Consider the following 226,736-nt stretch of genomic DNA (forward strand, 5'->3'; position numbering starts at 1 on the left):
ACCATGCTGGGAAACCAAAGGACCACAAAGAACAGTAATTTTTATCTAACCACAGAAATTTATGTGGCCTAATGAGCCTTGTTTCAAAAAACCGAAACAAATCAACAGACACAACAACTGTGAGAATTAACTTTTATGTGAAGTTAGAGAGGGACTTTCTGCACACTCCACAATATTTTTAATTAGTTTTTGTTTTTCTTCTGCTACATAAACTGGCTTCATCATCCTGATGTTACCATTTAAATTGCATTTCTTACTCATTTAAAGAACTTTCAGTGCTACAGTTGTCAGTAGTTAGTGTTACCTACCAGACTTCTGTGTCCAACATAATTAGATGCTGTTGTCCTACAAATTATTTCTAGATATGATCCGAGTGCTCCAATTATGCTCAGTGCACTGCATTACAAGGAAAACCATTGTCACTTTAATGTCTGGGGTACTGTCCATGGATAAAATCACCTACACTAAGGGTGTTTAACTGCAGATTCAAGAAAGTGCCTGTACAATAAACTCTTCTAAGCTGAAACAGAGAAAATGATATTTTTTTTTTTAATGTGCTATTACTGTTTTGCAAGATGAAGAATTAAAACAAATATGTGGTAACTATTTGGCTGGCTAAATGACTCTGGCCATTTTATTATATGTGTCTTGTTCCAGATATTTTCAAGAGAAGTGCCAACTTAGACCACTGCTCCATAAAAGTTTGTAAAGGGGTTGTCTCATCTCTGCCTCTCCTCTATTTGCACTAGAAAGGAGAAATATCATTTTAATATCAAACTGCTGAAAAACTGGATGTGCATTTCCCATCATTGGAAGTGTTCAAGGTCGGGTTGTGCAGACATTTGGGTAACCTGTTCTAGTTGAAAATGCCCCTGCCCATGGCAGGGGGATGAACTAGATTATAATAGAATTGCAGAGTGGCTTGGGCTGGAAGGGGCCTTGGAGATCATCTTGTTCCAGTCAACCTGCCATGAGCAGGGACATCTTCCACTAGAACAGGTTGCTCAGAGCTTCATCCGACCTGGCCTTGAACACTCTAGAGATGGAACAACCATAGCTTCTCTGGGCAATCTGTGTCAGTGCCTCACTGCCATCACAGTAAAGAATTTCTTCCTAATATTTAATCTAAACCTGCATTCTCTCAGTTTGAAGCCATTCCCCTTTGCTCTGTCACTGCACGCTCTTTCTGTAAATCGTCTCACTTCAACTTTCTTGTGGGCTCCCTCCAGGTACCAGAAGGTACCAACTCCTAATCCATTCTGTGTATCAAATTCAAGGCTCACAATTTTTTCTCCATTTATTAAAATGTTGCCCATCAGTCAGTCAGTATCACTGGCCCCATGTCCCCGTGTACCTCCCAAACTTCTCTAACTATACTGCTAGTGAGCAGTTGCATTTTTATCCCATCTCTCATGCTGGTTGTCATGAATGGACAATAACAAAATTTCAGATACTTCAGATGTCCTCATATAGTGAATGACAAAGTAGTTGATACCAGCTATTTTAATTCTTTCTATTCTCTCTGGGTGGGATTCTCATTTCTGTGTCCAAAGAGTAGCTGTCTGGATTCAAAATAATCATCCTTTTCATAGCCAGCCAAAAGAAAGAGGTACTTTCAGGGTAGCCTTTATCTTCTGCATCTGATCAAGTTCTTACTGCCCCAGTGACCTTGTTTTTCTAATGCTTCTAACATTTATCTCTAAAGTAACAAGACTAGAAGTCCTAGAACAGATTGTTCAAATCTGGTCAAAGTAAATCTATGCAAAAGATCTTCAAAACTAGACCTGGGTCTATCAGGTTGAGCTTTCAATCCTGTGAGGTTTTGAAAATTTTATCTCTAACGAAATAGAACAAAAAGTTGAAATGTTGACATTTTACCTGACTCTACTATATTAAAAGAACAGTGAAACTCAGCTATAAAAAGTCAGTCTTAATATACCCGAAAAATTCTTTCTTGCTTTCCCTCTACTTAAAAAAATCCCTTCAAATCTTCAGGAAAGAATTGTATAAAATTTGGAAATGTATTGAAATTTTTATTTTAAAAGCTGAAAGGGCTTTCAACCATGTCAGTGTGACATCAGAAGGCTTCAAAGCCCATTCCACTCTCCTACTGAGTTTTGCTTTTGACAGATAATTTTCTGACCTCAGAGTCTTACCTGAAATTTCCTGATAGATTGCAGGTTAAAAAATATGTAAATTTTAAAAAAAGTCTTAACATAGATCAAGGTAGTTAAGGCCCACATTTCATATTAGTCCTAGCATGTCTGTATTTATTTCATACTCATTTTCACTTACTGTGGTGAAACTGAGCAACCCAACTTGGTTAGCGGTTATCACAGATGTTTCCAGATTGAGGTGTTATGAGCTTGGTTCAAAGCCAAAACTCACATCAAAGGCATACTGGAGTAAATCCATCTGTCTTTCTAAGGCCAGCACCTGTTCCAGGTAGCTTTCTAAACTTCACAAGATTGCCAAAATAAATGTGCCCCTCAGAGGCCCCTAATGGCACAGGAACACTGTGCAGGACAAACTCTGCCTTTGTGGTCTCCTGGTGGCTGGGCATACACAGACATCCCATGTCTTGGAAGTGCCATGGTGTCTCGAGGAAAAACCTACCCAGTAGATAACATGATCTTGTGGCTACAGTATTCAGCTGTGTTGGGACCTAATCTGATTTTATTCTGCACTGTCTAAAATGAGTTTAGAAATATAAGATTATTTACTTCTCATTTCAGTTTGGCAAGAGTTAAGATTTTATTAAGTTCGACGGGACTCACCTGGTCATCTGTATCTTCCTCAGCTTTCATTTTGGAGAAATGGCTGGCCCTGAGCACAGACCCTGCTAAATCTAATTCCTTCAAAGGATTGAACTAAGGGACTAGTAGTCCAATCTCTTCTGTTATTCTAGAAATTACAGCTCTTAAACCACTATGGAAAGCCTTCCCTACCAGAAAATTAGGTCATCTGCTTCCAACCATACCAGTGTTTTCTTCACTGCTTTTAAACACGGGAGTATAACTTTAGTGGTTCAAAAAAACCCCATGTGACCAATTTGGGTAAATGCCTTTATTCAGTCTGTGCTATAACTTTTCATTGTTGAATTAATTTCCTGATCCCATCAACTACAGGGAGGCCGTGAGCTTCTGGAAATGTCTTTCTTGCAGTGCCACTATTTCAAACTGAAAATTCCTTCCTGAATCCAAGTGTCTTTATGCTGAAGTTTCTCATGCTTTTACTTGGCTCAAATAGTTTCCAAATTGACTAGTTTGAAAATACTAGTGAATTCCATTTGACTGCTTGAGATAGAGAAATAAAAAAACAAATCTCATGTTTTCAGAACTTTCACATGCTATACCTATATATGAGTACTTGCAAGGTAGCATCTGTACAAGCACATATGCAGTTCTCTTTAGCTGTGAACTTAATCTTGTTACATTTTATTACAGGTTTGTTTTGTTTTTAAATGAAGAACAAAAGTAGAAGTGCCAAAATTCCATAAGATTGGTGTACATATGCAACTAGAGTCTGAAAAATAATATTTGTTAATTGGATCCAGGTGTTCTCTGTTCCGTATGCTGCAGCAGAAGCAGTCATTGCCTTCTTGTATGGATATTGTCATTAAGAGTAAAACCTCTATCATTTCCAGAGTCAGACAATGTTCACCTGAGAACTCCTTGCTGACATTTAGATCAAGGCAAAGCCACAACTGCTGGTAAAAGCTGGGAGCTGTCTGCAGGATGCTCTGCCACGATAAACTGGAGGAGTTCCTCTCCAGCACAGGGCTGAAAGCTGTGGGTGTGCTCAGGGTAACTGCTTTGTGCACCTCAAACTGCGGCATGTGTGACTGTCTTCTGGTCAGGGTCACTGCAGCGAGGCAGGACAAAGCCTTGTTTTGTCCCTTACCTGCAGTTTCCACAGATATTTCTGTGTTTCAAAGGGCAGAGAAATGGCAGAAGAAATTCACAGTCTTTTAAGATAATACGTAATACAGTTGGGATGAATCGCACTAAGGAGATATCTCCTGCAAACAGGACTGAGACAACCAGATTGTATTAAACATCCCGTGTCTAGACAGAGATAGGCATGATAAATGTCATGTCACGTGTCGAACTCTTGAACCAGAATTAGATAAAGCTGTGAAGAAACCTGTAGAAGTTTTGATTTAATGATGGCATGCCAGTGCTGCAATAATGGTGTCTGCTCTTCCCAAAACCTTACAGGTTTTGAGTGACTGTCAAACACTACCAATTGTATACTAACTGTGACTTCATACGTCCTTACAGTAATTTAAACAGGCTGCAGAATAGGCAGGGATTGGAACAAAGTGAGAAATTAGCATTCTAGTGTTACAGTCCAGCCATATTCATGCATACTCCATATGTAGGTACACACAAAAATCCCCAAACCCTTTGCCAGTAAAGGCTAATCATGTTAAACATCTAAAGGTTTTCCAGGCTTTTTGATATACTGAATGTAAGTATCTCCTTCTTTTAAAGGAATGGCTTCCAATTAGCAATATTAAAGGAAAGAAAACACTGGAAACACTAAAATATCCTTACTTAAATTATTCACCATTTTTCAACGGATATGGAAGAGACTTTTTAGTGGACATTTATTGCTTTAGACAAAAAAAAAATAAACACTTGTCAAATGTGTATTTTTAAGAAGAATATGTTTAAGATATAATTGTTGTTATTAATAGGGATGTTTGTAAGTTATTAGCAACAATAAAGTACACTCCAAATTAGACAGAAAGTCTTATATTAGGTGTTTTTTTTAATTACTGCAATACCCTGGAAAAATCATGTCTACAGAAAGACTTCAGTTGGGAATAATTTTTTTACAAAAAGACAGGTAATGAAAATATATAATTAGTGAAGCATTTAATATTTTTATTTTCATAGTTGGATCAATTGTTCCTACTAGAAGAATAAGAATGCTTTATTTATTCATGTTGTACATTTATTCCATAGTAACTTCTAAAATTGTTAATGAAGGGGTAAAGAGCCCGCTATTTTTGTGCTTGGATCACATTGCAGTGGAAGTGATATCACGTGTTTAAGAAGCTCAAATCTTCTCCAGGATTGAGATTCACTTGCAAAAAACTAGAGGACATTGCTTTCAATATAAATCATAAGGAGAAGAAAAAGAAGAGAAAGAAAAGATCTTCTAAAAGATGTCATAAAACAGGTTTTGACAGTCAGCTGATAAAGAGAGCTGAAGAAAAGTGAAAACTAGGACAAAAGATAAAATGTGTAAGGGGTTCACAGGAATACTGATGCAAAACAGTGTATTGAGAAGCCACTAATACTGGAAGGAAAGAGCATATGATGACAGAAACCATTAGAAAACCCCTTAGGCATACAAAACATTTTCTGAAAAAGGAAATTAAATTTTCAAGTTATTGATGTTAAAGCCTAAAACAACTCAGCAGCTGTCTCTGATTTTATACACAAAACCAACTGCTAAGGGTTATTTACCATCTCTGATAGAGTATATTCAACTTTTGTAACTTTTTATGAAGAAAATTCTATATATCTTTCCTCTAAGAAATGACAAGAAAATTCTAGAAATAGCAAACTTACTAAAGCAATGTGAAACTTGGAAAGGACTAACACAAAAGAAGCTCTCCTGAGTCAGACTAAATATTCCTCTAGCCCAGTTTCTCATCCCTGGCAATGACTAATGGTGAATTCCTAGGAAAGAGCAAAAAAGAGGACAAGCAAATAGCGATACCTCCTGTATATATTCTTCTCACATCCAAAAATAATGGATTAGAGGTTTCTTGAGCCAAAGGTTTGACGTATTTTATTGCTGTTTTTATTTAATAGTCCTGTGTAACTTTTTCTTCTGTTCATTTGTTCCACTCCTTCTTGCACCAGAGGAGTTTTACAGCTTGACCACTGCTGTGTGAACAAGCACTTCTCTCTTGCAATAATGACCTCCTGATTTCACCTCCATTTTCTTTAAAAATGCAGCATAATTTTTTTCTGTTTTTCTCATCTTTACCACTCATGATTTGGAAGAACGTAATTGTATTTTAACTTGGCCAAACTTTTTCCAATGGTTAGAGTTTTGTCAGTGTTGTTCCCTCTGTAAAGCTTCTCTATAGCTTTGATCATTCTTGTTTCCTCCTCTGTGCTTTCACTAACAGTAATTATTAACTTGAATCAAAGATGTCTTCACTGTTGCTGAGCAATGGGCTAACCAAGGAAACCTCAAGGGAGGATTTCATACAAAGCCTGGCACAACTCCAGAAATCTCTTTGTTTCCCAAGTACATTTTAAGATATTCTAAATAAAACTTAGTCCCTAAATGGGTTTAAGGGTATAATACTAGGGAAAAACAATTATTATGAGAACCTACAGTTTTGGAACCCTCAAGGTACTGGGAAAAGCCTGAGACATTACTTGAAAAGGTCCTTTAATTAATCTCTCTGTTCAAAGACAAGGTGACATAATTTGGGATAGGAGATCTTAATGTGATCAATCACACCAAGTATACCAAGCCATGTCATCTTGTCCTACTGTTGTTTGATTGCAAAAGGTTCATGTAAACCAATTGGTTAGTCTGGAATTTCTCTAACCTGATTTAAATCATGTTCTCAGAGTGCAGAAACCATGACTGATCAAAATCCCGAGGACCAGAAAAGGCGAGATCACATTGAATGATTATTAGAAACTTGCAGAATGACAGACCAAACAGAAATAATATTTTGTTTAATAACTGCAGAACCAATTTTTTTAAAAGAGGGTTTTGTCAAGGACACTTTTTGCATTTACAGTCTCTTCACAATTATTCCAGATAAGGCAAAGGATGCCATTGGGCTGCTGAAAGGAGGACTGAAACTGAGTAAATAGAGAAGAGGATTTAAATACTATCTGACATTATCAAATCAACAACTTTAAAGCAGTAGTGAATTGAAAGCACTTTAATCCATCTCTTAAATTTAGACGACAAGAAATATTATATAAAACTTGTAATACAAATTTTGTTTTTAAAAAATGTATTCTTCGAATGTGTCAACACATTAATAGACAAAAGTTATCTTCTCAATGTCAGCAAGAAATAGAAAGAAGTGGTATTATGCCAAGTGGTTAAGCTATAATCCCAGTATTTAAAAATGAGAGCAGGCCTTTCAATAGCATAAGTTTCTGAGCAGTGCCAGGAGGAATACTGGGAGCAAAACAATTAATTCTCCTGTGGTAGAGAGGAGTCTTTTTGCTATTGTTATACATTTTTTGCTATTCTCTGTCCTTGTCTGAGTTTCTGAGGTCTGTCTCAGTTGTCAAACTTCTCTTGGCATGGCCAAAATAAGGAAAAGAGAACCATTTCCTTGTCCTTGACTGATGCAGGACGCCCAGGCATTCCCCTTCAGTCTCACCCTGTATGAACCGGCAATTTTGCAATTAATGTACCTGGTAGAACTGAGTCTGTGCCTGGCCACAACACACTCTCCTGCAGTGACAGAGGCCCAATAGTGTTTCCAGGGCCATGGGGAAACTCTGGCATTTCAGTTTACATCTGCTTCTTTTCAGTGTGTCACTGTCACCCAGCTTGTGACTGCGCCAAGTGTGTACCTGGCTGCTCCTGGTGGCCTGCCCCACACCAAGGGCACCATTTCACCCTGCCTACTTGGACCTTTAGAAGCCTCTTTCAGATACTTTGCAGGAAGAGAAACAAGTCACAGAAATAATGCAGATGCTTCTCAGTTCACTATTTGCCTGTTATGGGGCAAAATAATACAGCCTATTCATGTAATTGAATCACTGCTGTTTTTGAGGTCGTGGTCAATAATTTGCTGGGGCCGATAAGCACAACATCAATGAGAGGAGATGTACCCATCTGTGTCAGCAACAAATTTTGCTCACAATCTAGGGAGACAAAAAAGGACCCAGTAAATAAATGTTAAGAAATGAAGAGAAAAGCCTATCTATTACCAGAACAACCAAGAAATTAGTATAGAGGAGTTCCATTACACTGCACCCTCTATTCAGCCTGATCCTTTATTATGCTGAGGTTCTCAATTATTATTCATTTCAATAAGAATGTTGTAGCACATTGATAGCTCACAAAATCAGGACTGTGGCACTGTGACTGGTATGCAAATCAGTAATATGTGAGTATATTAAATACAAATTTAACTGTAAGGGGTTTGATCTTTGATTTGGAAGTGCAATGAGTAGGAGAACTTATTAATAGAGGTATAATTCTTATCAGATATGTACATGTATGCAAATACCTTTTTTTTTCCTTGCCTTGAGCCAATACAAGATTAAAATACTCTATTAATCATTCCATTTTGCCAGAAGAGAGCTGGAGGAACACATCCAAAACACAATTTTCCCATCATCAAGTTCCCAGGGTGTTTCAGTAGGATTACATGCAGGACAATGGGTAATGCTTGTCTCGTAAGAGTGGTGCTGCTATTCCCCACATGCACCATGAGGCTGTAATGCCCAGCCTTTTCAGTCAGTTATTGCAACATTTCCAGACAAGAAGAAAACATATGAATAATACTTTGGAAGTAACATAGATTTCTGAAAGATTTTTTTTATGGTTCATGTGATTCAGAACATGAAGTGGTGACAAGATTAAAGTCTATTGCTCTTGTGAACTTCAGTGGACCTGTTATTTCAAGCTCTGAGATGAAGAACTTCCTTGCTAGTTTTCAGTTTATTGAGCATAATATGCTTTATTCCCTGGTATAGTTATGTTGGTAGACACCCAAGTGGGCTTGTTAGAACAAATTCTGATGAGATGGAGATAACATTTATTCAGATTCCAGTGAGATCACACTGAGAATGTTACAGGTAATTCAGTCATGATCCAGCTGAACATGTAAGAGTGTTCTTGTCCTTAAGGCTTAGGAGCATGGACATAGGCAAATTTTCTAGTCATGTGTGTGCTCTGGATATGGAAGTCTGCAAGAAAATCCTGGAGAAGGACTTGTCTCAAGGCCAGACCATCTTTCTATTCTTTCTTAGCCACCTGATGGCACTTACTTACTTACATACTACATAAGTACATACATTCTGATGCAAGTATCAGTACTGTACCACATCATTTACAGTGGTCTCTATATTTAACTGCAGTCACCCTCAGATTTACATCTTTCTGCTGCACAAAAACTGACAACTTTGGCTGTTCATTTATCTCGATATAAATGTGAACTTTATAGTATTAAAGCTGTGAATATGGAAATAAATACACACATCACCCAGAGCCTTAAATTTTCTAGACCTTCAGCTATCAGCCAGCAAGGCTGTTGCTTAGGTTTTGAAATTATAGAGCAATAGCAGCCCAATCTACTGACAAAGGGAAATACTGGAACAGCCATTTCTTTGAGTAGTCTTAGCTGTGCTACTGGTTTGCCATAAATATATTCAGTATTTAATTTCTACTATATATTGCATCAGTGTTTATACTATAAAGCAAATCTTTGAGGAATGGTGTTTATATTACCTCTGTATCCATATGCAAAAGAAGAATAATCTCGACTTAAAGTTCCTCCAGAATTCTGACAGGCAAAAAGCAGAGTTACAAGCACTACAAGATTATTTAAAAGGTAATATTTTTTTCTGTTGCCTTTTGAAAGTCACTAGCGACCAAATACCCTCATTTAGAGAAAAATAGCAAGGCCTTAGATGAAGGAAGTAGCAGCAGTAGCAGGTGTGCTTCTGTCTCTCCTTACTCCCTGTCCTATGGTTTTTATAGCCACAGTAGCCACAGTGGCTGAATTCCCTCCACTGCCTTTCCAGAACTGTGGAGATAACTTCAAGCCAGGTCAGCCTACAGCCCCTGGCATCAGAGCCCAGGGTGGTGTCTGGCCTAGCTTTGCGCTGAAGCCACTACACTGGGCACTCACAGACTTCCACAGCACCTCCCGTCACTGAACACACACAGCTGCACAGAAAGGTGGCACAGATGTGGCACTAGGAAAAAATTCACCAAACCACTCTTCCTATAAAGAAAAATCCTATACCTACAGTCCTGGTAATATGACTGCTGAGATAAGCGATAAAAGGCAAATGCAAGACAAAACCAGTTTAATATGATACCCCAAAAATAACACCTGTGTCCTCTGAAGTGGCACAAAAAAACCCAGAGATGTTCACAGAGGAACCTGTTTCACCCACTTAGGAATGATTTTTTTTATATTAAGAAGAGATAGAGACATAGAAATCAAGAGGGAAAATATAGAAATATGCAGGAGGACTTTACTGTAAAACATTTTAAAGGAAAGAAAAAGCTTTAGGAATTGGCTTAGCTTTATCTCAAGGAAATGTGGAGGCTGTAAATACGTTGACTGGAAAAATACCCTGAATACATCTCTTTATCCTGCTATTCTGGCTTGCTGAGAGTGACAAATTGCTTGATATAACCTTTATTCAATTTCATGCACCTTGAAGAACCTAATAAAGTCCTTTAAACAGAGGAGATGCTTTGAAACCTTTTCTGCAATTATAGGGGAGGATGCCCCTATTATGCTAAGAGATGAGTTGAACAAGTTTAATTTCCGTTTATAATCAGACGAATACGGGGATATGTTGCTGCATTGAGAGACTTAAAGTCTACTGTATATCACAATGGCATATTTATGAGCAACACAATTTGATGCTCTCATTCTCACAAAGAGAATGACATACACAAGCCAACAGCAATCCCAAACCTCAGAGGAATCACTTGATACTTCAGCTTCCGGTTTAGTGAAAATAAATTATTTTAATCGGTAACAAGTGCTGCAAAAATTCAAATAAGTGAACAATAAATACATAATAATAGGACTAACTCTTCTTTTTCTCTGCCAATATTCTCAGTTATGATAGAATTTAATGAGGTTTTTAACATAAAACTATACTAAATACTTACTACCATAAATTTCCTTGAAAAAACTAAAAAATAAAGAGGAATAAAGTCTGTAGTGAAAATAAATGGGCCAGATATTATCTTCTATTCCAGCCCTTTATACAATCTTGTCAGTGTATAATGTTTGCCACCTGTGGAGGTAGGAGTCCTTGTACCCACATGAATCCCTTAATCTGCTCTAGAAGATTTCCTCAAACACCCCTTTCCTTAAACACCTCCACCCCCCATGCTGTCATTCTCATGAGAAGCAGCAGAGAATGTAATTCAATGTTTCTTTGCTCCCTAAGTCCTGATGAGAACAGGATTGATGACCCAATCAGGATTTTCCCCGCTTTCCCCCTACTATCAACAATTCCATAAGTTACCCTCTGAACGAAGGTCGGAATTGGCAAAGTTCCCATCCTACAGCTCAGCCCAGCCAGGACTTGATTGTCTGGCCTGGTGGTGCTTGCTGATGTGCAGCTCTTTAGGGCTCTGTCATTGCTGTGTTCCTGTCCTCAGACAAGTACAGTCCATATGTTGGGTAGTTTTATTGTGGTTTCAGCTCACACACCACAATTTAAATTCCCTTATATAACATACATCCTCAAAGTTACAGACTTTACAATGGAAATGGCACTTGTAGACATCCTAACAGAATGTTCTATTTTTACTGTGATTGCTTTGTAATACACCGTTGGATATGGGAAGTAGAATGAAATACAGCTCTCCAAATAGCAGTGAATTTCTGAAATCTTTTACGTTCTCTTTGGAAATAAATTTCTTTGGAAAACTTGTCAAGGCCACTGCTTTTTACAACTAATTTTCCACTTCTGTATCCTTGAAACACTTTAAAAATGTTTACTTGATTAAAAACTGACCACTCAACCTTGTCAAATACTTTTCCTGCATGTAAAGACAAAGGAATGAATTGAGCTAGTAAATTATAATAATCCCATAATCCTAAGAGCATGTTTACAGAGTTTTCATATTGCTAATTGCCAAGGGAGTTGGCATTTAATTACTTTCTACAATCTTCACACAATATTTCTCTTTTGTCCTAGTATTTTAGAATATGCAGTTACTTCTTTTCTCAAATTACCTGAAAGACCTTAAATAACAAAATAATTTTGTTTGTCCAGTGTAATGAAAGACTTTATTTATCTGTCATATCTGAAATTTAAATAGTTTTAATTTATTTTCCATGTTAAGATTTTATGAGTTCGCTTTTCGACAATCTTGTTATTTATTTTGTATTTATTTTGTTTTCTTTCAAATTTATGCAAGATTAATAAATATATCTCCCACAGTATTGGCAGCTTTCCAGATAATTTTATTAATTTCATTCTTACACTCCATTTTAGCAGAAAGCTCACCTTTTTTTTTCCTCCTCCTTGGACCCTTGCCCAAATTCATATTCAAACCAAACACACGTTACAGCTAAGAAAGAATTGCTGGAATAAGATTTTAAAGATTAGGTCAAAACTCTTCAAGGTGTAAATAAGCTGCCTGCACCAATATTGCTTCTCTGTTTACATATTTATTTCAAAATTAATGGTATGAAATATCTTTTCACATAAAATATAAGAAATATGGGAAACTTTAAATGACTGAAAGGGGAAATGAAGCCACAATGCTGTATGAAAAGGTGTTCCCTGCACCCTTTTGGAACATTTTATTCTGAGAAACTGGAATTTAAAAATAAGCAAAGTAACTTTGGTGATGAAAAAGGATAGAATTATATTTTTCAAATCAATGTTTGTGACATTTAATTAAATCCCCCCAAAAAAACCCACCAAAACAAACAAATAAAAAACCACAAAAAACCACCAAACCACCTTTCAGTGCAGGGTCATACCAAGGAAACAAATCTGGTTTGGAACTAATTCCTTAGAATCCTGTGGTCTGTGTAAAGATTTTATGATTTTACAAAGTACTCAACAGATCTCAGCAAAACATTTGTTTGAAGTACACAACTAACAATTGTGTACAGTTACACAAAGAGTAATCAAAATTGCTCATGTTGCAAACAGTATTTTTTTAGTATTTTCAGATTAAAAAAAAGAAAAAAATTCAGATTAAAAGAAAAAGAAACATAGGTACTTTTAAAATCTTAGCTATGTTGTTTTGTATAATGTTTCTAGTTTTGAAATCAACCTAAGAAATTATTTAAATCAAGAATTTCAGTATTTTACTCCAATTCATAACACAAAATATTTTGTTGTTGTTGTTGTTGTTGTTCTTGTCTGTGTTCATTTGTTTGTTTCCTTTTGTTGCTTTTTGTTGTTTTGTTTGGTCATGGAACTGCAAATTCTGTTGTCTTCACAGCTAAACTGGCCACATGTTGCCTAAAGCAGTAGGGAAACTTCAAGGAAAGCCAGTAGTGTCTCCAATTCAGAATACTTTTGGTTTGATCTCTAATGGATATGGTACATTCTTGATTAAAAACCTGCATGGCAGAAGGTTTTGGAGTTTTTGACTCTTCAGAGAGTCTTCAAAAACTGTAGAAGTTAAATTAAATTTTAAATATTAAATTATTATTCCATAACTTAATCCTCAATTAATTTCAATAAACCTTAATGCATTCATGGTTTGGGGGTGAATGTTAACAGTTAGTTATTAATCTCATTGTGAGGTTTACATTTATAAACAGTTAACCTAAAATTTTAAATAGATCTTTTTTAAAGTGTTTTTTTCCAAACAACTCTGGACAAAATTGGTAATCAAAATAGCATCCCTTCTTCCTATGATTTCATTTGGAAAAACAAACATTAATGCAACTGCCTCATCGCTGAATGCTGACCACTGCAATGAACAATTCTCAGACAAATTTGAATTAAAATTCCTTTTAAACTTTTCTCCCTTTCTTTAGTTAGAGCCTTCTCAGCACACTGAGCTCCAGCTGGCCAGCTCCTCACCCCCGTGCAGTTCCATCATCTTTACATTGGAGCAAAGCAGTCATCGTGGGTGATGGCAGCACCTGTGGCACTGAGGTGACTCTTTTCTCCAGACACAAGGGATGAGGGCCACCTTTACGAGCTAATAATTTTTGAGTGAGACATACTATTTTCATCAAGAGGAGATGAGGGCTTGAGAGCTTCTTCTCTTGTGCATTTCTGCAGGGATGAGATGCAACTGGGGCAGTCCCTGTGTTCACTGCATCTCTCTTCACTGCAAGGATGGAGGAGAGATGAAGCCATCATCTTCCAATATTTCCTTAGAAGTCTGATTTATTGATCTGTGATGATTTTCTGCTGCTCAGGAACACAGAGCTGACAGCAATAGCAGCTGTTGTAGCTGATCACCAGAGATTTAGAGAGTTCCTTGTTTCCAAGGAGTATTGCTGCAGTGTGGAGGTCACTGTCCTGACAGAGTACTGGTGCACAATGTTATACGACTTTCATTGCTGTAAAACTTCGAATCTAAACAAATAAATGTGTCCAATGCAATATAGCTCTCTTTTATGTCCTAGGCAAGTCTGCAGTTTCCATGGTTACCAAGGAGCAGCCTAGTAGAGAAACAATCCACATTTTCTTTCAACAGCTTTTTTGGGGACTATACTTTTGAAAAGTTGTACAGAATAAATCAGTTGTAATTGGTTGACATATCCACATCTCTCAAATTTCCTGCTAATTTAGAAATTCATGCAAAAATAAATTGTACAATTTAAAACATATTAGACAGGGCAACTTTGAATATTCCTCATTCAAAACATGAATGTCTTATAATGTGCATGGTCTTTATTTACATGGTTTACTGTGTCGTTCCTTCTAGAACTTAAAAAAAATTACTGTTAGTTATTTCATATAATTTTTAAATTATTTCAATAAATCAAAACTATACTTTTAGGAATATTTTTGTCCACCAGGATCTATCTTTCTCTGGAAGACAAACGCAGTTACAAGTGCTCCCCACTCCTTTTTTTCTTAGCTTTTATTGCTGGGCAAATGCCGTATGCTGTGCGACATACCTAAGTACTATGAATCCTAACATTGGACTTTGGACTCACTATCCCATGTCTGTTTTACAATCATGTTGAATCAGAATCTTACTATACCAATACCAACAATAATGGTAATACTGATGATGCAGGATGATCCTTTTACAAACACCAGGTACTGACATTAAATGTTGGCATCAAAGATTATCAACAGCATTCAAAAATATAATTTCAAAATGGTAACACTTTCACTGTTGCATCTGATCTCTTCAGATTGTTTGGAAGTCTCAGACTAGGTTTTAGTCACATGTAGGTCCCAGTTTTGACTTCCCAACTGCATTGGCCAGGAAACCTCAATTGGCGAATCAAAACCACTACACTAACATATATTTTCCTTTCCATATTTATTACTTTTCTTTTTTTCTCAGATGCCCATTCAAAAAAACCTTATCCTTTCTTAGAGAGTGCTTCTCAGTGCTCAGAGGGTTGTTGAGGGGTTACCAGGACAGAAAACCTCAGATTTTACCTCAACCCATCCTAGTTCTTGCGAATCAAAGCAGGAGTAGTGCCCTCCATCAGATGAGAGCTGGTCTCTCTAGGTTAAGTAGTTTGCAGCAAGGCATCCCAGACCTCTGGGCCAACCAGTTAAACCTCACACAGTCTTTGATGCCTTCCTTAATTCTCCCTAGTAGGAGACATTCTGGGCCATCTGCAACGCCATGTGCTACATTCAGCTGTCCAGCCTAAGTAAACTACCAGCTGTGTCAGGTGCATGGAACTGGAAAAGTTCCATTAATTCCAAAGGCATTAATACTGTGCAAGAACCTAAAGGTGTATTTTCCATATGCAGCTGTCTGCAGCCCTTAAAAAGCCACATGCACAGATTCACATGTCTTACAGTGACCACGTGTGGCTTTACTGTGCTGAGCCATGACCTGACACAGCACTGCAGACCCTGCCTCAGTAACCACCTGGCCACAAAGAGCATAGAGAAATCTTTCAGCAGCTCCTGTTGTTAAGTCTTTCCTCACAGCTGTTTCTGAATTAATTTTAAAGTTTTTTTACTTTATTCATTTAAATAAAGGTAGAACTTCAGGAACTGCTCTGACAGAGCTGTGTAGCATGAGATCATCAACAGCTTACTGCAGGCTCAATGCAGCTGCAGTCTTCATCTATTTCCTTGCTGTATCATGTTACCAATTAACATGTCATTTGATGCCCTCTATTTCCTCTGCTTTTCTTGTTTCTCTCATACTGAGTATCACAGACAATTTTCAAGCAGATCTATTAGCTTGCTTTTCTCTAGTAAGAATTCTAAATTTTCATTTACTGAATATATTAATACTTCTGTATTCTCATGTCATTTTTGCTTTCTTCTCTAAAAGTAAGAAAAGCTGTGAGATTGGTATCATCTTCACATTTAATTAATGAGATTTCTATTTCCTCAATAAGCTTCCCTGGCATATCTGCAATTGATGTTAACTATATTCACATTGAGTAGACATTTTCATTAATATACTAAGTGACCATACACTATTTTAATAATAGTACTAATTATTACACTGTTTGTTGCCTACACAAATATGGGTACACAGAAGAATGTATCCTTTAATACTACCCAAAATATATCTTCTTCTTTGCTTCTGAGAATTATTAGCTTTGGCTGTTTTACCTTCATTATAGTTGTCACTTTTAGGTCAACCAAGAACACCTATACTCAAATGCCCTGATAGCTGCTTTTGAAATGTGAATCCAATTAGGTGGCGAATATGAAGTTTGAATTTAAAGAACTCAAACTGCTATTAAGTATTTAGTTGGAAGGACCTTATTGCCACTGCTCACTTCATGGAAGTAAAACATTGATTTTAAAATTATAATGAACTCCTAATAATGCAGTAAAAAATAAAACCAACCAATATGCTCACAAATTTAAATGCCAAAATTTCTATCATCTCATTCTGAGCATTCAGGTATATGAAACTGCTCTGAATCTTTTTCATCCACACTGAAATATCACCTTTCCCTTCTTCCTGCCAGGAAAGCAGCTGAATAAACTGCCAGGTAAACTCTCCAACCAAAGGATATTTCCAGCGTGCCTGGCAGCATAACACATACTGCTTCATATTTTCTTCAGAATGTTCACTTCTTTTCCTTTTTTGTGAAAACACAGGATGTATACAGCACTGAGATCTACAGAATACCAGTTGCTTTCTGATCACTGAAGAAGGCCACTGTACTTCCTTTTTGTCCTGGAGTTTGTAGATTTTCAAATCAAGACTAATTTCAAGAGATAATGAACTACTACTTATTAAAAGGGCCCCAAAAGGGTGTCTTCTCTTGGTGTCCAAGGCACCTCCAAGATTATATAAGGGTCCAGGGGTTTTGTGTCACCTTTTTGGACATGATCCCCACACTACAGTTTGAAGTACAGGATACTTGACTGCACTTTGTCTTTGAGTCAGGTGCTAGGGGAATCCTAGGGATACAGGACCCCCTGGAGAGTGGCTGTGTGCCTGGGGACAGCCTCACCTCCTCCAGTTCTCCTGTGAACTGGGAGCTGGCTCAGCTCAGGGCTCCACTGAGGAAATGGCCCCAGGGATCCAAGACATCTGCAAGGTTTGAAATGACTTGCGCGTGTCACTTCCCAAGCAGTGATTTCAGGACATAAATGTTAGATCCTAGTCTGTGATCCACAGAACAAACACAGATCAATTGCACCTTTGGATTATAAGGGACAGCATCTATTTTCTCCTTCTAACAATTAATATTTAATATTATTGGTGGGAATATAATTAAAACCAAGCTATGGTCCCTCTGGTTTATTAGCTTTTAAGTTCATTTATGTATAACCTTATATATTTAGATCTGTGTAAGGATTTCAAGGTAAAATGTTTCTCTGGTGACAGACACAGCACCAAAAAGAGACACTGTTTGGGATCCACCCTTCAGCAAATGAAACCAACCCTTTTGACATTAACTATGCTCACAGCTTTTCATTAGCAGTTTACTACAATTAAACAGCCAAGAGCAGAGAGCTTCTCAAAGATTTCTCAAAATGCACTGAAAAATCTCAGATGGAAGAAGCTCGGGCAATTCCAATTGTAGTAAATATCTAGAGTAGTGAGAGCACAATTTCCAAGTATTTTAACTCTGGAAATTTTTATGAAATTTACCCAATATCCTCCTGAATTAAAAATAATATTTTATTCTGCTGAATTTAAGAGGAAACCTGGAGAAAAGAAGCCTAGGGGTGATCTCATCAATGTGTACTGATACCTGTTGGGAGGGAATTAAGACAAGGGAGCTGGAATCTGCTCAGTAGTGCCCAGTGCCATCTCCCTCTGCAGAGATATTCAAAACAAAATGAGGCACAGTCCTGGGCTACCTAATTTAGCTGACTCTGCTCGAGTAGGTGGGGAAGGACTAGGCAATCTCAGGAGGTCCCTTCCAACCTCTACTACTTTGAGATTTTTTGAAACCAATCTTTGGAATAAGCATCTTCTCCTAAGTGACTTCTCCTTATTCTGTTCTAAACACTGTGCGGGTTTTGCAATAAACCCTAAAACCATAAAAGAAAAATGTGGGAGATTTAAGCAATTTAGGGAATTTCTTTATCAGTTTTTTTAAAACTTCAGTTTTGGCAGCCTATGATAACATCTTTATATCTAAAATATTCTGTATTAGACAAAACTTTATTAGCCCAATACCAATTTCAATATCTGTATTCGATTATCAAATATATCTTTGCTTTAATGCTTCTTTGATTCATGTCTTTTAATGCCGAGTTTGTTTGATCTCCAATCTCACATTTCATTAGACATATAATGAAACTGTGAATTATAATTTTTTTAAGATGATTCCACTGTTTTACAGGAAGATGAATTCCACAACTCTTTCTCGTTTTATGACTAAGAGCTATTTATTCAACAAGAATTTTTTTTGTAGCTCCTAGTCATTAACATACAATGTATTTACCTTTCCTTTAAACTAAGGAGGTTTCATTTTTAAACCTTAAATTCTATAAAGGAGAAAATTTCTTTAATCTTAAGCCTTAAAAGGTTTGTATAACTGTCCGTTTCCCAGTTGTCTTATTTATTTGTCCAGCTGATGCTGATGGTTGTGCTGTCCTGGGTCAGGCTGTTGTTTCTGCTGCAATGATCTCTCTCTGTCTTTTCTACTGGTAGTTGTAAAGTACTTCCAAATTATAACTTACTGTACTGCTAACACAATTACTAATGTAACTTTAATGTTCCAAGATTTTGACTTATGACTCCACATCACACAATCCTTGCTTCTCCTCATGACTGATATTTTTTGATCCTAAGGTAACAGGTGTTCATAGAGAAATGTATTTCTTTATTTGATTGCTTTAGTAAGCATCATTTTTGCCAGCATTTTGGATGGTAATAGGATAAGCATGTACCAGAACCGGCCTTAGCCTGGCTGAACTGTTATTAATCAGGTTCACATAAAATAACTGTTTTTAAAGACCAGTGATCTGAAGCTACTTATAGCCTTGAATCAGTCCCTCAAGGATAAGTTCTTGAATTGTTGCTCCTTGGGGGTCATATATTTGTGATGCTGATTTGATCTTTTTTAACTCAGGTCCCAAGTGTCATCTATCTGTACGAGAAACTGTTATTTGTGGGTTCATGAATACCTTTAAATGACTTTGATCTTTTCCTCTTGGTATTTCAGAACTTTCGAGATTAGCTTAAAATTAATCTGGTAGCTATAATGTCACAAAAATGCAAAGACTCAGTTTATCTCTGAAGAGCAATGTTTGGGTGCAGCAGCAGATAGCACTTGTTTTGAAGGGCCTTACCCTGAGGCTGCTCTGTATTCTGAGTGCTAAGAGGATGTGTCTAAATGAAATCAATCTTTGACACTTGAACTTAGGTCTGGTGCTCAGTTATAGCAGAAGTGCTCTGCAGCGCTCACGTCTCCTGTTTCTCTCTCACTCTGTAGTACATTGCTCATTGCACAGCCCTGCAACCCAGTGGGAGAATTTTATTTATCCACAGGAGGAGCCTGGGCAGCACGTCCCCCCGTGGAGCAGACAGGAGGCTGAGTACCCTAGCAGTGATCACATTTTGCCTGCAAAGAGCACTCTGTCCTCATTAGAACAAAAGCTTTCAAGTGTTTCCAAATGCTTCTGTGATTTAGGATAGAGATATCCTGACACTTGATGATATTTTCCAGATTTGAATGCTACTTGCTGATGGCACATAAGAAAAAAATTGGTCAGTGCTTCTTTTAATAAATCAGGTAGATCAAATTCTCAATGTACTCATCTAATGGGAGAAGTCCAGAGTTTGTTTAAAGCTGGTTACTGCACTGGATAAAAATAAACATAGAAAGAAACCTTGCTGGTAAACTTGATACAATTTGCATTAAGTTTTGATTTAATTATTTTCCAGGAATGCCTACAAGCATGCTGGCAGTTTGTCTGTAGTTGATTCATTGATAGATTATTTGATAACAATAGCATGAATGCTAATAGTCCAATGGCAGTTGCAGATTGTATGTTTTTATTATTTAGAAACATTTTGTACATATTCACATTTCATAGTTTTAAGAGGAGAAGGTGTAGCAGAAATTAATTGTGGTAGTGGAAAGAGGAGTTAAACTGTTAACGCTGGGAGTTTCCAAAGCACACAAAACCACACACCCTCCCCCTTCATATAGGTTTTGGCTGTGATTAGAAGTAAAGTTTAGGTGCAGTTCTGTGATACTTGCTCCATGCACACACAGCGCTTGAAATAACCACCTAGAGAAATGTCCAGTTGGGCAGAGACCAAAACTTCAGCTGAACTCAACTCAAATTTCAAGGCAGTGTGAACACTTGGACATAAATGAGTTGTGTTGCCTTCAATGCACAGGCACACAGCTAAAGCACCGTGCCATACTTTGTAACCATGAAGTTTCAAATTGCTTTATCTCTCACTGCACAATCGTATCATTTTTCATTATGTTTCTGAGCATTCCTTTCATGAGAATTATTACATTATCAAGCAGAGCAGAAAAATGAGACATAGGAGTTACAGTTTCCTGCAAAAGAAGTGCCAGATATAATAGTTTTCTCTTTATCACATTCCCTTTCTCAGGCAGGCTGCCAGCTATTGTCTTTGAACGAACAAAGCTCTAGAAAGATTTCAGAACCTGAATGCATCTTTTCCAAGCAACTTTGTTCACTTAAACACTTTCTGAACATTATCTATTACATTAACAATAATGCACTTTCAGATCTTCTGAGCATCCCATTAGGCTGTACCTAATAACTAGGTGCTTGGTAAATGATCTAATTTTTTCCATATTCATAAGGCTACTAGTCCTCTAAGCATGGCACAAGACCTATATCACAGCTCCCCAGTGAAAAAAGTAACTTAAAACAGACCTCCTCTTCTTCTCATTGGCTGTTTTTATCTGCTTGGTTGGGGGTAATTATTGCAGCCACACACAACAGGCTACTTTGGCTCCACTAAAATATTTTTAGGAGGTGAGGTTCTCATTGTTAGCTCTCTTCATGGACCTTTTTTATTTATTAGATGTAGTAATGAATAAATTCTCTGTACTTCCTTAAATAGGATCCATTTTTCATTTATCTATTTAATGGGAGGAACAAAGCTGTAATAACACAGTAAAGCATCCTGTTAGAGATCTGGATATCTGGTTGCAGCAAAGCCCACAGTGCACTAGGTAGGATATTTTTTTTTGGGTTAGTCAAGCTGCAGATGACTAGCAAAATATTCCCAAACAGCATCTAAAATCCTTGGCCTCCCGACTTTTTGCTTTTCTCTGAGACATCTGATTCTGTTCTTTGTCCACACACAGCAGTTCTGAATACAGGAATGCATTTGCTGTGAGTTGAAAACAGCCCAGCCTTCAGCAGCTGAAGCACTGATGTGAATGACAAGGGGAATGCATGGCTCTTCACACCAGGTGCAAAGATTTCCTGGTAAAGCAGCTGTATCGATCCTTCCCTTGATTGTGGAGCTAGAGAGATCTCTGCAGTTCTTGTGCTGATAGGCAGCCCAAGAGGGAGAGGATTGTGAAGGAATAAAGGTCTCTACTATATTTCCAGATGATTCATTAGCTTTAGCTGAATCCCGTAAGGTTGCATACATTCATTGCTGTTTAGGAGCACTTTACTGTGGAGTCTGAAAGACCCCTTAGATAAGGCTGGTCTGAAACTCACACAGGTTTTCCAGCCTGCATTATTAGATTATTCTAAATTTTGGTTGGTCTATTGAGGACAATGTCACTTCCAAAGTGTGTCATGAATTGTGAAAATTTTCCTATGCAGAAGAATTCTCCCTTAGAATGTGTAAAGCAAAATTCAGCAATGATTGAAAAGAAGTCTTTACATAACAGCTTGCATGGAATCATCTATTTCAAAGATGTGGATTATTTAGAGTAACAAGAAAATACTTAGTTCTTGTTTTGGAACATGAGAGATGTTATTTAAAATGCTTCTTGGTGAGTTGGATTTAAAACACGAACACTGAGAAAAGAGATGCTCAGTATTAGTAAGGAATTACTTATCAGGCAGACGTTCAGAACCAGTCAGGCACAATCTATCCTTTATGTGCCTACTGGGTTTGCATGGTGAGGTTTTGGTTGTGGGTGGTTACAGGGGGGGCTTCTGTGAGAAGCTGCCAGAAGCTTCTCCCATGTCCTGCAGAGACAATGCCAACTGGCTCTGAGACAGAACCGTCACAGACCAAAAAAGCCACCAGTGATAGTGGCAGCACCTCTGGGATAGCAGACTTGAGGAACAGGGGAGAAATAGCAGCAGAAGTTGGAGAAGGGAGTGAGAATATGTGAGACAAACAGCCCTGCTGATCATGAATAAAGAGGAGCAGGAGGTGCTCCAGGCACCAGAGCTGAGATTCCCCGGCAGCCCCTGGTGCAGACCATGCTGAGGCAGCTGTGCCTCTGCAGCCCATGGAGGATCCTGATGGAGCAGAGATTCTCCTGGAGCCCATGGAGGAGCCCATGCTGGAGCAAGTGGATGTCTGAAGGAAGCTGTGTCCCCATGGAAAGCCCACTGTGGAGCAGACTCTGGCAGGACTTGTTAGCCTGTGGAAGAACCCACACTGGAGCAACCAGTTCCTGGAGAATCCACACTGGAGCAGTTAGTGAAGATCTGCAGCCTATGGGAAGGACTCAAGTGGGAGAAGTTTGTAGAGTTTGGAGTCTCTTATGGGAGGGACCCCAGGCTGGAGCAGAGGAGGAGTGTGAGGAGCTCTTTTCTGAGGAGGAAGGAGCAGCAGAGACAACACGTGATGAACTGACAGCAGCCAATTCCCTGCACCCCCATTCCCCCTGCACCACTGCTGGGAGGAGGTGGAGAAGAAAAGAGTGAAGTCTGAATAAGGAAGGGGTGATGGAAAGATAGTGTAAGGTTGAGTTTTATTTCTCATTATCCTACTCTGACTTGATTGCCAATAAATCAAATTAATTTTTCCCCAGTTCTGTGCATTGTGGTCATTGGTGAGTGATCTCTTCCTGCCCTTCTCTCAACCCATGAGATTTTTTTTTTATATTCTCCCTCCTGTCCATCTGTAGAGGGCAGTGACAGAGTGGCTTTGGTCAGCACCAGGCATCCAGTCAGGGTGAATCCACCAGAGTGTGACTTCACAGTACAGTCATTTCAATATCAGACAAATGGATGTTTTATAGCCAGCATTGTGAAAGATCTTTAACTGAATTTGGGGCACTAACACCGTATTTTAGAAATTTCAGAGATATATTGGCTACTTGCATAATTGAATTTGTTCTTAATTAGTCAGGGAAATAAAAATTAGATCATGTAGGTAAAAGTAATATTAATATTTAAACCCTTAAATGGACATTTTATCCTATACTTGAACCAAGTTTTTTTAATAAATAGAAAGCTTTTTCTGCCAACATTTATTTTAATCTAAGTTATTTAATTATTATAAATCATTTTATGTTCTTTTTATTTTCATGTTGTTTTTCCACTTTTGAGAGGTAATTTTATTTTCTTTTTATCACCCCTGATTTTGGAACCTTAGGTTCAAAAATTTTCAAAGTATGCTTATGCTGCCACTGAATGACATATCAAGCATTTCATAATTATTTTCTCTTAACATGTTTACATGCTTCACTACCCCGTTTTTTAATCCTCTCAGTTGATGATTCTTAGCACAAAGAAGACTGAAGTGGCATGAATTTCCAGAAATTAAGGCTAAAAAGAAAAACACTTCAGTTATTCTGGTCTGAATAGCAAAAAGTGCAATTTTCTTCACATATTGACTTCATATGGAGCAAAACAACATACCTGGGCTGCAGGAGATGAGGCATCCTTGGGAAAAAATTTCACAACAAGAAGCAGAAATAAAAGACAATTGCTCTTCAAAACATTTTAATGTACACAGGGCAACTTTAACATTTATCTTGACCAAGGTAGGTCAGGACTAAGAAGAGCACAGGACTATGTTTTTAATCCTTAATATTTATTAGTATTTTTAAATAGTATTTTAGAATGCATCCTGAAAGTGCATTGCATGTTCAATTGGCCAGCAGAATAAAGTGCCTGTGATCACCACAGAAGAAAACACTATCCAGTAATCTACCTGAAAGAATTGTTTCTGCCTTTGTGTAGTATTCACCTGAAAACGAGATCCATTCATCTGGAGGTTATTCAATGTGGTTACATTTTTCCTCAGTGGTTGGTAGTTACACGGCCATTTCTAGTAATTTCTAACAGGTAGAGGCTGCCTCTATTCAGCAGGACTGCCAGTCAGCAAGATGCTGGGCTGCAGTCTCAGGAAAAGCAATGTCTCAATGTCTGACCTTGGCAGGTTACTCAATTGCCACCCACTCAGCATCAATCAGTCCCCCCGGAAAATTGATTGAATAACAGTGTCATGGAAAATCACATTGCGTGAGCACTGAATTTTCATGGATAAAATTACAGTGTTTTTAGGAAGTAGAAAAAGACTTCATTTCAATTTTGCTGATAGTCCCTGTTCTTACAATCGGTATTTTATTTTTGTATATATATAAATATATATATGTGATGACTCCTCTAGGAAGAGAAGAATTTAGCTCTAAGACCCAGGATATATCTATGCAAGTACCTAATTTTGCACTAAAGGAGTGGATTAGTAGACCAAAAGAGGTAGTGCTGAGCCCCCTAATCCCACACAACCCGTGGCTCATGGATATTATCTGGTTAGATATAGTCTGGTCTCCTGGATTGAACATGGTTATGAAACATGCAGCTTGAAGCTGTTTGAAGAGCTGTTGAAGAGTTTGAAACTTCTTGGTTTCAAATGCCTGTGTGCATTTTTGATTGCATCCTGGAAGGGAGATTCCCATTGAGTTTCCACCAAAAGACATCCAGTTCCCACCCCCACAACTGCTTTGTAAATTCTGGAATGTGTGAAATTATGATATTCAGGACTTTCCTACAAGCTCACACTGTTGTTCCAACCTGAAGCCCTAATGGAGATGAAGCCACATCATCTGAGTGGGAAGAAGGCCACTGGAATCATCTGCCTTATGTTTGAAAATAACAGAGAGACACTTTATTGGGTTATTACTCAGTGTGCCAATCCCATGTTTTGCATAACTGTAAATCCTGAAAGTGTGAAAGATGCTGTAGACAAGAAATATGGTAGCACTACCAGCGAGTCAAAGGTGAGAGGGAAAAATTAATCTGACCACTGAGAAATATTTCACAGACTGCAATATTTTTGTTGAAGTATTTTCCAATTTCTTGCATACAGACAGCTGCAGAGGAATATTGGGCTTCATGGGCAGGGAAAGGAGTTTGGTAAGAAAACATTTCACAATTAACTCCTACAGCCGTGTTTCTTTCTTGTGGTAGCAGACAAGCACATGCATGGACCCTACCACCCCTCCTTTGCTCCTCCATCCTTCTTTCTACTATTCTCAGCAAACACATGAAGGAGCCTAAGGCTGACTTTCTGCTGGGACAGATATTGAGACCTTCAGTTATCAACATAGCCAAATAGCTATTCCTCACCCATGGCTTAAAACATGAGATACAATATATGACTGTTCCTCTTGAACTGAGACTGAAAAGTTTGTTAAAAGGAATCAATTATTTTCTGCTTTTTAAGATCAATTTTAAGAGTTATATTAATGTTTACCACTGTTACAGTTCACACATAAGACTGCCAGGACAGTCATTATTACAAACAATATGATATAATCTTAATGAAAATGGAGTTGTCAAAGGAAAAGGAGATTGGAGTTGAAGATTCAGGGGCAGTTTTCTTTATGTCTTTACAGAGCAGGATTGACTGCATACCTTATTCCCCCACCCCCTAAGTCTACTATGTTTAAGGAAAATTATGTATATTTGCATTGCAAATTACTATTCAGTGAAGCGAGACACTATAGCATTTTCCAGTGCTTCGTATTAGTTTTCAGAGCAAAATACCAGAAGGAATGAAACACTTATTCCATTGCTGGTTTTCTTTCTTTTCATGGTTATTTCATTAAAAAAAACGAAGTGACAGCCATATTCTTAAAGAGTAAAAAATTAGTAGGAAGGGGATTTTATCCTTAAATTTAATTTACAGTAAATTCATGAATACAAGCCACACTGAGTATAAGCCGCATCTCTGGGTGTTGGCAAACATTTCGGTTTTTGTCCATAAATAAGCCGCACCCGAGTATAAGCCACTCTGTCGTTCGCAGCAAGGACCCGTGTGCAACAAAGTTGCCAATTAGTAACAGAACTGCGGGAGGGCGGGGTTTACTGGCTCGGCTTGGGCTGTGCAGGCTTGGCCCGCTCGGGGCTGCCGACTGGGCCAGGTGGCCAAGCCCGGCGCTGCCGCTTGGCGTGACTGCTCAGCGCGATCGCTCGACGGGGCTGCTCGTCAGGGCCGCTCGGTGCGATCGCTCGGCGCAATCGCTCGGCGGGGTCGCTGAGCGCCACCGCTCGGGGCCGGCCGTCGCTGCCACTGGGCTCGGTCACCCCGGCCCGGCGCTGCCCCGCGGTGGCAGGCAGGGACGGAGCTTCCCCCACTCCTACAGCAGCGGCGGCGGGCGGGGACGGAGTTTCCCTGCTCCTGCCGAGGCGGTGGCGGGCCAGGATGGAGCCTGCCTGCTCCTGCCGCAGCGGGCGGGGACAGAGCACCCCACCTCCTCCCCGAGCCGCGGCAAAGGCGGCACGGGGCCCCCGCCGGCTCCCCGAGACGCGGCAATGGCGGCACGGGGCCCCCCTGTCTCTCCCCAGGCTGCGGCAGAGGAGGGAAGGAGAGAGCTCTCCCGCCTCTCTCCCTACCCCCAGTGCTACCTGCAGGGATCCAGGCTCCACCCGCAGCGCAACAGAGTAGCAATTTGTAACAATCACAAAATGCTGGCTTTGCAACTGCTCGGCTCGGCACTCTGCCTGGCACTTCTGAGGTTGTAAATGTCAGAAAATTTTTCACATATTAGCCGCTCCTGAATATTAGCCGCATTTCCAGTTTGGGAGCCAAATCTTAGTCAAAATGGTGAGGCTTGTATTCGTGAAATTACTGTAATTAATTTGAATTAATAACAAAATAACATGAGAATATTGGAGGATACTTCCGTGGTGCTGGACAACCAAGACAATGACATTTATTTCAGTTGTGTGTGTCTAGAATTTTAGATCAAAAAATAAAGAATAAGATTAAGTTATACTGGTACCAAACTTCTTGTTCCTCTGCAGACACAGGAAAGAGAGAGACACTACTTGAATTTAATGGTGTTCATGAGGCTACTTGTAGGTATCAGAATATAAATTTTCAAACAGGAAAAATCATCAGATTTTACTCATTTCACAGGCATTAGAGATAATCTCAAATTTGTCACTCTGAGTGTTTGGGTATCACATTCTTTGCAGAGCTTTATTTTCCTCTTATAAATAGAGGTTTTCATTACCACTAAGTACTGATAATTTTGCCATTTCTTGGCAAAAGAAGATCAGTTACCTCTGAGGAGATTTTGTCTTTGATCCTGAAGTTCCCCACTGCACTTGGACCATCTTTCTGTGCTCTCAGTAGCCAAATGTTATCCAGTGACTGGCTAGTAATACTCACTCAGGTTTGTTGAGCATCCCAGCTACAAAGCCACTGAAATACAATATATCACACCCTATGTGCCTAAGGCAAAGGATCAGGCCACCAGAAATAACTTCCATTTCAAGCTGCTTTGCCATCAGGTTTCCCTGTCAGGATATGTTGTGTCATTTGGAACTGCTGAGTCAAGAATTGTTCTTATTTGTGCAGATGACAAGTTACCAAACTTACCTTGTCTGTCAGCTATTGGTGGCTTGGCATATCTGGGCATTTGAAGGTCAGATGAGCCACTCAGAACTGACCTCTCTAATACTGGAGATACATGGGTCAGTGCTGTATTTTTCTTGCCATCCCTGCTTCCCTGTAACAGTTGCTACAGTCTACTTTACTCAGCATAACACTACAACTAGTTTTAAGTGGGAGTTTTGAGTTTGTACTTTGGTTATATTCAAGTCAATGAGAGTTTTCCTCATCTTAATCTGAGTAAGTGCATCAATGAGAGTCGCTGTGCAGTGCAGGACCATAGTGACCTTCTTGGCAAAAGAAGTGGGACCTCAGAAGTTGTTCTGGTGCTGCTGGGAAATTGCTGAATATGGGAATGTGGCCTCCTTACAGTGAAGAGGGTAGGTTTTAATAGAAGGATCTGTCCTGTTGCCCTATACCTAGGGAACAGTCCCTTGCAGCCGTCTGCCAAAGCTTCATCTGTGTGTGGGTAAAATGGAGTAGGAGCACAGCCATGGCCTTGACTGACATTGGGAATTTGGAGAGAGTGACGAGGAGCACACAGATGGGACCCTCACTTCTGAGAGCAGGATGAGATCCCTGACTCCAGGCTTGGGGCAGAAGCACAGTGCCTACCTTCTCACTTGCTATGAGATGCAAAAGCTCCTAACAAGCCTGGTCCAAGAAAAGCCAGGCCCCTGGTGCAGCGGAACATCAGTGAACATCAGCTGGACATCAGTGAGGGATGAGGGACTGGTTGTGTCAGGCTCACTCAGCCATGCATGGAGCATACCAGTGCCACTACAGTGTGACACAGACCTCTCAGGGACTGTTAAGAGCAATCAGAGTTGTCATGGCACAAGCACTACAGGACAGACAAAGCAGAGACACTTACTGCTGTCGCATGTCACACAAGCAGGCTGTGCCTTCACCAGGCAGACTGAGGGTGTCACGAGTGTAGACACAAAGAGAACACATCCAATGGCCTGTGAATGATGGGACATCCTAAAGGCAGCACAGGGCGTTTTACCCATATGTCATATTCACATCATACCAAACAAAAAAAACAGAACTGCATATGAAACTTATATCTCTGCTTGTGCATAAATTATTCGTTTTAAATAAAATTTCAGTCCCGAGTTGGAGTCCCAGACAAGATGGAAGTTGGAAGTTGTTGAACTGATGTTTTCTCTTCTGTGTCACTCTTATTCCATGCCAGTGGATGGAGAATCAGTAACCCAAACTGCAGAGGTTTCTTCCTGCCTTACTTTAGCACCCCCTACATGTGTCTTGGTACTGGCAGAACAGTCAGCTGTGCTCTTCATCCCAATGTATGCAGAGACAGTAAGTCTTCCCTTTATGTATACAGTCTTGGTAGTTAATCACTTTGTCTTTATGTAACCTTGAGCATTTGTCAGATTCTCGCTTTCTAATTTCTATACAGTTATTGCATTTCAGCAAAAGTCTATTTAGTGCTTATCCAGCTGTCAGAACCATCAAGGTATATATGCTCTATGAGAAATACCAAGAAACTTAATCTTAAAAAGCATTTTAAATATTCAGTGTTTATATACGAAACAGGAGTAAAAAATATTGCCAATATTAAAAGAGACAAGACATTTGCAGCTGGTTCCCCAGGAATAATCCAGAATGTAGAATCACGAAGCAGTATCTCATTTTACAAGATGCCTCAAACTAGGTTGACGGAATAATGTTATAATTTTTAGTGCAACCCCCCAACAATTTAGTAGACAGCTTTGATATTTTCATTTCTTGATCCAAAAAACCGATAATTTTTACTAATTTGTAGTTTTAAAAATTAACTAATTTTGCATAAACCTGCAAGTGAAAAGCTCACAAGATGATACATTGTAATTGTTGTATTAAGACAAAACAAAAGTGTAAAATGATAAATAAGGAATGTGCAGTGAACTTATACTGATCATAAGTACATATGGAAAGCTGCTTCTGAAAAAAAATTGACTTTTGTACTCTTGAAAATGCAGAAGGTATAAATTAGTAGTTCTTCATTGTATACAAAATGAGCCAACTACAAAAGATTTGTGTTATGTGACTGACACTTTTTATACCCTTGAATAGAATTTCAAAAATATCTAAATGACTTACATGAAGTCACTGGTAATTAACCTTCATCATTTCTTACATGCTTTTGAAAATACTTAGGGATTCAGGCTAGAATTTTTATGAGCTTAGAACTCATTCCTGGAGCTAGATTTTCTGAAGAGGTTAACATTCAACTCCCACTGAAACGCTGGAATAAACAACCATATATCAAGAGTTCAAGAGGACAGCAAGTCAAGCTCTGCTAGAGCTTTCAAAGGTTATTTGAAACAGTGGCAAATATTTCTCAAACCTTTTAATTAAAACCAAGCAAGGAAAAAGAAATATGTTGGGAAGGTCAAGATTAAAGATAGTCTTGAAAGGTCCTCAAAACTAAATGAACACTTGCTTCATTTGTCGATACAATTAATGATGTTGAATTTGGAGGCAAAGCAGGACCATAATGGGAATGGAAATAAGTGGAAACAAAGTCTAAGATACTAGTGAATTTTAACCAAAGCTCTGTTAGAGCTGCCATATCAGCATGCAGATTCTGCAGTCAGGTTTTTCTTACATTGCGTTGCTCAGCTTGTTTAACAAATGTTTACTATGTTTTAAAAAAGGAAAACCCAGAATACTGATAGTTTCCTCTGATTTGTTTTGTTGCACTCGAAAAACACAAACCTTTTGCCTTTACTGGAGATCTTAACAGTGTTATGCAGAATCATTCTGAGGAAGGGTGGTACAGATGGCATGGTCACATGTGGAGCAACTGTTCTTCATGTCCTTCTGAAATAAATATCTCCCATGCTGCTAACCAAAATTAGAAGTACTGATAGTGTTAACCATGTAGCGCAGTGTTTCATATCCATTGTCTGGAGAATGATGTCCCAGATGTCTGGAGGATAGTAAAGGTATGATCCATACTTAAGAAGACAGACATATGTGGCCTGGGTCACTGCAGGATACGCAGGTGAAGGATATTAAGGGAACAGGTTAAGAAGTAGCAGTAGGCAGCTGTTGAAAGCATACAAACAGAATGCAGACATTGATATGGATTTGATCTCAGCCTTATCATATTTGTTTCTATGAATCAAACTGAGTTCAAGAAGACCAAGTACTCGGTCCTACACTTTGGCCACAACAACCCCATGTAGCACCATTGATGGAGGGCAGCAGTGGCTGGAAAGGGACCCAGCAGAAAAGGACCTGGGGTTGCAACTGCAGCTGAACATGACCCAGAGTGTGCCCAGGTGACCAAGAAGGCCAATGGCATCCTGGCCTGGATCAGCAGTGGTGTGGCCAGCAGCACTACAGAAGTGATTCTTCCCTTGTACTCAGCACTGCTGAGGCCACACCTCAAGCACCTTGTTCAGTTCTGTGAAGGACATTGAGGGGCTGGAGCAGATCCAGAGAAGAGAAATGAAGTCTGGAGCACAAGCCTGATGAGTGGATGAGAGAGCTTCTCCAGACTGTTTATCCTGGAGAAAAGGAGGCTCAGAGGGGACCTCACTGCTCTCTACAACTGCCTGAAATGAGGGGGTAGCCAGGTGGGGTCAGCCTCTTCTCCCAGGTAACAAGTGACACGATGAGAGGACATAGCCTTGAACTTCATCAGGGCAAGTTTATGTTGGACATCAGGAAGAATTTCTTCACAGAAAGGGTTATTAAACATTGGAATGGATTGCCCAGGGAGGTGATGGAGTCACCATCCCTGGAGGTGTATAAGGAAAGACTGGATGTGGCACTCAGTGCCATGGGCTGGTTGACATGGACCTGTTGATCCACAGGGTGGACTCTATGATCTCAGAGATCTATTTGAACCTGATTGATTCTGTGATACTGTGATAAGGATCACATGGAATGAACCAAGTGCCGTGTACACAGATCTGTATTTATCACACTTAGCTCAGGCAGCTCACTTCAGTTAATTAGGAAATCTGTTGACAGAAGCCTATAAAAGGTGACAGAAAGAGGCATGTTTAGAGAACAATTCTGTTCTGAACCTTTGCTGGAACCACTTAATCTGTTGAGGGACTACACAAGGAGTACACTGCCCTAAGAAAACTCTTTGAAAAGAGGTAAGAGGAACTTATACTATGATTTAGAAGGTAATGAATGAAAATTATCATGAGGGGAGGTAACAATAGTTCTATTTTATTTGTGAAACAACAAAATACAACACTAGGAATCATTAGCTGTACAGGTTGTGAAGCATCATTCTGCCTGTAGAAAGTGCTCGTGACACTTCATCTTTAATACAGCACAAAACTTGTCACCAATGCTCAAGAGTGACTTTGACTTGAAAAAGGTAAAGAATAGCATCATCCAGAGCATGAAAGGCTTTGCTTGCTTGGTTTGACAAAGTACAGGCTAATAAAATATATGGCTGCTAATAAATACATGTTGGGTTAAACACTAAGAGGAAATAAAACTGTATATGCTAAAGAATAACACTTGGACAAGAACAACTGGGGGTCATAAACTGAACACAAGTATCTTTTAACTCTGACCCTACTCAAATAAACCTACCCACTGATCGATCTGGAACAGCTTTCCAGAAAGGATAACATGAACAAAATTTTTTTTCATGTTTAGAATTGAATTAAAGAACTTCATGAAGGGAATTTGTGTATCTTGTTTGCCTGCAAGGGCAGAGTACAGACTACAATGACTAAGAAGATCATTCCTTCGGTGTTAAGCTCTTCTGAATGTCAGTGACCATGGAAATGAGGGTTTCTGGTTGCTGAAATATCTTGAAAATCTATTCCAGCTGAGTTGCTGAGCTGATTTTAAAAAGCAGCCTGTAATTTAAAAATGAAAGCCTGTACATACTTTGATGCTGAAATAAGATCAGACAAAGATGACAGTAAAAAATCATAAAACCTCCTGTGTATGAAGCTCAGGATTTCTGTTTGGATTTGCCATTCTAAGGACTGCCTCTCATTCAAACTTGGGAACAGAAGCAGTTTGTCATGCCATTTCTGTAGTGTCACTATCAGATGGCTAGGCTGTGATCTGCTCATGCAGAAGTGCATATCAGGAGAAAACTTCAGATTCTTAGGTCTCTGGGAAATGAATCATATAATCTAGAGAAAACCAAAAAAAACATCATTATGGGCAGCCCCTCTCTGCTTCCCATACCTATTGCCCCCCAAAAAATCCATGTGTCCTTCATGGAATATGGCTACCATGTGAAAGAATGAGATTAATTTGAATTATTAGATAATAAGGTATTTTCCATGTTCAGGATCACAATTCATGTTGAGGTCTCTCCCTGGTGGCATTTTTTGTTTTTTCTTTTTTTATTCCAAAGCCAGGGCAATGTAAGGAAGATGGGATTTAAGAGAGTTGGAAAGCTGGGGACACATCTTGGAGAATAAGTCTGCTAGAAGTAGATGAGAGGTGCAGTCAAAATATTTAGGATACATAGAAACCCGGGTAAAACTGGGAATCTACAGAAGACACCATCATTAAAGACATGAATCATGATGTTAATCACACAGAAACCTGTGTGCTTTAATCCTCTTTGTAATGTTCTGCCTTTCCAACTATAAACTCTTCAGGGCAAGGCTTTGTCTTTCTAGTGCTGCAGTCAGATTTCTTCAATCAGAGTAATTGAATGTATGCCAAATGGAGGAAAATAGCAGGAAACCTCTCATTCTTGCCAAATAAATAGCACAGACAACAGTTTTTTTATTATGGCTTTATTATGTATGAGATCTCTCAATACTACTAAGGGATATACACTAGTAACATGTTTCTTCTAATATAATACTGAGTTCAACAACACATTTTATTCCATCATTGATTTCATCTAGTAACCAGATAGCATAACACAATGGAGAGACTGTTGCATGAGTGAACAATTTAAAAAGACTAAACAAAATATTCTCCTGAGGTTTATTTGAAATAAAAGTATATAAATATCTGTAATTTATAAATTTGATTAATTTTTAGCTAAACTTTTGGCATTGAAGACTTTGGATCTATATTATGTTCCTATTTCATATTAACAATCAAAACAAAAGCTTCTGTACTTATCTGGCCTTATGAGAAAACTTTGTGCTCTGTATGTTGATGTTTTTTTCTGTATGAAATTCTGCCTAGGTCTGGCAGCTGAAGTGCTAAGCTAATCTCCCCTTTTCTGCAGAGATAATAACACACTAATAGAAACTCCTGACAAGTGACTTGTATTATTTAGCAATTAGCAACTGCCACTGTAATAGAATTGAAACATCAGCAAGGACAAAATGTGAAAAACGGTACTTTTTTTCTCCCTGGGACCATTGTTCTGTTGGAGTGTTGTGCTCCTGTGAAGCAAAACCTTTGCAGGGTTGATTTAATGAAGACATTTTGAATAATACAAATGCATTAATTTTATTCATTTTTTAATGTATTTCCTTATCAGTAGCTTCAGATCATCCACGAACATGGCTGAATTTCTCCAAATTCTGTGTTATTTAAGAAATATAATAAATACCATAAATATAACTTTGTGGTATAGAAAGCACTATTTAGTTGCAAACAGTCTTTGTTTTGCTCAACATGGAAATTCAACAGCTTTCTCCCTTTTGAAGGTATGTTATTTTAAATTAGCAGTCCAAATGAAAGGCTGCATGAGCACAGCACAAGAACACAATTTAAATAATGCACTTCCCTCACAAGTTCATCTCATTTCCCAGAGCATTTTGTTTGTGCTGAAGGAAACATGACACACAGCAGGGACTTGACAAGAAGAACCGGTGCATCATGGAGAAAACTTCTAGTTCAGCCAGTCACCCAGAGAGGAGAAGCTGCTGCCTCCCATCAGCTGTGTGCTGCTTTGGGACTGGGGTGAAGCACCAGATGCAAATGGCACACAGCAGTACCACTGCACCAGAGTGCACCAAGCCCAGCAGCAACACCAGGTCAGCTCAACATAATGTGATAAAAGCCTTCAGTCTCTTCTTTCTAAATTCTCCGGTTACATCCAGATGCCTTTTCTCAAATAACAATGCAGAATTTGGTCTCTATTGCTCATGTCAGAAGACAGATCAGAACAAATGGGATCTTTCTCCCTAAGACTGCTTAACAACAGGTCAGTTCAACACCTCCCTTTGAAAAGATTTAGCCTTCTAGTCAAGAAAATTAAAAAATCCTATTACAATTTCAAAGTGCTTTTATCCTGACCCACGTGATTTACACGTTTTTGCAAACTCTGCCACTATTTATGTATCTTAGACCTTACTTCAAATATTTCATAGTACAGGCAGATCAGTCTTTTGCTGATCAATGTTTTTAAACCAGCTGCTGACTTTTGCAAGTCAAACAACATCTTGCTTTCTCCTACTTGGAAGGAGCTCCATGTAAAAAGCCACAAAATCAACTCTTTGTTCTCCAGCAAATCCTCCCTTTAGTGCAATGTTTACACATTGGAAATGCCAGACACAAGTTAGACTGCACTTAGAGCCCTGCTAAGGTCTATGATGAAGCAAGAGAGCCTCAATACTTCTGCATTTTGTGCGCAATCCTTTTGATTGCACTCATCTGCTACCTTTCCTTCTATTCTCATAGAAATATGGGAGTGGAGAGGAGTTGGTTTTTTTAAATCTGCTTTTGTAGAGGGCTTAAAATATGCAAGTGTCTGCTTATGGATACAGATACTAAGTGCTATAGAAAGAAAAGTAATATACGGGATTAAAAAACAGTACTTGCTATGAAACCATTCTTTTATCATTAATGGACAATTTCTATCCTGAATTGCCAGTTTCACAAGCCAAAAAAGGATCTGTGCTGTGAGGAAAGTTGATCCTCTGTTCTCTCAATACATAACCTAAAAGTATTATCTTCAGGGGCACAGGTTTTCTGATGCTTTCTGCACTGCCCTGGATGGGAGAAAACACAGAGATAATTGCTAAAATGAAGCAGGGCTTGAATCACAGTCTCCAGAAGGATAGGTTTTATATATATATATATATATAACCCAAATAAGAGGCATTTTATCACGTTTCACTAACCTCAGTTGGAACAAGCCTCTCCAGAAAAGCTTGTAAAAAGAAAAGAGGGTGGCAAGACCTATGTGCACTGAGACATCTCTGCTGCTTATGGGAGGACTTACAAAGAAAACTTCCAAACAAATGGACACCATGGAAAACAAAGACTCTTCTCCTTTTCTTGTCCAAGCAGAGACACTTAAAAGGGAATCCCTATGTTCTAATTTATGAGAAAGATTCTCCAATAATTGCCAGATTAAGGGAGAAAAATGACGCTGTATAAACTGACATGGTATTAAAAACAGTGGATTACAAGTAGGCCAAAAAAATAGCACTAAAGAGATCTTAAAACAATTGGCTGTAATAGTTTGCAAACAGATATAAAGTAGAAACAAATTTAACAGGTTTATTATGTTGGCTCTTTTATTTTAGAAACAGTAAAACTGTTGCAATATTTATAACACATTTTGCTGTCACTCCCTAACAATTTTAATATTAGTAATTGCTCCCAGTAGTTGAAATTGTATGATGGTAGGGACACTAAAAATTTTCTTTACTAATAAGATACAAAAAGATAATTGGAAAGGCAACAGGAAAGGAAAATATGTTATGTACAATGCTATATTTGAAATTTAAATTGCTCAGAATTAACTATGCCATAGACTACTCACTCATAAACAGAAAATAAATTTGCTGAGAAGTATGAAACTTCTGACTTGTGGATAACCAAGGGGGAAATCTCAACATTTTCTTGAAATATTAAATATCTACATGATTTTTATATTTAGAAAACTATCAAATTTACAATGGAGCTGCATCTAGAGGATTTTTAGAAGTGACCAAGAAAGAGAAAAAAACTGTATTGCATATAGAAGTTCTTGGAGAAAAAAATGGAGAATCTGTTAATTATAAAATGCCTCATATATCCCAATGAACATAGATTGTTCTGCTGACTAAGTTGTTTCAAAGGAGAAGGCTGTTAATTCCCATATGACAACTATACAAATTGAAGGATTTTGAGGGACTGCGCTGTCACAGCAATAGCCATCAGCTCAGAAAGTCTCAGATGCCCAGGTTTGTGGTGAGCAGACTGGAATTAAATGTAGGTGGGACAGAATGAATGACATTCACATTGCCCAACTTTAAATTGCTAAGGCATACACACTTACTTCTGAACTACTTGCTTTCAGATCATTTAAAGTCATGAGGAAGAACTAAGGGCATTTAAATCTCCCCAGATCAACCAGGTCCATGTTTCTTCTTTGACAGTGAAGAAGGACCTCTGTGGCCAGCTCAGCTAGAGCCATCTGCATTTTATCTCAGGAATCTGTCCTGCTCTGTGCCACTTTTACTTTGTTTTAAATCCATTTAAAACTCTGAGACACATCTAAAAGTTCAAGTCATATCCTTTGGCAGGTAAACTTTTTTCGGTTTTGAGAATTCAGTGTAGTGTCCCATAGTTCCTGGTAGGAAGTCTATGCAGATGCTGATGTTAAAGACTTTTAGGTCTACAATCAAAGTTCTTTGTCTGGTCAGATGGTTTTCTCGATTTCTGTATCAACTGAAAGGAGTACGCCCAAGAGCTAGAAAAGCTCTGGAGAAGGCAAGTTCTTGTTAGGAGAAAAGCTCTGTTCACCTATGGAGCAGGAAAAGATGGCACAGATATCTCCTGGTGTACAAGTTTCCTTACTAACAAAATTTCTGCCTGCCTCCTAGATCCCCAGGGAGTGAGCAGAGCCACTGGGATCTGTACAGCTCAGCTGCTGGTACAGGCAGCAACTGCATAACTTTCAAGCAGAGAAATGAAAACAAGCACCAAACATGAAGTCAGAATTCCTTATTTAGGTCTCAGCCTCAGCCCTCCATGCAGTAAGGTTAAAAACAGCCATTTGTCTCTATATCCCATTTCAATATTTCATTATAGTATTTGTATTTGCTTTTTTATTGTGTACATTAGAGTCTTGTAAGTAGCATGATGCATCATTATGTGAAAAGTTGTTTATTAGATTTCAGTTGGGAGTTTTTGGGGGTGTTTTTTGGACAGAAATACTGAAGCAGCACAAAACACTTAACAGTCCTGAGAAATAAAGGAGTTGATTTGTCACTGATCCAATTTCCAGGAGCAGGCAGCAGCCTGCTCATAGCTCTTGGGCAACCAGACTAATCATCAAAGCAAATGAATGCAGAGATAACACCACAGACCATTTCCTCACCTTATACTGTCCACGAAAAACATAGTATCAGTGGAAAAAACCCACAAAGAAGCATCCTTTAGAAGAAGCATCTTGTTTAGCAAATAGATCACAATGCGTAAAACTATCCTCTGCCACAGAGGAAACAGCAAGCCCAGCAGAATTTCTCTGCTCCTGACTGTGATGTAACCAGTGTTCACAGCTGCAGAGGCATTTTCACAGAATAGATGGGGGAATTAACATATTGCCTAAGGCTACTCATGTTTAACACTTCACTGTCTTATTTCTCTACTATAAATAAAGGATGGCAAACACACACTGCAGCAGGTTATCAGGTGAACACACTCTAATATTTTTATAAAGTTTTTAACTGTAGAAAGATCCTAATTATCTGTTTCAAATTCCAGTCAGTGTCACAGAAAGAGCACCAAGTCACAGTGCAGAGGACTCAGGTCGCTTTCCTCCACTCAAGAAAATTTATACTGGCACAGGTTCTTCATCTCAGTAAGCCCAGAAAGAAGCCAAGCAATATAAGAGCAGCAGGGAAAAATCTCCCCTTGTAGAGGTAGAAATAATGCTGTGTTTGCTCGATAATTTTTTAAAATATTTTTCGCATCAGTGTGATAATATTATTTAGCAGAGATGAGCAATCCATGTTGAATATAATCAGTCCAACTCTCCCAAGTGGTCCTTCTCTTTTGGTCAAGTTCTCTGATTCATCTTAGCCCCTCTTTACTTATGTTTGACAATTGCGTTGATACTTTCTCCTTTCATTTTCCGTTAAGAAAAAAGAAATCTGCTTCCCTTTAGGATATCATTGTGAGAATACAGATGTGAGACCCTTTGTGTCTATAGTAATAAAATAAGATGTTGTTCATTCACTTCAACATCAGAGTCTCTGAAAATAGCAATGATATCAAAGCAGCATAGTGTGGAATTATCATTGGGACCATTGATGACAATTCCAAGCCTTCTTTTCTCTTTCTAAAGGAAGGATATTTTTATAGAGGCATTGATATCTTGAAGTAGTTCATTATAAGAAATTTCATTCATAGAAGAATGATTGTGACAATAAGATAGACAAGGTATCTATTTTTTGCCATTAAAACCTCTATCCAGTTTTTAATTTTATTTCCAATACGTGTAAATTTTACTTTACTTGCCAATTTGTCTATTTGTAATGCAAAATAATTTTCAGGCCTTCAGCTTTTCTTAATTTCTACATGAAAGAAGGAGTTTTATGATTGAGGTTTTGTGGTGGTTGCTGTTGCCAGTTAAACTGTCTGATAAACTAAATCAGAGACCCATGCTGCAATTAATAATGTGTGAACAGACTGGTGCATCCTTACAGAGCTCCACAGATGTCTGCAGGACTTCTTGATGCTTTATCATTCTACAGCATGCTGTTAGATCAAGACCTTGAAAGGTTAAACTGGAGCCCAACCCACATTACTTTGATAATGTGGACTTTTTAAAAACTGTGTTGAAAACCTGAAAAATGCTGAGTTTGGGTCGGTTGCTGTATTTAAATATCATTTGGAAGGGATGGCATATCTGTTTTGATTTCTTGGGGTTTTGGTTGGGTTTGGTTTGGTTTGGGGGGGGTTGTTCTTGTTGTTTTTGTTTTTTACTTTAAACATCAGAACTAAAAAAAAACATAGTGTGAACAATACTCTGAATATGAAAAAGACTAAACTAGGAGTACAGAACGCTAAATGTTTATATATTCACAAAATTCTTCCAAAAATGGAAAATCTGTCACGAGGGCATTACAGTATTGCAAGAAGTAAAAATAACAGATCCTTGAAGGTTACCAAGACTCCCTGGGTTTTGAAGTGCTGGGAAAATCTACAGTGTATGAAAAAAGCAACAGATTTTATTGTTTCACTGAAATTATTAGTCATTACTGCATTTCAAATCAGCAGTAAACTATCTTTTTGCTAGCAAAATTTACATATCCTTGATTTGTGTCTATACTAGAGATCTGGAAACTTTCTTGATTCTTGTAAAGAACTGTTAAAACTTTCAGCTTTCATCTGTTTAATTAAGGCAGCAAGTTTGGACTCATTGCAAAAGTTGGAACAGAAGATGACAGATTTTCTTTAGCAAAGGAAGTAAAATGTATGATTAAAGAAATGTGAAGAAAAGGAAGATTAAGCTAGCACTTTATATATCTTTTATAATTAATTAGTCCTAATTTGTTTAAAAATATGGGTATTTCTGGCAGTGTTTTCCTTGTCCAACTGGCATTCTTTTCTTCATTACTGAGCAACCCACCAGCTCTTTAAAAAAAAACACTTTCTCTCTTCATGAAACCATCATCTGCTAACTGTAAATATAAATTCACATTATATGTAGCTGTGTTATTATGAGCTGGCAACATTCTCTGAAGACCATTTTCCCATATCTTGAACTTTAGAACACATTTCCAGTATCTCTAATCCTACAGAAAGTAGAAATTACCTGAAGTGTAGAAAAAGTATAATTTTGACTAGTTTTGGATTTTGTTCATCACACATGACCAAAGCCTCAAATAGTGACTGCAGACTTGGTTCCTGTGTTATCAAACCTGAAGATAATTAACAAGTCTGAAAAGGTCTTTTCAGGGGTGGTTGTCTGTTACTTGAATTTTGGGGATTGAGGCTGGTGATCTCTCTGGAAGGGACCTGTTTCCAATGAGAAGTTATCAGTTTGAAGCAGAACTTGAGGCACAGCTTCAGAACTGCATGATGTGGATTGGGCAGTCAGATCAGTGGAAAACGTTGTCTCATTTGCCATTGGAATCTGTGGGCAAAACCCCAAACTTTATTTTAAAAAATTCAGAGTTGTATACTATCTGCTTAGCTTACTAAATCAGACAATTTAAAATATTTGAAAATTATCTATAAAAGTTTTTTTTTTTTTTTTTAACTATTTATACATCTCTTAATAATATATAAGTTGCTCTGCTTTCAGTATATGGTATTACCAATATCAGAATATTTCATCTGAATGACAAGCGTAGCCACAAACTGCTTTATTTTGCAATGGTACTGAATTAGCATTATTTTCACTACCAGCTCTATGGAAGTCAGTTCTGACTCCGGTTATTTCATATGATATCAAGAAATTTAAGTCACAACTTCCTGCAAAAAGAATTACGACTTTCTCCTTGAAAACAAGGGCATGCAGTGTTTGATTTCTCCTGTCTATATTCACACTCTATTTCTTAATAAGTAGCAAAAGCTGTTTATTTTTCTAGCTCCTATGCAAGCAGCATGATGACTCAAGTGTGGCTTCAACTCAAGAAAACCAGGGAGAAAGAGGGGTGACAGGCCAGGTTCAGGGAAATATGCTCTTCTCTTGTATTTGTATCCTACTGATCCATCAGCAGACAGCAATACCACATCTTGTGTGGGCTTGAGACAGGACAGCTGGCACCAACAAATGCTGTACTTCTAGCAGCAAACAGTGGGAGATAAATATAGGTGAGAAAATATGTTTCATCTGCAGAAGCAGAGCCAGAGACCCTTGGGAGATGCTAGGCATAACACTATTTAAATTGTGAGGGATTCAAATAACTGCATGCAACTTTCTCATGCTAAACCTGCAGTTTCTGTTCTTTTTTATTCTGAGCAAGATTCCTGGGTTTGCTCTTGGTCAGTAGGAAGATACAGGCAGTACAAGAACCAATCCTTATATTATAGTAATGACTGCTGCCAAAAATATGTAGAAGGGATCCCAGCAGCCTTTCTACTCTAATGAAAGAGGCAGGACAACTATTTTAGGGCAGAATTGCAGGGTTAAAGAACTGGTCTCAGAACTCCCTGCTCCTAAGCATAGCTACATCTCAGAATGTTACTCCCTAGCTATGATTAATATAAACCTCACAGATGAAATGATAAAGAATGAGTAAAAACTGCAGTGAGTATAATTAAGCTATTTGAAAGCTCTGAAACAGTTTCACTTCACCTTTGAAGTCTAAGGAAGCACAACTGTGTGAAGTCCTGCTTTTTAATTTAATTTCCTTTTGTTCAATGAGTCATATTTTCTTAAGCCTTTACCATCATTGTGTGGCAAAAATAATGTATCAGACATCAACGTATGAGGTCAAAGATGAGCATTGGTGACATTTGAAATTTGAAAGCAGTCTTTAGTAATTACAGTTTCCATTTGGATTAGCAGTTTATTATATAATACTTCATATTTCAGAAAAAAATGCACTTGATAATTATTTAATTCATTATATTTAGTGACAGCATATTTCAGAGAACATGTAGCAAATTTTCGAGCACATTTATAACTTTCAAGTTTAAATCCCACGGAACAATAATAGCTCTTATGTACTAAGTTAGACATACATAGTTGGAATTCCTCATGCTTATTCCAATTGAAATTGAAAAACCCAACTGGTTTTAGGTGACCACAGATTCATTCATGTATAGGGCATTTTGGTAATTTATGGTTGTATAAGACACCCTTTCTATGTTGAAGTCCTGTGCACCATGTTGAAAAACTCCAATTAGGATTGATTTGGTAAAAGTATGACTTTCACCGAGAGATATTTTAAGATTTATTAGTTAGAATTCAGAATTAATGCAAGCAGTGTACAGAAATGCAGTAGGTCTAATCACAAAAGAAAAAAAAATCCCAATTATAATCTATTATTTCTCTATAGTCATGTACATTAGGCAACCTACAGACGTACAGCATGAAAGCAAAAGGCCAGGTCTGTCAGAAATGTGTTGGTAATTTGATAAATCAGACTACAAACGGGAGTAAAAGCAACTTCCCTGGAAGTATAATAGAGGTAGCTTTGGTGGGGGGTGAACCTCTCATTAGCTAAAACAAAAATCAACACTTCAGTTTCTAAATAGAAAGAAATTTTCTAAGTAGACCTTACAAGGATGAGTGTCTGGAATAAGAGTGGACTGGGCTCAACTCAATGGGTCTCTTCCACCTCCTAAATCAGCAATGCACTAACAATGACTCTTTCAGTTTTTTCAGTCAGGTCCTCAGAGTATCCCTACCGGCAGCACAGTCTCCCACTGTAGTTTATGACGATGATATTGTGAAATACTACTCCTCTGCTGCTTGAGACTACAGCTCATGAACTTAAAACACATGTTTTTTTACATGCTCAGAGAAAAAAACCGACTATTTTTTACAACTCTTTAGTTACACAATAATATCACAATTACCTTTTCTCCATTTTTAGTCCCCTAGACCATTGTATCTAAAACCTCCAAGCAAACAGACCTACTGATTCAAAATGGAACCAAAGCTCCATAATTAAGTTAGTTTTCCCTTCAAAGAGTATTTTCAGACAAAGATCTTTTTTTTCATTTTAAATTATACAGACTTCACTGAAGTCATTATGTACAATTTCAATACATTGACTAAGAAAAACAATCGTTTTCAGGAGAAAAGCCACGACATTGTTCTGATGATTTTGAATACTTCAGACAAAGCCTTTGTATAAATCTACAGTCAGGTAGTCAGAAAAATTATTGAATAAAATATTAATAAAACACAAAAACTAACTGGAGTATTTTAGAAAAATTACTGAGTAACAGGTTTACAGGATTATCTTGTTATCTGGAAATATTTGGGGCCTGAAGAACCTGACCAGCACAGGTAGACAAGGTCAACAAGAAAGAAGCAATATTTTTTCTCATTCAATTATTTGTACAGACTTGGGAACTGTTCCACTGAGGCTGAAGAGATCTGGATGATCACCCTATCTGACCTCCTGGCAGTAGAACCATGACTCTGGTAGGTATCATCAACAAAGTCAGAAATCTTCCCCTGATTTCCCATCACACCTCTGCTCCCATGACACTCAGAAACTACAACAGCCTCTATTTCTATGTGTTTCTTTTCCGTTGCCAAATAAGCACTCCGTACTCAAATATTTACACAATATTAAGAATACACAGAATCATTTCTGAAGTAAAAAAACATTTATTTTTGGTTGCCAACTTTTATATTTTGGACTCTATCCATATAAAATCTCATTATAAACAAAAAAGCTGGGGCTGCTTTCCTTGTGGAATGTTGGCCATTTAATGGCAGTGAAACAATTTTTAAAGTTCTATCTTACCCTTTTTATCTGTTAGATAGGAGCATCATATTTAAAGTCAGAGAGTCAGATTCAATACTTCCTTACAACTGATGATAAACTAGGTAGCTGTATTGGGTTTGCATGGTCAAGCTTTAATAATGGGGGTGGGCTACAGGAGTGGCTTCTGTGAGAAGTTGCCAGAAGCTTCCCTCATGTCCAGTGGAGCCAATGCCAGGCAGCTCCAAGTGCTGCTGATTAAGGCTGGACCAATTAGAAATGGTGGTAATGACTCTGAGATAACATATTTAAGAACAATTTTTTAAAAGTCACTGCACAGATCTAATTGTGGCACAGAAGGGCAGGGTGAGAACACATGAGAAGGACAGCCCTGCAGATCCCAGGGTCAGTGCAGAGGAGGGGCAGGAGGTGCTCCAGGCATTCGAGCTGAGATTCCCCTGCAGCCCCTGGTGCAGATTGGTGAAAGAGCTGAGCCCCTGCAGCCCATGGAGATCTGCACGTGTGCAGAAATCCACCTGGAGCCCATGGAGATCTGCACGTGTGCAGAAATCCACCTGGAGCCCATGGAGGAGCCCAGGCTGGAACAAGTGGATGTCTGAGAGGTGGCTGTGACCCTGGGAGAGGAGCCCATGCTGGAGCAGCCTGTCCTTGAGGGACTGCACCCCATGGAAGGGTGACCCATGACACAGCAGTTCGAGGGAGACTGTTGCTCATGAGATGGACTCACACTGGAGAAGTTCATGGAGAACTGTCTGCCATGGGAAGGACCCATGGTACAGCAGGGGAACATGTTCCCATGGGGAACAACTCCTCTCCCTGAGCAGTGGCACAAACCACAGGTGATGAACTGACAAGAACCTCACTCACTGAGACATTGGGGAGGTAGAGCTCAGGAAGGAGGGAGCAGTGGGGGAAGATGTTTTGAAGGTACATCTCATTATACTGCCCTGATTTTGTTAGCAATAATTTAAATTACAGTAATTTCACGATTACAAGCTGCACCATTTTGACTGCAGTTTTGGTCTGTGCCCGGAAGTGCGACCTGTAGTCCGGAGTGGCTAATATATGAACAAGATTCTAAAAGCTGCCAACACGGAAGTGAGAGCCCGCGGCAGCCCCAAGCCAAGCTGGAGCCCGGCCGGCCCCAGCAGAGGTGGGAAAGCCTGGCAGAGGCGGGGTCAGCAGCGCGGGGGGCGGGAGGCAGAGCCCGAGCCAGCAGCGCAGGAGAGCCCGGCGGCGCGGGGAAGCCCAGCAGAACCGGGGCTAGCAGCGTGGGGAAGCCCAGCAGAACCGGGGCTAGCAGCGTGGGGAAGCCCAGCAGAACCGGGGCTAGCAGCGTGGGGAAGCCCAGCAGAACCGGGGCTAGCAGCGTGGGGAATCCCGGCGGCGGGGGGGCCTGCAATGCCGACCAGGGCAAGCAAACGCGGCGGCAGCGGTGCAGGTGGCAGCGGGGGGGCGAGCGAGCCTGGCGGCGGCAGCGGCAGCAGCAGCATTGCCCAGCCGGCCCCGAGCGGCCCCGCCGAGCCGCAGCGCTGAGCTAGGCCACCCGGCCCCATCGGCAACCATGAGCGGACCAAGCCTGCCTGGCCCTGCCCCGAGCCAGTAAACCCCGCTATGCCGCGATTCTGTTACTAATTGGCAAATTTGTGAAAGTTGCACACGGATCCTCGCTACGAACGAAAGTGCGACTAATAATCCGTTGCAGCTTATGTATGGATGAGGACCTAAACGTTGCTGACACCCCGGAAATGCAGCTTATAATCCGTGAGGCTTGTAATCGTGAAATTACTGTAATATCTCTAATTCAAGCTTGTTTTGCCCATGACAGGATTTGATGAGTGATCCCTCCTGATCCTTAATTAATGAACCCTTTGTTATATTTTCTCCACCCTGTCCAGCTGTGGACAGAAGAGTTAGAAAGCTTTGGGGGGTGCTTGGCATCCAGCCAAGATCAAGCCACCACAGCATTTTATAATTTCCTGTTACATGTCCCTAGGACACTCATTAAATTGCTTGTGTTTGGACTTCTTCCAAAGTTCAGAAATCTCTCCCTCCAAAATGGACATTCTAGATGTCATTTAACTTTTCACTCTGTTTGACTCTTACCATAACCACATCATTTGTTCCCTTTCAAAATCAAGGTGAAGTAACCTAGATTACATACAAAATTTTGCAAGTTTTCCAAGGATACCCAAAACAGAATTCTTCTGTATTACAATAATTAAATAGCCTATTTAATCTTACTTATATGCACATTAATAAAATAAAAACTTATTTGCAAATAGTTTGCCTGAAAAAATATAAAGTATTTTTTATATATGCCTATATACATATATATACTACCTAAAAAGCCATGAAGTTTTGAAAAGTTTTTTTCTGCACTCTCTGAGTTTTAAATGGAAAACTGTACACTCTGTGAGCATGTATTTTGAAGCATGAGGCACTTTCTTCACTTCCTGCTAAAAAACATCAAATTTGAAGCATTGGTTAAAAAAACCCAAAAGAACAATATTTTAAATAGTCAATGTATGAATGCAAAGTTTAGGAAGATATTATAAGCTAATTATTATTTTTCTATTCTGTTTTGATCTGAACTCTTGCAAGAATAATATGAAACTTCATTTTTCACCCAAGCATGGTCTTCCATGTTAGAGCTAATCAGAAGGTTGAAAACTTGGTCATAACACTGATTTCTAATGCTTTGATTTCAGACAAAAGAGCACTGTCTACTGGGCCTTTAATATCAGCCCACTTGGAAACAGTTTTCCATGTCAGATACATAAATTCCTAGGCCATGTACCAATCAGGTGTGAGTCCACCTGTCAAAATCATATGCCAGGGCCAAACAGTCACAGGTAGCTCAGAAAGTACATGGAAAACATCATCATAATAATAAAAAAAGTGTTTGCCAAGTTCATACATTCTTACTGGTGATTGACTTTAACTGCTTTTCTCCTGCAACTAGATAAAAACTAATGAAGGAAAAAAGTATTTCTTTGGTTGGAGACTAAACAAAATTAATCAGAGACCTTTTTTCTGAATTTCAGATTTGAACAAATTATCTTTCACCTTCTCTTATACTAAAACAAGAGATTATTATAATTTATAGCTAAAGAAAAAAAAAGAAAAAAATGAAAATAATTTGTGTTCTCTTCCTTAGACTGCACCATTGATCTCACCCAGAATTGTTTCTTAGCCCTCCTGTGAGGTACCTGCAGAATGGATGGGAGGAAAATTGGAGAATGCACTCCAGCTCCGGTGTGAGCAAAACTGACCATGTAGGCAGGCAAGGAGTATTATATGTTTAGAAAACTGCTGCTTTTTGTATTTGCCTTGTACTTAGGACTCTTCAGCAGTAGTCAAACTCCATCACCAGGTTGTAAATTACTTCATTAAAATATTAACAAAGGCACTAGCATGTGGCAAATCCAGGGGTTTGTTTTCATTGTATGCTGTAAGCAAATGAGAACTTTGAACAAAGCAGACAAGAAAATTCTGAGACCTTGAACAACTATGTTAGGTGAGTTTTATAATGCATGTAGCCAACAATTTAAAACTCTTTGACTACAGTAAGGATTTAGGGATAGTTATTATTTCATTGTCTCAAATTGTAAAGATTTAACATCTTATTCTACAGCAAGATAATGGGAGTGAAAACACTGAAAGACAAAAAGCTATTTTTATCAATTACTTCTTCTCCTCTGAGTATGTAATCCTCATTTGAAAGAAACTCATAAGTGGAAAATAAATCCTTCAAAACAATTTTCATAGCTACTCTCACTAGAATAATTTAGACTAAATACCTCATTATATTAATGCAAATTAGTTTTTATTATACAATGGATACCTTTAAATAAATCCTTGTCATTTAAATAAATTCAGGAACTATCAGAACACTTCAGGAATGTTTGAGTACTCTACATACAGGAAAGGAAAAATGAGCTTCATAAATTTTTGGAACTGAGTGAAAATGCATACATAAGTGTAGTCTTCATTTTGAACATAGGTTGTGTGTAAGTATCAATACAGATCACAGGGAAATGGCTATGGAGCTTCCGAGATTTTCCTCAGCTCATTCTTCAACGTGGATGTGTAATATTAATTGCCAGTATAAGCTGAAGTTTTTATTTGATTATTAAAATATTCAAGGTCTGGTGTTAGCTTAAATATATGTACAGTCCTGTTCTGAAGAGCTTATTACAGAAGAGGTCTTGTCTGTTGCACATGCATTTTACCCCTAAATGAAATGCATTTGAAATGTTGATTTTTGTTCCAAGGGATTCTCATTTGTCTTCTATAAAGGACTGATATCTGTAAGAAACAAAATAACCTTCTATGCCTTCCTTGAACTCCTCAGGAATTTTCTTGTATTGCACATGGGGATAACATGAATAGCTTAAAGCCATTGCAATTATAATGTTTAATTCCAACACCATATCTATTTCCCTAGTTTATTTTTTTCAGTATTCCTGCTGTATGATTTAATCTCAAGTCTTTCATTAATTAGCCAAACTACAATATAAGTACTAAGTATACTGTATTTTCTGTCTTCAAGAATAAACATCTTCTAATACAGTTAGCATTCTTCCCATACTTTACAAATAATTACAAGCATAATTGAACTTGAGGAGCCATATAATACAGTTCTTTAATTACATACAAACAGGCACAGGATTTTTTTTTATTATTGCTTTAAGAGAGAGGATTCCTTCTGGAAAGAGGAAAATACACAACTAAAGGGACCACAATCCTGGACTTCAGAAGAGCAGATTTTGATCTGTTAAGGGATTTTCTTGGAAGGATCCCATGTGAAGCCATCCTGGAGAGATGAGGGATCCTGAAGAGCTAATTGAGTTTCGAGGATCACCCCTTCCATGCTCAGGCATGGTCCATCCATGCACAAAAACTCACGCAACTGTGGCAGGAGCAACCTGATTTCTTTGAAGATGTCCCTGCGCACAGAAGGGACATTGGGCTAAATGACCTTGAAAGGTTCCTTACAACCTTGGTTGGTTCTATGATTCTGTGATTCTGAGGTTCCATGGTTCTGTGCAAAGCCATTTGTGATCTTTGAATGGTGCTTAGAGGAGGCTCATGAGGTCTGTAAGAAAGGAAAAGTCATCCCTGCCTTTGAGAAAGGCCTCAAATCTCTAGAAAAGTGATAGAATCAAATTCTTCTGGAAACCAGTTCCTGACATGTCAAAGGCAAGATCATGACTAGGAGTAGTCAGCATGAATTTATGAAGGAGAAACCTGGCTAACCAATGTGAGAGCATTCTATCATAAAACATATTGTATGTTTTTTACCTTGGCTTTAGCAAGCATTTTGTTGCTGAATCCTACAACATCCTCATGGATAATGGTACAGGATAGGTAAGTAGACAATGAGGTGGACTGAAAACTGGCTCAACTACTGCTCTAAAAGCCTTTTGATCAGTAACAGAAAATCCATCTGGATGCCAGCCACTCACAGAGTAGCCCAGCAGTCAGTGCTGAGCTAATGTTGTTTAACAATTTCATTAATGAGATGGACAACAGGACAGAGCGCACTCTCAGGTGTAAAACTGGGAGAAAATGTCAATACATCAGATGGTTGTGCTGCTATTGGGAAGGACCTCAACATGCAGGAAAATTGGGCCATTGATGATTCCTTTCATCAAAGAAGATGAGAATCATCCTGGCTGCCATTAAGGAGAATGCTGCCAGCAAGCTGACCACTGGTGAGGCCACCTCTGGAGTGCTGCATTCACCTCTGGGATCTCTACTACAAGGAAGACATGGCCATGCTGGAGTGAGTCCATTGATTGACCAGGAAGACAGTTAAAGGGATTTTTAGAGATTGAGACATCTAGCATACAAGTGACTGGGAAAGGATGCTTAGCTTCTGGGGGACGGTGTTTCGTTGACAATCTTATCCACATTTATAAGGACTTGATGGAGAGTAGCAAAAAAGGCAAAGCCAGATTCTACGCAGTGACAAGACAAGAAGCAATGGGCATAAGTTAAATTAAACAAAGTCACTTGCACTTATGAAGAAGCTTTTTAATTGTGAAAGTGGTCGAGTACTGGCACAGGTTATCCGGAAAGATTTTGGAGTTTACATCCTTGGAGATACTAAAAACCTGACTGGAGATGGCCCTGCTCTTGCTGATCCCTGTTGGACTAGATGTTCTCCAGAGGTCCCTTGCAACCTCAGCTGTTCTGTGACTCAGTAACATTTACAAACACTGAGCCTCCTTTCAAAAGCAATCACAAGTGTGAAAGAAAGCCAAACTATATGGTCTCTCTTAATATTTCAGGGACTAAAACAATGAGGTGTGAGTATTCTCCTTTGTGAAAAGGAATGAAGTTCATCTGAAGTAAACTTGAAGACAAAAGTCCACAGAGACAATTCATTCTATTCTTCTCAGTTTTGTTCTACCATTAAAAGGCAACAAAGCTGACTGCCCAGATTTCAAATGTGATGTTCCTTTTGAAGGCTATTCAAGAGTGACAGCTAGCAAAGACAGTTAAGGGCTCAGTGAGCATCAGGCAATATATATCACATCTGTGAACCCTGGAAGACTATTGATCCAGTAGCCTCTTCCAATTGTTAGTGGAGGTACAGATATCCTAACTGGCATGGCACTAAAACTAATGGCTCCAGGCACCTGTAGAAACCTCACAGATTTCCACTTTAACTGTAGACTCAAAAAATTTATCACAAGCATGGGAGAAAATCAAATCTGTCATAAAAGTACTTAAAAACAGAAAGTGGCACTTGATTAACATACATATTATTATTTGTGGGACTTGCAGGTGCCTTTGAGAGCCTAGAGAGTGCTCTTCTTCAATAACACTTTACATTTTTCCATAATACTTTACAATCATAGACAATGGGGATATTTATGGATTAAAGAAAAATCAATTAGAAACTCAGTCCTTGGTTCTCCAGATTTTCCCCCAAGGTCTTCATGCTATGATGGTTACTATGAGGATTAAAGATCAAGATTTCAAACTAATTTGGTTTGGGGTTTTTTTGATGGATGATTGATGAAAAACACTAAAATCTGGAGAGTTAATATATTGAGTCAACATTGCAAAGTACCTAAGTTAATTGGAATACTAAGCCATGATTTTCTCAACAGCAATTTAAGGTCACATTTGCGAAGACATTTAGATAAAGAGAGAGGAAGCCATAAGTGATTCAAATACAAATACATCAAATAATACAAATAGTATTAAATCCCCATTTATCACCCATAAATGTTTCGGGTAATTATACAACTACTAAAATACGCTCTTCAGACGTTTTGAAACAGAGATTTGGATATGATATCCAGTCACATGCAAGGGATTCAAGAGCCTTAACTCCAACCGCAGTCTCCAGGACTAAGATTTTAAATCACTAAGTCACGTTGTAAAAATAGGACAGGCTTCAAAGTTACTTACATGCTTTTGAAAAGGCCACCCTTTTAGAAAATGAGTTAACATTTACCCAGCCTGGTCACAGTAGCCTGAAGAACATTCGATTTCAGTACCACAAAGATAGTAGGATCTTATCTTAAAAATCTATTTAGATATAAAAATTAATTATTATATATAGGGCTCAATCCGAACTCAATTATACAATTTAAAAGCAATGCTAAAAAAATTAAAACATCAAGTCTGCAAAATTAACTATGCAGAGATTAGAAAATGTTAGATTTAAGATTTTCCTGTGTAACTTCACATTTGTCTTCAGGTGCTTGGGTGCCTTATTTACCTGTATGGTCATAAAATACTTTTCTCTGAGGATCTACTTCATTGAGGTAATGACAGTGTCCACAAAACTAATCAAACTTTTGTATTTAATGAGCCTATAGCATGATTGCATGCAAATTTATATGCAAATGGCCAGTTGTGCCTCTAAGTGGCTACTTGTATATGTCATTATCTCATTTGCATGCATAATCACTGTAATTAGACACAGATTTAAAATGTGAGACCGTAGTGTTTGCTGCTGAAAAATATGACTTAATTCATGTATTAGTCATGCCTATTAATCAATCATTTCATTACAATATGTTTACATTAATCAGCGGCTCTTTGCATTACTTACACTGCCTCCTTTCCTACAGGATTTATCCTGTTCCTTTCACCTAATCACCGTGTCTGTCATTCAGGAGGCAGACACTATAGGCACCTCTGCCAAATAGCAACCTGCCCCTCTTACAGCTGCAATCTGGGATCTACAGACTCTGTACTCAGTTACCCCATATAAACTGAGAACAATCTTAAACTAGGACAGGTCTATGCATCAGAATTAGGTAATATCCCGTTTCCAACTAGTATGAGATTCTATTCCTCCCGCTGACATTTAAGGAAATTTTAAAAAACTCTGTATCAGTTTTGAATTTGTACTCCTAATTGGCCCTTCACCAGTGCAATCCAAGATTGAAACCATAAATTCTATAGGCCAGAGGCAGAAGAGTGCAAGGAAAGCATGAAGACATGCTACCCTTTATCAAGCAAACACATTGCATTCAATTTGGATGACCCCCTAACCTCATCTTATATTTTCCTTTCCCTACATTCTAAATTCCCAATATAGGCTGATCTATCTTCACTTTTACATGAAGTATTAATGGGAGGACCAGATGACCTCTATATTCTGCAGGGAACAGGCCACTACTCTTTTGTGATCCATAGGGCAGCCTGTTCTGCTATATTCTGCACCATTATCTATATAAACACCCACAGATGAAGGAGAAGATATCAGCAAAACATATCATGCACATGATGTTCCTTAAGTCTAGGGAAGCAGATAAAGTCTGTTACATGGAGATCTTCACCATAAGATAATTATTACACATGCATTAATCAGAGAAAACCTGAAATGGAATAAAGTTGTCAGCAGCAGTTGGCAGTATTTCAAGATCTCTGAAGGCACTGTGAAGCAGAAGAGTGTTCAGTGTTCCATTAGGAGTCTTACAAAAGAAGACCTGTGCATTAAAAGGGTTCCCTGAGGCCATGAAGCTCAGTAATCAGCCAGGTACTAGTTTTCATAATAAATTAAAATTAATTTTAAGATTAATCTAGTCTCATATCAACAGCCAGGTGGCATCATGCTTCTTTGATGACCTGTGGTGAGACACATCAGTGATAGCACCAGACTGAATCTAACACTGAGAGAAAGATAAAGTGATTGGGGAAACAGGACACAACTGCACCAGGCACCACTGCTCCACAGTTCCTATAACTAAACTAGGCCAACTCCAAAAAGAGACTGTAGAGATGAGAAAGTTGCTATGTGACCATTTGACTGTGACTATGCTTTCAGTGCATGTATTTAATTAGATTGCTACAATTAATGGCATGCAGCATCTGTCAGCATAATCCTCATGATAAACCCTCTTCAGGATAACTGTATGAAGCTGAAACAGAGTACTCTCCCTGTTCTTTTCAACCATTACTCAGAATGCCAAAATTACCTGACAATGCATATGTGGAAAAAATTCATCTGATTGAGAGCTTTCCTGTTCAATCGTGGGAAAATAAAACTAGAGGGGTTGCAACATCCCTGTTGCAATGTGTCCCTTGAGCTAATACTGTTAGTACCACTAATGTGATAATGTTAGCAGTCCTAATCCCCACAGACTTTGTCTTGATGGGAATGGGCATGACAGAACAGCACAAAATACTGTAATTTGGTTTGCATTTCTATGAAATCTATGTAGGCCTTATAACATCAGTGACTCTCTGGCAGCAGCTCTGCAAGTGACCATGTTGAGGATATGTCATGGATGTGTTGCGGAGCCATATGATAACATACATGCAAACTTCATCCAGCATAAAAAGGTCTTGCTTTTTCAAATATTAGCAGGATAAATATTTTCTAAAAAATACTTGACATATTGCTTAGAATTCACATTTCTTTGTTTTATGACCATTTATTAATCTATCCTTATTAAAGACCTTCATATAATCCAGGCCCTCTCTCTAATCAATGGATGGAGATGTTAATTTACAAAGCAGCAACTAATTCTGCCAATGTAAGAAAAATGAATTGTTGTGTATAATTCCACTTGTACTAACTCATAGCAAACCACAGTAAAAACCTATTATTTCTGAATGATGACTGTTTTCTTCTCACCCTGAGATGACTGACTACATTACATACGTCTACAAATTCTCCTGTATGCTGCTTTCACCCCGTTTATTGTTATTTCCTTTCATCTGAGTCATAAAGGAAATACAAACATTATTTTTCTTCTTCACTCAAATTAATTTCCATTCCCATTATTCTATCAGAAACCTGACAAAAACACTCCTTTAACTTGTGAAAAGATCTATATAAAGCAGGAAGAAATAATAAATCTATTTGAAATTTAAAAATAAACTGAAATATGCACATGGAAACTTCCAGGATTGATTCATAAGGAAATGATGGAGGGAATGCCTATCTCTTAACATCTATTACGTGAAACTAATTTTTTTTTTCATTCTTTACAAAGATATTCATTCTCTGTAATGCAGAGGAAAGTCATAAACATACAGGTGAGCTGGGAGGCAGATAGATCAAGAATAGCTCTGCGTGTGTGTGATACAAGGGTGGCTGCAAGCACTGAAAGGAGATGGAAAACAAGGTGCAAGCATTGAAAGCAAGGTGTCTTTGCTTATCTCAACACTAAGAAGTGTGTTCCTCTAACCACTTGTTCTGTAGTCAGCTATACTTGGGTAAAGGCTTTTAAAAATGTTTGTTGAAAGTTTCTTGAAAACAAGCAATTCTTTCCTCTCCCAAAGATTAGAAATTTCCCAAGAAATTTTGAAAACAAAATTCTAAAATACTACTGAATCTTGTTAACAAGTTGTTTACTATATCTTGCAAACACAGCCTCCCCTAAAAAATATTAATAAATGTATCAATTTTATTTTGAATATATGTTTTATTAAGTTTATTATGTTTTCTATAGATGTTTTTTATGTGAAAATCTTGAGGTACCACTTGTATGTTTTACGTCTCCACTAAACCAGGCATTCTGGACAAACCCTTCTTACAAGAAAGCTTGCATCTTCTATTTGATTATCCTCCTAAAATATTGATCATAAAGCAAAATTAAAGGACCTTTTAGAACAAGTATGGCTTGATTTGTGAATACCCTAGTGTTGGTGAAGACATCACCAGCTGAATGCTTTGCATTGAATGTTTTATAATTGTATGAATGTTTCCTCATGACAGTAAGAACTGTATTCGTAATTAGGCAGACTGAGGTATGGCAGATTCCATTCCTTGCTGAAATGAAGAAACAAACCTGCGAATGCTATCCACAGGCAATCAAGTTACAGTCAATCAACTAATGAACAGTTTTCCTGTGAGCCTATTAAGTGCATCCCTGCATGAATGAGTATGAATAATGTCACTTACTGTATCTGAAGCAAATGACAGTTGAAGTAAGGGGAAAAAGTGAAGGCAATTTCCCAAAAAAAGTACTTTCAGCTTCACAGTGTGTGCTTTTAAAATAAACCAAGTGTGGTAGACAAACCTTGGCAATTTAAAACACAAGGTTCTCTACTGTTCCACAAATCATGCAACAATGATAAGAATTTTACTTGGAGACCTTAAGGTGTGTTATGTAGCTGAAGGTTTTTTATTTTAAGTGAAGTATATCTGAAGAGTTTGATGGCCATACTTGAAGGTTTTCCTTCCTGATTTAAGTTCTACGTATAAAGTCTATGGCTCACATTCTGAGCAGCATCACCTTCAATAAGAGGAAAAGATCCATGCCAGTTTACACCATATGATGATCTACTTCCTCCTCCCAAAATGGTATTGGGTACATAATATTTAGAAACATTCACTCCGTTTGCTTCTCCAAATAAGTGTATTGCACATTTCTATGCAATTGTAATGGTTTTAAATATCTCAATGTACATATATAAAAGAAATTGCTGGAAGTCACACAAGGAATGTATTAGACTGCATCCCTTTACCTCATTGAAATACTATAGACATATCTATCACTGTAGTGTCTAAAGATTCAGCTCACCTTCCTTTAAGAGTTAATATAAGTAACTATATTCTAGAACTCTATGTTCAGTTTGCTAAAATTAATTCATTCTGTCACCAGGCTTCGGGACTGTCAGAAGGTAATTTTTTACTTGCAGTGGTTCACATCACTCTTGGAGGTTTGCACTCTCATCTCACATTCAGACCCCGATGAGAGGTGCATAAAACCTTAATGCTCAATTAATAAGTTGTTGCTAGTTGTAAACCACAATCTCAGGGAAGGGTAAAGAAGAGAGGCTTGCTTGCAGGACAAGCAAGAGACAAACTAAGTTAGGCAGCACAAGCTACAAGTATGTAAGAGAATCCAAGTTCAACCTTTCAGAAAGAATTAGGTGCCTCTAATTTGGCTGAAGGAAACTGGATGGAGGATCAGATCAGCTTCAGATCAGCTCCTCTCTGATTTAAGTCACATATTTTATCCTCATTCTACCACTAAAGAAAACACTTTATCCATACTTAAAGTACAGGTTAGGATTAAGAGCCATCTGTTCATTGACTAAAAATGTCCGAATTTTTATGCTCTCCTGACATATGAGATACAGAACTTTTCAATAACACCATGTTGATTACAACCACAGAAACTACAAAAATTTTAGCTAACCTTGGGAAATGGAAAACAGGAAGGCTCAATCAAAAATCCCAATAATGAGCTTAATACAAGATCCCAATCTAGGGAGTGATCCCCATGCAGACAGTAGTTGTTTTACTTGTATTCCTATTCTGCAATTATTCCCTTGCAAATTATTACATTTTGCATGAAACCTTTCATGTTCATTAGTGCAGAAGTTGATAGAGAATACTGCCAAACTGCAGGCAGTTGTGTGCATGCTGGAAGCACACTGCGTACAGATTTCAGCTGGAGCTTTCTCTGCAAACTCAGACAGTGGTAAAGGAAAAGGATTTGGCTGACACCAGTTTTCCCTATGTGTTTAAAGATAGCACTAAGGGCCTTCCTATAGCTTGCTTTTGTGGTTTTCAAAGTGGAAAGGCAGATTCAGTAATGGCTGCATTCTCTGCTCACCATAGTTGCTGTTTTTATCACGTCATTGAAGGTTGGGTGTGGAGCACTTGAAGTGAGCAAGCTTAATGTGCTTTCTGCCAACATTTTTTTAAAATCCTCTATATCGTGGTTATTATACATTAAATGCAAGTATGCATTGCTGCAAGCAAGTGGTTAGTTTTCATTGTCTGTTACTATGTTTTTATTGTTCATAATTGTCTTGCTAATTCATGATGCTGTCTAATTGTTATTGTATAACTGGAATGATAATGTAAAATGTTCCAACATGCAAGAAATTTCAATGTCATAAAAATCTCACATAAAAAAGCAAAACCCAGATGTTCATTCAAAATTGAATGTAGATTTCAGATATTTGGCATCTACATTGTTTTTACTTCCTGAGCATATGGCTGAAACTTATTTTAATATACTCTGTTTCCCATACAAATTTTAGAAACTGAAAAGCAGCTATGATTAATAAAAACAATTTTGAGTGAAATTACGATGCCTGCTGAATGTCTTCTTGGGCATGTAGGCAATGACAAATCAATTTCTAGTATGCTTTGTGACAGCTGAAAGTAGCTGTGCAACCCTTAAGCTGAAGCAGTTTAATTAAACCTTGGCATTTTAACAGAATAAAAGAAAATTAACTAACCTATTTCATTTCCCTATAGTGTAAACAGAGTGTATGACAGGCATCTGTGTGATATATAATTAATCCCATCAGTCAAAAAATTCTTTCAAGGATTGTTATGAAGACACCAGCTCATGTAGACAGTAAAGTTTATATCCCAAAGTTGCTCATTATGTATTCCTCAAATTACTTAATGATATGATTTATTGTTGTACACACTGTGAAAGAGAGAATATGGTTATATACAAAAGTAGATGCATTATACATTCATATTTGTAACTTTCAAGAAAGATAACTAGAAGAAACTGCACCTAACAGAGCTAGAGAAAAAGGTCTGCAAAGTACATTTCATGTCCTAAAAAAACAGTATGTAAGGAAATACTCACTACATTTTAATAAAATATTTAATAAAATATTTAATAAAATATTTATTCATTGGTTTGAAATAAGCATCAATGAAAAAAGCATAGCATATTTACTAATAACATTGAATGACATCAAAGTAGATTATTGAACAGCAATTTATGTTTGAATTGATTTTAATAAGCATGCAATTCATAATCAAGCCAATTTTCAATTAAGTGATAATTGAACAGTGACAGCAGGGTGACATACTGCTGCACAGTGGAGCAGAAGCAGCAGAAAGGGTAAAAAAGTTTCCACATGTATCCTGAAGGGAAGAAAAAAATAAGCACATAACAAGTTCTCAGCTAGCAGGAAAGGTTTACTGCAATTTCAGGTTCTGTAATGTGTTGTAAGTGGCTTCCAGCTGGTGCCCCCCAAGGACAGTTGTCTCCCACAAATCCCACCTCACACTATTTTGATGCCATGCCTGCTTGGATATGCTAGAGCACAGCATGGCCACCTGGTTGTGTAAGCAGGTCAGTCAGGCCTCTGATGATGATAATGACAATAACTAAACCCTTAGTTTACAGTTAGATATAGATGGGCAGTTGCATGAAGGTTTCTAAATCTTGAACTGAATCCTATTCTTAGAGCACGAGCAAAAAAGCACACAATGGGAATAAGCATATATCCACATACAAGTGTCTAATGCCATTTAATTGTCTTACCTTGTCCAAGAAACCCTTATGGGACAAAGGACGAGGGTGCACACTGCAGGGTGCCAGATAGGATACCCCTAGGGCATACCAAAGAGCACTAGACCCTACAAATGGCCAATTGACATGAGTTTTATAACATTTACATGGCTGTAAGACAAAACTCTGGCTTAGTGGTGCATCTAATTTGCAGGGTTCCTGATGTGATGTAAAGCCCTCTATTCACAAGCAATCTTGAACCTACACAGACTGAGAACAACTTGGCTTCCACAGCTCAGTGCCATGGTCCCACCTGACCTGAAGTGAGACAGATCAAACAGCCAAAAGGACCCAACACACAAGCTCTGCACAGAGAACTACAAATGCTTCTATTAGAGACACACAGCAAAAGTGGTGGCTGTCCTTCTCCCAGTAGCCTGTAGAAATAAATGAACTTCTTGTCTCCCTCATCACTTAGGAATTTATCCAGTAACGTGTTTATGCAAGTCAAGTCGCATTGACCAGTAGGTACTGTAAAGAGGGAGACTCTTCTCTCTCCCCCTCATGCTCTTCTTGGAGGTGAACTAGGGTGGGAGGAGAGGAAACAGACACATATTAGATCATAGAAAAGTATGAGCAGATATTAAGGGGATAAAATTACCATGACGGTTATCCAAATTTTGAACAGTCTACAGACTCCAAAACGTTCAAGGCTCAGCTTGACACGGCCCAGAGCAACCTGACCTAATTAGACATGCTTTGAGCAAAGAATGAATGAAGATGACCTCCAGTGCTCCTGTTAGAACAGAACTACTCTATGAAGTAATAATTAATTAATTTCATTACTTCATTAAAAAATCATGAATGAAGTAATTACTCTGTGAAGGTAATTTTAAGCATACGGCTTCAGATATACACATACTTCATTGACACTAGAATGCATCAGATTTCTGTTAATTGACATAGCTAATGGAGACTCTACTTCTTGGTCTGAAATACAGGAACTTACTTTAGGTTCCATAAGGCACACACAATATGCGATCAAAGATAGGATTCTCATAATGAAAACCAAAATAACACAGAGGTTAAGCAGAGAGCTAAGAAACACTGCCCACAGAAGGATATCTAGCCTTTCATTCTTACACTCTTCAGAACTTCTAAAGAATTAAACCAATGTGCTCACAAACTCAGCAGTGGAAATACTGATCCTAGAAATAACAAGTTATTCAGGAATTATATTTATGCCTGTAATAACACTGAGGGTTGAAAAGTTGAACCAGAATTGGGAGTAGTGGGAGTATATAGAAGATTTTAAAACACTTTTCCTAGATTATGTCTGTATAAGCAACTTTCATCTCTATTACATTTATCCTAAATGAATTTACATTTTGCAAAGAAAATTTGTATCCTGCACTAGTTACACAGAAGCAGGATCTGTTTGGTCACCCTTTTCAAAGCCATAACTGTATCTTGTTTAAGAAAAAATATATGTCTATATAAAATAAAGCCTGAAATACTTTTTCTTTTCTTTTCTTTTCTTTTCTTTTCTTTTCTTTTCTTTTCTTTTCTTTTCTTTTCTTTTCTTTTCTTTTCTTTTCTTTTCTTTTCTTTTCTTTTCTTTTCTTTTTTTTTTTTTTTTAACTGAAAAAATAAGCTAAAGAACTCTACGATTTAATAGTGCCTTTCTTCACGGCTATTTCATCTCAATTACTGCTGAAAATTCTTGTATTTTCATGGAACTGGGTTTCAATTTTGCAAAGGTATCCCCAACTCTGAGGTAGCTATTTTATTCTGGCTACCATTTGCTATAAATCCCTTCTTTTCAGTGGGAATTTATGTGTGTCTTCGTCATGTTTCAGAATGGCAGAAACACAGGACTGAGGGCTCTCAGAAGATCCTGTATTCCTTTAGAAGTCTTAAGTGATTTTCCACATGGAATCTAACTTCAGAATCTCTCAGAACTTCTGTGAGAACATAGAGTAGAAATTCTTCTAAAAGCAGAGAGGGGACAATTTGGGGCACTCTGTCACTAACCTCTCATAGAGGAATAGAGCTTCAAATATCGTTGTAGCCTCAAGACTGAAGGGTGAAAGTTACTTTAATTGGGAACAAGCAATTCTGAAAGACTCTAAATTGTTTGGGGATTTCATAACAGTCCACATTTTTCTTTTTTGAGTTGGGACAGAAGCAATGGCACAGCAAACAGGGCACATGATTATTCCACGTGTGAGACTCTGGGATAAGACCTGAGCACTGATTCTTATGGATAATTCTAAATGGTTTTATTTATAGGCACTATTAAAGGACTTCTCTATGCATTACTGTACTGTGGCTGCCAGGGCTTGGTTCTGCCCCGGACTGCCACAACAAGCCCGGATAAAATGCTCCATATGGAACAGCTTCTCCTGGCTGCTTCAGGCAGATTTCAGCCCCAAGGTCCTTGGATGCGAGCAATGCCTAAGGCCTAGGCTTACCAGCTCTTTTGTGATTTTCATCTTTGCTTGCAGCACCTCTTAGCCAGCAAAGAAGAGACCAAGAATGCTGCACAGATGTTCCACAGACTTTATTCCATCTGCAAAGGGGGGGTCCAAGCAGCAGATAGTACCCCAATATAATACATGGGGTACTAAAGGGGCTATTACAGGGTTAGGTTGCCTTAGAAAATAAACCAATGATATTAAGGATTGAAAACTATCCAACTACTTAAAGGTTTTAGGTGAAAAGTGACCAATCACTCAAAGGATCAGAAGAGGACCAATTAAAACATGAAGAGATAAGCAGGAGTCTAACATATTTCTAGCATTAGTCATTCTAAGTAAGCAATTTCTTATCTAAGGGAGGCCCTGTTAAGGTGTCTGCTTTTTCCACACTTTACATAAAGTAATGGCCCACGTTGTAAATATTTAGCCACATATATGACTGAATATACCCAGTACAACAGCTGAAGTGAGTAGTATACATTCTTAACAGCCTACAAATAGGATAGAATTCCTGGCCTGTTCATGATAGTACTACTATGTATTAATTTGTCTCTATATGGATGGTTGCAATCCGCAATATTTTATTTCTTTGTTGTTACTTACTTTCCTTGTGCTCCTTATTGGGACATATGTTATCCATATTCTTAAAAGGAAAAAGTGAATCAAAGATATACATACTAATATAAACTAAACTTAAAATTTTAGGACAGATGTAAGATTCAATGGCTGAGGTAATTCCAGCACAACTACTGCACAGTAAAAGAATGATGTAAAATAACATTTCAGTGTAGTAACATAGCCAAAGCACTAGATTTATTATCACCATTACTTGGTACATTTAAAGATGTACAGTGAGCATGAACTCATCTAGCTGACACAAGAAGTAGCGGCTCAACAAAATGATTCCTCTTCAGGGCTGTATGACATCCTTGCTAAAGTCTGAAAAACAGCACAAAAGAAATTTTAAAAGTACTGATTACTATTACAAAGCCTCCAAGGAATTCACATTTCCATAGATAGTGTCATGAAAGGACATTATACAGCTGACAGTAAAGATTTGAAAATAAAATTGCTATGCCGCATGCATGTTGATAGCAATTTGGCAAGAGATACAGTATAATTTAGATAGAAGAAGTAAAACCAGAACCAAAGCAAAGCAGAAAACCCCGGTTAACAATATTCTAAACCCTTTTTTCAGAAGATATTAAAGGGCTTGTTTATAACCACTGCTAGAATACCTACAACAGAGATCCATCTTCTTTGTATGACTTCAGAAAGAGATCCTAATGAGTTTAGGAAATAATCCCATTTAAAAAAAAAAAAAAAAAAAAAAAAAAAGACGATTCTCAGTTGCCATATTTGACCAGTTTAAACAGAATACACTATTTTACCATACATCATTGTGAGACAATTACTTTTCAAGCAATTACCTCCCTTCTACAAATGCTTTACAATAAGTTTCATGCTTATGAACCACATTTACCAAGACACTACCAAAACACTTATCCAACTACATTGTATCACTGACTGATTTGGTTTAAGCAGGTAGAACTAAAAAATAAATTTAAAAAATATTGTTAACAATTTTACGTAGGGGTAGCACATGACCTACAAGACATTTTGTGACAAAATAGGTCATAATAAAAGGTTATATTTAATGAGTAGTAACTTATTTAGAACTGCAATATGGCATTTAAAATCTAATTAGTTTATCCCTTTCTCCACAGACAGAGCGGAAAAAAGAGGTAAACTAGCAAATGAGAAGAAAAATAATACAATATAAATTGGTACAGAACTGGTAGAAATGAGAACTATGTTCATTCTGCTAACAGTGCATTGAAATCGGTCAAATCTAAAGGGCACAAAAGACAAGCAAAATGTGTAGTCTGAATTAATTACAGTAAAATTGCATTGCAGCAAGAAATTTTTGAAAGTGTACATTCAAATATAAGAGGAAAAAATCTTAAGAGGGGTGAAGGAAAAAAAAGGAGGCAAGAAAGGTATGCAAAAAGCTGCCTCCTAGGAAACACCAAGGAAACTATCCTGTCTGTGTTTCCTCTTGGTTGGATGTAGCAGGATTGCATTGAAAGGAACCTTGGACTGAACCAATACTTACACTCTGGGGTCCCTCAATGGAGAAGGTGCCAGAAAAGGCTGCAGACCCCAGTTTACAAATGAATCCTGGTATTATTGCCTAAGTGGCTGTAGAGTTAATAGGAGTAACCAGAAATCTTCAAAACCAGTCTCCAGAATGCTCAGGATGAGCTTAGCTTTTTTTTGGCTATATAAAGAGCATAATAATTTTGAGGCACAATCATGGATTCCAGACGCAGTATGAGGAATAAAACGGGCAACAGAAAAGCTGAAGAGAAACATGTATGAATTTCTCAGGAGCTCAGGGTTATAAGAAGCACAGTGTACTTCCCAACAGAAGGTTGCCCATAGGCTCCAGTCCTCAGGACCTTATACCTAGTCTGGGGTCTTTTCATGGACACTGAGTCTGGCTGTGAAGAAACAGCTTGTCATTCTATCCTTGGATTTCAAGAGGGAAGCTATTACTGGTACCTGACCACAGAACTTAGATGAAGCCTTATCTTCCTTGAGGGGGCTAATATGCTGTCAAGGGCTTGCTTTATCTTCTGTATAGGTGCTCACAGAAAAAGCAGCTCATATGACACATAGCCACAGAAAAGGTTTTGCATTCTTTAGCCCTGAGAGACCACCTTGCATTTTTCCAGGGAGATGGCCTCATAAAACAACCTAAGATTTTTTTCCTCAGAAGGAAATTGATCACTCAGGCATAATACCTGAAAATATTACGAACTCGAAGGATTTAAGGATTTTTTTGTTTTGTTATTAGGTTGTTTTTTGGGGTTTTTTGGGGTTTTGTTTGTTTGATTGTTTGTTTGTTTGTTTTTTGTGGGGAGCGGTGTCATTGCTCTTTTTTTAAGGTACTCAAACAACAGTATCAGATCTGTAGCATGAGCCACAGAGATTTCCCAGAGACAACTTGGGAAACAACTATTTCACAGTCCAGTACACAATTTTTAAAGGGTAGGGATAGGCTGGCAGATTAACATTTACATGGCACATGACAGCACCGTGAGAAGCCATAGCGTAACCCAACGGCTGCGTCTTTGGAGAGCCGTGACTAAGCTGCTCTGAGCCAGCTGAGTGCAGATGGATCCATGCCGTCAGTATGAGCTATTCCCAACTCTAACCTTGAGTTTCTTCATCGGGAAAGCTATTTAGCTTCTGTCACAGCTGAGTAGGAATCCAAAAAAAAGATGTAAGCAACATGGCCAGTGAGGAGTAGATGGGCAGTGGAGACAGGTGAGGCAGGAGAAGGTGAACTCAACTGTTGACATGATGGTATGGATGCCACAAACCTGAACTGATAAACATGTTAGCCAGTTCATTACAAATCCACATATCTTTACATTTATATCTCACTCACTGTTTTTTCCACTTTACAAGCAATCTGTCTTCAAAAAGGAAATAGAGAGTCAGTCAAAATACATCTGTTTTCTTCAGGGACTTTATAGTTGGTATCCATAATACAATATTTCATTTTCTATGGAACAGATTCTTATGCACAAGTTATTAATACTATTGAATCTAGGTGATCAATATATCAAGTTCTAATGCTGTCCCAGTGATTAAAGCATACTATTAGAACTTTACCCATACCAATAATTTTTAAATTCTACTTTGAATTTACAAATCCATGTACATTATGGATTATGTTAACAAGTATAGGATTTGCTAACAAATACATACTTTTAAGAAAATGACTGAAATTTCCACTGATTTTGATTAAACTTGGTAGTGTATCCAGGACTACCTGTAATTTGCAGTACATTATCTCAGAATCAGACACATAGCAGTTCAAGGAACTAGAAGAGCTTCATTACACACAATACAAACTGGTAGCAAACAGCATCTCTGAGGGCGGCCTTCCACAAAAGATTTCCTGATTAGCTACAGATCCTCATAATGATCACCAAAGAAAAACTGGGCATGACAAAGCTCAGAAAATGCTGATCTCACCTTGTTTCATACATACAAGATTTTCACGAGTCCTGAGCAGCAGCTCCACAGGTAACTGCCAGAGAACTTTCAATGCCTACGAACTACCAGTTAAACATTTATTTCTAAACATCATTATTTTCTCCAATACTACACCTGCACCTGGAAGTCCAGACTGACACACCATTTTTATGCAAGAGATGGCTACTGAAGTATCATTAACTAGATGTCTGGTAACAGGTCTCATAAAAATTTCTATATACATAAAATATGTAAAATTAGTTTTAGACATTAGTACAGTGGTAGGATTGATGAGCCACAAGAAGGAAGTTTCTGCACAGTCAAGGGCAGGAAGAAAAATGAAGAGAGAAAACCAAAGGGAAAGATATATAGTCCTACCTCACAGCAAGCTAGGATAGCTCTTTTTTTTGTTGTTGGGTTTTTATTTTGTCTGGTTTTTTGTGTTTGGTTTTTTTTTGGCGGGGGAGGGGAGGGTTGTTTTTTTGTTTTGTTTTGTTTTAATCCAATCTATACCCTGGCCAGCCTGTGGCTACAATATTCTGCTTATTGTAAATCACTCATACAACATAAGCCTTGTGCAGGACACAAATAAATTTACTGAAGTTCACTACAGTTGTCTCACAATAGCTGAGATTCGGGATGTTAGAATAGACTAGAATAAAACTCTGATTTTAAAAAATACCCAAAAAACACTTCAGAGTGTTGTAAGTCAAAAAGTTGCAGGAGGTCAATAGAGGAAGGAGTTATTCCAATAATAAATTATCCTCTGGATGAAGAGATTGATTTGATGTTCGTTTTTTCCTCTCATTTCTGCAGTAAATACTTCAATGACACAATTCAGAGTACACACTGTAATTTCTACTCCAGTTTCACGTATCCCAGTTTGTATCCCATCATATGTCAAGTTATTTTCCGCAAGGGACAGTAGACATTCCTGAGTAGTGTAGTTCAGCAGCAGGATGAACTTCCAATCAGTAAACAGTAAAAGCAATGAATCTGCATGCCCATACATTCTTCAAACTGGGTTGGCTAAAAACTAAAGCTCAATTTGGTTCTCCAAGGACTAGGATGATATTAAGTCTGTAGGGAATAGTGCTTTTACTGCGAGTTCTGGCTGGTCAGGGTCCACTTTGCTACACTGGTTGTAAAGGTGAGTTTAGTTTGGAGGGCTTGAATCCAACTCTCCACTACCCACGTGGGATGGTACGATTTGCCAGAAAATGGTAAGATATACTGCACAATTCTTACAGAAGAAGTTTCTGGACAGGGTGATTTCTATCCCATATAGAAGTAACACTCCTACTCCTTTCAACCAAGAAGTTGGTGTGTTCTGCTCAGATGCACTAGCTCCTTCAAGCTGGGAATTGTTCTTTTGATGTCAGAGCTCCTTCTTGCCCAGCAATTCCTGCAGTGCTTATTTCCTTCTTTTCCAATACTTCTATTTGGACATATTTCCTCATATTAAAATCCCTTCGAAGTTAAAATCACTTCCTCGTTTTTCTAACCTCCAGGATAATGTCGCTAAACTTCTTCTCCGTACTCATCATCTAAGTTTCACATGTATTTCCTGTTAAGCCCAGTAAAATTTTGGCTTCCTCAGAATCCTTATCTTCTTAGTCTCTCTCTTCACCTTTCCAAAACCTGCCTTTGCCGACTGACAGGATGCGTTTTCCCCTTTGTTGCCCGACAATCCTTTTCTACTCCTTTCTCCTCTTCAGTTACCCCATTGGTATTCGCTTCCCTTTGCCTTTCTGAACACCCTTCCTGCAAAATTAACAGGAAAAAATGTATTTATCATTCCTCTTCCCAATCCGGACATCACTCTCTCTGTCTCGGTCAATTTCCCTCTTTTCCTCCCCGATTCCTTTTTCTTCTCCTGAACCGTGCAAACCTTCTCACAATCTCCTCCGGCATCTGCCCCCCAGCTCCTTTGGAGCTCTCCACCACATCTGTCCTTAACTGGCTCCTACCACACATCCCAAAGCCTCCCTGCCCGTCCGTCCCACCCAGAGGTCGATCCCAAACTCCATCCCCGGCAGCGGGCGAGGCGCGGCGGAGCCAGCCCAGCCCAGCCCAGCCCTGCCCTGTCCAGCCTTGCCCTGCCCAGCCCAGCACTGTCGCTCCGATAAAGCGCAGAGCTTTGGGATCGGGGCGCCCTCCAGAGGCACCGCCGAGCCCTGCCGTGCCCTGCCCTGCCGTGCCAGCCGGAGCCGGGGACCCCCGGCAGGGACGCGGCGCAGCGCAGGCCGGGGCAGCCCTGGCGCTTCCCACGCCCGGGGAGCGCGGTCCGCCCGCGGCCCTTCCATGTCCGCTCAGCGGCTGGAGCGGAGAGAGGCAGGGCACAGCTCGTCTCCCGCCCCCTGCTCGCCTTCTCCTTCTCCTCCTCCTTCTCCTTCTGGCGCCCGCCCTCTGTTCCTCCTTCCCTCCCTGCCGCGCCGGCGAGACCGCGAGAGCGGCGCCCGCCCCGGCAGGGCGAGGGAAGGCGGCGCAGCCCGCGGGCAGGAATCTGGATGAGGACGTGTGTGCGGGCGAGGCAGCCCCTCGGGCATGAAGGGGACCGCGGGAACGCTGTCCTGCCCTGCAGCCGAGCGGGGACATCAGGTAAGCGCCCCGCACGCCTGCCCGGCCCCAGCCGAGCCCACACGCTTCCAGTGCTGGAGAGGGCAGGCGTGCCCTGGAAAGTTGTCCTGCCGCCGCCGGCCGAGGGGCGAAGGCAGGGGAGGCGGGCGGGGGGCTGCCCGCGGTGCGGGGCGGCACATCGGTGTGTCGGCAGGAGTCGCTTGGCGCTCCGGTGCCCCAGAGCGGTGCCCCGGGCTGTGCCTCCCCGGCGGGAGCGCTGGGAGCGCGGCCCCGGCATCCCGCGGCCCCCGCGGCTCGGCTCCGCTGTCAGCGGAAAGTTTCCAGCAGCGTGAGGGGCGCAGGGAAGCGGGAGGGGATCGCCGCGGGACGGGAGCGCGGCCGGGGAGAAGCAGCCTGTCTGTGTTGTAGTGGGTGCCGCAGCTTCCCCCCCGGCTGGGAAGCTCCCCCCAGCAGTTCGCTCAACTTGTTTCGTTGTGGTCACTCTGGTTTGTTGGCGGAGGAGTAGGATCGAGTATCTCTGCAAGTGTCATGTCGGCATCTTTAATGGCTACATCCTACTCTTCTGTGAGATTGACCTACCTGCTTGTGTCACTTTAGGTATGTTTAGGAAAAACAAACTGCGGAGTCTTAGCAGAAAGAGACGCGCAGCAGTGCGCTTGAGACTTCGGTGTGTTTGTTGTGTTGTATGACGTAACAGAGAATGCGACTGCTGCTCTTTTTGATTCGCATTTCGTTGGGGCTTTTTAACTGAACGTTTGTGGATTAAGCAGAAACTTTCAGTAAAATGTGTGAATCATCATAACGCTGTTGGAGATCAAATCCCAGTTTAAATGTTTTGCGATTATTTTCTTCCCCCTTTGCTCATAATTTATATAAAGGACTCAAGTAGTTTGCTTAGTTCTTCTGAAGTAACTTAAGGCATCAAAAGTGAGCAGAGTTCCACACAGAGGTTCTCGGCACCTTTGCTACAAAGCAAAAAAACAACATTGAGCAACTTTAAAGAAAAGTAACTAATCAGTCTGTACCTTGGGAAGCCTCGTTCTCTCCCAGCCTGAACAAAGATGTGAACATTGCAAATTGCACTGAGAGTGGAAAGATTCAAGCCATTTCAAATGAGGTAGTTTCACCCTACAGAGAATGCTCTGTGCTAGCTCACTTGGTTTATCGGTGATAGTCTGCCTTAACTATCAGCTACAGTTCTGTTTTACTTACAAATTTTCGAACACCGAGGTAATTCCACAATATTTGTTGCAAAATCTGAAGGAAAAACTGAAGTGCAACCAACCTAATTTCAGTAGATCAAAGAAGTATGAGTAGCTTTTTGGTTTGGGGGTTTATTTGCTAGGTTTTTAATAAGAACAAATTTGAGACCAGATTTAGGGGAGCATTCAAAAGCAGACTAGATTTCACAACGTATATCTGTTGCTGCAGGTAATGCCTGATTGTTGAATATTGATAAGGCACCATACTTAAGGTGATTTTGAGGTTGGGACTTTCCATAATAGGCACATGGATAGATCCCTTAAGAAGGTCTGTCACAGTTAATGACCCTATGCAGCTCTAAGACTTCTTTACATGTGCTCAGGCTTTTATTAATGGACTTTTATATTACATTAAGCTGAGAGAGGGCTGAGGAAATAGAAGAATAGACACGTGTAAAACTTGAAATGCTTCCCATTTTTCTGCATTTTGTTCATTGGTTGGGTTTTTTTATTTTTTCTTTTTCATTGTCAGCTTCAAATACAACGTCTCTCTAGGCTTTCATGCAAGCGGCAGGTTTTATTAAACATATGATACAATTTTCTATTGTAAAATGTTCTGTAGTTCTTACTTCCTTGAAAAGATAAGATATGACTAGGGAATTATCATTTTTCTTGACAGTGTGACAGTTAAAACTTGGTTCACATAGGAGTGAGCATGTGTAGTGTAATAAAAGGAGATGTCATTCTGAACTGTCTGACAAACTTTTCAATGTGTATTTTTTCTATGGAGGTGAATATATTGCTTGAATATATCACTTCTAGGATGCAACTAGGATGTAAGTATGAATTGATGTAGTGATGTTGGGTCTAATTTAGGATTTTTAGTATAATTTTAATATTTAGAAGCCTATGGATTTAGTGCTCAGTTCTATAACCAGGTATTTGAATTAATTTTAGTGATATCAACATCGTAGTTGAATTCACAGAAATACTGGTACTTAAGCTATGCAGAGGTAGAATATGGATAGAATATACTGAAGCAAAATGCTTTGTTTGCTAATAAGATATCTATTCTGATAACATATCCAAATGGAGTATGGGAATTGCTGTCAAAAGTTGAGCTCATGTTAGAAGTCAGAACCTTAAATGTAGCCAGGTGTCCAACAAATGTTCTTTTACAGTGTGTGAAACCTTAAACAATGAAAATGGCCAGGTGAAGCAAGGGGATCATATAAAATGCCATTAAGGTATGGAAGTGTGGGAAGTTAGGTAAAGGGGGAAAAAAGGAGGAGGAATATTAAGAACTGAGGGTTTGGGGTTTTATTTGCTATGATGTTTTTTTGTTTATTTGTGGGGGAGCTATGATGTTTTTTTGTTTGTTTGTGGGGGAGCTTGTTTGGTTTTTTAACATGAACATTTGCTCTGAAAACAAAGTTATCACTTTTGAAGGTAGTGCGCACCTTGAGGATTTCGGGTAAAGTTGTATGTGAAGAAACAGGTGAGGTATTTGCTTTTACCTGAAAGCTGTGGTTGCATATAAGGCTTTTTTTTCTTATGGTTCTGTTTGCAGACCTTGTACTGCTACATTTAACTACATCTCTTGAACCATGATAGAAAACTTTTTACTTCCTTGTTAAAACCATCTGGTGTGGTTAGAGTAGATAAAATGATTGTGAAACTAGTTCACTGTTTAGTGGTTTTACAGATGCCAGAAACTGATAAAAAGTAGAATATACTGGCTAAATAAAATTGTGTCTTAGTTACAAGTTCAGTTCCCGGGCACTGAGAAGCACATATGATAAATCTGTAAAAAGACAGGGCTAGATTCAGGGGAAGGGTTCCTTCTGGTCACCACACACAAGTAATATTCCTGCAGAATGAGCTTTTACTTTGCATGCACATTCTGGGTGTTGGTTTCCTCTCAACTGAAAGACTTCTGATTATTTAATTTTTGCTTTCTTTGTCACCTTTTTTAGACCTTTGGTAGCTAATATTTTCTGCTGAATTCCTCTAATTTCTCCCTTTATTCCGTAGGTAGAGAATGTTCTGTAAGGAAATTACAACTGTAACCTTACCAACAAGTAAACTGTAAAGATTAGTTTCAGTTCAAGGTAGTGTGTTGTCTTTTATGCAAGAATATAGTATTGCTGATCATTTTTACTCATGGTAACTCTAATCACCAAAATACCAGAGTAGCTACACGCTGTGTGTCTTCATCCAGTATTTTCTCAGTTAATTATTTTTAGTTAAACTATTTACATTCTTTAATCGCATCTTAATTTTCTCCTAGATCATGTTTTCAGTTTGACATCATTATTCTGAGTTTTAGTTCTGTATACCAAGATTTCTAGTCCTGGCTTCTAGATCTCCTTGGCTTAATGTCGTGCTTAGTTGTAAAAACTATATTTTTGTCACTTCTGTCACTTCTCTTATTAATAAGTGATTAATATCTATGAAGGACTAGGGAAGTCTTCTCTTAATATGGTAATGTAGCCTGTTTTCTTAATTAACTACTCTAATGGGTTTCAGTCCATAGGTATTATAAGAGTGTATAAATATGGGTAGAATCATCTTTTAGAATTATTATTATGAGGTCCAAAGCAGGCATAGTATATATATGTTTAGGAAAGGTTTTGTTGCAAAACATCATAGCTTTAAAGGAAAGAAACTGCTTTTAAATTTAGGAATTCTTTTTAATACAATAGTTTTACTGAGCAACCAAACACCTTTTCCTGAATGTCAGGTCAAAATACTCCTGGGCAGTGTCCCTTGCAATTGTATCCTGTATACTATTTGTAATTAAAATGCTGTACGCAAACCTCATGAAAATTAACAAGGTAATAGAAGTGCTAGTTTTACTTTTTCTTTCTGATAATTATTTGTAGTAAGTAAAGGGGTGTATGGCACTGAAAACTTTAACAGACTTTTATGATAGTATGAAATTTGATGCTATATTTACCTGCTTTCTACAAATATGTAGGGTCTTAGGTTTAAAAGAGTGATTCTGAACATCTAATTATTTTTTTTTCCACTTCACTGAATCGACTCACTGTGATGTTCCAAATTAATATATTTGTCAATATTGTTGTCAAGTCACATTACGTGTATCAGCCTCTGAAATTGAATAATTACTTTTGGAAACTTGGATATATGTGAGTCGTACAAAACTACCTAAATAAATTCCATACTTGTGATTGTGTTAAGCATTCCATACTTCTGAGGATGTATTTATTATAAATAATTCTGAAAACTTCATCATATCATGCCTGTATAAAACCGAAGAGATATCTTATTTGTTTTCTAAGAATTGCACTGTAGAATTTGAATTTTGTATATTGAACACCCCTGCTATTATCAAAGGTACTGTAAAAACATGGTTTTCTATGATGAAGAAAAGTAGATCGAATAGGAGCTTCGAGGAAAAAGTTCCAAGATTCAAGAAATTGCTCAGTTCATTAATCTAAAAATGACATATTAACCTATATAAGTTGTTTCTAAATCAGCATTTTATTTGATTTCAGAAACAAGGAATTTTTGTCTGTTACTGTCAGTTTTCCCAAATTATTTATTTGCTAATTAGGAATTGTAAACTAATATGTAAACTAATATGTAAACTCATACTATTTGCATAAAACGTTGTATGTGAAAAATCATAGTGTGATACTTGTTCCCTGACTTGATTTTTTTGGACACAACACTTTCTCAGGCTGTGAAGACTTTTGCTCAGAGATTTGAAGACAGCAATATTTTTACAGAGGTACATATGCACATAAATAAAAAAGACTCAGTCTTTTCCTGCTACTGACTTCAAAACTTGGAAGTACTTAAACAACCAAGGAAAGAGAAACAAAATGGAAAGATCTGGCTGATTAAATAAATTTCACTGGAATCTCTCAATCCATTCTCAAAACCAAACTTCCCCAGATAACTTGAGAAGAAAAATCTGTAACCAGTCCTAAAAAGACTGCAATAACAGCCATTGAGGAAGTCCAGAGACATCCTACCTCCTCCTTCTAATTGAACCAACACTGGATTCTGAAGCCTTCTATTCTTTAGAAAGAAGGTTCAGTTTTTAGTAAATCATTTAATGTTTTCTGGCAATGGTCAGAGTTGCTTTTTCATCTGAAGTGCAAGGTCATATTGCTTCTCTCAGGACGTTTCATTGTTGGATGAGCTGTGTTCTTCATGGATGTAAAAGGAAGTCAAGAGGTCTTCTCAGGATCTTTTAAGGAATGTCATGAGCTTACCAAGCTTTTAGGCAATGACATCTTCTTCTTGGGATGGGATGTGAAGGTGATCTGGCTCCAACATCGGTCACCCCATTGATCACCAGGGTTGATTTTAAATTTTTTTTTCTTTTTTTGTGGTGCTTGGTGCCATGGTCTAGTTGAGGTGTTAGGACATGAGTTGGACTTGATCTTGGAGGTCTCTTCCAACCTAGTTATTTTGTGATTCTGTGATTCTTCCCTTAGTTCACTGGCTGGCTAATGCAAGATTCTCCCAGAAGACAAAGAATTCTAGAATGGCTTGAATTGGAGGGACCTTCAAGATCGTCCAGTTCCAAACCCCCTGCCATGGGCTGGGACACCTCTTACTGCACCAGGCTGTACAAAGCCCCACCCAAGTGGGCACTAGAATGTCCCAAAAGAGTTAGGGATTATACAGAAGTCTCTATATTATTGGAGGTAATCATACTCATAGTTAGGGATTACAGTCTGTGTAGAGAAATGCACACGAATATACGCAGGAATCCGAGTTCCAGCAACTGATGTGGAAATGACCATGACTGTGCTGCCAATATAATTGTTATGTGCAGCAAGCACAGTGCTATGGGAAGATGTGTGCACTGTCTTTATTTTTACTTACATACTTTTAGTGAGTGACACCAGGACAGGTAGCCTTCAGAGACCCTTCTACTGTAGTCTAATTAAATGATCTTGTCAGTTATGGTGTTTTAATTCCAGAACATTTAATGCTTTCTTCTTGTTCAGTCTGTGTAGAGAAAGTTACCATATTAAATTTAGATGGCCTGAATCACTTATTACACCCTTAAACTTAATAGTCACGTTAAGTTGTCATACTACGTGGTTTAAATACTACTTTAAAAGGAAAAAAGAGGTTGTGCTTTGGGTGATAATTACACTTGTTCATCATAGCTTTTTCTGGGGTGGAATTACCATGAAATTTCAGTGAAGTTTCCCAACAATTTACCCAAGGTATTACTAAGGACTTTCTCTGTTCCAAAAAATTATTTCAGGTTAAGCATTGCATGAGTGCTACAGTTCTTGATGCAACTGAACATAACTTTGAAAGCTACAGCAATATTAGTGTTGCACAGGTCTTTATTGATTCTCTTGAAAGGGAATACATTAAGAAATTGAAAATGCAACTAAAAACATTTAAAGAAGTACAGTTGGTTTCATGTTATATTTGAGCATTGCATGTTTAGGATACACTAGACTTGAGGCAACTGAAATTTTGAATTCTAACTTCTCAATAGAAAAGCATTTGTGCCTGTCCTCCAACCAAATTAACAGAGCTTCAAGAAAACCATATGTATTTATAGGAAAAGGTGTTTTTTATCTTCTTTAATAATACCCTTTTGTTAGCATATGCTGTCTTCTTAGCAGCACATTTTGCTGATGGCTTGGAGCAATATAGCAGTCTCATCAGGCCTGCCTTTTTAGGGGAAGTCATTACGCTACTTCTGAAATGTCTGCAGTAGCCCATCAACATGGGTTATTGGGTTCTTAATACTGTATAATTAGGATATATGTATGATTCTGCTCTTTGTCCAGCTTGTATCTTCCCTTCCTAATCCCTGTTTACACATTTTCCAAGAATAGCTATTGTTTATATATTTTTAAACACTAGCATTTGAGCAATAAAGGCAGTAAGGAAGATTGTAAGGAAATTTTCACTGTTACTTTCTTATTCCTATAAGTGAAGGTCAGTCTTAAATCTGAGACAAATATCTGTGCTAAAAGGAGACATCCCTCCCTCTTAAGTATGGTGCCATATATCTCTTTTATCTACTGGTTAAACCCTAATGATTGCCAAACTGTTCTCAGTTTTGGGAGTGTTTTGTGGTAATCTCTCTAAGACATGTCTTAATATTTTTCTTGGGATTTTTACTGTCATATAATGTCTCATACACTACACATACTGAATTCCTCAGAATATTTTGAAATTGTGTGTTAATTATGGCATTTTTTTTCAGGAACTGTATTCAGATATTTTTGGGTTGTTTTTTTTTGTTTGGTGTTTAAATGGTTGGCTAACTTGCAACCAGTTGAATCAGTAACCCAAACTAAGCATCCATTGTTATTATTTGCTCAGCTGAGTCCAGAAACATGCTAATAACAAATCCATTCGGTCCTCCATTCCAACAAAAAATGCAAGTGTGCCTAATCATGCCAGTGAATTCTTGTCTCAGGTTGCTTGTATAGTTGGCACCTATGTCTGCACATATGTCTTTGAGCATGCCAGGCCTTTATCTGTGATGAATGCAACACTGATTGAAGACATTACACTGGCAGATAATAATTTTGGACATGCATGCTGATTTACATATTTTCTTTAGTCCCATCATCAGCTGGTGAGTAAGTACAGAAAATTTTGCCATTTTTCCAGCCCACATTTCCAGCAGATACTTGCTGCATCCACTCTTGGCTGACAGGCTTACTTCAAGGTCCGTGCCTATCCAGAAAGCAGCACCTCATGCAAATATCCAAGAGTTGAGGCCATCTGTGGAATCTGCTTCTCATCTATCTGTCATTAGGGTTTATTGATTGTACTGTCATTTTCAGGTATAATCTCTGATCAGGGTCAGTCTCTCTCCCATGTGTACTGCAGCTTTCTGCACTGTGTAAATGATGAGCATGGGCTCAAGGAGTCTTTTTGCAGAGTGTGCAGAAAATCATAATTGACAGCAGAAGTGACTAGGCTAAAATAATTTTTATGGCCGCATGTGAAATCCTGTTTTTATTTTAATTGAAGCTCCGTGAGGTTTTGGAAGATTTAGTTGAGCTATGGGAATACACTTTTGGTTGAGTTCACTACACGCTTATCTTACAGCTATGTTACAATGTACTTATTTTTTCAGGCAGTTTTTCTTTCTAAAAAAGTTAATACAGGTTTATTAGTTAGCACAGGATTGCTTCTTGGTGCTTAAATTTGTTTCGGCAGGTTGAACTGCTATGTGCTTTTTCCATCTCTTACTAATGAGTTGTGGCAGAATTCTGCAAATACAATGCCTTCATGAATGTAGTAAGTTAACTAAAATCATCAGCAATCATACTTTTTTTACTTTATTGGCAATTGGGAAAAAATAAAAAAATTCGTGCCTGACAATAAATAGCTTGGCTGTAGTAACAAGCTGTCTCTGCAATCATCTGCAACAGAGATCACCTAGAAGTAGCCCAATGCTGATACAAATCTCCTGATAGTTGACTTTTCTAAAGTCTGGAAAATGAATTCATCCTTTCTGTTCATTCTTTTGAATAGCTTATTATTGCAGACATTATTCTAAAGGAGATACTGGCATGTCTTTTCTTCCTGTTAGTTTTAGATGTAAACTCGGTATTAAGTACATTAATTATGCTTTTTCACCATCTAGGTCTTTGATGGGAAAAAAATTATGACATAAAATTAACATGCTCCAGGCCTTTGTCACAAAAAACCAATTGGTACTGCATGAGGAACTGGAACGACTGGTGAGGTCTTCAATAGTCACAATAGAAAAAACCTTACACTAGATCATTATTCTTTAGATTCAGTTCACAGGAACACATGAGAATCTTTAACTGAAACGATATGTCAATGATAGCATGAAAGCAAATGTAAAGATATCTGAAAGGTACTCAATACAGTTTCATTTGTCTACTTATAGTGGGTATTAAAATCGTAATAATCTTCTGGTAACAGTTCCAGGAAATGGTGTACTTTTACAGTATGTGAACTAAGTCTCCTGCAGCAAGGGAGGAGGTGCTTATATCGTAGAAGAGAATCCTGAAATTGTTGGTGTTGGAAGGGATCATAAAGAGCATCCAGTTCCAACCCCTGCCACAGGCAGGGACACCAGCCACTACATGATGTTTCTCAAAGCCCTGTTCAGCCTGGCTTTGGGTACCAGTAATCCCAAAAGAGTTAGGTCATACAGTAGCCCAATGGAGATAATCATATTGGTAGTTAGGGATTGCTGTCTGCATAGGGGAATTTGCAGATATATTCAGGAATCTGAGTTTCAGCAAGTAATGTGGAAATGGCTGTGACTATGCAGCCAATGTAATTGTTAGATGCAGCAAGCACGGTGCTGTGGGAAGATATGTGTAAGATTGTTACTTACATAGTTTTACCAGTGACACCAGTAATGCACATTACTTTATTTGAAGAGAAATCTTCAAAGAGTTTATGGAATCACAAGAACTAATTAGACAACTGATACAAAATTCTCTATTTCTGAGCATATGTATTTTCCAATATACTTTAAAATTTCATCTGGTATGTTCTTTATTCTGATATTTTATATTCAAGAATTTCCTTGGGCTGCAAAATGCTTGCATTATTGTGAAAAGTTTAATGAGAGTTTCTAAAACTGGATTTTGAGTTGTTAGTAGAGCAGCTAAAAATGGAAAATTTAACTTTCTTTTTCTTGCATTGCTTAGTATTTCATTATAAGTAATGTTTAAAATAATCTTTGAGGATCAAATGTTTAATTGAGTTATGATTCTGTATGAAAATTACATTTATGATACTTACGAACATTAAAAAGTTCTGAGATGCTAATCCAACAGAAAATATTAAAGTAGAAGTCATTGAAATGCTCTTTTCTCCAGGGAATAGCAGAATTCCATTTCCTGTAGGTAGATATAAGTGAGTTTACTGCTACAAACTTAGCAAAATATTAACTTTTGTTTCACAGTATTTGAGTCTCACAATATACACTATTCACTTGAGAAATAAAATAATTTTGGTTATACTTCAGGTTAATACTAAGTGCTAACTGACTTGTTACAAGCAAGACAATTTTCATTACTTTCATTGCATTCATTTTCAAGTAGCACTACTGAATTTTGCTAAGCAGTGTTGAAATTTCAGCAGTTGTGTCTACTCATTGTAAAATCATGCAAATAAACTAGCTTCTGTTCCAAACCCCTTCAGTTCTTAAGGAAAATGGAAACTTCTCTAAGCTTACAAAAATTGGTAGTAAGTAATTTCCATCTATCCTATAAAATACTGGACATCAGGCTATTTTTTGATGAGACATTGCTGTTGCTCTCTGTTCTGTGGTTCTGCTGCGGATTGTTTTTGTTGTCTCCACCCTTTCTCAGTCCCTTTTATTTTGTTTGCTTCTCTCATTGTATTTCTTGGTTTGTTTTGGTTTTTTTGCATGTCATTCCTATGTCATCAAGTCTCTTACCTCCTATAAAGCACTCTTATCACTTCTCTTTAGTATAGATGACTCTTCCTTTCTTCCTGAGCATAAGCCAGCTGAATTTTCCAAGTCCAGTGAAAAGCTGTCTGGCCTCACTGCATAGCAAGATTCCATAGTGAGCTCTGGGAACTGGAAGGAAAGAAAAAAAAAGAGGAAGTTTTGATTAACCTAGTGAAAGATTTGTCTATAAACAGTTCCAGAAGATCATGACAGATTAGTTCTAAGTAAAGTACAGGGGAAACATTATTGGTATGAGTTTTCTTGAGCTTCAGCTTTCTGAGGACTCATTAGTGTTGTTAGTGTACATTGTCTTTCTCATCACAATTGTCACAAGAAACCATGAGGTTTGTTCTAATGAGTTTGATAGTTCTAATTTTTATGTGAGTTTTCTCGATCATAGTGATTGATTGATTGTCTGTCCCATTAAGAGATCTTTGGACTTTCACCATTACAGAAGTGTCTGAACAAAGAGAACATTTTATTCACTTGTGCTTCTTTGCAGAATTAAACAAATATAATTAAAACTGTGGTGCTGGTGACTTACTGTTCTTGAAGAGATCACTTTTGTCTCTGGAAGTAACAACATGGTTCTGTGCCATTAGGAGTGCCTCAGGATATTTGCCTTACATTTTAATAGCAAATTTAATACATATTTTATGTAACTAGAGTAATATGTTAGTGACAAGTGATACTCTTCTTATTTGTCTAACTTTATAATAAAATATAACTTTTAAAAATTATAAACTATAACTTTATAATAAAATGTTCTAACTTCTGTAAATAACAGACTGAATAGGGCCCAATTTTCCAAATGAATAAATCTCATAGCTTGTTTAGTGGCAGATGACACAGCCCATGCCAGTAACCTTTTGTTCAGTGGCAGAAGGTATAGCCTTTCTTAGAGGTATCAGACTATACTGCAGTCAAGTAAGAATCCAATTATCTTCTTTTAACTGTTCCTAATTTTTTTTTTTTAATGACCAGCCATGCTGAAATTTTAATGAGAATTCTCTGGCTTACCTCAGCAGATAGATGGCAGAATGAACATTTTTATAACTGGAATAAAAGCTGTTATGTTTTACCACCATGCCTTCCTATTGTCTTGTTTGACTTTTTTAAGATAAGTTTCTTCTGAGGTAATGTTTATTTCAAGGAACACCCTAATTTTGTTATGTGTATACATAAAACCCCATACATGTAACTTTTTTTGTGTTACATCTGCATATTTACTTCTCAGCTAGACTTGCTGATACATTCTGATTATGTAATATTTCCTGGCTACCAAATCACTTTTTCACATTTTCATTAAGCCTGAGTTCATAGTAACATTGAGGTCATCATGTTTTTGTAACACAACCATGGGAGCACCTTATCAAAACTCCTTGTTGCTAAAGCAGCTTGACCTTGCATTTAATTTACTAATCAAAAGCAATTCTAGCAGGCAGTTCAAACAAAAATACCATATCTTTGTTGTCCTTTGTAAGTAATAAACAAGGTCACAGAAAGTGGACAAGGGGAGAGCATTTACCAAACTGCTTAGGCCTAAGTTTCCTCCTTTTATTGCTGAAAATAAAATCTTAAAAGTAATTTTTAAAAACACTTTTCCCCCAAGCTAGGAATATTAGGCTTACTCTGTATTCACTGAAGACTTGGTGTGCTACTCCAAGAAGTTTGGAGTGAGCTGTGCTCTCATAAACAAGTGATTAGTCCTATTCCTGAACTCTTCTATAGGGGCCCTATTGTGGGCCAGTAGGGAAAGGCTGTGGATCATTCTGTTATGGGTGTCCAGTGCCAGTCACTGCTTTTTTCTGAAGATTTATGGATTCTGCTTTGGCATGAGATTGCATTTGCCACTGATTTCTTTGGAAATCAGCTCACTGGAAATGGGCCACCATCAGAAAGGCTTCTCCAGTATAGCCCTTGCTCCTTGGTTTTTGTCCCAAGGATCCTGAAAAATAAAGTACCAGAAGTAGACTGGCCTGCTATTGCTGTTAATTAATTCAATAGCCTGGCACTGGAAATCCTCTGTAAAAGGGGGTAGCCGAGAGAAGGCTAAGTCTGAAGTGAATTGTTGTCGTGTGCTGCCAATGCACTCTGCAAGAAATTGTAAAAGCAGATATGTAACACGTTGCATAGGCAGAAAGACAAATTCTATTTTGGAGTTCATTGAAAGTCAATCTTATTACAAATCCTATGGATTTGTAGGTATTGGATGTTTGGGATGTTGCTATTCTTAAAATGTATCCCACCTGTTTAAAGTGCTGTGAGTACAGGCTGCATACATAGATAATAATGGAGATCATAAATATTAGCAGATGTCAAGGACAGGTTAAATGCTAAATCCTAAGAGGAATTTGTGATCTTTGAAAATACCTCACATGCCCAAGCTGTCATCCTGAAAAATTATAGGTCACAACCAAATGAATGTAAGTTTCTTCATACTGATGTGTTTTGACAGATTGTGTTCAGGATTTTATGTTAAGAATTTACATTGTATATATGGACTGTGTTTCTTAAAGTTCTTGAAAGATTTAAAAAGAATTGCAATTTACCTGCTGCATGCTGAGTAAAAACAAGCTAAGTATAATCTAATTGTTCTTAGATGATAAAAAGGAAATACTGTTTGTGACAATGACCTTTTTGTATACAAACTTATAAAATGCATAAGACCAAATACATTCTCGTATAGAGGGCTTACCTTTTCACAACAGCTGGCAAGGTATTCCTTTTCTGAAGGGTAGTACTTCTTATTGAGAATATTTTGTGAGGCATTTACCTGCACTGAATATGGCTTACTATGCAATAGTCTTTAAAATAATTTATGACTTGGTGTATAGTGCACATACAGTTAGTGTAAAATAGTGCAGAGGCTATAAATTTTACAAGTCCAAAATTCTGTCTCCAGAGCAGAAACAAAGGAGTTGTTTTACACAGGAGAGTCCTGAATTTAATTTAATGTAACTTGGAAAAAGCTACAGATGACCTAACCACATCTTTGATTATAGACTAAAAAAGGGACAAGGAAGTAGGAAACCAAATTCAGAAAGTTACTAACTGTGTAAGCATACTACTTCACCTTACAAGAGAATGCCTTAATAGCCAGACTGTAGATTAATATTAGATAGATTCAGTCCCAAGCCAGTCTGTTTCATGTAGGATCATTGTGCAGCAATAATAACAGGATATTGTAGTATAATCAGAAAAAGACTTCAGAGGGAAATGTGTCCACTGCCTACATCTGTTCCTTGAGATGATTCATGGGTACTGGCTCATGTCTGTTCTTCCTAAGCCTGAGACTCTTCAGAAAGATGAGTAGCATCCCTGCTTCATGTAAGCAGGAGTGTAGATGGTGTAAGCAGCTGCTTCACAAGACTTGGGATTTTCACAGCGTTGGCTTCCTTGTTCTTGAGCTGCTTTAGCTGTAGAATGTGTTCTGCTATTTCTATGAGCCATTGGTTTGTGGTATTTGCCGGGATGCAATGTTGCTGTAATTTCACCAATGGTGAAACTGTGATCCCAGAATGCTTATATAGGGCTGTCCTGGTTTATGGAACACAACTTCATGAGGTAACATGAAATGTAACTTGGCATCTGTGATCCTGCTATACAATAAGTTTGAAAGAAACTGCTGCCTTGTGAAGGATGATTCTTTGTGTGTTTGCTTTCATCAGCTGTTAGTCCTCACTACACAGAATGTTGGTTGAGAAAATTGAGCTGAGTTGTCCTATTGAACTGAGATCAGGATTGGGTCTTGAATTTTTCTGTCTAGAGCCTGGGATATCTGACACCTGCTTTTCTGTTTTCTGGGTACTGCCCTTATTGAGTAGGAGAATGATACTTTTCTTTAAAATGTGCCAATCCCCAGTTCATACCTGAGGAATGACTTCAGCCTAAGTGAGTAAAATCTGAGTCTTTTCATGGTCAGTTGTAGAAAATATAACTGCAAATCATCCATATTGAGAACAACTGGGTTTATAGGGGGATATGTACAAGGGGAGTTCCCATTTGTGTTGGGGTAGTAGATGGGATCTGTTTATAATGTTTATAACTGGCAATTCAGCACATCGATGAGTACAAAGTTTTGTGGACAACCAGGGAAGATTTGTGGATTCCTTGACTGGCTTTGACAGCTAAATGTGCATTGTGTAGGTCAGACTTTTTCTAATGATATGTATAGCATTCTTAACCTCTGCTGAGATGCCATCAGTGTCAATCTCAGAGTATTAATCCACATTGTAATGGTACCACTGAAACCCTGCTCCTCACTTGCAAATATTCTTTAATAACAGAAACCAGTACAGGGACAACAGCTCAACCTTGAACTCTTGCAGATAGAAATGAATTACATAAAAAAGACTTAAGAGCTGTTTGAGGTGCTTGTATCCCCAATGCTGTATTTATGATAAATTTTAGAAGTACCTCAGTTCCATCTTGCCCAGAAGTCTGTCTTTGACAGTAGCTCACAACAAATGCTAAGGAAAGAATATAAGGACAGGAAACATCATCTTTTAGTGATATTTCCTGAAATATTCTCCTACTCTCTTTGAGCATTTTAAGACTTAGTAGAACCTGTTGTCATGCCTTCATATATGAGTTTTAGACAGATTTGCAGGAATGTGTCTACCTTACCTTTTCAATCTGGCTAAATTCTTAGCATGTGGGCTGTCTAGAGGCATGATTGCATTTGATCTGTTTACTCTTTGCCCTGAAATAATTCCATACTGTGACATATTTTCAGCAGTTTCATATTCTAGGAAGTCCCTGTGAAAACAGGGAAGGAAGTCAGGCCCAGTCCTTTTCTTCCTCTTTGCTCTGGACCTGGAGTTTAGTCAAAGAATCCTTCTTAGGCTTGGTACGTTTCCTACTATCCCCTGGAAGTCAAACTGTAATTCAGTCTGAATCATTGACCAAGTATCTTCCCATTAGATGGACTAGCATATGGGCAGCCATGGTCTGAAATGTGATCAGAGTCGGTGAAGGCAATAATATCAAACACTTTGGTAACTGGACTCTGTTTCCCAGGCTTGACGTCTTGAAGCACACATAGTGAAAGAAAAATGCTGCAGTTTTATGTGTGGATTTTTATGCTGGAGTCATTCCATCTCAGACCACATATATAAAGAAGATAACCTGTATACCAGCAGGTGGCAAATGACAGTCTGTATTCCTGACAGTGATGGCAGGAGCCATATTTTGGTAGTTAGAAGGAGGGGGTTTGGGATTGGGTTTTTATTTTCATTAGGGTTTTTTGTTAGTTTTTTTTCTGAAAATCTGTATGTGAAGGAGGAAAAGACAAGGAAATAACTGGTTTCTGTTTTCTTTCTAAGAGGTACTGGTCTAGCAGCTGTCTGTGTTTTTTTTACCTTAAGTAAATCAAAAAGTTGTGTTGCTGTAGATGGTGGATCTAGAAGGTACCCAAAAAAGGAAGAAATTGAGAGAACTCCTCTATATGCATGTATTCCCTAGTCTTGTCTTTACATCTCCTAAAGAATTTCTTCTTATAAAAATGTGGATTTAGAAGGGATTGAGAGTACCATGAAAATCACTGCCCCTTTTTTTGTTGTGCTTTGATCACCATGCATAGGTTGCCAAAACAGATTTCAGAATTCTTTGCACTGGTTCATTAAATAGGCAAATTAACCTTATCTGATTTAAGTAGCATGTTCCTTTACATTAATAATTCTAATTACATGGTTTTTCAATCCTATGGAATTTTGTTTGGTGTGACAGCCTCTTCTGCCTTTCTATAAGCTGAAAGCTGCTTTTTCTTTAAAACTTTTCTCTTTTGTATTCTAGTGTGCATCTATCCCATATAAACCTGAACATTTAAGCTGTTAGTGTGCTCTTATTTGACTTAGAAACATCTGACTAGTTTCTAACACTTTAAAAGTAATCTTTCTATCAAAAGCTGACAGTTTTCAACCATCACTTTAATACTGCTACCCCTTTGGTAGTTGTACTTTAATTTTCAGAAAATTGTATCCTAACTAAAAGCTTCTTTGCATTCTGTCAGTCTTTAGCATTGTCGCTTGTAATTTTGGTTCCTTGATGCATCTGAAAGTTTTAGATGCAGCTTTTTGACATTGATTTTGTTGTTCTTGTATCCTGAAAAGTTAAAAAAAATTAGATTAATTTTTAAGCTTCTGAGATTTGTATCATGAAGGCAAAGCAGCTATGAAAAGAATTAGGTAAAGCAAATTATTTTGACTTGGGATGGGGCTAGATATTTTTGCTTTAAAATTTTAGACCAGCCTTTTAAGCAATTCCAGTTTTAAATTTCATTCTAGATGTATGACATCATGTGTCCCTGCATATGGAGAATAACATCAGTAAAAATTCTCTTGTTGTTTCCTCAGATTTCCTCAGGAAGCTTTCAAGATATTCCCTAACCAGAAATTTAAGAAGCTAAGCAGCTGTGGCACAAGTAGTAGGGTTATGAAAGGATAAACAGATGGCTAAAAGTTGGAAAACAGAGACTAAAAATACATGCTAAATTTTTGCAGCTGAGAAACATTGTCTTTGTAGATATGCAACAGTTTGTGCTGAGACCTGTCTACATAGCACAGATCTTGCACAATGCACATCACATGTCTTTTCTGTGATCGCATGTATCAAAAGGGCTGTGTTGGGGTTTGGAGCTCTGATGTTTAAAAAGAAGTTAGAAATCTGATCAATTGAAAAGCTTCAGAAGGGCCTTTTGGTTTGGGGTGCTGAGACAGTAGAATGGCAAATCCAGGTGATGGAAATGTAAGGTATCCTAGAATTGACTAGAGCAGGATACTTCAGTCAGAAGGGACCTTTCATCAGTCATGTAGTCCAGCTGCCGCTTTTGAAACATGGAAAATCTCTCAGTATGTTTCCTTGATGCTTTCCTTACTGCATCAAAATACCGTTAAAGTTAATCTAGGGAGAGTCACCCCTTGGTGTTCTTTGTTTGCCTTAAGCTTCTGAAGCTAGCTCTATATTGTTACGTGCTCAACATAAAATAAGGGTATTGTTTTAGTTTTGAATGTGTACAAAAAAGTTTAGTTTGCATGTTTACAGAAAGCGTCCCAAACTCTTCACTCTGCAGGGGGAAGTGGGTTCTGTTGATTCAGCATAGCAATTTGTCCTCACATGTGTATGTGGTGGTTGTGTTTGGAACCACTTCTGATACCAGCATATAGTACCAGCCCATGGTGGAATCTAGATGTTCTTTAAGGTCCTTTCCAACCCAAACCAAGCCATTGTAGGATTTTATTGGTACTTGGTGACCTCAGTACCTGTGTTCTTTAGCATCTCACTTCGGACATCTTGCTGCAAAGCCACTTATCAAGCACAGCACCATTTTCAAAATCTACAGTTGTGTTTTCAATTCACTGCTGTTTAATTGGTGGTTGGGTAGTGCCATGCCATCAGCTGTTAGAATACTTATGTGAGCCTATCAAAGAAAGTGGGGTAGAAAAGACAGGTTTTTCTGTGTGTTCTCTGCATTTAAGGAACTGATCAAAAGTATCAGTGGTACAAAAATGGCAGTGGGTATGTCTTGTGCAGTGTTAGTGGGACAGGTATTAGAGAATTCCTGCCATGGACACTGCAAGGGAAAACTTAAGTCTTGTGTGATTAGGATAAATTTGCCCTTTGTTAAAATGCACTTGGGAATTATCCAAGGAAGGAACACCATTACTGATCAGGATAATTTCCTCCCTTGGTTTTGAAAGCTGCATTCATGAGAAGGGGCTTCAAAAATGCAGCTAAGCAAGAATATCAGGATAAAAGGGGGATTGGAGATATAACAGCCCTTTCACTTGAGAAGCTGTGGAAGATGTTGGATGGCGTTGACAAAACCATCAGAGATAAGCTTTGTTTCTCTTCTTAGCTACAAGTGTGTTGTTTATGAATGCTGATAGGAGAATTCCCATATGTAATGCTGAATTAGAGTTTCACAGACAGGAGCTTGATGAAAAGAGAGTTTATTTTTGTGGTTTGAATTAAGTCCTGTGGTAAAAAGCTCACAGTCATCCACTTTAGTGACAGGTGCGGGGTAGATAGTGAGTATGCTACACTTTTTCCATTTTTTTGTAAATTAGTTGAAGCAGCTGGAAAGTAGATATGATATGAGAAAATCTTATCTCAAATGGAGTTCAATAGCTACACATCAAATCAAACTCTAACATGGAAAGTAAAATATTTATAGACAGTGGAAGACAATTTCTTATTTACAATTTTGGAAATTTTAATGAACTCACTTTTTAAGGACAGCTTTTCTCGGTAGTTAAATATCTTTCCAAAGGGACTGTTTTTTTTCTGGTTATTAAAAAAACCCCAAACAAATGATGTCACATTGTAACTATGTTGGGCCTGCTGTTTCTTAAGTTGTTCTTATATTGGGACTAAATTCTAACCCCATGCTGAGTGACTACTAAGACAGTAAGAGAACTCTGACAGAGGAGTTGATGTGGTACACCAGGATGTCATTTTTTTCCCCCTGAACTTTTCTGGAACTTCTTCACTTTATAGGCTGAATTTATAGGTTTTCTTTGTCCAGGCACATTCACTGTTTTCTCTGTTTGGGCCCTCTTTAAGTCTGTTGTGATATTCTATGATTGCCTCACACCCATAAAATCCTTTTCTGCTTTCACATTGGTTTTGTATTGCTGTAAAGAAAATGGGACGTGCAGCAAATATTCCATAGCTGCAGAATTCCCTGCATTCCTATAGTTTGAGTCATTCAGGAAAAGTTTTAGTTTCTGAAAACATTTCAAAGCATCTAATTTGTAAAACTTTCTTTGGAGATTATTTTAGTGAAAATTTTCAGTGGCTCCATAAATGTCCCTCTTTAAAAAGTCAATATCCTCCTTTTAAATATTATGTAGTTTACTGAGTACGACAAAGAGATTTTCTTTTAGTTTATTCTAAAAAGGCCAGACCTTTGTTAACTTCACTCTCAAAATTATACTTTACGTTTTCATTATTAGAGTTGTTCTTAATAAGAATAATCTCAACAGTTCTGTAGAAGTCAGGATTTTCTAATGACTACACGCATTGTCATCGTCTTAAGACTGAATCTTTGTTTCACAGCGCCTAAAAAGAAGCAAGATGACAAAAGCGTCCATCTTTAAGAAAAGTTACAGGTATCTCCAAAGGCACATCACTGGGTCTAGCTGAACTGGACTCAAGTCACCAAAAAAGTTAGACTATTTATACTCAGAAAAGCATTAATTTGTGGAATTGTATGTTGTCTCACACAGATGCTATTTATGGATCCTTCCTAAAGCAGGTGAAACCAAGAACTGTAATGAATTGCATGGGATTGGCTTTGGAACGAGGAGTGACAATTGTTAGTACTTGACGTTGCTACAGATGCTGCATTGCAATCTACAGAAAACTGGGAAGCATCCTTCAGAGATAGCCAGTTATCAGTAGTGCTACTTCTGCACAAGCACATTAAATGTGTATCTCAAAGTTTGAAATTGTTGGTAATTCTGAGAAAGTGACGCAGAACCTTCTCTGCATTGCTGATTAGAATTACTGTTTCAGTAGGAAAAATAAAAAAAAAGAACCCCCAAAGCTCATTTATGCTTGGTTATCTTCTGGGAATGCAAAGTAAGTATAAGATCACTTTAGTTCATAAGAACTTGACACACTCTTAGTTACCGTGTGTCCATCTGTTTGTCTTGCTATTTTTTACTTCATCTTGCTAATCAGGGCCTTTGCCCTCCTCTGGATCATTTCCCTGGGCCTACACAGAACAAGTAGTTGATTTTATGTGGCATTTCCAATAAAAACTTTTTGAAAAAAAAAGTATATTTTGAGGTAGTTATGCTTTTCATAGAGAAATATAAGTTAGCATGTAAATTTTACTGTTTATTAAGCACAGAAGTAGGACTATGAATCTGTCTTTTCCTGTTACATTTAATTTTGTAGTTTCTGAACATGCCATTTAAAAAAATTTATATAGCCCAAAATATTTTCTGTTATTTATATTGGGTTTGTTTAATTATAAATGATTGTATAAAACTCATGTAAATATGAATTAGGTTGGTATTTTTTCTCCATTGTTTAACCATACAATCATTAACAAATGCAAATCACCTGATTATCTGTACTGCCATAAGAGGAAAATTTAAACTGGAGCTATTTGACAGTGTATTTGTACATGTACAAGTCATTGTTTCTAATGTTGATTTCTTGAAAAGACAGTAAGCTACATAAGGTATAGACTATTATAAGAATATGCTGCATGTAGAAATAATGGTCTAAAGCAAAGCCCAGTCCATTCTTTTTCTGTGCAAGAAAGGTGAAGACTTCTCTTGCAGTGAAGACAAGATCCTTGCAATACATGAAGATATGAAATGCTGCTTAAGCCAAGAGATACAATTTAATGTCCAAGAATCTCTTGGTCTTTTGTCCCATTTTGTAGAGGTTACATTGTGTGATTTAAAGGGCATACTAATTTCCTGTATCATCTCGGGGTAGGTGCTGCTGGAAATGTTCAGTGAGTAGTTTTGTTGCTCACGGAAGTAGTCTTGTACATCTTAAAGGCCATTCTCCTTAACCTTAACTTGCACATTAAGCATCAAGAGCAGAAGTGGTATTTTATCTGTTGCAGATTGGATGCTAAACCAGCAGCCTGAAAAGACTCCTTCTTTGTTCAGGGTCTGTCTTCTGTGGGATTCCCTCTGTTAGTTTCTCTCAGAGTAAGGTCAAACTTTCCTACAGTACTTTACCAGCTGCTCTTCCTGGTCTCTCAATGCATGGCCTTTACATGAAGCATTGTTACTATCTGCTCCAAAGATTAAATAACTTCCCTAGCAACAGTGCAAACACATTTTCATTCAACTCCTTCCAGTTCTTGTATGTGTAACCTGAAGGTGAGTCATTGTCTTCACTTTTTCACAGTCACTAGGGTATCCATATCACTGCAGGAAGAGTATTCCTATGTGCTGTTGCATGCTAAATATCACAAATGCAACACTCAGTGTCTGTCTTCTCTGACTTTCCAGTCTTCAGCTAACAACATACCCAGGAAAGCTGTCATGAAATTCAGTATGGCTGGAGGCGACTTCTCTTCTAGCCTCAGGTGTCAAAGTGCCAATCCCTCCTTGATTCAGTCTTAAAAATGTAAGGAGAACACAAATATCCAAAAATATTGCTTCCCTTCCTGTGCCATTCTCAGAAGAAAATCTGAATATAGTCTTGACCAGACCCTTTCTCCCCAGACTATTCAGTAACAAACAAAACTTTCATCCTTTCCATTTGCTCAGTCCTGTGGCAAGCAGTAGAGAATTGTGGGGGAATTTTGAGAGATACCTGTAAGGATTTTTGCATGCAGTTGTGAATGTATTAGACTATAAAATGCATCTTCAATAATTTTTTCTTCTTTTGAGGATATAATATAGAAGACAGACAAGGAACAGTAAATTGTATAAGAAATAAGAACTGCTAGCTATTGATAGTAAGGCAAGATGCCCTTGACTTAAAAGAAAGCTTAAAATCTAAGCACGTCGAGCAAAGTTAATGAGGAAAGAGAAGTACATCAAGTGTCTACTAGAACTTGCTTGAGAATATAAAAATGAAGTGCTCTGGTATTGATGGTTTTGCCAAGCCCAGAATAAGATTCTAAGGTTCCTATGAGGCAAGTAAAATCAGTTAATTATAAAGTCTAACAATGATGATTAAGGAGGAAGAGCTCCAAAGATACGTGCACATTCTGAAAATCTGAAAGGCTTGGCACTGACACTTTGTATGTTGCTGGTTATCCTTTAAGGCCTCTTCCCATCAATATTCTAGGAAATATCAAGGATACTTCCTTAGAAAGTGCTAGAAAAAGTAGAGATGGCTCTAAGTGATAGTTAAACTGGATATGCAGCTAATTATACTGTGCTTAAAAGTTTTGTACCAGAACTGACAAGAACAATGCACTTTTTAGACTGGTTTTGGTGCTTATCTGCTGGATTAATACACTATATCAGAGTAGGTGTGACAGCCCCCCCTTAAGGGGAAGCGTGGGTCATCACAGTAGGTTGAGATGGTCAGGCACCTTTATCTTAGGAAATGGGCAGTGAATTTCTGGAAGTTGTTTTCTGCTGGAGAGGCTGATCTGTGCCTTGCCTTGTGTTGAGCCCTGCAACCATTTTCTACCAGTCGATGGACTGGGTATTTGACTGCACAGCTGAAAATGAAGCCTGTTTGTGTAGTTATCCAGACAGTAAATGAGATGGTCATACCAGCTAGGATGCAGCTGTTGTCACTTCAAAGTCAATGAAGTGTGAGAAGTAAAGTTGTGACATTAAATGTTTTGAGTAAATAACAGGGGAAAAGACTTTTAACCATACATTCTGAATATGGTTAAAATGAATGTATTCCCTACTAGTCAATTTCTTTGACTAGAACTGTGAAACTGTTAGGAATCACAAGTTCACTAGAGTTCACTGGTGATAATGTCTCTTATTAAAATCAAACAAATTCTCTTCTATTTTGCACAACTAGAACAGCCAAGTAGAGCCTACTTCATTTTGTTGTCCATTTCCATACTACTTGTTTTTTCTTTATTATTTATTTATTTTCAAAATAACCTGTTAGAATGGGATTATAATTATAATAAACAAAATTATAATAAACATTGCTCCCGATAGCACTACTATTTCTTGTTTGAACTGATACAACACTTTATTTTGCAAGTATATTCAAACTCTGTTCAGTAAGTTGGGATGTCACATTCTTAAAGACTGCCAAAATTTATCAGTTTACATCTGTCAATTTTAAGTCAACACTTCCACTATGGTTACTCTGCTTGCTGTGGTTGCCTACAGCTCAGCCTCGAGGATAACCCTTCAAAATCCTAGATAATTACACTATTCCCATAGTTAATTTAAGCTTTTCAATCAAACAGGAAATAACTTATAGTCTTTTCCCTGGTTGATTATAGTTTCTTCTGAATTAAAAGGGCGCCACTTAACATTTGCTTGCTTATGCCAGATGGCAAGTTCCTAATTAAATTCACTTCTCATGTGCCTAATTTTTCTGCTTGCATTTTGGCAAAGCTAAAATCTCAGTAGGGTAAACAGATAGTTGGGGTATACTAACAACATTAATATTGTTATTTTTTACTGTCTTTCTTATGAATGGTAGCTCAAGAAAGATCTTAAGGATCAAGAGCTGTGATTTTATCTTTTGTATGAAGTCTCTGCTTCAACACAAGTTCAGAATGTCAAACCAGATTTTTAAAAATTATTTCTCTACACTTCTACTGTTGCTCTTTATGGGCTGTTCAGTTGGTTCTTTTCCATGGAAAACAGGAGCACAAATTACTATTTTATTATTTTATTATGGTGGTTGATTAGAAGAATTCCTTGTCCATTTTCTCCTTCCGTTGCATTGGCCTTCTTTTAGTCTTCTTAGAAACATTAGAAGAGGTAAAAAACTCCTGAGCTAAGTGCTGAGTTTCCTTTCCTTGTCTACCTGATGAGGTCAATCATCTTTATCCAGAAAAATGACTCTGAATTAAGTACTGCAGTCTTGCATTCTTAAATATGGTTCAGCAGATTCTTCAAATAGTGATCTTGGGAAATCATCAATTACATTATACTTATTAATGTGTAGTGGGTGCTGGATGCCCAGCATCCACCAAAACTGCTCTGTCTCTCCTCTTCCCAGCTGGATGGGGGAGAGAAAATATAATGAAGGTTTCATGGGTTGAGATAAGGAGCGGGAAAGATCGCTCACCAAATGCTGTCATGGGGAAAACAGACTTTATTTGAGGATATTACTGAATTTATTACTAACAAAATCAGAGCAAGATAATGAGAAGTAAAAACAAATTTTAAAAACACTTTTCCATACATTTCCTTCCTTCTTTTCTCTACCTCCTTCCTCCTCCCTAGCAGTGCAGGGAGGCAGGGAATGGGGATTGCAGTCCATTCATCCATGTTGTTCCTGCCATTGCTCAGGGAGAAGTCATGTGTTAACTATTTCTTGGGAATTTAAAAGTGAGGGACTCAATTTCACAGTCAAAAATGGAAATGCTATAAAATACTGTATACTTCTAGTTTCCAGAATAATAGCTAATATATCTGTGGTTTAGGCTGTTTCACTCTGTAGCATGAAAAATGCTTTTTATTGTGTTTTTTCTTACCCTCCACCCCATTTTTGCCATTTTAAAATGCTAGGGCTTTTTTTCTCTGGCATTCTTTTAGTGAGTCATAGGGTGTAGTATGATTTTGATTGCAAAATTAATGGTAATCTACTTCAGAAAAGCTTTACAATGGGAACTTGTAAAAGGAAAATTCATTAATCATTCTGTGTTTTATAGCATAGTTTTAAAGGAAAAGTAAAATGCTTTGGGAACATTGCTTTTCCTTGGCTACCAAAAAAACCTACAGAAGTAATCAGTATTGGATAAAAGTTATTCCTACACTGACTGCAAGACATGAATTCATTTAGTGGCAGTGAAAGTACGTCTGATTTCAGAGAACACATAATTAGGTTATATTATGGTGTATGTATACTGTGCAGATTATTAAAGAACAGTGTGTCCTTTTGCCAATTAGCAAATTCATTCTACAACGTAGGGAGGTATGACCTAACCTGGGGACTCTTTTTTCTTTTTACTAGATGTGTTCTATTTATAAGACTGACTGTATCAAGTGAGACTTAGAAGGAATTAGAGAAGATTGTAATTCCTTAGGGACATACAAAAATACTCTAAAAAAGACAATTTCAGAAATCACAAATTTATCAAGGAGTAAAAAAGCAATGAGGATCTGAGAACCTGCAGCTTCAGAGGAACATTAAGAGGAGAAATTGCTGCAAAGGCTGCAGAGCTGCAAGTCAAATTTCACAGGTGATAAAATGGAAACCTCTTTTATACTGGGGGGAACTTCAGAGCTTTTTGCAGTAAAATTACTGAGGAGACAGACATCAGGTCTGAAGGGAAGGGTTCTGTAAGCAAAGAAAAATCGCTTGTTCATAAGCTTTCTTCCATTTATATTCTGTCTTATCTGGCTGCTTCCAGATTCTCTATTTAAAAAATTAAAAACAAAAAATAGTATAATCTTGAGACTTATTTTGAGGAGCTCACGATAAAGGAAACTTTGAAGCAGATCCACTTTAAAGTTGTGTTTTATGTGCATAAATATAAACACAAATTGTCTAGAAATAGCTCATGTAAACTCATGTAACTTTATTATACAGCTGAAACCTTCGTTATTCCCAATTCCCTTTTACATTGAATATTCATCAGAATGCATGAACAGAACCAGTCATGTAAAATGAAAAAAAATTATTACTTCTTTGTCTAGAGTAGTGCTAAATAAAATTTAGGATATAAATTCTGTATATTCTTGTTTTGCTCATTCACTGATTTATACTAACACCCTCATTTTACTTGTATCAAGATGTAATTGGGTAAATGACTGCATTTTACCTTTGGATTAAGTCCCTTTTCAATTCTATGTATTTTCTTCTGTTAGCTTTTAAATGTTAGTTTTACGGGTTTTTTAAAATGCAAATACTTTTGATATTTTGTAGCTGAACCTGTGCAACAAAGGAATTTAAGGAAATTCTCTTTAGGTCTCGTAACAGATTGTTAAGAATGTGTTCATTTATTTATACTAAAAAGCCAGTCTGACTTATTCTCTCTCTTTCAACATACATGCTGATCTGTAGTATGACCATCCTAAAGTAACTTTTCCCTCTTGTTTAACAAGGAAGAAGCACTGTTTTAATACTGTATATTTACAGTATTAGTTTTCCATTTTTTTATCACTTATTGAAGACTGAAATTTTAAGAAAATTAAACTAATGGAGATTCCTTCAATAATCTAATAGTCAGTTGCTCCAAATATAAAATTAGAATCCACTAAATTCTGAGCATTGAGTCTATCCCAAGGGCATGAGTTCTGGTACAATGGTTCCTGTTATAGGGTTCTGGCCAGAGCACTGTAATTTCCATGGTTTCACTTCTCTTCTTCTAAATCTTTTGAAACTGGAGACATTTTTCTTCTGTGCCTTAAGTTTCTTTTTTTTTTCTTTCTGGGAAGATGCATGGTGGTACTGAATGAGAAAACTATTCAAACTGATGAAGTAGACACTGAATAACTGGATTTATGTGTTTTATATGCTTATGTTTCAAATGCAAATTAGATAAAAGCTTTCTTACTCAGAATTAAATATATACTGTGTTACTGAAAAATAACATTTAATAATAAAAAAAATGACAGAGTTTTATATCTTTTGATCACCAGTACTTCTGCTCTGTAAGTGAGTAGGGTAGGAAGCAAGAAAAATTAAAGAAGATAAAAGAAATAAGAAGAAAGCAAAAGAGAGTGTTAAAATAATCTTATTCATTAGGGTTTGTATCTATACAAGCCATTATGCAGTATGAAAATATGGGTACAGAGGCAGTGCTTCCAGGACCTGATAAAGCTGGTCTACCATGGAGGGACAGTCCCTATTTTCTGTTTCATACAGCCACCTGTACTGAGTGACAACCATGTGTTCCATTTCCATGCCTCAGAATTCAGATATCCCAAGGCAGACTAGACCATCCTGCTCTGGACATTCTGTGCATTTCAGGTTTTGCTTTTGTTTTTAGTAAAGGCCAGATGATGTAAGAGGAAATGTTATGACCAGAGAACATGAAATGTGGTTCTTTGTTGCTTTTCGGTGCTGTTGACATCTGTTGTAGAAGTGATTTGACATACTGTATGAAATAGAATTGTAAATACGCTATTCTGCCTGTCACAGAGCGCTTGCTGATGGAGCTGTGAGTAGGTGCACGATGAATCATATCCTAAAATAAAAATCCTGATGTACAAAATAGCACACCTATTTAAAAAGCACTTTGCTCCACCCTCCTGTCCAGAATATTCAAGAGTTTCATATAAGCCAAAGTATACATTTCTGTATACATTGGTAAGTATACCAAAGAAAGAAATATTTGTGGTTTGCTTCCTGAGAAAAAGCTAACAATTAACTTCCTCAAACAACAGTGTTTGTGCTTCATGCTTAGGAGAATTGCTTGAATTATACCAACAATGCAACAGGACAAAATCATTACAAATCTGCTTGGACATTTAGTGTTTGGTGGGTTTTTTCCTCCTTGATACTTAGGCAACTTTTTGTTCTTTGAAGGTAGTGCTATAACGAAGTCCCCCTGTTGTGTCTTACAGTCTGCATGAGCTGCAGATTCCAAATTACAGTAATTTCACTGTTATAAGCTGCACCATTTTGACTAAAATTTTGCTCCCAAACTGGAAGTGCGGCTTACATTCAGGAGCGGCTTATATATGAACAAATTTTGGAAATTTCCCAACCCGGAAGTCCAAACCAGCAGCAGCCCCAAGCCGAGGCGGAGCCCGCTCGCCCCGGGTGGCGGGGCAGTGACAGCACAGCGGCAGCATTGCCCAACCCCGTGGGGTGTGGTGGTGGCACTGGCTGGGCACGCCCCTCTCCCTCCCCCAGGCAGCACTGGCCGGGCAAAGCCCCTCTCCCTCTTCCTGGCAGCACTGGCTGGGCACGCCCCTCTCCCTCTTCCCAGTGGCAGTGGCCGGGCACACCACTCCCCTGCCTCCCAGCGGCAGTGGTGAGCGGGGCCGGGGCTGCTCCCTGGTGGCTGCCCCGAGCAGGGCCGAGCCAGTAAACCCTGTGATCCCGCGATTCTGTTACTAATTGGCAACTTCGTGAAAGTTGCACGCGGATCCTCGCTGTGAACGAAAGTGCGGCTTACAATCCAATGTGGCTTACATACGGAGGAAAAACGAAACGTTGCTGACACCCCGAAAGTGCAGCTTATAATCAGCGCGGCTTGTAATTGTGAAATTACTGTAATCTTTTTAGCTGGACTCTTTGGAAGGGTCTACAAATGTGAGCTTTCTTGCTTGCTCTTAGAAGATAAATTTATCCCAACTTACCTATACTCCAAGGCAACTTTCAGGCTCATCTTTGCACAGTGGTGAGCACGGAGTACACATGTAACTTTTCACTTTTTGCTTCACTACTTAATCTCTTTGATGGTTTGTGCGGAATTATACTCACAGAAATGAAATATTTTGAAATCAAATTGTGTGAAGATGCAATCCAAGCAGAAGATACCATTTAACACATCCATCCCTCCCAAAAAAACTTAACTAGCCCTCTGTGAGAGTTTGAAACAGTTCTATATGAATTAATTTTATGTCTGTGTGAGTTTGAAAAGGGATTGGGTAGAGCTGGTGAACAATAAGTGAAAAAGATTCTTCTTCTGGACACATTGAGTGTATTTGGGAGGAAAGGTGACAGAATGCATCAAAAAGTGGCATAAAGGGCTGTGGCAGCAAGGAACAGAAACCTAACAGCTGAAGCAGCGATTGAAACAGTGAGGGTGATCAGGCAATAGACCTACAGCCAGCTTTTTGTGCTCACAGATGAAAAAAGTTCCTAGAAACCAGACCTGCCATGCACTGACACACAGGGCAGTTGGATACTTACAAGTTCTTTAATTTTCCTATTGTCTTGCATAGTACTTTTCAGTTTTCTCTTTTAGTTTATTGTTGTTCATTCTCGAGTGAAACAGAGATATTCCAAGTTTCAAAGCTGTTTTGAACCTCCTTATAAATATCATGTAATGGCAAGATCTAAGCAGATCTCTCTTAAAGCCTTATATTTGTAGGTCATATGTTTATATTTTAAAAGGTTCCTACTGGAGTATTTTCCACTTTGTACCTCTTTAAAACAATTGCATTTTTATAGATTTAATTGGTGTAAGAGTAACTTTTGAGTGTTTCTCTCTGTTTATATGGGAAAGATATAGGGCTCTTTTGTCTCATTCTTTTGCTCAGGTTTAGATGATTACATCCCATTTTAAATATTCAATATAGCCATGTCCTTAGGAGGAGGCAAGGTCTCAAGCTATCAATAAATGACCAGCTGTCCTACCCCTTACAAATTTAAAAAGCACATTAAACATAGCCAATTCAAAATGCTCTGGAGAGAAATTCTTTCCAACACTTCTTGCTTGAAAGTGGAGCCTCTAATGTAGTGGGAGGTCAGAACTGGAAAACATTAGTTTTGAAAAGGTGATTTTCCTGGGGCATCATTATTCAAACTCATGAGTAAATAAAATGCCCAAGAACAAGAATAGAGGATACTTGGATATCTCCCCTCTGTTACTGGTAGTCCAGAGATGCCTGGTAAATAATTAGTTCTTATATTTTCTGGCCATTATTGAAATTATCTCCCACTTCAGTTGTTTTAGAATTTGGTTAATATTTGGTTCTGCATTCATACTCTTTTCCCCAAGGTTTCTTCCATTTTGTCTTTAAATTTGCTTTTGCTGCACTACTTGACCTTTCTGAACCTTTACCAAAGTATCTTTTAATATTTCATATGTCAAAACTCCTGTTTCATAGAATCTTTTAGGTTGAAAAAGAGTTACACATCTGTGCAATGTAATTTTAGTGATTTTTAGTGTTTTCCACATAATCACAGTATATCGGATAAATTCCGTTTCCTATACAGGCTAGAATATTCTTGTTTCCTAAATACCCTTAGCTTACCAAATCCTTGTCACAGTCTTTAAACATCTCACGGACTTGAAAAGTATCTGACAGGACCAAATGTCTTCTATGTCCTTTTTAGTTAGATAAATTACTTAAACTCATACCTGATAGTGTCTTGACCACCACTGTGTTGTTTTGTACTTTGAGGAATAAACAGATGTTCTTGAAATCTTACAGGCATGTACTGAACTGTTGGGGTTTTTTTAAAAAAAAAAAAGGTTAAAAAACCTAGAATCAGTAAAAATAGCAGAATATTGAAAACATCATTTCTGTTGGTTTCTTTTTTTCCTAAGATAACTTTGCAAGTGCTTCTAGTTAGTCAGGTGCTGCTATGGGTGGACTCTGACAATGTGGAAGATAACTATGTCTGCTTAGTTACCTTTCCAGGAGTAAGTCACCAACCACTGACTTTCAAAATCCAATTGAAAAGGAGGTTGACAATTTTGGGGTGAGAAATGGGATATTAGCATTCTTGAACTCTGCAGAAAATTACTCGAGGGAGAGAAATATTTAGATTTTGTACAAATGCAGTGTAACCCCATAACTGAAATTATTGTTCATTCTACTAATGGATTCCAATTTTACAGTTGCAACAGAAATATTTTTTATTATTTTGCATGAATTTTTGACTAATGTTTATTTCTCATTTACTGTAAACTCTGCTGTCATGAGCATTTGCAGTCCAAACAGCTGTTGGGTGTCCAGCATTTCATTTGTTGGTGTCACAGTTTTAAGCTGAGTGAATTTTGGCCTATCACTTGTAAGATGTTGTCAGTTAAAGCAGAGAGGAGGGCAGTCCGTGAATGTATCTTATTTTTTCTTCATACTCAAGCAAAATTTTTCTTTCTCTTTCCTTTCTTTGCATTTAATTAGGAAGACAGCTGCCTTCAGATGATACAGAACTCACTGACAGTTGCTCTTGCTTCAGTCCTACTTCATGAGAACTTCAGAAGTTGCTAACTGAGGTATTTACTTGTTCCTTTCGTTTTTTCAAGTTTTAACTTTGCAGAAATTCGTTATGTGGAAGAGCAAGACAAATGAGACATCTAGACCAGTGAAGAGAAATCATATATGGAAAATAACACAACATTCTGTCATAAAGACAACTACTAATAGGATCTAATATTTCAATAGCTAGGCACTATGTTAGTCAACCTTTTTTCATATGCTGAGAAATCAAATAATTACAAATGTGTCAAAAGAAAACATGTTAAAATGCTGTTAAAAACATTGGGGTTTTGAGGGACATGTACCCAGTTTTATCTGATCCTTTGATTTTCTCCAAAAATGGGCAAAAGATATTGCAGAAAATCTCTAGACATAAAAACCCAATTACCTAAATAATGGCTAAATAATGAACCTTTCAAAAGTGTCCATCATTTATGGGTTTCTTCCTCTAATATTTAAAAGGAATTTCAATTAAAGAAAAGTTTTGGTATTAACACAATATACAAATGCTTTCCTAACACTTTAGCTTTCATACAACCCTGAGATTAAATACAGAATCTGTTTTAAAAATATTGATAAATATTTTTATTGGAAATATTTGTCATTTTTGGCAGATACCAGTAAATTCATTTCTTTGCTGAGAAAAGAACATCATTTGTGTATGTAAATAGAGTCTGATAAAGAATTTATGGCCACAGAATTCATGAAGGGAAAAAAGTACCTTGGAAGCCTGTGATCAGTTGGATTTGTGTCTGTCCTAAATTTATGATCTGCAGCTGTTAAATGTGTGATAGGAGCTTCATCTTCCGAAGCGTGATGACAGTGTGAGCACAGGGCTGAGAAAAGGAAACACAGTGCTTTGAGAAATGAAATTGTCCAAACGTGGGCGATGCTTCCCATAGCACAAACCTTTTATTCTGTGAATCTTACAAATGTATGTTTTAGTCCTTTTTAAATTGTGGAAAGCTAGCGGCACAGATTCTAATGTATCTGAGGTTGAACAAGAAGTCTGCTGGACAATGTTTGTGTAGGCAGTCTAATGTAAGCAGTGCCAGATGCCAGACTAGAATTCTTTTTCTGCATTTGAGAACTCAAAGCTTTAATGGTACTGCAAAAAGGGGGAAAAAATAGGTCTTATGACTTCTGTAATGTCTGAAATCTGAAAATATATAATATATGCAACTTCTTTTTTATATACTCCTAGTATTTATGTGTGTCTGTGCATATATATGCATCTGTGTTTTAGATACCAAGACAGGCTTAACTTCTTGGGAAGATTGGTAATTGTTAATAAGGTTCTTGTATAAAATTTATATGTACTATTATAGGTATATTACAATATCTGTATTTCCTTTTTTAAAGAGACTTTTTATATACCAACCAGTATATATTATGACTAGAATAATGTTAGCATTAAAATAAAAAGTTTTCAGAAAATGAACTCTTAAAATTCAGTTGGGATGTTTCATACAGAGTCAGAAAAGAAAGGAGAAGTCTTTTTTGTTTCTGATTTTGCATTGTATGCTGCTAACAGCCAACTCCGATAATGGTTTTTACGTGCAGGTTCTGTGGCATGCTCACATTCTCAGATTTTAATAAAGAAGTTAGTGTTACGTGACAGGCTGAGCAATTTCAGTGCACATTATGGATTGGTTGTGTCTTACAGCAGGGCAGTTCATTCCTGGAGTCAGTACACAACCGTTTTAGCAGTAGAATTAACCGCTTATGTCACAGATTATAATTAGCTGTGTCTGTGTGCCAGAGCAACAGGATGGAATGCAAAACATAGCCAAACATGTGAACGAATTTTCTTCCAGTGATATTTGGCCAGACCTAAAATATCTTCCACTCCAGATCTGAAAGTAGTGGAAAAGTTAGACAATTCTCTCTTGGAAAGAGACCTGTTGTAGTTTATTTACCAGTCCACATTGTTTCAAATCTCCAAGGTAAGTAACAATTTTTTAAATTTACTTCTGTATTAAAATATTCACATGTTAACAAATGAGTTCTTTTTATTTGTTCTTTACTTGTTACATAGTTGTGTTGAGCTTCTCCCGTGTTTGAGTTTCTGTGCAACATTTCAGACTGATTTTGTCCTTATTGAAGGATCATTTTGATATTTGGCCTAAATTGTGTATTCATTTTTAACTACAATTATTATTTTAGATTCAGATAGTTTATTTATACTTGCTTTTACAATTAAATGTAGTATTAAGTTACACAGTTTAAATGTGCACTTCTTTATATTAAGAAACTAAATTAGAATTTTTAAGTTCAGTAACTTTTAAATCTTTTGCAGTATCATGTTACTGTACTTATATAAATATCTGATTTGCAGTAGTAAACCTCTGACGCTTGTAGCTATAGGTTTCTCTCAGTTTATTTATCACATACCAGAAGTTAAATTTAGTCAAGAACAGGTCCGTAGTTCTGCTGAACACTTCTTTTTGTCTTGATTATGTGATAAAAAACTCCCACCTGAGGAATTGTTACCAAAATTGTTTCTAACTTCCGTGAAGCATACTTGAATTAATATGGGGCATATCACTGTGTGTGTACAGAACTCCTTTTGCAAGTTTGTAATCTCCTTGAATTCAGATACATTTCCTTTTGGATAATTTAACTGCCTGAAAGAAAATTACCAACTAGGTATCAGTGGATTACTGACTCTTTGTCAAATGATTTATTGGATGATACTTGGTGTCTTGCCACCAACAGGTGCTTGCACTGCATACTTAACCATGAATCTGAATGAGCACATAAGTTCTTAAAACAGGATATTGCCAAAGTGTAGGAATGTGATTTTAGTGCATCAACACCAGTCAACTTGGCTCCTTTTACCGAGATATGGGTGTTTTGGCTGCATCTGTCTTAAATCTCCTCCTACTTGAGGAGGAAGTGAATCATGTCCTAGAAGTGTCTGTCTCCGTTTTCTGTGGAGGGGGCCTAGGTAAGTGTGGCTGATCTTGTCTGTGTTTGGAGAGGTGAATTTTGGCCTGCACAGTCACTTCCAAATGAGTAATGCGTGTGAGTGAACTATAGGAACTTTGTACCATAAAGTTCTGGAAGTTTGCCATCAGTTAAGATTTTGGAAGTTTTGTTTGTGATACAGTCACAAATGATGCCACTTTGGCTGAGATGGATTTCTGTTTATCTTCTAAACAAATGTTCTATTAGATACACCGCTCCTTTCTATTATGAAATTAAGAAAAAATGGTCCTAGAATACCACCAAAGGATAAGAACTACTGCATGGGGTTAAATTAAAAATAAAAAGTGTTTAAATTAAGCCCAGCATTAGAGGGAACCACTTAAAATCTCTTTTATAAACCTTTATGCTTTTACTAACAGCATGCTGCTCTTTCCTGGTTGAAAACTTAGTGGTTTAAAGCTTGTTATGTTTTGAGTTTTATTCATAATAATAAGGCACATGAAATTATGTGTACAAAGATCCTCTCACCTGAATAACCTCATGGGATTTTTTTGCTTCCTGTGAAAACTAATGCCTTGTACATGAAATACAAATCCCTGGTCCTAAGCTCTTACTGTTTTTAATTATTTTCATGACTTGGAATTAAGTAAGCTGGATTTCCTGTGGACTTATTTGTCAGAGTTGATTGTCTTACATGTTTAAAGAGCAGTGACTGAAGGTTTTTTGTAACAGAGATATTTACAAGGTCTTCTTCTCACATCAATTTTCTGATACTTTATAAGGTCTTCATGCCCATTGTGATCCCTCAGTAAAAACATAAACAGGGACTCTTATTTTCTGTGTTATCTCATTTTCAGAAAGTTTTCAGGAATGTAGTATTTGAAGCATCTGCTTGTCTGTTGAATTTTGTTGAAATTGGCCAATAAATTCAAAAACTATTGAAGGAGGTAGGGAAAATGAATGGGAGACAGATGATTTAGACATTGACATAAGGTTTAGTTGCTTTTTTATTTATTAAACCAGGCTAAAAGCATCATGGCAGTTTGGATAACAGGTTAATTCAATATCCTGGTCAAATTTTCAGCTTGGGTAATAGTATTCTCACTATTTAATTCATCTTAGCTTTGGCTACCTGGGCCATCTCATTAAATCTTTCTGTAGATCTGCCAAAAGCTGTTAAACAGCTGCTGGATTTCATGCCATGGTTGGTTATGCTTCTGTGGTGGATGAACTTGGTATAAGACTGTGAAGAGAAAAATAAGCTAGAGTACATAAATATTTTTTTTAATTGAGTGTGGTATGTACTGAAGTGTTAGATAATCCTGGTGGCAGCCATAAAACACATGCTTTTCATTAAGGTGTATATTTTTTTGTGTTTGTGGTTGCGTGGTTGGCTGCAAGAATCATGTATATATGTATTTTCAGTAAAGGAATGTAGAGATGGAATCATCTTGTAGTAATGACTGTTAAAACTCTTCAGTTGCTCCTTTTTTATTTGCTGTGCTGTCAGTACTCTGAGGAACAGAAGTTTTAGTACCTTTGCTTCACCTTAACTTTTCCCAGTATTCCTAGTGCTAGATTAAGTTTTATACAGGCATTTTGCATCCTTGCCTTATTAGTTGTGGATACTAGTGGCTTTCAGAAAGGCTGACTGTGTCAAGTACAACAGCCTGTTTCATGTTAAAGTTTCACATAGATCCTACCTTGAATTTCCAAGCTGTTAGACCTTTCTGTGAGAAGCATAAAAGCTCCTGATGGAAGTAGATGTGCCTGCAAAGTTCCACTGCACCCAATTTCCTCAGTCTTGAGGGAAAGGATTTTAAGTGAGAGACAGTAATAATTAAATAAAAAGTATGTTCTGGTGGCTCCAGACTCCTGGAAGCAGAATAAAATGGAGGAGTTTTCTTTAAAAATAAATGCTCTGGAATGGTGCTGAGTCAGTAGAGCACAACTGTGGTAATGAACCCTAACCACAGACCAGGCTACATTAGCAATGCTGGAGATATCAAACTCCTTCCAAAGGCCTCTTCTAGTCCAGCTTTAAACTGGAGTAGGTGGTCTCCAGAGGTCCATTGCAGCCCAATTTTTTCTGGGATTCTCAGAATTTGTTCAGATTTTCTTGACTATTCACTTTGTTATTATTATTAATTACCTACTGGTTTTGTTTAGTCACCTGCCTGTCTTACTAGCTGGCCCAATCTGCAGTGTTTCAGAGTCAATGGAAGAGGGTATCACAATTTAATAAATACGTGAGATAGGTAGCTAGAAGTATTCTCAAGCCACGTAAAGTTACTGTAAAATACTGAGAATTATTTGTAATATTTGACTTCTGCTTGAAAATACAAGGAAGGAACTACATGGATTCAGTACTTAAAACTTAAAAACTGATAGTATTACTTTAATATCAGCGTTCCCTATGAGCTGAAAAGCCATGGGAAAATACTTGTACAGCTGGCAGAAAAGCTTGCTGTTATTGATTGCCTGAGTGAAAGTTTTCACAGTAGGGATAATAAAATGATAAGGCAGATTTCAGTATGTGAAGGAAGAAGAAGTTGATCTGAGTTTGGCCTGAGTGCCAAACAAGAAAGCAAGCATGGTGAACAATCCCAAAAGCCAGCACAGCCAAGGCAGTGAAGGCAGTGTCAGGTTTGTTCCCTCCACGTTCATGTGGCAGTGTCCTGACATACACTGTGCCTTTCAGGACACCCAAGACTTCTAGCACACGTTCTGGTGCTGTAAAAAGTTGTATTTCAGGGCTGAAGTGGTCAGTAGCATGGATAGATCTGGCATAAAATTTTATGGAGGTGGAGCCAAACCATTTGTATAGTGGGCAGCAAGACCAAGAAAAGACTTGATAGTCCTGTGTTTCCCATGCTACTTTTCAGGCTACTTTTCTAGTTTCAAATGCTCAAACAGACCTGATGCACCAAAAAACTTGCTTAATTTTCAGCCCTGCTGTTTAGTATATGAAAATATTTTTTTTTTAGCCCCAACACTTTTCTTCCCTGTAATATTCTACTTCTAGTTTCATTCTGTTATGGTAAGTATTTCCCACTTAATGAAAATACTGATGACATCTGCTGAAAACTATTGTCTTGCTTAAACATGGAACTTCATTACAAAATATTTCATTTTGAATGATTTCATGAATCATTTAATAATTCTGTTTGATGCATATGTGAAGATAATGCTTCCAAAAGAAGAAATGCAAAGACCAAGTTGTAAAAGACTATTAATGTGTTGTTGTAACAGAGCAAAATGCATTTCTAGGCTATGTTTGATAAAACCACTGTATTTATTTGAGTACTCTCCATTATTTTTAATTGAATATTTTGTTGAAATTCTGTTTGTAACAGCTTTCACAATCTGTGAGAGTACTTGCTTTTTAAATATATATTGGTCTTGCTTTTAGTTAAATATCTGTTGAACTGATAGTATTGTTATTCACACTTGGTGATTAACTGATTTTGGTCACATTTATAGAAGAAAAAGCTGTATCACTTTAGTCATATTGAAAACATCTAAAATACTATTTAAATTGAGAACATTAATATGACTGCCTGTATCAGAAATCCTAAGGCACCTAGTAACAAATGGCTTTAATTCAAGAAAAAATTCTAAGCTAGCATTCAAAAAATTACAATAATTTTATGACCATAAGGCGCACCGGACTATAAAGCGCACTTTTTTTTTGCAGCGAGGCTCCGCCCCCAGCTCACCCTGCTTGGTTGCTGGCCACGACCCCACCTCAACCCGGCAGCCATTGGCCCCTGGGCCCGCCTGTACCCAGCAGGAGCGGTGCCGCGAGCCACCGGGCCCCCCTGGACCCGGCAGTCCTGGGCCCCCAGGACTTCCTGGACCCGGGAAGGTGGGTGCCATGGCCCCTCTGGGCGGAATTCACTTGGCAGCCATGGGCCCCCGGGACTGCCTCCACCCGGCAGGGGTGGTACCGCGGGCCTCCGGGCCCGCCCCCAGCCGGCTGCCATGGCACTTCCGGCTCCCCCCAAGGCTCACAGCTCACACTTCCAGTTTGGCAAATTTCACAACTTTGTCCATCAGATAAGGCACACCAGACTGTAAGGCGCACTTCTGGGTTTGAGGGAAAATTTTAGTCAAAAGGGTACGCCTTATAGTCGTGAAATTACTGTATATAAAAATAAGCTTTGATTTAGGATTGTTTAGTATGTGAAGCTTATAAATGGCTAGAATGCAAAATAAGAAAAACAAAGGCAGCAGAAAGCAAAATTAATCTATATTCCTTTATATTTTCAAAAGATTCCATATTTGCTACCTTTTTCCTCTTTTTTTTTTTTTTTTACTTTCTTCAGCATTCCTAAGTATTTTCTCTTTCTCCCCCTATTTTGCAATCTCTACTTTTACATCTCCTGTTCATATCCTGAGTGTACTCACTACTTAACCTTTTTCTCTTATCCTCAACTGTCTACTCACAGTGTTTATTTTACTGTAATTAAAATGTGAGGACTTTTTTTACATAGCTGATCTCATATTTTGCTAATTCACAGCTAAAAAGAAATAAAAACATTTTAAAGACATTTTTCCCCTATTAAAAGAGATCTCCATCTTGTGGTAGATAATTTTAAATTTCAGCTGAATTTATCCAGCATTTTCTTTAAACTGAAATAATAGATTCTAAAGCTTTGAGGGCACTCTGCTTATGTGCACCAGAGACTGACAAAAATCTCTCAGTTGTCCTTATGTTGAACTAAAGCTTTTCTGAAGTGATTACCTTCAAGAAATGTGTGTGACATTATTGTTCTACTGACAAGTAGGGAATCAATCCTAGGCAGAGTTTAGTAGAGTTTAGTTACCCAATTGGTAGAGAACACTGCAAACCTGGATTAGGTGAACCTGCAGGCATCATTTATCTTTATTTTGCCATTAGAAATTTGCATATTTTTCCAGAATTTGAGTTTAGAAAAGCCTGATTTGCAGCTCTTGCTTCTCTGATAATATGTCAGGCTACAAAAACTGATGAACAGGTCAAGCACTACTATCCAAATGTAAAGAACAAACAACTGAAGTTGAAGTCTGACAGAAGTTTAAAAAGACAAGTTACACTTTTGCTCTATTAATGTCTTTTCCTATGTATACCTAAAGGATAACTTTCTTCTAGGTAACATACTTTCTAGATAAAGTAATGTGCTTTATTATTTGATTCAAATAGAAATTGTTTTCCAGTTACTGAAATTAGAATGATTAAAATGAAGAAATCTTTAAAATTAATAAAAAGAAATCCTACGTTTCAGATTATACTATTTGATTTACGTAAGTAAATCAACTTCCAACTAAAGTTTAGTGTTTTAGTAATACCTCTTAATTTCCATTTTGGATTAAGTATTTTATGTGGAAAATTCTACTTTGAAATACAAGTAGTATGTTATGTCTAATAAGAGATTTTCATTTATTTTGAAATGCCTGCATTCTTAGCAGGTAGTTTAGGTTTTGTTGATGCTTCATTTGTTTTTAAGCTAACTGAGAGATCAGCTATGTCTTTCTTACAGGTTTTAATCCAAGAACTGGTGTACTGATTAAAACCAGTATTCATACACTTTTCCATGTTCTTAATTTTCTGTGTTTCTTGCATAGTATTATTGCTTTGTCACAGTTACTTAGAAAGAAACTTGGAGATGGTTGCTGCCTAAACAGTTGGAGTCAACATCACCAAAAAAGGCTTCTGCAGTACAAGTCTTTTGATGATGTCCTTATGTGTCTAATACACATTTAAAATAATTGAGTTTTCCCCTGTGTGAGTAAAAATGAGTAATAAAGTTGTTATGACCAGTACGGCAAAACAACGGGAACACATCGTTTTGTAGTCGTTGACATTTAAAATTCATCAGAAAAGGGCAGAGGTTTAAAGTATGTAATGAGACACAGTATACGTAGGAGAACATTTTGCTTCCCCTACTACTGAAAAGTGAATTTTGAATCTTTAGTTTAGCTACCTGTGGCTTGTCAAAACAGGTACAGTTGTTATTTAACAGATGCAAGGTCAAATTTTTCTGTCATGTCTTTTAAAGTGTGTATGTGATGAATCCCTTGAATTAGGAAGACTTGAGGATTAATTTTCATCTCTAGCTTCTATATCTAGTTATATTCCTTCTTTGTTGTATTTTTATTTCAGTTTTCAGAAAAGGAAAAAAGCCCCTCAAAAATATAGAATTGCAGTATAACTCCATTTTCTATGTGAAATCATTTATCAAGCCTAAATAAGCTGCTTTTCAAGGTCCATAACCAACACAGGAAAGCACCACAAAAGGGCGATATTTTGTAATTGTGCTGCAGTCTGCTAAATGAACTGGAAGTATACTTCTCAAAAGATAACAGCATTCTACCTGAAAGTAACACTTTCATAAAAGCAGTAGCAAGACAAGGAAAAAGAGGGAAAAGTTATACCAATATGTGTGTCTTTATATACTTAAATAGAGCTATTTGTTTTCTCTCTCACCTCTTCCTGGCTCTGACCACATGAAATACTTTTCCTGCAAACAACATTGAGGGTAGTGTTAAAGGGCTTTTGCTAAAAGCCCTTTTCTGAAAACAGGACTTGCTTTACGAACACTATTTCTATAAGATACATTTTGGCCTTGCTTGTGGTAATCATTGTGATATGATAAGAAACCTCTTCTATCACACACATAGAAAATAAAAATAATTTTTAAAAGTATTTTTACAGAGAAAAACATGCAATTGCTTTTTTAAAAGGTATCTAAATTTATTCTTTGTCTGGTAAACATACATAAAAGGTTATGACAGCTGAGATGCTTTCATCATTTGCCTCCATCAGAGGGATTGCTTTCATTTTCTTCACATTTATTTGGAATTTCAGGTCTTTGGATGTGTTTTTAATGACCCAAGCAAAGATTATTTTCCCATTCTTTCCCATGTTAGCTTTGCAATTCTGGTCATTGTGTCACACTTCTAAGCGTGACAAATAACCAGAAAAAGCATGACAAATAACAGCAATTTTTTTTTTTTTAATATGTATACCTACAAGTGTTTTGAGATTTCTGGTGGTGTCTCCAGTGAAAGAGAAGTGAAAGCCACAAAACAATTGTTATTTGTATTTAGTGGCGCCTAAGAAATGAAATTTTGTACACAGATATTCCTGATTTTTTGCTGCAGCTCAAACTGACTAGCTACCACATCCTGTCTGCAAAGTTTAACTGCAGTGAGTGTGAAAGTAAAACTTCGTGGTACTTTATTTTCTTATGATACTGTACACTGATGATAAAGGAAGAATTAAAAGTATTTGAGAGCATCCAAGTTGTACAGTAACGATACAGAGCAAAGAAACCTAATTTAGAACAACAATTAAATGGCAATACAAAGACTTGGGATGCATCCATTTTATCAGATACTCAAATAAGTAATTTCTCTTAATGTCCACCTCAGCCAGAGACATGAAAACCACTCTGAAGTAGATAGAATTCTGTTTAATCACCTAGGCTAAGAGTAGTGCTGCTGACTGATAAAATAAAAGTTTGAATGTGGTGACTTAAGGGGAGTTCTTAGATGTTATTTCCAAATAAGTAGTATGCTAAATAAGTACTCCAATTTAGCAAAAGTTTCACACTTGCAAGAAAAAAAATTATTTTAAAATTTAATCTGTTTGTAAAAGCTGTGTAAAATATTACTCTACAAATGGTTGCTGTCTATTGATAGTTCATTCTGATTTAATTTTCTTTTTTTTTTAAATTAAACTGACAGAGTTCAAATTACTGTTGTTCACCTCGAAGTTGCCCATCCCACTCCTCCCACTATCTTTTTTGATTTTGCAGTCAAATTTGAGTATGATAAAATACTCATAGTGGTTTTCAAGGTAATTAAATTTTTTCAAGTTAAGTGAAAGTGTCTTGTGAGATAATGTCCTCATCAGAGGAAAACTGTCATGGTACATTCTGTTGGCATGTGTATAGTATCTACTGGGTCAGAATACACAATTGAAGCTAGCTAGTACTGCTGTGTGTTATATTTGGCTCAGGAAATTTTTCTAAAGCACATGGATAGACCAAAAGTAATGAGATTACTGCGTTAATATGAGGTTTTGACCAAATATTCAAATCTGTAAAGAACTAGGTTTCATCACTATTTCTGGTTATAGTACAAATTGTTAATTAAGCTTTCACTGTTTCTTTGCTGCTTTTAAAGTATTCTTGAACACATTTGAAAACAACAGCAAACATACACAGGTCCTGTACCTTAGTCTCTTTTTATTGACTCTGTACTTTGCTACTAACTTCATTTTCATCTTTGCTGCCAATTTAAGTGATGAGCATAAACTGGGCTTTGAGTCTACCCTTTCTCAGCTCTCCTTGCAGATTAAACAGTTACCTCCCAACACAAATCCTGAATTTGTTTCAGAATATTATTGCTTTGTTCATAAAATGTGTCCTATATGTTCAACTACCATGTGTGACCTGCTTCACAATCAGAGGTAGTGAGGACCAGTCCATCATGTCTTGTGGCTTTTTGTAACATTTAAGAATTCTTGTATTGGAACATTCTGAGGTATCACAAGTCCACTTTGGTAGGTGTTAAATTAGTGTTTAGACCATAGAGACAGAAACTCTGTTTTGTGGTACTTCTTGAATGACTTTGTATGTACCTAGACATATATGAATCACTGTCTTGATAGTGATTGTATCTTTTTCTCCGTGGATTTTAGCAAAATGGTCAGAGAAGGCAGACATATATCTTACTCAACAGATGTACAGAGTTGGATAACCTCTAACAATCATTTACCATTGATGTTGAAAAATTATTAAATACTGTGAATAATATTTTTGGTGATTGATGCTGCAAGTATCTAACCTGATACTTTACAGAGTATTTGGAGGTGTGTTCATGCAGTCAGAAGTATTCATTCAGATCCTTTGTGTGTTAGGGGTTTTTTTTAATTGACTTGTACTTGTTTTTTAATACTAATACTATACATTTGAGTACTGGATATACACAGAAGATTTATATTTTGAGTGCCTGAACAGAGATGTCAAAAAGAAGATTCTAAAGGAGTTAACATCAATGTTCCCCACTGAGAGGGTCTGGGAAATTTCTCTATATACCTTTTCATTCTGGAGGATGCTCCAAAGAAATGTCCCAAATGAGCAAAAATCATTAGAAGATATTTTGAGACAAATCAATAAAATTGATAATAGTGATATTTCTGTCATCAGGACCAGATGTTACTCGTTTATGTTCAGAAGGCATAAAGTTCTTCATGTGCCTTTCTGGTGAAAGAAGCAAGATAGCACCAGACATGGCTGCATCTTAATTTTCAACCCCAAGAACTTCTGATATATTTAGGTATTGCTAACTGCATGATTTTAGCTTTACTACCACAATATATCCCCACTGTCCATTCTTCCAAGAGCCTGAGTACAGAGTATAGTAGTGTTGAGAAACACAAATAAATCTTCAAATATTATGCAATTCCTATTAATTTTTATATGCAAACAGGAAGAATTTTGTCATTGTCAGAGAATACCCCCAGGCAGATTATCCCTATCTTCATTTTTTGAATAAACAAAAGAGCAATAATGTCAGTTTAAGCCAAGATGTAACTTTAGTTGTGTTTAGAAATGGTTGTAAAGGGATTGTAAAGGAAGAGCCACTTACGAATAAGTGAAATGTAGAATAAGCAAATAGAAACTATCAGACGTTTTCAAGCAATTGGGGAAGAATGTTTTAAGTTGCAGCCATTGAACAGAATAATTTCCAATAAGCTTAGAACTTCCAAAGGTATTGTGGACATCTCCATAGTCCATTGTAATGCAATGTGAAAAACAGTTTTTCTCAAAGAACAAAGGCAATGTCTTGAAAACATGTATTTTCTGTAGCTGTCTCTCAAGTGCTGAAATTTTCTGGACTTTCCAATGATATTGTAAATCCAAGTGAGAGAGGTTTTCTCTGGAGGACAGTAGGGAATTTAATGTACAATTTAGAATACAAGAATACTTCTGTAGAGCAGTCCTGAAAATGAACAGCAGACTCATATGTCATTTTCTGTCCAGCATTTTCTAGCAGGTCTGGATATGCTTTAGCAGGCACAGCAGCTTGTGGTGTAAAAATATGGTTTAAGTGTCTTCATTTTCCAGTCTTCAAATTTCCAGAACAAAACAGAACTATATCTCTAAAGAGCACAGTATTTTATCTTTGCTCAAAATTTCAAATAATTTACCATTTGGAGTTGTTAATGAAAAGGCTTATGCAGGGAATTAAGAAAAAGTAATCTATAACTATCAAAACACCTTCCAGATTTTTTTGTCAGTTATAATGACGTCTTTTGTGCCCTACGTGCAAATCTAAGTAAAAACACACATTTTAGTTATATAGCCCTATAGAACTACTATGTGATGCAAAACAGTTCACTTCCTCTATACAAGTTGATAAAACATTTTTCAAATGAGGAATTAACCCCTTTTATAAAACCAGTAAATTTTCTCTAAGAAGAAGATTTGAAGTTGTGTAGCACATGGCATTCTTGTTCTCCACAGAGGGATTTTATAATCTTAGTAATTTCCTCAAGTATTATTAACTTCCTTGGGTAGGTAGGTACATAGCAAGATGTTGCTAAGTCTTGGTCTGAGTAAATATGTGGTTTTGATTGTGATGTTTAACTTCTGATTGCAACTGACTTTTGTCCTGCCTGACTTAATTAAATTTCTTAGTAATAATAAAAAATTTGATGTCTGGGATAAATCACATAACAATTTATATACTGTAGTCTGTAGCCATCACATCCTTGTTTGATATGAAATTTAGTGTATATGAAATTTTACAAAATTCTATAATTTTATGTTTTATTCAGGACTTTGGTCACCAGGTTACTTGCTAATGACCTTCAGAATTCGATGCCAGACTTTTGCAGGAATTAACTATAACAAGGACTGAATGGAAAGGCTTTATCTGCATACAGTGTAATGTGCACATCTCTTCTGAATAAGGAAATCGTTTAGCTGTCACAGTATGAAAAAACTAAAATTCCGGTGAACAAAAACTACCTGTGGTAGATAATAGTGAAAGTTCCATAAATTTGACAGCCACCTTCTCTTCCTTTCTCTCCTTGAAGTGTCAGATTATACATAGATTGCTTTGTAAACCATTATTACTTGCAAGGAATGACAACCTCAAGGGAAACCTTCCACTTTATCCTGAAGAAAAACCCTTTGACACCTGGAAGGATCAAATGAACAGAATAGGAGGATGCAGTGTTAAGTAATTTTCTAATTCTTTCAAACTATCATTTTATAAATTCGAGTTGGAAAAATTATTAAATCCTCCTGTGTTTAATTTTATTTTGTCCTTCTTAATGAGAAACCCCTTTATACAGGAGACTAAATACACATTGTTCTTATTTGTCATAAAGACAGGATTTTTATTAAACTACAAGGAGACAAAGAAAGGTGATCCTCCTGGCCTGTCTGTAAGAACAAGAAGGCTCTCAGCCTTCCTTGCACATTAACGTTTTCCTTTCTTCTACCTGTCTCAAGACAAGTGATACAGATCTCATGCTAGTTTAAAAACTTGTCCATACAAACCCAGGCAGTTAAAGTTCATACCTAGCTTATTTAGAAACACTTTCTTAAATGCACAATTAAAGAAAAAGAGAGATCTAGTGGAAGGAATCTGCTGTGGCTTGTGCTTCAGAGAGAGAAACCTCACAGCCAGAAGACTACAGTGATTTCTGTTTTGATGTTCATGGCAGTACTTTATGTATCTGGTGTACCTGCAGTTCTTCAAGTAATAAATAAATCATTTAGAAGAGCAGCTACTATGGGGGAAAAGTGTATTGAACTTTGAGGGCAAAATTTCACACTTAGGTTCATTATAGCAAATTGTTCACTATTGCATTTTTATCCTCTACTCAAGGGCCATGAGATACCTTCTTCTCAAAGGGGTTGGAGAATAAAAACTATACTAATAAGAAGAGATTTAATTACCTGTTGTAGGTTTGATGTTTGAAAATGTCTTTGTGGTAATAAACACCATTGAAAAACACTGAATGACATTCAAAAGGACAGGACAGTGTTTTGCATACTGAAACTCTGAAAGTTCATTATACAAAAAACAGTAAGTAAGGAAACATTAAAATGATCTTGACACCATTAATGGACCTTAGTCTTGACTTATTAAGTGAAAACAATGGCTGTACAGACCACTCTTTCTCTCTTCTTAAACCATTTTTTCTGAAATCTGTAATAGTAATGAGAGCTCCACAGGGTTTGAACAGTACCCTCAACCACATCATCATTCAATCATTTCTACATCAATTACTCTAAGTTCTTTGTATTTTTGTTCATCTACCAAGACATACATGTTTACATTCATTTTACGTATATGTCTTAGTTGTAACATATATATTGAAAAACCCAGAAAAGTAATTTTAAAAATTGTGATATTTTAATTTTCCTTTCATATATGGTACTCAAGGTCACTTAGTTGTAATAGTGACTGAATTTAAAAGAGACAAAAGTTCACTTTGTTTGTTTTAAATTAAAACTATTACAGGCATTTTATATAAAACACAGGATATGTCTCATACCACAAATTAGCTGCTTTTTCAAATCCTCATAAAGTATGTAAAAATTTAAAATAATTTACAAAACAGTCTGTTTAATATTTTTGTGTAGTCTTCTAATTCTAGTGGGAGTAACATGATTTTTTTTTTTTTTATTTAAATTTTTTAAATTTTTAAAGGAGGAAGACAAATAAAATTGAGAGATAGAAAATAAAGTTTAAAAACAATTTACTGTCAATGAGATTTAGGAGTAGATATACTAGACAAATAATATTTTATATAGCACATTGTATTAATATTAATAATATATCCTAATAGCAGTTTGACGCATGTTTATGTGATAGTAGTAATTGTGTAATTCATATTTATATAGTATTATGCTGTCAGCGACTCCCTTTCAGCTCTACTTTGCACTAAAATGTGCAAAGTTGTTAATTGTGACCATGTCATAGTTATTGTGCAAATGCGCACTGCAGGGTATGCAAACAGTTAACTAGGCCGTTTCCACAAATCACGCTGCAGGGATCCAGCTCTTTTCAGCTGATGGCGCTAGTTTGCAATTCAAACTGTAATATGCTATATAATACTAAAATTTCATTAAAGCAAGGTTGGGCAAGAGTAAATGCAGTATGATGGAAGGGCTGAAAGTAATCATAAAATTTTCACCTAATTTTCACCTGCCTTTCTGTTTTTCTGAAAGCTTTTCCATATGGATTCCAAAGGTTTCTCATCATTTTCACTGAACAGTAGGATTGCCTCAACTGTCTTTCATCTTTCAGGAGAATACTCCAACGGCACCTCTTTCCTGTGGGTTAGTCATTGGACTGTTTCTGTGTCCACAAAGACAAAAGTGTGTGTGCCTGAATGCACTTAAGTGTGAATTATTGGTGTGCTTCTGATCTTCCTACTATAATAATACCCATCTAACCCAATACAACATACACAAAAAATGAACATAATATTCCACAAAGATACTGTATGCAGATTGTAAAAGTAGTTCTCATTTGCCTCAGTTGACAGGTTGTTTAATTTCAGTTTATAGTTTGTATACAATGGCACAAGAATTTAGTTTAAGAGGTTGAGATGGTCTTTTCACTGTACTGTTTTTGTTTAGCACTACCACCTTTTTCATGCCCACACAAACTGTGAGTTATCTTATATGTGAATGAATATACTTCATGTAAAGAGGTGTCGTGGTTTAGGGCTGGTGTGCTCCAGTTCAGTATTCCTGCTAAAACCATGCCACCACTTGCTCCCCTCCCCTCCATTTGGAAGCAGAAAAGGCAAGGATCATGGGTTGAGATAAGAACAGTTTTCTAGAAACAGCAATGAGATAGAAAACAGTTAACAGGATCAATGTTATCAAGAGAAGGTATAGCACAAAGAAATTATTTGCACAGAAAGCCTGCAACAATAAAAAATACCAATCAGTTCTTCCCAAGCAGGTTTTCTTCCACTGAAAGCAATGCTCTTCTCCTCAGAAGCCAGTTCCTACTCCCTCACCCCTGGCAATGGCCTTCTGGGCTATAGGAAAGCATCAGGGTCCTGGACATACCCCTTCAACTTCTCCTTCCAGCTGCTGCAAAAAGTCAACCTTGTCCTGGCCAAAACCAGAACAAGAGGGAAGAGTAGACGCACTGATGTCTGTTCATGAAGAAGAACATGCATGGTATGAGCACCAGTGGTGCAAATTTCATTGTGAAACCTCACCAGTTCTTCTGAACTCTCATTTGAAAAGGTTTTATTGAATGCTAAGCTTTTTGTCTCTTTGCTGAAAATATAAAATGTTTGTAATTACATAATTATTATTGGAATTACAGCTGGTTATTAGTATTAACCAACTAAGTAGTTCTGTATTTAAATTATGTTTCTAATTGTTATGTTGTTATCAGTTGCTTTATGACAGCATGACAAAGTACTTGACTAACACAGTTCTGAACTGTGTATAAAGGGGAATTTTATTTACATGAAAATAGTACCATTTATTAACAAAAATAATGAAAACATATTTTTACAGTTGAAATATACTGAGATTATTTATTTTAATTGAATTAATATTCTGTCTTCAGTATTTCCTACAGATAACTCATTCCTGAAAATAGTGAGAATAATATGCTTTTTCTCAGGCTTGTTTCCAAAGCAGGCTAAAGGATAAGTTTTCAAATTGCTGTTTAAAAATATAGCTGTCTTAAGTGAATATTTCAGAACTGTCAGAATAACTTGTTGAGTTTGATGCCCAAACTAACCTCAGTCAAATAGTAACATTAGTGATGGACAATTTTTCAGTGTCTTTCATTAATCAATATTAATATAAATATCTCCTGGACCTTAGTCACTCAAATGACAGAGACCAGTTTCTAAGTCTTGCACAGAAAAGGTGCACTACAGTTAGGGAAATGTTCTGTCATGGTTATGTATTTTTAGAGGACGATTATAAGTGTGAAGAACATACAGGTCTTTCATGGGCAGCTCATATGTGTTATTCATCATATGAATGTCATGCCTTACATGCAACACATACAATGTCTGAACACATAGGAAATCTCATGAGATCAAAAATCTGCAGTGTTACTGGTTGTTTATGAGTTTGATCTATAATTTAAAATCTGAAAAATCTTTTGGCAGCTAATTAGCATTCAGTATCTGGTTTAAATCAACGGAGAGGCAAGAAGTAATTGGATTTAAATGGATTCCAGTAAAATAGACTATGACAATTAGAAAATACTTCTAAATGACAAATTATCATGATAGAGCCCGATCCCATGAATTATGGCTAAATCTCCAAAATTCCATAAGGAATGTGTTAATTATATTGGCCCTTGAATAGCAACACCAAAGAAATAAATTCTACTTCAATTAAATGGTTTATTTGTAGAAGCTTGTTTATTGTGGTACTGCTGACCTGATGCAAATAAGACATTTTCATGGCCCATTTGAAAGATGTAAGAATTTTCATTCCGAAACTCAATTGCCATTTTATCTGCACTGTAGGTTGCCAGTATTTCTTACTGTTAGTCACTGTCTGCTGCTTCCTTGTAAAATAATACAAGGATAACATTTACTGAAGTCATTGTGCATTCTGCAGTTTCTTGCTTCTCCTAATACAACTAACTTGTGTACATACAGGTGTCTGTCACCATTTCCCTCTTGATGCCTGTTTAGAATGCTCCTCACAACCAGTTTCATGGTTATTCTACTTAAAAATCGTAGTTCTCATCGTAGTTCTAAATACCTGTGGTTCTTCTATGAGTCAGTCTATCTTGAATCTTGGCAGACTTCACAACACTTCACAACTATGAGGTCTGCCTATCTAAGGCTTTCCTTTCAGCCCACCTTCCTAAAACATCCCACTCTTATAAAAAGATTTCTCTCTGACTTCTCCAGACGTCTGAGATTATTTTCCTGTGTGATTTCAGCTCGTGAACATACAAGTAAGTCATATGGAAAGTTGATTTTCCCAAAAGAAACAGTCTAACAGTATCAGTTCTGAAAGGATTTCCACTGTAATAGTAGGAGACTAATTCTCTTAAAAATCATGAAATATTATGTTAGGGAGAAAAACTTAATCCTTATCAAAGCATTCAGTTGTCTAGGCCAGCACTGCCTATTTACTATGACCAAAGCAATTTTTGGCAGTATTAATAATGCTCAGAAATAGAAGAACTGTTTTCTGTCAGGAAAAAATAATTCATGCAGGGAACAATGCTGTGCTGGGAGATGTCCCCTGTGGAATTTCTGCAGGGTTGAAAACAATCACAAAACTCATAGGCTTTTTGCTGAAATGCATAATGGATTTTGACCTCACCTCATTAAACAGCAGTACATAATACATTATGTATAACACTTTCACAAAATAAACATTTTACAACAGGGTAAAAATGGAACAGAGAAGAACAGGAATGAGAAAAATCTTATCTTCTTGTTAATTTACGTACTTTTGGAAATCATTCTAATTGAAATGTCTACAACGTATAGGCATACACATATGAGAAAGTCATCCCAGGCTCTCTTTCTTTCTCCTTTGATGGAGAGAAGGTAAGCAGTTCCTTGGATGCCTAAAGTTCACATCTAACATAAGTCAGATAAATAATTCCCAGCAGGGAGACCTATCTCCATGAACCATAAAGGGAGTCCAGGTTGACTGGCTCAGATATTGAGGGCTAAATTGTTCGTATCTAACGTTGTGAGATGAATTCCAACCTCAGAGACTGTTGTAATGAAATTGCATAAGAACAAGAAGATGTGACAATTAATTAACTCTGTGGCAAATGATCTCTTCTGCAGAATTTACCTTGCAGGTGTAGGGAACAGCAACACAAGAATAGGCAAAGCAACCTGCCTTGTGAAAGGGGTGTGGAATAGATGCAAACAAATTCCCGTGCGAGTACTCACCACACAGAAACTGGCAACACCCCACTGTTCACCCGTGTCCAGCAGGACCAGAAGGGATACCCTCTCCCCCACCAACCCTTGCACTCCCTGAGGTTGTGTAGGATAATCTCAGAGTCCTGTCCATTCCCCTTCTGGCTTCTGCAAATATTCACCATGTCCTGGCCAGAGCCAGGACATAGCTGTACTGCTTACTCATGGACAAGAACTGCGCAGCTTATTTCTCAAAGTTTGTCTCTGGCTGTTACCAGATAAGAGTTATTGCATCCTGTTCTGTAAGTTATGTATGGAGAAGTATTCTGTGTGGAAGTAAGGGTAAAGGTTTGTCTAAGCATCTTATGGAACCCATTGTATGTATAAGTGTCCCAATATCTCATGGTAGTGCACAGTAATAGAAATTTCAGAGAAGGGGCAACCTCTGTGTGAGTAATACGGTTTATTATACAATACTTAGATAGAAAACAGAAGAAAAATAGTATCAACTTATATTTAAACAGCATTCTATAATCAGTACTATGTACTTGAGTAAAACACAGAACTAAAATACATAATCTGATATTTTTAAACAAGCACAGTTCATGTGGTGAATACTAAGTAACATCTTGTAAATCTTATAAATTATTTTCACTAATATTAAGCTATTTCATAATCTATTAATTCCTCAGTAATAAATTGTTATACAATTTTCAGCAATGAAAATATTTATATACATAGTCTATGAGCAACTGAGACTAAAGCAGAAAACAAATAATTATAATATTATACCATAATGTCTGTAAGCAAAGTTATATTATGAAGTGCCAATTATATAAATAAACAAGAAATTAATTTTTTTTGTGGAAGTGCAGAAATAAGATGAGTACTGCATATATACAGGGGGCTAATGCACGGCCTTCTGTTGTAAATGATATGGCATTCTCTGTCTTGCTAGGAAGCTACAGGAACAAAAGATGACATCTTTCAAAAGATGAGGGTTAGAACTGAGAGCCACAAGCGTGTTACAGTCACAGGATGGCTCTGCAGGAAACTTGAACAGAGGCAAGGATGTCATTTGATCATGTTTTGAAAGCTGTGTGAGTAGACCATGGCAATCTCATTGATAGGAGGAAATTCAGAATTGAGAATAGACGTTGTGTGAGACCTTTCTGAAGGCGCTCTCATTTGGGAGCATTATATTATAGGAAAGTAGACCAGTTTTTGGATGTAAGTTGCCTGTGGACATACCTGGCTCATGGGAAGGGTTTGAATTTATAATACCTATTTTGTTTCTGGCATCCATGATTGGGGTTTTTTTGCTTTATCTCAGTGTAAATGAGACAGATATTGCCCACTGTTGTTCTTGATAAGCAGCTTTAGCTGCTGAGTTTTTATTATTTTGACCAGAACTGTAAGCTTTACTTGAATGGTTTGAATTGTTGATGATTTCTATGCTGTAAAAGTCGAAGTTAGTGAATATTCTTATGTTTTAAGGAAGTGCAGCCTTGTAAGATTCCTTTAAATTCAAACAAAGTTTCTTTAAGAACTGTAGTATGACATGAAGTTGTTTAAACCCAGTAGGCAATGTTTCTAATGTTGATATATCTTTAAATATTAATATCTTATCAATTGAGAAATCATTATTTGCTGTACATCATAAAGAATAATTTCATTTCTTTACATACATATTCTGAAGTCTAATATATATTGGCATTCCAACCGATACACACTTGTGAGCTGTAGATTGTTATATGATCCCATGAAATATTTTATGATGAGGGAATTAGAATATTATGACAAATGGGAGGAAAGTTTTGCCATTTTTTATAGGATGAAATAAATTTAAGCCTCCTGAAAACAGCAGTTAATACAATTCATATATTAAAAGGTCACATTGTGTGTATCAAAAACTAAGATATAAGTTGAACAGGGCATGATGAAAATGCTTTCCAGGTTATAAGAGTTTCAGGTACCTAGCTATTACAGTTATATCTTCATATTTTCCTTGGATTTTTATATAAATATTGTCACTTAAATTAAGCAACTAAGCAGTTCCCTCTCTTTTTTTCCTCTACATAGCAGATGGTACGTGAACAATACACGACAACGACACCAGGCACGAGCCTAGAAAGGCCGAAGAATGAATACATCTACAAAATTGGAATTTATGGCTGGAGAAAGCGTTGTCTCTACCTGTTTGTTCTCCTCCTGCTTATCATCCTAGTTGTGAATTTTTCTTTGACGATTTGGATTCTTAAAGTGATGTGGTTTTCCCCAGTAAGTGTCCTCTTTAATTTTCCATTCTTGTCTTCTCTTCCCTACCTCAGCACTTCACTTATTTTGTATGTACTGCTTCTCTGTAGGTAATGGATGGTTCTTTTTTCTTCCTTCTCAACTGTGATTTGTACTTTGGCTGAAAGTGTGTTAGAAAAATCTCTTTGAATGTACTTTTTCATATGTAATTTCTGTATTACTAATAGTTTTTGAAATACTGTGGTTGTTGATGCTTTAGATTGCAGTGAATTCTAACCATTCTATGAGAATGTATTTTACTGTTGTCTCATAATCTCTGTTTAGTTGATATTTTATAAATGTGTTTGCTGTAATTTTATCTCATACAGAATTCCTTAGTTAAAATATTGCTGACAGTTGCTGTGGTTGTTTAGCTTCTTTCTCCTGTTTGTCAGCATCTAAAATTTAACAATTTATTTGCCCGATTAATTATAGCACAGGGTAATTATCACTACTTCATGCTCGAGGCTAAGCAGCTATATAATTCAGAAGTAAATTTAATAACTTTCCAATGTCATATATATTTTAATATTTATAATGTAATTTTGCATGTAGTAGATTAAAGGGTAAGTTTCAGAAGTCTGCAAGATATTACTTTAGTCAGAATGCAATAAAATGCATCAGTGAGTATTGAAGCTAAGCTAATTTGCTCCTAACATGCAGTTGTGATACACAGATAATTTGAATAGACTTGTTACAACAAAAATAATAATAATAAATTTCTAAAGCTCTGCCCTGGCTAACGAAGAAAGTTTCTGTTATCTATTGTTATTACACCTCTGTCACTAAGTGAAGAACTCTTTATCTTAAAATAAATATTTCTATACTCACTAAAGAGATAGTATGTTAATTTTAAGTCCTACTTACTAATACAGATTTTAGTGCTTGAATTCCTGTGAAGGATCTTCTCCTACATGAATTCTTTACAGCACTGTTACTGTCATACAGATTACAGTGCAAAACATCTTAGATCACATATAATTTTTCTCTTATGCAGCTCACATGGAAGATATGCTTTTAGTGCCTGCATGTCATAAATCACAGAGAACATGAAGAATGTATAATTGTTTTCTGTGTGGCTCAGAGTTCTATTTTTAAGGAGTTTTAAAAAATGTTTTATGCTGATTTGATTTGTACATATGACCCTAGGTGTTTCTTGTCTGATACCAGTGAGGACTAAAAAAAAATAACATTAGAAAGTCTACTTAGAGAAATACCTATCTCCTCTGTGGAGCACACCAAATGCCTTGATCTGCTGAAGGACAGTGTCCTTCTGCTTTTGCAACAAGAGCAGTGGAGTAACAGCGCTAGCAGTGCAGGTTTACATCCTTTCACAGAGTGGGCTGTGAATTCCTAATTCTGTGTTAAAGAATCTGTGTGCCTGACACAATTGTAGTAACTATAATGTCTTCGTTAATGTGGGATAGTTTTAGGGAAATACTGAAATTCAGATAAATATCAGCTGTAAATACATTCGTGCAGAGTGCACATGTATGTCACAATCCACAGCAAAAGTACACATGACGCTGTTAAGAACAGAGAACTTTTTTTACTGGGTGTTGTTTTAATAGACTGCATCTCTCAAGAAGTAACTCTGAGAATTCCAGAAATATCACCCAGATAATCACAGAGAAGCACTGCTAGCCACTGAGTTTATGAAGGATGTTTAGTGCACATTCGGAGTTTGGAAGTATAATTGAAGCATCATGGTCCTTTCCTGTGTCTCAGGAAACACCAGTTGTGAAGAAATAGTGTAACAGTCATAAGAAATCATTAATACTGTCATAAAAATTAAGCATTTATGCCTCCAAGTATTTTGTTACTGTTTGAAAAGTGAGGTATTGATCTAGCGTCAGAATTGGATTTTTATGATGCATGAGTTCCAAGCTTGACAATTATTTGCTGTTTAGGAATTGAGTTGATTCATGTACATAACACTTACCCAATTAAGCATATCCATGACTGGGAAGAGTTTAAAAGTCACTGTGAAATATTATCCTATGCAATCATCACTTATTTAGCAAATATTAATCTGTCAACTGCGGTAATGCTTGCATTTATTAATTGTATTCTAGGTATATTGTGTAGAGGTTATATGACTTACTATGCCTAATATTCACAACAGATACTGTGTTTTTAACTAATACTTTAAAAACATTTAAAAATACATTTAAAAACTAAAAAAAAATAAGATCACTTAAAATTATTATTCTTAACAGTATTAAATACTGATAGCTAATAACATATTAACAGGTTTTTTCCTCTGGAAAATAATGCAAGAAACAAGTTTTATTCTCACTAAGGTTGCTAAACATTTGAAAAATACATTGCAAGCATTTTAAAATATACTTTTACATTAGAGTCCTGAAGAGAGTTTATGCTGAAGGAAAACTTTAAACATAACATGACATGACAGTATATAATTTTATTAGGAAAACAGTTTTTCAATAATAGGGGTGTTGGTGCTTTAGTGATTGTTCGACTCAGTTCTATAGCACAGCACTTTCATAAGCCCACTCAGAGCTAAAAAACTGGTTATTTAGACATCAAAGTTTCTTTTGTTGTATAAGAAGTGTTCACTTTTTCTATAAAGCATCCTTGACTCTTTCATTAAGTAATAATTTGCAGTATACAAAAATCACATGCTACCTCTGTTCAGAGATCCAGATTAAAATAATAATTAAATTATGAACAGAGCTTGAAGACACTCTGGCATTGAATTAATCCATGCACACGTGTCCTGTCTTAACCCTCATAAAACCAGACAGTGTGATAAGTGCTAGCAAAGAAACTAAGCTGATAAAGGAGAACATGAACCAGACATAGATATGCTGCAAGATGAATAGATTGTGATCCCCTTGTAAGAATTTGGAATGATGAAAGACAGAAGCTTTTCTAAGAACTATTGTTTGAGAGGCCTTTGGCATAAAATGTAGATTACTAAGTTGAACAGAGTTTCATTGTTTCATTTCATTTCAGCTAGACTAAAAGAGAACAACTTGTAAAGAGAATATATCCCTTTTCTCATGCTGCCCCAATTAAAAAAAAACGTGGGCATCTCCAAATTGTGCACATTAATTCTAATATATCAGCTGTCTCATTCTTTTTTTTTCCTTTTCTCTCTTGGAGTTCAGAGGGACAAGGTCTCAAGGTTTTTTTGTGGGGCTGAGCAAAGAAACCTATGAATTAATTATATTCAGCTGTTTCAGAGAAGACATTCAAGTAATTGTGCCTTGAGCTTGGTGAACAAGGTGAAATAGAGTAATTTGAAAACTAGCATTATTTTTGCATGAAAATCAGTTTGAAAAAAAGTTGGATTTTTTTCCCTGGATAAGATATCACAGTTTGCATATAATGGAAATTTCAGATTCTCTTTTTAACATAATGAGGCTTTCTGAACACTAAAGGGGACTGCTAGTTTTTAGAGTTTAGAAAACTAAGAATCTCATGGGATTTGGTGCTGCAAGGATCAGAAGTCCAGTGCACAATTCTGAAACATCCAGTACATTTAAAAGAGGGAAGCTTCAATGTCTCTGATATGTGCTGGAAGACAAGTGTGGCAGGATGGAAGTAGTGAAGATTTCTAGAGTGTTTCAGCAACAGCTTCTGGAGAGGACAATTAAAGTTGGCGCACAGCAGGATCTGCTGCTCACAGGATCCCATGGGAGCCAGATCTGAAGGGTGAAGTTAGCCAGAAAAGCTTGATCAAGTTTGAGGACTGTAACCTCCAAATGCAGGAGTGATCAGTCCTGATACTCAGGAAGATAAATATCCTGGCTTAGCTAGGCAGGTTACTTGTGGTGGAGCCTCAATGAAAAAGCAGTTTAGAAGAGTTGGAAGCAGATAAAGGCTACAAAGAAGAAATTTCGAAACAATGTCTGGGCCAGGAAATGTGTTGGGAATGCCAAAGCGCAGCTTCAGTTAAGAATTACAAAGGGCAAATGGCAACAAGATGGTGTGCATCCATTGGTGCAGAGAGAACTGCTTCTCTTGCAGAGTCACCCACCCTCTGCAATATTTGAAAGGTTTTGGAGACTGGGGAAATCCTTGATGACTGAGGGAATGCAAGTGTTGCACTTGTCTTCAAAAAAAGGGGCCATGGGTTAATTTACCAAGGGTGAATGATGCCTGACCAATCTGATTGCCATTTTATGATAAAATGTCTGGAATTGTAGATGATGGGAGGACACAAAATATCATTTACCTTGACTTCAGCAAGGCTTCTGAGTGTCTCCCACAATATTCCTGTACCTGTAAATTAGGATATTACAGCCATGAGGGGTGGACAAACAGATAAGTATAAAAAGTATGCTGACTGGGTGGTAGGACTCAAAAGGTAGATACCAATGTGTTATGGTCTGCATGGAGGGTAGTAATAAACATTACAGTTGTCCTGAGTCTTGTCCTTTTCCAAAACTTAATCAATGACTTGGAGGAGGTGACAGAATGCTTGCTCACTAAATTAGCAGGTTATACTAGTTGTGTGGGTACCATTCAATACTTCCAAGACTCAGACTGGAGGTCACACTTGCTCTAGTCCAGGATTGATGTTCTAAAACTCACAGGTGTCAAAAATGCACCTGATCAGGTGATTACCATTCCTGACTCTCTAGAAAATCTTTTTCAGAAGCCCCTCATTCATTCAGTTATTGTAGTATTTAGGTTCTGCCACATTATCATAACACCAGGAACAGTTGTATGCCAAAGATAATTTCTAAATTTTTTTAACTTCTGGTGGAGAAAACCATGTTTTCCATGGATTTAAGTGGATGCCCCAGATATAATGGTCTCCTGGAATAAGAAGGGAAATTGCACTGTGTTTCATTTTGATAAAGACAGATAGTAATGCAACTACAGTGTTCATCAGGATAACTTGCTGCCTTTCTTCTGTGTGGCATTTCCTCTGACAAACTTTTAAGCACAGTGTGAGAGAAAGTAGACAGGTCATTATAGTTTTAGATGTACTGTTAGTCAAACATATTTCATATCTGCACTCAATCTCAGGTTCTCCTGCCATCCATATCAAGCTGTTCTTGGGTTTGAGTCTAACAAGAGGAAAGTCAAGTCCTAATAGTAAGCCTTAGAATAATCCCCAGGTCGCCTTATCATGACAGGGAATAACTTGGTCTGTGGAGGGCAGTGTCCAAGGTCTAGTCCAACAATCCGTATCCTAAGTGTGGTTCTTCCTAAGAACAGGACAAATGTTTAGCCTGCTCTTGTGCCTGCACCTCTGCTGGAGACAAAGAGAGACAAAGGCAATGAGAACTGTGAGGATTTCTGCACATTTAGGATAGATTGTGGGCTTTTATTTTCTCCATTATGCCCATAGATTTCTGTCAGTGGGATAAATAGGGCAATTGTCCTACTGTACAAAAATACAGTTGTACTAAAACATACAGAGTTTTCCAGATATTATTGACAGGTGTTTTCTTTTTTGACCTGCTTTTAATAAAGGAGTACTCTTCCAATGTAGCCATTCCCGGAAACTTTTATCGCAGACATAGATAGCACCCTTGTAAACTTCTGGGGTTCCCATTAAAAATGAATATAGGCAAAGTATTAGAAATTATTTTTTAATCCTTTTTCAAAGTTTTCTGTAAGGCAGTAGTAATTTTGATAGTTCATTGTCAGGAGCCTCTCTTTAGAATGGAGAATGTAAACCCCCTCCCTCCAAATTACTAGAATTTTGAAATCAAGGGGCTTTCAGGCAAATATATGGGAATTAGGAATAACAGTTCTTTACTGAGAAAATTAAAATAGAAATACAGTGCTACAAAGCACAAACTCCAAACCCTGACAAAGTCAGAGTACAACCTGATACCTCGTCAGACTGCCCCACCTGGTCTCATCAGATGGTAATAGAATAGATACTTTTGATCACGTCCTGTATTGCAACCCAAGACATTAATTTAAAAAGATTTGTTGAAAAGCAAACTATATATAATCTTACTATATATACATATTAGCTGGCTGATAATGGTACTGCTCTAAATCTATAAATACAATATGTATTTTGAAATTTAAAAACTGATTTTGTAATAAAATAGTTATGTAAACAACTATTTAAGCAGTTGATAAACTCAGGCACTGAACATGGAGGGAATTACTTAAGGAAATATAGAAATACAAAACTAGGAATGTAATGAATTAAGAAAGCAAAATTTTAACTGAAAATCAGTTAACATTTTCTGACAGTGAGACTTAATAGACTGTGTAATACCATGCCTTATTGAATTGGAGATGTTCAATCATTTGAAACACCTATAACCAGAGCAGACAGAGATGAAAATGTACAGTAAAGAACACTTACAGTGAGTTCTCCTTCACTAAAGACATCCGTTAGTGAACTTGTACAGCCTTTCCATGCATTTTGTGATTAACAGTGGGTGCTCCATGAAATTAGTTGCCATTTTGAGAATGTTGTATTGCCTTAATACTGAAATTAAATAAATTACTGAATTTTTCACATATTCTTCAGAACATGAACATTCTGTAGTTTCTGTTTTGAACAATCCAAAATAGCTGTATTTTGCAACTTTGCTATTAAGTTAAATGCAATTTCCCTCCAATCAGGCTAAAGTCATTCCCATTGTCTCTATCAGACAAATATTTAAACATTTTATGCAGAGTAATAATTGAATAGAAAGATATTGAGATACTTACTGCAGTAAGCTGTTGCCAAAGAAAGACTTTTCACTAGTGATACATATTTTCATTTAAATGTATTTTCTTAAAGCATTTGATTATTCCAAATTATATTATGAATTAAATCACATGTATGAAAAAGAGTGTGGAGGAACACTTGTTTTAAGTGGACTCTTGGAGTAATCTATAATATTAATAAAGAGTTATAAAAAATCTGAGTACAGTGAGATTAAAGTGCACATGCAAGTTTAAGAACTGAATTTAAGAAAACTCTTTTGACAACCTTTAGAAATCAAAGGAAATATTTAATTCCATTTCTTTAGCTAAGTTGCATAATTACAAATGTTAATATAATAAAATTAATTACCCAACTTAGAAAAATCTAATTCCTGAATAAGTACATGCAACAGTGGGAGTAGCAGTCTATTTCTTCACAGTCTGTTTTTCTAACACAGGAGGTGTGATGCCAGATGTAATGGCATTTTTTAATATCTGTGCAGTACAGAATCAAAGACAGAATTTGGTCCTTGCTGAACAAGGAAACGAAGCTGAAACTGAATCTGTTTTTGAGAATATAGTCTTTCCTCTTGAGTAACACCTTTTTTAATTAATACTTTAAGTAAGGAAGTTTTTTATTCTGTATATCAGGACAAGATAGAAGACAAACTGAAAATATCTTGAAACTATGCATCTTTATGAAAGAGATGTTATAAAAATAAGCAAACATCAGTGGTTTGGTAATTTGTGTAATTCATAGCTGTTTCCTTATAAATCTGTTGAATTCAAAGTGGCCATCTACTTTTCTAAATCTCAAAATATTATCTACCCAATTTTCAGTCTTGTCTACAAATGATATTTTGGTTTGTATCCAACCCTAAGCCAGGTGCGACTAAGTTCTATACCAGGAGTGCATGCTGTTGCCAAGGGCTCTGATGTGACCAATGTCTTTGGCTGAGATGACTCCACTGTCATCTAAGCAGATGAGTCAGATAACCTCTGCCTGAGCCCTGCAAATAGAGTCCTTGCAACTGAAAATGAGATGAGGCATCAGTAATGTTATCATACCAAGCACGTACTTAGCTTCAGAATTGATATTGTAAGTCAAACAGAGAGTTTCATCAGATTCATTACCAATCCTGTTTTGCTGATTGCTCTTTAACAATCTCTACCCACAGTCCTATTATCTCAATGAAACAGTACACTCTTGTTTGCAAAGCAAGTTCTCTAAATAGTAATTGCTGCAAGAAGTGCTGCAGTGCAAGCTGGATCTATAAAGCCATTAATTGAACTAGCTTTGGGGCACAACAGTGATGTTGGTCTCAACTTGCCAAGGTCTTTCTGTGATGTGGCCTAGAAGGAGGATGTAAGGATCCTACAAGAAAGAAAAGGATTTAACTGAGTGGAAGTGCTGCATTCTTTCCACTCTGAAGTTCATATCATTACTGGTTTCATTCAGCCACTACAGCGTGTGTGGACTTTTTGATAAATGGAACAGTTGAATATTCAGGGAGCAGATACTGCAAATCAAACATGCTTTTAACTCCTGAGACAGAAGCTACTTGATTTGAATTGAACGTGTGTTAAAACTAATGTTGGAATCAACTTCAAGAATTTTTTTTGGTGCAACCATGCTAACACATGGGTCAGCCTGAGTTTGCGATATTTGATTTCTCTCCAAAAGGAGAAAATACACATCTTCCCTTGCAGCTATTAGCTGGTACACAGAGCAGAAGTTCAATTTCTCTTACTCAGAGGAGTCTGAGGAGTGCATATGAGTCTAATGCTGAGAAGGTGCAGAAACAGTGATGATGTGATGTGATATGGTATGACATATGATTGACCGAATATAGTGAGCCAGTGTGTATAAGTTTCACTGTTGGTAGGAAAATAAAGCTATATTTATTGATGGAATTTAGGTGACTAGAAATACTCATTTTTAAACGGAGTGGATTGTTCCCCGTGCCTCATGCTTATTTCTAAGGGCCACATGCCTACAGCAGCAGACCTGCATTGTCATATTCCTGGGAGGTAAATCCTAGATAAAATCACCTGATACTCTTTTGCTTCCATATGCCATAAGCAGCATGAGGCTCAGCTACCTGAGAGCAACTCATTGAGTGCAAGAGCCCTAGAGCTACATCTGCTTATTTTCCACTCCTAGTGATCTGCAGTCTGTATTTAGAATTTAAGAGAATGATAACATATCCAAGATGTTCCTCCCATCCAGATGTTCCACAACACAGTGCATCTTACCTTAGGATTCTGCAGTGGTGGCTACTTATTTCAACTGGTTTGGAGTATCCCTGTGTAGATAATTCACTGAAAAGCTAGATGTCAAATGTCTTTTAGACTGGGACTTCTCAATCAAGGAGTCTTTTGATGAGCTTGTATGAGGATTCAGTGATCGGATTTTTTTGGTAGAAGGCTTTGTCTCTGTTTCTCCAAGCACTTACCTGCTTGGGAGCATTTTTCAAATTATTAAAAAATACTTTTTCTGCAGTTGAAGACATCCTGTTGCTGCAATTAGAGTAAGTCAGGCAGTTTTGAAATGAAAACTGGTCACACTTTTGTGAACACTAATGCTAAGTTGCATCTTTGGTGCATAAGAGTTTGGCAGCTACCAGCGGTTTCCACACTAGTCAACTCCTTGCAGCAATAAAACCTGATTGCTGTCTAGAGATGCCATTTCATTCTTCCCTGCTATACAGCTGCCTCCCTGCCTTGCTGAGGGCTTTGAGTAATTACAAAATGCGAGTCTCAGCTACATCTGTATGTACAACAGTTTGTTACAGCAAACTGAAGCAGTGACAGTCACCAGCATCAGGATAACCAGAATCCAGACTTGCCATACATCTCCTGTGTTTAATTAAGCACTTTTGTTTCCACATCCTAAGCAATAGCTTGTTGTACAACTGCGTCAAAGTTTACATCTAACTGGTATTGAGTGCCTTTTCTCAGTTCAGTAGAAACATTTTTATTCAGTTATTTAAATAGGAACAGAATTAAATCCTTAACAGAAAGCATCAAATTTGTCACTGAGGCAGCTGCAATACTCAGTAAATAGCAATTGGTAATGTAAGAAGCAGAGTGCTTGTTGAGGGAACATTATGTGTAACTATTATGCCTTTTCATGGAACGTAGCATTGGATCTCAGTGCATTGGGGTGGTTGTTTATTCTAAATCCCTCTCTTTTATATTCCATATAACTTCAATTTGCCATTTCTAAAAGGGGCATAATAGAATTCCCCTATCTCACTGTACTTCATAACTCAGTACTTTTTACAATCTTAAGATGCTCAAATATTGTGCTACTAAGATCATAATAATTGTTTGCAGTCACAGAGGTAATAGAAGTGGGGATCGTTATATAAAATCCACATTTTTATTGTTTGCATGCATGTTACAAAGTTTATGTTAGTCCTCACAGATAGCCATTTATGCACATAACCTAAATCTACATTTCCCTGGGTTTGCACTTCCCAAGTGGTCAATGAGAATGGATAATGAGGCTGTTAGGCAAATATGGGAGAATGTGAGCTTTGTGTCAATGCTTAAATTAAATATCTCACGAAGAAAATACACCCTACTCAAGGACATACTTATACAAAGTAATCCTGAGGGATATGACTCGATTTACTGAAAAAATAGGAACTTTTAGATAAGTTGGAAGTGATGAGTTTTGTCATATGACGTACTATTCTTTATGTCAAAGACATTTCCTTGTCTAGATAGCATTTTCACAATAATCTTTGCTGGGAAACCTGAATCCTTTAGAAAGAGTGGAATGAGTAAATTGCGTAATTTTTTTACGCATAAATTTTTTTTTTTTTTGTCTCTACTAAAAATTTCTACCTGCCAAAGGCAGGACAGAGATTGCCACCCAGGAGTTTGTTAATTTTCCCCGGTCTGCTTCAGAGCAAGAATTAGTTACTACTTCTTCCTCTGCCTTCTTAAATTTAAGATTTGTCAATGTCATTTTTTTGTACTTTTTCTATAATATATTACTTATTTATTGCTTTATATTCTGCAGAAATATGCAATCTCTGTTTAAACCTGATAGCTAATATAAACTACTTTCACCTAATGGGAAAAGGTATGAGCTCAGAGTAAATAATCACACCCTAAATTTGGTTAATAAAAGAGGAGATACTTGGTGGTATTTATTTAGAAATTTTTTCTTAAAACCTGTGTGCCTTGATAATGTTGGAGTGTTGCAGGTTAGACATGTCCATAGTCTTCACTAGAAAAACATATTTCTAAATCAGTCAGTGCTGTCTAGGAATTGTCATTATAAAAGTTCATCCTAGGTATTATTTCAGTTTGCCTTATGGGATGTATCAGTATATACTGAGTACATTTTAAAAGCTTTGCAGTGGTCTAGTATTTGGAAACCATATCTGTTTTCACTTAGAAAAGTCACTACATTATGTATTTCAAAACAGTAAGATATTTGACCCTGAAAAGCAGGTTCCATAAATAGCTGTTCTAAAAGCCTCTTTCCTGAAGCAAATCTTGCTGAGGAAGAATTGTGGTTGTACTCTCCAGTGGAGTGAATGAACATTTCTCACCTTGTGGAATTTAAGCAAAACTTGTTTCTCTGTCTCTTTCCAGGCCTGCTAAAAAAATAGCTATGATTTTTCATGGAAAACTGGTTTGATATGTTACTTAGCATTACATATATACATATATAATCTGATTAGTCAGGATATATATTTGAAAGCAATTACCATCTCTTCAATTATAACTTTTATCAGTGGCGAGCGTAATTCATTAGGTGAACAATTTATTGATGTAATTGGTGGCCTGTTTTGTGTGTCTTCTGCTTACATGGAGAATTACCTAAAAACTGTTTGGAGTGGAAATACTTTTCTGGGTTTATTGTTTTTTATTTAGCCCATCCATCTGCTCGTTGTATTTTGCAGCAGTTGTCTTGAAATATTTTCATGTGGCCAAACTGGAAGACTGCTTTGTTTCCTTTTTTTTTTTTTTTTTTTTTTTTTTTGGCACATTCTCTGTCAATCTTTATGTCAGGGAAAGGGGTGAATGCTTTACAAATCAGCTAAATACTTGTGAAATACCTTCCATCTGAAGCCTACAAACCCTCAATTGTACTAACTGAAGTAATTCCTCACTCATTTTTTACATTATCAGTTCTGTGATAATGGTGAAAGGAAGGAAAAAGAAGGAAAGGAGTTGTCAGCTGGAAAGAATAATTGGACTGAAAGCAGGAGGGAATGATGAAGAAAGGATGAGAAAACTGAGAAGCAGGTGATAGAGGAAAAGGTGCATGATAATGAGATACAGAGCCTTCACCTACAATTAAAGAAGAAAAAATCTAAACCGATGAATTAAAACTTAATTAAAATTGCTGAAAATGAAAGCAAGTTAAAATTCCTCTTTGCCTGTTTTATAGATTTATATTACTGATAGAATGAACCCTGAGATGTTAATGTAAGGTTTTGTATGTGAGTAGTCATGTGTAAAAGTTTATTGTTCCTTACATTTTTAGAAGGCAAGTACAAAATCTGTTATAGCACAGTCAATACAAATGCACTTCTTTTTAATTTAACTACTATAAAACTGTATTTCCACTCCACACTCTTCCCCCACCCCAATTAGAAAAAGCAAACAAGTTTAATAACTTCATGAAATCTGCAATTTCTCATAGAAAATTACTCCTGGAAAGAAATAAGGAATTTTCAAAATTTTAAATGCATTACTATTTATTGGTAGACTCAGGGCAGGCAGCTCTGAAAGTGTTTAATTCATGAAAAGAACACAAAACAAACACAGCAACAATAGTAAATTCTGCACAATTCTCACATCTTCTCAGACTGGAATGGGACACCTGCGAGTTACGAAAGAAGGCCTTCGACTGGAAGGGGAATCTGAATTCCTGTTCCCTCTTTATGCCAAAGAAATCCATTCGAGAGTGGTAAGTGGATAATCTTGCAGTAATGCTAAATAAAATGAATACACTTCTGAATCATTGAACTTTCCATGATTTCTGTCATGTGAAAAAAAAATATATGCATACTCATGCATATCTGTATACACATTTCTGCAGACTTTACAAGGTCAGTGATACGAAGCTTTGGTAGAATTAAAATTTATCTCTTAGGCATGTGATAAGCAGCTCAAACAGGAATTATAATTGTTATCTTATGTAAGTCATGCTAAAACTTGAGGAGTGTATAGAAAGGATTTTCATTATTTTTACTGAGATTATTTTTTAATATAGGCTTCTCTAGGAAACTGTTTTGTTTATTCATGCACTACAGTATAGTTTCATTATCTCTAAAATTAGTGGATCCCAATGGAAAGTTTTGATTTCTCTAAAATATTTAGTTTTTTTCACTTCAAGGACAATGCCATGAAATGTCTGGCATACTTATATATTTATGTATATAAAATGTACAAGTCTAAATGGAAAGACTTAGTATTTAATCTAGTTTACCTAGACATAAAAGTTTGTTGTTGTTGTTGTTGTTGTTACTAGTGAGGTAAAAAAGAAATACCATTCTTGGTCAAATATTTATCAAAATTATTAACTTTAAAGTGTCACCAAGAATAGGAAAGGTGTGACAGTTGTGGGTTTAGAAAAAGGAAGTGACAATCTGATCTGGATTTTATCCAGGGGGACTCTGAAACTTATTCCAGTGAAGTTTTTGTAGAGAAATGTCTGCTTCTGGCCAATACGAGAAATACTTTTCAGAACTATTGTCCATAGTCCAATATCTCACAAAATAAAGTCTTATGTTTTGTAAATATTATCATCAACCAATGGGACATTTCATTTAATTCAGTGACAGTAAAAGCCAAATATGGCTCTTACATGGGAAGAAATAACCAGCCATGTGACTTTTCTGAACCTAGGAAAAAAGTGTTTATACTGCTATAGCAAGAGAAAATGTACAGTAATTTCACGAATACAAGCCGCACCAATTTGACTAAGATTTTGCTCCTAAACCGGAAATGCGGCTAATAATCAGGAGCAGCTAATATGTGAATAATTTTCTGACATTTACAACCTCAGAAGTGCCTGCCAGAGTGCCGAGCCGAGCAGCTGCAAAGTCGGCATTTTGCGATTGTTACAAATCGCTACTCTGTTGTACCGCGGGTGGAGCCTGGCTGCCTGCAGGCAGCACGGGGGGCGGGGAGAGAGGAGGGAGAGGTCTTTCCTTCCCTCCTCCCACAGCCCGGGGAAGAGACGGGGGACTCCGCGCCGCCCCTGCCGCGGCTCTGGGAGGAGGGGGGGGACCCGGGCCGCCCCTGCCGCGGCTCTGGGAGGCGGCGGGGGGCTCCGTCCCTGCCTGCCACCACAGGGCAGCGCTGGGCCGTGGTGATCGAACCCAGTGGCCCCACCGAGCGGCAGTGCCGGGCTGGGCTACCTGGCCCCGTCAGCAGCCCCTAGCGGGCCAAGCCTGCACAGCCCCAGCCGAGCCAGTAAACCCCGCCCTGCCGCCGTTCTGTTAATATTTGGCAACTTTGTCGCACGCGGGTCCTTGCTGCGAACGACAGAGCGGCTTATACTTGGGTGTGGCTTATTTATGGACAAAAACCGAAATATTTGCCAACACCCAGAGATGCGGCTTATACTCAGTGCGGCTGGTATTCGTGAATTTACTGTACATAAATTTATCAGAATGAGGTTGTTAATATGCGTGATTTACTAAAATTTAAGCAATGCCTACATGTTTTACTTAATTGAGCTTTTCTCTTTCTTTTTTCAACAAGTATTTCCAGTGCCAGGAACAATTCTTAATTAAGACAGTGAAATTTCATTACAATATCTGTATTTCCATTTAGCTTCTTATACTATATTCTTTTCTGCCTCACAGGCAGTGAGAAAAGTATTTATATGCTTTGTTGAATTTCCCTTGGGGTTGTTTATCCAGTAAGAAAATGTAACTTTTTAAGACCAGCGCAGCTAATGTTAAGAACTCCCTCTAGTCCCAAAGATCATTATGCAGTGTTAAGCTGCCATTTGTGCTCTCTTGATATTCCTTTCAGCTCTTAGTGCATTTAGTACAATATAGGAAAAAGAGGTGTGGCAGCATCTAATATAAACTTAGTTGTCCAATGACCCATCACGATCATTAGTAGCATGCATTAATTAGAGCCTTCAGGCTACTGCTTCTCTCTGCGTACTGACAATTCATCAGTTTTTTGTTTGTATCCTTGCTTCTTTAAATATTTGAATTCTCTCAAGGCTTAATTGCCTGCAGCTTGGTCTCCTGAGTTGCCATTTATCTGTTTATTGTCATAATGTTACTTATTTTTTAAGCTTTCTTTTTCTAAATTTGTCTTGGAGAACTGGGCCCCTCTCAGCTTTCAAGGCAGCTTTCTCCCTGGCTATAATAGTTTTCTCCTTGCAGTCTCCTAACAGATTTTCTCACCTAATGAGGTCTCCACAGTGCTAAGAAAATATGTAGAAGAAAAGCTACTTGCTGTGCATTGTCTCTGGAGGCTATTACAAGTTTATGCCTTCATTATGAGTCCAGTGCAGAGCTGTGGGCAAGATCATTGCACCTTTGCTAAAACATCTTCATGGAAAGATAAAACAAAAGCATTTTTAAATACGTTACTAAATTTTAATTAGTCAAAACCACATATGTGGCAGTAGCAGGTCTAGAGTACAGTTTATTCACACTTTCATTTGATATCACAAATTAATACTTATTTTAATCAACCAGTGGCAATCAAATAAATGTAAATAACGATGCCCAGATTTGTGGATCATTTAGCAGATTTACTTCAATGTACTTTATTTACTCAATCCCCAATCTTTGCTGACCTTCCTTTTCCACTTCTTCTACTAACTTACTACCATTAATGTTCATTCTAATACATGGTTTACTTTTTTCCTAAGACTTTTCATTATTTGTGTTAATTCTGTGAGCTTTCATGTTTTTCTGATATAATTTAAAAAGTGAGATGTGTTTATTTTGCTCACATAATGATTTCTTTTGAGAGACCCTTTCTACCTAAGTAAGTAAGTGTTTGTAGTAAAATTCATCACGTAAAAAGTGTTTAAAACTCTCAGGTTGCCTCATACTCTAAACATTAAATTGAGATGGGAACGTACCCTGGGGTTATTTTCAGGGGTTAGCCCTTCAAGGTACTGCATAGTCTCTGGTGAGTCCAGGAAAATAACTAGAAGCCATAGCTGTGAAACAGGCTGATCCTTTAACAATATTCCAATGGTTAGAAACTCATTTATTTAGGAATGGGTGTCTCCACTGAGGTCACAAGCAGGCAGCTGGACTATACCCTCTTCACATCATGTATTCCCTGATACTTTGGCAACTGAGATCTGTTCAGGCACTTCTTATCACTTTGTGAGTCCTTGTCCTTTAGACACAAAGTATGCTTTAGTATGACAGCACCTGTAGTGCAGAAAACTTCCTCCCCTTTTTTTGAAGCCTACCAGTGTATTTACAGTTTGCTGATCCAAATGAGCGTGATAAGATTTTGTGTCCCCAGATAACTTTCCGATACTTTATGTCAAGTAAAGACAGTAGCCACTATGACTACCCTGAAAATCACCTGTACTGTCATCTGTTAAAATCAGCATTGTTCTAGTCAACCTGCCGCTCTCTCCATCACTCACTGTGGCAGCTTCCTTGCCTGGAGAGTCAGTGCCAGGTGCCAAAATTAGGCCACAGCCTAGAGATAGTGTGGACCACTGAGGAAGCAGAATGAACATGCATGTTTCTCACCAGGATAATTCTCAAAGTAGAGTGCTCACACCCAATTAAATGGCTGTCTTCTAGGAGTCTCTGTTGTGTACTGTAAGGTAGTAAATGTAGTACTAAAGCATTTTTTCCAAAAGATAAAATGTTAGCAGCTATGCTCATTGGTCCAGTAATTCAGATTTTGTTCACCTGATGTATTCCCTTTAATTATTTTTCTTACTTTAAATCTGATATACTTGTGGTAATCAGAAATATCTGCCCACATTATTTGATGAGATCTGTGGATAGTTTTGTAGCTGCAAAGACCTTTCAGCAGCTGAGTTGATATCAACAGTAGACTAAATTTTGAAAATTGTTCACAATTCTATCTGTTCTGTCCAACATACTTTTTTTCTTTCTCTATTCTTCAGGACTCATCACTGCTTCTCCAGTCTACTCACAATGTGACCGTGAATGCTCGCAATTCAAACGGGGAAGTCACAGGCAGATTAAATGTGGGTAAGTGTGAGTGATTATTCCTTGTCCACTGCTTTGGAAACGTAGTGAATATTTGTGCAGAGATTTGGGATATAAAGTACTAAACACATGATTATTTATTACTGTGATGGTCATATTTGAATAGTCCACCTGGCACTCAGTAAAAAGCAGCAGCATATTTTCAATTTCTCAGTTAAACATTAATCGTTTAAATATTTGAAGCACTTCTTTATTGCAGAGTTATGCAAGAAAGGTCTCTGCAAAAGTTACCCTTTTTCCTTCTTCCTTTTTCCTTTTTTCCAATATCTATTGGTAGTTGTGAATCAATTTCTGAGAAAATGCAACAAGAAAACATGGCTGGAGTCTCTCTTTATTTCCTAGTATTCTAGAGACTAACACATTTAAGCAGACATCAAAAAAAATTCAAGTTCAAAACTCGGACATTTATATCTTCTACTATCTATGGTAGCAGTAAAATACATTGGTTTACTCCGTGAAATCAATAAATCTAGACAGATGTAAGTGAGAGATCTTGGCAGCAAAAATAAGCAGACCTTACTCTTTAAATCATTATTTTTAAGTCAAGAATGACAACAGTGTGTGTGAGCTATGACAAATTTTTTCTTAGCTTTGTTACTATTTTTCAACCTTTACTTGACATTGGAGAAAAATGTAACAATTTTTAACTCATTTCTTACAAGGTACTCAGGCAGCAAAGCATAAATTTCTGCTTATTTAATAGTAGCCTAACCTGATATGTTTAAGTAGTTTGCTAAATTGGGACCCAGCAGAGCATTGATGAGCGATTTTTATAAGCTGTTGAGACTATGTAACTTCTGTGACAACTCCTGTTTGAAGAATTACCATTTAAATTCATAGAATGTTTTGCAAGCCTGTTTTCCAAAAAAAAAAGGGAAAAAATTAAAATATATAAGGGAGCCTGTTCTTCCTCTTAAAAATGTATAATTATACACTTTATCAAAAGTCAGCCTTTAAATGTTTTCAAATTCCCTTTTTTAGATTCAGTCAATCATAAAGATCTGAATGACTTATCTTAAGGAAATACTCCTAAATATTTATCAAAAGGAGTGTGGCATGTTTACTTTATATGAACAAGCCTTTGCTAAGAGTTAATATCTTCCACAGTTGCCAGCGTGCTGGAATTATGTCTTAAAACTCTAGTCATCTTATAAATAGGACTAGTTGCAGTTGTGTAGGAGTCATACAGATAAGCTTGGAATTGTTCCAGAGATGACAATATAATATCGCATGTCTCACAAGATTGTAACAAAAATACCTTTTAACTCATGGAAATTGTGATTCAAATGATCTGTTAAAAGAATTTAATAAGTTACTAAGAACGTCTTAAATACCCAGTCTTCAACAGAAGTAATTCACAAGAGAGATGTGAAATAAATCTTTACTAGAGTTTCTGTGAAATTCCCTCTATGAAGATAACAGGCACACATTATACATTCCCTCATGAATCACAGATGTACTAAAAAGACATAAAATGTGAGCAACTTCCAACATGATCACTCTTCTTTAAAGCTTCTGCATGCCCCTCAGTTCATCTGCATGAAATACTTTTTGGAGGAGTTGTGTGGACATTGTTTTTTGAAACATGTAGATGTTGAGCATTGTCCTGTGACCCATAATTACACTGCTTTCAGAATCTCACTAAATGCCAATACTCTAAAAACTGCTTGCCAGGAAAATAATGCTTTCAAAATAATAGGGAATCATAAGTTTTAAAAAAACAACCAATTACAGTAATTCCACGATTATAAGCCGCACCATTTTGACTAAAATTTTGGTCTGAACCCAAAGTGCGGCTTATAATCAGGTGTGGCTTATATATGGACAAAGAATGAATAGTTGCTGTTTTAGTTTGGAGGACAGGTGTCTGCTGAGAAAGGCAGCAACTTCTCTTTGAAATGGAGAATATAAACCCCCTCCCTCCAAATTATTAGAATTTTGAAATCAAGGGGCTTTCAGGTAAAGATATGGGAATTAGGAATAACAGTTCTTTTCTAGGGAAATTAAAATAGAAATACAGTACTACAGAGAAACAAACTCCAAACCCTGACAAAGTGCATTAAGTGTAATAATGTGAAGATGTCTGGGTTTAGCAGTTTATAACATCAATTGATACTAAACTGAGGAAAATGGTGGCTCCATCCTCCTGCAGTGACAGATGTGATTCAGCTGGAGCAGTGCTCCTGCAGAAGGTGCAGTTTCCCTCCAGATGTCCAGTGGTGATGTGGAGAAGTCTGGTTTTCCTCTGGAGTCCAGAGGAGAAAGGGGCTCCCTTAGTGTCCCCAAACCTCTGTTTTTATCTTGGTGAGAAATGTTGGGCTCTTCCCCCTGGCTGGAGCAACTTCCAATGGGATGCAGTAATTTTATCAGTCGCACAGTGGGACTCAATGGGCCATTAGCAGAAAATGACTCGCTGGAGGAAGGATGGGTTGTGAAAAGATAAAGAACAATGCCCCGCCTGGTTTCAGTGGATGACCCATTAGCAGAACATCTCCCGTTGAGATAAGGATCACTGCCCCCACCCTCAACAGATGGTGATAGAATAGATACCTTTTATCACACTCTGTATTGTAACCCAAGACAGTTGCCGACACCCGGACGTGCGGCTTATAATCGTGAAATTACTGTACGTTCTTTGCAGTTTTTTACTTCAGTGCCCCCCTGGATGACAAAAATACCCATTTTGTTTTAATTATTTTGTACAAATAAATGAAGAAGAACAAAACAACAAGGCATGAAAGGATATAAGAGCTTTATTTAAGGGAAGTAATTTCTTTGTTAATATTTCTAGGAGAAATGGGACTTAAAAGAATATTGGCCAACAGACAGCAAGGAAAGAATCTAAGGAAATCATTGTTCTGGGAATGTACAGGCTTGATAGTCTTAAGGAATTCAGAAAACTGTGGAGAGTTGTTTATAGGCAAGTCAACAATGTGTACAGAACAGATGGTAAATATTTTCCTTAGAATAGCTCCTCTCCTTAAAGTTATGAATAAGATTCTGGTGTCATTGTTACAGTTTGCTTATAAACTTTCAAAACTGAAATCTCTAGAACTTTCTTTGGTAATCCAAGAAAGCTGCTAATTATGATCTCCAAGGTTCTTGTTCTTAACCACTTCAAAGCTGTATTCACTCCTAGAATAAAAAAACTAAGCAGAACTTTTGATTTATATCCTGATCAATAATAAATCAACTTAGTGCAAAAAACTTGTCAAACTTTTTCAATAATAAGGGGTGTTAAATATGTTATTTATAAAAGAAACATAGAGACTGTATAGTCAATTACCAAATCAGTAAGAGCAACATTGATTATCAAACAGTAAATTATGTTTTACCTAAATAAACATAGGCTTCTATATACAGGTTATCAGGAGATGAAAATTATACAGTCGGTTTTTCCATTTATGTTCCAGTCATGGATAATAAGTCATTGAAGAGTAGCAGGTTTTCAAATGTCACTGCTGAAATGTAGAACCAGATTTTTAACATATCTGTCTTTCAAAGACCATGTAAGGAGACTTCAAACTACAGAAGATCCTAAATTCTCCTTGTAAGATGTCTTTTTCAGGAGAAATTTTTTTTTTAATTAAAAACTTTAAAAGACAAAAAGATATTTTCAAAGTCATGAAAGGTTTGAGAACACATTCCAGTAGAATGGATTGCTGATCCTCTTCCTAGTTCAATTTTTTATGCCAAGGAATAGTAACATCAGGTCATGGTTCAGTTTAAAGTGTTTAAAGCTTGTAGGAATTTATTTAGATAGTTGGATTATGAAGCTGTTCTGCATTGTTAAGCATGAAATCAGCTTCACTCAGAAAGCATGGGAATATTGTGAAAGTCAAAATGGCTTATGCAGTGTGAAAACAGAATTACAGTTAAAATTCTGCTTAAAGACTATTTTCATGTCAATAACATTAATCTGAACAGCTGTTACAATGAGAGTATTTGTGCTATCTCTTTTTTCAGACTGGAACAACATTCTGAGGAAACAGATGAGTGTCAGTACCTCATACATTGCTTTAGCACTAATAATTGCCATTTAGAAAACCACTGCTTTCCAAAGTCAAATCATGTACAGTTTTCTTATCAGCATTTTAATTTTTCATTTTCAAATAATGGTATTTTTTCATAATAGGCATAGGAAAAAGAAAACAGTGCTAAGGAAGCATGATGACTCTAAGAAGAGTTTGATCTTGTTTTCACAGGGAAAACCCTGAAGCCAGTTTCATAAACTTAATGACATTGTAAAATCATTTAGCTTTTCTTTCTTTGTTTTTCCCAGAAGTCTTTCATTAAAAGCCCCATTTTTGTCCAAATAAATTCCTTCTTATCTTTAAGATAAAAGGCAGAATGTATTTCTTGAAGATTTTTGTCTGCAAGAAGATGATTATTTGCATAACTTTATTTGCTGCCCAGCTGAGCTGTAAGAAAGGAAGATACAACATAGGAGCAATTAATAGAAGGATAAATCTGAAAATTCATTGAAGTCTTTTTGAGATGATTAAGTCTTCCTATGATCAGGAATTTACACTATTTATTCCAAGGAGATTAAAGTAGGAATGTTTACTTCCTAAAGTATAAAAATTTAAGCTACCAGTGAATCTGATCGTATCAAGACATACGTGCTAGTTTATTTTAAAGTAAAATTTGGTTAGATATATAAGATTTAGAGAACGACAGGTGGCTGCTAAAACATCCTACAGATGTTTTAACCAATTCTGCTTTTTTAAGAGAATATACATTAAATACACATGCTTTTTAATATGCACTAAATGCAAATGCTTTTAGTCTTTTGTGAGACCATTGTGTGTTTAAATGTACATCATGTTCCAAAGAATTTAAGCAAATAGCAGAAAACAGTAAGAAATATCCAAGATACATTTAAATGAGAGCTAGCTAAGCAAATCAAACTGCAGTTAAATATTTAGACTCAAATGAAAAATATCCTCTTCTGAAAAAAATGCCATTGATGGTCCATGCACCATGTAGAGTAAGGTGCTTACCATCACAAGATTCACACACCCTATCCCCAAATCCAATAATCTTTATGAAGAAATACATGATGATGTTCAGAGTCAGACAGGCTGACTTAAGCCAGTACTAAAACATCCTCTAGGAGTTAATCAGATAGCTATTGTGAGGGTGGAGGGGCACTGGAACAGTGTGCCCAGAGAAACTGTAGCTGCCCCATCCCTGGAGGTGTTCAAGACCAGGCTTGGATGGAGCTTTGAGAAGCCTGATCTAGTGGAAGGTGCGCCTTCCCATTTCAAGGGATTGAAACTACACATTCTTTAAAGTCCCTTCCAACCCAGATCATTCTATGATAATGTGCATTTCCAACTTGTTAAATATGACAGCATTACATTAAGATGAAATTTAACATGGCCCAGGGCACTTGAATCCTATGCTGTCACTTTTCTTCTCATTGAGTCCAGAAGAGGACATAAGTCAACAGACTTTGGCTCTGAAAAAAAATACTAATATTTGGGAAACCATTTTTTGCTTGGACAATAACCATTTGGGGGATACCTGTCTGTCATCAGAGAGAAATTACTCATCTGAGTAGCTTCATTGTCTCTTTATTCCAATGGGAGGGAATAATTCAAAATAAATGAAAAAAGGGGCATTATTAAAGATTGTATAACCTTCTCAATTTTGTTTCATTAAATTTGCAGTCCCAAATCTATTTTGGTTTCAGTAATCATTAACATAAGTAATTGGGTGGTAATTAGAAGGTAGTAGTTACTGCTAAAGGTGAGGATAGATAATTGAATTTTTTGCACCGGTTAATGGTAGATGAATTTGTAAAGGTTAGCTTAAAGTGGCAGAAATTTACTGAGACTATAATCTAAGATAGAATTTGGATATTTAAGTACATCTAAAATCCTACTGACTTCAAACACAACAGTGGTTTCGAACCCTGATGGCAGCTGCTGCCCAAAAAGGAGCCACACCCCTGCATTTGTGCAGCAAGTCTGCAGAAGGTGCTACCAGTCCTGACGAGCAGCTTGAACATGTGCCTGCAGTGTAGCCTTGTGGTCATGAGCACTAAGAGCACACTGGGCTGCATCATCCCTTGCCTGGGAGGCTGCAGGTGGAATACTGTGGAGCCCTGGAGCCAGTAGAGGAGGCACCCACAGGGAGCTATGCAGATGGCCAGGGAGTGGAAGCACATGACATATAGGAGTCCATAGAGGTTGTGTTGGCAAGAAAAGAAAGCTTAATGAGAACTTCTAACTTGCGCCTGATACTAGGAAGGCTGGAGACAAAATAAATCATAAAATCAATAAGGTTGAAAAAGACCTCCAAGATCAAGTCCTACCTTTGACTGAGTGCCAGCTAAAGTGTATCACGAAGTGCCACATCTGCTCATTTTTTGAACACTTTTGGAGCCACTTCCCTAGGTAATCTGTTCTAAGGTTTAACCACTCTTAGTGGAGAAATTTTTCCTAATATCAAACATGAACCTCCTTTGGTTGAGGCCATTTCCCACTGTCCAGTTTCTACCAGACTCAGGGTGCACAGCAAGAGGGCAAAAGGCAATAGTCATGGGTTGCAGAGAGGCAAAATGCAAGTGGATAGAAGGGTCCAAATGTTAGAATGGTTAACCGTGGGAACAGATTGCTCAAGGAGGCTGCTAAATCCCCTTCCTCAGAGGTATTAAAATTTCACCTGAACAAGACCCTGAGTACCTTTATCTAACTTCCAGCCAAACTGACCCTGATGTGCTTAGGAGGTAGGACATACAGAGGTGACCTCTGGCTTGCATTCTTCTGATTCCATCTTGCCCAGTCTTCAGCTGACACACTGGAAGGGCTCACGTTGCATACAGACCCCATGTCAGACTTTCTGGTCTGATATAGAAGTCCTAGATACTCTAGGATGTCTGAAATAAGCTGAAGGCTGGGCAGAGAACACGAAAGAATGTATGATGGTACTAGACAGTGATGTTGTGAATTGAATCATGCCCTGTCTGTTCAGCTGATCCTCTCACACAGAGGTATGCTTAGAATACTGCTGAAACACAGTGCAGGAGTTAACCTTATGAAAGTACACTCGTGGCTTTCTTTTTTTCTTAAAAAGAAGAAAAGGGAAAGAAGAATATCCATTATACAGATGATGAAGTAGTTCAAGTACTCGCTTAGGAATGAGAGACTCAGATCAGCTATCCTCTCTGCATACAGGGTTTCAAATTATCATGCCTCAACTCCTTTAGTATTTTCCTTTTCACCTTATCTGTCTGAGAACTGTGTGTTTCAGCTTTTCCTGTCGGAGCTCTTTATTATGCAACAAAATTTGGATTCATTAAGCATGTGAGAAAAGGTGACCAATTTTTTAAGATCTCTAGACTTGTGTTCAATCATAGATAACAACAAAGCATAAACAGTGGTGACAGTAAGGCACTCTTACTTTGATCGGAGAGGACATAATTGTTTCATCCATTGCATAAAAGGAGAACTGAGAGAAAAAGAGGAAACAGGAGCAGCAAGTGTTCTATTAATGTATTAGAGTTGTTGTTCAAAGCTATGAGAGATGTATGATATCAACATAAAATGTATATGTGCAATGTGCTGCATATTCTTTGTAGTAATACCTTTGTTCTAATGAAATATCATACCATTCCATATGAAAATATAACTAATTTTATGCTTCTGGAAGTAAGGACTTTATTGGTATTGTATTCTATCACTCATGGAATGAGAACTGAATGTGTAAGAGTATTTTTAAAACATCTTTAATGAGATCTTAAAAGTGCTTTAGTAAGTGCTTTAGTTTAATAAAAATTAACTAAAAAAGCAAATTGCATGGGAACACCAAAGAGCACTCAGGATTTTGGTGTATGCCCAATACGTCAATGATTCTAGGTGGTAGAAGAGCAAAATATATGGAGTAGGTGACACCCATAGGTTAATTGGAAATGATAACATAAGAAAAGAGACTAAGAAAATAAAAGATATGAAATTACTTAATGCTAGAAGTAAATCCAATGTTGGAAAGCCTTTTCTTCTGGAAGATCTAAAGACACACTGAAAAAGCTTAGTATTTGGCAGAACTATTTGAAGAGTCTGCCTGCTGGTAACACGTAGGCAGACTCTTCAAATTTCAGACTCCTCAAATTTCATTGGCATTAAGCATTTGTGGATATTTATTTTATGGCAGGCTCTGTTTTTGACAGAAGATCCTTTGCTGTCTGGTACATCTATATTTGTATTGGCCGGGAATTCAAAGGTTGTGTAGCAGTAGAAGGCAGTTTATTAAAATGCTTTTCAACTGAAATTGAACCACTAAACAAAAGAGCTTCCTTCCCTGGAAAATCTCCAGGGAAGTAAAGAGTGAGGAGGACAAAGAAAATGAGGACTGTTCAGCAGTATGTCAGTTTCTTTTTGGAAAAAAAAGTTCATCATTTAAAGCAGCATCCTCACTCTCAAGAGGTACGTGATGTGAAGATCACTTACAAAGTCTGCTTCAGGGCTGCACATTACAGGAGGAAACACACAGAAACAATGGGCAATAATCAGCCTGATTAGCAAGAATAACCCATTGGCCTGGAAATTCGTGTGACACGTGACAGCAAGCAGAAAACTTTCTGCTTTCTATAAATACATATTTTTGTACTTTCTATGACCTGCATTCGGTCAGGTTGCATTTTTAATCATAGGATTTTATCAGCAAATGTCATTATACACATCTGACATCAAGCAGAAAACTTTTTGCTTTCTATAAATACATGTATTTATACTTTCTATGACCTGCATTCAGTCAGGTTGCATTTTTAATCATAGGATTTTATCAGCAAATGTCATTATATACTATTAGCTGACTTGTAGTTAATATGCTAGAGTGGCAAACAAAACACACTTAGGCATTAGGAGATTACACTTTCAGATGCTGAGTTTGGCTGCTGTTTGTGAGTTGAAAATTAATCTCACTGGGATTACAATACAATTAGTGTTACTGCAATATAGCTAGTTTATATGTATTGTGGAATATCATTAAGAGAAATTAATGGCTACTTTTCCTTACATAAAATTATTCCCATTTTTATAAAAGCCTATTATTTCTTTTTGAAACCCTGAGATATCTCATCTCTAGCATGAATAAAACATGTGCTTGAATTTTGTTTACCCTAGCATTCCCTCTTAAGATTTAAAATACACCAGTTATTATCTATACCATTCTCTGATAATGAAGATTATCTATAAGATAATCCTTGTCTCACATTAGTGAGGCACTTGTGTTAAAAAACTATGGACCTAAAGATTCTCGTTAAGGATATATTCAAATGTGCAAGGTCCAGGATCAACCAGTCTGAATGCAAATCCAACATGGGCAAGGACATCTATGAATTGGAGTTTCAAAGAGATACAAGTTAAAGTACCTTTGGAATATATAAAATGTTCACTGAGTGCTCTCACAGTGCCTGCAGAGTTCTTCCTTAATTAAGTTAGCTTTAAAAATCATGGGGTTGGATCAATGGGAAGGATGAGAGATCAGTCCCTGCAGCACCAGTAAAGTTGTTAACATCCATTTTACTCAGGCCTTTGATTTGTTTGAATACACAAGGATCTAGCTACAGTACATAAATGGCCAGTTTCATTGTTGTTTGTTGGACAAACAGGGACAATCAATCACTGGACCGTAAAATGGCTTGGGTTGGAAGGGACCTTAAATAAAACCTTAATCAAGATTCTCTGGGAAGCCATTGACAGGGATCCATCCCTGCCTCATTTACCCAGAACTGTTTCTTTTGCTGTGAAAAAAAATTTAAAATACTGTTTAAGGCTTTTCATGTGACGAAGATGTTTTCTGATCTCACTTTTTGCAACATACTTCTCAGAAATAAAGTAATGGGCTTCAGAATAGCTTTAGAGAAGAGACAAACCGGGCTCCATAAGGCTGTGCTTGGGTACACATGTGCAGCAGAGCATAACACAATGCAGAGCTCAGCCCTCTATTCTGACCATTTTCAGGTAGAAGCAGTATTGGGTTTTATGCCTTAAAATTGTTGCCCTAGTTTAGGACGCTATGGCTTCTCTAACTCTTTCTGTGTTTAGTGGGCACTTGAAATCAATGCTTTGCATCTGCTGAGGGAAGCAATAAGCAATTTGTACGGAGCCTCATGGTGTGCTTCTCTCATACCAGCTACCAACCACATTTTGTGAAATATCTGCATGTATTTCATAGCAGTATCAGTCGCCTGTCATCTAATGCCCCTTTAACATAAGATCTTTTAAAAAAAAAATCCTATTTCTTTTGAGAATTACTGCTGGAATATATTTAACATTTATGGGAGCAGACATGGAAAAACAGGTTCTTAATGGGAAGGAAGCAGTTCAGTGCCTTTCAGTCCTGTGGGTAGTCTGTGAAATACATTTATTTAAAATTGCTGAAAAGGAGTCTTAACTGCTTTGGCCATTCTCTGTGATTTTAATTTTGAATATAGATTTATGATGACAACTCTATGTAATAGATATTCAGGCTAGATGTGGTGTGAATTCTAATTGAACAGGTTGTTAGAAGAGGGAATATTAAGGGTTTGATTTTGATCTACTTACCAAACCAGTACTGTAGAACAGGATGTTTTAGTGAGTTTATGATCTGGAAGTACCCACAGACTCTCTGGCTCATATTGTTTTCATTTTTGGAGTACCAGAATCAATAGCAAATATTCTCATAGCTTCTTGAAACCCTTACATGATCGGTAACGTTGTTAGATAGGTGAAACCAAAATGAAGAGCCAAGGTCCTGCTCTAACATGAGATATTTGTAATTCTAAAGCATTTGAGCTCCCTAATGAAAAGGAATGATGCTGCAACGACTTTGATATTTAGTTTCTGTTTCAAAAAAAAAGAAAAAGAAAAAGAAAAATACATTCTGATCAAAGCAGTTTTAACACCAAGAACATAAACGTTTGTCTGGATCAATTTGTTGGGATTTTCTAGGTTCCCTGGAAACCCAGCTATAAAGGAAGACTCTAGGCATGGTTTTGAACAACACATTAGGTCACATAAATACTTACCCAATTTCAGAACTTACAAGGCCACTATCCTTAGAATATCTGAGTGCTTCATTACCTTCAGTGTACTTAAATGAGTCACTACACTATTAACACACCAATTAAAATTATTAATAATTTATATAGAAAATTGAAGAAAGATGGTTAAATTATTCTGTTATTCTGCTGTATTTTGCAGGTCCTAAAATGGTAGAATTCCACAGTCAGCAATTTCAGATCAATTCAAAGGATGGAAAGCCACTCTTTACAGTGGATGAAAATGAAGTTGTAATTGGCACAGATAAGCTTCGAGTCACAGGTTTGTAATGGTTTAAGAAATGCTCAGATAATACCCAGATGAAAAGCACAGTAAGAATGGCATTTTAAGATATGTTATTCTGCGTGATTGCATGTTCTGGTTTTACCTCATTAGGAAACAGAAATATGAAGATAACCTGGCCTTTTTTGATAAATATCACTAAGAATTTTTAAGACAAAATAATAAATAAATGAATATATTTATGTATGTAAATATTTCTGTATGTGTGTTTTATTTTAAAACCATTAGTAACTGGAACTGTAGTGGTGCATCTTTTTATGAATTAATGTTTCCAGTGTGTGCTGTCTGAGGCTGAAAAATTCTAGATATTCCACTCTGAGTAGTAACAAGTCTGATCTGTGAAAACTTCAGGGAGAGAAATATCTCTGATATTTTTATATGGTTTTACCTTTCACAGTGAAAGCTACTGTGTTTCTGTTCTGTGAGTAGCACATATGTCACAGGAAGATATTTGTAGTGTGTCTTAAATGTCACCTGTCAAGAGAAAAGTTTGTCTTAGGCTGTTTCTTCAAATCACTGAAGTACTCATTTACAAAGTAATATGTCAAAGTTATCACATGAAAAGCTGCTTCCTCTCTTACAACCTGATAAATTCAACCTTCATTTTCTAGGTGTAAGGTTGCGTTAAAATAGATACATCAAGGTGTGATTTCTCTTTGAGCAGAAGAATCCATCAAAAAAAATATTGAAATTATTCTGTAATTTCTTTTCAATTAATTTTTTAATATTTTTTACCTGATTGCAGCAATAATGTTTGGCTAATTACTGATCCTCTAAAATGTTGAGGTCTTCATTGTAATTAATAGATTCGTATTATTTCACTGTCAAAAGTATAAATATGGTAGTAACTATACAATTAGTGTTTCAAAGCCAAAGTTAAGTTATAATAATTGTGTTAATACATTTTGTTTATGCCTGAGGGTCTTATCTTAAGGTTTTTTACTTTTTAACCTAATTGAAATTACGACTTTGTTTAACCAAGAAACCATATCAAATAATTATTGTTTGCCCAAGGGATGTTAAACTTTAATAGAAAAGCGTGTTTAACAAAGATATGAAAAACTGCATAATTGTTAACTGGTTTGGAAAAGGTCTGTCTCTGCTCAAAGTAAGTAAAAATCATTCATACACGAGTTGAAATTGTTATGCTAATATTAATGACTCACTCATCCAATATTAATCTTTACAGTGCATTGATAATTATTTACTTCAGCAGATATTGTACTAAGACACATTGCCTGTTTCTTTTTTTACACTGTAGTAAAATTCAAAGGCAGATACATTAAAGTCAGTGAGATTATTTCAGTGTAAAATTAATGTAAGTGAGAGGAGATTCATGCCTACTTTGCTTCAAATTAATTTATTAAAATTGTGATTTAAATGATACTATTAGCATGAAGGATAAATTATTGTGCTTTAAATGATACCATTAGCATGAAGGATAAATTAGTAATACTTTGTGTACCAAGATTAAACATTTTAGATAGAGAACAAGATCAATGTGAAGTAAATTTTGAAAAGTTCTCATACCATAAAAAACATGATCATGGACTTAAAATACACAAAGAACATTTTGCAGTTTTTTATGCACAGTGTAGTGAACTATTTGATTTTACTTCTCCTTATTTATGTGAATTATGAAAAGCTCAGTAATGATTTTTAAGAAAACCTGACAGTTTTCAACTAAAGTATAATGTAGCTGAGAGCAAATGTGTATGATTTATGATATTTCAAGGGAAAGGTCTAAGAGTAATATAATCCAATCCAACACCTCAAGAATTGTCCTTTTCCTACAATTAATATGTTTCAACTCATACTATTTCAGTCAGACATTCTCTGGCCCCTGTGTAGAATAGCATAGTGCAAATCAAAGAAGAGCAAACATTTGGGCAAAGCCTCCACCAGGAGAGTGCCTCCGATACCCTGTGGGGTCACTGGCAGCTCTGAGTGGTCATGTTCTCCTGGAGCACGGAGAGACACCAGCACCTGCCCCAGGCAGAGCTCTTGTGCCCACCAGATGCTGCTCTCTGCTTTGGGGAGGGCTCCAGGACTTGTCATCTCCCTTGGATGTAGTGGCTAGAGGCTGAGCTCACATGCTCAAATATCAGCATCCAGCTGTGTGTGAAACACCCTGGGGTGTGTGAGATGCGGAATCACTTTATCTCCAAGAGAAGCTTCCTGTGATCCTGGCAGCTGAAGGCCAGGCAGGATGCACAAGGGTGTTCCACATGACAGTAAGTACCTACAGTTAGGCAAAGAAACACTGCCTCTGGCTTATCTGTGACACCTACATCACATACGCATTTCAGCGTGTATGAAACTGAAGCTTGGCTTGATGACAGTTACTGCTCTTGAAGGGACACAGACTCCAGCTGTGTCCTCTTTAATATTACTTCAGTAAGGACCTGCGTTTTCAGGCATTTATTATATTGCTGTGGTGGTACTGAACATCCCTGTTTTGTTCTGTAAGGGTTTTGTACATTCAGCTGGCATTGGTGACAGTGAAACCACCTTGTAGCTGTATTGGCTGCAAAGAGCAGATTGTTTGTAACATTGTCATAGCAGGCTCATAGAGACAGAATTGTAAAGGTTGGAGATCTCTAAGATATCATCCAACCATTAACCTAACGCTGCTATGTTCACCACTAAACCATATCCCCACATGCCACATCTACACTTTTGTTTTTTTCCTTAAAGGATAGTTGGTAGGGCAGAGAGGATCAGTATTTTTATGGAGAAGCAAATTTATATCAACACCCTTTCTCTAGTTTGCTACTTCCCTTTTGCTGGTTTGTCTTCTTTAAAAATCTCCTAAAATACTTGCAGAGTATTGTCTGTGATTTTCTAGTGCTCTGTTCTGTGCAAAGGTTTTCAGGTTGCGTAGCTAATGCTGAAGTGTGCAGTGTCACAGTGTGTTTAATCTAAACACTTCTACTCATAAGATGAGTTAAGTAGGAGGCAATTCGAGGGTATGAGTAAACATTCTGTTCGACTTTGAGAAGGCAAATGGTCCTTGCCTGATAGGGTGCTTGGGGTGTTAATGAATCTTGCTGGCTTCAATCCTCTCATTGAGAAAATTAATATTTTGTTCTTGTGTATTTTAGGAATAAATTACAATATCTTAAGAAACAGTAGTCTATAAAATAGTAAATATAGTAATAGTCATATCACAGTTAAAAAGATAAAGTAGGAAATGAAGACAGGGAATCAATTTAGGGCCATTTTCCAAAAAAAGTTGCCCTGAGATTTTTTTGTATTGGTGGCATACTGTTAAAACTAAATACGGTTTGATGAAGAAGTTTTTACTCATATTAAAGGCAAGGTTTTACCCTTGCTTAGAGGTGACAGCTCTAGAACATGGAAATAAGCCTTTTCATCCCATTTTACACCACCTTCATACCACCCAGAACATTAACACTGATGTTTCCTGTTCTCTTCCTTCCATTATTTCCATGAAACTGATACTATCTCTGTAACCTCTTACTTGTCTTTACAGAATCATAAGATCATAGAATCACCTAGGTTGGAAAATAATTATTAAGAACACCAAGCTGAACCATTAACCCAGCACTGCAAAGTCTACCATTAAATCATGTCCCCAAGTGCCACATCTGCACTTTTAGCATATCAGAATATCCCTAAAAAATGTATTAGTTGTACCAAGTCAGCATTTTCTGATAAACATTTTTAATGACTTAAGGTGCAGAATAATCTTATTGCAGTGAAAATGAAAGGAAATGTTAATAAAGCAGGGTTAAAGCTCTGTCTGAATTAATAAATTTTAAGTTTTCCAGTATTATGTTCATGCCGGTTTGTAATTTACAGAAAGATTAATCTATTTAAATTGATGAGGAGGGTATCAACAGCTAAATAAAATTTAAATTCAAGCTTAGTAAATCAATGAATCCTCAGTGCTGAAGTGATTTAATATGGTAATTCTTCTATCTTGTGAACTTCTCTTCCATCCAAGCCAAGAATATTTAATTCTAAGGAATCATGATTTCAGCTAAAACTCTTCTCAAAAAGCAGCACATTTCATGCCCTCTCAGGGCATCCTGAGAATTTTCCTGCAGTCCTCATGAAGTGGCAGTCCTCCTATCAGTTGTCTCTGGAATTTATTTATTTTTTATGTTTTTTTCTTGATTTTACTTCTTTTCTTTCTACCATGTTCTCCGAGGTTGCCCCAAGCAATTTTTAATTCTCTTTTTCCATTTGTATCACATTTAATACAATCCAATGCCACATTTATACAGTCTACACCATGCTTTTTAATCATCCATTGCCATTCTCTGTCTAGACAGAGCCCAAATCCCTAGTGTAGGGATTTTTACAGCCCGGAATTCTTTCCAGAGTGTAATGGCATAAAGAACAGCCAGACAAGCCACCTTGACTAATATCCTAACTATTAAAATATATTGCCTTGCCACATATTCACCTGGGAAGCACTCAGGTATGTGAATCCTCAAAGCCAGAGAAGATCTCTCAACCTAAGAGCTCTCCAGTTTTTGTTGAGTACAAAGGCAAGGAACAGAAGTTCAGAGGTGCCATTCTTGCTGTAGAGGGTGGTGTTCAGAGGCTTTTTTGAGCTCTCTCTGTTGCTGAGGGGCTTTTGTCCTACACCAGCCAATTTCCTGATCCAAGTGGAGCTTAGGTGGAAGGGGGTCACTGGGCTGGTGAAACTGAGATAATGCTAGTACTCAGGAGAGTGGAAATGGAGGTCCTTGGAAGATTTTCAGATCCAGTAAGGAGGCTGGGTGCCCATTGTTTCTTCCCTTTTTGAATAAAACTAGTCGCATATCAAGACATACACCGTCTGATCCCATAATCATTAACATTTTGCATGCAGAAGCACCATTTCATATTGAGCAGGTCTGTCCATAAATAGGGAAAATCTTTGGTATGTATGACAGAAGTTGTGATATCCATGCTGTAGTCTAAAATAAATATGATTATTTGGGACTGTAGTATTTGTAAAGGTTTTGTGAGATTTTAATTATCTTTATTAACTATAATGAAAGTTGCATTCTATAAATTTTATTTACATATTTTATTGTTGCAAGTAGTTTAAAATTTCTCTTTCTTCAGACTTTTTGGATTTCATTTTAAGAATTTACAGCTGTACATTTGCATTACTTCTATATTGTTTTGTTCCAACCAATACTGCAATGGTAATAATTGAATAAGCTATATTTCAGTTGTCTTGTAATTCTTAACATGTTTTCTCTTATGTTGATTTCCAACATCAAGGTGACCATATTAAAAAATAAAAAAACCCTTGCTATTTTTTTGTTATATTTGAACTGTTACATTACAATATTTTTCTTCTTTTGTTGGGTTGTTTTTTGGGTTTTTTTGCAGGGCCTGAAGGAGCACTTTTTGAACATTCTGTAGAAACACCACTTGTGAAAGCAGAAGCTTTTAAACAGCTTAGGTAAGAATTCATACATAAATCTGATAAGTAAAAGTTATTTTCTATAAATAGTCACTTTTTTTTGAACATGTGATTTTCAACACAGGATTGCTAATAACTTTTTCTGGTTTATGTGACAAGTTATTATTTCAAAGGAAAATCATATATATTGTTCTGCAATTTTGAAATATGTTATGAATTAATTGTTGCTATGGTGAATATATTTAAAACCCCTGTGAAAAGATTTTCTGTAAATTCTATTTTTCAGTTTTGAAACACTTTGAAATATGACTTTTTCTGCTATATTACAATATAAGTTGTTTGTCTGCAGTAGGTCGTCAACCTGTAATTAGTCCAGGTTTTTGAAAACTAGTATCTGAGGAAGCAGACTAAGAAGAAAAGTTTGGAAATGTATGAAGTTCTAATATATGAAGAGAATTAAAAATTGGCTGGGGCTGGGGCACCCTCAGAGAGCATGGTAAAAAAGAGAACAAGTGAAATCAAGAAAAAAATGGCTAAAAAGCAGTTTGGACAGAGTAAATCATTATTAAGTACTTTGTATGTTCGGAGCTCCTTAATTCTGGGATAGCATTTCTTTGTGCATTATTCTATTTAATTTTGAGTATCCCCAATTAGTTTATGATATGCTGGTTATGATGAGGTAATAAACTCAAATTATATTCTCTTTGTGAACATGTTATCTTTCATTTTATAAGCCAGTTCAAAGAAATATTTGAAATGAAAGAGGATCTCTTTAGCAATTGTATTGCTGTCTTTCCATACCTTGACAGTTTTCTACTTTCTGTCATAATTTTTCTTCTTAGTTCTCCTGTCCAATAGGGACAACTACTAGAGAGTAGTAAAAGCTGGTGAAAGCTTTCAAAAACTCCGTCTGTATCTTGCTGATTGAATTTTCCAATTGAGAATGACAAATGAGAGACTGTTATGATTATTATTTTGATTTTCTCATTTATATTTAAGATTTTCTTCATGTTGTGCTTGCATTTGGAGACAGTGTGAGCTCAAGGCATTATTTTTAACATACTGATGTCTACTTTCAAAAATGTGTTTCTTCTGTTATGGTAGATTTTGGATATGAGAGACTTTGACCAATATTCTGCATTATAAGTGTACACTGGTTTTGTAGGGAGTGGATTCGTTATGTTTTAAATGTGACATTTTCTGTGACTATCTTGACTTCAGTGAATTAGGAAATCAAATTTCTTAATTGCAAAGTCAAGAAACTCTCTGCAAATTTTGATTGGATACATATCTATTATTTTCTGTAGTTGTTACATTGCTTCAAAGGCATGATTAATTAATATTCTAATAGGCTTGATATAGTTCTATTCTACATGTTATGTGCTGTTATACTTTAAGTTTTTATTTGCGCTTTTGTTTAACAACAGTTACAATGTTCCTGACTATATACAACTAATTTTAGTATAATTTTTGTGCCTCTTTTTGAAATAGGATAACAGTACTGAGGAAAACACTGAGCTTAATTCAAAGTGTTCCTAAGTTCTCCTGCATGGATGAGTTTACCCCACAGCTTGCCTCTAGTGATTTTTACCATGTCGCCTCTAAACACACATTTTGATCTAGAATGTTGCTATTTGTTAGCAGACCTTAAATGTAATACATAAAATCCCACTCATTTCTGTTTTCAATTGACTTAATATAATGGGAATTACAGACTTTTCCAGAATTAACAGAAGTTTGCTAGTAATTATTGTGATGTCAGGGAACTAGTGACATGGCCACTGACACACTTGTGGCTGTATTTGACATGAATCCAGAGTTGCAAAACATCTGTGCTAGAAACTGAGTTAGGTTAACCCCAAGAACACTGATTTTCTGGGCATGAGGCTGTGCAGTGTATGCACCACTCACTTGTGCCAGCGTAGAATTGCTTGGTCTGGAAAGGACCTTAAAGAGCATCAAGTTCCAACCCTTCCTACCATGGGCACCTCCCACCAGACCAGGTTGCTCAGAGTCCCACCCAACCTGGCCTTGGACACCTCCACCATCCACAGCTTCTCTGGGCATCCTGTTCCAGTGCCCTACTATTCTCACAGTAAAGAAATTTTTCCCAATATCGAATTTCCTCCTTGCTCTATCACTACATGTCCTTGTAAAACATTCGTCTCCTCTCTCCTGTCCTGGTAGGCCTTTACCCATAGCAGTTTAAGTTACCTCAGTCCTTTATTTTCTTTTTCTGTCATAAGCAGTGTCAAGTTTGAAAGCAAAGATGGCAATGATTTCATTTTTTCATGAAGGGCTTCTGAGGAGGCTTAAGAACGAAATGCACTGGTCTGTGGTGCAGGTAATAAATTAAGATGTAGGCAGAGAAGACTGTTTTGTCAAGCTGTAAAAAGGTTACTTTCAAGGGTTATCTTAAATGTCAGAATAAACAAAATTCATGTGTTCTGTTGTGAAGGAGCTCAGACAAGTTTACCAAAAAATTGATATTTTGTAATGCTTCATAAATATTCATTTTCATTCTACACTGTTAAATACTGGTACCTACCCACTGAAAAGGACTTCAATATGGACATTTAAAATGCAATTTTAAGTATCACTTTCCTGCTTTAGAGTTGAACATGCTTCCTTTCCAGATAAGGGTAGTGAGTACAGAGTTATACTTAATATAACATATTTGCTTACCTTGAGTCTTATCTCCACACTTTTATCATCTATTAATCTTCTGCTATTTTTCCTTTATTTTTCCTTCAGTGGTTGTACTGTGCCATGTGGATGTGAAATGCTGGATGAATGTGTTATAAAGTGCCATGGTCTGCAGCATTAAATACGGGGAATAGTGTTTTGAGAAATCCCATCCACTGCAAATGGAGTTGCAGGTTTCAAGGGGATGACTGGAGATCTGTTAATGCTTGTAATTGTTCAGCTTGTGTCATACGAATGGGGGCCACATTCTTTCTCTGTCATTCAGATTTAGAGCAGGATTTCAAACAAAGCTGACACAAATGGCTTCTGAATTACACATTCTGCTGGCTTTCTTGTCCAAATGCCAAACTTCAAGATAGACCACTTTTCTGGAAACAAAGAGATATCTATGGTAGAATATGTCTTTTTATGGCTAACTTACTGAGACAGAGCAATGCAATTATACTGTGGTCAGTGACTGTCTTTTCATTTGTAATTTCAAGGAAAATTATAGAGTCCTTTTCAGTCTAAAAGATCAAATGTTTGACTCACTCATAAAGAAAAGGAAACGTGCTTGCACTTGCTTCCAATTGGTAGGAAGAATAAAAACAACAAAATCTACATTTCAAGATTGTAGCTTTTCTAAGTTTAAAATAACATTGCCTACTTTTAATACCTTTAATGGAATTCTTATATCTAAATAAGATACATAGTTTTCATTTACAAAATTTGTTAAGACTTTAGGACCAGGTGGACATCTAAAAGCGGGCCCTTGCATGTAATAAGTGTCCAACAGACATCTCAATTACATGTTTACAGTCAACAGGGAGGTTTGGATATATCCAGGAAATAGCCTTCCCAGACAAATACCCCTGAGGAGGCAGCTGGTTGAATACAACCAATTGTCCTTAGTGAGAACAGAAATATGTCAGCTCTTTATCCAGCTGATATGATCCAGCTCTTTATTCCTACCAAGCTATTTTATAGTCTTTTCCATGGCTCTTCATGAGGCCTTGGGCTTTAGTGTGTATTTGGCACCTTGAGAACTTACCTCAGTCAGGTCTTTTGGGGCTTCCCAAGAATTTATTTAGCTGACACCCATATAACTGGACCACAGCAAAGTTTTAATGGAAAACAGGTGTCTTGCTTCCCAGAAAAACCCAAATTTAAACAGAATTAGGAAAGCACACATGTTCAGACACATACCTTGTGACCCAAAATGTGGGTCCAAAATCTGTAGCAGCAACTACTGGACCTACATGATGTAGACAGAGACATTTGTAACAGTTCCCTAAAAGTCATCTTTTCCCCTGGTTCCCTGTTAAGTACTGGAATTAGCCTCTTCTGATGTTTTTGTCATTTTGATACCATTCACTTCTTGTGATCTACATGGCTTGTGGTTTTCTAAGGAAAAACAGTGAATTTGCAAAACTCTTTAAATCTCAAAACAATGTTTCTGAGCTGAGCATTTGCATTTCCCAAATTTACAAAAATGTGCCTACGAATGTGGTATTTTTCTGTTTATCAACTAACTGTGTACTATGAATAATGAATATAGTGCTTATGAATTAGTACTATCTTTGTTCTCATATTTGCCATGTATGGCTGTCTGACAGCCAGCAACTGTGCTTTCTGAGCACAAATCCTGTAGGAAATCACTTAGTACACTCAGCCCATGGTATTCTGACAGTCCTTTAACTGTGGTTTATATCCAAGTTCAGAATAAGCCACATAATTCCACTACTTGATTTTACAAAGCATTCTAACAGGAATGGTATCACTGGTCCAGAGAGTCAACTTTAGTCAGAGTATGACTGTAAATTTATAGAGATATATGTTACCAGAATATGGGTATATTTAATGGTTTATGGGTGTATACTGAAAATACTTCAATATTCCCCAGGGAAACTGATGTATTCTAAACAAATGTATAATATTGGCATTAAATAAAACTTTAAATGTGAAACTTAAGAAGCACTATTTTATATTTGAATGAAATATCTTTGCAACACTTAAAAGTATAGAAATATGTATTTACTGGTACGTGACTGACATCTTATAGAATATTGATAATTTGAAAGCCAATTATATGGTTTCTAGGTATCTGATATGGGTAAATTACTATACTGATGGTAGACTTTTCCCTGTCTATACATTCATAATTGACATGTACCCTTTAATTTTACATCTGTTCTGTGGCATGCAATAACTCTACTGATGAAGTTACAGCTCCTAGTTTTCTCAGATTTTTTTCTGAAGTCTTATTTTTATCCTTTCCATTCCCCATTGATATTATTTTTTCCCTTTTGCACTTGAAGTATTTGCTATGGTTAATGAGATGGAGAGAAAGCTGGAAACTGAATTTGTGGAGTTTTATGGCTGTATGAGTAAGAATTATGAAGGAAATCTAGAGAAATGTATAGGAGCCAATCAGGGGAAAAACATTTGCCAAATAATTGTTTAATCGTATTTGTAATACTAATGCTTACATGCTAATTGCCTAAAAATACCGTCTAACCAATTGAAGAACAGTCATTTTGATTTGCATTCATTATGTAAGTAAAAAGTCCAGTCAGTCAAAAGAGAATTAATTACATAATAGAAAGTAAGACTAAGGTTCAGTGTTTGCAAGGCACCTCTGCTCCCTGACTAGTGAGATATTTCTACTGCAGTGTAATATTATGAGCCCTGGCCTTAATTTACTCAATATAAATTTGCATTCATATACTTTTCATAACCGGGTTAACTTAGAACACCATCAAATATGTCTTTTGGAAGCTTTAAAGAATTTCCATTCGTATGATGGACTCAAATGTGTAAAATGTGTGGTTTGGAAGAATTGGACATCATGTTGATCATCTTTTCAGAAGCATTTCTGACTCAGGTATTTAAAAAAAAACTCTTTTAGCAAAGTCTTGTGTATTACATCACATCTGGTTGTCTTGTAAGGAGTGATTTTACCTGTAAATGTTAAAGTGAAAAGGATTTTGCAAGCGCTGTCATAAATTATTTTCACTTGCTCCAGTCACATGGCTGGTGTTCTTCCTAAAGCCTTAGTTTTTCAGAGATGTCACTAAACACAGTAAAACCAATAGAAGTTTTTTCTGCTGCTTGTATGGGGCAGACATTTAAGTATTTGCCATGGCTGCTTATGTCAGTAGCACAAAGAGAAAAGCTTTAATGATTAATGCACCTGTTGAGCTGCGTCCCTGACAATGTGAGGCTGCTCAGTGAGTTTACTAAAGTGAACAGTGGTTACAGCATATTCCACCAGAGCACAAACCACTGTGAAAACTTTGTTAGTGATTGTCACAGTTTTAGACACCACCTTGCAGGTGACCACCTGGAGCCCTATCTGTAAGCCTGATAGTGCTGTCACTGATCCAAGTTGTAATACTGAGTTGGGCAAATCATCCCTTACATTATCTTTCACCAGCATGCCTATCTGCACATATATCAAGAGAAGTGGGGAGGAGACATGAACAGGAGACACACACCATAAGGATGTGGGGTTGTTAAACACTGGAAAAAGGAAAAAGAAGTGTTTCCTGATACAAGTAGCTTTTCCAAGATGCGTTGCACATGTACACCATCACTACTCCCTCTTTCCCCTCTCCCTCAGGCTGTGTGCACAGTTGTGATAATTCAGTTGTGAGGAATCTGGTGACAGCATGGCACATTCAGCCTCTGTACTAACACAAGAAGGAAAGGGTATGACCTGCTTTTCAGCAAAGCCTCTTCACTTGAGTGCTTGTTTTTATGGAGAACATGTGGACACTATGAACAGCATGTACTGAAGAACTCCAGTTACTTGAAATCTTACTGTGTTTCAGCATGTTAAATAAAAAATTGCTTGAGATACATATAAAAAAAGGCATGGCAAATTTCAACCTGGAAGATAATTTTATGGAACTATTCATAAGGAAAATGCTAACCCTATTTTTTACAACAATGATGCAAGTGCTGTTATTATATGAGATTAAAATTTTATGATACAAGACATTCTTTTATAATATTATTAAAGTCATTTCAAAAAGATAGCTATGCTGGAAACATCTGTGATGTGCCAGATTTAATCACATTCACTGGGGCCTTGGTCATTTTTAATTACCTGGAGAGTCAGCACATCATAAAATTGAGGTCATCACAGAGACCTTTTTTGAATTAGCTCTTACCACTCTTCATCACAACTGTCAGTCTTGGAAGAAGCTTCTATTTTAATCATGTCTCAGTCTTATCTTTAGTCTTCATTCATTCAGTAACTCTGCATTGAGTGACAGTGGGCAAACAGGAAAAAGCACCTCTATATTTAAAATGGGGAGAACTAGTAAACAAGTAAGTACACTGAGATAATCATATCACAGTTTTGGAATCATATGTTTTGAAATACCTTATAAATGTTGTTTTAAATTGCTTTTAGTGCCTCTTTAAAGTGTTGTAAAAACTGGGAACTGTTTTATTCTTTTTTTAAGAGAACACAAATTCATTTGTCCTAGAACTTTGAACACTTCTTTTATGTGGTTTACATTAAAAAAAAAAAAATCTGCTAACCAAAACCTTGGGAGCTAGAAACATCTGTTATTCAAATCTGGCTTTGTAATTGTGCTTGTGCACAGAGATCCCCCCTAAGCCATAAGCAGTGCTAGTGCCTGCTGTGCTTATGCTGAACAATTCCCTTGAATCCAGAATCTCATAACTGAGCTTTACTGGAATCATCTGCTGCCATGCATTTCAGATTTACAACATAAATACAGAACTAACTTGGAATACAGGCTATTTCAAGAAATAAAAGTATGATAAGAATTTTTTATTTAAATTAAAGGAAAGAAAAATATGCTGAAGAAAACACCAGCTGACACCTTCAAGAGCAGCGGATACTTCGAATATTTAAGAATGGCACCCAGAAGGAATGCAGGGCCTTGGGGTTCTGCCCTTGATCATTATCCTCGATCATTTTTAGCATAAGGCAAAATGAGCTTTAAAAGTCCCGGTAGATCTATTTATTTAAAAATCAACTGTGCTTCCTATGCGTGTGGAGTAGGGCTATAATCTGAAAATGTACAAAAACCCCTAACATGTGCCTAACATTTTTGCTGATTCTAAATTATTTCTTCATTGTTCATGTGCACGATTTAGCTGATGGTTCAACACACACTCCTGGTTATCATTCATCTGGTACATATTTAGGCTGCATTCGTACAACAGAGCCCAAAGCCAGAGGACCTCTGTGTGCCCAGAGTAAGCAGATGCATCTCAGATGCCCATCCAGGTTTAGAATACTCCTCTCTCTGCAAGTAAAATCAAACATTCGTTTATTCATTCATTCATTCATTTGCTGGAGTGGAAAGGGATCCTCCCACAAGCCACCCATACAGAAACTAATATTCCTGGAGCATGGGTCCAACGGTTTACAACTGTTTGCGCAGATGTTCAGGTGGAAATGATTCCATTTATTTGAACATCTAGGTGCAGCTACCTGTACCACATCTCATCACTTTTGGTGGAAGGCAACAGGTATTGTGAGGGCATTTTACAGAGGTATCCAAAACAGAGCAGATTAATTAGGCTCTAGCACTAGTTCTTTCTTTCTATTAATTTTGAAGGATGCACAGGGGATCAATGGCATTTATTTAGGAATTGTTCAGCTTGACAACTACACCATACTTGGTGAAGGTCTGAAGAAATGAAAATTCATCATAAGAAATGAGGCACTGTGGTGGGAAATATTAAAATTGCAGAAAAAAGGATTTCCACTTGGAACCTAGTATTTCATAAATTCATCTAAATTGCTAATCATAGTTTATATAACTGTGATTAGGATTAGAAAAATGCTGCCAATTACTGTTACTTGTTTGATATCAGGCATGAGGTAATGAGTCCTTCTAAGCTAATAATTAGCTTGGAGGCCCCAGTCATGCTATGACTTTTCAGGAAAGTCATGACACCGTCATATATATCTAAAGTAAGTATCCTTTCTTAGCTGGTAAAAATCCATGGTTGTCCTATACTCACTAAAGACTTAGAGAATTTCAAATACAGTCTAAGTGTTTTCATTGCTGTCAAGTTTCTGAATCTCTTCTTCCTTGAAAACCTTCTCTGTATCTTCTGCATCAAATTCAGACTTCCTTTTTGTACTAATCGTGATAATTGTGCATCCCATGTATTTACATTTATATTTATTATCCTCCACAGTTGTTCCCTTGGCTCCTGCAATTCTTGTTCTGAATATTTTTCTGGTTTTCTATCCTACACTACACACTCATCTCCAATGTCTTTCTGTAACTGACTTGTTTCTTAAAGCTTATCAATATTCAAATATATATCAGGGAAATAGCACAATCTCACTTTTCTTGTAATCTGGGGTCATCAGGTTGTCCACAGCCTGAAGCACAACAGAGGATGAATGCCTTATATTGTTCATGCTTTTCTTTCATAGACTCCTTAGCACAGCCGTCACTAGAGGAACACGATCCAGGTTGGTTTCCTGGGTCCTGCACCTCTAATCTTGGAATATGTAAAAGTTAGACACCCTGATGCAGCAGTAGGGCATGTAGCAGACTTGACTCCATATCCACATCCATATCCAAGATCTTTGAGCTATAAGCTTGAATTAAGTCTGTGGATGAAATTATTTAAATACAGGAATAAATAAGGATAAATGGATTAATTTATCTATGAAAAATTAAACTTACAATAGAATCTGATTAATTATTATTTTATTTTCATACAATGATTGTCTTAACATAAAAAGCATAGAGTCTAAGATCAATTACTGCAGTGGTTCAATATTCCAAAAGGTCATTACAAGATTGTTTTAGCTTTAGAAAATGTATTCCCTATAGGTTGCTTATTTGAGCCTAGTGAGTATTTGTGATCTGATTTCTTGGTTTTCACTGTGACTCTGCTTCGTTCCAGCCAAGCTTAGTAGGTTCAGCTATGTTGTGTATGATGAAAACTCCTTCCCAAGAGTTAGAAGAAAGGGAAATATGAAAGTGGTTCAGTGAGGTTTTTTATCCTCCAGATAGGAGAACTTCGCCCTGAAATGGTTGAGTAATGAAGTGCTCCTAGGCCTTACCAACACAGACCTCTGGGAGGGGAGTGGAGTCTAATAAACATGAAGGAAAGGCTCCTGCTGCAGTATTAGACATGCTATATAGAAGTCCTGTGCTGCTATTAGTAATGACTTGCTTGTGTTTCACATGTTAGGACTGACTGTGTATGTGCATGAACGTGATTGTCCAGAGAAAGAAGACTACCAGAAAAAACAGAGCCTATTACAGCATTGTGTAGTTGTTTCAGGGTAGTTCTGCTATTGTGAGAGTATTTGGGATGTTGCAGTGCATTACAAGGTACATTTCTACCTATTTTCAGAGGTCTGTGTTGGTAAAGCCAGCACATTTTGAGATTTTCCCAGGTGATTGGAGGCAAAATGATGGACCTTCCAAAATGACATTTTCATTAATGCATTTAAGAAATAAACAGAATAATAATAAAAAAAAAAAGTTTCTTTTAAAATCAGATTAGAACAGATTACTCTATAATTTTATAGTCTTTAAGTTACAACATAGGATCAGTGAAGATTTTTTTTCTTAAAGCTTCAGAATTTCTGGGGAAATTAGGTGCTTTATGAACAGCTGCTCATATTCCAGACAAATAAATTTCTCTAATGGAGTTCCTGTGTACATACATTTCCCTCTAAACAGATAGCATGTTTCTCTTTGTACCCTATGTGTTTTCTTATGGTATTATCAGGCAACTTCCCTGTATTTTCACAAGTGACTGGTGATCTCTTTTATTACTGGCACAAAAACTTTATTTGAGTTAATAATTTTGGTATTGTTAAGTTGAAAGCACAGTTTTCATATTAAGCTGTATCTCATGCTACTCCAAGTTTTCCTGTAAATTTTTCTGCAACGGAAGAGCCAGATTCACTTGGTAGAAGATGATTAAATGCTCTTTTTTTTTAAGTTTAAGATAACTGCTGTTAAATTTTGATTCGTTAAAAGCATACTGGTTTGCATATTATATTTTATTGTAGCATAAATAATAAATTAACTTAGTATTCAGTGTATAGGAGTTGCAGATATTGACATTAGTCATACTGGAACAGAATACGACTCCTAGTTCCGACAACTCCCAGAGGCAATCATCCTTGGAAAATGATTTTTTTGAACTAAGCTACCAAAAATTGGGCAATAGATTATAACCATTGACCAACTAATGAGTTTGACAAGGAAAAATGGATGCAGTTTTTCAGTCAATTTTTCTCATTACGTTTCATTTAGTTTAACTCAGTGGAGTTCAGACTTAGAATATCAAAGTGAACGAAGGCAATATGGAAGACAATATCATCTAGGTGGGAAGCAATTATTCCACCTCCAAATGAAGGAATTCAGTAGGTGTGATACAAAATGGGACTTTTTAGAAAGTAAAATCAGTCAGCATTTGAAAGATTTATAGAAGTTATGTCAAATCAGAATTTTGTGCTGAGGCTTGACTAAGTAACTTATATTTCCATTACGCAGAAACTGATCAGTGAAGAAGCTTTAATGAGTCATTAGTATTTTCTATTCTTTGACATTCAGTAAGAGCTATCAGTTTACAGTTGAATACCGATACTTCCGTGTCCTTAAGATAGACACAGTTGCTGGAATATGCTGTGAAACTCATATTTCCTCTTTGCAAGGAGATGTAATTTTAGGAGCCGTTCCAAAGAAAATACTTTTGCAAAATACAGAAATGAGGCATATATTGAGACAGATCTCAGTCCTGTTGTTTTATCCTTCTTTGCCTTTGGACCTTCTGGCAAGCAACCAAAAGCCACAAGGCAGAACACCAAGATCCTCAAGTTTGGGTAATCATATTCTTCTTGCTACATCCTGATTGCTCTCCCCACTCATCTAACCTCAAAACAGCAAGCTGCTGGGAGATAAGTGAACATGAGCGAGGATTGGCAGCAGGCATTACTCTGTGCCTGCTGCTCACTCTCCACCTCTAGCTCCAGCCCAGTTTTGCTAAGCTCATGTCAACAGGAATCCAGCTTCCTCATAAAGAAAGGATATGGTTTGAAATTGTGTATACACCACCATAAATAAATGCTGACAATCTCTTTTTCCTGTGTGACTAGTACATGCTCTGCCTATGGTTTATTCTCTTACGATGTCTAGCTGAACGGCTGGGGAATTAGGTTGCTTTCAGACTAATCAAAAAGTCAATATACTCCTATTGCCTTTTAAAGGTTAACATGAATTCAAAAAGCAGGGCTCAAAGCAGACATCTACAGAGAACCAAGGCCAATTAAGCCCACAGAATCCTCTAGGTTGGTTTTTTGCCTTTCAAAATATTAGCTCCTTGACAGGCTAAAGATTTTCCTTTTTCCACTTTTCCCCTCATGTGTTTTCTTTTTTCCCTCTTCATTTCTTGCCCTTTGCTCCATGACCTCTAGTCATTGCATAATTTCATTTCTGTTCTCCTTTGACCTTTACAAAGTCAGATGAACTCTGGGACAGGTGTTCACGGCAGGATTTCTTTTTGCACACCAAAGGCATATGAGGGTCTCTTCCTTAGCCGGTGATACGAAAAAGATGTTTTGATTATAGAATCACAAAATTGTTTGGGTTGCAAGGGTCCTTAAAGATCATCTGATTCCAACCCCCTGTCATGAGCAGGTACACCTTCCACTAGACCAGGTTGCTCAAGACCCTGTCCAGCCTGACCTTGGATATTTCAGGGATGCACAGTTGTTGGGTGCACTACAATAACAGAGGTAGTGTTGATCCCAGGCCTGTTCAGTCCAGTTACAGTAACCCTGATCTTCCTTAGGTAGGCGCTGGGAAGAATGCATACAGATGGGCAACTTCTGTCTAAGGTCATACCATGGAATTCTCTTCCCTTTGAATTTAGGGGAGATGATGACTCATGAGCTGGAAAGGTCAAAAAGGTCAGAAGGAAAGGATAAACAATTACCCAACAAGCTGGTTACTCTGTCCTGCTCTAAGGGTCAAACAACCCCAAACTGCAGTAGGAAATTTGTGGTACTCTTTCTTCTGTGCTCGAACCAGCTTTCTAGTGCCTTGTGGTACTTACAAGATCTGTAAGGTATCCTTCTGATTCTTGCCAGACCAGGATGGAAAAATAGATCAATATTCCTGCAGCATACATAGGCAGGGCCATCTGCTTCTTTACCAGAATTGCTGCAGGCTGTCACTGCCCTCTCATCCTCCCTAACATCCAACCGAGCAATTTCTGGTGATCTGGCATCTCCACAAGTTAGCAACATGCTCATAGGAAAAGGGAAATCTCCAAGCCTTTAGGTTGTTGGGATGGTTTCAGATCCAGAGCCTGGATGCTGTTGAGGTTCCCTCAGAATATTTTTTCACACAGTCCTTCATTAATTATTTAGCACAGCTCAGTACCAAATTTCTTTGGCAGCCAGACAAGACAGTACAGTTGACTCCTGGAACTCTTACCAATAAGTAAGAAAACAGCAATGAAAAGATTATCTTTGCTGCAATCAATTGCTTTAGTTGCTCTGGACTATGAAGAACCAATATCCAGCAAATGACTCTGCCTTTCATAAGCTGACATGGTTCATAAGTTTCTCAGGCTGCAGGGGTTGGGGTGAAGGGAAGCAGGGCAAAATAACTCTTCTGCAAATGGGCCCAGGTGAGGCTTGCATTGCCTTACAATCTATGGGTATGTCTGCTTGAGTGTCTTTAGAAACATGCATCTGAGGGAAATCTCCCAATGGCCTGAGCTCTCCACGTCTTGATTTTCATTGTGGAACTGTTTGGGGTACATGGACAGGGTGGCATTTGTGTTAAACTAATCTGAAAGCTGTGATCTCTTGTAGAACGCCTAATGTGCTCCAACCTCACTGGACATTCACTTTGCAGCAGCTAGTCCAGAGTACTCCTCAGGACACATGTAATGGGCTGTCAGGTCCTTGGCATCAAATGTTGTGCTGCCCAGATCAATTTCTCTTGCACTACACCCCTTGCTAATTGACTCTGGCAGCTACCACAGTACCTAGAAGCTACTTGTAAGTATAGAATTCATCTTCCCAAGTGAGATAGAGGCTGTGACAGATGTCACATTTAGGACAGCAGATTACATAGATTAATTCCCCCAGATAGTAAAGATCATTCACTTCATCCTCTTAAATGTAATTTATATGTCTGTAAGTTTAAAAAAAAGATAAAGTGACTGGTAACAATATATTCCTTCATCATTCTAATGCACAAATTCAAACACTATAAAGTGACCAAAAACTCTGAGACAATTCATTTCTTCCCCTCTTCCCTCCATCATTTGCAAATAAACTTAATTCTTGTTGTGCCAGAACACCTGAGGGATACACGTCAACGTGGGGACTGAGAAGGGACTTTCAAAGTCAAGGTTCAACTCAGGCTGTTTCTACCTTAGGTGCCCAATTCCCTTTGAGTACATCTGGACTTCAGACACCAAACCTTTGAATACTGTACGAAGAAATGCATCATTAGTGTTATTGACTCTTGCCTTTGCTAGAGTCTCACATATTACAGTTCACGTCACTGAGTCACGACAGTTTGCATTGCCAGGAAGCTTCAATGACGTGCTTAATTAGGCAAATCCAGGCTGAGTTAATCTAGAAATAGGACCTGTATAAACAGCAGAAATTTAGCTTTGTGATTAATATAGCAAATGTAATTCTGCAATGTAATTTAAATTATGTGTATGTCATATCATAAATCTAAGTGCTTCCGAAGTCTGTAGGCTTTGTGCCAGCATTAATTTTTGTGGAAAATAAGAAATATTTCTCTTGTGTTTGATTGCTTTTTAAACTCCAGGTCTGATATACTCTCAGAAATTTGTCCCAGTGTGCTGTCTTGTGATATTAAATGGAGTTTAAAAATGTATACCTACATATAGTTTGCTTATGTAGGTGAAATATTTTACAAAAGAACATGAGCTATTTCAGAGTTTAAAGCTTTTTGTCAAGACAAACTATGGAAAAGTTATATTTAACTACCTTGACACTAACTTATGAAAATATATTAAATTTAAAAGATTCAAAATAGAAACTTTGTTTAATTTTTCAGTATATAATGCATACAAATGTGCACTGAAAAATATTCCCGTGAAGCAGATCTCCCACATTAATCACTCAGGGAAGAACTGATTTTCTATTTCATAGAGCTATAAATCTAGAGATCTAAAGCAAAAGTTCATATAAAAGTTGTTAAATTCCAAACACTGCTTAATAAAGATTGCTAATACTATATTGGTTGTCTGATGCAGAACAAACTCATACTCATGCCCTGGTACACAGCATGACAGAAGTTTGTGCTATCTCAGATTCATGGAATGAGGCATCAAATTATTTTATGGATATGGTCTCAGTTTGGGGCCATGATGCATTTACTCATTGTAAGTGTTTTATTTATTTATCAGTCTGGAGTTTAAACTAATTGAAGGTCCTAAACACAGGAGGTGTCAAGGAGAGGTAGATCATAGAAACATGAAGTCATAGAATGATTTGGGGAAGGGACCTTTGAAGATCAGAGAAGATCGAATCTTCTGCTAACTCTGGCCAGCAGTGATAAGCCAATATTGCTTGAGCTATTTTCAGATTTGAGGATAAAAATGAAGTTTCAGTGACTGTGCTTAGATATCATGGATTTAGGTTTTAAGTTATCAGCTGGATTTAGCTTCTTCAGAATTCGAAGATACAACTGAACTTTCTCACATGCCCAAACTGTCTTCTTTTACCTTCTGGTTTTAATGAAGGAACAGGAAAACAAAAAGGAAGAATTGAAAGATCTTAGTAAATTAGACAGTTAATTCCTGCCAATGACAGGCAGTCAGAGTCTGGACTCACTACACAATGCATTCCCAGTAAAGGACCTGCTTGGGCACTGGCAGCTGTGGAGCACCAGTGGAGCCAACACAGCATCTGCTGGGAGAGCATGCACACACACACACAACCCTCTACATTTCTGGAAGACAGTGGGTGAGAACATGCAGGCTTGGGAACAAGTGTGTCTGTGTTCTGCAGTGTGGATGCAACCCATGTTCTGTGGTATGTGTCCAGGGAACAGGAAAGCTAGCACAGATGTAAAGAGGGACCACCAGTGGCCTCACTTTCTCTAGCCTTCATATTCACCTGTTTAGTATCAGCTGGTGTCATCAGGAGGGGTGAGTGAATATTCATTATCAAAACCTAATAGGTAACAATTGTGATCCTGCAGTGCCTCCACGTGAAGCAGTTTTAGGTAATGGTCAAAAGAAGCAACACAATCACTAGCTTGTTTCTAGGATTGGGCTTTTTCTTTCTTTCTTGTGATTTTGAATTAGTACTTCTCTCTCTGCTGTTTAGTATGGAAATAATACTAAAATTCTGAAGGAGCAAAGCCTTATCTCTTTGAAAAATAAAAATCATTATTCCTGCACAGCTGCTCCGACGAAGTGATAACTCAGATAATACAGTACCTTCCTGCCATCTTGTGGCACTGCAGGGTTTGCAACTCCCTGTTTGCTATGCTGTATAACTTTTATTTCAAATTGACGGTTTTTAAGTTTCAGATGTCATCTAGTTATACAACACACACAGAGTGAAATCTTGCTGCAACTATTTGCAGTGTCAAAAATCTCATTGATTAAAAAAGGTTCCAGATTGTATTAATTGCATTTATTTCAATGTCTTATTATGTCAAAAATTAAAAGAAATTGAAACTATCTAATGTAAAACTGGGTTTCAGGTTAATATATTAAGTTATTGTTATACTGAAATAATCTGCAATTATGTATCAACTAATATCTTGCATTTATATTTTTAATTAATCTGTAATTTTCATTTGGGATGCTTTGTTGATTTTTGAAATAGCTGCCTCCTTTTTCAAGTCTGCCTGAAGAAAAGGAAAGTTGCATCTTTTATATTACTTCAGGCAAGAGCCTGCAAGGGCTTGTTCAATGTTTACGTATTTTTCTAAAATAAAGGAACATATGAAATTGTGCTACTGTCTGATTTCCTGCTCCTGCTTTTAGGCTGGAATCACCAACTCGATCTTTGAGCATGGATGCACCACGAGGAATTAATATCAAAGCACAAGCTGGGAATATTGAAGCTCTTTCCCAGATGGATATCAAACTACACAGCAGTGATGGCGTGGTGAGTACAAGCCCTTCTTTTCCATAACTGTGGTTGATCTGTGTGACTATAACGTCAAGTCTTTTTTTCAAGTTCTGTTAATTTAATTCCTCAGGTTTTAGATGGCAGGATATTAAAATTATTGGTGCAAATAATAAAACTTCTATTTATGTAAATAATACTACCAACAGACATAGTGGTGTATTAGCTTTGAGAGATGCTTTCTAATAAAACTTGGATACTACTTACCTCCCCATGAGCACAGTGATTCCCAGCACCCCAGTGGGTAACCTTGGCTCAGAGCAGACATAGCCCCAGAGTGGTAAAATTTAGGAATGAAGCTCTGCAAACATCATTAACAGGAGGCAGAATGCAGCAGCCTATTTATCCCCTCTGCGAGGCTGTACTGTGCCGGTTCTTCCACAGAGGAGCTACAGACCAGCCCACATCCGTCTTTAACCTGCTGGCTCCATGGTGAGCCTCAGTGCTCAGGCCAGGACAGAGCTGGGTCCAGCAGCAGTGCTTGTGTCCTGCTGTTCTGTGCATGGGCAGGGACCCTGCCACTTACCTTAGAATCATAGGGTGAATTGTGCTGGAAGAGACCTTAAAGATCATCCTGGTCCAACTCCCCCTGCCATGGATGGGGACACCTTCAACTAGACCAGGCTGCTCAGAGCTCAATCCGGCTTTAAACACTTCCAGGGATGGGTCATGCACAATTTATCTGGGCAACCTGCTCCGTGCCTCACCACTGAAAGAAATTATTTTTTATACCTAATCTAAATCTATCTTCTTTCAATTTAAAACCAGTATTCCTGAGGAAAGCTCCCTCCTCAGCTTTCTTGTAGGCCCCTTTTAAGTACTGGAAGGCTGCAATGAGGTCTCCCCAGAGCCTTCTCTTCTCCATGTCAATAATCCCGATTCTCTCAGCCTTTCCTCGTAGGAGAGGTGCTCCACCTCTCTGAGCATCTTCATGTCCCTCCTCTGAACTCACTTCAACAGGCCCATGTCTTTCTTGTGTGGGGGTCCCCAGAGCTGGATGCAGCACTGCAGGTGGGGTCTCAGCAGAGCAGAGGGACAGAATCCCCTCCCTTTCCCCTGATCGCACTGCTCCTGTTGCAGCCCAGGATGTGATTGATTTTCTGGGCTGTGAATGTGCATTGCTGGCTCATACATAGGTTTTCATTCATCAAAACCCCCACATCTTTCTCCTCGTTTTGGGGATTGCCCCAACACAGGTGCAGGACGTTGCACTTGCCCTTGTTGAACTTCACCAGTTCTCTGCTCAGAGAGTGAGCACCAGCTTATTCCTGTCCTGTTGTTTCTGTCTGCCAAGAGCCTAGGGCTCAGAGAAACTTTCTATATAAAAAGTCCTGTGTAAAAGGCCATTCTTAAGGCTTTGCCTGGACAAATTCAACTTGCCTCATGACACATAATTGCTTTATTATCTCTAACAACCCCATTTGTCCTGCTTTTTCCCCACACAGCTTCTGCTTGATGCTGAAACTGTTCGACTGCCCAAGCTGCCTGAGGGTGCGAGGGGTGGATCCGGGATTTCTCAGGGGCTCTATGAAATCTGTGTGTGTCCAGATGGAAAGCTCTACTTGTCAGTGGCCGGCGTGGGCTCTACTTGCCAAGAGTACAGCCGAGTCTGCCAGTGAGGCACCCGAAATGGCCGCGCACCCCCTTGCGCATCTGAGTTTTGTATCACTCCTACCGGGCGTTACTGAAAGCATATTTTTCAGCATTTTAAAAACAAAGCACTTACAATTTAGGAAACAAATCTGCATCTACAGTTCTGGAATACAGGGTGTAAGGGGAAGAAGAGCACAAATGACATTTCCACTTCAGAAGAATGACTTGAATCAAATTACATGTTTTGTCAGTAACACTTGGAAAACAGCCTTACAGAGAGCATAAAAAAATAAAACAAATACGTTTCCTTGCTGAACTATTATTCAGTCAGATGATTATGTCATTGTTCATATTTTTGAGATCCATGGGTTTTTCCTTTCACTACATGTAAACACTTACTGCATTAGTGGGTGAAATTAAATTGAGGGAACTACTTGAATTATTTGTAAGACAAAGCATTATTTGGAGAATTCAGAAAGTGCCAGCAAATGGTCTATGCAATTTTGTTCTTGCAATAACACAAGATAGAAAAACGTAGTATTTGTATAAGTTCTGTGTAAAATATGTTAATTTGCTAATAGCTTTATATTTTAATTTGGCAACACATATGCTGATTTGCTTCTTACTGGGATTCATATAAAAATAACTAATGCAAAATGCTGTAGAAGTCATGAAGGCCTCTCTGTGTCTCAGATCCCTTCACTATACAACAGAAATATGTTGTTATATTTTATGATAGCAATTGTTTGTTCTACTGCCTGTACTGTCATATTCATTTAAATCCTTTTTATTTTAGGACATGCTAATTCAACAAGGCAATCTGTTGTGCCAGCTGGATTAGTAAAAAGAAAAAAAAGTGTCTTCAGATTGTCTGACACAAGGAACTATTTGGGCAGTGGGAAAAAAATCCTTTTATGCAGCCCACAGATTTCAATTAAGAGGAATATTTCATTTCCATCTGCACCTGTTGACTGGTATTTCTGATCCTGTCAGACTGGGACTCCATCACAAACAGAGAAAGTAAAATTGTTATTACTTTTTAGATTAGGACTTTGGATACAAAATAAATGCCCACCAGAGTTGACAAACCATTTATTGGTCTTGTAAAGAAACACAACTGCAGACCCGTTCCACTGTATGGTGTTGCACTGAACCCAAATAAATTGTTTGCACACCTCTGGGTAGCAAGATTTGTATTTAGTAGTCTGTTGTTTAAACCTCATGGGTTTTTAATTCCTTTTATGCCATTTTTTGTATATACTCTATGATTTTACTATCCAGGAAGGAGCTATCACACAGTGCCTTGGTGTCTATTTACAGAAGGATTTTAACCCATAGTGTTAGTAAACCACAAATATCCACCTTTTGGAAAAAAAAAGTGTTCATCATCCTTAAAACAGAAGAATCAGGACAAAATACTAACTTTTTTAAAACTTGCTGCTTTGGCTCTGGTGAGCAAGGGAAGAAAACCAGCACTCAGATGAGATGCCCAGGTACACACAAAAATGAGGGCTGAGAAAGAGTCCCCCATTAACATTTTTCACTAATATTGTGGTAAAGCCCAGGGCAGTCCCTGCTTCAGGGGCTGCCTTTGCAATTTCTCAGAGAGTCTGAAACTGCCCTTCTGCAGCAGGACACAGCCCTCAGTAATTAATGCTCAAAGAGCTTCAGTAGTGCAAGCAGGGAACACTTAAGGTGAGCTTAAGCAAGTGAAGGTTTCACATGTTACCTGGACAGTGCTCCAATTGCTGTTACACTGCCTAAAGGAGATGTAGGAAGCCACACATCTTCTATATCTGAAATCCCTTTTCTTGGGCTTAGAATCACTCACTCCTGTCTTCAGGAGTGAGTCCAGGGCTGTTGGCCATAAGGAGAGAGATGTTTGTTTCCACAGCTGTATCTCTTGACTGTATCTGTCTCTACAGCTAAGCTCTCAGCTGAGGCACTCTTCAACACTTTAACAGAAACGTGTCTTCAGTATTTCTTTAAAGTCAGTTTAGGTGGTCCCAGCTCTGTGCACAAGCTTTTACAAACCAAAATACAAGCAGACTTGGCTTATTCATTGGATAGAAAGTATTAGTACTAAAATAAAAGTCAGCAAATATCCTTACATGTGCCAATTACCTAAAAACTTCTGCTACAATGAGCTTGGAGAACTGTAATGTCACCAGTCTCTTACAGGTGCAGTATTAACAGCAAAATGGGGACTTGAGTCCTTAAAAATTTGAACCATTTTCTGACATCAAGGAACATATGCCCACTTCCCTGGAGTATCAAACAAATAATTCACCTAATCTAACCCCTCAATATTAGCCAGATACTGCAAAATAGTTCAAATCTGCTTGTTCTGCTGACAATAGAAGCACAGCACTTTGAAGCTACGCATTTTAAGCTTTTGTTTTGGAGGCACATTTTCAAATGTGATTTGCCAGTTAATTCACAGCAAGGGATTGAACTGAGGCTTTCCAGGCAAGAATAACTGACCCTACAGAGCTATGAAAATCAGGGTGCAGTCCCCTGGCTGGTAACACTGTTAAGTAGGATGGCACTTCATTTAGGCACTGCAGTAACTACCACCTTTCTTGTAGAGATAAATCTTCTGCACCTGCTTCATTTCACAGGTGGATTCTGAGTAGTACCAAAACCTAAAGAGATCTGCTGTACCCTCAGCACTGCCATCACCCAGATCACCAATGTGATCCTTTTCATTGCTTAAATTGCATTCTATTTTCATTATGCTACAACACTGACATCAGAAGTATTTTTCCAGTATAGAAGTTGTGCACATTTTGGCAACATCTTGTCACTATTTTTTTTCTCCTAGGTGTGGTTAGCAGAGAAACAAAATGTGTGCTAAAATTACCAGTGTAATCAGCTGATGCTATAATTTTAATTGGTGTTAATCTCAACATAGTTAATTCAAAATTACTGTTTCTACTTGAATCAAACTTCAGTAAATAGAGTAACAGAAAATGATGGCACAGGGAAGTGAGAGTATACAGCTCTGTAGTTTATTTCCAAAAGTATTATCCAGAGAAGAGAAAAAAAGCACTACCAGCATAGCTGATTTGTTTGCATATTTACTCCCTCAAAAAGAATTATTTACAGCAGTTCTGGCAACTGGTTGCAATTGTAACACAGTGGAAAAGTGATAGAAAAACTTCACTGGTGATTGCCCAAACAAGAGCTTTTTTTTCCATTTCACAGTCCTTTAGTATTTGCATTTGTCTATCTTTATATAGCTTTATGCAAAAGGAAATTGCAAGAATTGGAAACTGAGTCCTTGAATAAACTTTATACATTTTGAACAGTCTGCTTCTGCTTTTGTATTCAAATGAAACACAGGGTAAATTAATGCTTTCATGTTAAAAACAAACTTATTTTTCCAAGACTAAGAATGTGAAATGTACTTTATTTAAAATATGAACAAAAGTCTTGGTCCCAACTGAAAATGTACTTCGCAGAATTTACAAAATGCTTTACAATTAGGTTTCATTTGACATCTAGAATTCCTTTATCTTAATCAGTAGTAGGTGAAAGTAAACAAAGAAATTATGGTAGTGCTACTGAATTAATCATCCAGAAAACAAACTGAAGGTAAACAGTTTTGATTAAAAATTCATTGACAAATCCCTTCGTGTGAAAAAAATGTGTGCCTTCTTCAAATGAAAACATTTACTTTGGCTGCCAAGTTTAGTTATTTTTTAACTATTCGTTCTGCCTTTGTTTCCTGAGACCAGTCCAATCTTTCTCAGAGTTTAGATCCAGCACCAGAAAATCTCAAAGATGGTACTACCCTCCTCTACTTTAATTGGAGAAATTGCAATAGATTTAAATACAGCCTTGTTTAAAGCAACCCAAGTAGACCAGTAGCAAGGGAATGCAATCGTATTTTAAATCCTGTTTCACAAATCATTACAGTAACTTCACTGTAATGATAATGATTTGAATACAAATAGTGGAAAATTGCATTTTTTTACATGATTAAAACATTTATTTTTCTTCTGGTAGTCAGCCGCACAAAAATCTATTTTCCTTAACAACAACAACAACAACAAAAGTATTTTTCTTGTTACTAATTGCTGAGGCAAGTGTCCCGTGCTTTTTGGAATAGCTGCATATGCCATTGTTAGAGAGAAAAGCTTTTAAAGCACAAGATAGTAAGAAGCCTATCCAGGCTTATTCCAACTGCAGTTCCGTTGATTTAAGCTGCCCAATGTATGGTTAAATCAGCTTCCTATACCACTGACATTTGTTAAACTCCTCAACTGTAATTTTGGGAGACGAGAACTGAAGCTTTTCCTAGATAAACTGCTGGTACCGTGGAAGGTAGGAGATAAACCTGAATTAGACATTTTCTCCAATGAGAACTCATTTAATGTGCAGAATTACTTGTTAAATGTATTTCTGTGGAATCTACATGCTAATATTTACTTCTACAGACCCTTACTACAGAATCATCACATCCTAACTGTTCTAAGCTTCCATATACCTGACTTAGACACATTGCCAAATCTCCCAGCTGTGCCAAAAGGAAGAATCAATTAAGATTTTATTTATTTGTTTTTATTTTTAATCAGAAATTAAATGGCACTTTAAAAATCATGTTCTGTCAGAATACAGTTTCCTAGTCTCACAAAGTCTCTTTATTTAGGCTAGCTGTTACAGTGAGTTAAGCAAATAAGAAACTAGGAGACGTCCGACTGAGACACCACTCTTGCCTGTCTCTCTGCAGGCAAATGTAAATTTTATTGTTAGTTTCAATTCAGGAATAATAGAATTAATTAGTTTTTCAGTGTCATTCAAGTTTTCTTTCTCAGCTTGGCTCAGTGTTTAAAATTGCTTCAGACCATTAGCTTCCTAAGAACTGGGACCCTTTTTGTTCTCAGTGTCACCTCTCAGCAGTATATAAAAAAAAAAAAAACAAAATAAAAATTAGTTTAGTGGTTCTACACAGCCATTTTAACAGTTCATAATAATAATTATGAATAATTATTTTGCTGGTAAGGCAACATAGGCTGCTTATAAAACACAGTTTTACACTTTGAAGATTTTCTTCCTCAAGATCTCACGTAAAAACAGGAAAGTGTTCATGGTGCTCCTGTTAAACTTTTGCATGCTTCCATGAGACCTTATGTTTTAGCTCCATTTAAAATGAAAAGCATGAGAACTGTTTCCTTTTCAAGTATTTTGCTTACCCTGAATACTGTTCATCTGACTTGATGCATGAAGCCAAAAAACACAAAGGAATCTATCTGAAAAATACGGGGAGTTAACTAAACAGATTTATTTCATGGCACACCAGGATTTGTGTTTTACTTACATGCTATTTATTGCAAAACATCAGCAAAATGTACAATTTCTTTGAGAAAACTGCAAACATTTGCCATTGCAAAAAAAAAGTTTCCTTTTCAATAGTATTTTAATATTTGTACAATTATTTAGAATTAATTTTAAAAAAAGATTGTGTATTTACCTATATAAAAGCTTCAAATAATAGTTAAAGTTAGCTTACATTATAAAACCAAAACACATCGGACTGAAATATATGTTTGCATTTTTCTTTATTAAATGTATGGCACTTAATTTAATAGCAGAATTAATAATAATAATAATCGGGCTCCACAATCAGAAGCAGTATCACTTTCCAAATGTCACATTTCTTGAACAAGGCCTTTATAATTTACTCAGGCAGACCTCACCATGACTTTTTATTTTTAGATTACAACACTATCACAGATGTATCAGCCCTGCAAGCTTGATGTTGTTTATTTGTATTCAGTAAGTTAAATTGCAGATTCATTGTGCTGTCAAGTACACAGGTGTAACAGCATGCCACTGGAAAATGTCTGACATTTATGTTTAATGTGGCTGATCCAGCAAAGAAAAATCCTTCCATTTAGCATTATCCTTTCATTTTTTATTTTTAATTTTTTTTTACAAAAAACTAATGTTCAACATACTGCATGACATTACCAAAAGTATTACAAACTATAAAAGAAAGACTGTGAACTAATAATCAGATTTCTCGAGGGCTGTAGTGAATAATAAAATAAAACCAGCATTACATTGCAGCACCTTGAAACATGTAACAAAAAACAGTGCTTTGTGTACACCAAAATGAGTTACTGAATTGTACTATTACCAATGTTTGTGGAAAAATACATATATATGTACAACAAAAAGGCACACACACGGGGAAAAAAGGAACTCAAGCATTTAGGCATCTGAAAACTGAGTTTTGGTGTTCCAAAAAAAATCATAAAACACCATATAATAATGTTCACAGATTTTTATATCATCCACATGCTTTATCATGAAACAAAAAATGACAGGCTCTAAAAAGAAAGTAAATTAAATACTTCATTATTTTATAATAAAGTGAATGCAATCAATGCATGACATGACATGGCATGTTAAATCAAGTATCATTATTCAGCATTAAAATAACTGTACCAGTTTACAGATACTAAACTACCCTTTAAATGTTTACAGTGTGATGCTGCAACAAATTTATAATCAGATCCAGCTGATAAGAATATTACTATGAGTGACATGAGTGTCCACAGAATCCAAAAGTATACAGATATGCTTTGGAGCAGTATCTCCAAAGTTATTTTAGCTTCCACCCCATTTCCCATTTCATTGTATATCCAGTCTTAAGTACATTGAAAACTGACATTATCCTTTCAGAAACATTACATTAAATGAAATAAATCTAATAAGGACTTATAATTACAGGCTTCATCTAACAGAAAGCTAAGCTTTGGTTATATAAAGTGCAGTTCAATAATATGCCAATTAATCACAATGTTGTGCATACATCTAATTTTTGCAGCTCAATTTCCTTGCAAATTCTAAAAAATATTCAGGTTTTACAGTTTGCTTAACAGCAGGCTCAGTTAAGAAAAAAATCCCATTTAAGTAAATTTCATTTCTAAATACCTCTGTACTATCCATCTTTGTGCACTACACTTCTAAACTGCTTGGCACCATTTAGCTTCTTGGACATTCTAAAATCTGCACAACTGCATTTGTATCCCACTACATGAAATACCTGAACTCTTGACAAAACAGTCCCCTAGCCTCTTAAAATCATTTATACTTTTTGTTGTATGAAGTTTTCAAGTTTTATTATGATACAAGCAGTACATTCCATCACTCTCATTGCAACTTCTGAAGTAAACCTGTCATTGGGAATCTGTGGAAAAGGAAGTAGGTCGGGATACCTAGTTTTTAAGCTATCTACTCCATAAGCCTCCAATGTCTGAACGTCATTTGAAAGTCCTTCAAGTTGCTGACTGTACTCCTCTATTTTTTGTGCCAGAGCTGCTGGTTTTATGTCTTTGTCTGACTTGCCCTTCACAGCGTAGTCAGCTGCAATCAAGGCTAGCTTAGTAGAAAGGTAGCACTTAAAGCACACCCATTCATTGGCATTTTTATGAAGGTCATTTCGTGCAGCTGAAAAGTTGGCTCGGGCCTGCCTAAGCCATCGACGTGCCTCCACGGGATTGCCAACGGACCTGAATGTAGGTGGGACAAAAAAGCGTTGGGAGTAAGATGGCCCTGTGGAGGAGGGACACTTCTCTTTATACTGTTGCCTTTCAGATTTGTGGCTTGTTGCTTCCTGATTCCATGAAGTGTAAAATCTCTGAAATGAAAATTTATCTGACTGAAATCGAGAGGCAGAAGATGAAAATGGTCTCCTTGAGGCTCTGTCCATATTTTGATCCATAAAGGCCTGTTTTTCCATCCTGTTAATCTCATTCTGTAAGTGTTTGAAAACCTCATTAGCTATATCAAGATTCTCTGCATTTTTATCTGGATGCCATTTAAGATACAGCCTCCTAATAATCTTTTTTCTTTCAGATTCTGGAAGCTTCCAAGCCTGTTCAATCACAGATGTCACTTCTCTTAATATTTCTGGCAATGAGTTTGACTTTATCTTTTTTGGAGAGTGGTGTTTTGAGGACATTGTTTTGTGGCTCTCTCTACCAGTGAATATAGGTGGAATTGCCCTTGGTCCATGTGCTGGAAATTCTGTAGGACTGGTTGGGGTAGAAGGTGTGCTATCCCTGCCTTGAGAACTTTCCTCTGGTCTGGAAAATTTGTACAAGTCAAGGGAGCTCACTATTTTGTATTCACTATATCCAATATCAATCTGATAAATCTTTCCTAGAAAACTGTGGCTTTCATCATCTTCTCTTTCTACTTCTTGCACGATGATTGCATAGGTGTAAGTAGGCTGATATGATCCATATATATCACCACCTTCAGAATCAACAAGGTAACCAACATATTCACCAGGATAAAATACGTTCATTGGATCCATTAGAAGAGTATAGTGAATTTCAGCTGGTATAGGAGTGCCAGGTGTTGGCAGTTCAAGTTTTGATGGCTCAGAAGAGTCATATTTCACTCCTAAGCTGTCAAGCTTCTCACTGATCCGATAAATATCATTGCAACCCAGCATGGCAATTAAATATGAGGTATCAGAAATCAGGTTGTCAGTTGCAGATTTTAAGGTCATGGCTAATGCTAAGAGGAAATTTATGTCCTTGCTGTCAGAATGCTGTATGTAAAGCAGTATTACTGCATTTCCATATCTCTTCAAGAAAGCAAATGTTTCACTTTTGCTGTGGGGAATAGGAGCAAACCCCTTAACTCTTAATGTTGTTTGCAGCTTCTCGAAACAGGAAACCTTCAAACCTTCTCGCAAAGCTTTGCAAAGTCTTATTGCTTTTTCTTCATTAGCCAGAAAAGCATTGTCATTTTCATGCTTCATAATCCTAATGAGTCCTGTGATGAATTGCTCCGAAGACAACAGTAACTGTAACCTTCCCTGCAAAGAACATAACGCCCCAAACTGACAAATTTTGGGAGACTCCTCATCTAACTGTTCTTCAAGTATACTGCTAAGTAAGCGAGGCCTCAGTTTCTGAGGGAATAACATTATCAATTTAGTGTGAAAGCCATGGTCTTTGCCTAAGTAACACTGGCTAAGATCAACAAGCATCTGCACACCAATGTTACCTTGGATTCTGCTTTTGTAGTGGGGTGCATCATCAAAAACTAAGATACTAGACTTTACCAACCTACCATCTTGACTGGGAAGGTAAAGGGCAAAATCTCTCATATTCTCAAGGTCATTCCTAACCTTTACAGAATCATTCTGAAGACTTTTGAACAGGCCTGAAACTACTCTTTTAACTGTGCGCATTTCATTAGGATCCAATTGCTTTCCTTCCGAGCTCTTATATATGCGACCTAGAACTTCAACATACTGCTTTGTTGAAATAATGTCTTCAGTACCCAAATGTTTAAATAACTGGTGGAAAGTACCAAGTTCTAAAGGAAGTTTGTAAAGATAAGGTTTAAAATCAGATTCATACTCAAGATTTATCACCACCTCCTCAGGCTTAAGGAGCTTCCAACCCTCTTCCACCATTATAAAAGAAACTCCTCGAAGCTGAAAGCGGAATTCCCTCTTCTCTGTACTAAGAAACTCATAAATGCTTCTTAGGACCTTGGCCCTAGTTTTTACCATGTCCTCATCCAGAGTTGTTATATTGCATATGTTCCTGCAGTTATTGATCACTTTGTCCAGAGGAGGGTCCAAATTAACATTCAGCATGGCTAAAACTTGCTCAAGCTGTTCTTGTGCACCAAGACTACTCCCCTCTTGCTCTTTGATGCTTAAAGGTGTTGCTTTCTCAGGAAGAATAGGACATGACGTCCACAGCAACTGCAACACATCAGTCTGCTTGAATTTAGGGTTCACCTGTGCCCCATTGAATCGTATAAGAGGAAGAGTTCCATTAACTTCTTGATACTGAGGATGAAATCTCACAAATTCTGCTGGAGCTCGTTCAGGGCACAGAAAAGGAATTAAAGACAGTTCTTTCAGAAAATTTCCTGAAAAAAGATCAGTTCTTTCTTGAAATATATGATGGAGGAGAACATCTACAGTATTCTGCAGTGTTTCTTTAGACCAGTTTTCTGTATTTGCTCGCATGCTGATTTCCTTAGCAAACTGCAGTAACTGCTGCTGTGAAATGATGAATTTCAAACCGATGTGTCTCAGAAAAGTTACCCATGATGGAAGGAATACAGCTTGATTTTTTGGTTTTGTAAGTTGCTCTAGCTTTTTAAAAAAATCTTGAGGTATAAAGAATTTTTCAGGCAGCATAACTTCAAAGACTTTTACGGTCCTGTCATAAAAGTATTTTGCAGGTTTCAACCTATTGCTTGAATCATGAATGATCAAAATGCTTTCAAGCTTTTCAAACAGCTGCTCTTTCATTTCTGAAGTTTCTTCAATGCTAGTTAGCCTATTCTTTAAGTAGATCAAATGTTCTAATTTTGCATCATAAGACAGGGTTTCAATTTTTGGCAAAAGATGTTTCAAGTACACTTCAAGATCATCCACAGAGACACACCCAAGCATAGTATACAAATCTTTCAAATGAACCTTCTCCTCAAGAAAAGCCGATGAAGTTGACTGTGTCCATCTGTCTACTTCTATTGACGGGATGCTTTTTGTGAGGACATAACACGTCCCATATTTTGCAATGCTGATGTATCGGCCACTGATTGATTTGTAACAGGGAAGAGACTTTAAGATTTTAATGTCATCCTGAGATGTCAGATGACATAAGTTGCAATTGAAGTACATTAGGAGAGCCTCAAAGTCACTTTCTGCTAACTTTTCAGTCTTAAAAGTTGATGTCTGTACCATATATTGTATGGCTTTCAGAATGCTGGAGGGATTATCTATGTTTGCTGTACGTCCTGACAACAAAGGCACTAAAGCACTGTCTTTGGAGCAGATTTTGTTCAATGCCAGCTGAATACAGCCTGTTTTCATTAAAGCATGGAAGACTTTATCACTCTGAGCATTTGGAAAGACAGCTATGTGCATGATGCTGAGTGGCAGCAAAACATCACACTCTGGCACAACCAGATGATTGGCTGAGACAGTAAACTTTACACCTGGAAGCAAAGTCCAGTCCTTCAAAGTTTCAATAACACCATCGAATTTTGCTTGCGTATCTTCTTGCTCTTCCTTAATATTTAGAGACTCAGTGATAAAATGCCAAGCACTTTTAAGCCAAGATTCACTTGCAAAGTTTTCCTTCCATTTCATACAATTTCTAGTTTTATATTCTCTAGGCAGCACAGATGATAACAATTCAGCAAAACTTTTGATATCAAAGACTTTAGCTACTTCACTGTTGAGCAGAATATTGTTGTATCTCAAATACAATGTGTTCATAAAGAGATCCTTGCGAGACGGAATCAGTTCATGGTATGTTGTCAAGAACTTCGGTCGCTTTGAATCAAAAACTTGCAAAACATTGTCAAGAGTAATAAGGAGTGGCAAACCCTCAATTTGGATTTCATTTTCTTCTGCATCTTTGAAACAGTAATCAACCAGGAGTTTGAGGCTATGGAACAGTTTCAAATTTGTCTGCTGAAGACGACAGGGTAATTTTCCAATGTGGCAACTGGAGTCTGGAAAAGAAAATGTCATCAAAAACAATCGGACATCAGCAGGTGTCACATAGGTGACAGGAATATCTGCATCTACCAAACAGTGGTAGAGATTTGCAGTCTCATCGCAGTTATATACCAAATTGAATCCAATTTCTAAGAGCAAATGCTTCAGTCTGTAAACATTTTCAGCCACTGTCTTCCGTGTTGTGATGTTGTATTCTGTATTTTTGAGGTGCTGCAATTCATCTTGTAGCAAGTTGTCAAAGAATGGTCTGCCTTTGTTCACAGTAGACATGTTAACCCATGTGATGATAACAGCAGAATGCAAATCAGAACCATCAACATTTGGAGCTCTCATAACAGGTAAAAGACGCTTCAAATCTTCATAAATGCAACTGTAAACTGCTTTCACTAAGCAATACCAGTCTGGTTGAATATCAAGTCTATTAACTGGGAAAAAGGATAAAAACTTCTTTAAAGTGTCTTTCACAGCGTGAATAGGTGTGTTTTGCAGCACTGATACTGTAGGGTCAGTTCCTGGAAAATACCTCTTCTTCAGCTGAATGAGCAGTTCAACATAGGCTGGTGCTATCAGTGCTGTCATTAGACTGCTATTCCAGTCACTTCTTACTCCAACACCATTATCATCACGCCACAGATTTCTTCTTGCAGAGTCCAGAGCAAAGTGTCCATTCACATGGAAAGGTAATCCAGTTTCTAATGATAAGGGTAAGAAACAGAATGCTCTGTGGGGCTTTTTGTAATTATGAGTAATGCAAGCTGCTACTCCACCACGAGGGAAAAGAGTGATGTCCTCATTCTTGTGGGCTGAAACCACACTTTTGGATACCTTTTCCATGGCAGAAAAGCCTGACCTGTTACAAATTAACCAGGTGGTGAGATTTCCTTCAGAGTCTTCAGTATCCATTGTGTAAGTAATCTGCTGTACAGGTATTTCACTTAGCTGCCTCTTTTTAGTTACGCTGTCGATCACAGATGCATGGAATTGCTTTCGTTTCAGTCTGTCTCCATCAGTGATTTTCCCTTGTACAGAATAGAGGACATTCAGTGCACCTGTTGTTTTTTCTATCTCACAAATAGAAATCTTTTCCATATGGTTCAAAAACATTAGGAGTTCTGCCCCATCTGTACGCAGCTTATCCAAAAGATTTTGGACCATTCTATCTGAGCACGGGACTGATGAAATTTCTGATACTTTTGCCATTTCTCCATTTCGAAGAGGAAACCTAAACATCGTACAATTATCCAGTTTAAAGTGATTTCCTAAGTAGAGATCCAGTACATCTGAGAACTGTGTTCTGAAATCTGCATCTAAATCTCTAAACATGCGGCCAGGACTTGTTGATGTTGAACCTGGTGCATATCTTGCATGAGGATCAAAAATGCAAAGTATATCATTGCCAGACAGGAAAGAAGGGCAATCAGTAATGTGATAAACAGAATTGAAACCTATACCATATTGTCCAGTTTTACAGGGATTTCCTACTTTTGTACCTTTTCCAAGGTTTTGGATTCCCCGAATGTCATCTTCTGTAAAAGGCTGATTGTTGTAAACACACAGTGCTGGTCCTTGAAGTGGTGCCCATTTCTCATCAAATATTCTATCAGCTGGATGCTGTCTAGGATCAAACACAAAACAGATCTCTGTAGCTTTTGCATCATCTGCATTCTGAAGGAGCTCTTTCAGCATCTCTTTTTCTGAAGGGTAAGCATTCAGAATGCTTTTAATTCTACTAGTCAGTTTTTCTTTCTGTCCAAATTCTGTTCCAAGGGTAGTAAAACAGATATTTGATGCATATCTTTCTAAAGCTTTATGGCGTTTTGGTATTGCTCCAAGCTTCACTGCAACTTCTCTTGGAATATCACCATGACAATATTTAACAGTTGTGTCTTTGACTTTTATCCATGGGCAGTCATTGTAACACAAAGATTTTGCAGGTAGAAGTGCAAGACGAGTATCTGGCAACAAAATCTCACCATACTTTTTCTCACAAAATTCCTGCTTCTTCTCTCTAATGAGGCCCCATATTCCTTCACTAATTATTCTCCTGCAGAGCTGAAAGTTGTCTTCTGTTAGTTGTTTGGTCCCTCTCTCCTGATTTATTGATTCCAGGACTACAGCAAAGTCTTCAACTGTAAAAGCCTGTCTTACACCCACACTTTCAAACAGCTCACGGAAACTGTTTTTGTATTTGTTAGGTAACTGATAGAGATAGGGTGCTGCTTCAAAATTCAAATGAAAAGACACTTTTGATGGATCAGCGTACACATTCTCAACCAAAATAAAACTACAGTTTGTTAGCTGCTCAATTATCATGGCTTTTGTTGATTCACTCTCCAACATCGCTTCATGCAGATATTTGTAACAAGCATTAGTGATATTTTCTTGATACAAAGTGATTCCATCAAACGACTTTGCAACTTCTTCTAACTGATTTATGACTAAATTAACAGCTGGTTTCTTAAGTAAACCCAAAAATTCTTTGACAGCTAATGACAGAGTACCACAACCTTTAAATGAGTGGGAATTTTCATTAAGAATTGGTTGTGTGAGGCAAACTATATCTTGATGATCAGCAGTGAAAAGATCATTTGCTGAAAACATTGCTTCAGGCTGAAAATCACTGCCTTTCCAGTGCAGTGAGAAGCCTGCTGGTTTGCTAAGAAAAGGAAGGAAAGGAATGTTTTGACATTTTGCAGCAAATTCTTTAGCTCTAGGATCTGTACATTTCAATTTTTCATCAATAAGACTCAATATAATGCTGCTCCTGAGACAAGCTGCAGCATGATCAGTCTTGTTAATTTCAGCTACTGACTCTGCACGTTCTATCAGATCTTCCCATAAAATATCATCTTTAGCCATTCCCAACTGCACAAGTTTAACCAAAATAACAGGGTTAAGATAATCCTGAGTGGTGCCATAAGGAAATCTTCCATCCTCAGCATCATACAACTTAGCAACTCTTCCTTCAGGGTGGATGAGTCTTGATGGTGTAACTAAAGAATGTCCATCCAATGAACAGGGAATACATGGAGTAGCACGAAGAATTCCTGAGAACTCCTCAAGTTTTTCATTGAGAACATAACGCATCAAAGGATCACGTAGCTCTGCATCAATCTCCTGAATATTAGGAAAAAATACCTCAGAAAAGAACTGTTTCTCAGAGAAAGTGTTCTCCAATAATATGTATTTGCATCCTGCTTCTTCAAATCCTGTCTTTACCCAGGATGGAAGATCTACAGCACACAGATTTTTTGATCCAGTTTTCTTAAGGTACTTCAGAAAGATCTTGAAGGCTGATGGCCCAACATCTGGCCGTTTCAGTATGGAGTCATCTAAAAACCTTACATTCTTCATGGAAACCCAAGATGACCCATCAGAAAACACTTTGATCCCTTCTTTGCTTTTCATATGAGCTATGTCCTCATAAAACCCTTGACAAATAACAGAAAAATCATCGTGAACTGAATCAGGATCTGGCCACACTGCACAGTAACTGTAGTCAACTAGCTCACCATTGATTGCCATGTCACGTAAAACACAAAGGGCTTCTATGTAGGCTTTTACAATAACATGCCTCATGAATACTGTATTCCATCTTCCTTTTGTGTCTGTTTTCCAGATCTCTTTCCGATTTGAAGTAACTGCAAAGCAGCCATTTATGTGGAGAGGTAAGCCTGTTTTTATTCGCAGAGGTAAATAGCAGAATACTTCACCTATGTTGTTGCAATTAGGTTTCACAATCCATTTTTGATCCTGGGTTTCAGACAGCAACACTCCTACGCCACCACAGGGAACTAGGCCTAGTCTTCGTCCACTTTCATGCAAAGAAAATTTCAAAGCATCTCCAACATCCATGCAAGAACATATAAGCCACGTTGTTGAATCTACTGTCTTCTGTGGCAATTCATCACCTGATCTTTTCGTCTGTCCTGATTTAGCCATTTCAAAGAAAGCAGCTGGATCCTCTTCAGTACCTCTGAAAAGTGGAGACTGTAAATCAGCAATACGCCTAAACACATGGTGAAATTCTTCTACAACTATCTGCAGGATACACGATGACTTTGGTGTTTCAGTGGGAAGCTTTTTAGTACTGCTGCTGCACACCTTCATGAGTTTAGCTGCTTCCTTTAAAACGCTTACATTTGGTGCAGTCAAGGCTTTGGAAGAACACAGATTTTTTCTGATAGTGACAACATCTTGTGCCACACCAGGATCCTCTGCTTCAATTTTCAAGTATTTCAAAACCATTGAATTTACACTCTGAGCAAATATTATCAGTCTATGACCACAAATACTAAATTCATCCACAAGAGAGTAAATGTCTGCTGTATTGTAAGATGCACTGCTGACTTCACTCACTTTAGCTTCCTGCTGAGTCCTAAAGGACAGCCTGAAAAGTGTTCCTTTGTAGCTATAGGGAGATTCTACTGTCAGTGGTAGTTGGCAACCAAAAACTCCTATAAATGGTTTAAACTGATTTGGAAATTTTCGCAGTCTCTTCTGTTGCTTACTCCAGTTGATTTTGATGCCAGGGTTAGATTTATCTCTGATATGCTTACTTATATGGTTGACATTTGGATCAAACATAATCATGAACTCCCGGCTCAAAATAATAGGAACATCAGTGATATGATAAACAGAATTGAATCCCAGTCCAAATTTTCCTACTTTGTCAACTTCACTCCTTTTTAGAGACTCTCCTAATCGAGTTATATTTAGGAAATCAGAGTCAGAAAACTCAGAATTATTGAATGACCACAAAGCTGGACCATGACATGCTGCCATTCCTGGATCCAGAAGGTTCTCTCTTATATCCATATTTCTTCTCATGTCAATCAGGAAATTACATTCTGTTGCATTAGCATCATCAGCATTTTGAAGAAGCTCCTTAAAGATATCTGAAATGGAAGGGTATTCTTCCAATATGTTTTTAATTCTCACAGTCAGAGGCTCTCTTTGCCCAGATTGCTCAAACCCCATATTTTCTGGATTAATCAGTCTTGTGCTAAGGCATGGGACATTTAACCACTCAGCAGTTTTCATTGGTATGTCTTCATGCACCAAAATTATGGGTTCAACAGAATCCTCAAGCAGATCGTTTAAGTCATCAACTTTGATGTCACAGTAACAGCACTCATGAATTGGCTTCATTGCAAGTTTGTAAGGAAGTTTGCCACTGTACAGCGGCATGGGTGTATGCAGACTCGCAGGGATCTGATTGCTGTACAGCCATCTTATGATGCTCAACATGATGTGAAGGCTTTGCTTGCTCTCTTGTTCTGACAGAGACTGCTCACTCTTCAGATATATTTTCTGAATGACCATAGAAACATGGTCTGGTGTTAACTCCTCAATTGAACCACAACATTTAAACAACTGGTGAAACTTTGCCATAGTTTTTGGAACATAATGTAGATAAGGTTGGAGATCAAGGTCAGGAACTGATTTTATAACTGCTTGTGTGAGGGAACAAAATGTTTTACCTGTCCAAACCCAGGGAAATTTCAGGGCTTTAAAAGCTTCTTTGCCTTCTTCTAGATGATCATGCATAAATCCATAAATCTCAAGCAAGATATGCTGAAACTGATAGTAGTCCTCATCACTGAAGGTTTTAGAACTATGCCAATCAACTACCACCTTGAAATGTTTCAAGACTGCTTTTATGTTCGGCTTGGTGGGAATGCCAAGTGCTTTTTCTATATCCAACAGTACATTTTCCACAAGAGGAACTGAGGAACCAACTAAAATTGCATGTGATATATCACACATTTCTGGTGGTGAACACAGATTACAGTGATCTCCTTTCCAAACTAGGGACCCTGGATAATTTGGGGGCCTTTCCTTACTTGCAGGAATCCATTTTATCTTTTTCATTACAGCTTTCGTTTCAGATGATTGAAGCAGCATATGGTTTTTGTTCAAAATTGTCAAGAGAGTTCTAGCTTTTCTTAACAGCAAAACATGATTGGTGTTAGAGTCAGCATGCAAACTTTCAATTTTTTTTGCCACTCTCAAGATATCATTTTCCTCAAGATTGGCTTCACTTTTTAAGCCTATTTGTCTCAGTGAATGAAGAATATCTGAGGATGTAAAAATAACAGGGGGGAAGCAACTTTCCTCCTCAGCATAAAACAAATGTTGCAGAAGTTCTACCTCAGGATCAAAGAGTTCATTTGCTGACATTATCTTTTCCGGTGAGATCCGAATAAACTTTAGTGGTGTCAGCCAATCTATCACATCTGTATTCTCATTTTTCAGAAAAGTCAGATTTTCAAGAACCCATTGCATTATCTGTGCTGTTTCATCATATGAATAAAAATCACTTCTTATGTCTTCTATAACAAACTTCAAGCAGTCTGTGCTCTTCAGCTGTTCTATTTTCAGCAGATTAGCTAAGCGAATAGTTGCTTCATCACTGCTGTCAATTATTGGAACAGAAAACCTTAGACCAGGAGGAATTTTGGCAGTGTGGTGTAATACCTTACTACCCTTCAGCCCAGTAAAAACAGGGACATTTTCATCAGATGATTTTTCAATTTTTTTAAATATTTGCAATTCCTGAATAATTCTCTTCTCTTTTTCATTTGCATCTGTTAAACTAGCTAAGAATGCCCTAAGAGCATCTTTATGTGTTGGCGGGAATGATGCAACCTGATTGCATAGTTTCTGTAAGGACATTTTTTCCATTATTTGTAAAACAGCACTTGGCAATGGTGGATGCACATATTTTTTTATAAGTGGATGTTGGATAGAAATATCCAGTTTCTTAAGTACAACTCCACCAATTCTCTGAATAATATCAGCTAAATATTCTGGGAGCTGAGTCTCAGATTCATCTTCCAGAATGATGGGTGATGGATTCCTAAATCTAACCAGTTCCACTGATGTTTGATTTTCCTCCAGCAGCGTCTTGGGGATAAGAGGCATTTCATCAAACACACTCAAGTCATCAGAAAAATGTATATATAGATTCTTCCAGACCATCTTCAGCCAGGAAACTGATGGGTGCTTTTTTTCTTCCAAGCCTGGATACCACTGTACAACCACATCTCTCCCAGGCCACACACTGTTCATAACTTCTTTAATGAGCCGGGCAAACCTTTCTGGGTTCAGGAGCTGCAGCTGAGTGCATGGCCTCCCTGAAATTACAGCAAAAGAGAAAAGCTGTGAGAATCACAGAGCAGAGTTACTTAGCAAATGGCTTCAGGGGGCAAAGAAAAATGAAAACAAGAAAAAAAGTCTAATCTGTGCCCTGTCTTTGCGTGGAAAAAAAACCACGTTTGTAAACAGGAGTGCAGACACCAGCTTCCTTTGTTTTCCGGAGTTAATTAAGAGCAAATGCATTCCATATTAGTATGAAAATATAAACAAATTGAAAATTACCAGTATGTTGTTATACTTGTTAGTTTAACACAAAAGTTCTCAGGCATACATAGCAACTGAAGATTTAGAATTGGACTACAAACATTTTTGTGTTTAGTTGATCCTTTACCCTAATTATTTGCCTAGCGGTAAATAAAAATCTAACCCTTTATTTGTCTATAATTGCAAATGTTCAAATAGATTTGAAAGATTTTTTAATTAGATACAGCAAAGTGGTTCAGGTACAGCTGATCTTACAACTAAAACTGACAATAAACTGGACTCAGGCAGGAAGTGCTGAAACGAAGTCTATGTTTTTATTCTTATTATTGAAGCTCTCACTAAAACAAATGTGTCCTTACACTCATGTCTTTATTATCATTAGGAAAGTTTATACTTAAAAACTACAGAACTTCTGGGGGTAAAATACCACTAATTCCGAATACATCAGAAATAATGACAGAAGTGAAAGTAAGACATCTATTTGAATTTCAGATCTATCACCACGCATCTAGATAGCAATGCCATTTTCTTGAAGGCAACAGTCCAAGTAAAGATTAAGAGCAGTTATAGACATCCTTCAGAGAAAAATCTTTTTTCTTTCACTTCATGCCTACAGAGCCACAGATTGTGATAGTTCTATTGAAAACAGGTTAATACATCAGCCTTGTGAAAGTCAGGAAAAGTTGCAGAAGGGGCCCAAGGAAGAATCTACTTAAAATCTAAACTTAAAATCCATTTTCTTTATTTGAGAACAGAAATATAAAATATTGTTTTTAAAAATATACAGGTAAACTTTAAATAAATCTTCCTGCATGTAAAAGCATTATATATATAAGTAAACCAATGAAAATATTGATAATTTCCATGTAATATAATTACAAGGTTTTCTTTATCAAAATGCACTTTCCCTTCAACTGTATTTAGAATTCTTTTTATAATTATATTAGGTTGCTATCTCTTGGCAGCACTATTTGGCAAGGTTTTTTTACATGAAATCTGGGGCAATGAGAAAAGCTAATCACCAAATTCACACAAATATCAAGCTTCAATCCAAACCAGTACATCTTCAGTTAATAACCATACCTGAAAATCCCCAGAGAAGCTGTTGGGCTAGAATATAACCAAATCCATTTTTAGAAAACATCTTGTGAGCTACATATTAATGCACTAAGTACAGAAACAGTTACTAACTAGACAAATACAGGGAGTAAAAGTCAGATCTATTTATCTTTGAACAACACAATAAAAACAATTGCACCCCATCTCAAAGAAATAATATAGAAAGTTTCTATTTCTGCAACTGTATCAGAAATCTCTCTGATGCAATTTCTACAGCTATAAATAAAATTCTTGAGAAATTAAGATTTCTAAACCTATCAAAACCCCCTCTAATACTTATTATTTATAGTAACATACAATTTTTATGGTAGTGCAGTTGTACAATTATGCAGAATCATTGAATGAGCAATAATTTAGGAGGTAATAGAATGGAAAGTAGGACATCTGAAGAATCTTGTAAAGGATTATCTAATAGTATTTAATAATTTTGAGAACATTTAGAAGAATACTTGTCATATTTATTTACCAAAATATGTTATTCTAATGAATGAAAGGCATACTACCAAGAACAAGTCCTTAGAAAAATATCATCAAAAGAATCTGCCAGAATAAAAGAGAAACAAAAGGAAGACTTAAATGTGACCTAAAAACCTCCCCAGTAACTAAAAGGACTAGAAATACTTCATTGGAGTTCTGAGACCAAGCCTGCAAGGGAAGGAATGTCCTAGAGCTCAGCAAGAGACTGGTTAAATAACATACTGAGGGTTTTCTGTTTCTGTCACCTCTGAATTTTCTGTTTAAGATGTATTCAAGCATATACTGTATTTTGTTTTGGTTGTTTTGCTCTGGTTTTTAATTTAAGCCTGCTTTTAGATTGATTTGTGACATTCACTTGGGGGAAACTGTCTAGGAAAGTACATCTTGAAAATCAGTTCAAGGTTTCATCACACAGAACAGGCATTTTTCAATACGAACATTGCTGTCTTACATAAAATCTTCATCCATCTAATCTCACTGTGGTTGTCTTGATACCTATTCCTTAAAAGGTACTATTAAACAGTAGCTTGTCATGGTTCTATCCTAGATGACAAATATTCCCTGTTTGGATACATAATTTAAAGTAGTCATTACTTTCAATACTTCACATTCTGTTTAAAAACAGTACTAAGGGAAATTAACAGTAGAGAAAAAAAATTAAACCAAGCATATTATACTGCATTAACAGACACAACATCCATCATCTGATGGGTGATAGGACTTTTTAAATTCTCCTTTTTAGAATAAGGATCTTGATGTCCTTCATATTCAATTAAAATAAATGTATAAAATACATTTTATATTAAATATTTACAGTAATTTCACGACTATAAGGTGCACCTCCGGGAGTCGGCAAATTTTGCAACTTTGTACATTATATAAGGCACACCGGACTATAAGGCGCACTTTTTTTTTCCCGCGAAGATCTGTGCCGTGCGCAACAAAGTAATGAATTAGTAACAGAATCCTGTGATCGTGGAGTTTACTGGCAGGTGTTCAATTTGAAAACATTTTTCACAGATTGGTGTAGCCTTTAAACGCAGCCCCAAGCGCCCTCCCCATGCATGGGGCCCAGCACTCCCACCCATCCCCGGCTGGCGAGGCGAAGCTCAGGGCGGCCGCGGCTCGCGGCTGCTGCGGCTCGGGGAGCCACAGCTCACACCTCGGGGTTGCTGCGGTTCAGGGCGGCTCAGGGTCACCACAGCTTGGGGCGGCTTGGGGCCACCAGCAGCTCGGGGCGGCTTGGGGTCGCCCGCGGCTTGGGACTGCCCGCGGCTCAGGGCGGCGCGGGGCCACCCGCTCCCTCTTTCCCCGTGTGGCTCCTGCTGGCCAGGGGCTGCCTGCAGCCGCCCGGTCCCACCCACCTCACATGGCTCCTGCTGGCCGGGGGCTGCCCGCGGCTGCCTGGTCCCGCCCACCCCACACAAATCCTGCTGGCCGGGGGGCTGCTTGGTCCTGCCCACCCCACACGGCTCCTGCCGGCCGTGGCCGCCCGCTCTTGTCCCCCCTCGTGGCTCAGCGCTTCTGTGGCGCTGCCCCCACTCGCGGCTCGGCTTACGGCTTGCACTCCCGGGTTGGCAAATTTCACAACTTTGTACATTATATAAGGCGCATCGGACTATAAGGCGCACTTCCGGGTTCGGACCAAAATTTTTGTCAAAAGGGTGCACCTTATAGTCGTGAAATTACTGTACATGTTTTACACTATGCAAAAAGTCGCTCAATTGTTCTTATTTTTTCATAACTGCTTTGCCATACTTCAAAAATTTATCACCTAGCCTCAGGATGAACTTATTTTTCTTTTATTTTGATAATGAAGGAACTATCAAAACATTGAGAAAGGAGGAGCTTTAGAACTCAACAAAAAGAATAATAAAGAGGAAAGATTTAAAGGATTGAAGGGGAAAAAAGTCAAAACACAGAAGAAATAGAGACTAAATGACTGAAGACCATGAGGAGATAAAGGATACAAAGAAAAGCAAATCAGGACTGTGAGTAATATTATTCTACACCCAGTTCTAACATCTTCAGTCTAAGAAAGAATTTGATGAATCAAGTAATTTTAAAAAAAAGAGACAAGAATCTTTTCCTGAAAAGTACATTTTCCAGACATTGAATTAAAAAATTCTTCATCCTTGAATACATTTTACTAAATTAGTATCTATAATTTTATCACAAATTTTTCTCCTTCTTCTTTTGCCTTTTTGTTCAATTATAATTTTCATTTGTATCATTTCCAATTCAAACAAGTCTATCATATCTTAATGGAGTTTTTTTAGATGACTAATTTATGGGAACTCAACTTCAACAGACATTACTTTAAACTTGGGTTTAGGGCTAGTCTGAACCTTAGATGTTCTATAAGAGAATACAAAAAACATTACCTCGGCTTTTGGCAGCTTCTTTCAAAGCAGCAAGGACCTCAGGCTTCAGGTTATCAGAGAGTAACCTTCCCTCCAGGCCAGGAAAGAGCGATCTAGCACACCAAGAAAAAAAAAAAATTAAAAAAGGCCCCCACACTTCAATAAAGCCTCATTTATTTATGTTATTGTACAGATATTACTAGCATGGTAATCATCATTAGATCAGTAGCATGCAAAACAATCATGTATATACAGAATAGGGCTTTCAGTGGGCATCTTCTGACATATAAAAAAGTTATACATTTAAAAGTAGAGAGTAGTAAGAAAGTAATTTTTCCAACTACTCTTCTTTTCAAAGCAGCTCTAAGTAAGTTTTCTTTGATAGAAAAACTGGGATTAAAAAACTATTTTCATGTATTTGTACTCTAACCAAAAAAAAGTTAAAATAGCACCTACCATTCTATGCCTCGTAGAATCCTGTTTGAAAAGTTTACATAAAATACAACACATAATTCTAGAATGTCACACAGATCTGTGGATTTGAAAATATCTACAGATTTCAGAAGATCTGCAGTCAATACTTAAAATTATTGTGCCAAGAGTCAGTCTCATCCTCCCCTCCTCTTACTTTGGCACTTAAAAGTAAATCAGTTTTTAGGGCTTTGGTCTTTGTGAAATCAAAAATAAAAATCCAGTTTCATTCTGATTGCGGATATGTTCATTAGAAATAAACCAACACAGAATCTTGTTCTCCCACAGTTAGCAAAAAGAAAATTTCTGAGAGCTTATTTTACCTTCTTAGTAGGTTCCAAATTTGAGTCAATCTCCTAAATTGAAAAGGTTTTGAAACATCTAACATACATAATTTATCATACAGTAGTTTCACTAATACAAGCCGCACGGAGTACCAGCCGCACTTCCGGTGCCTCGACAATGTTGCTGTCTTTGTCAATAGATAAGCTGCACCCCGAATATTAGCCGCACTTTCGTTCGTAGCGAGAATCCATGCGCAGCTTTCACAAATTGGCCAATTAGTAACAGGATCGCGGCATAGCGGGGTTTACTGGCTCGGGGCGGGGCCAGGAAGGCCCGGCCCGCTCATGGTTGCCGACGGGGCCGGCCGGGTGGTGCTGCAGCTGCTGCCGGGCTCACTGGCCCCACCTCTCCCGTCAGCAACGCCTCGCTGCCGCGTTTGCTTGCCCTGCCGGCGGGCCAGCCACCGCTGCCGCTGGCAGGCACGCCGGCCGCCCCGCTGCTGCGTTTACTCGCCCTGCCGGCGGGCCAGCCACCGCCGCCGCTGCCAGGCACGCCGGCCGCCCTGCGCCATGTTAGCTCGCCCGGCCGGCAGGGCTGCCGCCGCCGCCAGGCTCACCGGCCGCCCCCTCCCGTCTGCATCGCCGCTGCGTTTGCTCGCCCTGGCCGGCACTGCAGGCCCCCGCACCGCCGGGCTCCCCCACGCTGCTGGCCCCGATTCTGCTGGGCTTCCCCCGCTGCCAGGCAGCCCCAACCGCCGGGCCTCCTGCTTCTGCCATGCTCCCCTGCACTGCTAGCCCCAGTTCTCCCAGGCTCCCCCGCCCTGCTGGCCCGGGCTCTGCCGCGCCCCCTGCCCCACCCTGCTGGCTCAGGCTCAGCCGCCCACCCCCCACACTGCTGGCCCCGCCTCTGCCAGGCTTTCCCACCTCAGCCGGGGCCGGCCGGGCTCCAGCTTGGCTTGGGGCTGCCGCGGGCTCTCACTTCCGTGTTGGCAGCTTTTAGAATATTGTTCATGTATTAGCCGCCCTCGAATATTAGCCACACTTCCGGGTTTCCACCAAACTTTTGGTCAAATTGGTGCGGCTTGTATTCGTGAAATTACTGTACTTAAAACATTAGATTTAAAGATACTTGATGTTGGTAAGAATAGAGGCAAAGAAAACATTACTATTTCAAATTTCTGTTTCATCACAGCTAGCAAGGAGATCTATGCCTGTTACAATAAGCTTTTGTATCAGTTTTGCAAGACTAATCAAACCAGGTCCATTTCCAACGGAACATGAACTGAATAAGAAATACTGGTATCCTTAAGTTTCAAAAAAACTATTTTATGACTAGTCTGAAGCAGGGCTCTAATCTGTTAATCTCATCATGGGAATGTTTTCTGTATTAGTATACTGGTTTAACTTTTGGAAGGATTAACAAAGTGGAAGAACAACAAATGATAAATCATCTCAAAATAGATGATAATCCCTTTTTTTTTAAGAAAAAGACAATAGAATCATAGGCTCTGAGTAGCTTTAATCCCCTGATAAATAACCTGAATTGTTAGAGCAAGAAAAGATTATGATTATGATTATGGGCTTAAATTTATGGAGCTCCTGGAGTGGGTCCACCAGAGGGCTACAAAGATGATTAAGGCACTGGAGCATCTCTCTTATGAGGAAAGGCTGAGGGAGCTGAAAGGGGACCTACCTCATCTATGTCTATATGTACCTGAAGGGAGGGTGTCAAGAGGGTGGAGCCAGGCTCTTTTTTGTGCTGCCAAGGATTCAGGCAATATGACAAAAGGCAATGGGCAGATACTGATGCACAGGAAGTTCCAGTTGAACGTGAGAAAGAACTTCTTTACTGTGCAATGACCTAGTACTGGAATGAGTGCTGATAGCTCAGAGAGGCTGTGGAGCCTCCCTCACTAGAGATACCCAAGAACCATCTGGATGCAATCCTGTGCCATGTTCTCTGGGACGGCCCTGCTTGATCAGGGAGGTTGGACCTGTGATCCCTTCCAGCCTGACCCATTCTGTGATTCTGAAATTATTTAGAATACAGTAGAAAAGGAACAACAGCAGGCTTGAAGATATGCAAATTGTTTTTAAGAAACATGGGAAGAAAAGTTACTTGCATCCAACTGTTTTTCTTTAAGATTGGCTGTCTATATGTATATTCAAAACACAATTTACATAAGGACTTCACTTCAAGAACTTTTTACCTCAATATTAGCTTAATATGGGCACACTCCAACCCACCTCTCCTTCCCTTTTAAACAGTCCACAGAGCAGTAAAAGCAACAAAACATATGCCAAGTTTCACAGGGTCTGGAAATTAGTGGAACTCAGGCAAACTAGAAGGAAGTCTCATTGTAATAATGCATAGAGGTAGCACTTTGTAAGGGAAAACAGTAAGACATCTGGTGTATCTGAGTGATTTCAAGCCTTATGTCTTTAGTCAATGTGTGCAGAATAGTCCAGATTTAACAAGTATTTGACACATGCATAATCCAGTACAGATATAAAAAGCAGTAGTCATGGCTTTCTCCGCAGTAACCCCAAGCTCATTTATTCCAGCTAACCTGCTCTTTGCTATCTCCTCCCCAGTGTCAGTGCAAGCTCTTTTGGCTGATGAAATGAGAACAAAATTGGAGCACTGATGCAACTGGGAAATAAGCAAGGAAAAAAACTAATTGGAGACAGACTGGAAAGAACAAAGGGAGAGCAGATGTAAAAGACAGATCATCATAGTATCTGCTTATTTCCTGAAACCAGTTTTTAGTACTACCTCACTGAAATTAAATGTTGTGATAAAAAAAAAGCCAAATGTAATCTCAAGCCTTAAATTTAATAAAAGCTCTTGTCATTACCTAATTTAATGAACTTCCTAGTATGTTTCTGATCACTTCATATTTGTAATTTCAAGAAGAAAATTAACTGGAAATGTATCTGCAGGTATTCTCTTAAAGCACAGATCACACAATTGTTTTATAAAGGGTTAATGGCAAATGGATGTCAAACTTTTCTAATTAGATATATGCACACAGACATATACATATACACAGAAAATTGAGTTCTATCTATGCCTTATTTCATCACAGTACAAGCTGCTGCATACCTTGTTTGTTGAGAAGCAAAGAACAGTCTGAAGCTCTGTTTTAGCATATAAATTTTAAAAAAAGAAAAAACCTAACAGAAAACCTCCCCATAGAATTAAAAATATTAAGCATACCTGGGATATTCTTCTGAGGTTATGTAAACTACATCCTGTTCTGACACAGATGAGGAAAAAGGAATAAAATTCCCATTCTGTAAAGGCAAAAGCTCCAATCCAATCAGTTCACTGTAGACTCCATCAGAAAGCACAAATTCTAAAAGATGAAGCTTTTCTTCAGCAGGGCCACTGTGTCCAGATTTCCTTAGCACTTGCCGCACTACAGCAGGAGTCACTTTTTTCACAGCTTTAGCAGCAGAAATAGTAAGATGCACTGCACTAGCAATATTTGCTGGTACCTTGGCAATCTGCTTCCCTGAATTCTGGAGGTAGTTGAGAACAGACTGTGTGTACTCCAAACTCTCATCCATTTCAGAAAAGTGCACCTGCTCCACGTTTATCCACTGATTACTCACTGAGTAAATAACTGCATGCTGGAGCAGGTCTTTAAAGAGAGGTACTACAATTGGTTTCCAGGGTACCCTGATTTTGCTCTCATCAGGCCATAACCTATAAATTCTTTCAGGTGACAATGGAAAATCTGAATTCTTCTCAGTCTCCATTCGTTTGATAGCTTCCAAAATAAGGGTGGTATATGCCTTAGGCACTATATTTACCACAAGAAGATCATTCCACAAAGCTGCTGGATCTCTCCACTGATCCAGCTCTCGCCATTTGATACTCCTCCTGTTGTCTGTGAGACCAAAGAAACCACTAACATGAACTGGAAGTCCAGTTTTGCTTTCCTCACCTGGAGGCAAAGGCAGAAAACAAAATGCTCTTCCTGAAAAGTCTGCTACAGCTCCATTTTCCTCCTCGTTAGTTGCTAAAGACATGGCTATTCCAATAGTAGGAACAAATTTCAAGTCATCAGCTAAACAATCGAGTTCTGTACACATTCCTCGACCACCCACACAATTACACACTAACCAAGATGTTTTCTGTGCGTCCTTAACACTCTCATCTTCTACAACTATATTTACATGGTATGTCACACATGTTATGCTATTGCTTGGAACTCCCTTACAATACTGATTTATTGCAGTTCCCAGGATTTTGATGGAATTGGGTCTTTCATGTTTCAAGGCCTTGTTCTCACTGGCAGTTACTCTAAAAACCAGTCTCTCTGTTCCATCAGCTTCCCGAACGTGCAATGAAACATCCTGAACACTCTTCAGGAAAAGCAATACTGTGTCTGCATCTGCTCTGAAGGATTCAAACAGCTCCAAAACCTTCTGTTTGTCGTAAACATTGCTGCTCAGTTGGGAAGGCTGCAGACGAAGCGGGAAACGAAAAAATGTACCAGGAAAGTTTCCGTTCTTAAAGGTTTCTTTAGTGCTGCCAAATACACCAATGAAAGGTGCAAACTGGTCGGTAAGTTCATTTATTTCCTTGCTATCTTCTTTTAGATTCCAACACTGGCCCGACTCATGAGGTCCAAAGAGGGTTTGATGGGGATCAAGCATTCCAATCTGGTCACCACTGAAGATGCTAGGGACATCTGCATACATAAAAACCAATAATTATTAAAAATCCTAAAACAACATACTTTAAAAATACAGTGTTAAGGAACAAATTTTAAAAAGGTAAGAACAAAATATTCTAAAACTGTGATGAGCTGAGTACAATCCCCAGGGAAATGGCTGAGTCACCATGGTATTTAAAAGACATGCAGACGTGACCCTTAGGGACATGGCTTAGTAGTGGACTTGGTACCATTAAGTTATGGTTGCACTCAATGCTCTTAAAGGTGTTTTCCAACCTATGAGATTCTGATACCATAATTCAGTGCTTACTAACAGGGAACACATAAACAAGTACACACACATTCTGCAACTGAATATATAAATACCCATTCAACCATTTGAATTCTAGCAGACAGTGAGCAACAGCACGTACAATTTTTTTCAACTACATACATTTATGTTTCCAGTATTTTCAAGAAAAAAAACCAACACATTAATTTACTACATGTGTGTTCTACTAGATTGATAATTTGCAGAACTTGAAGGCCTCCAAACAATAATTCTGTACATTTGAAAGCATAACGTCACAGAATTATCAAACCACCGAATGTATTAATTTAATTGATGCTCAGCTAGATAAAATATTGTTAAAAATATCATGTGTTTTACAAATTCACCAGATAAAAATTTTTATTTCAGCAAAAATTTGCCTCTTATCCTGCACTATTATAACTGTGGAGACTGTAAGCATTATTTATGCTTCTTCTGTACCACAAGAAAGAATTCTAGGAGAAAAATAGATTTCAAGACTGAATAGTATAAGCATGCAAAATAGTATGCACACTCTTTCAGGTGTAAATGTGCATACACCTCTATTACATAATATCTTTTCTAGCAATAAATAAAAAATCCCTACTTATTATACAAAGACCCTGTAGAAGACTTTCAGTCTAGTAAGCAGAACTTTCACACTTCTGTTTGGATACCTACCTTATATTATGAGCCTCTATAAAATGAATAGCAGTGTATAATTGAAATACCAGTGTAAAGGAATGTTCATCTCAATAGAAAGGATCAAGTACATAATGATGCTAATAGAACAAACTTCTTCCAAAACCTTCCAAATCAAATAGATACCTTATAGGACTACAGAAAAATGGGAATGCTTTATAAGAAAATCTAGCCATGAACTAATTTTAAAATACAAAAATAGAGAAAATATTAAATGTTTGTGAATATCTTAAGTAATTTAACTATTTAAAACTTCAACATTTTCTTTTTAAAATAACTACCAAGATTACCTGTTATATGATAAACTGAATTAAAGCCAATTCCAAATCTTCCAACTTTCAGGGGATCATCCTTCTTCCTGCTTCTTGCTATTTCCTGTATACCATGCCAGTCCTCAGGGGTGAAAATTGCATCATTGTATGCATAAAATGCTGGCCCTATAATAAACAGGGAAGAGTTAAAAAGATGACAGAAGAAAATTATTTAATATTTAAAATTTCTAGGAAATGAACTCACAGACCTGAGAAAGCATTTCTGTGAAGTATATGCATGTGCAAATTTAATGGGGAAGCTATGACTAAACTGACATCAAATTATGCCTGGTAATGAAAAAAAAAACCACAAAATGCAAAAGCAAGCTGATGAATTTACCTCTGTAAATGGTACTTAGACTTATATTCTGATGTGTTATTTAATTCTTGCATCCACATTTTAAAAGAATTATTCTGAAAAACTGAACAAAAAGCAAAAAACAATGAAACTTCTGAAAGAAGTATCATGTGGCACAAGGCTTAAACTCAATCTGTTCAGACTATTAAAAAGATGTTTGAAAAATTTACTAGTCACTAGTCACTAGACTAAAGATACCTCCACTGGAAGGGAATATAAGGCAAGATAACACAATAACCTGTGTCTAGAAAGTAAGATAGACAAACTCACATTAGAAGACATCATAAGGCTGATTAGCAACTGAAAAAAGATGGAAGAAAGATGTAGTGGATCATCCATCATTGAAATTTCAAATCACAACTGAATGTCTTTTGGAATGACTTTGCAAACTAATTTTAAAAATAATGTTTAATAATAATAATAATAACAATAATAACTTTTAAATACATAATTGACCTTTATCTCACAAAGCCATAATAAGTGATGTAAAAACCTTAAATTTTCAAGAAACTGGATTTGCAGTATACAGACAACATGGAGCAAAGTTGGGTGTAAGGTCAAGAGAAAAAGGGATGAGAAAGAAAACTGAAATGTCTGGAGAATGCTGGAATGTAAAGAGCAAACGTCATCTTTACATTAAAAACTGGTGTGCTGCCTTGGGTTTCATGGTAGTTGGAGGCTGTGTTTTGGATTTGTGCTGGAAGCAGTGACAATAACAGAGGGCTGGTTTAGATATCATTGAGCAGGGCTTATGCAGAGCCAAGACCTTTTCCGCTTCTCATGTGGCCCAAACGGCAAGTGGGTTGGGGCTGCTGAGGAGCTGAGAGGGGCCATAGCCAGGACAGCTAACCCCAAACAGTGTGCATATTGAAGAATAATGGCCAAATGTAATAACACCTATACTTACCCTGATATTGAGCCATGTCCTTTGACCATAATGTTTCTGTTCCATACTGAGTTTCATCATATAGAAACCTAACCTCCGTGGCACCAGCATCTTCGGCATTCTGTATCAATTCCTGAGGTAGACAAATCAAAACAAAGTATAATGCAGTAATACATATTCTAGCAAAGGCTTTTGAACTTACACAGTAGAAAACAACAAGCGTCTCAAGTGTAATTGTTTTCACACATTTCAACCAAAATGGTTTTATCCAGTTTATGTGCATGAGAATAATTATCCTTATAAAACAAATATTCAGGCAAATACTATAACTATGATTTGAATTTGGAGCTCAAATACCATACAAAAGTAGTCATAAAGTTGAGAAATAAGTTACTGAACTGTTACTACTACATAATCCTCAATCAGAGCTGTAAAAGTCTCAAAACAAGGCAAACACGAGAAGAAAAAAAAAAGAATTTCAAATTTATCAAAGTGTATTAGGCAAGTCCTAACAAACAGTTGTACAACAACAGAGGGGCAACCATTCACAAAAGGGTAATGCATAGCACTCTTCTTTACATCAACTGAATTAGGTTCAAGTTAACATTTCACAGTATGAACCAACCATTCCTGGGCCATGATGCCCACGTTTTAACACCCCTCTGGCAAAGGGCTGCAAATCAGTTTTGTCCAGTAGTTCCCTAAGTCATGAACCAACAGAGCAGCAACCCTGTTGAATGAAACCTACTGGAGAGAGGCTTATATTGAGATTATTTGTTAAATAGTAGTAGCAGTGGTGAGAGCTACAGAAAACTTGAATGTCAGTAAAATAGTTCTGTAAACATGACCATTAATAAAATACGCCTACCCAGTCCCATTTTCATCAACAGCAGACACGTAAGCGTGATTATAAATACCGACAGGATTACAGCCTCACACAATGGTCTATTTACACTGAATCATCACAGGGTATCAGGGCTCCAGACACATAAACACGTGTGTATGTTTATGTGGGGGTGTGCAAGCTTGGCATAAGCAAGTATTTCAGCTGAATTGAAAAGCAATGTAGATACATCACATGCAATGTATTCATACTTTAATTTCATCCAATTATACATAAAAGACTTGATAGCAAGATGAACTTGTACTTAAAAATGCATCAACTAGTAGCAAGTATTTCAGATTAGGTTGCATTCGAGTATACTGTTGAGACTAAAATAAGCTCACTGTTATCTAGTATCTGGTTCCAAAATTATAACCCGTTTATTTTGCAGTTTGTCAAAAATGACAGTATGCTCAGTCTATAATGCATATTATATTGTCACTTTTATGTAATTTTGAAGTATTATGAGATAGCAAGAAATATACCTACAGTTAAGCATAAATAACAAATCTTTAAAGAATCTTCACAAGATATTTATATGCAGTTCTTCTTCTAAAAGAACAAGTGACAGTCCTTTATGAAGACACAGTAAGACAGGTTTAAGTTTCCAGAAACATTTAATACTAAGCATGGCAATCACCATGAAGTTAGACCTGCATTCATGCTGTGGCACATGGTTTAACTGCTGCATTCAGCTGTAACAGCATTGTATCTGAAGAATCAAAACACTGAAATAAAAAGGTATCAGCAAAATTCCTGGTAGTAATCTCTCTCTAACCATCTGTTAACCCTAAATTGTAAACTATGAAAATAGCATCATTTCTACTTTTAGATTTACCTATCTGATTTCTAAGGACATTACCTTATTTCTTCATGTTGGAAAAAAAGTTTGGGTTTAAAATGTTGAGGAGGTCTGAGCCCTTCTTAATTCAAATGCATTTTACAGATGCATTAAGTACTGAGAAATTATAAAAATGTATGCACCCCTCCTAGGTACAGACACTGCTTAGAACATACCCAGGAGGCAATTTGCCAAAGCAGTTGAAGATATGCTTATCTTGGGCATTCCCACTAAGCACAATCAGCTTCTAGTTCCACGGTTGCAAACAAAACAACAGACATAAAGAACTGTCATCATCTGTCAACATTTGTATTGGTGTGTTTTGCATATATGCAAGTAGAGATAGATAACATATCTGTATCAAATCCCATTAGCTAGAACATAGTATTCCCACACACTAAGAAAATTAATTTCCAACCATCCATGTGATGAAGCATGCTGGAAGAGAAGTTTAACACCTAACTAATCGCCCCAGATGCTCTTAAAAAAAATCAAACTGCTGTTTTCAGACTTTAGCATAGGAAGTTATGATAAAACACACAATTCCTCCTCTAATGAGCAAACTCAGAAATGTTTAAACAAAAAAAAATACAAAAAACCACACAAAGCACACAGCTTACTTTGCCTTGTCCACAGAAATGGAAGCATAGTAGCCCAGTGAACATAAGATAAAACAACCACAAGTTTTGCTGGGTAGTGTTAAAGTTTGGCCTTATGTCACGCATATTGAATTACTGTTAAAAATACTATTTATTGTCTACCTTAAGAATCTGTCCTCCCTCTGGATATCTTCTTAATATATCCTTTAGAAAATCAACAAGTGGTGGAGTTGTTTGCCCAAAACGACCTAAAAACAAACAAATTAAATTTTTTAAAGCTGTGTATTATACTACTATGCACTTAATTTCAGATTTTAAAAAATAATAAACAATTTAAATTTTAAATTTAAAAAACAATAATTTCTTCAACTCAAGGCCTGTTACTGTAAAATCTTGTCTTTCCAGAATCAACTGTGAGAATCCTACATTATATATCTGTTAATTAAAAAAGGTGAAACAGCAGTCTTGATGTTGAAGTCAACGAGTTGTTTCATATCTAGATGAAATAAACTTGTGGGCTAAGTCTTTGCAATAGTTATACCACAATTCCAACTACTGGATGTTCAAAATTAGCAATTTCTAAAGGATTGCTAGTTTTTAAGTAGCAGGACAGTATTCCAGGGAAGCAGTGGCTCTAACTCTTTTATAGTCAGTGACGATCCCTACTGACAGCTACACACACAGGCACAGAAGGTTTTGGCTCTAATGTAAACCTCCTGTTCTGACATACTCTGGGCATGGACCTGGTGCCAGCCTTGGTGTTGCCAGGGTCTAATGTTGGAGGGAAAGGAGTCCCAGTATTATGAACATCTGCTCCAAGAGAAAAGTCTATCACAAAATGAAAGGTTCAATACTCTTTCAAACTCCAGTCTGAGACTGAAGGGCAGCTCCCTAAACCAAACCATAAAACATGTGCTTCAAACAAATAGCAATGATGCAATCCTCACAAGGAAAACAGACCCTAATGATGCCTCATCTAAAGGTTCCTTTTAAAATTATTAACAAGTAATTATTCTCTCCCTCTCTTTTACATATATACATGTGTTTATCAAGCACAAAGATTCAAACTTGCATATTATGTATATTCTGGAATAAAACACTAGGATGAAAAAAGCAAAGTGGGAAAAAGGAGACAAATAAGAATTCTATTTGTGGAGAAAGCATCAAGCAAAAACATCAAATATTTTGTCTTTAAAATTTTCTTGTGTCACTATATAAAATAACTTAATAGCATCAATGAAAAAATAAGCAAGAAATTGCAACTGACAGCTGAATGTGTGAAGTATTTAATAACTTCTGTTATTTCTGCACTATACAGAAGTATATGAAAGTCAATATGCAATATGCATACCTCCAAAATAAGGTGAACTGATTAACAGAAATTATCTAAAATCAAGTAACTGATCTTCTCTAAGTTGGACAGGCAGGTGGAAGTGTTTAAACAACACATTTCATTCACCATGGGAACCACTACAAAAACAGACAACTTCTAAGTGACAGGATTGAAAACAGACTTTGTTCTCTTTAAGAGCAGAGCTCTATGCATATCACAACAATTACTCTGGCTATAGGTCATTATTTACTGCATCCTATCAAAGGCTAAGCTGATTTTTCTTGAGTATTACAGCTGTTCATATTTAATACAAAACTGGTACCACAAATTTCAAGGAGAAACTTGTTCTACCACAAGGGCAGTCAGGCACTTAGGAGCCCAGAAAATGTGTGCAGTCTCCATCTTCTTTCCAAGCTCAACCAGATCAACCCTGAAAAGGCTGAAGTAAAAACCTCCTGATGTCCCTTCCAACATGTATTATTCTGGATCGTGTGAAAAGATCATGCATTATTTGATAGACACCAACAATGAATGAACACAAAGGGGAGATGGATAATCTTCAGAGTACTTCAGCTACCCATGTGCTTGGTCCTACTGACCACGCACTTCCAAGCTAGAAATTCAGAGCATGTCTTGATTCACCTGCTGTATGGAAAAATCTCTGAACTGGAAGACTTCAGAATGAACACAAAAGGTTCATACTGAAGCCTTCAGATGCTTTAGATTGACTTGACTTGCATCAGAGCTATGGGCCAGGAAAGGTTAAGCACTTTATCTAGACACAGATAGCTTACAGTGACATCTCTTCAGAAAATCTCCAACCCTCGGCACAAAAATACAGCAACCATTTTTCTTTCCCATGACAGATTTCTTAGGGCCACTACACTTTATTCTCTATACACTGACATGGCAGAAAATATGACTCTTTATTTAGTCTACCACAGCCTACACACAGAAAAACATCAGAGCAAGCAGTCAAGAATGACAGAACAAAAAAAGTTTGATATCATAGAACCATGAGGTCCATTTTCGTAGGTGTTTATTAATCACTACAGATTCTAGAGGAACTTCTGGTTAATATACAAACTTCCCTCTGTCACCAAAAATCCACAATCCAGTACATACATGCCTTGAACAGGCTAAGAAACACAACATTTTGCGAGACCAAATAAAATATCTGCATGAAAGGAAGGGTTTCCTTCTTCATCATGCCATCTGATGCCATTTAGTTCATTGCCTTACACTAAAGTTATTGTGAAAAGAATATTAATGCTAGCAGTCAAATAAAATAATCATGACAGATTTCAGTTAGAGCATTTCTGAACATATTCAGTTATCAAGATACCATATGAAAAGATATACCTTCAGGTTTTTTAATAAAAATTAAAGTAACAGACAGAATCAAAAGAAAACCAACTATCAAAGAAAAAACCCTAAAAACAACCAAAGAAATCCAGAAATTTTCATCAGTGTTATAATTTTTTTACATGGTGGTTACTGAACAGATATCCTTTCAGTGTCTGAATTGTTTTCAAATATCCAGCTCATTTTATATGAGACAAGGCAGCTACAACACTATTGAAAGGCAAGTCTTATTGATTCCAAAGGACAGCAATAACCTAAATTATATACATTATATCACAGGAAGAAAATAAACCAAGGCACTTAAAAAGAGGAGTTTAATTTTTCTAGAGCAGAATTAAAAGAACAAGTGACAAACCTAGGACTTACATGAAAAATAATTTCTTCCCATTTAAAGAAGATAAAAATTCAATTAACTCCCTATTGCATCAGAAAATGCTTTGAGTTTCTAGTTTTAAACAGAGACACATATTTTCCATACCTCCTCCTTTCAACCCTTTTGACTGAAGCTCTAGAAAAACTTGATTTTGAGACTTCTGAAGATCCACAATCTTGATACCATCAGATAACTGAAGGAAAAAATAAGACAGATTTTGGTCAGAAGTTTCAGTTTGGTAATAACAGGACTTAAACAAATCAGGTGGAAAAAATGCTTGTAGAAGCATACTAAGAGTAAGCAACGGCCTCTTGTTTCTACAACTGAAAAAGTTTTGTATTCAGGGAAGTTCTGGAAACATAAAACCAAAGCAGTTATTGTTCTAAGGTGCATGCCCACAAAAAAAATTAACATATACAGGAAGTATATGGTCTGTATACTCCACAAGTACATCTGGGTATGCAACTTCATAGGGGGCTTAAACTAATTAATATCAGCTCAAAGCAGCTGGCAAGACACTGTGTAGAGACAAAAGCGTGTCAGAGAAACACCCCTGAAGAATTCAACAGCTTCATCCCCCACTACCTCTACATGCAGACTCACCACGCACGATCAAGGTTGAAGGGACCACTGAAAGTCACCTAATCCAGCCTGCAGTGCCCCATCAGGAACATCATAGAGAAACTGAGGCAAACTAAGCAACACATTCCTTAGCAGCCATTGGGAAAACTATTACGTAATCATAGCACATAAAGGTTTTGATGCAATTCTAGTTTCATATGTGTATCTCATTCATATACAAATTGTTGCTAGAAAACTCATATAAGACACGTTATCCTGCATGCAACAACAAATGCAGAATTAGAAGGCCACTGTACTAATTAGAAACTACATTAAGATTTTATTATGTGAAATTATATTATTATATTAGTGTCAGTTTATAGTAGATTTTGGGAATACTTCCTCACTTTGATGGGTAAGAACAAATCACGAGAAAGCACTTGGTGTTTACACAGACATAGATGCTTACAATCTAACTACATTTAGTAAAAGACAGCCCTAGTCCAGAGTATGCAATCATTATTTAACAACATTAGTAAGAAAATAAATTTACATTCCTTTTTACTTACACCAGTTTTAAATAATGATTAAAACAACAGTGGGTTTATTGTAAAACTGCAGAAATACTGTACTTGAGTCGAACTTTCTCAAGACATAAAATTGAGTATAACTACCCTGAAATCACTAAAATAAATCAATCCACAGAATGCTGGAACCTATCACCAAGCATTAAAAGGACACACTAACCTAATATTCTAAGGTAAAATTTTTGTACCGAGACACCACTAGAAACTTGGGCATTGAATAGATCCAAATCAATAGTTTAATATGGTAAGGGACTATGAGAGAAAAAGATACTGGACTTTACTTAACATCTGTAAATTGCACATAACTGTTCCCATGGAAAAAAAATTATTTATGAATGAATATTCTACTACTCATAAAATTTAAAAAATCATTTGATGCCAGTAAACAGGAGATCAAAAGTTTATAAAGGACTTTCAAATTTGCTAAAATACAGAATAAATATTCTTATATATATTCTAATTTATTATTTAAAAAACACCAAACAAACAGTACAGCAATTACAGTCAGCTTACCGACTGTTCCCTGCAAAAGATAAGTTTTCTGTGCCAGTCAGACCTTTGCTTCCAGGCAAATTTTAGAAAGTGATACAGAGTTCGTCCTCCAAAACAGGAAGGCCAGGTGAGAACAAAATCAAGGACACACAAAACCAGGCAAGAAAACAAAATACAAACTACACAGGCAGTTTGCCTCAAACCTGAGCTCTCAAAGAATGCTTGTCTTGCCCTGGTTCTTACAAGCTTCCTGACAATACAACCAACATGTGTATCTTTCCTTGTATCATAGAATTGTTTGGGTTGGCATGGGACATTTAAAGAACATGCAGTTCTACTATTGCCATGAACAGGAACTACAGCAGGTCTCTCAAAGCTCCATCTAACCTGTGCGTCAACACATCCAGTCATGGGGAATCCACAACTTCTCTGGGCAACTTGTTTCAGTGTCTTATCCTCATCCTAAAAAATTTCTTCCTTGTGCCCAGTCTAAACTTATCCTCTTCTGGTTTAAAGCCGTTGTCCCTTGTCCTGTCAGGCCTTGGCAGAAGTATCTTTCCATCTTTCCTATAAGCCCCCATTATATATAAAAAGGCCACAATAAGGTTTCCCTAGAGCTCTCTCTTCTCTACACCTTTGCAAATCCCCTTGTCCTATTTAACACTAATTTCCAACCTCCTCTCTCTCCCCTCCTTGCCTCTACTCATCCCATCCCACCAGGTCTCCAGGTTCCCATTTCCCAAGAGCACAGCTGGAAGCACACAAAGCAATACTGAAAGACTGACACGAGGCTGATGCCTTCAACAGAACAAGGGCATTCATTCATTCATTCATTCATTCGACTCTCTCCTGTGCCCAGACCTCAATTCTGAACTTGCCACTTTCATCTCACTGTGATGTCAACTCTGCTCTTGAAACTGGCCAGAATGGCAGGAGGGCAGAGCAAACACATCAGCATTCTCCGGTCAATTTCTGCTCTCCCCAACAACTCCGCAAAGAACTCAGGATTAACCACACGGACAACTTCAGGGAAAGAATAAATAAATAAATAAATAAATAAACATACACAAAAACTCGGACTATAAAAGCTGGCACCACCAAGAGCGGTATGAGGGTCGTGCAAAGGACCTCGGTGCCTCCCACGAGAGGAACACCTCCGGAGGCGCACACGCCGCGCTGCCCACGCAGGACACGAGTCCCGGGTGGGGACTGCCCGCAGCCCGGCGCTGCCGGAGGCGCCGGCCCCGCCCGCCCTCACCTCTCTGCCGCGGTGCCACAGGCGCTGCTCGCCGGGGGGCGGCCCGGCCTCCGCCTCGATCCGCCTCTTCACGTCCCGCACGGCCGCGGACGGCGGCAGCTCGAAGGTCCTGCAGCCCAGGCAGTCATGGAGGACGGTCACCCGGGCCAGCCTGCGGCAACACGACAGACACTAGATGAGAAAAGACTCGCAGCGCCGCCGCCCGCTCGCTTCCCCCTCGGGCACCGCGGAGGCCCGAGACTGGCGCCGGAGCCTGCAGGGTGCAGCGACGGGCGGGCGGGCGCCTGTCCCGCTCTCCGAGGGGAAGCGGCCAAGCCGATCCCGCTGCCTCCCGGCCCAGCCCGCACTCACATCCCGCCGCCGCACACAAAGGACCGCTACCCGGCCCGCCGGCGGCGCTCCCCGCACGGGGAAGGGGTGGGGCCCGCCGCCCGGGGCCCGCGCCGCGGAGGAGGCGGAGGAGAAGGCGGGAGCGGCGGGAGTGCCGCCCTGAGAGCCACGGCCGTGGCTGCGGAGGTGCGGCAGGGCCCGGCGGCTCCTCAGCCTGGGCACACGGAGGCGTTTCCCGGCTCCCCTCGGCCTGGTGCCCCCGGGCCCTCAGGAGAGAGAGCTCGGGCGCCGGGAGGGAGGCAGAGGCTGCAACTTCGCATGTACGGCGTGGGCCCTGGCTGAGGGTAGGATCCAGAGATGGTACCGCAGGCACATCCTTCCTTCGGCAGGGAAGCAAGCTGGTAGTTCACGTAATTCACAGCATTCAGGCACCACCGTTTGGAGCACACATCGTTACAGCTGATAAACTTCATTGTTTCTCAGGGATGCAAAACACAGAAGGAAACACACCTTTTCTGCTCTCTGTCGGAGAGCCTGTCAGAGTTCCTACATCCTGCCCTATCTCACAGGGTGTATGTCAAGTCCATTCAAGACCTAAGGAAAGTGCTTTCTCTCCTGAAAGGTGAGCCTTAGCCTGCCTGTGATCCCAATGAGTTGAGGGGGCACTTTGAGAAATTTGTGGAGGGGCCAGTAGAAAGGCTAGTGTTCGTCCTGCACAAAGCTCTGTGCCCAGGGCCGTGGGCTGTGCATCAGTGAGGGGCTGAACAGCAGCCCCGCTTCCCAGGAGCTGGGGGATACCAGGCTTTCCAGATCAAGGAAAGTGAGTCTCTGCTCAGTGCTGATGAGGCTGGGTCTAGGATACTGTGACCAGGACATAGTGGTGTTTTGGGCTTGCTTTGTTCCCAGGCAGAGGGTTACTGACAGGGTCAGGCCCCCAAAGCATGTCACCTAAAAGGAGTATAGGAGAGGAGTTGGGGGGTTTAGTCTGAGGATAAGGAGACCATAGGGTGCAGTAACGTCCTGCATATACCTGAAGGACAATTTCAAAGGCCATGGACCTGAGCTCTGCTTAGTAGTGCAAGACTAACAAGGGGCAGTGGCAACAAATTGTAGCTTGGTAGGTTCTCATGAAAATCCTGTCACTAAGAGGGGAGCTGTCTAGAGGTACATGGCTGACCTGAACCAATACTGATCCTCCTGCTTTGACCAAAAATATAGACTACAGACCTCCAGCCAACAGTTCCACTTCATTCCAGTGGGTCATCAATTCCAATCCATGACTAAACTAAAAACATTTAAGACCTAACTCAATGACAGGGAGCTAAAACTGATGCTTGACCGCCAAAGGCAACAGAGTTTCTGTGGAAGGGGAAAAAGACACAATGAACCTTTGCAGAAAGTGTATCAAGCTGAGGAAAAAAAAAAAAAAAAAAGCCCACTGAAATTGATAGAAAGCTAAAAAACCCGCAAAGATCTGGTGGATCAGGATCCAACATGGTATCTAAGTAGGTAGATACCAGTGCTACAACAACTGATTTTATTAATCTGCAATATTTGTATATTGAATTCTACAAGACTATAAGAAAATGTTGACAATATTGTGGATCTGATCATGCTTTCACCAGAAATAATAAAAAACTATTGTAACATAAACAAGATGTCTCTCTTTGCTTTGGTTTAGGACTTTGATCATTTTTCTATTGTTTTGTCCTTTCAGCTTTCCATTTTGTTACATCCCCTTCAGAGTTCATCATCACAGAATTTTTCTACTATGTCCAAAAGCATGAGAAGGCTGCTTTCTAATTTCTTAATGTTTATCTTTTTATGTCTTAATACCTGCAGAAGGGACACAAATGAGGATGACTGGGCAAAATGTAAGGAGTTGAAACCCAATGCAGTTCCATCCATATTAGCTACTAAAATACTCCCCAGACCAGTTGTGAAGCACCAAGCCAAGCTGGCAACATCTAATTCTTCTTCTCTGCTTGGGATCACGGGAGGAATTTAGCATCCTGTGAAGCATGCACAAGTGTTTGAATGGGACAAAGCTATCTCAAGTAACAGCCACCTCTCCTTATGAAAGTTCTCAAATGGTGGGAGACACATTTGGGGCCATGGACCATCCTGCTGTCAGTGCCAGGCTGAAGTTCCCCAACCTATGTGATGTCACATGACAATACTCACAAATTATGTCCTGTGATGATTTAACATTAATATTACAGGAAAAATACTTTGTGTACCACAGATTCTGTCTAGTATGTGACCTCTTAGTAGAAGGGAAGAGTTGGGAAGAACTGGTAATACAGAAGTGGAATCTTTCAAGGTTCTGGACAAAGGAGTTGGACTCTTGAGCTATTGGAAATTAGCCATGCCTGTTCTCACAAATCAGATCCCCTTACTTTTTCTTCATTTTTAAATAAAAATATCCTAGAAATTGATGATACAGAAATCACACTGACTGACGGGGAAAAAAAAAAAAGACAGTACATGTTCCAGCTTGCAGATTTTTGCAACAACAACAACAAAAATAAATTTTAAAATCTCACTTATCCATTTGAAAACAGAGCTTGGAATCTGGGTAATCCTAGCAAAGCTCAAGGTATCATGTACAAATTTGTTATGCAGAACTACTGAAAATGATTTTATATGACAATGTTTCAAAAAAAATCATTTGACCTTACCAGCTAGGAATTTTTTGGCTATTCATGGTAATTTAAAAAAACCAAACCAACCAACTTTTACATATAAAAGGGTTGCATTTGATTTGAGAGTTTTTAAATATTATATATAGATTTTCCTATGCTAACAATTTTATACCCACTTTTCCAAGCAAAAAAGCATTTAGATTTAAAAATACATATGGAAAATTCTCCTGTGGCTATAAATAAATTCTATTTGGTTCAGAATGAAGTCATATAACCTATACAAGAAGAGACATGCAATAAAAAAGAAATACAAAAAAAATTTAACAATCTCTGCAACATAACATTCTTTTTATAAAATGAAAACCATTTTCACAGTAACACTTCCTTGAAGACATTCTGCATTGTAGAATCATCTCATATTTCCAATTATTTAAAATAAGACTGCAGTAGAAGGAAAAAGATGGATGCAAGTCCCGTCCATCCTGTCAGTTGATTAGAAAGATGGAATGAAGTCTACAAAAAGAGTGTATGCTGTGATAAGATACAGACGTGATTAGGTCACTCCTACCAGAGGAAAACCGCTGCAGCACAGCAGCTTCCAGCACAGCAAGTAACATTCTGCAGTGCAGGCAGGCAAGGAGCAATGACTCAACAACTTCATCTGGGTTTGAGACAGTGCACACCAAATTTACAGCAAAGCTTTCTATGACACAGCAGGCACTGACCTTCATTCTTAAATCAACTCCTTAAATGTTACCAGCAGATGTTTTAAACATTGCACTGTAGGTATTTTCCAGCAGTCAGAGATTAAAGATTGCATTGGTCTGTAGTCACTGCTAGGAGATTGCTTTCCCCTTGGTTACTAATGCCTTTTCAAGAAGTTTGAAAATAAGCCTTCCATTTGTTGATGACACATGTGCTAGTCATTAGCAAGCCACCCACTACTTTATAGTTTCTGTTTCCTTTGAACAGCTCCACTAACTATTTTTTTTCTAGCTGGAGTTCTATCCAGTACAAATGGCCAAAAAAACCCCCAACCTATGGCATGTGAAGTGTTTGAGTCAAACAAACATCTCCTTTTTCCTCAGATCTATTACACAAATTTGATATTTTGATGAGACAATTTATTTTAGATTGGTGCAGTGAGTTTAAATAAATACTCCAACTTTGCACCCCTCATGTGAAACCATTAGCAGTTTCTAAGCAAAATACCTACATGACCATAGCTTAGTCAAACATTGAAGAACTGAAGTATTATCTTACTGCTTTTTCAAGCTGATGTGTCTCTAAACATCAAATATCAACAGAACAGGATACTTTTGAATACTACTAAAAACAAGGAAAACCATGAAAGGTACAGAGACAAGAAACAGACATTTATTTTCTGTTATATTAATGATATTAGATAATAAATCATTATCTAATGATTTTGTTGTCTCTGTGATTTGCTTTAGTGTTCAAGTGAGTTCCTTGATGGCACTAAGCCAATTCTATGGAAAATACTCAAATGACCTATGAAAGTTGTTTCAGTTTATTCTTTGCAAATAAAGAGCAAAGCAAGAAGGCAAAAATAAATTACAAAATTTCAAAATCTCAAATGCTGACGTAAAATTTCCTCTTTGATCCACCTTTAAGGAAATGCTGCTTTAAGCTAAGTCCTTGAAGATAACAACTATAGAGCAGTAACCAGGACTCCACAAATTTAAATTACTGAGAATCACAGTTTTCAATTCCAGATGGTCCAAATAACAAAATACCAGTACAAAATGTTTGACATTTCCAATTATGCCAAAGATTAAACCAAATGATAAAAATAAACTTCTCAATTGCTCTTTAGGGATTGCAATAGGAGGGACTACAGTGTTGCAAGAGCTGATGTTGGCATACATTTTTTAATAAGCAATATGTTAAATTGCTGGTGGTATTTTCTTTTTGGCCTTTGGTGCCAATAAGAGACAGATTCAGAACATCCACGCTAACCTTGAAACATCAAAAGAGCAGAGCATAAATTTGCAAATTGAATTGAATAATGTAGGTTCCTAAGCACATTCATTAACCCAGGCCTAGGTTTTGTTCTCCATTTAGGACACAGATTTATCAGGTTATTAAAGCTGGGGTTTTTCCATACTACCTTAAGACATTTTTCCTATTTTAATTTCAGAGCTAATGAAGCTACTATCTTCCCACTGAGGAAAATCAACTCAGTAACTAAAATGGCCCAGATTACACATGCATTAAACATTTTAAGTGGTACAGTAAATTCACGAATACAAGCCGCACTGAGTATAAGCCGCATCTCTGGGTGTTGGCAAACATTTCAGTTTTTGTCCATAAATAAGCCGCACCTGAATATAAGCCGCTCTGTCGTTCGCAGCGAGGACCCACGTGCAACAAAGTTACCAATTAGTAACAGAACCGCGGGAGGGTGGGGCTTACTGGCTGAGCTAAGGCTGTGCAGGCTCGGCCCGCTCGGGGCTACCGATGGGGCCAGGTGGCCCAGCGCAGCGCTGCCACTTGGGGCTGGCCACCGCCGCTGCCGCTGGGCTCGGGGCTGGCCGCCACTCGGGGCCGGCTGCCGCTCAGGGCCGCCTACCGCTGCCACTGGGCTCAGTCACCCCAGGCTGGCGCTGCCCCATGGTGGCAGGCAGGGACGGAGCTTCCCCCGCTCCTACGGCAGTGGCGGCGGGCGGGGACGGAGCTTTCCCGCGCCCGTGGCACCGGCGGCGGGCAGAGACGGAGTTTCTCCGCTCCTGCCGCAGCGGCGGCGGGCCAGGATGGAGCCTGCCTGCTCCTGCCGCGGCGGGCGGGGACAGAGCACCCCACCTCCTCCCCGAGCCACGGCAATGGCGGCGTGCCCCCCCCCCCCATCTCTCCCCTGGGCTGCGGCAGAGGAGGGAAGAGAGCTCTCCCGCCTCTCTCCCCGCCCCCCGTGCTGCCTGCAGGGAGCCAGGGCAACAGAGTAACACTGTAACAATCGCGGAATACCGGCTTTTACTGGCAGGTGCTTGGCTTGGCACCCTGGCTGGCACGTCTGGGGTTATAAATGTCAGAAAATTATTCACATATTAGCCACCCCCGAGTATTAGCCGCACTTCCGGGTTTCCACCAAAATTTTTGTCAAATTGCTGCGGCTTGTATTTGTGAAATTACTGTATTTACTGATCCCTATTTTTTCTGAATACTGCACCTAATCATGCTCCAAAGTTTCATAACATCTTCTAGGCATCAGTGAACAGAGTCCTTTGTATTTAGGGAGAACTAGAATATAAAATAGAAGGAAATACAAGACAAGTAGTCGTAATCATTGTGGAAAAACACAACTTCAAGACTTCTGCAACTGTCTCTTCATCAGATAGTGGATGATATCCAGCAATATCCTTCCAGATAGTACTAGCTCTTTTCCACCTCTGTATTAGTCCTGTCTCACTCATAACATAGGTCCATACAGAAATACAAGCTACAATTTGTCCTGCAGGAAACAGAAGGACAGGTGGCACAGAAGAAGAAACATGAGTCACATGTAAGGCCTAGTAAGAGGAAGGGAGGAAAAGGGGAAGAAAGCACACAGGTCATCCTCTTCTGGGTAAACACAGGGAAGTGAAAAAATCCTCAGAGATGCCCAGATGTATAAGATTTGCATGAGAAGGGCCTAGTTAATTAACCTACAAAAAACCAGAAAGATTCAAACCCCCAAATTTTCTATCCCACCATCACATGGGAAACAAAATATTTAAGTTCCATGAATTTTCACAGAATTACCCAGGGAGCCAGTGGAACAGACCCTGAAAAAGTAGTCAGCTGTTGCTAACAAACACTGTCTAACACAATACAAAGCCCCCTTCTCAAGACACAGGAAAAAGCAGAGAACATTAAAGAACTGCACATCAAGGGAGATTCTGCCGATTGTCAGGCTGAGGGTGGAAGCTGTCTTCTTCCTGCAGGCCCACTGACAGCAGATAAGAACACTTATAGATACAACTTAATGTTTTGTAACTTACAACAATTAAACACTTATCTGATAAAATTTGTTTAGACACCGTTCACTCAAAGAATTTGCTTTGCATTTTAGCTGTTGGCAAGATTATACATTCATCCTATACAATATGTTGAATTCAGAGTTAGGCAAGCACAGGAAGGAAACTTTCACTTGTTTACAAAAAGTGCTATAGTGAATGGAGACTGTAAATTGAAAGTTAGACTATGAACCCTTTAGTCACAGGAGTTTTTTCAAGCAGTTCTCATTAATTTCATGGAGACAATTCATAAGTGAATGAAGTAGAACCTGGCACCTATATAATATTTTATAATTTAAAAAATCATTTCACCTTTAAAAGCAGCAATTTTGTACAAACACTAGGTAAGTTTTGTATTTCTTTAAACTACTGACCATGGATGTTTGAGCAAGAACATGCTGGCCTAACAATAAATTTTTTCAGGAGGTTTTTCGTTTGGTTGGTGGATTTTTACCTGTTCTTATCCTTGATCTCCATTGTCTCTTTTTCTTTGATATCTTCTTGATAGGAACATGAAGCAGATATTGGATTTATAAATTAGAAAGTTGTTTTTTAATCCTTTTTGCTTATCATCTCTTCAGCGGACACCAGAAAGCCCAAGCATATGAAAGTCAACTCAGTATTTACTCCATGCCTTTTCTACCCAAGATGTCTTTGTGTATCACCATCTGCTACTTCTCCAGTTTTCTTTTAAAGCCACTTGCTAAATTTTTCACAGAAGTTCATTCTCGTATAAACAAGAACAGATGCAACAGGACAGATCTCAGAAAGCAAAGAGGTCTGTTCAGTTTCTTTAACATAGCCTGAATTCCAGCTATATCCTTGTGCAATTGATTTACGTTGATCTTCTTGAAAAGAAGTGGGATTCTGGAAGAGCAGGATTCTGCAAGCTGCTATTTCTGCTTTGTCTTCCGTTTTTTTTGGAAGCAGGCACAGTTGGAAGGGTATTAGTGAGGCCCAAAGTCTAACATATCTTCTCCATCACACCTGCTAGAAGATACTTCTTAACATCAACTCAGGAGTTCTGGAAGAAGAGACACAAAGGAAAAGGGGAGGGCCATTAATACAAAACACAGTTGAACCGAAGGGTATGAAAAAGCCATTTCCTTTGAGGGCATAGTTGCAGTTACCAGGATTGAGTCACGATGCTAATTATAAACTGCCTTGTGTGCTGTGTGTACGCACACGGAGGGAGAGCTGACACAGAGCAGTGAGGTTTCCTGCTTCTCCTCCAGTTTAATACCATACAATCAGCACGGTGACAAACACGCAGAGCTTTAAGTATGCTGACTGAATGGGTGTCATGGTTTAATGCCAACTGGCAACTAAGCACCCAGCAGCTGCTCACTCCCTCCCAGTGGGATGGGGAGCAGAACAAGGGGAAAAGGTAAAATCTGTGGGTTAAGAACAGCTTAATAATTGAAATTATCATTAATATTAATAAAAATGAAATAATGGCAATTCAAAGAAATATAGCAAAAAGACAGACAGAAATAAAAACCAAGAAAGAAAAGTGATGCACAAAACAACTTCTTACCCTCCGCTGACCAGTGCCCAGCCCATCCCTGAGCAGAGATCCATCCCTCATGGCCAATACCTCCCAGTCTATATAGTCAACCTGATGTTCTATGGTCTGGAACATCCCTTCAGCCCCTTTGTCTCAGCTGTCCTGGCTCTGTTCCCTCACAATTTCTTGTGCACCTCCTTGCTGTCAAAGCACAGAAAACTGAAAAAAACCTTGATTTAAACTAAGCATCACTGAGCAGCAGTGGCAACATCAGTAAGTTATCAACATTATTCTCATACTGAATTCAAAACCACAGTGCTGTACCAGCTACTAGGAAGAAAATTAACTCTATTCCAGCCAAAACCAGTATGACTGGCAGCTGTTCAAGGATATTTATTTCTCTACACTAGATATTACAGTCCAGATATAAAATTATGCCATTAGGGAAAATAACAGGCTGGGCAGAACATTCATGAGGAAGGATTTTTCCCTTCTATTCAAATGGCTTTCAGCTAGGTGAAGAGCTTAACTAGCTTGCAATGACTTCCCACTGGCAGGATTCAGACCCTTCCCAGCTAATCCCCAGTCCCAAACTGTATAGGTCTACATCTACCCTATGCTACCTTTGGGAACTATTTCCACTGAATTTCTGCACCAGAACAGTGTACAAGTGAGGCAAGACGTGCTGGCAAGCTGCAGAAAACAGCATACTTCAATGTTAAGTTGTTACCCAAGGAAGGTATGCTTAAGAGAGCTGGGTTATGTTATAGAGATGTTATAGAGGTTATGTTATGAGATATGTTTAGGAGAACTGTACCGACAGTGGTGTTCCCTTATTGCTCTGCATCTGTGCAAATGTAAATCCTTTTCTGAGCCTCTGACAGTTTTGGCAAGTCTTTTCATAATGTGCAGTTGGGTATGTCCCTCTTCAAACAGTAATGCACAGACATTCCTTCCTGACCCAGAAGGGAAAACAACTGTGGCTAAATTGCAAAAGATGAGTTAGATGTAAGCATGATACTCAAATACAAATGGTATAAAAGAAAGGGAAGTAGAATTTGTGGCTTGGGTTCTCTCTTTTTAAAAATACTTAAGGATTTTACCTACTCAGTAAATAAAATGTCGAAATGTAGGAATTCTGAATGCGTGTTTATTGTGACAAGCATCATGAATAATTTAAGTTAGTGTTATAATAATGTTAGTGGCTTCAATATAATTTTTTCTTTCTGTAGATGCTGAGATGTTTATCTCTTATTATACATATATATAATATTATCTTATAATCCAAAGAAAAGTCCATCTTGAAGTCGTACTTAAGTAATAAAGATTGAAGCAAAGGGCCTTACAAATCCAGGCCCATTTTCCCAGATATGAATGATTTCAAAGAGAGCCCAGCTGCATAATGGGTTGCAGTTGGGAGGGAAGTGCTAAGGAAAGATATTTTGGCTGCAGTGGAAAGCCAGGCTCAAGAGGTCCAGGGACTGTGTGTGCATCCATGGCTGGAATACAAGGATAGCTTATACTAGTTCCCTTAAAATGTCATTAGAAAAGCCACACATAAAAAGTATTTCAAGTTATTTGAGCAGCTTCAATTGCCTTGAGGAACGATAAAGGAAAAATATATTATAATAGAAAGTAATAGAAAGCTAATTATGACTTTAGAAGACAGAGTCTCCATAATTAGTGAGTGACACACTTTCTCAGACTCCATTCTATTTCTAGACTTGGTCTCTCAAAGATTGTCCTTTATTATGTCGCCCCCTTGATATGTTACTTTTCTTTGTACTGACTCATGCTAGGAAAACAAAAATATCTTATAGGATTTTTGACTATAACACCTTGTTCAGAAAATTGAGTGGTCCAAATTACCTAAAAACAGCCTAGAATTATTAATACAATAAATAGTTTGCTTAGCAGAAAATCGTGTTATAGCACAGTGTGAAGTGACATCCCTACACCCGCAAATAATTCCAGTAGTCCTCGAAGGTGCTTGGTCTTGCCAGCATAGATGTGACCAAAAGGTGTTGTCAGTTTTGTACCAGATCACATTACAATCCTTGACAGATTTCAACACTGTCATGTCTATGTTGTCTCCCATAGTAAGAAACAGAGCCAACTTGGCTGTCAGATACCAGATACAGATTTATCCTGGCACACTTAACTTGCTGACCTTACACTTCCCCAGTTCCTGAGCTGGTCATTCAGGTTACCTTATACTTTTACATTATACTGAGGTGCAGCATCTGAGAACATTCTCTAATTGAATTTATTCTATAGCCAACCATAAATCTCTCATGGGAAGTGGGATGGAAAGAGTTACAACCAATGTCTCTGCCAATTTTCTGTTGTGAAATTTATTACTTTTTAGGATGAAACACCTTTGCTGGAGAATTTTATGTGTGTCTTGAATTTTGGTGGAGGAGGTTTAGCAATCAAAGTGCAAAAACATTCTTGAGCCATGGAGTTAAGGAAATTTGTATCAGATATAAAATAATAAATGAAACCAAAAATAGGTCCCATACCAACTTTATTTGTTTCTTTCTTAGAGGAACAAAAACAACACAATTCTTAAAATGAAATGTGTTTAACACAAGACCTGCCATACTTCACTTATGGAAAAAGTGACTCAAGAAGTAGGATTACATGCATCAGTAGGAAAACCCTAAAAATTGCTTGCAATGGTATGAATAAGTTTGATTCTATGGTTTTCAAATGACCTCACAGTAACCACTTGGGACTATGTGATTGAATAATGCATAAAGAATCCTTTCATCTAATTTTGATGAAGTAAACTCAGATACCAAATGACATCTCAAAGTGATCTCTCAACAATGCATAGCAGCAGGGGGAAAAGTCTTTTAAAAAACCCCAAAACTGAGAGAAAGAGCCATGTGGTTAAGACCTCACTGCTGCTCTCCAGAAATGTGGACATTTTAAGACCTTTCCTCTGAAATTTAAAGCAATGGTTGCCGTAAAAAAAGGACAAACAGAAGGAGAACCATTTGTACCTGGTGTTGGTTCTGGATCTTTTAATGGGCTTTCCAATGAGATGGGAAACTGACACTGTCTGTGAGCCATCATACAAAAGTCTAAAGAGCACTGCAGTCACAAAGATATAAACAATGGGCTATTAAGCCGAGGAAAAAATAGCGTATGAGTTATGATTCGACTGCATGATATGATGCCTTTAGAGATAAACAGCTTATTGATAAGCTCTTCTTGCTCTAAAGCAGGGGGGTACACCAAGTCTGAGCTGAACGCTAATTTCTAACATCTGAAACTGTCTGGACCATCCACCATAGCAACACACTGTTCTGTGTAGGCTTGCCAATGCAAGAGTTTATGAAGTATCTAACAGTGGGGTGTCAGTGTCAAATTCCTGATGAGAAACCAGATGAAGGACAAGATAGGAACGGAACACTTACACAGAAAATACTAAAATTTCAGAATAATTACATAGTTTTTATTGAACTCAGTCTCTATAAGTGATACAGAGCTGGAAGGAAAAGGGATTGGTCAAGTGCTCTGAAAATACAATTCCACAGGAAGGAAGGGAACTGAGTGCTTTTACAGATTTCCTTCTCTTTTCTTTGTTTCTTTTAAATTCGATTTTGTTTGGATTTAACTAAAAAAAAAAACTTCTTCAAGTATTTTTCTTCAAGAGTAACCTGGAAAACTCACACTTCTAATTATTGCTTTGCAACATTACTAGTGACTGAAATACCTGGAAACCGAAGCATCCCTCTTCGTTACATAAGGACACTGTACTGTGCTGTACACAGAAAACCATTGTAACAGATACATGAAGTCTCAGAGTGCACCTGAAGCACACTTTGCGGATAAGCACTTAAATTGAAACTGAACTTATTCCAAAGATGAACTTAGGATGGTTATATACTCTAAGGTCAGTTATTCCCTAAGTGCTGAATACCTAATCTTGGTATCCAAATTCCTTCTGCATTGCTTCCTGAACTGTAAGCTAACAGGCAGTTCAGGCATAGGTATACTGAACTGTACTAAATAAGAATACTTGATTTTTTTTTTTTTTATGTACATAAGTAACTATTTGTTTACATTCAAATGTTTAAAGTAAAAAAAAAATTAGGAAAAAATACTAGAAAGTTTTCTTGCTTAGCAAGTAAATCAGACTGCAAATAATTATAACAAGTAATACACATATATGGAAAGTTATCTTTTCACACATTGTATCTAAAATTATTTTTATTTTTACCCTTAAGTGAAGGGTTTAGCTATGTCCAAACATTGTTATTGATCTAACTTCAATGTTTCAATGAAAAGTACATGGGTTCAGTTCTTTAAAAAAAAATATCTTCAATGAGTAAAATAAATTGATGTTTGATTTAGGCATTACTGTTCCCTGAATGCTACCAATATGATAGGTGGCCTCACTACTCTCTGGCCTAGCATCTTCCCCTTTGGTCACTTTGCAGCACAGATGGCCAGGAAGGAAGGATGCCTGATGAGAAGAGTAGTTGTTTTTTTAGCTGGACTTTCTGTCTGCCAAGGACAGTTCAGTGTCTACTACTACTACTACTACTACTACTACTACTACTACTATTATTATTATTATTATTATTATTATTTTGCAATGAAGATTGTAAAGAATTCTTTTTCACAGTAATTTGAAAGTCTTGAAAAGCAAAGATTTTCAAGTGCGGAAATATTTTTTTCCTGCTTTTGCTAAATGAGTATCTCTTATTATATGGAAGTTTCCCATTTTATTTACAGTTATTTGAATTCAGGAAAGATTGATAGCCGAAAAGCACTAACCTGTATCAGATATACATATATGTGATTGATTGATTGATTGATTGATTGATTGTATGAATGTGTTTTGCAGTATCTCATTCTTTAAAGTTTGAGTTAGATTGAAGTTCTTAGACTACAACTCGGAAATCTGCATTCGACTGACAAAAGCCTGACAAAAGAATTTCAAGTCTACAGTTACAGTATATTTCCAATATTTTCATGGAGGGGAAAATATTAACAACTCTCAAAGGAGCATTTCTGAAGGTAAATCTTCTCCCAATACTTCTCCTGGCCTCTATTATTCTTGTGAAGAACCTTTCCTCACACTGGGTTACTGGAAAGTTTATGATGAGGTAGTCTTGATGACATCATGAGCCTGCCAAGTCATTCTGTCCTTTGGGAGGGATGAGATACACAGACAGCCCCAGTTTGAGGGATCTCCAGGTGAGACAAAAGTGTATCGCTGACATAAATACATCTGATGAAGCTGAGCTCTGATTCATCTTGTCAGGACAGCAGTTTTGGACTGCAGGCTGTGTGCAGTGCACTTGTTCACTGAATGATGCATCTCTACCCTGCAATAGCTTCCAAATGATTTCTGGATACAGTTTGAGATATGCCCTTTTTACTTAGAAAGCGTCATTCACAAACTATTATAGAGCAAGGTAGCAAAGACAAGTAGCATTCCCTGTTATTTTTAGCATTCAACATGGAAACCTAGATGACATGGCTATTAGGAAAAATAGTGCAGAAACTGAACTTCTAACTGAAGTAAGAATTAAAGTTAATTCACTCTAATTGGAAATAATTAGATTATCACTGAAATTGGCATTTTTGTAGGAAATATTTTTAACGACTCAGAGATTAGTGCTAAATACTGGGGAAAAGTGTCCTGGGCAACTACTGATCCTTTGT

The 226,736-nt window shown here is 37.6% G+C and overlaps 2 protein-coding genes across 5 annotated transcripts; one reads left to right on the forward strand and one right to left on the reverse strand.

Annotated features, from left to right (window-relative positions):
* The first annotated feature begins 68,011 nt into the window (after positions 1-68,011).
* Positions 68,012-180,143, forward strand: SGCG (sarcoglycan gamma). Of its 3 annotated transcripts, none has more exons than XM_033052017.2 (9): positions 68,012-68,181; positions 99,192-99,283; positions 121,183-121,380; positions 133,874-133,975; positions 138,149-138,236; positions 149,450-149,569; positions 154,949-155,021; positions 171,693-171,816; positions 173,283-180,143. In XM_033052017.2, exons 3-9 carry the CDS (start codon positions 121,186-121,188, stop codon positions 173,454-173,456), a joined length of 876 nt encoding a protein of 291 aa, XP_032907908.1. In that variant the 5' UTR covers positions 68,012-68,181; positions 99,192-99,283; positions 121,183-121,185; the 3' UTR covers positions 173,457-180,143. The 3 variants fall into 3 exon arrangements, with proteins under 3 accessions (XP_032907908.1, XP_032907909.1, XP_032907910.1); XM_033052018.2 differs by having other exon boundaries at positions 121,186-121,380; XM_033052019.2 differs by lacking the exons at positions 68,012-68,181; positions 99,192-99,283 and adding an exon at positions 101,133-101,212.
* Positions 179,202-220,203, reverse strand: SACS (sacsin molecular chaperone). Of its 2 annotated transcripts, none has more exons than XM_033052015.1 (9): positions 219,999-220,203; positions 212,557-212,707; positions 209,764-209,851; positions 206,750-206,835; positions 204,286-204,397; positions 203,000-203,146; positions 200,251-201,733; positions 196,297-196,388; positions 179,202-192,090 (listed from the first exon to the last, which is right to left on the reverse strand). In XM_033052015.1, exons 1-9 carry the CDS (start codon positions 220,019-220,021, stop codon positions 180,530-180,532), a joined length of 13,743 nt encoding a protein of 4,580 aa, XP_032907906.1. In that variant the 5' UTR covers positions 220,022-220,203; the 3' UTR covers positions 179,202-180,529. The 2 variants fall into 2 exon arrangements, with proteins under 2 accessions (XP_032907906.1, XP_032907907.1); XM_033052016.2 differs by lacking the exon at positions 219,999-220,203 and adding an exon at positions 212,908-212,974.
* Positions 220,204-226,736: the final 6,533 nt, after the last annotated feature.

The sequence above is a fragment of the Catharus ustulatus genome, chromosome 2 (assembly GCF_009819885.2).
Source record: "Catharus ustulatus isolate bCatUst1 chromosome 2, bCatUst1.pri.v2, whole genome shotgun sequence".
In the NCBI taxonomy this organism is placed as follows: domain Eukaryota; kingdom Metazoa; phylum Chordata; class Aves; order Passeriformes; family Turdidae; genus Catharus; species Catharus ustulatus.

Coding starts and splice junctions, on each gene's coding strand:
- SGCG (XM_033052017.2), top strand. CDS start 121,186: ATGGTACGTGAACAATACACGACAACGACACCAGGCACGAGCCTAGAA. Junction 149,570..154,948: donor AGATAAGCTTCGAGTCACAG/GTTTGTAATGGT, acceptor GTTTTTTTGCAG/GGCCTGAAGGAGCACTTTTT. Junction 171,817..173,282: donor TACACAGCAGTGATGGCGTG/GTGAGTACAAGC, acceptor TTCCCCACACAG/CTTCTGCTTGATGCTGAAAC.
- SACS (XM_033052015.1), bottom strand. CDS start 220,021: ATGGAGATCAAGGATAAGAACAG. Junction 212,708..219,998: donor GAGATCAAGGATAAGAACAG/GTAAAAATCCAC, acceptor GTGTTGCCGCAG/GCTGGCCCGGGTGACCGTCC. Junction 203,147..204,285: donor GGACATGGCTCAATATCAGG/GTAAGTATAGGT, acceptor TGTTTATTATAG/GGCCAGCATTTTATGCATAC.